We start from the raw sequence: 240,231 nt of genomic DNA on the forward strand, positions 1-240,231 counted from the left end.
ATACTCACCTTTCACCCACTTCATCCCAGTATAATGGAGAACGACACCTCCTACCATATAAAGCCTTGTACAGTGTCATCCCAATGCTGGCCTGATAATTGTTATTATATGCAAACTCAACCAGCGGCAGATACTGGGTCCAGTTACCCCCAAAATACAGCACACATGCTCATAGCGTATCCTCAAGTATCTATATCATCCTCTTTGTCTGCCCGTCAGTCTAAGGATGAAAAGTTGTGCTGAATGCTAACTGCGACCCAATAGCCTCCTATAAACTCTTCTAAAATCACGAAGTAAATCGGGGGTCTCAATCTGAGACTATAGATACTAGCACACCATGTGAGCGCACTATCTCCTGAACGTATAATTCTTCCAGTCTATCCATAGATTAGTTAACTTTCATAGGGATGAAGTGAGCGGTCTTCGTTAATCGATCTACGACCACCCAAATAATGTTTTACCCTGTCATGCTAGAGGTAGCCCTGTTACAAAAGCCATAGAGACGTGATCCCATTTCACTCAAGGATGTAAAGTGGCTGCAACTACCCCGTGGGTCTCTAGTGCTCAGCCTTTATCTGCTGGCACATCAAGCACTGTAGGTACTTGATGATCATGAAGTTTCAAAGAACAAGAAATGTTCATATTGTTAGGAAATCTTCATGTAAGTATTTCAAAGTTAAAAAAGTCATTGTGAATGAAATGAAGCTCATTAGGGGATAAATATGGACTTAGAGACTTTATTTTAATACCCCAAAAAATGTTTTTCAAAATTAAGAAAGCAAAGAAACCAAATGTCTTTGAAAAAGAAAGAAGGAAAGTGGTTTTGTACTGCCCAAGAGACTGAGGTTAAATCCTCAGGCAACCGAAGATTTTTTGCTGAAGAAAATCAAACAAGCAATGTACCTTTAGGCGCCTGACCCTATGTCTTCAGGCTCCCGAACGTACCTCAAGCTACTGAGGTTGCACTTCAGGCAACCGAACGGCAACGGGTAGATTTTTCAAACTTCTCTTTTTCAAATTTAATTGACTTGCGCCCTAATATTTTTGGAAACTTTGGGGGCACTCCAAGTAAACTTGGGGAGCACGAATGAAAGTGTTTTTGAAGCCTATATATACATGGTTTATAAGAAACAAATTAACCCAAGCATTGAAAATTCCTTCAAGATCTCTTTCACTCAAAGCTTCTTGCTATTTATTTTAAAGCTTTGAATTACTGCGAAATTTCTGACAACTTCTCTGAAGTATTTGATTTAAGTTCATCATCCTCATCAAAGAGAAGTAAATCAGTAATATTTATATCTTGCTTCATTCTTTTGATATTTTGAATTTGAAGTATATTAGTTGTGCTGTAATTGTTGTACTAACCAGCTCTTTGAGGAGCAAGTTCTTTGTACACATCTATTTGATCTTTATCTTGTAGATTGATGATTCCAAGGGTTGTTTGGATTGTTGACTAAGCAAGGGGATATTTCTTAGAGAAGGCGGGCTCTAGCCTATGTAAGGAGTGATCGGGCGAGGGGATATTGTTTGGAGAAGGCGGGCTCTAGCCTTACCCAAGGAGTGTTGTAAAGATATTGTTCTGCCTATTAAAGGAACAGGTTCAGTAATCCTTTGGTGGTTTACCAAAGGTGAGGACGTAGGCTGGGTATAAGCCAAACCTCGTAAAAATCTCCTTCTCACTCTATCTTTCCCTATTCTTTATTTTCAATACATATTTAAATTGCGTGGATGGTTTAAACTTGAAAATCATATAAACTACGTAAATTTGGAAATCAAGTAAACCTTAAAGTTTGATTTTGATTTGGGTTGCAGAAACCGAAAGGGAGTACGTTGGTTGAACCATTCTTTGCGGAAACCCTACAAGAGTACGTTACTTGGCTAAACACCCAAAAGATAAATTAACTTAAGAGTTTATTTGAATTCTGAAGTTTGGAAAGAGTAATTGGATTTTATAGTGAACATCATATTGAAGAAGAAATTTCATTTATACAGGGCTTTGTTCAAACTCATATTTACTACAAGGCTGAACACAACATAAAAGCTGAAAGTTACATATACTAATCTTGAATGCTTCCATCAATCTTATAGTGCTGAAGTGAATTTATATTTTTCAATCAAATTGGTTGTGTTGGTTTGGAAATTGTGATTAATTATTTGATTATTTTTACTTTCAAAGTGTGGTTGGAGATTGAATGTTTAATTGTGTTTAATTATGTTGTTGATTGATTGTTCTTGTTTGATTGACAAACTAAATAAACAAGTCAAAGAATTGGTTAAATCACAAAAGAAGTTAAGGACTTTAAAAGAACTAAAGAGAAAGTTTTAAAAAGCCAATTCACCCCCCCCCCCTTCCCTTTTGGGAAGCCATTCCTAATTTCAATTGGTATCTGAGAGGGGTTATAACAAATCCTAACAAGTAGTTATAAAAAGATCTATATGGCAAACATAGGCATAGCTCCCTTTGGAGAGGGACAATCTTCAACTAGGCCTCCTATCTTTTGTGGTTTGAAATACACATTTTGGAAAAAGAGTATGCAAATCTATCTCAAACGATGAATTGGAAAGTATGGGAAGTTGTTATAGATGGAGATCAAATTCCCACTAAAGTAGAAGATGGAAAAAAAATCCCAAAAGAGAAGAAAGATATGACCAATTAAGATTATAAAATGCTCCACCCAAATTCAAGTGTTATAAATGCTTTATATTGTTCCTTAGATGCTAATGAATTTAATAGAGTAATGGCTTGCAAATCAGTTAAGGAGATATGGGATAAGCTAGAAGTAACATATGAAGGAACAACGGATGTTAGGGATAATAGGGTTGATATGCTTACAAGTGAATATAAAGCTTTTAGAATGAACTCGGATGAATCCATATCTAGCATGTATACCAGGTTCACCCACATAATCAATTCCCTAAATGCCTTAGGAAAAATGTACACTACTTATGAGATGATTAGAAAAATTCTAAGAGGCCTTCCCTCCATGTGGGAACCAAAGGCTACTGCTATCACAGAAGGTAGAAATCTGAAAAACACATCCTTAGATGAGCTTATAGGTTCTCTCCTCACATATGAAATGGCAATAAATGGAAAAAGTGGGAAAACCAAAGCTCAAGAAACAATAGCCTTCAAAGCCTCAAAAGAAAACTCTAGTAGTGATGAGATGGAGGAAGATGAAGCAATCTTTATATCTAAAAAGCTAGCAAAAATCCTTAGAAGGAGAAACAAATTCAAAAGAAGGAAACAAGACTCTAAATCAGAGAAACAAGAAATCAGTAAAAATAAATCTAAAGATAAAACTCCTACTTGCTATAATTGTAAGAAAAGTGGACATATAAAACCAGAATGTCCATTACTAAGGAAAAAGTCTAAGAAGAAAAACAAAAAGGCCATGAAAGACACTACTTGGGACAACATGAGTACAAGTAGTTCAGAAGATGAATCAAGTGACCAAGAAGTTGCTTATACATGCTTTATGGCTTGGGACAATGAGGAAAGTTCCTCATCTAAATCTTCAAATAATTCTTATTGTGATGAATCTGACGATGAGAGCATGCCGTCATATGATGAACTTCAAAATGATTTATTCAAAGTTCATAAGATGCTGATTAAAGTAACTAAATAAAACACTTCATTGAAAAATATGAATGAAGGTATAATGAAAGAGATAGAAACACTTCAGGCTGAAGAAAGAGAAAAGGATTCTAGAATCAAGAAAATAGAAAGTAAGAATGAACCTATGACAAAAGAATTAGACTCCAAAAATTTTGCTGAAAAGGAAAAGGACTTAAAAATCAAAGAATTAGAAAGCAAGAATGAAAGAATGATAGAAGATCTTCGATCCTTATCCACTACGGTATATGAGAAAGATATGTATATTTCAGAATTAGAGAATAAAATCAGAAAATTATCTCTAGAATTAGAGAAATCATTAAAGAAGGTTGATAACAAGAAAGACATAGAGTTAAATGATCTCAAGAATCAAATCAAAGATAATGAAAAAATTATTTACAACTTCACAAAAGGGAAGGAAAACCTTGATAAGATGATTGGTTCACAAAGAATGTCATTGAACAAAGAAGGCATTGGGTTCAATAGAGTTGAAAATAAAAGGAAAAGGAATCTGTATATGAGATATTTCTCAAGAGAATCCAAAGACTATGCTACCACATCTAGCAAAGCCTACACAAATACAATTTGCTATAAACGTAAGAAAAAGGGGCATATCAAGTTTGAATGTCCATTTAAGAGAAAGGGTGTGAAGACTAAACAGGGTTGGAAAATAAAAGAAACATCCCTTGACAAATCAAAAGGAACCAAGAAGATATGGGTACCAAAAATAAAATAGAGAGTAGAAGGATCCATAAAGGTTGGATGATTAAATGAAACAAAAAGGAAACTCTAAAAGCTAAGTGTTGCCAAAAGATAGGAATATATCAATAAAAAGAGAAACTTGAACCATTATACAATAAGGGAAATAAGTTAGAAAGGTTCAAAACAAAGAAATAACGAAAATTCAGAAGTTGACGCACTTCGGTTGACTGAGCAGATAACCTCAGGCTCCTACATGTACCTCAGGCGCCTAAGCTCCAGACCTCAGGTGACCGAACAGCTACTTCCTATTAAATATTCACCTAGAAATTTCTTCAAGTGCCCGTACTTATTCTTCAGGCACCTGAAGTCGCAAAGTCCTCATATGTTAAACTCATGAAACCCTATTTCTTCTAAACTCTAGGCTCTTGAACCAAGACCTATCACTCACCCGAAGTTCCAAACACCAAATCCCCTTCAATCTACAGCGTTAAATCTTTCGATTCCAAGCTTCTAACTTCAATCATACGTGTTCTAGGGTTTGATAGAAGGTATTTGCTACTCAAAGAAACCTCACAATGCCTTGAACTAAGCAAACGACAAATCATGGCTCATCTTCTGGTAGAGATGATCCTACTATCGATCAATGGCTGGTATCCTCTCATGCAAAGCATATTTAATGAACCCGTCTTCAATCCATAGATCCTATATTTGGTAAGGTCCTTGATGTTCAATTCTTCAAAAAAGAATTTCTAGATATTCTACCGTTGTTTCAAACCATAGGATGGAAGAACTTCATTGTTTACCAAGCTAAAGGACTTTTTCCAAATCTTGTCAAAATATTTTATACTAATTTAGTTCAAGAAGAGAATAGCTTATCAACTAAAGTTAAGGGTAGGAAAATAATTCACACTCCTCAATCGTTGGCTCCCATTCTTCAAATCACTCCAGGAGAATTTGAATGTCCTACATTTTCCCAATCTTGGATACTTCAACAAGAGTTTACACCAGAAGAGTTTTTGCCACTAATTATGGAGAATGAACCTATCTACTTTGGACATTCGCCACTTTATAAGCAGCTAAATTTGAGAGCTCAAATCCTTCAAAAAATCATCACAAATAACATTTTGCCACAAGCTGGATCATACGATCATCTCTCGTATATCGATTGTTTTGTGTTGTGGTGTCTATTAAAAGGAAAGAAGCTCGATTTGGCTAGTCTAATTATGGAATGGATGTGGGCAAAGATGGACGCAAAACAAGTCACTCTTCCATATGGGGGAGCTCTTAATATGATCTTTGCAAATCAGAATATCACATCTTTATCAAAATTTTTCATAAAAAGGACCAGATATGAACTCTTTACCTCAACCACTCTTAAACAGATGGCATATGAGAAACAAAATAATGAGTGGTTCTTAAAAGGACGGAGACAACAGAGGGCAGCTACTGCACCTCCTCCTTCACCTTAAGATCAACCAGAAGGTTCAGCCTCTGAAGCTCCCTCATGGTTCACACCGTTCTATAATGAATTCACCTCCTTTAGCCAAGATATGCGCGAGGATCTTAAAACTCTACAGGATAACCATTCCTCCTTAGATCAGCGTCTTATGCGGATTGGGATGATTTGGGGTAGTTCCTCACATGGTGATCCTATGGACACTAGCTCCATACCCCGTAGTGATGATTCATCAGCTGAAGAATCTGAAGAAGAAGAAGATGATGATGATGAAGAGGAAGCTGGTAATGATGAGGAAGAGGAAGATGATGATGATGATGATGATGAAGAAGAAGAAGAAGAAGAAGGCTCACGGCAATCTGAAGGAAAAGGAATTGCTGAAGATAGTGATACTAACTCTGATACATAGACTTTTGATGTTGTTTTTGCTACTTTGTATGCTACACATTCTTAAATTCTAAATGTAATTTGCTTTTTGTTGATGTAAAAAGGGTATTATAAGTTCTACTGTTAATGATAGATCTGCAAACTTTGAAACTTTTGAACTTATGACTTAAAAGAAATTCTTGAGTATGCTAATTGTCAGGGGGAGTGTTATGATTTATCACTTGATTCTCTAGATGCATATAGTTCTTTGCTCTTTGCATTAAAATTATGTACCTTTTTTGTATGATGTCAAAGGGGGAAAGATAGTTTAGAGAGAGCAAAAATATGAATTGAATATTTGAACTGAATGAAATATTGAATATGAATTGATTATTTGATTTGAATGAAATATTGAGCTGAATGTGGAAAAATGCAATATGAAAATTGACTATATAAATAAACTATACAAGTTGGGATATATTACTTGAATCTATGCTTATTGTAAGGGGGAGCATTTTTTAATTTTTTATAAATTTTTGCTCCTTATTTGTCATCATCAAAAAGGGGGAGATTGTTAGCCTAACAAGGTTAAGAAATGTTTAAGTAATGATGTTTTCAGGAATCTGAAAAATCCAAACTCAACAAAGCTTCAAAAGATCACTATCAAGCTTAAAGGTGTATGGTGTGTCAAGAAGTGATCAAACCGAGAAGCACAAAGACATCTGAAGATAAAATGAACCTAAAGCTTCAAGATGATCATGAAGTTTCAAAGAACAAGAAATGTTCATATTGTTAGGAAATCTTCATGTAAGTACTTCAAAGTTAAAAAAAGTCATTGTGAATGAAATGAAGCTCATTAGGGGTTAAATATGGACTTAGAGACTTTATTTTAATACCCCAAAAAATGTTTTTCAAAATTAAGAAAGCAAAGAAACCAAATGTCTTTGAAAAAGAAAGAAGGAAAGTGGTTTTGTACTGCCCAAGAGACTGAGGTTAAATCCTCAGGCAACCGAAGATTTTTTGCTGAAGAAAATCAAACAAGCAATGTACCTTTAGGCGCCTGACCCTGTGTCTTCAGGCTCCCGAACGTACCTCAAGCTACTGAGGTTGCACTTCAGGCAACCGAACGGCAACGGGTAGATTTTTCAAACTTCTCTTTTTCAAATTTAATTGACTTGCGCCCTAATATTTTTGGAAACTTTGGGGGCACTCCAAGTAAACTTGGGGAGCACGAATGAAAGTGTTTTTGAAGCCTATATATACATGGTTAATGAGAAACAAATTAACCCAAGCATTGAAAATTCCTTCAAGATCTTTTTCACTCAAAGCTTCTTGATATTTGTTTTAAAGCTTTCAATTGCCGTGAAATTTCTGAGAAATCTCTGAGCTTTTACAACTTCTCTGAAGTATTTGATTTAAGTTCTTGATCCTCATCAAATAGAAGTAAATCGATGATATTTATATTGAGCTTCTTACTTCATTCTTTTGATATTTTAAATTTGAAGTATATTAGTTGTATTGTAATTGTTGTACTAACCAGCTCTTTGAGGAGCAAGTTCTTTGTACACATCTATTTGATCTTTATCTTGTAGATTGATGATTCCAAGGGTTGTTTGGATCATTGACTAAGCAAGGGGATATTGCTTAGAGAAGGTAGGCTCTAGCCTATGTAAGGAGTGACCGGACAAGGGGATATCGTTTGGAGAAGGCAGGCTCTAGCCTTAACCAAGGAGTGTTATAAAGGTATTGTTTCGCCCGTTAAAGGAAAAGGTTTAGTAATCCTTTGGTGGTTTGCCAAAGAGGAGGATGTTGGCTGGGTATAAGCCAAACCTCGTAAAAATCTCTGTCTTACTCTCTTTTTCCCTATTCTTTATTTTCAGTACTTATTTAAATTGCGTGGATGGTTTAAATTTGAAAATCATATAAACTACGTGTATTTGGAAATCAAGTAAACATTAAAGTTTGATTTTGATTTGGGTTGCAGAAATCGAAAGGGAGTACGTTGGTTGAACCATTCTTCGCAGAAACCATACGGGAGTACATTACTTGGCTAAACACCCAAAAGATAAATTAACTTAAGAGTTTATTTGAATTTTTAAGTTTGGAAAGAGTAATAGAATTTTATATTGAACATCATATTGAAGAAGAAATTTCATGTATACAGGGCTTTGTTCAAACTCATATTTACTACTGGGTTAAACACAACATAAAAGGTGAAAGTTACATATACTAATCTTGAATGCTTCCATCAATCTTATAGTGTTGAAGTGAATTTATATTTGGCAGTCAAATTGGTTGTGTTGGTTTGGAAATTGTGATTAATTGTTTGATTATTTTTACTTTCAAAGTGTGGTTGAAGATTGAATGTTTAATTGTGTTTAATTGTGTTGTTGATTGATTGTTCTTGTTTGATTGACCAACTAAATAAACAAGTCAAAGAATTGGTTAAATCACAAAAGTAGTTAAGGACTTTAAAAGAACTAAAGAGAAAGTTTTATAAAGTCAATTCCCCCCCCCCCCTCTTGGGAAGCTATTCCTAATTTCATCTCTATCAATTATACTAGCTATGGATTAGTTCTCTGGGCAGCTTTAATCCTTTCTTGCAATGTAGGTTGTAACACCAGGTTGGCAATGAATGCCTAGTGGTCTCCCTCTACTATCTCTACTCCAAGTCTCTCCATATCCATTTGGATAGGGTGTTGAATCTCCACTGTTGACATTGTTGCTTCTGTTATTTTCTTGCTCAGTGCATCAACCACCACATTTGCTTTCCATGGGTGGTAGCTAATAGTATGATCATAATCCTTGATAAGCTCCAACCATCTTCTCTACGGCATATTCAAATCTTTCGAAGTGAAGAAATACTTTAAACTTTTATAATCCGTGAAAATCTTGCATTTCCCACCATAAAGATAGTGCCTCCAGATCTTCAGAGCATACACCACTGCAGCTAATTCCAAATCATGCATAAGATAGTTTTTCTCATATTCTTTAAGCTGCCTAGAAGCGTATGCAATAACTCTGCTGCACTGCATCAACATGCAGTCGAGCTCCTTTTGAGACACATCACTGTAAATAACAAATTCATCCTCTCCTAATGGAATAGCCAATACCGAGGCAATAAGCTGCTTTTTCAATTCCTAAAAGCTCTGCTCACATTCATCAGACCATTCAAACCTCGCATTCTTTCTTGTGGCCTGTGTTAAGGGACCTAACAGTCTAGAAAAACCATCTACAAAGCGTCAGTAGTAGCCTATTAAACCCAGAAAACTCCCGACCTCCTGAACATTTCCTAGCCTCACTTAACTCACCACTGCCTTTATCTTACTCGGGTCAACTGATATGTCATCCCCAGAAATCACATGCCCAAGGAAAGTAACCTGCCTCAACCAGAATTCACGCTTCTTCAATTTCACGTTTCTTTCCCTCAATACCAGCAACACCAGCCTCAAATGATGTTCATGCTCCTCAAAACTCTTCGAATAGACCTATATATCAGCTATAAAAACCACAATGAACTGGTCCAGATACTGATGGAACACTTGATTCATCAAGTTCATAAACGTTACTGGTACATTCATCAGACCAAACGACATAACGAGAAACTCATAATACCTATAACGGGTCCTGAAAGCCATCTTCAAAACGTCTCCCACTTTAACTCTCACCTGGTGATAGCCTAACCGAAGATCAATCTTGGAGTTGACAATAGTCCCCTGGAACTGATCAAATAGATCATCAATTCTAGGAAGAAGATATTTATTCTTTACTGTCACCTTATTTATTTCTCTGTAATCATTGCACATCCCTATAGTCCCATCTTTCTTCTTCACAAATAAAACTGATGCCCCCCAAGGCGACACACTAGGCTTGATAAAACCTTTTTTTCTAACAGCTCCTGCAACTAGTCCTCTAACTCTTTTAATTCTACTGAAGCCATTCTGCAAGGCGCTTTAGATATTGGTGTCGTCCCCAGAAGCAAATCAATTGTAAAATCTATCTCTTGATCTGGTGGTAAGCTAGGTAATTCTTCTGAAAAAACATCAGAAAATTCTTTACCATTGAAATATCAACTTGTTTCAGATCTTCCTTTAGCAACTCTTTTATGTAAGAAACATGTCCCTGGCAACCACATTGAAGCAGCCTCCTCACTTGAATAGCTGACACCAACTGTGGCGAGGCACGCACACATGAACCCTCAAATTTGTATTCTTGCTCACCTGGGGGTCTGAAAATTACTTCTTTCTAATGGCAATCTATGCTGGTGTGATTAGTTGCCAACCAATCTATACCCAATATTACATCAAACCCCTACATATCTAATATCACAAGATCAGCTGGTAGTATTTTCCCCGGAAAGTCCACTGGAAAATTCCTAAGTACCTTCCTACACTTCACGATAGATCCAGTTGGCATAGCTACAACCAACTCAAAATCTAATAACTGTGCTTCAATCCCAATTAATTTAGCATACCCCGATGAGACAAAAGAATGGGTGGCACCTATGTTAAACAAAACAACAACTTTATAGGAAAAAGTAGTAAAGATACCTGTAATAATATCTCCAACTACCTCAGCATCTCTTGGAGTCAAATCATACACCTTTATCGGAGTTGTATTCCTCTGTTGGTCTCCACAAGGTGCTTGATAACAACCCTGAAGTGGTATATGAGCTGGCGTATGGAGCGGCGGTCCCCGACATGCTCGTGCCATATAACTAGGTTTCCCACAACGATAGCAAACATTCTCTCCCCTTTTATGTTCACCTGGATGCCTCCAGCCACATTCAGGATAGGTAGGAAAAGTCTACCCACTTTGAAAACCATTGTGCCTCATCATTTATCCCTTACCTCCTCCATACCGATCTCCTCTCCATGGGTCCTAATTGGAACCCACCTGGAAACCCTGAGGCATGGGCCTTTTCCTCTAACTCTGAGCTGTGATGCCTCTCTGCATGCCATTCTTGATGACTGCAGCTCTGTTCATAACCTCCATGAATGTTTGAAACCGAAAACCGATAACCTGCTCAAACAAATTATGCCCCAGGCCTTCCTTAAACTTCCTTACCTTATTCTCCCCGTTTGATGCTAAATGTGGGGCAAACCAAGACAACTTTATGAAACGGGCTGCATGTTGCTGTACTGTCAACTGTTCCTGAGTCAGGTGTAGAAATTCTGCTGTCTTTGCTCTTCTAATGGTGGCAAGGAAGTACTAGTTGAAAAATAACTCCCTAAAACGGCTCCACGTCACCACCACCAGATCAGGCCTCTGTTCCTCAATCAGCCTCGCTAATCTCCAACAGTGTTTTGCCTCCCCGGTCAACTTAAATGTTGCAAACAATACCTTTTTCTCGTTAGTACATAGGAGGACCATCATTATATCCTCAACATCTTGAATCCAGTTCTCAGCTACTAGAGGGTTTGCTCCTCCAAAAAATGACGGAGGTCTCATCCGCGTAAACTGCTCAATCATGTAGCGACGCTCCCCTAATCTTCTGGTCATCTCAGTCATCACCTGCTGGGTGACGCTGCGTAGTACCGCATTAGAATCTCTACCCCCTAGACTAAAGGGTCTTGCTCCATCACCCCCAGCATTCGTACCACTGCTCTTTGGGTCCATCTTGAAAAGACAATGAATATAATTTAAAGACCCTATCTCCCATACAGATCTAATTTATTTCATCTCATTGAAATCTCATATTCACAACTAACTACCCTCCTTGATCTTAATTCAAAATTCAATCCTGCAACCTAGACACACAACTCGACAATAATTTACTATGGCTTTCCTAAAATCATCACCCCAGGAAAGACACAGAAACCACCACAGAAATCATGTACCTAGACCACAGAATAAAACCTCAAATCGTTTTCTATATTTTGGTATTGTTTCCACTACACTCTAAAGTTTACAGAATCTAGTAACCTAGGCTCTGATACCAAACTGTAACGACCCAAAAATTATACCATTTTGTTTTTCTTTTCTTTACCTATTTACTCTGATACCCCAGAATTATCTACTATAACCTCCTAGACCCCAAGTGAGCATTGAGGAAACCTTGCTCATATTACATACCTAAGCAGTGGAAAACATAAAAACATAAATCCATATTTACAATACCAGAATACAATTTTTCCCCAAAACAAAATCACATAGTTACACATCATCCTAGTATCATATATCCCAAAACCCCTAGTTACTACCCAAAAATACAACCAACTATTAAAACTTACCCTACAAATAGGGTAATATACTCACCCTCTCTATCTATGAGCCTAAACTACTCACCTAACTGGATGACCTAAAAAATATTAAATCACTGGATGAGACAAATGCTCAGTAAGAGGAAATATGTTATTACTAGTATGTGGCAACTAAGCTTACAAACATATTATACTGACAAATAACTAAAACTAAATTTAGTTGGCAAAACATCTCATATAGTTTAAAATACCACTTACATCTCTGTTTACTATTTATTCATAATTCTAGTACTATAACATATCTGCTACTATTTAGTAAATCTATATACATAAAAATAATGGTGATAATACCCTGGAAAACTGTATATCATGATTGAACCTTTACCCCTCCTCAACCCAGCCCTGATACAAACTCTGTGGCATGGTATCTAGTAAACTGCACCCCACCAATCCTAAGCCCAGCCCTAACACAAGCTCTATGGCATGGTAGCTGGAAAACTAATCTAAAATTGCAACGGTGTTGTGCTCTACTGATAATTGATCTAACTCATCAAGGTCTAATACTATAAATATGTATTATCTTGCGATTTCATCATGATTTCAAAATAACCATAATACTATAAATCTGATCTGAAATACTAAAATATCTTACTGAAATAACTGTAATATCTAACTAAAATATCTGACTAAATAATCTGTAATATCTAACTGGATAATCTGTAATGTCTGAGTATTATGGTTTTGGAAATCATGGAATCCTATAATGCTACAAAATATATGTCTATAAAATATCTGTAAAATATCTATCTGTAAACTATCTATCCATATATATAAACATTATAATTTATAATTATGTAAAATCTGATAATACATATTTCTATGCATAAATTCTCATAAGTTATGGTATTCTAAAAAACTGTATAAACTCTATACTGAACAAATATCTACTCAGGCCACACCACTAATAAAACACATGCTCTAAAATCCATAAAACTATATAATTAATATTCTACACCTTGTTAAACAAATACCATGTTTCACTGATAAAACTCCTGAATTTCCTAGTATAGCATATTTCCCTTACCTATCTAGCTAGAAGGCTCGCCTCCAACTCTACCCTCACGCCCTCGGTGAACCAATCTCAAATCCTGCAATAATTTATACAAATTCCCCCGTGAATCACTAAATTTTCCTAGAATATTATCCACTCATATTTCTTGAATCTGGCTATTCATAATTTTTTAAACTTTAATATACTTAGGCCTCTGGAAAAAAATATCTATTGGGCTTTTCAATCCATGCCTGCAGGGTCCCAAAACACCCCTAACCCGGAAAATATAACACCCTAATTTTATTCCACAAAACACCAGTATACACCCTCACAATACAAAAATCCAAGCTCAGATAAAACTGGAAATACTAAAAATACCTAAAAATCCACTTACCCTAATTTTGGGATGGTTCCCAAACTTGTCAAATCAAATTTTTGCTCCGGCTAGGTTGTAGAGAATATCCCCAAGATCACCGTGATGGCTTCTAATCGTCAAACCGGGGAGAATCGGAGCCGGAATCGTAAAGAGAAGGCAGAGAATTCGAAATGTAGAGAGAGAAAGGAAAGGGAGACTAAAATTTTCGTCAAAATCGTAGTTTTGCATATTTATAGGTGATTGGCCACATTGCCTCATCGACGAGCCACATCACCTCGTCGATGAGTCCAGAAACGAGTTCGTCGACTAGTTCCAGGCCCCAAAACTAGCCCTCTCGGTAAGTTCTCATTGACGAGACACGTGTCCACATCAACGAGCCCAGGAAGGATGCTCGTCGATGAGCGCCCTGCGTTCTTCAATAAGACACTATGAGTCCCCTTTTCAAATTTTTTTTTTCTCTATTTTCTTTTATTTTTTAATTACTATAATTCTTTGAGTCTCTACACTAGACAAGTTATTCTACCTTATGGAGGAGTGTTGAATAAATCTTTGATCATTTAGGTGTTACCACTTCATCTACCCTAGTCATAGCTCATTCTCACTATGACAGGTTTTCATCTACCACAGTTAAGCAAATGGTGTATGGACGACTTGATCAAGGGTGGTTTTTGAAAGGTGGTAGGGGACGTAGACAAACTCCAAGACCTGAACAGGGTCCTGTATCCCAAGAAAATGCACCACCAGCAAATGATGCTCCATCCTAGTTTGCAGCTTATCAACAGCAGCAGAATGCTTTCTATGGTGAAGTGCGTAATAGTTTTAGTTCACTTCAATTATGCTATAATTCCTTGGATTAGTGTGTTGGACGCATTGAACAGTATATGGAAACCTCTTCTTCAACATGTGGCAAAGCCCCTATGGAAACAAACTCTAGAGATGAAGATGATGATGATGAGGAAGGAACCGATTCAGATGAAGGCAATGAAATTTAGTCTTATTTCGTTCCTATTTTAAACAAACAACTTTGGGTTGTGATATTTGAGTTGTTTTTAGCTCTTTACATTGTTTTCTTATATTTTTGCTTATCTTGAACATGACATGTTTTCATGTTAGACTTTGCTTATCTTGAATATCTTTTTACATAATGCATGACTATTTGATTCATGGTTGATTTTGAGTATTGCATGTTGAGTTGCAGTGCATGTACCCTTTTTGTTGATGTCAAAAGGGGGAGAAATATGTGCAAAATGAGATATGATGATATGTTGACATGTTTGAGAAATACTAAAATGTTTGAACATGAGATATGTGATATGTTGATATATGTCACGGAGAAATATATGTGCAAAATCTTATGATTGAGTCCACTAGTAACATATGAACATATATTTAGGGGCAGTTACTATGGATGATATGAGTATTGCAAAGCATGATATACATTGAAAATTCTAAATGCTTGATTGACATGAGTTATTGAAAAGCATGATATATATTGAAAATTCTGAATGCTTGATTAATATGAGTATTGAAAGCATGATATATATTGAAAATTATCAATGCTTGAAACTACTCTGATATGAATATTGAAAGCATGATATTATGAACATGTGATATATTATGATATGTGTGTATGACTTGTTAAGAGTATGCTTATTTTAGGGAGGAGCCTTTTAAGGCTTTTTCATTTTTACTCCTTATTTGTCATCACAAAAAAAGGGGAGATTATGGGCCTAACAAGGCTTAATCTCGTTTTGATGATAACAAATCAAGGTTACTTAACATGTCTATGCAAGTTTGAATTTCAAGACTTAAGTGATCTTATGGTTTCAAGTGGATATGCTTGAAGAGTTTGAATGGAATCACACTTAAGGCTATGAGACATGATAAACATGAAGTGTCAAGTCATGTGAGACATGAAGCTTGTTGAATCAGTGCTTAAAGCTCATAAGACATAGTGGAAGCTTCACAACATGAAGACTTAGACACTAAGATAGGAAAATCATATGAAAATCTTATGTAAGCACTTCAAAACTTAATACTGATTGATTAAAGCTCCTAGGGTATGTCATTGGACTTAAATACCTGAATTCATTCATGAAAAATATTCTCTCAAAGTCCAAATTGAGTTTCCAAATAAATGAATTAAATTTGGAGCCAAAAATATGAAAAACAAGTTTTTTCTAAAAGGCAGGCGACTGATGTTAACTCATCAGGCGACTATGGTGCTTCTGTGTTTGAAAATATTCAAACAGAATAGGCACAGGTGACTGACCTATTGGGCATAGTCGACTGACCCCATTCTGACTTTCAGAATACACTGATTTTAAAATAGCATAGGCAACTGTCCCTTCGAGGACAGGCGACTGATGCATGTGTTTAAATGTTTAACAACACTGATCTTGTTTCCAAATCTTGTGTGAATGGTTTCCAAATTAAGAGAAAATTCAAAGGATAGTTTTTAAAACCCTAGTGCACTATTTAAACGTATTATTCTTGCACATTAGGGCAAGAACACCGATTGAAAAAGAAAACGACATGCATATACTTCTATATACTCTTGTCTAATAGGCAACTGCTGTGTTCATGACTGTTTCACTTTGAGAAACTAATTTGATCTTTGAAAACTCACATCTTTAATTAGTTCTGGTGATATACTTTGACTTCAACTTTCATATTGTTATTTTGAAGTATTATTTTTTAATATAGCGTGTACTAATCTACTCGTTGGAGGAGCTTTTCAATGTACAAGCAAGTTTTAGTTGTTTGTTGTATTTTTTACAGTTCGGGTATTAAATCATTACCTAGTGAGAGGGGATTCTCGTTAGAGAGGCAAACTCCACCTTTGAGGGAGAGAGGTTGTAACTTCACCTGGTAACGAAGTTGGTAAAGAAAATCCTCACAATGGGTTGCTTGGGGCAAGAACGTAGGCTGCAGCCGAACTTCGTAAAAGCAATGGTGTTCAGCTTCTTCTTCCCTACTCCTTTTATTTTCTACAAGACATAACCTGCGTGCTTGACTAAATTTTTATTATCATCTTGCTAAGTATTGAACCTTGATGAACATATAATTTTGTTGATTATTATATTGTGAAGAAAATCTAAATTTGTTGAATATTGTGTTATGCTGAAAGTCTGAATTTGTTAAATATTGTATCTTGCTGAATATTGGTTGGTTGTGAATTAATTTGTATTAGCTATATGGTTGATTTGTTGGATTAAAATTTTAGATAAACATATAACTCTAAATTTGCAAGTAATTTATCCAATGAGAAACAAGTTGTGAATTGATTTTTCATATTAGAGCATAAGAACTGAAGTTAATCTAGTGATTTGCAAAATCTATTTTGAAAGAAAAGTTATTGCTGAAATTCAGATCTTAATCTCTACTATATCATTGAGACATAAAACAAATCACAAAATTTATTCTAGAACATATTGTTGTAAACCGTATTCATTCCAGCTGAAAAACATATTCTAGATCAGGGCTTAATTGAATGTATTAACTTTTCACTCCATAGTATAAATTCAGATTATGTATTGAGTTGTTACATTCATATCTTGGACAACTTGTTTATATAAGCTTAATAACTAAAGACAAGTAGGCTTTGTGATATTATTAGAAATTAATGTTATCAAGGGTTGAAGTAAATAAATTTTACAAATAATTTTAAATAACCCAATTCACCCCCCTCTTGGGATTACATCCTAATTTCAGATATCATCAACATAGATTTGAATGATAAGCATATCATCGGTCGTAGTTTTGATAAACAAGGTACTAACCATTTTTCCGCTCATGAAATCATTATCTAACAGAAAACCACTTAATCTTTCATACCAAGCTCTAAGAGCCTGTTTTAAACCATATAGGGCTTTTTTCAGTATAAATACGTGATTTGAAAAATGGAAGTCTTCAAAACCAGGGGTTGTGCAACATACACTCCTTCATTTATACAACCATTTAGGAATGCACTTTTCACATCCATTTGATAGAGCTTGAAGTTTTTATCAGAAGAGTAGGCTTGTAGCATACGAATTGCTTCCATTCTAGCTACGAGAGCAACAGTTTCATCGTAGTCAATACCATCATCTTGATTATAACCTTGTGCTACTAATCTAGCTTTGTTACGGAGAATTTAGGTATACTCCCAAGAGGGGGGTGAATTGGGTTTTTAAAATTTCTTTGTAACTTTGTTTTACAAATTCTTAGTTAAGCATTAACCGAGCAAATTTATTTTCTAACAACCACACAATCATCAATAATGTTGAAATCAACAATCCTTTGTTTTATCGAAAATCTATTTTTTATAAATGAATGAAATTAAATATCAGCTTGATTAAAATCTTAAAACTTTTTATATTGAAAATCGAAATATATTCTTCAACAATGAATAGTGATAATATCAAAGATATTTTCAAAAATATTACTTTTATAATGCTTTGCAACTTTCCTTCAATAAAATAATAAATTTAGAAAAATTAACTTCATCTTGTGATATTCAAAATCAGTATTCAATTTTGAACTTGTTAAACCAACCAACAAGATAGTGTGTTGATTTCAAATATGAAACAAAATCAGTAATTCAACAACTTCCAATATGTATCAAGTTTTTAATAAACATACCTTCAGGTTATATACTTGCAAGAAAATAAAGAGATTAGGGAGGAAGAGCTTTAGACCAGATTTTTTACAAGGTTCAGCCAGTAGCCTACGTCCTTGCCCCAAGCAACCGCTGTGAGGATTTTCTTTTCCAACATTTTACCAAGTAAAGTTACAACCTCTCTCCATATGAGGTAGAGATCCCTCTCTAACAAGAATACCCTTTCTTGCTAGGCAACGATCCAATATCCCTAAATCGTCAAATAATAAGAAAACAAGAAACCTTCTTTGTTCATACAAGAACACTCTCGGTTAGAGTAAATTTGTACAAGTGAAAATCAATATACTTCAGCAATAATCAATAATAAAAGAGTGAACCAGGGTTCTGATTTGATTTGAAACTCCCAATAGAAAAGATCAACAACCGTGAATTATATCAGCACAAGAACACAACAAGACTTTAGAGAGAATTTCAGCAAGAAAGCTTTGAACTTGTAATCAGTACATGCTTGATTTTTGTATTTGATTTGTGAAAACAACATGTATTTATAGAGTAATAAAGCCTATATTCGTATTCCCCAAGTTACTTGCAGTGTTTCCCAAGTTTTCTCTAAGTTTGGGAGTAAAGAAATCAGTTTTGAAAACTTTCCCTCACTGTTTAAAATTTAAAACACGAACATCAATCGACTGTGACACAAGGGTCAGTCGCTTAAGCCTTTTAAATACAGCGTATTTTGAAAACACAGTGTTGAGTCAGTAGATTGTGACCTAAGGATCAATCACCTATCTCTACTCTATTTGTTTAACTTTTTTCAGCATAAAATGTCACTCGCCTGATGCTACTCCATCAATCTCCTATCCTTGTAGCTTATATGTTTCTCAAAACTTTGATTCCCAAAACTTTAACCTTTGATCTTGGAAAACTTAATGAGACTTTTAAAAGTATTTTCCTTGGTTTTCAAAAACAGGTCTCTAAGTCAATCATTGTTCCTAAGAGCTTCAAATATCTATATTAAAAACGTATGAAGTACTTACGTGAGACTTTTTATAAACTATAACTTTCTGAGTACTAAGTTTTCATGCATTTGCTTCCATTCTTTGTTTATCTTGAGCTACTTTCTTCAATAATCTTTAGCTTCATCAAATATTCAAGCTTTAAGTACAAGATTTTAATAAAACTCTTTAAGCACTTGATCTTGATCTTTTATCAAAATATTTGAGCCCTAAAACTTCACTTAACCAAATATGTAAAGTACCCTTGATTTGTTATCATCAAAATAAGATTCTAAGCCTTGTTAGGCCAACAAACTATAATGCCGTTTTCATCCTTTTTATTCCTATAGACCCCCTTAGTGTCAATCACCGAATGATCAATGAGTCTAGGAACTAACTTCCAAACTTTATTTCTCTCAAACTGATTTAATTTCTCTTGCATAGTTACAACCCATGAATCATTATTGATTGCTTCATTAATATTCTCAGGTTCCTCTTAAGATAGGAATGCACAATGATTACATATGTTCTTTAGTGAAGATCTAGTGGTCACCCCTTGTGATGGTTCACCAATCATTTGATCCTCGGGATGATTCTTCACAAAATTCCATTCCTTAGGCAATTTAGGTTGTACTAGAGAGTCATCACTAGATGGTTCTTTGGATTTAATGCTCTTATCTCTAATTTCATGAATTGCTAGGTCTTCTAAACTCTTTCTTATGTCTAAAGCATCAACATTAGTGGTTTTAGGGAAAGAAGATGAACAAGTAATAAGTGCAGAAAATTAAAGACAGTTAGGGAAAAAAGATGAACACACAAATATTTTACAAGGTTCAGCATCCAACCTACGTCCTTACCCCAAGCAACTTGTTGTGAGGGTTTTCCTTACTCTCTTCATTCAATAGGTGGAGTTCCCTCTCTCAAATGGAAGGTGGAGACCCCTCTCTGGAAAGAACAATCCTCTTGCTAGGCAATGATTCAAACCTCGAATCATTAGTTTGCAAAACAATAATACAATTGTGCGTACAAGCAGATTACTCTCACAGTAGAGCAGATTTATACTATGATAAAATCACTATATACTCTTAACATCAAATTTGCAAAGAAGATCATAAAGAAATCAAGGGTTTTTTTATTTTTGATATGATAAATTTAGAAGAATGAATCAGAAATCAGTTTAGGGCTTAAGGATTGCGCACAACAACTTTTTAGAGTATGAATCAAAGTATATTGAATGTATTTCAGTGTGTATATTGGTGCCCTAATGCGCATATAATAATCCTTATATAGATTAGGAAAAAATATTACCATTTTTCCCAAGTTTGGAAACCATATCTTGTAAATTAGGAAAGAAATCGCACAGTTCATAAGCTTAAAACACGAAGTTCAGACACTTAAACCAATAAAAATATGTGCTCTAGAACTGGTAGTAGCGATTCAGTCGCCTGAACTTGTGAGTTCAATCACCTGACCCTATTTGGATGACTGAATTCCATTCAGTTGCCTGTACTAATAGTATTTTGGTTTCTTTACACTGACAGTAGCAATTCAGTCGACTGAGCATGTTCCTCAGGTGTCTGAACACTCTGTAACTTATTGTATTTCCATATTTTTAATTCCAAAACTTGTTTGTATTATTTTGAAAAGAATTTAGGACTTGTAAAAATATTTTCCAAATTGTGAAACAAGTCTCTAAGTCCAATATGTAATCCTAAGAGCTTCATAAACAAATTTGAAATTAAAAAGCACTTACATGAGACTCTAAAAACATCTAAACAACAATAAATCCGAAGTCTTCATGTATTGAAACTTTAACATCGTCCAATCTTTGTCAATACTTCAATGTACTTGTTTTCTTCATGACTTGTGAATTTAAGTTGAGTTTCATCCAATCTTTACTGAGCTTAACAATTTTTCTTGTAAGAAATGTAAAACCTAAAATTTCACTTGAAAGCACAATTAGAATACCTTAGTTTGTTATCATCAAAATGAGATTATGTCTTGTTAGGCCAACAACTTAAACTTTGAGAAGTACTTAGATGAGACTTATAACACATTATACATCAAATAAACTTAAAATCTTCATGTCTTGAAGCTTTCATCCAAGCTTTAGCCAATCTTCATTTAGCTTGTTTTCTTCATGGCTTTTAAACTTTAAAAATGAACCATTGTGCTTGTAAACTATAATACTTGAAAGTACAATTAGATTCCTTTGTTTATCATTATCAAAACCGAGATTAAGCCTTGTTAGGCCAACAATCTCCCCCTTTTTTTATGATGACAAATAAGGAGAAAAATAAGGTAGCCTTGAAAAAGCTCCCCCTCACAATAAGCATAATTACAATATAAATGAATAAATTTCAGTATTTTCCCCCTTAGGAAAATACAAGTACAAGTATGCATATTTTCTATATATTCAGTATAAGCATATTTTCTCAAAGACACAAGCATGCATATCTTCATTTTGCTTGTTCTCCCAGTTCATAGTACATACATCATAATACATATACATATTGTTCTCTCTATATGTTGACCTCCTATAGTTCATAGTGTATATATATTACTTGTTCTCTTTCTTTTGAAATATGAACATATATGAAAATAATCTTTTATTTTGCTAGTTCTCCCCCTTTTGACATCAGTAAAAAGGATATTCAAAAAACATATGTAACAAAGCATAAGTTCACAAAACGTCCAACATACAGTTCACAAAGATGACAATCAACAAAAAATCATAAAAAAGCAGTCAATATTCAACATATAGACAGATTTAGTATTGCCCAAGTAGACCACGTAATGATTTTAGATAAAGCATATAGCAATCATACATTATATGTTAAAGTTATTTTTAAAACAAAAAAAAAATTACAATCAGAATTTCAATGCTCCAAAGAAAAGTTTTAAACAACAACAACTCTTATTTAGTCTTCCTTAGTGGCATCTTCACCAAATGAGCTCTCATCCTCCTCATCATCATCGTCCTCTTCACTCGAACTCACTACCACGGAAGCTTTTCCTTTGGATGAGGAACCACTATCCATGTTGCTTTCAATTCGGGTGAGTCACTAATCAAAGGAACTAAAATTGGATTGGAAGGTGTGATGAAGTGCATTAAATTTAGAGTCTATATTTGCACGAATAGCACTATATCACACATCCATATCTCGACAATAATTAGAAAACCAAATAGGAGGATCAATAGCAACACCAAAATGAGTAGGCGATACCTCATGGGGTGGATCATTCCCATGTTCATGTTCAAGTCCCTCCTCCATTTGTACATTTACAATATCTTTTGGAGGTGATTGGTGTTCGGGGATCCAACCAAGTACACCAGCATACTCATATCCCATTAGCTTTACGATGGTGGATGAGAATTGATCCAAGGTTTTCCTTTTAACAAAGAGAGTTGAAGAATGAGCTCGACCTAGGTGCTCAAAAATGAGGTTCAAAATCCCTCCACAAGGGAGAATTACCCATCTAGTCTTTTCCTTAGTGATCATCCATTTTAGTATTAGGGTAGGAAGATCCAAACGCTTGCCTTTATAAATGCCCCACATAACAAAACAGTCTAGATAGGAAATATAGTCTCTGGACCCACTCCTAGGTAGAATGTTATACATTATAAACAAGTGAATGATCGTGGCCTCAATAGTTAATTGCCTACAGACCAAACTAAGTCGGTGGATTAGTTAAGATTAAAGGAAAAAAGGCTTGTTGGGTAAACCATGGTCCATAATCTAGGATTGTTCTAGGTTTGGACACTCAAACTCTCCATACTAAATGCAAAATCTCTCAGCTATTTTTTTGGGGGTTACGGCAACAACTTTGTCCATCATTTTGGTTGTGTATATGTTTCCTTCCCTTCCTAAGTTTGCATAAAATAAGCGTACTAGGTTTGGAAAAACCCCTTTGGGTTGATAAGTGATAAAACAATCCCAACCTAAAGAACCAAATATCCGAAGTATATTAGGAAAATTTGTTTCCATAAAATGCATGTCTAAAACCTTACTAAGAATGGGTTCTATGGAACGAAAATGTTCATTGTAGATCTTGTTTGCTCCCGGATTTAAGAGACAGCGATGGATGTGCTCCATGTCATCTTGGCCTGAAGACATGTTTTTGCAAGTAGCTTGCTTTGTCTTTAGCATGATTTCAAAGGTAAAGATCAAAGAAAACTAAGAAATCCTAGTGTGAGAAGAGATCTAGGCTTGGATCTAAAGTTTTGGAGCAAAAACGAGTGGTAGAAGCTTTGAAGGGAGAGGACGTAGCTTCGGGTGAGAGAGAAAGAGGGTTCAAGTGGCTGGAGTGCTAAAAAGATAGGGTTTTCACAAAAATAAGAATTTATATCTGCGTAGTTGGTTACCTGAACTATATGTTCGGTCGCCCTAACTGACATTGGATATTAAGAATCTCTAACATAGTAAGCGTTTGGTTGACTAGACAGGGACTTCAATCACTTGAAGTCTTCTGAACACTCTCAATGACTAGTTTAAGGAGGGTTCAGTCGACCGACCTATACCCTTCAATCGCTTGAAGTCCTAAAATTTTTTATTAACTTAAAATTTAGTCCAGAAATACTCAAATTAATGAACACTTTCTTCTCAAACTATTTCCTAAGTATGCAATAAGCCTAACTTACGTCTTATTGATATGAAATGGTCCTTTTGAAGAGGCATCGTGAATATATCAACCCATTGTTCGTTTGTGCTCACAAATTCAAGAGTGATGTCTCCTTTTTGTACATGATCTTTAAGGAAATGATGTCTTATATTGATATGGTTTGTCCTTGAGTGAGATATTGGATTTTTGAATATATTGATGGCGCTAGTGTTATCACATTTTATAGGTATAGCCTCATATTCCAAATTATAATCTTTGAGTTGTTGCTTCATATACAACGCTTGAGCGCAACAACTGCTAGTGACTACATACTCAACCTCAGTGGTAGATAATGTCAGGAAATTTTGTTTCTTGGAAAACCAAGATACCAGAGATCATCCTAAGAAGTGACATATACCACTTGTACTCTTGCAGTTTGCACCAGACATAGTCCATATCAGAGTAACTGATCATTTCAAAGGATGTATCTTTAGGATACCCTAAACCTAAGTTTATAGTACCTATCAAATACCTTAAAATCCTTTTAACAGCAATTTGATGTGATTTCTTAGGTGATGCTTGAAATCTAGCACATAAATAAATGCTGAACATAATGTCTGGTCTACTGGCTGTTAAGTAGATCAAACTACCAATCATAACTCGGTAGTATTTTACATCTATTGATTTTCCTTACTCATCTTTATCAAGACTAATAGAGGTGCTCATTGGTGTTCCCAATGCCTCGCCACCTTCTATGTCAAATTTCTTGAGCAGGTCTTTTACGTACTTCAATTGGTTTATTAAATTTCTATTTTTGGCTTGTTTGATTTGAAGACCAAGAAAATATGTCGGTTCGCCCATCATGCTCATTTCAAATTCATCTTACATGCATGTAGCAAACTCTTTGCATAAATTCTCATTTGTAGTACCAAATATGATATCATCAACATAGATTTGAATGATAAGCATATCATTGGCCTTAGCTTTAATAAAGAGAGTATTGTCCATCTTTTCTCTCGAGAAACCATTTTCTAACATAAAGCCAGTTAATCTCTCATACCAAGGTCTAGGAGCTTGTTTTAATCCATATAAGGTTTTCCTCAATCTAAACAGGTGGTTTGGAAAATGGAAGTCTTCAAAACCTGGGGATTGTGCAACATATATTTTTTCATTTATGAAACCATTTAAAAATGCACTTTTCACATCCATCTGATATAGTTTGTTTTAGAATTGGTGAAATCCTAAGAGGGGGGGTGAATTGGATATTTAAAAAATTATGTCAAATATTTAACATATTTAAAATCTAAACCAACTTGAGTTTTGAGTTCATAAAACAATCACAAATACTACAAATATTTAAACATACAAGTGCGTAAATTTAAAGGAGTGTAGCGATAGAGAAAAACAACACCATGATTTTACAAGGTACGGTTATACCCGCCTACGACCTTACCTCAAGATAACCATTTGATTATTTCCACTATTGGCTCCTTCAATCAAGGCAGAGACACCTCTCCAAGAAAAAACCCTCACTTGGCACGGTTTAAACTCAAATCGTGAATGTAAATAAGGAAGAGAAAAGTTGTATACAATGAGTGCTCCTTCAAAAGCTAATGAGTACAATGAAAGAACAAATCCTAAAACACTCTCAATGAATAAGATTTGAAGCTCAATAGAGGTAGGATGGTTTTCTCAAATGGATTTTGGAAATAACAAGAATTAGAGAACTTTGATGTGAGAAATTTGTATAAATGATGTTCAAGGATTCAAGAGTATTCAAAGATTGTTCAAAATTGTTCTTAAACTCTCTAAGTTTGTTATTTATAGGCAAATGTCAAATATGGCCATTATATGACCATTAGGGAGTTTAAAGATATTTTATTTCAAAAAATATGACCATTTTCTAGCCATTTGGGGCTTTTCTCGAAAGTTCCAGTTGACCGGCTAAGGTTCAGTAGATTGACTCAAAGGTGATTTCCAAATTAGCAATGTTTGGTCGACCACCCCTTTGATTTGGTTGGCCGAATCATATCAGAACTTTGGTCGACCAGGCTTTACATTCGATCGGCTGAACCCCTTATAAAATTGAGTTTTTTAGGCCTTTTTCAATTTCAAACTCATTTTAAACCTTTTGAAATAGTTTATCATTATTAATAAAAAGGTTTTCCATAAAAAATTAAGTTCCTCAAGTCCATCTAAGGTCTGCTATGAGCTTCACTTCAAATTCATTAAGACATGCATTTACATTTTACCCTAAATGCAATACAAAGGAAAATTCTCTAGGTCTTCAAGCTTTCCTCTCCAAAACTTCCATGGTATGTGCCAAGTGATGTTCAAACTTGAATGCTTCATAGCTTCCATTGTGCATCAACCATTGTGCTTCTTCATGGTCATTCTTGTCCATGCACTTAAAGCACAAATGAGATGTTGTGGTTTGTCATTATCAAAACGAGATGGGACTCAAAAAGTCAACAATCTTTCCCTTTTTGATGATGATAAACACAGGATCAAAATGAGGTTAGCCGGATAAGGCTCCCCCTCGCAATATGCATAATTTCAAAGGAATACTCAATGTATTTCAAGCATATTCGAATGAAGACCTTGGAATATTTCAAGTTGAAAATTTTGAATTCAGTTCAATTTGCATTTAGTATTGAAAATGAATTTGAAAACATATTCATATAAAATAAGTCACATGATACATATATGATTATAGTTGTGTAAAAAAAATCATGTAGTGTTTTAGCATTACTGTGAGTTAAGAGAATAGATTTAACCAAACAGTCATAATAAACTTTAAGTCATACTTAAAAACATTGCTTATGAATTTTTCTCAAAGCTTCTCCCCCTAAAACACATACAATTTAAGTCATATAAACTTTAAGCCATACCTAAAAACATTGCTTACAAAATTTGCTCAAAGCTTCTCCCTCTAAAACATAACATAAACTTTGAGCCATACTTAAAAACATTGCTTACAAATTTTGCTCAAAGCTTCTCCCCCTTTTTACATCAACAAAAGGATGGACTATGCAATTTGAGTAAATAGGTTCCAATAGGGAAGTGACACCGCTTAAATGACTCAATAAGTGTGTGTGTGCGTGTGTGTGTGTGTGTGTGAAACGAAACTCCCCCTGTTTGAAGAACTCCCCCTTTTTACATGGATTTAGATGAAATACTTATTTAAATTAGTACACAAATCAGTATAAGCAACCATGTAAGTCCTAATCCATAAGATGTCCATAAACCATATTTTCCTAAGACTAAAGAATTTTTTATGTGATTTACAGCGTTGTTAGGAAAGGTTCAGATGATAAGGGCACTAGAATTGTTTAAACGTAAGACTTTTTAAGATATTCTGATCTTGAATGGAGCTTATGTTCCCTTATGTGTTGTTATGTGTGCATCAATGTTCAGAAACAATCAACATGCAACAACCTATACAATTATCCAGCAGGCAGTTCTCAATTAACCAGCATACCGTATCCTACTCATCTTTACAGTATACAATTCACAATTGTCTGCATCTAGCATGCAGAAGCTATCAACTCAACCAGCATGCAATATCTTATTCAACTATCCAACATGCAATTCTCAAGCATTCATTGTCTACATCCAGTATGCAAAATCTATAACCATTTATAAAAGATAAAGATTTACATAATTAAATTGCATCCAACATGCAGTAGCTATCAATATTCACAACAATGTCTGCATTCAGCATGCAGAAGTTGTCAAACAATATCAATATGCACAATAATGTCTGCATGAAGCATGTAGATGCTTTGTATAGAAATTCAACAGTTAAAACATGCATATCATTTTCTGCATCAAGCATGCAGACGCTATCATTCAAACCAATCAGTATATCCAACATGCAGTGCATTTCATAGTTATCCATCATGCATAATTATTATTTTAAGTGAGTTCTCAAATAAGCATAGATATAAAAAGAAATATAGTAAGTGTTTTAAATAATTACAATAACATCTGCTGTTTTTAGATCAAATTTAAATGACTGCTCCCCCTCACTATTGTAGTCCTAGTCATTGTCCTCCTCAGATGAGCTATCCTCACTTTCACTGATCTCCATTGGTGCCTTCCTTTTTTAGGTGCTTTCTAAGTTGTTGAAGCGGTCGCTAAGGACTTGAAAATGAGCCTACATAGTCCCTCTCTACTCATCAACATCCTCTTGAATCATGGGGAACTTGGAGTCAACGTCCACTTTGAAATCATTAAGGGACTCAACAAGGTTTTCTATGGCCACAAGAATTTGGGAAGATTGTACGGCCTACTCGAGTATCAAAGGCTCATTTTGTGGCTTGTTTTGTTGAGTGCATGCTTGCTCTTCCATTCTCTTAAGCAATGGTGTTTTGGCTACCCAAACACCATTAACTAAATGATATCCCATTAATTTTACAAAGGTGGAGGTGAAGAAATCAGTTGGACGATGTGGAACAAATAACGAGGAGCCTCGGTTAAATCCAAGTTTCTCAAACACAAGGTTCAACATTCCTCTATAAGGAAAAACAACCCTGTTGCCACTCTCCTTGGAGAACATCCATTTAATAATTAGAGATGGCAAATCCAATTTCTTTCCCATGAAAAAGCACCACATCACAAAACAGTCCAAATATGACATATAGGCACAGGATCCACCTTTTGGAAGTATGTTATATGAAATAAAGAGGTGGATGACTTTGGAAGTATGTTATATGAAATAAAGAGGTGGATGACCTTGGCTTCTAAGGTGAGTGTTTTGTGAGCTGGAGCATGGTTAAGGTTTGGTACAAGTTCTTCCATCACTAGGTTTAGGAACTACTGAGAGGTGAATTCTTGTTCCATTATCCAGGAATATCCTGCCTCAAGGCATTCAAATGTACCTTTACTCAACCCAAATGTGCCAGCAATAATTTGGGGGTTAAATTTGTAGGGTTTGTCTAAAACTCTAGTCGTACATTTGTTTCCTTAACAGCCTAGATTTACAGAAAATAAACGGACCAAATGAGGTAAAACCCCTTCGGGTTTGTAGGATAGGAATGGGAACCATCCTAAAACCCTAAACATCTCAATAACATTTGGGAAATACAAACTGATGAAGGTAAGGTCGAGAAGTTTACCCAAGATGGTTTTAAGAACCCTAAGCTTTCATTATACCTCTTTTTAGCGTTAGAAGAGACGAACCAACTCCCTAAGCTCTCACCTTCTTCGTGGGTTGATTTTCTCTTATCTTTTCTTACCATTATGAAGAAACGGATCTAAGGAAGAGATTTCATGGATTAGATTACAAAAAATGGGCACAAATTGAAGGGAGAAATGGATCTAGGGTTTCTAGAGAGAAAGAGAGAGTTTGGGAGTGAAGATGGTCAAAGAAATGAGGTGTCTCGCATAAAAATTATATATATGCATGACGGTTTGGTCGACCGAGGAGTAGATCTAGTCGACCAAATGGAACACAGAAAGTTTCGGTCGACTAGACCTTGGGTTTGGTCAACTGGACTGAGGTCTGATCGATTGGGTTGTGCCTCTAGTTGACTAAATAGGGCAAATTTTTTTATTTTTTAATCCTTTTGCACCCCTTTTTGCCTCAAATGCTTAGCCAAGTGTTCTTAGGCAACATCCCTAGCATGTAATAGGCCTCATTCACGTCTTATATGAATAAACCTATCTTCTTGAATCGGTTTTATGAATATGTCGACCCATTGTTCATTGGTATATACAAATTCAAGTGTGTTAGAATTGGTGTATTCCCAATAGGGGTGGGGGTGAATTGGAATTTTAAACTTTTCTTCTAGGTTAAATCAGAAATCAATATGATTTAGCTACTTAGGGTCTTTTTATACAATCCCAAATGCGCTAGTAGATATAATGTACGAAAATTTAAATTATGCACATCATTCACACTAGAGATCCAAATGGAGTGGCAGTTTCTTTCCAACTAACTAGCTCTCATGTTTGATATCTTGAGTGCTTGTGAAAGGATGGAAATTGGGCACATGTCTGGAGTTTGAAACAACAATGAAAGAAAATACACAAGTTAATGAAACCCAAACTTCTTTACCCATAGGTGATGATTTTTTAGATGTTTTTCCAGACGATTTATCGGGGCTGCCTCCAAAAGGAGATTGAATTTAACATTGATTTGGTGCTAAGAACAAAGCCTATGTCGGCTGCTTCATATAGAATGGCATTAGTTGAACTAAGGCAACCTAGGGTGTCACTAGAAGATCTCTTTGACAAAGAAATGAAAGAAATTCGTATAGAGTGAAGAATGTGAATGAGAGTTTTGGTAATTAAAACACCAATTAACAATAGTTCCAACAGTAACTCTTCTAAACAAGGAGGATCCTTCTATTGTATTTATAGATGCTTCCTTGAATGGATTGGGATGTGTATTGATGAAAAAGGAAAAGGTGGTCGCCTATGGATCATGACACTTAAAGCCTTAAATACCTCGTTATTCAGAAGGAATTTTATTTTGGAGCTAAAAGATGATAAGAGAGTGGTTACTAGGGATCCTAACAGTATTGCAATTTGGTTACTGAACTTTGTAGGTACCATTTTTGTTTTTAAAGAAAGATCTAGAATATATTATCTGTTGAGAGAGAAAGATTATGTTGGTGTTAGATCCTTAGGGAACTGGAAATGAGGATAATTTGTTATAATTGCAGAATTAAATCGATTGGAATCTCTTGAATGATTTACAGTGAAATTGTGATTTTACATTAAGTTATGAATATACATACATAGTTCTGATTTTTATACTGAGTTATGATTGTATTCAGAGATGTGGTTATATACTGAGCATGGATTTTATACTAGGTACTCGAGATAATGTGAATAATGTAGAGATTGTGGAAATTATGATGATATACTGGTTTTTTGGAAGTGTCAAAAAGGGTTGCAATATAACATCGACAGGAAATGAGGAGGTCGTCATATTGTCTATCCTGTATACTGCAATATAGCGTTGGCAGGAAATGAGGAGGTCGTTATATTGTTTTATACGTAAACATAACCCAGGAAATGAGGTAATTATTTTACTATTTATTGTGTAAATTTATGTAAATGAGACTATTTGTTGAGCCAGAGTTATGTTTAACAAATTTTGAGGATGAAAATTTTATGAGGGGACAATGTAACAATCCCAAAAATAATATGTGAGTAAGTATGGTCCTAAAAAAATTAATTAATTAATTGATAATAATACTTACTAATTAAATAATATAATATTATATAATAATATATTAATACAATATAATATGCAAATATATATATATATATCTTCTAGAAGGATCACGAAGATCCTCTAGGAATTGATATCCTGAGAAGCAAAGCCCCCTTCTCTCATGCCACTCTCTCTCTCTCTCTCTCTCTCTCTCTCTCTCTCTCTCTCTCTCTCTCTCTCTCCTCAACTCTTTCTCTCTCCTCAATTTTTCGGTGAAACGTGCACTGATTGAAAAATGAAAAATATCTCTGGGTTCCAATTTCAACCACCAACATTTTAATTAAGGAGATTTCGTGGTTTGGGTGTCGTAGACACCACTCCTATGATAAAGTAAGGGAAATAAATTATGTCAGTTGTTTTTCAAGATTAACCGATTAAATTGGAAAATATGAGTATATGGATATCATGTTGGTGGTTATTCCAAAATCAAACTGGTTAATGGGAGTATGTGATACTAAGAATGTTATAATAGTTGTTATTCCAAAATTTAATCAATTAAACTAAAGTATATGAATACAAGGTTTTGTGCTCTGAATGTTGCAGGCATTGTTTCGAGATCCCTACAGACATATCTTCGGTAAACAGGAAAGGGGAATAAATTATGTCAGGTAATCTCTAAAATTTAACCGACTAAATTATAATACGTGGTTACAGACATTGATATATATATATATATATATATGTTTTCTGAGTATTCGGATATATGGAAATTGAATTTTGGATTATTATTATTATTATTATTATTATTATTATTATTATTATTATTATTATTATTATTATTATTATTATTATGAGTTGATTAAACCCTAAAGGAAGATGATTCTTTTATTTTTAGTGAAATGTATGTATATTCTTCCATGCATTTTGGAAATTAACTGATTAATTGTTAACTTTGGTGCAATCCCAAGAGGTGGGTGAATTGGAGATTTAAAAAATTTCTCCCCTAGGTTCAACTAATCCAGCAACAGTATTACACAACCTAGGGTTTTTTAAAAATAGACTTAATTCCCTAAGCAAGTATGTATGCAAATATTTAAAGCAATTAAAACATTCACAGTAGTTCAAGTACTAACATACATGTGCGGAATTGAAAGTGCGGAAAATAAACAGAGAGCCAACACAAAATATGTTATCAGGGTTTAGCCAATACTGCCCACGTCCCTACCTTAGCTCACAAGCACAAGGATTCCACTACGACTCACTTAACGAGCGGAGCGGTACCTAATACAACAAGGTCAAATTAACACAGGACTGACCTCAACCTTTTCAACCAATCCTTTCGGGCTGGACTAACGCCCCCTTAGGCCACGCCTAGAATACAACCAATTCACAATTCAAGGTGTGTACAAAATATATGCTTCTTTAACAAGCAGATTTGTACCAGTATCAATCAATGCATGTCAATAGTATAGGAACTATAAGCTCAGTGCTATATGTGTGCAATCAACACTCAATATAATGACTGTATTCAATCAAGCACAAGAGTGCAATAGCAAACTAATCTTTGAAACAATGTATGGATGTAAATCTCAATAACAATTTAGGGTTTCAAAGATTTTTACCAAGAGTAATCAAAATATCTCTGAAAAATATTTTCTCAATATTCAAGTACAAGAGATATTCAAAAAATGAGTTTGTGAAAATATTTTTGCACACTAAAAAACACAAGATAATGTGTCTTGCAATTCAAATGCCAAGACCCACAAGCTTTAAGTTTTCCCACAGAAAAGATTTATTAAATTAAATCGTGGGAAAACCTATGCTCAGCTCTCAATTGAAAAATCAAACATATAATGAACAAATGAGAGTTTCTAGAAAATGAGAATAATGTATAATCACTCAAGGTACTTTCACAAGGCTTGATATAGCAAGGGAATAGTAGTATCTGAGGGTATAGGCTTTTTGAGTTTTGAAAAATTTTAGAGAGTTTCAATGCTAATCACAATGCTAATCTTGCATAATTTGAGCAAATGAACTCATATTTATAGACTTGACCAAAATTATAACCGTTGGGGATACCAAGGGAATTATTAAAATTGTTTTAATTGAGTTTTAAAAAATTAACCCTATTTAACCCCAATTAACCCGGTAAAAATTGGGTCAACTCGAAAGTTTGGGTCGATCGAGCGCTAGGTTCGATCACCCAAACAAACACATGAGAAAAAGGCAATTTTGAATTTCAGATGCCTGAAAAATGGTTTGGATGGTTGAATAAGGAGATTTTCCAAACTGTCCGAGGTTCGGTCGCCTATCCTCAAGTTCGGTCTATTGAACTTGCATGTTCGGTCGCCCGAGATAATTTTGAACGTAAACGTTCGAGTGCCCGAGTTATTGGAAAAGGTCAGTGTAAATATTCGGTTGACCAAAGATGCTAAGGTCTTTTTGGTTCGGTCACCTGAAGTCAGGTCAACTCTTTGACTTTTCCTATGTTTGGTCGACCGAGGTGTTTTAAACAGCAAGGTTCAATCGTTCGAAACCTCACAATTTTAGGACTTAAGTAAAATATTTTCCCCTGATTGCATAAATGATAGTAGGGACTAACTTAAGTGCAAGTGTAAGGACCTAGGGTCTCTCTAAGGTCAAGGCTCCTTGACTATGCCTAAAAAATCTAGCATCGGTCAACCGAAGTCAGCCCTAAAGACTGTCTATGACCTTTGATTGTTCCTATGGTCCTTATTAAGCTTATAGTCCTATTATGAATGATATGCATCAATTATTACAAACCATTCCTACTTTACTATTACAAACCCGAATTAAACATAATATAAATTACAATAAATGACTATTCTGGGTCTTTATTCTTCAAGTCACCCCATGCCAACACATGATCTTATTTATGAGATGTCGAAAATACTAAAATGTGATGAAAATATATACTACAAGTGAATTGTTTAATCAAAGTAGGATGTGAATGTTAAATTGCAATATATGATTTGAGAACTTCAATGAACCATAGTGAGACACAATACTGTTGCGCGTGATTTCTCTAGAACATAGTGCACCCACACGTCTTAGAAAGAGTGGGGAGACGGGATGGTCGATTGGGTTGAAAAGGGTAGAGTCCCTCCTGGATTCCAGACCAGTATGGGAATAGCCAATCTGACTTATAGACTAGAGAGGTTGTTATTGATTTAATTCTGGTGGGCTGACCAGGGTTAAGTCCAACCTTCGAGCCGCACAACCCGTCATGAGGGGAAGCATGACAGTGTGTTATCCATTTGGTAGTAAGTTCTAAATGCATAATTGTTTAATTTAACCAGTGAATAATATGAGAACAGAACATGTGAATATAGATGTGAATATAGAGTAGCATGAAATCAGAGTAATGCAAAATGTGAATGTGAAATGTGGGTGATGTGAAATGTGAAAGTGAATTATGTGATGTGAACTACTGAGAACATGAAAAGATGAGAAATACAGTGATGACAGATACAGAGTAAAGTAATTATGTGTTATATATTGTAGTATTATATTTATTTGGACCGAAATATACACTCTACCTGAGGGCTTGCTGAGAAAGGCGAGTGCCCTGATTACATTAGATGTAGCCATACTGGGCTACATAATGTATTAGGGCAGAGGGAAGCTACTTGTATGAGTGGGTAATCTTCCCTATTCTCGAAAACTTCTGCCAATAAACATATGTGTGAATGTGTGTGTGTATGAGATAAATGAATCACCTGAGGGCTTACTGAGTAAGGTAAGTGCCCTGATATGCTTTAGTTGTAGCTATAGGTTGCATAAGGTATCAGAGCAGAAGGGCCACTTGTATGGGCGAGTAATCACCCCAATCCTTGGGAACTCTCGTTGGTGAAATATTTTGCATGTGTGTGAGTAGGGACAAAGAATGGTTTCATAACTGTGAAACTTTTATAAATGATGATTATATATTTATACACAAACCTCATGTTAGCCACACACTAGTGTTAATCTATTCCGACTTATTGAGATGTGTCTTATCTTTTTCAGGACCTTCGCATGATCGAGCTCATTGAGCTTCGGGCTGGCCTAGTGGCGTAGCATTTTTGTGAGAGAGAGAGGGTATAGACTTTTGATGTATATTTTTGGGTTTTGTTTAAGTTTTTTGAGATGTATATATTTGAATACTGGATGTTGTAGGATGCTATCTTTTGGGTTATGTATATAGAACTTTGGTATGTTATAAAGGATGTTATTTTATTTTTCCGTTGCGTAATTGATGTTACAGTATCAAATACGGGTAAATGGAAACACGTGGCACCCAAGTCCCTTTGGGCGGGTTTGGGGTGTCACAGAAACCGTGTACGTGAACCATGCGTTTGACCGTATGCACGCATTGTTTGAAGTCGCGTGTGTGTGTAAAATTGAAGAGACCGGTACATGCAAATCCATGAGCTGGGTTTCAAATTGAAGAGTCATGTGGGCTTGAATAGACTATGTGAAAAATGAGCTAACCATGCATGAGAAGGTCGTGAGAAAAATGAAGTAGCTGGGCCGTGTGTGTGAAGGAATTAAGTGAGCTTTCGATAAGTGACCGGGCCGTGTGTGTATGGGTTGGTGTGCATTAGGTAACATGCATGCAAGATAGCCCATACTTGTGCATTATAATTGGGGGCAGTTGAATATACATACGAGAAAAAGGAAGGTTGGCAGAATTAGGCTTTGAATTGAAAGAGATGAGTTGGGCTTCACACATGTAGGTTGATGTGACCACGTGAAGACATGGGAGGCCCATGCGTCGTTGATGCTTGTGCGTGTGTGAGGGGCATCCGTGCCTTGGGGGAATTAAAAACAAAAGGGTTGTGAGATTTTTAATGGGCTTCAAAATGCAAAGGTAAGTTGGGCTTTATGCATAGTGATGTGACCACGTGGAACCGTGTAGCCCATGCACTTGGGGCAGCCAAATTGAGAGGAGGAGCTAGGTTGTGTAGTTGGCCATAAAGCTGGACTGCGGGCTGTTTTGGGGGTATTTAATGTAAAGTAAAGTAGGCCTTTCGGGGGGTGGCTTTTTGGAGGCTAGGTTTTAAGAAGAGTTTTTTGAAGTTCTTTTTCTTCCTTAGTACCAACGCCGCATAGGAGCTGTGTTGGGAGGGAGGACCCGAGCAACTCCACACCACCTCACGGCCATCTTCAGTCCATCTCTCTCTCTGTCTCTCTCTCTCTCTCTCACATTTAAATACTTGTTTTAATTATTATTGTTACTTTCAGTTGTGTTTTATTTAAAAGTCTCTATTGGAATTTTTAATTTTTGTTGGGTTATTATTATTAAAGTCAGTTTGTTTTTTTTTTATTTAATGTTAATGTTGGAATGAATTTTGGTTGGGATTATTTTTCGTTATTAAGTTCGGTTTGTTCTCTTTAAAATCTTTCTTTAGACTTTAAATATTTGTTGGGTTATACTTATTTTTTAAGTCCAGTTATTTGAAATCTTAGTTATTATTGTGTTCTAGTTTGCTATTTTTCATTTAAGTTGTTAAGGTATTGAGTTTATTTGTGTTTGAATCTATTGTTGGATTTAGTTTAATTTTTGTTTAAGTTATTGATTGGGTTAAGTTTAATTTTTGAGTCAGTGTTTAATTGAAATATTAGTTGCGTTTTATCGTTACCCGTTTCTTGTCGTTTATTTTATGCATGTGATGTTCGTAGTTTATGTTTTGCTTTGTTTTAATTTCGTCACAAATTCTCAAAAACCCCAGACCCCGAATCTGAACTGTGTTCAATAAAATTTGTTTTCTTATTTTCTTTTTCTGTTTTACACGAGTTTGAAATCGATATGCATTCCCTAAGAAGACGATATGGTCTTTGGGCTAATTATTACACGACAGAACTCCTATACTTGTGATAGCCTTTGCACTACTCATTTTTTGAGTGAGTCAGCTGCAATCTCCCAAAAGAGGGATAACCCCTAGAAAAGGGATGACCCCCAAAAACAAGTTAATGATCAAAATCAGCGACTCAAACAGCATGAAACTAAATGTTACAGATATAGAGGAAAATGTCATTGGTCGCATACCTGTCATACACCCAGACACTTGGTATATCTATACCAAGTCTCTATAAAAGAATAGGAAAAGAGTAAAGAAGTAGAAACAAATTGCTAATAATGTTGTTTCGATATATCTTAATACTAGACCATCCAACTTTGTTTATCTTGATGTTGCTAATTTCCTTGTAAATCAAGATGAAAGTAATGATGCAATATTGTAAGATATATAGTAAGCAATATTGTATTTTAATTTTAATAAATAAATTATTGTATTTATCGTTGCCATGATCAATTATAATAATGAGTTTTTAAAATATGTGTTGTAATGTGAATTGTCCTAAAACTTTGATCGATTCTAAGATGTCTTTGGAAAAAGTTTGTTTAACTGACAATGCTACAACACACACAATTCTTTGAAATAGGATATATTTCCATTACTTGAATATATCTTCAACAAATGTTAATACAATATCTGGTTCTACAAATTTGATTGAAGGTTCCGAAAAAACTAATATAAAGTTACCCAATGGTATTTTATTACAAATTAATGAAGTTTTATATTCCAGCAGATCTAGAAGAAATCTGTTAAGCTTTAAAGATTTAAGACTCAATGGATATTACATTGAAACTACAAATAAAGGAATTAAATAATTTCCTTATATTACTTCTATTGTTCCTGGGAAGAAACAAATTTTTAAAAAAATTACCAACTTCATCTTCTAGATTGTATTATACAAAGATTAAAGCAGTTGAATCATATAATGTCTTGCACTAGAAGTGCAAAGACCCAAAGTTATTTACACTTTGGCATGATCGTCTTGGACATCCTGGAGATGTAATGATGCGAAGAATCATTGAGAATTCACATGGTCATCCACTAAAGAACCAGAAGATTTTTTTTATCAAATGATTTCATGTGTACTACTTGCTCTTAAGGAAAATTAATTGTCAAACCATCTGTTTCAAAAGTAAGTCTTGAATCTCCCAGTTTCTTACAAAGAATTCATGGTGACATATGCAGACCAATACATCCACCATCTAGATCATTTAGATATTTCATGGTCTTAATTGATGCATCTACTAGATGGTCACATGTTTCTCCACTTTCTACTCGTAATATTATATTTGCTTGACTTCTTTCTCAACTGATTAAATTACAAGCTCATTTTTTTATTATCTAATTAAATTATTTTGTTTGGATAATGCTGGTGAATTTACATCCCAAAATTTTGATAACTATTGCATGTCACTTGGAATAGATGTTGAACATCCCGTTGCTTGTACTCATACACAAAATGGTTTAGCTAAATCTTTTATTAAGAGACTTCAACTCATTGCTAGGCCTATGATTATGAGAACCAAATTGTCTTTATCTGTTTGGGGATATGCTATTCTTCATACTGCATGTTTAGTTCGTATAAGGCCAACTACTTACAATAATCTTTCACCCAAGCAATTAGTTTCCGAACAACAACCTAATATTTCTTATTTAAGAACTTTTGATTGTGTAGTATATGTTTTTATTGCTCCTCCTCAAAGAGCTAAAATGGGTCCTCAATGTAAGCTTGTTATCTATATTGGTTTTGATTCCCCTTTTATTATTAGATATCTTGAACCTTTAACAGGTGATTTGTTTAAAGTACGGTTTCAAGATTGTCATTTTGATGAAACGGTATTCCCTACATTAGGGGGAGTAAAATTAGTGCCTGAAGCACAATATGAAATCACAAGGAATGCCATGAGTTTATCTCATTTAAATTCTTGCACAAATCAAAGTGAACTTGAAGTTCAAAAGATTATACATTTGCAAAGGGTTGCAAATCAATTACCAAATTCTTTTATGGATACCAAGGCCATATTAAAATCTCATATACTTGCTGCAAATATTTTAGCACGTATTGATGTCCCTGAAGGGCAATAGCTGATTAATGAACTTAAACCCCAAGTTAAGTGTGGAAGGCCTGTTGGTGCAAAAGATAAAACTCCTAGAAGGAGAAAATTGAAATCTGTAAACACTCTAGAAGAGGTTACAAAGATGGATAATCCATTCAACATTCACAAACTTGTTTCTCCTAAAAATGAAATCCCTATTTTGAACCTCTTAAAGAGGAACCTCCTGAAGAGGAATCTCCTGAATAGAAAACTCCTAAAGAGACATCCCTTGAAAATGGATAGGTACCTAAAAATAATAATGAGATCTCAATTTATTACATAGGAAAACTGTGGGATAAAAATAAAGTTGTTGTCAACAATACATTTGCATATGCAGTAGCTACTGACATTACTAGAAGTAATGAAGATCCTGAACCTAAATCTATTAATAAATGTCGATATAGAAGTGATTGGCTGAAATGGAAAGAGACTATCACATCGGAATTAAACTCTCTATAAAAAAGAGAAGTTTTTGGACCTGTTGTCCAGACACCAGAAGATGTCCAACTCATGGGATACAAATGAGTATTTGTGTGCAAACGAAATAAAAATAATGAAATCACTTGACATAAAGCAAGACTTGTGACACAAGGTTTCTCACAGAAACTCGGAATTAATTATAAGGAGACATATTCTCTCATAATGGATGGAATCATTTTCCGATTCTTAGTTGGGCTTGCAGTCACTGAACGGCTGAGCATACGTCTTATGGACTTAGTAACAACATACCTATATGGATTGTTAGTGAAATTTATATGAAAATCCTGAAGGATTTAAATTAGCTAAAGAAAAACACAAAAAATTATATTCAATTAAACTCCAATGTTCTTTATATGGATTAAAGTAATCTAGACGCATGTAGTACAATCGATTAAGTGAGTACCTTGTGAAAGAGGGATTCATAAATGATCCAATTTGTCCATGTGTTTTTATTAAAAGATTGAAATCTTGATTTGCTATATTGTTGTTTATGTTGATGATTTGAATTTAGTTGGGATACTGAAGAGCTCACTAAAGTAGCTAATTATTTAATGGCGAAATTTGAGATGAAAGATTTGGGAAAGACAAAATATTATCTTGGCCTACAGATTGAACACGTAAATGGCAGAATTTTTGTTCATTAATCTAAATAAACTGAAAAGGTATTAAAGCAATTTTAGATGAACAAAATTCATCCTTTGGGATCTCCAATGATGGTGTGATCACTTGATGTTAAGAAGGATCCATTTCGACCTCATGATGAGGGGGTGGAATTACTTGGCCTTGAAGTACCATACTTAAGTGTTATTAGCTCTCTAATGTATCTGGCCAATTGTATAAGATCCGACATTGTATTTGCTGTAAATCTACTAGTAAGATATAACTCTACTGCTACTCAATGGCATTGGAATGGAATTAAGTACATTCTATGCTATTTAAAAGTAAAACAGACGATAACAGTAACATCCTCCGATCATTTTGAAATACTAGCTATCCATGAAGTTAGTAGAGAATGTGTGTGGCTTAAATAAATGATTTCTCATGTCCAAGCAAATTGTGGTTTGCAATCAATCAATGATATTCTAACAGTTTTATATGAAGACAACGCTGCATGTATAACTCTACTAAGAGGAGGATACATAAAAGGTGACAGAACAAAGCATATCTCTCCAAAATTCTTTTATACACATGAACTCTAGAAGAATGGTGATATAGATGTTCAATAGATCTGATCAAGTGATAATTTATTAGATTTGTTTACCAAAACTTTGCCTACTACAACATTCAAAAAATTGGTTCATCTCATCGGAATGAGACATCTTGAAGATCTTAGCAGAAGAAGTTAATGTATGAGTGACATCTAAGGGGAAGTGTTCTGAAATAATGGTGGATGTTTCCCATGTCAACCATGGATGAGCCATTCCAATTATCCATCCGCATGCAATCACATAGGAAGATGTGAAGATGCCTTAAAGGTTAGTGCATGCATGCATCCTACGACTGGCAACATTTATTGTTAGCTGGCTATATAATGGCTATAAATAGACCCCCCCCCCAACATAGCTATATTTTGCAAGAGAAGAAGGAGACGAAGGAATAAACAAGAAAGAAGCGGAGAGATAGGAGAGGAAGAGGAGATAAAAAAAAAGAAGTTGGGAGAGATAATTTTATACAAAGTTGATTCCATATCATATTGTAATTCCTCCAAAAATAGTGAAGTTTTGATCTCATCTATCCGTGAAGTAGGTATATTTGAACTACGTAAAATTTCTGTCTCATTTCTGTTTTATTTTCTGCATATTTTATGACAAATTGATGATTACTTTATAAATTAATTAATTATTTTTTAATATTATATTATTTTATTTATGTATTATGAATTAATATACAACAATGCCTAGTGTCACGGACCCCCAAAATGGGACTCAAGTAAAGGCTGTGTGGCACTCGTTGAAAGCTCTCCCTCGACAAGTAAGCCAAATCTCACACGTTCAAGCCTACAAACACGAGCACCAGGTGAGTCTCAATGCTCAAGAAAAACAAGGAACAATAGGATATCACACGAGCAATATATTCTCATACACAAATAAGACTATAACAATTAGGGATATTACAATCTAAGGCAACAAAATACCATAAAAAAAAAACTACTTGTATTATTTAAATCTAAAAGAATAACCATACAAATATTAACACAAATAATCATATATTCATTCTAAATTTATAAAGAATATAATTATAACAATATCTCTCTCCCTCTTTTCCCCCATTACATTGCGGCGACTCCCTAGCACCTAGCATTTTCAATGACGCGGTTATCCTTATTCAAGTGATTTAAGTAAAAGAGATTATTACCGGAAAGGATTTTGAGTGGGAGTCATCAGTCACTGTATCCTGTGAACATCTGGCTCCCCGTCGCTGAACCCAAAAATACAAAAATAACTAAAAGAAAAAAGAAACCCTCGTTTTGCTCCTAACAATCCATCTCCAGCACCCCGAGATCTCTCTCTCTCTGGCCTGCTATGTTCCTACCTCCCCTGTCTCATCTGGATAAGATGTTCGGAATAATTTGGTAGTGGTTACTGGACGACGGACGGGTAAGTCATTCTCTTCCGAGTCGAATCGAAACCTAGTTTTGTTTGAAGTAGCTTCCTCTCTCGGCCTGATTGCCGGCTGTGGGAGTTCTCTCACTCCCTCTGGTCGTTCACAGCATGAGGAATTGTTTGTTCCTTTCTCTCGTCCTCTCGGTTCGTGTGTTAATTTTGGTGTTTAATCGTTTAGCAGAACTTCGAAAGTGCTTGTCTTGATAGTATTTATTTGAATTTTATGCTCCATGATTTGTACACAACTTGTTTAGGATTTCTTACCATTATATCTATATTTTGTGGAAGTTCTTTGGCATAGTTTGTGAAATGGTGCCGAGTTTATGGACCCTGTCATCCGAAAATGTGAAGTTAAAAGCCATTTCTCTTAAATCCAAGATATTTGGATTCATTTCTCTTTGGCAAAGAATTCTCAGTACCTGCAACTGCTCTCCGGTTCCCCTCCTCCAACCCCATCCCTTCTCTCTCTCTCTCTCTCTCTCTCTCTCTCTCTCTCATAGGGTGTATAATATAAATTTGACAATTGTATAATAGGAGAAGGCTAGCTCAGTATTGGCACGAGACTACATGTGGGTCTATTAAAGATTTAAAATAGTCTCACATTCATTTGGAAGGTTCTATTTTAATAGTAAATTTGTCACATGCATTGAATGTTAATATTTTGAAGTCAACAGTGTCATTTATTTTATTTATTTCTTTTTGGTGGTATAAATGATAAAATTTATTAGACTATAGGAGATGAAGGTTGTATTTCAATGTAATATAAAACACTAGGTTGGCTGAATTATTGGCATAGTGTGTAATTGCATTGGGTGGGTTGGAATGAAATTTATCATTCCAAGGTGATAGAAGGCATGTGTTTGAAGCCTCTTGTCTTGATGAATAGGGCATTAGGGTCTAAAAATGGCTTTGGAGATTCAAAAGAGGGAGTTTGGGTTTTAAAGGATTGTGCTTTGTTTGTTATCGCTTGGTGCATTTATTTGAGAAGAAATGCATAGATTTTAAGAGATGATTTCCTCCTTTTTTCTTTGTTATGGGTTTCTCCACCTCTATTTGATCTTTTGTTGTGGGTGATATTGTAGGAATTCCTTCAACTCATAGCCAGCACTATGGGAAGGCTTTAATTCATTGATTTGGTTCTTTTTTGTCTTTTCCTCTCTCTCTCTCTCTCTCTCTCTATTTAAATTTTGGATGACTTCTCATCGTCCTTTATTTGTGCACATCATTTTTTTTCCTTAGTAAAAGTTTAGATTTTATCCTAGAAAAGGGAAAAAAAAGCCTTCTACAAAAGAAAAGGAAATTGATAGAGAAATCTAGCAAGAAATGATTTGAAGAAAATAAAAAAAATAAAAATCACATAAAATAATGATTAGCTGCAAGAAAATAGTGTCTTTGGAGAATTATGATACTTTGTGAAACTTGCTGCATAATGCTGGTAGCACATAGATATTTGGTAACCCATGACTTCTCTAAACAATTCTGTCAATGTTGGTGAAGGTTTTGGCACTTGTGGTGGTAAGGGTTTGGGCAAAATCTCTAGTGAGAAAAGCTTCTTCTTGTTGTACATTGAGGATGGAGATGATGTTATGTTATGAAGAGGTTGAGGTGGCTTCTGCAAGGGTGGTGGTTGCCGAGAGCATATTGCCAAGAATATTGAACAATGGTGGCAAAAAAGAATGGTGATGTTGATGATTGCCAGTCTTTACCTCTTCTGCTTTCAAATCCCCCCCCCCCCCCCCCAAGGGGGTGAAAACGCAAGGGCAATTTGGTGAAAAAACGTGAAATATTCTTGGATTTTCTAGAATATTGAAGGAATAGCTAATACCATAGGGTGTGGGAAATATCTATTCCTAGTTTGGTGGAAATAAAACTGCATTGGGAATAGGTATTCTTGGCCTTTTGTTTGGAACCAAGTAAGGGAATAAATATTCCACCAAACAAATGAAGAATTTATGGAATTTCCAAAGCTTTTGAAGGAATTCTGGAATGTAAGCTTTGAAAACAACTGAGAAGAAAGATAAATGATGAATTCTTTTATGTATTAAAGAAGTAGTGAAATTTTCAGCTTTTAAAAGGTGGGGTTCCATTGCATTATGATTGGTTCAACCAATTATGATACATGGTGTGTTGTGAATTGAAAGTTGTGTGGTTTATTTGTGAATTGGTTGATTTGTGATCAATTCTTTAGTTACTCTTGTTTTCCTTTGCGAGTAATATCCAAAAAGCAAATTCTAGTCTTGGAGGGCAAGGAGTCTTTACCAAAAATCCAAAGATCAGAAAAAATAGAAAAAATACATATATGTAGTTACAAAATTTCTGCCTTCCAATCCCTTTTGAGATTGCAAAGCAATATACCCCCCAAAAGAGGGTGTGCACCCAAAAGGAAGCTAGAAGGATGATTGTATCCCATTATAGCTGTGAGTAGTTTTTGCGACCCTTGAAAATTCTAGCATTCCTCTTAATCCACAAGGTTCAATGAATATGCTCCACTCTACCAGTTCAAATTTTTCCAAAATCCCTATAGTTAACAAGTAAAAGCTTAGTACCTTTTGCGGTGCCACCCACCCTTGCCTTGCGTAAGAAAAGAGAGTGTTCTGAAGCTATGTTACCACCCTACAATGCATGAAGAGACGTGTGTTTGTTTCATTGCATTCATGACATATAATACACATTTCTAGACTGAGAGCCTTAAGGGCCTTCTTATTTGAAGCAAATCATGTGTCTTAATCCTTTCCAAAATTGGCGGTCCAAGCAAAGGCTCAAATTTTCTTGGGAACCTTAGCCCTCCAAAGGATGTGGTTTTGAGGAAATATGTTAGGAGATGGGGTTTTTAGAAGGTGTGACAAAAAAAGATTTTGAAGTGAACATACTCGAAGATTCACCCTCCCACGCTTTCTTATCCTGTCTATTGGAAGGAATATAATGATCTAGCAAGGAGAGTAGGATAGTGAGCTCATTGACTTCTCTTTAATTGAGATTCTTGAAAAAAGTGGTAATCCCATGAATAGGAACCCTTCCTCGGGCGAAATGGAAGAGCTGATGGGAGCGTTATATAATGAGGAAAGTTTAAATAGTTGAGGCTCTCTCCACTTTAACAAAGACGTGACCACCTGCAGATCCTCGAGAAACAAACCTTTTATTGTTACCCACCTTGAAACGGATGGGAGGGAAGGATTGACCAGCCACCTGAGACATGTATTTCAAGGGACATGCATGAGTGATGACATTGCTGCCTCTCGTTTCCAATGTTGGATCCTGTACTTGCGTTTTATCAACTTATGCCAGAGAGAGTCAACTTCCAAAGGGAACTTGTAAACGCACTTGTCTATCAAGGAAATGTTTTTGGATGCCATATTACTGATGTCTAGACCCCCCTCAAATTTAGGTCTACTAATCACCTCCTAGCTAACTAGATGCTTTCTCTTACCACCCTTGAACCTAACCGAAAGAAATCATGCATCTACCTCTCTAAGGATTTGGCTACTTTCAAATGAATTTTAAACAAAGAAAAGGTAGTAGATTAGGATGTTGGGAAGAGAGGCACTAATGAGTGTGCGATCCTTAAGAGAAAATTATGCCCTCTTCCAACTCTCTAGTCTCCTACCCACCTTTTCTAGCACAATGTTCCAAGAGGCTTTAGAATTTGGCTTGCCTCCAAGAGGGAGGCTGAGATAGGAGAGTGGCCATTCAAGGGAAGCACAATGTGCTAATATTTTGAAGCTTTGTAGGACCCTAACCTCGTAGTGATGTTGACAATCCCTCTTTGGATGTTGATTTTTAAACTCGGAATACAAAATGACTTATCGGAGTTTTTCTATGTTGTCCTCAAGGAGGTGCAGGTGTCATATGCAAACAGGAGGTGTGAAACCTTCACTTCCTTGCTCCGAAATGTAGATTACTAATCACCACGACCTTTGAGTATGTAGAAGCATCCCACTTAAGGCGTGGCGTTTTATCCCTAGTAAGGCGAGGCATAAGCCTTCCGGGAATTTAATTTTTTTATTAAAAATGTACATAAATAAATTGTAAATATTAAACTTTATATAAATTTTATTAAAATAAATTTTATTATATAGTTTTAAACCCTAAATAACTTAAAGTAGGGCTAAAGTCAGAACTTCAAGTTCAGTACATGTGTGCTTTTCTTGGTTAAAAAGAGCCGTGTGTCCCTGACATATACACTTATATATATAAACTCCATTTAAGATCCTAATCCCACATCTCTCTAGTCTTTTGTCCCTCTTGACTCTCGTCTCTCAGCATCTCTCTCTCTCTCTCTCGATTGGCTTCTTAGATCCCGTGATCTCTTTCTGCCAAACAATCTCCAAATGCAATGGGAGAGAGGTCATGCAGTGGAAGATAGATCCTCAATCAATTGTTGCTACGCACGGAATGAGATAAAGGTCACGAAGATGAGAGAAGACACTGAAGATTTGGAGAAGGTTTGAAGTACTTCGAGTGTTGAGGAACTGTCAAGTCCTTGATGTGGAGAGAGATCACCAAAGAAGATAAATTGCTAGATTAGGAAGATTTGGTGTCGATTAATCATTTGAAACATTCTTGAAGGTCATGAGAGAGGATCGTTTGTTAATGGAGGTTTCGTTATTTGAAGAATCTCAATGAACGGACGGGCAAGAACCCTAATATTTACATCTTGTACACAATCTATAATGCGTATACATCTGTGGTAAAGGTGTAAAAGGCACACTTTTTGGGTCAAAGCATATGCCTATCGCGAGAAGGCGCATGCCTTTGGGGATTTTCGCTTATAATTGCACCTTGGTGCATTTTGGGTAGAAAAAGTATTAAAGCGCACCCCAATAATGCCTTTTAACACACTGGAATAGAATCAAACAATTTGAATGAAGAATCATACAATTTTGACAACAATGCTTAGGAGTGTTTAAAATTAGGTGCCTCAAAATGGGTTCACGGGCTGGGCATGGCGGGTCATAAATGAGTGAGTGGTAAACAGGTTTGGGTTCAGCTTGACTCATTTATTAACGGGTAAATAACTTATAAAATCAAACCTGCCCGGTTAATAAACGGGTACCCGTTAAGCACTTGTGTAAAAATATAATTTATTTATTTTAATTTTTTTCTCTTACATTTCACCAAAATTGACTTTTTTTAAAAAAAAAACAATATTCATTTAGTCATTTATTTTATTTATTAATATCTTAACAAAAAACTTAAAATTTTAAAAACAATAAATCTCTTTAATTTTTTTTGAAAAAAATATGTTTTTTAAATTTTAAAAAACAACAACAATATAAATATAATTTATCACTTGTGTTGTGTATCATTTTTTCTGCTTTAAATTTTCAACAAATCTTGTTATATAACTTGTAACTATAAAATATTATTTATTTAAAAGCCCAAAAGCAAAAATAAAAATTATAAAATATTATTTTTTAAATGTAAACGGGTGACTTGACGAGTGCCCAACCCAAACCCATTTAACCTGTTTATAAACGGGTTGGGTTTGGGTTGACCTGTTTATAAACTGTTTGCCTCCTCTCAAACCCAAACTCTGTCTAAACGAGCAGGTAGTGGGTCACCTGTTGGGTCTTGATCCGTTTTGCCACCCCTATTTAAAATTTTGAGGGCTGTTGGAATGGAATGCAATGCAGGGAGTTTCAAGACTCAAGGGGTCCTTCACCAAGGCGACGTCTCTCCCTTAACTTTGTTCTCTACATTGAAAGGCTTAGCCATTAGTTAATTATAAAGTGGAGGAACAAAGCTTTGACCCAATTAAAGTTTGTAGAACCATTAAATTAGATGTTTCTTCTTTGCTGATTATCGTCATCATTTTTGTTAGGCCTATGCATCCCAAGCTAGCGAATCCAAAGTTGTCTTGGTTCCTTTTGTGTCCTCCTCATGATCTGAAGGTTGACTTCAATGTTTGAACTCTTTATTGCCCAATATGTCCAAGATCCTAAAGAATTGTATTGGTCAAATTTTGCAAATTCCCTTCACGGATAGCTAAAGCAAATACTTTGATGCCCCTTTATCCATAGCAGGGTCAACTCTAGCATGTACAATGCGTTAATAGAAAAAAATTGGAAAAGGCTGTCATGTTGGAAAGCCATGAGTCTCTCTATGGTTGGTAGAGCCATTTTGGTCAAATATGTTACCTCAATTATTCTAGTGTACATGATACAAACAACTGGAATGAAAGCCACTTTATGATATATCAGAATAAATAGAAAATTTTCTTGGGGTGGATCCAGTAATAGCAGAAAGATGCAATTGATAAAATGGAGGTTACTTGTTCAACCACTAATGGTGGGAGCTTAGAAAGGATTGAGAGGAACGTGAGCACCACTCTTCCTGCCAAATTAGGATTGGGCTTTTAAAGTTCTAACAAATGGTAAATCTCTTTGGTTGAAATGCTTAGTGAGAAATGTCTTGGAAATTCCAAGTTCTTATTTGTTAGTGCTAGACCTACAACTCTTTTGGTTGGAAAAGCATTCTTTCTTCAAGCTGGCGAGTTTGCCGACTTGATTCTTGGATTTGCCTCTCTGTGTGTTGTGAGCCAAGCTTGTGTAGGGCCTGATGTTGCTTGCCTATGACTACATGTCTTGTGCTTGTTTGGAAGGTGACCATCTATTAGTGTAGGATTTATCTTGCAAGTTGACTGGCGCCTTAGGAAAAAAGGGAGTATGACTCCTCACACATAATGATGTTTCCTTGTGCTAGAGTAAGAATTACATAGAAAGCTTTTTAGGGGAGGGTGAGTGTTCTTTAATCACGGTAAAACTCGCGAGCTACTGTAAACATATTTAGCCTGCTTACTCCCTTGGAAAACACACATTGCCTATGGAGGTTTAATAAGATGAATTACATTGCTTTGCTATTTGCCATATGACTCTCGTGTTTTCAAACAATTGGGAAGCTTTTCCCTCAAAATGTCACTTAGGATATCCTTGTCAGGCTGACTTTGATCATTATCTCTATGCCTCTTGGACCTCAACCTTTCCAAAATAATTGGGAGTTGTTGAAAATAATTAATTTTTTAATGTTATAACTACCTCTTGGCATGATTTACTTAATAAATTAAAGTTAGTCTTTTTGAATGGAGAAAAATTAGTTTACGATTATATTTGAATTTTTGATTTTTTTTACTTATTATTTGTAATTTTCTTACTCTATTTTAAAACTATATATGCAATTTACTTACATATTTTTATCAAAAAAATGAAATTCGCAATCTGAATGCCTTAAGGCTTATTCCTCGTACTACGTTTTCACGTTTTAAAACATTGATTATATAAATAATAGCTTTACAGGTGGCGTCTCAATTCTTTCTTCTCACCTACTTCGAAGTGGGAATGTGAACAGGTATGTTTTTGGAAGGATGGGGTGGGTTAGGATTCTTTGGAGCTGAAGGTGCTGGTTGTTTAAGCTTTCTTTTGTCCTCAATGCACTTACCAACGTATTATTTTCTTCTGCGTGGGGCTCTCTCATGGCATTTTCATTTTTTCAGGAATATCAATAGAAGAGAGGGTGACAAGCTTACCACCTTGCTCTTTGTGTTGGGCCGCTAAGTTCCTTCTAGGATGAGAGAGTTTGGGAGGGTGATTCTTTGGGGCTTTTCTTAAAATATTTTTTCTCACATCTCCTAAAAACCCTTTCTTCCAACTTTTTTCCTTGGAGCCACATCATTTGGAAGGCTAAGGTTCCTTTGAAGATTTAGACCTTCATCTAGACTGTGACTCTTGAATAGGATTAATATGCATGATATATTATATAAAAGAAGGCCCTACATGCTTCTCAGTCTTGACATGTGCTTGTTGTGTTGTGAGTCCAACGAAACTACACTCACCTTTTTCTAGATGGTAAGGTGGCATCTCATATTTGGAATGCTCTCTTCTCTTGCTTCCAAATGGCTTGGATGGCGCCTCGTAATGTGAGAAATCTCTTGCTTGTCAGATATTGGTTGGGTTTTGTGAAGCGGTGCAGTTTTCGCCATCTTATGGACTTTTTGGACTGAGAGGAATGCAAGAACTTTAAGGGGCGCACAACTTCTCTGTGTTTATTATGGCATAGGCTGGTGTTCTTGGCCTCTTTTTGGATCCATTCATTTGGTGTCTATTTTTTTGAGTTCATTGCCGACCTTCAAAGGGATTGGAGGGTGGCAGTAGGTGTTGCAAGCACTTCAGTTCCCAGACCGTGGAGTAAGGTGGTGATGGAAGGAAAGGTAGGTGAAGGCTGCTCAAATAGTCCACAATCAGAAAAATTGTGTCTTAGGTGTGGGGCTTATCTGTGATTGAAGGAATTGGGGTTGCCATTACCAGATTACAGTGCCGCTCGATCAGAGGTGAACGTCCATAAGGTGCAGGGAACTAGAGTTCTGGTGGTTCCTGCTAATCTTGCAGAGGTGGCTAGGGCTGTGATAGGGGATGATGAGGCTACGTGGTCTGGGCCCGGTCATCTGGTTCTCATCCTTGATTTGGGCCAGGTTTGTGAGAAAGGTGATGCTTCTTTTTTAACAAAGTTGGGTCATTTAGTAGAACAGGCCCAGTTTTGACAAGAATTCTGTGGGCCTTTCTTTGGATTCAAAAGAAGTATCTTATAAACAGGGACTTTCACATATAGGCATCGTAGGGCAAGGATATCGGTGTTTAGGCCCTTCCCTTGCACAACCCTGTTTCTGAACAAGCTCACTTTCTTAGCCAAAATTTACATATGGAAGAAGTGGGTATTCAGCAAGGTGTTAACGAAATACAAAATCTCGTTGGAAGGCTGCAATGATGGGTGCAGAAATGAAGAAATTATATGAAGCCAAAAGAGAGTATTCTGGTGAGATAAGGCCAACGATTATGAGGAGAGATTCTGAAGGAGATTTGAGCATTGTGGAAGATACACTTGCTAAGATGAAGGATATAGCAAGTGATGTTGGCAAAGGAAAGGAGGCTAAGAAATGAGGAGATTTTTCTGATAGCAATAGTGATGATGTCAGTGAGTTTGACTGTGATGGTGGTTCACTGTTGGATGAGATTTGGGAACAATATGGATATGTTTCTGGTTCTTGTGATCTTCTGGGGACCTGTACATCCTGCCTTGTTGGAAGGATTCGAGGGGGTTCCTATTTATGAGAACACTGGGTTGGATAATTAACTGCAGTGCAATGATGAAATTTGACCTACACCAGTGGAGGTTCTAGGAAGGAATTATAAGCCCAAAAATTGGATTTAAAAATGTGTGATGCTGGTGGAATTGAAGTGCACTTTGACTGAGGTCAGTACAAAGCGAAGAAGGGTCCGAGGGTGCTTGCAAATTTAAAATGCTTTGTGAATTATGACAGAAAGTGATTGAAAAGGGGTTTTCTTTGTTAGGAGTATGTTTTGGTTTTTTTTTTTATTTGTTCTTTTTAAATTTTCATTATTGTTATTATTTTTTGTTTTTGACGGCGGGCCTTGGAACAACGGTAAGGTTGCTCCTTTTTGACCGGTTGGTCATGAGTTTGAGTCAAAGGAAACAACCTCTCTACATAAAAGTAGTTATGGCCCGGGGACGCCCTTTTTTTCTTTTATTTTTTGTTTCTGTTTTTTATTTTTTCAGGTGGAGCTCTTGTCCCCTTAGGTTGTAACTTCTCTTGCTCAATTTAATATTCCTTCTTTTATTGTCTAAAAAAGGGATTGGAGGGTGGCTTTACTGTAATCTTTCATCGTCCTCATTCTATTGTACATTGTTTTGGTTTTTAATAAATTTTTATCTTATCTTAAAAAGATAATGATTTTTGTCTGTTGTGGAGTTAATGCGGTTAAGCTACTTAAGATACTAGAGGCCATTGTTAAGGAGCTCGTTGCCTAAAATCTTATTCTTCAAAATCATGCCCCTGATTATGTTCTCATAGATCATTTTTGAGGTTTTAGGGTTGAGGTGGTGATGCTAGCTGAGATGTCCTGTTAGATAACCCTTTTTTTTTTTTTTAATTCCCATTTGTTCTTTTTGATAGATGATTTTATTTATTAACTTATTCCTTATTTTTGGTGAATGCAGAAGAACTTTCCCTCGTTGTAGAATAATATTAATTCATTTTTTTTTTTCATTCGGGTATTCTGCTGCAGGAATATGTGAGAACTAGTCAAACAGCATGATGAGCAACGGTGGTTTTGATGGACAGATATTAATTGAGAAGTTGACAAAACTCAACAATTCACAACAAAGCATAGAATGTATCTGTTCCTTCATGATGTGGCTTTAACAATTTACTTGCATCTGAAAATATGCCTTTTGGTCTGCCTTACTAGTGATGCTGAATTGAAGTAATTGATATTTCGATGTATTTTAAGGATTTCTGTGGAGATACTTATTTTTTGCAGTATTATATATTTATTTCATCGACAAAGTGACTGTATTTGTATTTACTTTGATATGATAGCTGATATTCTAATTCATTTTTTTGATGAGTGTCATTGCTAAATAGAACAGCTAAGAAATACTAAGACAGTTATTCCCATATTTGTGCGATTTGCTGGTTTATTTTTTATTTTATTTTTTGATAGAAAAAGATATATATTAATAAAAAAGAAAAAATACAAGTGTTAGAGAACAAGATGCCCTACAACTAGAAATGAACAACTACAGAAGAGTTGTCCCAGAATCCCTTTCTAAATCTATTAAAGAAATAATGCAAAACGGATCAGAAACCAAAGCCCAAGGAAAAGAAAGAAAGACCACTCAATCCCACAAGTAGGAAGCCTTAGCTTGATCATTAAATATTCCAGCATTTCTTTCCATTCACAAAACCCAAATAGTGAATGAAGTACACTGCCACATCTTACTGTTGAGGATGAAAAAATTACTTCAAAGCTGTTTGGCTGCCTGACAATGAAGAAATTTCATTGGCATCCAAGCGCATCACAAATATCTGGACTGATTGTTTTGCTAGGCTTCCCCATCAGCAAAAAGTCACTGACATTAATTTGTGTAAGCACTAAGGTCTAGACGAAAGCCTCAAACTTAGATAGAACGTTAGCATTCTCCAAAGGAAAAGGAAAAGATTTGGGAATTTCATAAAATTGGCTAGAAAATAATTGGAAGAAAATATAGTGATCCCAAGCCAGGTACGAGCATTATGCTTGGGATGAGGAACAAATGAATCAAGAGTCTAATTATCCACTTATCTCCCATCTAGATTTTGGAAAAAAATGGAAATTCCACTGGAGATAATTCCTCATCAAAGCATAAAAGGAATAAATTGGAGAATTATGTATGGAAGACAGTTAAAAAAACGGAAGATGAGGAAACAAAGCTGACAAAGAGGCATTTGCAACCCAGTGATCCTCCAAAAATGATTAGCATTATCATCACCAGCCCTATGACGTATAAGAGAAAAAAAGCATATGAGAAATCTGAGAGCCCCTCCGATAATTCTGTTGTTGGTTGTGAGATGGGTGTTTATGGTGAAAGCTAATGCCAAGGTTCTGTTGTTTGGCTTGTCTGTAAATAGAATGTGGGCCCGAGATTTGTTATTTATTTTAATTCAATTCTCTTTTCTCTCTTTCCTGCTCTCATTTATTCCTCCCTCCAGCATGAAAAGCCATGCTTTTCTCCGCTTGGGACTAACTAGGATGTAGAATTTTGTATATGATGGATTTTAAATGTTAGTATTGCCAATTGTGTTTCCGCTTCCTGGTGGATTGAAGAATGATCTTTATTTGCAAATGGGATAGATGCACTTGATTCACTGAATGGTTATGTGCTTAAGAAAGCAAAGAATGGTTCAAGCCTTCAAGATTTTACCCTCACAATTGATTTAAAACCAGATTCATAAGTTGTGATGGGATGGAGATAGAGGGCGGTAGTAGTTATGGATTTGGGTAAAGATGAAAAGTGCTGTTAATGCGAGACATGTGGCAATGTGCTGGCGGCATGGTTGCTTGGTGAAGAAGAAGAATGCGTGTAGCAGGCCTCTAGCAGTAAATGGTACTCTGGTCCTGGATACGGTCAAACAGGAGAGGGAGCTTGTGGACTTTAATGGAAGAGAAATCAGTGTTGTACTAAAGAATATAGGTTGTAATGTGGATTGAACAACTGATCTAGGTTGATCCTTTGATTGATGTCAGAGAATTCACCCTACATCATACGTGGGAGGTGAATTGGATGAGAAATAAGCTAATAACCCTCGAGAGGCCTTTTGAAGTGGATGAAGTCAGGAAAACAGTGTTTGAGATGTGTTGGGAGAAAGCAAAGACCTTGAAAGATTCAGGGTGGCCTTTTATCCAGAGAATTGCATGAGACTTTATGAGCTTTTGTGAGGAATTCCATAGAAATGGGGTGGTGGTTAATAGTGTGAACCCTACCTTTTTTACACTTGTCTCAAAGAAGAAGAGATCTATGAGGGTGAGGGATTTCTGGTCCATTCGCCTGGTCAGCGGCCTTTACAAGATTCTGTCTAAGTTTTATCGAATAGGCTGTGGGAAATTCTGGGGAATGCGTTGACCATGGCTATGCTTCTTCATTAATGACTGACAGATTTTAGATTGGGACTTTCATTTGGACAGTGACTGTGAACAGGATTAACACACTTGGTTTGTTCAGATCAGAAGGCCCTTGGAAACCCTCAACCCTGAAATGTGCGCATGTGCCATGAGTGCAATGAAACAAATACTCACCCATTCCTTCATTGCAATGTGCATCCCATCTCTCGAGTGCCCACTTTTCTTGTTGATGAAGCTTAGGTGTCTCCTCAGGTGCTGGGTGATTTCCTGATGGTGAGATTTTGGGCCTTCAGCAAGAGTAGGAAAAAAAAGGGGGGGGGGGGGTTATAGCGCATCACAGTTTGTGCTGTTTTGTGAACCATATGAACTGAGAGAAATTTGAGAACTTTCAAGGATCACACTATCTCTCCTTGTTTGTTGTGGGATAGACCTGTGTTCTTGGACCATTCCTTCGGGTTTTTTTGGGGTGTGCTGCTGCCTGATCTAGTTGGGGATTGGAAGGATTGTAGTTTCTGATTGTTCTCTTTTGTTTTCTTTTGATTGTTGGAGGGCATCTTGTTCTCCTCCTATAGTATCCTTTTGGATAGCTGTTCATACATTTTTTATTATTCAAAAAGTAGAAAAAGCTATTAACTTGGTGCTTAGATTTTAGCTTGGTTGTAACTGCTGCACATAAGCTGGTCGCAGCTTATTCAATCCGTCTCGATTGTTATGGGGTTGCTTTAGTTACTAGCTGGTTATAATGGTTAAATAATTATATGTTGAAATATAATAATATTTTCATATAATAATAACATATATTCACGTAACACTTATAAAGTGAGTATCCAAACATTACTTATAAGCAACACTTTTTATTCACAACCAACCAGTATTTATGACTTTTAGCATGTTTTCAGTTCGGTGCTTATTATTAGTACTTTTTCGGAGAATTTTTTTGTTTATTATTATTAATATTTTTTATTTTTTGCCTCAGAAAAGGTACCTTTCATAAGTGATTCCAAACGAGCTGTAGAACTATGTCATACAATGGGCTGCTTTTGTTAATATTCTAGTTGTCATTGATTTTGTCTTCATGTTATCCTTTATTTTTTAATACTTCTGTTGCAGCCCCTTAGTGCCCATGGTGCCTTTCTTTTGCTTTTCAAAGGAAATTTTTTTTCCCTCTGCATGAGGGTAAGCTTATGAAAAAATATCAAATAATGTCATTTATTATATATTAAACATATCTAGCAATTTCCAAATTTTACGAGTGGGCCTTGTAGTGTTGACAAAAACTAAGCTTGGAAGGCCTTCATGCTCTGCAACTTTCTGTGATTTAAGACTATTTATGTTACTGATTGTGTTGGTGGATGTAGGGTTATGGTGATTGTTGCATTAGGATGCTAGTGGTAATCGCATCAGGATTCGAAACAAGATATTTTTGTTCTTTGTGGACTTTTGGATTCTATTACAAAACACAATATCCCTGTTTATATTGTTGTCTTTTGCTAAAGAAGTTCTTTGATGTGTGAACCAAGGGATGCCTAAATTACAAAATTGGTTATAGATTTTTTTGGAATGACCTTGTTCAAGGATCTTCATTATGTGTGCTAAAATTCTAGCCAACATTTATGGCATGGTTCCTAAGTTTTACAAAATAAGGCTGTTAAACTGTCAGGCTATTGGAGAAGTATAGAAGCTTAAAATTGCTAAATATAAGCAATAGTGTCCATGCTTAACTTCAACAGAAGGGATTGGAAAAGAAAGATCTACATAACACATGCTGATGGTAATTGTTTTGCAGTATTCTTATTATTGACACACAAATAATTAATCATGTCTGGAGACGGGGAGTACGGTATTTTGGTTGGTGAAGCAACTGCATGTTGTGGTGAAGCGAACTGTGTGAAAGACATATACAATTTTTTTATTTATATATAATTATAAATGTATATATGTATAAAAGGGCAGCCCGGTGCACAAAGCTCCCACATATGCAGGGTCCAGGGAAGGAGCAGACCACAATGGATCTATATACATAAATGTATGTGTATGAATGATATTAAAAAATTTGGTATGCTGGTAAGTTGTAAATATGGGTGAAAATGAAAAATATACTTGTGTGCCTGCTACATGTGTGTGTGTAACAATAATGTCTTAGTCTGGTGACATGGTTGGTAAGCTCATAATTTTTTAAATATCAGAGATAATGAAAAATATATTTATCTGCCAGATAGTTTGACATTTTGGATCTTCTGGTGTGATGTTTAATGTGAGTTATAGTTCTTAGATATTTGATATATTGATGGATTTACGGAAGTGTGAATCAGATATGCAAATATAGCAGGTCCACTTTACCAAAGGAGATTGGGCTTCAGACAGAATCCTTATTGTGTGTTGCTTGGTCTACTTTTGTGTTTGTTTGTTTGTTTGTTTGTTTTTTTTCAATGTCCATGTGCATCTTTACTTTTTGTCAGCTGGATTTTTTTTATAAATAAATTGCAAGGCTAGGTGTGCTTTATAAGTTATAACATTCTGATATGATCTTGACTATCATTGAATGGATAGGATGGAAAATGGACTTTTTGTAACTCATGGAAGTTTGTTTGGTGACACGGTTGTCGGTCTTGGTTGTGTTCCTTAGCTTATTGTGTCCATGTGTTTTTATGTGTATCTTGTTTATACATTTTTGGTTTAGTATAAAGTTTAGTATGCAACATTAGTTCCTTAAAAAAATTGGGATCACTAGCAATCTGTGAAGAATAGTGATAGAACTCAGCTCTTTAAAATTTTGTAGAAGACACAAAAGAAGTTGCCAATCACATGCATTGATTTGGTGGGATGATGGTGAAGGATGCTTGAGATGGGAAATGAATTGAATATTAAGTTAAGAATACTGTACCCTTTTGCAATTAATGTTAATGGAAACTGTAGCAGAGCACTTTTCATGAGACCATTTTTGGGTTATTTTATTTAACTGCTTTCCTGTTTCAAGGGTATTTAGGATCTTTACTTTGGGCTATTTTTGGGCTTTCTTTTTATTTCACCTACTTAGTTTTGTATGTTCAAGATCACATGTTGATTGTTGAGCTTAATTATTGTGGCACACAAAAGTTGAAGAAGGGCCCGTCTGCAATTAGTTTCTTAATTTATCTCTTCTAATTCTTGTTTCTTTGCTTTTTTGTTTCCCCTCTCTTTTGGCTGTTTTTCCCCTCATTTTGAGGATTTCTTATCCTCTCTAAGATATCTTTGTCTTCTTCTTTAATACAGTTTCTTTTACTATAGAAAAGTTATTGCTAGAGTTAAGCAAGAAAGTGCCTCTGATTCTCTGATGGTGTTTTCTTTGTTATCATTATTATTCTCATTAATTACTTCCAAGTCAGATTTGAATCCCTAATTTTCAGCCCTTTCTTTCACAAACCTTACCTCTAAATCAATTTCCCCCAAGTTTCCCTTGTTTTCTTGAATCAAATTGTTTAACTTTGAATTTATCATCATCAGCCAAGTAACGCCATGTGGAGCCTATAATTTGGACATTTTTCTATTTTCAAATTCAGATACTTATTTTTATGAAGATAAAACATTGAAAAAAAAAAAAAAAAAGAGAATCTAAACATCTGTTCCACAATTTCTTTCTTTGCATGTGATTTCAATTCTCTAATATTGTGACTGTTGTGTTGGTGTTTATTTCCTTAACAACTGATCAGCATTGTCTCGGTGGTGTATTTCTCACCGGAAGAAGGCCAAGCAAATTGTTGAAACATGGGATAAATTGTTGAACTCTTCCCAGAGAGACCAATGTGTTTCCTTTCTATACTTGGCAAATGATATTTTGCAAAATAGTAGGCGGAAGGGAAGTGAGTTCGTGAATGAATTCTGGAAAGTCCTTCCTTCAGTTCTCAAGCATGTTTATGAAAATGGTGATGAATATGGAAAGAAAGCAGTCACCAGATTGGTAAGTCATTCATTTGTGAACTGCGTTCTTTCTTCACTACTATTGTACTAGTCATGTCATATGATAACTAAGCCGATTGGAGATTAACTCTGTAGGGTTTTAAGCTGATTGCCTACTTACTGCTGTGTAGATTCTCTTATTTTCTTTAACTTGTATGCGTCTGTCTCTGCATGCTAGCATTTCTGCACATGTATCATTTGCATTTGCTGAGTTTATATGCATTTGGATTGTGGGGTAAATCACTTTGGGATAAGTAACTGTTAGGCTTTAATGTGCTTGTCATATTTTTTTATGAGGCAGATTTGTCTCTGGACATCTATTCTCTAAGAAATTAACAGGTGTACCTGCAATATTATTAGAGCTGTAGTTTGCTGGATTGGTTGTTTACTCCTCTCCGCATTTTCTTTACTTCTTTCAACTATCTCTTATGTTTTTTTATTTTGTTTGTTGAAAGAAAGGGGATAGTGCAAGTTTAAATGTGCAGGTTTGTGTCTCGAGAGTTGCATCAGGAAAAATGTTGGAAGCTAGTCTGACCACCTTAAACCCTAAACCACTTATTTGTGAACTTTCATCATCTAAAGTGGTTGCAGCTAGAGGAAAAAAAATGAGTTAACAGGAATCTATATACTAGTGAGATAAAATATGGCAGGTTGCTCTTTTCTTTTTAATTTTTTTTTTTTGATTTTTAAATTTTAACAATGTTTGTATGCATATTTTATGTTGGTTGGACAATGAATCAGATTTGGCTCCCTTTGCTGTGTGTGAGTGTGCTGAATATTTTATTTATTTATTTATGGATGAGAGAATATGATTTATGGATATCCAAAAAGCAGATTACAAGTCTTGGAGGACAAGGAGGCCTCATCAGAGATCCGAAGGGCAGAAAAACAGAAAAAAACAGGTGTATTTATGATGCAGGGGCAGCATCAAGATTCTGCAGCCTTGGGAGAATTTAGAAGAAATAGAAGAGAGGAATAGAAGGGAAGGGAGGAGAGGGCAGATACCAGAGGGGAGCTCACGTTCAATTCCAATTCAAATTCATCAATAACTACCTACATCATGGCTTTCACACACTATTTATAAGAAAGCCTAAACACATAAAATTACATGCATACTCCTAAAACTACATGAATTAGAAATAAACCCCTACTTTACACAAATATTACAAACAAACCCCCAAAATACACATAATACTATACTAATTAAACTAAATATATAATAAACTACTAATTAAACCTAACAATTATCAATCCAATTCTTCTTAAGTAGTCTCCAACATGGATCTTCCCAAGGTCTTGCTTCTTTTCCTACATCGACTTAATTACAAAAAAAAAAAGTGCCTTTCAATCCCTTTTGAGACTGAAAAGTTATGAACCCCAAAATGAATCTGAAAGAGTGTACCAAAGGGAAGCATCTCCCATGATGACCATGAACAGGTTGTGCGATTCTTAAAAATTCTAGCATTCCTCTCAATCCACATGGTCCAAAGAATGGTGAAAATTGCTGCACTCCAAAGAGCTCTACCGTTTCTATTTTTGCCAAAACCCCTGTATTTAACTAGTAAAAGCTCTCCAACTTTCTGAGGTGCCACCCACTCTGCCTTGTGCAAGAAAAGAGAGCATTTCATAGCTGCATTGTCACCCTGCAGTGCATGAAGAGATGAGCATTTGTTTCATTGCGTTCAGGACACATAATACACATGTTGGGACTGAGAGCCTTGTAGGGCCTTCTTCTTTGAAGCAGATAATGTGTATTTATCCTTTTTGTGATTGCTGTCTTGAAAAAGACCTAAGTCTTTCAGGAACCTTATCTCTCCAAGTAATGTAGCTCCAAGGGAAACTGTTGACGGACAGGATGAGAGAGAGTGGATGGGTGATTCTTCAGGGAAACTTTGGGTTAGAAATGCACAATTGAGGTTGAAGGGCAGGGTCATTGACAAACATATCTTTCCTAGTAGTTGGTGACTCTTCTTGATGTTCATTTTATGTCTTAACTACCAAGTATGGGACAATTCAAGGTCCATCAATGGCCTAGAACTATCATCAGTGTTTAGGGTCTCTAAAGACAAGTCTAAGACCCTATTCTGATAAGAAGATGCATGACTCATGTGCACCGAAGAATTAAAAAATTGTGCACTAATAATAGGCAAATCATTTATGTAGTCTTGACTCTTGAGACTCAATTATACAACAATTTGTATGAGCATTATTAATATTTGACTCTTTATCCTCAACAATTTAAGTTTTCTCTTGAACATCCTGGGTGGGTCTATGACTACCTCATGGCCACTAAGAAATTAAAATCTTTGACATTCGAACCTAGAGAAATCTCTTGGTTTCTAAAGCCATGTTGGTATACCTCAAATAGAATGGTGGGGTGTTTAGGTTTTCCAAAATAACATGCTATTTAATTTCATCCCTCAACCCTTTTTAACATAATCACCATTTCCTCACTAGGAACAAACTGATACACAGGGTCTCTAAATTTAAGGTAATAATGAATGATACTAGAAGTAAGTTGCCTAAGACTACAGTTGGTCCACTAATTGCTCCTTGTAAGAATGGGTGCATATTTATCTCTAAAAATATATCTCATTTTAGACCAAGTGGTAGATCAGGTGGCAGCAGAAGGCTCTCCACGATAATTTTTGCCCCTTTCAACTTTTTTCTAATGTTGCTTTGCTAAACTGAAAAGTTTTGATTTAACTACATAGATATTTTAGTGGTCAACCCAACCAATACAGTTAGAATAGTTCTCCATGTCATCCAACTAGTAAGAAAAATGAAGACTTGAACAACCATCAAAATGCGAAGGATGCGGAGGTTTTATCATTTATTGAGAATCGCCAACTAGTTGGGAACTAGATATGTGGAAATGACTCATCATTTTTTTAACTAGAGAGCAAAAATAGGCCAATGCAAATTCAAGCAAGTACCAATTAGATGAGTAACATTAAATTAATTTCTGTGGAGTTCAAGTAGTGTATGCCCATGCAAACTTACCAAAAGGTTGTTATGCTGACTTTGTAATGTAAGAGATTCTAAAAATTTCCCTTCAATTTCTCTCGATGCTCCAAAATGGTTCACTCATTTGCTTAGAGGGATCTCACTGCAAAATGTAAATGGTATTGTTGCGGGCATGGTGCAGTCGAGGTCCGAGGAGGTGGATGATTTGGGGGAGTTATCACATGTGAACTATAAATATGGACTGTTGAACCATTACAAAACTTGAGGTGTAGTATTTTACTAGGGGAGTTCAATGGAGCACTGTTTATGGATAATTGTAGGGGACCATATTCTACTCAAAGATTTATAAATTGGGGATTTTTTGTTGTTTGGGAAATCAAATATTTTAGAAATTTAAGTTAATTTAGTGTTTGTTTGGATTTTTTGGGTATTTTAGGGTTTTATTTTGATATTTAAGTGCTTTGGCAACTTGTAATTGAGTTGGAGAAGAAAACAACTTCATTTAGGCAGAATCATGGCCTTCAGAGGGCTGGTTAAAGCATACATGAATACATTCAATTTGAGATGTCTAGTTCTTGAGTGTGCGACAAATTGGTTAAAGTACTAGAATAAGATTGTTGTTCTTGTGATTTGGGGAAAATGAATGTATATGGGTATGTGACCAATTTCTATAGTTCTAGTCATCATCAACTATCCGTGGGTTTAGAAGTTATAATTTTGGAATGGTTTTATTCTTGTGTGATTTTTGGGGAATAAAAATGGGAAGTTAATATCAATTAAGTTGGATTTGAGGAGAAGGTTGTCGATAGGGATTCCAGATGGAGAAGAAGCCTTGGGGTGGTGGTGTTTTTTTACCTTCATTTAGTTTGTCAAATGGAATTGAAGTAGGGATTGAATTGATATAGGAATGGAATCAAGGCATGAAAGGATTCACTAATGGAATGTGATTACTGTTAGAATGGTTGTAGTTGTGACACTGACAATATTGATTCCTTTCCTGTATTCTTCAATTGTGGTAATAATGAAATGAAAAATAAGTCGTTCTTTGAAAATGCCTGTAATACAAAATTAAATCCTTTCTAATATATGACATCAATTCAAGATTATTTTATTGAAAATTTCTGCATATTTTAGATCATAATACGTATTTACATTTTTAATAATAATGATAATAATAATATTTTTGTTTGAATTTCTTTGTTATTTTTACTATTTATTTTTATTTTTTTTAGGAAGAATTAAGGCCATCAATCAATTAAGCTGGAACTGGCAAACCCACACAAATAGTTCAACTGAAATACAAGAAAACAGAGAATAAGAATCTGAAGAACTCTCTTTCGGAAAATTCAAAACTGCTTTCATCTTTTAAATTTTATCTCAGACCAGAACATAGAAACTTCCTGCTGAGAATAATAAATTCCTTCATCATCAGAGGAGACCTTCTCAAATCAGTACTCAGTTAACTTCCACAGAGAATCAATCAAATCTAGGTGCACTTGTATTTTTTCAAAGATCATCTGATTTCTAGCTTTCCGAAAGTAATAGATAGTCGCAACCTAGATCAATTTGCCAACATTATCAAGGTTTGAATTGCCCATAGAAGAAAGTCTATTCGGATTTTTATCCCAGTTCGGAAGAGCTCCCTACAACTTAAGCTTCTGATTTGCTTTAGATTAACCTGACCAAGAACAGAGCATTCAAAGAATAAATGGTTTCTTGACTCCATGATATCTCCACACGTAATGCATTTAGCATCACTACATTTTCCCCAAGTCAAAATTTTCTCTTTCATATTCAATCTGTTCAACTCAGCCAGCCATGTTACAAATGCCTGTTTAAAAATGCTATTCTTCAGCAAAAGAGCTTTAGTCCACAACAATGGACTCTTTTTTTTCTCTAATGTGATCCCAAGCTGAATGAAATGAGAAAGCACCATTTGCTGTAAAGTCCCAATACACTCTATCAGCTGTCTTACTGGTTGTTAAGAAATTCAAAGAGGAGTCTATTTAGATTATCATCCCAGTTCGGAAGAGCTCCCTACAACTTAAGCTTCTGATTTGCTTTTAGATTAGCCTGACCAAGAACAGAGCATTCAAAGAATAAATGGTTTCTTGACTCCATGATATCTCCACACGTAATGCCATTTAGCATCACTACATTTTGCCCAAGTCAAAATTCTCTCTTTCGTATTCAATCTGTTCAACACAGCCAGCCATGTTACAAATGCCTGTTTAAAAATGCTATTCTTCAGAAAAACAGCTTTAATCCACAGAAATTTACTCTTTTTTTTCTCTAATGTGATCCCAAGCTGAATGAAATGAGAAAACACCACTTGCTGTAAAGTCCCAATACACTCTATCAGCTGTCTTACTGATTGTTAAGAAATTCAAAGAGGAGTCTATTTAGATTATCATCCCAGTTCGGAAGAGCTCCCTACAACTTTAGCTTCTGATTTGCTTTTAGATAAACCTGACCAAGGACAGTGCGTTCAAAGAATAAATGGTTTCTTGACTCCATGATATCTCCACACGTAATGCATTTAGCATCACTACATTTTCCCCAAGTCAAAATTTTCTCTTTCGTATTCAATCTGTTCAACACAGCCAGCCATGTTACAAAAGCCTGTTTAAAAATGCTAATCTTCAGAAAAACAGCTTTAGTCCACAACAATGGACTCTTTTTCTCTAATGTGATCCCAAGCTGAATGAAATGAGAAAACACCATTTGCCATTAAGTCCCAATACACTCTATCAGCTGTCTTACTGATTGTTAAGAAATACAAAGAGGCCTTGAATGCTGTTACTATAATTCGCCTGTGATTTTTATTATTGTTGTTGTTGTTGTTTATTTTTATAATAATAATTGTTATTATTAGTATGGGAGTGCTCTCATAAGCCCCAACCTCTGTAAATGATAAAAAGGGGATGGCTATCTTTATCTCTCTTGTGAAACAACCCCCCCCTCTCTCTCTCTCTCTCTCTCTCTCTCTCTCTCTCTATGACATAGTTCTCTATGGCTTCGAAAGTAGTAGGTGCTGCTAAAGCACTCAATTCAGACTGAAGGAAGACCTTCAATCTGAGATTGGACAAGGTGGGAGAGTTTCATTTTTTGTTTGTATTCAAGAATAACATATTGCACTAGATTGGTAAAACTCTTGAAAAAGGCAGCTCTTTTGTTGGCTGATGGTCTTTCAGAATTTGTTAAGTTAGAGAGGGGTTGTTGAAAGTTATGATGGGAAATCTGCTGTACTGATGACGATTAGGCAGGCAAGGGTGGGGGAGTATTTAGAATTTGGATTGGGATGGAAAGGTAAGACTTTTCTTGTGTTTATTCTTGGTGGCACAAAAGGGGGTGGTTGGCGAAGATTTGCTAGCAAATTTTCCGATTTAGCTTTGGAGCTTTGTCTTCAAGTTGGAGGTGGTGGTATTGCAAGTCCTTCTGCTCCCAAATCATGGAGTCAGATGGCTATAGAAGGGAATGTAGGTGAAGGAGAAGGTAGCACAAGTAGATTCCAACCAGGAAAGTAGGATGTGGTGCAATGGAAATATAAGCGGTGCCTTTGGTGCGGAGGCGAGCTGCAGTCAAAGGTTTCCGGGGTGCCGATGCCAGAAGGCTTCTGTTTGGAGATGTATGTTCATATTTCTAAATGAAAAGGCTACTGCGCTGATCAACTGATGAATTTAGATAATGGGCCCAACTCTCAAGCCTCAGTTCACAGAAGCAGAATATGGGGAAGGATTTTTGCCTATCTATAAGTGAAGTCCAAAGTCTCTCTCTAGCTCTCCAAGACACGTGTGGAACAGATCAAGATGCAGAGCAAATTCAGGATATCGATAGCTTTGCTTTGATAAAGTCTCTTGGCGACAAAGATGGAAAAATCAAGTGCATAAAAATGCCTAATGAATCTTGTTTTGCAGAGGGACAAGAGGCTGGTGTTGCCAAGGCTAATTGAGGAGATGGTGATTTGGGTAGGAAATCTGATATTTCAGGCTCTAAGTAAGATAAATCCAAGGGCCCCAAGGCTTACGCTCGTCTGAGGCTGCTCTGATGGGTTCGGAAATGAGGGAGTTATATGAAGCAAAGAAAGAGCACTTTGGCTAGACTTTGCCAAAGATTTTAAAGGGAAATTTAAAAGGAAAGAGTTAAGAATTGTGAAAGATATTTTTGCTAAGAAGACGGGCAATTTTGTATTGGGGCTAGCAAAGGAAAGGAGGAAATGAATTTTTTTTTTTTTGGGGGGGGGGGGGGGATCTATCAGATAATGACGGTGATGATCTGAGTTTGATTGTGATGGGGGTTTGTTGTTGGATGAGTTTAGGGAAAAATATGGATAAATTTCTGGTTCTTGTGATGTTATGTTTTTGAAGATGATGGTTTGGTTAATGAATTGGGATGCAAGGATGGAATTTTACCTATACTTGCGGCGGAGATTCCAAGTAAGGATTTAGAAGCTCAAGATCTTATGGACGAATTGGATTTAAAGTTGTGTGAACCTAGAGGAAATGTAGTGCAATTTGACGGGGGCAATAATAGAGTTATGAATGCTTAGAGGGAGTTAGCTAAGTTGAAGTGTTTAGTTAATTATGACGGAAAAGGATTGAAGAGGGGATTTCTTAGTTATTTGATTTGATTTTTATTTTTTTTGGGTGGATTTCCTATCCCATTTTGTTTGTAACTTCTCATTCTCATTTTAATATACCTTCTTTTTCTATAAAAAAAATTACTGTATATTTATTTTAATAATAATGATCATTGTTGTTGTTGTTGCTGGTTGTTGTTATTATTGTTATTGTTTTATTTATTGTTGTTGTTGTGTTGTGGTTGTTATTAGTCTTATTATTGTTGTTATTGTTATTTTTAATTAATTTCTATTTTCTATATTAATTATTATTGTTCTTATAATAATTAATATTTATTTATAATTAATATTGTTATATTATTGTTGGAGGTGGTGGTGGTCATGGTTTTAAATCGCAGTAGCGGGTATCGTAACGTAATGGTAATGGGTGTAACGGGCAGCGGCAGTAGCGGATGTTACATAACAGGAAGCGGGTCTAACGATTGTGAATTTTTTTCAAGCACACACAACCTTGTGCATATTAGCGTACTTGCATGTTTTAAGCTTTTAACCTTTCTTAGAAAGAGTTTTAGTATATTTTGGATCCTTTAATTCGACTAAGTTATTTGGTAAGGGCAACAAGTTTACATTTGTTTTAAACCACCATTGATAGAAAAATTATGTTATATTTCTCATTGTTCTTATCTATGATACATTTGTATGTGTGCTAAATTAATTAATAAAACAAAATACATTATACACTCCATTAATCTATTAGACACATATGACATACAAATAATACAAATATAAAATAACTACAAATGAAAACCATAAATTTGGTTTTCAGTTTTTTCGCAAATAGCTAAAAATCGACAGCAGAAACAAAAAACTGTCAACATAAACAAACGCGTTCTTATAATTTGTTTCTTCATTGTGCAGATATAGAAATAGAAAATAGAAAACAACAATGATACCAAACAGGCCTTAAGGCATTAGGAGTTTGGCCTATTTGCTTAGCCAGCCCACTTTAAATCCTTATTGCCTAAGATCCAACCCAAGTCCATAATTATCGTCAAACATCCTGCCCCACTCTACCCCATCTTCAATGCACTCCCACCTTCCTACAGAACCCTAGCTGCCTCTTCCATCATTGCTGTAGTCCCCATATAGAGATTTTGTCTTGCCAATAATAGTTATGTTAGATTACCACTTTACCTAAAAGCTTAAGTTGTTAGGCTGTGGGCCAACAATATATATCAAGCTTCAACAAGTTGAAAAGGCTGTTATGCGTTTGCTGCTATTGTGTCTCATCCTCGTTATGACTACATAACTCCAAAATTGATTACATTGTATCCCTTCGCTTGTACCGCCATTTCTAGTATGGACCACCCTAGCCAATGCACAAAATTCTTTCTCAAACCCTTTACATCCATTCCCTTTTGATTCACCAGGAGCAAACCTCGAAATGTGCGGCCCACCGTTGTCTCACAATGTCAACCCTAGCACTTCGAAAACCCCTTCCCAACTTTCAAAACCCAACACTACTCCCTTTGAAAACCACTTCACAGCCATTGAAAAAAGTCTCGCCCACTGCTCACAATTCAGACTATGTTTGAAAACAAGCAAAAATTCTCCCTTTTCAACTCTATTCAATCTTGGATCGAGGAGTTCCCTTCAATATGGACAAAAAATCTCCCTTTCCCACCCTATCCAATCTTGGATTGAGGAGTTCCCTTCAATATGGACGGATTGAAATCAACCCCCTCCTTTCATGACCTGCAGTCACCATAATGCTTATGAAGGTTTATGAGAGAATAGAGAAGAGAGAGCCGCTTGTTCTCCTACAAGCTAAATGTTATCTTATCCTTAGAAAAGAAGTAAAGGAAGTTAGGATTTGGAATTATGCCTAGATTATTATTTAATGGGATCATGGTTTCAAATTTCCACGAAATTGTTGAAATTTTTGTCGAAATTTGCGATTTCCATCACCCTCAAAATTGAAATGGCAGTCGATTTCCATCTTGCATAATTTCAGTCAAAATCTCAACGAATCATCCGAAATTTATTGAAATCTTGAAATTTTAACAAAACTTGTTGAAAATTTTAATTATACGATGACATTTCATCAAAATTCAAATGAGAAATTTAGGAGTGAAGTGAAATTTCTATCTTAATTTATTTTATTTATTTTATCGAAATAAAAGATTATTACAAATGCTTTTGAAATTACATGAAAAAATAGACTTACAGTAACATTTTATTTAACCATTCATGTCTAAATTATCATTATTTGTATAATAAATAATATAGAAATAATTTATGAATTTCATTTGTATTAATTGAATATGTCTAATGTACATTATCTTACAAATATGTTTGATACACATACTTATTTACAACTTTTCTTCCTCATACAAAACATAGATGTATTTAATTTGTAATGTAGTAGTCCTAAAACTTATATTATTATGTTTGTTAGCCATTTCTAAAGTTTCACAAAGAATTCCATGCTTTACTACTAATTTTTATTATTTTTTTCAAATTGAAATCAAAATTGACATCGAAATTGAAATTTCCGTACTTTTGGAGCTTTGAAATTTGAGTTGAAATCAAAATTTAATACCTTGAATGGGATATATATGTATATCCAGTCAAATAATAATCAACTTCATATATATATATATATATATATTATGTATCATTTGCTCATCAAGATTCTTGTGAATACATGATTATAGTGTTTGGCATAATCTGGGTATTCTAATCTTATTTCAATAGGACTATGAGAATGCTTCAAAACTTGTAATGATGATAATAGTATTGCTTACATGCTTGTTATGTGCATATGTATATAGAGCAGTAATAATTGCAGCAACAACAGCACCGACAAGCAAAGCTTTGGGGTCAACTACATGAATCCTTTCCCACCAATTTGCACAATCTTGAGCAATTTCTTTCGATAACTTAAGGGCTGTTAAATCATTGCTCACTATCTCATTCCTTGTTATTTTAGGTCTACTCCTACCCCTTATATTGCCCACTAACAGTAAATAGCTCACTCCTACTCACTGGTGCACTATTTGGTCTACGCTGGAGGTGCCAAAACCGTCTAAGTTGTGCCTCCCTTATCTTACTCGTACAACTGCAATGTCTAACCTGCTGTGAATATATTCATTCCTTAATTTATCTTTTAGTATTATACCACTCATTCACCTCAGCATTCTCAATTTGGAATCTTTTACTTTATGGATATATCATGTCTTAGTTGCTGAGCATTCTAATTCATATAGCATAGCTGGTCTTACAACTGTCATATAAAACTTTTCTTTTAATTTTAAAGGTTTTCTATTATCACACAATATGTCTGAAGCACTTCTCCATTTTACTCACACTTTAACTCTATGTATAACATCTTATTTGATTTCTCCTTTAGCTTGCAAAATAGATCCAAGATATGGAACACTAGTAGTGTTATTAATTTCTTAATCATCAAGTTTAATATTTTCTCCAATATTCCTCCTACAACTAAATTTAAATTTCTTTTATTCTGTATTATTTTTACTTATCCGAAAACCTCTAGATTCTAAAGTTTCTCTCCTTAATTGTAACATAGATCCTACTTAACCTCTAGTTTCATCAATAAAGACAATATCATCTACAAACAATAGACACTGTAGAACCTCAATTTGGTTACTCGTAATAAGTTCTTCCATCGCTAGTGTAAAGCGATAAAAGCTCAAAGCAGATTCTTGATTTACGATTATTATGATTAGAAGTTCACTAAACTCTCCACTTGTAGTCCTAACACTAGTCATTTCTCCATTGTACATATTCTTAATGACTTTAGTATATACCTACTACATACTCCTTTTGCTTTCTTAAACCCACAATTGAACTTCCTTAGGTACCATATCATAGGCTTTCTCTAAGTCAATAAAAAAAATATTAAGTCCCACTTCTTTTCCCTAAAATTTTCCATCAATCTTCTTAAAAGATGTATAGCTTATGTGGTTGATCTCCCAGGTGTAAGGCCAAATTGATTTTCTGAGACCCTAGTTTCTATTCTTATTCTCTGTTCAATCACCCTTTCCCATAAGTTTATTGTATGACTCATAAGTTTAATTCCACGATAGTGATTACAATTTTGAGTACCTCTTTTATCTTTGTATATAGGTATTAAAGTGCTTTTCTCCTTTTCATTTGAAAATTTCTTAATTTTTTTATAATAGTGTTAAATAAATTAGTTAACCGTATAACTCTGTTATTACCTAGGCATTTCCAAACATTATTTGGGATTTTTGAGATGTCATCCGGTCCTATAGTTTTTCCATTTTTATTTTTATTTTTTTTTGGCAAACTTAACTTCATTAACTCTAATTTTGAAAATAAATATTAAATTTTTAGTTTTTTTTCTTTTACTTATTTGTCAATTTTAAGTTTAAACCTTCTATTTGCTTCTTGTTAAAATATCACTTGACCTAAAAGCTTAAGCTATTAGGTTGTGAGCCAATATATAAAGCTTTAGTAGTTTCTATTAAATAGTTTGTTAAATTAACTTCATCATCTTTCTTTTATGTCTATTGTCTTCTTTGACCAAGACTTTATCATCCTCATTTTTTATACATTTTGCATTACCTAAGTCCTTACTTTTTCTTTCTGTGGCTTTAGCAAGATTAAATATGTCTCTTCCCCTTCTTTTGTATCTAATCGATCATATAAATTATTATTTGCTCTATAGTTTAGCGTCACTAACGATCTTTATTTTGTATCTTTTCTTGCCTCTTTATATTTTTCAAAGTTTCCCATGTTCCTATGTTTTTGCCATGTTTTATACCAAATTATTTTTGTCTTTATGACTTTTTGGACATCTTGATCACACCGCCAACTTTCTTTTGCTATCTTTTTAATAGAGCTAGGCTATCCTACTCCAAAGAGTGTTTGCATCTACACTATCCCTTGTTGCCTAATCATCCTCATTGGTCATTTTATCTTTAAATTTTGTTATATTTTCTCCCTTTAAGTTCAACTACCTAGTTCTCTTGCATTGATTTATGTTACACTTTCTCTTCCATTTTTTAATATGTATATATGAATACTAGAACTCTATGTTGTGTAGTTCAAATTTCACCTAGGATCACTTTACAATCCTTACATGCTAAACAATCTATCATCCTAGTTAAGAAAAGGCTATTTTGACTTCATTTTGTCCACTCTTGAAGGTTATTACGTGTTCTCTCTTTTTAAAGCATGTATTTGTTGTTATACAGCCATATGACATGGTGAAGTCTAAGATCATATTTCAAACTCATTTTTATCTCTGTATCCCTATCCTCCATGTATCCTCTCATGGCCTTCATTGTCCTTACAAATGTGTCTGTTTAGATTAGCTCCTATGGGTATTTTCTCAATCTTTGATATCCCTTGTATACTATCCATATCTTTTCAAAATTGTCTTTTTTAAGGTTTTTTGCTATGCCTATTATAGGGACAAAAGCACTAATGAAATTTATTATCTCTTGACCTAGGACCGTTTTGATTTTTATGATTCCATCCCCTACTCTTTTAACATCTAGAATATTATCTTTTAATCTTTGTCTACAAAGATTCTCACTCCATTCTTATGTTTTTCTTTTATGGTATACCAAAGTTTAAATCCTGATTTTCAATTTCTCTAGCTTTCTCCCCAACCCACTTGTTTCTTGAAGGCAAATTATGTTAAATTTTCATATCATCATTGTGTCAACTATCTCCAAAGTGTCCCTCTATTCCATGTTGCTAATTTAACCCTAGCCTCTTGAACTAACTCCTTTACTTGTCCATGTTGCTTCAGGGTGATGACCTAGCCCACCGTTGGCTCACTGCACATGGATGGTATAAGTGCAATGCGTCGTTTGTAAGGGGCGCCCCTATGCATAATTGCTGAGGATTTATATCATAGAGATTTGACAAGTTTGACGCTTGCTGTTAGCAACCTAGCGCAACCCTCCTCCTTTACCTTGGTTTGGGAGTTGGGACTGTTTGTGCGTGAAAAGATTTAGGACATTAAGTGCATCATAGGCAGCTTTATAATAGTAATAATTATGGTAATTTTTAATAATAGTAAAATAATAGTAGCAAGAAAAATGATAATGCTAATTAGTTAATCATAATAATAAAAAACAAACAGTAGCAGTACTAGTGGTAATAATAATAAGAATGACAATTGTGAACAAAATTAGGGATAATTTCATCATAGAGTGATATTTTTGAGTTATTAAGTGTCATTTCTGTGGAAATCCAAGATTATGAAAAGGTGAGGTGAGTTTTGAATACCCATATTCTTGGGGTATCTTGCATTCCTTGAGACTGCAAGATAATTGTCCTGTAGGATTATGAGGGTTTGCGAATGTGGGTGCCCAACATTTTAAATGCCACAATCATGGGAGTTCTTCATAATAACTCGGTCTGAACTCTCCCCAAGTAACGACATTCCTTTTATTGTCTAATACACTTTCTGTGGAGTTCATTACATATTCCCCATCGGTTTCATCCTTTAGTAAGTGAAGTATTTTGCATGCACATGACACCTATCTTTTAGGATTCATGTGGAGGGTGTGGTTCTGTTTATTTCTTGTTGGTATCACTGTTAGTTGGGGAACTTTCTCTTTTCTCATGTTGCTTAGTAGATAATTGCTGAAGTGTTTTTTTAGTAAGGGACATGGACTCTTCCACATTTCATTCATTCTTTGACCAATGATCATGGACATTATTAATGCTTCCCTCTGGTTCTAAGTTCACCTTTGGAGAACATCCAACTTGTTTTTTGCAATGTACTGGAAAATTCACTAGGAAAGCATACTTGTTTGCTTAACCCTCTCAGCTGCCTTCTCTTTCTCATTCCACATGGCATCTAATCTGATCAATGATGAGCCTGTTAAAAATTGTGTTTATCTAGAGTTGCTTCTGTCAATGTCTTCGCAAAGGCTAGCTTTTAAATTCTATAATATATCCTTCCAGCTGGTATTATTTCATGACTGCTGGAATCCTCCAAGTTTGTAGACAGTGGCCATTTTCTTACTGAGTTTTGGTCTTTTTATTGATCACTAGGATAATCCGTACATTTTTTTTACATGACTTCAAATGAATGGAGTTCAGCACCCCCGTCGAGCACCTAACAGAACTTTCAAATGGCATTGGCACTTGAGAAGTTGAGGTGTTGATGTTAAGAATCACCTTCTCCTCAAGGCACATTTAGGTGTTAAGAGTCTGGTAGAGCCTAGGTACATGGTGCACATGTAAGTGTAGTAAGGCATGTTCTGTGTGTGGATATGCATGCGCATGCACACTGGCATGCCTATGCATGTTCAACATAAGGCAGTCAAATTTTGTAGCTCATCATATATAAAACTAATAATAATGTAGGTAGTAGGCTATCTTGATGGAAACATCAGCAATTAAATGTAATCTAATAACTCAATGAAGATCTATCCTTTTTCTCCAAAGGTGTATATAACTATAGACAAAGTATATTTTTAATTAAATTTCTGCTGCTACATATCTATTGTGATGGCAAAGCATAAGTGAACTTCTGTGACCATGTATATGTTATGATTGAAAAGCAAGAAGTAATTAAAATGGAAAAGCACTAAAGTTGTGTTTGGAAGCATGTATTTCAGGCCTTGGATTTGGATTTGTGTGGATTTGGATGAAACCAAGTACAATTTTATATTATATTGCTAATTATTCAAATCCACACAATCCAAATCCAAGGTCCAACTTTCAAGCTCCCAAACGTCTGGTAAAAGAGTTTACAGTTTATCATGTAGTATGAATGTTGGATTACCACTTTGCCTAAAAGTTTAAGTTGTTAGGTTCTAGACCAACAATGTATATCAAGCTTTAAAACTCCATTGCACGTGCAGCCCAACAGTGCGTGGAGAGATAAACACACAATAGATGACACCCATTATAGGGAATGCATTTTTTTTTTAAATAGCACACAATAAACACATGCAACAAGGCTAGAACCTAGGATTTCATGGTAACCAACTCTGATACCATGTTGAATAATTAGGTAAAATGGAAAGCCTAACACAGTGATAGGTCTCCCTTTATTTATAATATATGTCATGTATATACCAATGACCATATCACCTTCTCTAACTCTCACTCATTAACATAACACTAACACACTAATAATGCTAGATAACTAAAATAACCATTAACATGTTGAATAATTGGGTAAAATGGAAGATCTAGCACATTGATAGATCTCTCCCTCTTTTTATGATGTATGTCAAGTACATATAATGACCATATTATCCTCACTCACTCATTAACATAATACTAACACACAAATAATGCTAGATAACTAATATAACCATTAACACTCCACCCCAAGCTGGAGCATAGATATCATTTTTTGATAACAAAAGAATTTCTTTGATAAATAGGAATGTATAAGAAGGAGAGTGTGAAGCATCTTCTTTCAAATTTCTGGGCAACCCCAAGAAAGTAAAGAAAGACAAAATGATAGGAACATTAGAAACAACCCAAAAAAATCAGCACGCCCTATCAATTCAACAACGAAAGCCAATTACGTTGAACATTTGGAAAAACGCATCTCCTTGAAGTTCCCATTACCCACATACCAAAGGGAAGCCAAATGTTGAATTTTCTCCCAAACCTGTAAAAGAGCTTCTCCCTAGCAAAAATGAGGAGCATAGATATCATATGCTCTCCTATCTTGTTACAAATTAATTTAACACGAGCACCCCAAAGCTTTAGCAAACAAGTCTACAAGCTCCATATCAAACTTCACATAAGTGGTTGTAGTGAGCTTCTGCCCAAGCTTCTGCCGAACAAAGTGGCCATCAACTTTAGTGTGATTTGTCCGCTCATGGAAGATTGGGTTGGTGGCAATATGAATAGCAACTTGATTATGATACATCAACTCTATAGACTGAGAATTTGGAAAACCTCGTTCTTCCAACATATTTTTCACATACGCAAGCTTATAGATAGTGTGAGCCATGGCCTATACTTTGACTCAACACTTGACTAGGCCACTATAGTTTGTTTCTTACTCTTCTAGGAAACCAAATTATGACCAATAAAGATACAATATCTGATTGTGGATCTTTTTTTGAAAGGTTATCTGGCCCAATCTGCATCTGTATATCCTTGAATGTGAGTGTGAACCCGATCCTAATGTAAGAGACCTATACTAGGTGCATCTTTGTGATATCTCAAGATGCGAATAACTGCATCCTAGTGACTTGTTCTCGAGGAATTGAGAAACTGACTCACAACACTTGTTGTGAAAGATATGTTTGATTATGAGATAATTCAACTTTCCAACAAGTCTCTGGTACCATCCTAGGTTAGGCAACAAACCACGCATATCTTATCATAACTTATTGTTGTCATTCATGGGTGTATCAGCAGGTTTGGATCCCAATACCCAATCTCATCTAAAAGATCGAGAACATGCTTCCTTTGTGACAAGATGGTTCCTATACAAGATCTCGATACTTCTATAACCAAGAAGTACTTTAATGGTCCAAGGTCCTTGGTTTGAAACTTACTCTTTAGTAAAAGCTTTGGGTCCTAGATGCCTTGATCATCATCACTAGTGAGCACAATGTCATCCACAAACGCCAGAAGCATAATCCCACCGGATAGAGTTTGATGATAAAATATAGAGTGATCTACTGCACATTGTCAGAGGCCAAACTCAAGTACTACAACACTAAATCAGCCAAACCTTGCTTTGGGACTGACATACTGAGCTTGATTCCCCCCCGAGCAACATACCCAAGTGGTTGCTCCACCATGTAGGAAAGCATTCTTCACATCTAAATCATGTAGAGGCCAATGATAAGTAGTGGCTACGGAGATGAACACACGTATTGAGGTAAGTTTAGCAACTAGAGAGAACATGTGTGAATAATCCAAACCTTACACCTAAGCTTATCCCTTAGCAACAAGGGGAGCCTTCAAACGAGCCACAGAACCATGAGTATTGACTTTCACATTGTACACCCAGCGATAACCAACTACAAACTTCTCAAGAGGAAGAGGTATCAAATCCCAAGTATCATTATCATGCAGCGCACGCATCTCTTAAACCATTGCAGTCTCCATCCAAAATGGGATAGGGATTAAGAATTAGATTTTGGAAGAGCAACATAAGATAAAGTACTAACAAGACAATAATAAAAGGGTGATAAGAAATCAAAATGAACAAAATTAGAGATTGGATGTTGGGTACAAATGTGTTTTGCTTTCTGAACAACTATATGGGGATCAACATCATGGGAAATAAGACCATCTGATGAGGGAACTAAAGGCGTAGAAGTAGAAGCTAGAGGAGGCTCTCCTTCCTTGAGTTGTCGTTTGTGTATTTGCAAATTGGGATGATCCAAGCTACAAGGACTCCAACTAGATGAAGATGCAGGAGGATTGGAGACAACCGATAGGTCGGGATTTGGAAGGCAAGGTAGAGGAAGGGACTCATCTAGGTCAACATAATTCAAGAAATTAGAGTAGTATGGTGTAGACTCAAAAAAGGTGACATCAGGAGAGACAAAGAATTGATGTAAAGTAGGGCTATAACATTATTATTCCTTTTTGAGTATAGGAATGACCCAGAAAAAATACATTTGATAGCACTAGGATCCAACTTATCTATTCCTAGAGTTAATTGATGGACAAAGGAAACACAATTGAATATACGAGAAGGAAAGGAGAACAAAGGAGCCTTAGGTAAGATAACTGAACATGGTATTTTACCATCAAGGATAGAGGATGGCATTTATTGATGAGTGAGCGAGCTATGAGCATGACATCACTCCAAAACTTTGGGGACATTTGTTTGGTACAATAGGGTCTGAGTGACTTCTAGAATATGTTTGTTTTTTCACTCTGCAACTCCATGTTGTTGTGGATTGTGCACACAAGATGACTGGTAGATCATACTAGAATTAGTCATATAGGTAGTGAATTGGATGCTGAAGTACTCCTTAGCATTATCACTACGAAGTATATTGACTTCCATATAAAACTGAATCTTTATTTGAAAATGGAAGGCACGAGATATTAAACAACTCAGAAAGATCTTTCATTAAGTACAACCAAGTCATCCTAGACTAGTCATTGACAAATGTAAGAATGTATCGAAGCCTCAACTTCGATGTGACACAACTAGGACCCCAAACATTGGAATGGACTAGCATGAAAAGACTAATTGCCCATTTGTTGACCTAGGAAGCAAAGGGAACAGGATGATGTTTTCCTAATTGACAAGATTCACACTCAAGATTAAAAACTGAACTCAAGGTAGGAACTAGCTATATCAACTTGTCCAATGATGGATGACCAAGGCAACAATGGATTTTTGAAGTGGTGTAACAGCAGCTATGCAAGCAATGGGAGGAGAGGGCAATTCAAAGTAGTAAAGCCCATGAGCCTCATGTCCTGTGCCAATTATCTTTGTCGTCTTCTAATCCTTAATAACAAAAGAATTTGGAAAGAAGGTTGCTAAACAATTTAGTGACTTTTTAAGTTTACTAATTGACATGATATTAAAAGGGGATTAGGAATGTACAAAACAGAAGAAAGAGAGATAGAGGGAGCAGGATTTACTGTTCCTATCCCCTTCATAGTAGTATAAACCCATAAAAGGGTAACTTGGGTAGATCTTTAGAACTAGAGGGCACAAAAGAAGTTGGTTGCACCTGTCATATGGTCAGTGGCAGCAGAGTTGGTAATCCAAAGACTAGTGGGAGAGATACCAGATGAGATACCAGATGAGATACAAACTGTAGATTGTCTTTCTAGGCAAAAAACTCAATGTGATAAGATGCTTGTTGAGATGATTGATGCTATAGAAACCTTGAAAACTCCTCTGCTGAGAGAGGCATAGTGCCTGGTTCACTCAAACAAGTCACTAATGAGCAAACCATACCTTTGGGATTTGCAAACTCCGTCCCAATGCTCACAAACTTAGACCGATGTTGATAATATTGTTTTCTGGAACAATTGAAGCAACCATGAACAAGGTGATACCACCATGAATCAGCACAAGGCTGCTGCAGCACTAAGAACTTAGACACAGCCCCAAGAAATCAACACACAGCACCATAAAAATTGGAGCAACCGTGAACAAGGTGATCCACCATGCACGAGTCACAACTAAACTAGCATAAGGTTTCCACAGAACAAAAAAACTTACACACAGCCCCAAGAAACCGGCACACAGATATACAGTTCCAAACAACCATTAACAGAGTGCTCCAAGTGAACAATAAAAAAAGTTGAATTTGTTGAACAAAATACATGATGAACAACTTGATATTATGATGTATGGAGGTATTTAGAACATTCTGGAAAAAAATAGGAGCATCTGGCAAATGGAGTTGGAGCGCCCGACTTACAGTCAGCGTGTGGGGCACTCTCCAGCTGTGAAGTTTCACAGGGCAGCATATTGGCAGGTTCTGAGTGTGGCTATGTGGTTATTTTTGCAAAATATAAGGTGTTTATTTTGAGTTTATCTTAGGACAGCAGCATCCAGGATTTTTCCGGCGGCCATGGTATTTTCCTGCAGCTCCTAGACTTTGCTTCTGGTTTTTGGTGGTGCAGATTATCCTTTTATGGCAGCATGTTTGAAGTTTAGGATTTGTTTTTTGTTTGATCATAGGGTTTAGGTCGGATCTTGCTTTGACATCATGTTAGATTACTACTTTGCCTAAAAGCTTAAGCTGTTAGTTTGTGGGCCAACAATGTATATCAAGCTTTAACAATGAAGATTTGGAAAAATTGTGCTTCTTGCCATAAGATTTTGCACCTTGAAAATGGCATGTGTCTGGAAAAAGTTGAGAGACCGGACTAATGTTTGGTGTGTATCTTAATACATTTTCTTATATATATTCTATTTTTGTCAGGTTGACATATGGGAAGAAAGGAAGGTTTTTGGATCTCGTGGTCAGAGTCTCAAGGATGAAATGCTGGGCAAGGCGCCTCCTCCTTCAACAGCGAGCAATGGGAAATTTTTGAACCCTGTCAAGATTGTGAAGAGGGATGCTTATTCAGTGAGAATTGTAAGAACATACATATTCTTTGCTAGTATTTTTTTGAAAAGATTAATTTGCCCTTGTATATGCTGCATTTTTAGATATTTTATTTATTTATTTACTTGTCATTAGTCTACCTAAACATGGTTATCTTAATTTCAGAAATTGGCCGTTGGAGGCTTGCCAGAAAGAATAGTAACTGCATTTCAATCTGTTCATGATGAGCATCTTAATGAAGAAACTGCCTTGAACAAGTGTGAAGGGGCTGTTCTATGCGTGGGAAAATTGGAGAAAGATGTTGAGAGCACCTTTAGTCAAGGTATTTGTTGTGCTTGAAGTCCAATCTTTGCTATGTGCTGGTACATCAAGAATAAAGCTTGCTATACCATGGATTGCATAGCATAAATTGCAATGCATTTTCTAGTGATGATTTTAATTATCATAATGAGCCTTTTCACTTTTTGATGTTATCTTTTAGAAATGTAGGAACTACTGATTTATATAGTTATTGGGAGCTGGAATAATGTATATTTTGAAGGAACTTGCTTTGAAATGCTCTGGAAAAGGTGTGGGCTTTTGAGCAAATTATCCAAGTAATTTAGTATTTACTGGCATATGAATAATCAGTTGACTGATCATGGCAATGGTTTTAGCGGAAAATATCAATCTGTATGGGACTTGATATACAGTATTTTGCTAAGAATATGTAATTGTGAGGATGAGATTAGTAAGAGTGCATTTGTTTTTCTCATGGTTTTAAAACCCGGAGCGGTGACCAACTTTGTAAAGTTACTGGGTCGGTCAGACTGGTGGGTCAAACCGGTTGTTGAACCAGTAATATATATATATAAGTATATATATATATATATATAGAGAGAGAGAGAGAGAGAGAGAGAGATACACACATTAACTATTAATTAAGGGAAATTTAGGCCATTTGTAGTCAACATTTTATCTCCTGATTGTTTCTAAAATGTCCGCAACCTTATAAGTTATTTATTCACAAACGTGTATACAAAAGAAACTTAATAAAATAAGTTTAATTTTAAAATTTTAAAATATTTTTTAACTCTCCCATTATCTCAATTAACACCTACAATATCTAATGTAACCACGGTTTTCCTCCGCCACAAGTGAGGGTTTATTAATAAATTTGGAACGGGGCCACTATAACTCTTTTCAAAAGAGAGGGTGTTAAGAACATAGGCACTGTGTGCCAGCAAACAGTGTGTATGTCAATATATACATAGGCTTTTTATAAATTATGCTAGTAAAAAAATCAACAATAAAACCAATACAAATTTTGTACGACTTTTTTTTTTTGTTGTTATTAAAATGTTTTAAAAACATATTATTTAATTTTATTAAATATTCACAGATAGTAAGAAAACATCTAATTCAATTAAAAATCATATATTCCGTGTATAATTATATACACAAACAGACTTCACCGAGAACTCCAAGTAATCCAAATGACAAACCCCAAGCTAATGAACAGTGTAGACAAATGGGGAACATCCTTAGAGCTACTCCTGCACAAAAAGCACACATTTGGATAGAAAATCTTAAAAGGCATCCTAGTCTGCGGCACATTGTTGGTGTTAACTCTATTAAGGGTCATCAGTCAAACAAACACCTCTATCTTATAATGGACTTTAACCTCCTATATGCACCCTATATGCGCCAATAAAGAGGAAACAATACTTCAGCCATATCCAGGTGGACATCACATCCGTATGAGTTCTTGTTATCTGTAGTTTACACGTTATTCTTCCTTGATACTGATGCCGTGGCTGTTATTTTGATGAGTCATTATGCTGTGGTTGCCCATATTGTCAGTCTTCAATAAATGAACTTCATGTTTCAAGAAAGTGAATTGGTTACTGTGCATATGTTGTATGTTCTGTTTTGTTGATTTCATATTGTTTTTGTTGTTTTTGATAGTTCAGTAATTCCTTAAATTATGTGTGATTGTAGTTGTCAAATTCTGTAGTGTGTATTGGTTTCCGCATTTATGTGTACTATTGTGAATTTTAAGATACATTTATTATGATACCCCAATCCTGATCCTAAATAATAGAGTGAGACAAAGAAGTGGAAAATTATGTGCAAAAGGCAACCATTGGGGACTTAGATATATGTCAATAATGTTCAATTACATGATAAGTTAATTATATTGGTTTCTTAATTAGATTGACTTAGGTTTTTTTTACTTTTTTTTTTTGTTTTCAATTTTTGTTTCTTGCTTTTTTTTTTTTCTTTCTCCTTCTTTTGAGGATTGCTTGTCGTCCTTTAGCTTGTGGTTTCATTTTCCTCATTCTTAATATATTTCTTTTGTTATCTAGAAAATATCGTCATATAGATTCTGTTAAAAGAGTTGGCATACTATTTAGTGTGTTTAATATTTGTTGTGTGAGAGCGGTACTTTTTGCCATGAGGAATTGTTATATTTAAATAGGTCAGTTAGGAGAGTCAGCGAGCTTTAATTTACTTCTTCTTCTGGCCCTCAGTTCTCTTTGCCCTTCTTTCTCTTATCCTAAACTAATTATTCTTTCATTAGTCCATTTACATAATTACATCTTCATGTTTGCATCATGGTATTAGGGCAATAATGTTTCTTAGATCTGAAGTCTTGTCTCTATGAAGTCTGTCTCTATTTTGTTTGCCTGCTCTTTTTTTCTTTAATCATGTGGCTGTTTCTATGCTGCTGTCCAGTTGCATGCATTGTGATTGCTGCTGGTGATGTGCCTCTGTTTTCTTTAGATGGCTAGCATGCTGTATTCGAGCCTGTGGTTTCTGCCAGGCTGCTGTAGCTGCTGGGTTGTGATGGCTGCTGCTTCTGTGGTTATGACCACTTTTTGAAGCCTTTTTTTTTTTTTTGAGTGAGAAGGGGGGGGGGGGGGGGTGTGTGTTGCTTTTGTCTCCTTGCAAGTACTGCTTTTCTGCTCCATGCTTTCAAGTCTTCTTAAGCTGTTTCATTGTGGATCTGTAATGGTTGCTGTTGGTTCCTGCTAGCTGTTGTAATCCACCTCTGTATGTTTCTTTCCAGTTTCTGTAGCCACTGGTTTGTGCTGTCTTCTGTTGTCCCATTCTGTCCTGTGGCTGCTGGATTGGGCTTTCCTATACCTGACCTTGTCTAAATGGTCATTTTTTTTTTTCTCTGGTCTGACTTGTGTATTTTCGGGGGATGGCATCTATAGAGAAATATTTGCTGATAATGTCAATGTGCGGATCACGGCCCTTGAGTTGGATGACTTCCAATTATTTGTTGTGGCTCAAACACTGAGAGTGTGCATCAAGACAAAAGGCAAGTCTAAGTATTTTCTTCATTCTCCTCCATCTCTAGACTTCAAAGATTATGAGTAGATGAAGGAGAACAATGTGCTGCCAATGTGATGTTTCAAGGCTGTTTAGGATGATCTTCATGAGTTTCTCAAAGAGAACAATCAAAGCTGGATTTTTGACTCGCGTGAGAAAATTTTCAATTTTGATAAAGAGAATAATTCTATTAGTGGGTATTGTATTGCTCTTAATGGTATGTGGGAAGAATTAAATCTCTTCCAACAAATCAGTAATCAAGTTAAGATGAATTAGAGGCAACGAGTAAAATTATTGGTTACCAATTTTTTATCTAGTTGAGTCCTGGGTTTTGGACCCATGATCAGATTCATGCTGGATAACCATACTGTATATTAATGAAATGTATTCTAAAGCCCAATAGATCATTCAAGTTGGGTCTAACCTCCTTTCTCAAGCTTCTTCCAAAGAGAGTTCTTCTACGGTTGTGGGTGCATCTAATAGTTTTGGGGGAGTGGCTGAGGTTTAGAAGGAGGTCTTGGAAGAAGTGGCAGTTCAGGACGAGTTGTTCACTGTGGCAATACTCGTGTTTGCAAACTTTACTGTAGTTTAATGTTAATATCTTCATAGGAAATCAACTTGGGGCAACAAGTTGTTTGCCAAACCCCGCAGTCTGGCACACTGCACATCTGGCCACACTCCATTTGGGAGATGGGTGCGTCATCTACTATGTCCTGTTTATTAATGAAGGTGGATGACAACTTTATCTAGTTTTTTACTAGCATATGGCCCCAGTGAAGAACCTTCTTAACAATTTCTGTGCAATGAAACTTTTTGAGGCCATGGCTAAGTGGGATGCATCTTGGTATATTGGAGGTGATTACAACATGGTGCTGTTTCCTCATGAAAGAAATGGTGGAAGTATGGAGAATGCTAGCATGAACTCACTCTTGGAATTCATAAATGTGAATGTCCTCATTGGCCTCCTCCTTGTCTGTGGTTCCTGGACTTTGTCTAGCTCAAGTGATGCATGTTGTTCTTGTGCATCACAAAATTCCTAATCTTGACAGGGTGGAAGAACACTTTCCCAAAGTCTCCCAAAACTTCTCTCAACTCCTATCTCTGATCATTTCTCTATCTTGCTGGAAACATGGGTTGGGGGGAGAGGGGCTTTAAGCATGGGGCCTAACTCCCTTCTGCTTTGAAAATATGTGGCTGGAGCATGAAGCCTTTGGGGATGAAGTTAAGATGTGGTGGTCCACTCTTGACTTTGAAGGCTTTGCAAGTTTTGTGATTGCTTTTAAGCTGAAATGAAGAACTGAAACAGTGGAGCAACTACCTTTGGATATATTTCTGAAACAAGGATTCTATTCCAAGGATCCTCAGGGCGCTGAATGGAAAATAGGTAACTCAAGGCTTCACTACCAAACACAAAGCAAGAAGGCTGCTTGTTAAAAAGAGCTGTCCGTGGTTATTAATATGGAAGAAGCTGCTTGGAGGCAAAAATATAGGGCCTTATGTGAATCGAAAGGGGGATAATGAAATGCTCATAGAGATTTAACGTCTTGAATATAGTAGAAATTGATGGAGAGATCATAGAAAAGGATGGGGGCATGAAGAGGGCATCTGCAATTTTTTATAGACTCTCTACTCCAAATCTTCTATTTGGAGAAAGAAAGTTGTGGGCAACTCTTTCAGCATGATTGGTAAATTGACTTGTGGCTTGAGAATCTCTTCAGCGAGGAAGAAATTTTTCACGCCCTTAAGAACTGTAATAGTAATGATGTTCCAAGCCCCAAGGATTTAAGCAATTCAATTCCCTCTCAAATTTGACATTCTCAATGTTTTTAAAATTTTTCACATTTTGGGCAGCATTGTGGTAACATTAACTTTACTTTTGTTGTCTTAATCCCTTAGTAGGCAGGTGGCATTAACATCGAAGATTTATGTCCTATCGCTTAGTGGGAAGTGTTTATGAACTTTAATTCAAGGTGCTCTCTTTGAGACTCAAAAAAGTGATTGTGAAAGTTATTGACAGGATTAGCATGTCTTTATTGAAGAATGGAAGATTGTGGGTGCAACCATTGACCCCCCAAAAATTGGGTAGCCACTCCAGAGCTGGTAGAAGGGGACTGTTTCCCTGTTGCTTCCAGTGTTGCTAGATTACTGCTTTTTCTTGGCTATGCTTTTCATGCTTCTCATTGCTAGGTGTCTGGAACTTTCTTCTTGTTGGATATTTATTGTTGATGATACTTTTATGATTAACTTTGATGGTACTTTTGTGGTATCATCAAACTATGAAATATGAATGCAGGCGATGAATGTAAATGAAATTCATTTGTAGAATATGCATTAATAATGTCCATAACTCTTGTACCGTTACTTAACTTCAATATTTTACATCTAAAAAGGAAAATCTAATAGTAAATATGCTTAAATATGCTTTTTTTTTAAAAATTAACTAATTGATATTTGCTATTGTGTCATATCCTTGTTTTTCCTTCTTTTTTATGAAAATTGTTGCATCGCTGTATCAGTATAGTCTCATGTTCGTATCACGTGTTGGTGTTGGTGCTTGTTAGCCTGATAGCTGAAAGTTTTTGGGTGGTTGGTGCTTCGATATGGTGTTAGAGCCTCTTTGACCAAAAGCTCTAGGATTGGTCATGGCGGCTTCATTCTTCTAATTAAATTATTGAACAATACAATGGATGGCAGCTATGTGCTTTTCCCAATCTTAGAGCCCAACGGGGCCTCGAACCTTTTAAGTGATGTAACACATCTAACCCTTGCTAGAGTCTTTTAGTTGGACCTTTGCATGCAATATCTTAAATTTTGATTTTGACTAAAATTTTAAGTATACCAAAATACGGAACTTAAACTCTATCTCATTTTCTTGGATTATCCATCACCTTCTTTGGTGAAGAATCCTAAACTCCGTCATTATCCTCTCTCTCTCTCTCTCTCTCAGTTGAGGATGGCTTTTGGTTCTCTCATCTTCTAGGATTATCCATCGCCTTCTTTGGTGAAGAATTCTAAACTCTGTCATCACCTTGGTGTCTTATCCATGCCATCTTCCAATGCTTCTATTTATTTTTGATCTTTTTCATCATTTTTTTGATCCTCGTTTTTCTCATCCATTGTTATTTGATGAGCTCTTCGACCATTATTCATGATATTCTTAATCTTTTTCTTAATCATTGTGGCCTTTTTAAATCTTTTTCCTTCTTTTACCCGTGTTAGGGAAGGTACAGAGGGGGAGGTTCTGGTAATTCTTTTCATTTTCCAAAGGGTACTGATGCAGATGGATGGTGGAATCTCTTCTGTGCTTTGAAGGTTTTTTCGGCTCGTGAAGAGATAATTTCAAAGGATGTAGGATCGATTTCTGTTGTGCTGATTGTGGTTTCAAAAAATTGTGGAAAATGGGAGTGTTTTGGCGCTGAGAAGGCTGAATACCTCTTATGCTGAAGTTCTTCATTCTGCCCCTAGCCAAAGGAGATGGTCTTGTTTGAAATTGCAGTTATCAGAATGCAAAGAATCTGGGTTCTTCTTCAATTACAGGCAATGCTCTGGTTAAAAAATTGAGTATAACTGTTAGCGAATAATCTAAGATCCTCTTTGTTGGCAAGCAAAAGTTTCATTCAAAATAAAGGGCACCAATTGGAGAATAATCTGGGATGCTGTTTATCGTCAGGTAAGGGATTTCATTTGTTTGTTGGGTGAAGTGGAGGCATTTCCTTGATAGGGCTGTTTTTTTTTTTTTAAACAACTGGGGGTTCATCCTCTGATTTGCACCGCAAAGGTCCTGGCACTCTTGGGTTAATCAAAATGGGCCAAGCTATGAAGAAAGGAGGATTGGGTTGTGCTTAAAAGAAATATTCTTAAGGTAGTTACCGGGATTAATGAAGATCATGTAGAAAGATTGTTTGGGTCGGGCAAGAGCCACTCTATTGCTGAAGCATATCAACTGTTCTTTGATAAAGAAGTGAATGCTGTAATTGAAGATGCATTACAAGGGATTGTTGAAGTTCATTAATGAAAGGGGTGTTGAAGGATTTCTAGGGGAAAATTTGTGCAATCTAATGAGTCACAGATGATTGTGCAAAAATCTATTTCTTCTCTTTTATTTTCTTTGATGGTTCTAAGAAACAAAATGATGAGTAGCGTAGAGCTTTATCTTTGAAAGAGGATGAGGTCGGAAAGGAAAGCTTTTATGAGTCTAATGATGATTTGGAGAGCTTATGTGAGTCTGATAAAGGTTTATTGTTGAATCAATTGATGGCGGAACAAGGGATAGGGTGACTTTTTTTTTTTTTTTGTGTGTTATTCACTTGAAAAGTCTTAGTGCGAGGTACCATCTGATAGTACAGTGGATTTGAGGGATATTTTTTTTATATGGACAACTTGAGGTGGGGTCTCAAATTTATGAATGGATCTTTGAAGGTGCTCTAGTTAGTGCTGACCATTTGAAGAAACTTGATAGTCAAATAAAAAATTTAGTTGAAGAGATGGTTTGGCCTATTGTTCCTTTGAGCGATTGTCTTCCTGTTCAAATTGTTAATGAGTTTGCTCCAGTTGTTGAGAATGTTAAGGCTGAGAATGACCTTTTCATGGAAAACCAAAGGGGTAGGTATATTACCCATTCCTTCTGCGTCAAATTCTTCTCTTGACTCTTTGTTCCAAAACGTTGCATCTTATGCAGTAGGGGTTGTGACTATTAATTCATTAGTGAATGAGAAAGACAACTAGGATCCTCAAAAACTCCTTGAGGGCATAGGTATTAAGATGGTGAGCACTTTAGGAAAAGAAAAGAAACTGATAATTTCGCCTAAGATATATAAGAGAAAGAAAAAGAAGGTACAAAAAGTATCGTACGAGTTGGCTACTTCCGTGAATTATGGAGGGGGTATGGTAGAGATAGGGGTGGAGGTCATTAACTGGAATGTTAGGGGCTTATGAGGCGTGAGAAAGAGGTGTCTTATTAAGGAAATTCTGAATATGAGTTCCCTGATATTGTTCTTATCCAAGAAACAAAACTTGAGAGTGTGGATGGTGGTGTGATTCATAGTATTTAAGAGGGTGGATTGTGGGTTGGGAGGTTCTTCCTTCCCAAGGGGCAGCTAGGGGAATTCTCATATGGTGGGATACTCACTTTGCTGTTACAATAGATAGTCTTGTGGGGCTTTTCCCCTTGGCTAATTTATTGGATGTGAATGGTAAGGTTAATGGTGGTTCTCATCAATCTATGGCCCTTCCAAACTTGTTAGGTCTTTGTTTTGAGATGAGTCATATACAGTGTATGGTTTTCACCAACCTAGGTGGAATTTAGGGGGAGACTTTAATTTGTGAGATTCCCTAGGGAGAGAGGGGGAGGGAGGTTTTTCTCAAGTATGAGTAATTTTGATAGTTTTATTAGATGTTGTGGGTTAAGGGATTTTCCTTTGGGTAGTGCTTTATTTTCCTAGTTAGTTTTTATTTAAATTTTTATTTATTTATTTGTTTTTCGGGTTTTTTTTTTGGGGGGGGGGGTAAAGGGTTAGCTAGTTTTTTTTTTTTTTGTGTTCGTGTGTTTTTTATTTTTTTTCCCTGAATAACAAAAGAATTTATATTAGATAGATAGAAAAGAAGGCACAATGTGCAGGGACAGAAAGTCTACCATATAAAAAGAAAAAGAGAAAAAAAAAAAAAAAAAATTTCACTTTCGACTTTTGCCACTATGTAGATGCACTTCATTTTCTCTAATATCACTTAGCTTTAAATCCATTTTACCCATAATAATTTGAGCTTCTAACTCCTCGGAAATCTACCTACATTGGTGTGGGCAAAATTCTATCCCTACACCAAAACTTATTCACCAACCCATCATCATCAAAAGTTGAATCTCCCTATAAACCTTCCAACAGGGGTGGATGAACATAAAGTAAGCCCTCTATTATTGGAATGTTGAGGTTTTCTATCTTTCTCGATGGGTTTATCTAGGCCAATGTTGGATGATCAGATCATTTCCCTATTCTACTAGAGTATAGTAAGATCAAGTGGGGGGACCAACTTGGTTTAGGTTTGAAAATGTGGCTTGGTAATAGGTCCTTTAAATCTTTTCTTAGGAAAGTTCAGTGAGAATGTTGAGAAGGGTTGGGAAGGTTTTAGGTTTGTGAAAAAATTGAAGCACCTAAAAGAAGAGTTGAAAATTTGGAATGTTGAGGTTTTTGGGGACTTCAGGGTGAAGAAATACAATATTCTTGGTGAGATTAATTTGTTGCAGAGAAAAGAAGAGGGGAGCTTTTGTAATGTGATAAGATGAAGAGGCTAAAGCTAATTAATGGTTTAGAGGAGGTTATTTTTAGGGAATTTAGGTGTTAAGAGGAAAAAATGAAGTGGGTGAGGGAAGGGGACTAATTCTAAATTTTTCCATAGTTTGGCTTTTGGTTGGAGGAAGAGAAATGTGATTAAGGGATTGGAATTGAAGGAAGGAGAGGTCACTACTGATTCTTCTTTGATTACTAAGAAGATTGCATATTTTTTTGCTGATTTGTTTATTGAGGAGGATCTTTGTAGGCCTATGTGTGTGGGGCTGGATTGAATCCCTATTTGTAGTGACTAGAAGAGGTGGTTGGATACTTGGAGCAGCCTTTTTAAGAAAGTGAGGTTAAGGCAGCTGTGTCAGATGGAGAGGATAAGGGTGTCCAGATGGGTTTATTATGATTTTCTTTCAAGATTGTTGGGATCATAGTTTCTAGAAAACACTAACACCCTAGCAAACCGCGTATTGGTACAAACATTTTAGGAGGTGGTACTTTTTCATTCCAAAATTCTAAATCTAATGATCCTAAGTTTTAATTCAATATTTTTCATGTAACATATTTTTAATTAGCTAAAATGGATAATTATCGCATTATGATTCCATCCTAATTCATTATTTATGATTTAATAAAAAAAAATATCTTCAAAATTTTGAAACATTTCAATGTTCTCCCGAAAATATACGCGTGCCATTATATATTTTTCACCAATATACTTAATGTTCCACATTTTAGAGCATGTGCCATACAATGATCCCCGTTCCATGAACCAAAACACTCCACGTTCCAAGTAAACATTGGTTGGGATATTGTTAGAGGGGATTTAATAAGATATTCAATGAATTCTTTTTTAATGGAATTTTTGGTAAAAAGCATTTACTCAACTTTTCCCACTTTGTTGCCTAAGAAGAGTAGGTCTATTAAAATTGAAGATTTTAGGCCAATGAGTTTAGCGAATAGTGTGTGTAGGATCATTTTTAAGGTTTTAGCTAAGGGGGCTGAGTTTTGTAATAGGTGATACTCTTTCGGAGGCTTAAAGTGCTTTTGTGGGGAATAGGCATATTTAGAATCTATTTTAGTAGCAAATGAGGTTGAAGATGCTCACAGAAGGAGAAATGATGTGGCGGTGTTTAAGGTTGACTTTTTGAAAAGGCTTAGGATCGAGTAAGTTGGAACTTTGTTAAAAATATCCTTTTTAGAAAGAGGTTTATCAACGACTGCGATCTTGGATGAGGATATGTTTGTCTAATGCTTCTTTTGCTATTATCATTAATGGATGGCCTAAATATTTGTTCAGGGCTTCCATGGAGGTTAGGCAAGGACACCCTCTTTCTCCTTTTACATTTGTTCCTTTGCTAGATGTTCTGAATAGATTGGTTTGTAGAGCTGTAGAAAGAGGTTTCGTGAAAGGGATTGGGGTGGGAAATGAGGGGGTTGTGGTTTCTCATCTTTAGTATGCTAATGATACTATTTTATTTTGTGAAATTCATAGGGAATCTCTTTTAAATGTGCTTACTATTTTGCAATCATTTGAGAGGGTTTCTGGTTTAAAAATAATTTGGGGGGAGTGGTTTAGATTGTTTTAATTTGGACATCTCTAGATCTTTGGAATTGTCAACTTTGGTTGGGTGTGGTATTCTTAATTGGCCTCTGATTTATTTAGGTGTGCCTCTCGATGGTAATCCTAGATCAATTGGGTTTATCATGTGGTGGAGAAGGTGTCTAAGAGGTTGGTTGGATGGGTGCTTTATTTTGTTTAGGTGGGCGTATTACAGTTATTCAGACTTGCCTTGCTAGCATTCTTTTTATTTTTGTTCTCATCTTTAGAATTCCTGTGAGGGTGGCCAGTGTTGTTGAAAAGATTGTAAGAGGATTTTCTTTGGTTATGATGGGGGAGGTTGTCTGTAGGTCTAAAAGGGAGGGTGGTTTGGGTCTTGGTAAGTTGGTGTCTAAGAACTTTGCTTTAATGGATAAATGCTTGTGGTATTTTCCTTAGAGGAATCTTCTTTTTGGCATACAGTTAGTGGGAGTAAATTTGGTTTGCAAGATAATGGGTGGGATGCTAATTTGGGGTTGAGATGTTCTTGTGAAAGTCCTTGGAAGGGTATTTCATTCATATCCTCTTCTTATTCCTTATTCAAATTCTGTTGCTGGTAATGGGTATCATGTTCATTTTTGGGAAGACTTTTGGGTGGAGATTCTTCGCTTTCCTCATCTTTTTTCGCTGTTTGTTTAAATTGTTTTCTTTGCACAGTGAATCTATTTCCTCATATTTTATTTCTTATGGGGCTGGTTTCTATTGGATTTCTTCTTTGTTGGGCTCTTAACAATGGGGAGGTTTTGGAGCTTGCCTCATTAATATTTTGGATGGTAGGCTCCTTTTTGAAAGGAGACTGTAGTTCTTGGATTCTTAATTCTTCTAGGGATTATTCTTGTAATTCTTTCTTTGAGCATATGACCAAACATAACCTTTTACTCCTGCTTCATAGATCCATTTGGAAGGCTAAAGCCCCCTCTAAGATTAAGGCTTTTATTTAGTTGGTGTTTCTTAATAGAGTTAATACTAACAATATGCTGCAGAGTTCTCTGGATGTATGTTCTCTTTGTTTTCAGAATTCAGAATCTGCTTCTCACCTATTCCTTCATTACTCCTTTTCTTGGTGGTGTGGAATAATATTTTTGGCTTATTTAAAGAGAATTGGGTGTGTTCGGAGTTGGTGGAGGATTTGTTGGCTATAAATTTTACAGGCTTGGAAGGGTAAGGGTGCTTTGGTGCTATCGAGGTTCCAATTTTTGCAGTTTTCTGGGAGATACTGTTGGAAAGGAATGCTCATATTTTTAATGAGAAGAGGATGCCTTCAATTATGCTTTGGGATACAAAATATCTAGCCTCCTCGTGGGCTTTTGCAGCTGGATGTTTTCAAATAGGTTTCATTTCTGATCTACAACATGATGGGTTGGTGTTGCTGTTTTTATTTTAATTTTTTTCTTGTGTCATTTGAGGTTTTATTATTCTCCTTTTAGTTCCTCTTCTTCTTCTTCTTCTTAATAAATTCATTCTTATAAAAAAAATAGGGCAAGGGACACTCATCTGTCCAAAAATTTGACAAAAAGACAAGGACCTCCTATGAGACTTCAAAAATTCCATTAACCTCCCTTGAAGTTTTAAAAATGCCATAGATCTCTTCTGAGGACACAAACCTTTCCTCCAGGGACTTGTCTTTTTTCAAAATACAAGGTGAGGTTTGTGTCTTTTTAACAAACCTCAGGGGAGGTTTCTAGAATTCTTGAAACCTTAAGGGAGGTTAGTATTTTTTTGCCAAACCTTAGGGGAGATTTGTGTCTTTTGCCCAAAAAAAAAAGGCATGAAAATCTTTTATTAAATTTTTGAACTTGTTAATAAACATAATAATGCCTGATTTAGAACTAAAATAATTTAAATTAAATACTTCAATGACACATGTGGTGTATAAGGTGCAATAACTGCAATATAATAATCATATTAAACATATTGATAAAATATAATTGATATGCATGAATTAGTTGAATTTTATTTTTCATACAAATGGGAATAATTTAGACAAATGGCCAAACAAAATGTTGTAGTTATCTAGGTTTACTTTTTCATGCCATTTCAAACTTATGAAAGCTACCATTCATATTATTGTAATAATCTTTTGTTTCAATAAAAGAAGAAAATATTAATCAAGAGAGAAATCTCAATTTGGACTTCAAATCTCAAGGAAAATTTTTTTATAGTTAAAATTTTTACAAATTATGCTGAAATTTCGAGATTTTAATATATTTTTTTGGGATGATTTTTTGAAATTTTGAATGAAATTCTCTAGTGTGGAAATTTACTGCCATTTCGATTTTGAATGTGGTGGAAAGTGGAAATTCCAATGTAAATTTTGACAATTTTGTGGAAAAAAATTTAAGACCGTGCTTGTGGCATGTTAGATTGCCCTTTTTGAAATCATGTAGTCAAAAAGCATGCCTAGGCACGAGGCGCAATGGGGCAATGAGGCTGGCGCCACATCAGGGTTGAGGTGAGGCGACCTTCAAGAGGCGCAACTAGGTGCAGTGAAGCGCACTATGGTTCCAGGCGCAGTGAGTCACACCTTAAGATATCTGACCTTTTAACTTCAGTTTTTTTAACCTTTTAAGAAAGTAATTGTGGTTGGACTCCATAGCCAGGGCTTTCGAACCAGCACTAGCCCTAGCCAGAGGCTTCGACTCGAACTAGCAGGTCCAGGCTTTGTCTTCAAGCCTTCAAACCAGCACTAAACCAGGAGGTCCAGGCTTCTTCTTCATGTCTTAAAGTCTTCGAGCCTTTGACAGCAAGAGAGCCATCGCCAAAGCCCTTCATTTTCAAGATTTGAGCCTTGAACCAACACGACCTTTGTCCTCAAGCCTTCGAACCAGCACGAAACACCTTCATTTTCAAGTCTTTGAGCCTTCACCAGCAAGAGAGCCTTCACAAGAGCCCTTCGCCTTCGCGGTTTGAGCCTTGAAACCAGCACAACCTTCCTCTTCGAGCCTTGCGCCAACGTGAGAGCCTTCGCCAGAGCCTTCGAACAAGCGAGAAGCTTCTAGCCAGTTAGTCATCATTGCCAGTCTTTGTGAGTCGTCAGGCTGCTTCAAACTAGTAAGTCGTCTTCTTCTTCTTCTTCTTCTTCTTCTTCTTTGTGTTCCTCAGGGCTCAGTATTTTGCTGCTGCTGCCTGCTGGTGGCTGGCAGGCTGCCCTGCTCTTGGCAAGTTATAGATTAACTTGCATTAAGCCATTAAGTTAATATTATATAATATGTAATTAATTATGTAGTTTAATGCAAGTTTATAATTAATATATAACATTTTTGACTGAATTTAGCTGTTGTTTTGTTTGGAAATACACTATACAAACTATACATTTTTCTGAAATATATTGTACATTTCTTTTGCATTTAGGATAACTAGTCTTGAATCTTAAATGGATTCTATAAGTGGAAACTCTGGCTCTACAAAGAAAGATCCTACATGGAAGTATGCACATTTAGATGATTAGAAAAAATAGAAATAATTTGACTTGCAATTTTCGTGGCAAAGTCACAAAGGGAGGAATATTTCAAGCAAGACAACATATTGTTGGAGGATTTCGACATGTAAAAGAATGCTTTGAGTGCCTTGCTCATGTTTGTGAGGAGATTAGGGAGTATATGTTGAAGAAAGATATAGAGAAGGAGGAAAATGAGTTATTGCCTGACTTCGATGACATAGATATTTATGATGAAGAGGATGAAGTTTGGGAAATTGACTCTCATGGAAAGGAAGTGCTTAGTAGTGGAAGTGGAAGTGGAAGTGGAAGTCGAAATTCATACCAATCCACCTTGAAGAAACCAAAATGAAAGGGGCCTATATACTTGTCTTTAACTCTTGATCTAGGAGTTCAAGCTAGGAAAGGAGGGAAGACGAAGCAAACATCAATAAATGAGGTGTGCAAGAAAGAATTAAGACATAAGGCAATGGCAGATTTTTCTAGGTGGTTGTATGATGCTGGAATACCATTTAATGCTGTACGTTTGGACAGTTTTGCAGTGGCACTTGAATCGATTGGGTAATATGGTCTTGGAATAAAGCCGCTTAGCTATCATGAAGTGAGAGTTCCTTTCCTAAAGAAGGAAGTTAATTGAATGAAAGAGTTGATGAAGGTCCATAAGGAGGAATGGGCAAAATATGGATGCACAATTATGTCCAGTGGTTGAAGAGATTCGGTTGCTAATAAGGACATAATCTTAATGAACTCTCAAAAGGGATCAGTGTTCATCAAGTCTATTGATGCTTCTGTCGAAAATGGAAAAGAGTTATGTATTGATCTGAACATTACATGTGAATATATACAACAATCCTAACATTCCTAAAAAAGTAAATTAATAAATCAAATCCCATGATTTATGGGACACCCTAACAAAATAGGAAATCCCATGATTTATGGGACACCCTAACATAATAGGAAACTTAGCTGTATAGGCCTAATTCTAAGGATACAATTTGTTATTAAAAGAATATCCTAAAATAGCTAACTATACACGGTTTTCCCACACTCCCCCTCAAGCTGGTGAGTAGGTATTCTCCATTCCCAGCTTGGAAACAATAGTTTGGAAAACAAAGCTACTCAACCCTTTGGTAAGGACATCAGCAAGTTGACCATGTGTAAAGATGTAAGGTGTACAAATCAATCCACTCTCTAACTTTTCTTTGATAAAGTGTTTGTCAACTTCAATGTGCTTCGTTCGGTCATGTTGTACTAGGTTATGAGCTAGGCTGATTGCAAATTTGTTGTCACAATAAAGTCTCACAGGACCATCTCACTTAATCTTCAAATCTTCAAGGATGATCTTCAGCCAAAGTAGTTCACACACACCTTAAGCCATTGCCCGGAATTCAGCCTCTGCACTCGAACGAGCTACCACACTTTGTTTTTACTTCTCCAGGTCACAAGATTCCCACCGAGAAAGGTGCAATATCCTGAGGTTGATTTTCTATCAACAATTGATCCAGCATAATCAGCATCAGTGTATGCCTCAAGTACCAATCCTCCATTTCTTTTGAACATAATACCTTTCCCTGGTGTTCCCTTGAGATACTATAGTACTCTATGGGCTGCTTGTAAATGAACTTCCTTCGGGCTATGCATAAATTGACTAATCACACTCAGTGCATATGCTATATCTGGTCATGTGTGAGACAAATAAATGAGTCTTCCTACCAGGCATTGATACATTTCTCTGTCTACTGCGACATCCTCAACTTTTCCAAGTTTAAGATTAGAATCCATGGGAGTACTTGCTGGTTTGCATGCTTTCTTGCCTGTTTCCTTGAGAAGATCCGTGACATACTTCTGTTGAGAGATAAAAATTCCCTGCCTAAAGTGAGCAACCTCAATCCCGAGAAAATACTTCAGTCTCCCTAAAGCTTTAATCTCAAACTCTTTAGCCAAATATTGACTCAAGACCTATTTCTCCTTAGCGTCATCTCTTGTCACTATTATGTCATCAACATACACTAGAAGGACTGTAACTCCCCCTGAAGGAGAGTGTTTAATGAACAATGTGTGATCCCCTTGACTTTGTTTGTATCCCATAGCCAACATAACTCTTGCAAATCTCCCAAACCATGCTCGTGGTGACTGCTTAAGGCCATACAGTGCCTTTTTCAATTTACACACAATGTGAGCAGCCAAATTCTTCCTATATCTTGGTGGAACCTGCATATAAATTTCTTCCTCTTGTTCCCCATGTAAGAAAGCATTCTTGACATCAAATTTTTGCAACTCCCAACCATAATTTGCTGCTAGTGATAATAATACTCTAACCATGTTCATCTTTGCAACAGGAGCAAAGGTCTCTAAATAATCAATCCCATAGGTTTGAGTATACCCCTTGGCTACCAACCGCGCCTTGCATCTCTCGATTGACCCGTCTGCCCTATACTTCACCGTATATACCCACTTTCATAGCTTGTCTCCATTTTCCATTGGACTAAGCCTCAGATAATGTGGTAGGAATAGTGATGGTATTTAGGCTTACAAGAAAGGCTCTAAGGGATAGTGAAAAATTCTTAAACGGCAAAAAATGTGCAAGAGGGTATAATGGTTGCTTTGTGCATTTTCGAGTTCCTTTCCTTATTGCAATTGGAAGGTCCTGGTCATCATTATCAACATGAGATTCAGTTTCATCTTGCAATGGATGGTTAACAATTGTTACCTCATTCAAACGATTTGAGTTGGACTCTTGGACCTGCATTGGTTCAAGAACAACCATCTTCCTTCTTGTGAACACCTTGCCAAATATGGTATTTCTAGGAGCAGAATCGGTCTTTTCTTTGGGTTCATTTGGTGTTTTAGGCACAGGTTTAGAATAACTCTTAGGTACATGGTTGGAACAAGATGAACAAGGAGGTATAGGTATAGGGTTCGAGGTTTTAGACATAGGAATTGATGGCAAATCAAGCAAAAAATCTTCCTTATCTTCCCTAGTTGAATTCTCCCCCTGAAGATAAGGATTAGTGAAATAAGACTCTTGTTCATTGAACGTAACATCCACCGAGACATTGAATTTCTTTGACGGAGGGTGGTAACACTTACATCCTTTTTGAGTCGAAGAATAGCCCACAAAGACACATTTTAGAGCCCTCGGATCTAATTTCCCCCTATTGTGACTATGAACATGGACAAATGACACACCCAAAAATCCTAGGAACGAGGTTATTTGCAGTGGTTAGGTCTGGGTAGAATGTGGAAAGTATGTCCATAGGACTCTTGAAACCCAAGACTTTTGAAGGGGGCAAACGATTTATCAGATGAGTGGCTGTCAGAACTGCTTCCCCACAAAAAACCTTAGACACATTTTTTTGAAGCAACAAAGCTTTGTTTTTTTCAAGGAGATGGCCATTTTTTCTCTTTGCTACCCCGTTTTGTTGTGGGGTATTGACACAAGATGACTCGTGTGCTATTCCATCTGTCTGAAAATATGGGGTAAGAATTTGATTGAAATAGTCCTTGGCATTATCTGACCTAAACCTTTTGATATTGACCCCAAATTGGTTTTTGATCATGGAATAGAAATTTGGGAACACAATACTAACATTAGACTTATGTTTAAGCAGGAAAATCCGGGTAACACGAGTGCAATCATCAATGAAAGAAACAAACCATCTTGCCCCAGAAACATTAGAAACAGTAGATGGACCCCAAATATCACTGTGAATAAGATAGAGAGGAATTGAGCTTCTTTTGTAACTATTTGGAAAAGGTACGCGCTTGTGTTTAGCAAGTTCACACACCACACACTGAAAGTTTTCAACATCTTGATCCTTAAACAAGGAAGGAAACATAACTTTAATAACCCCTAAACGATGGATGACCAAGTCGGAAATGATGAAGTAAAATTTTTTCTTTATTGGATAAGACAAACTCTGACATAAAGGAAGAAGATAATCTATCCTTGGTCATGTGCAATTGACTTGGTGTTTCAAGATAGTAGAGGCTCTTCCTTTCCCTAGCACGTCCAATCATCTTCCCCGAATCCTTGTCCTAAAATATACAATTACTACTGTCAAAATCACATTACAACATAAATCTTGAATGAGTTTATATATAGAGACCAAATTTATGGACAATTTAGGAACATGAAATACATTTTTCAAAGTTACTGATGGTCTTATTTTCACATCCCCAAAACTAGTTACAGTGGTCAACGATCCATCTGTTGTGGCTATTTTCCTACTACTTGGGCATGGAGTTATAGGTTGAAAAAATATTGGATAAATGGGTCGTATGATCGGTTGCTCCCGAGTCCATGACCCAGGAGTTGGTAAAGGTTTTATCTCAGACATTTAATCCAATAGAAGATGGAAGCTCACCTAATATGCCAAAGAACAAGTACCTGGAGATCCTTTAGGTTTTCCAAGACTATCGATAAGTGATCTCAGCCTCTCAATCTCTTCTTGATTGAAACTACTTAGCTCTTGCAATGTTGATTCACCTTGTGGTCCTGCAGCAATGTGGACTTGTCCATTGTTCCGTGGTTACCCTCCTTTTTGGCCCCATTCTCGGCTTGGAGGCTTTCCATGAAGTTTCTAGCATTTTTCACGGGTGTGACGAGACTTCTTGCAGTAAGTGCACCATAATCCGTCACGATTTTGGGTTTTCGGCTGGCCACCTTTTTCTCCTTCAAGTGTTGCTCCTCTCTCCATGTTTGTGGCTGATTTATTGTTACCACTAGCCACCATAGCCGAACTATCAGTGATTTGTGGTTCAAGCATCAACCCTCTTCTACTTTCTTCACTTCGGATTATAGCCACTACTTCGTTAAAGCTTGGAACCTCCGGCTTCCCAAGAATCTGTATCCTCACTTGATCAAATTCTGGATTAAGTCCAAATAGAAAATCATGCAACCTATCTTGTTCAATAAAGGCCTTTAGAACCGCTGCATCATCGGAGAAATTTTTTTTTATCACCCAGTAGTGATCCAATTCCTGCCACAAGGATTTCAGTTAATTTGCATATTCAATGACTGTTTTATTCCCTTGTTTTGCAGCCATAGTTTTTACCTTGACCTCGTACACTTGTGCCGCATCATTAGCTTTGGAATAGGTTTGCTGAATCGCATCTCAGATGTCCTTTGCAGTAGCCAAAAACATGCATGTGTCACTTCTTTCTGGAATCATGGAATTTGACGGTTTAATACCGAGATTGAAGTATGAAGACTGAAATCGTCGACGGTTATCTCCCAAGGCTAAACCATCGACCAAATTATCGACGATTTCTTCCTGCAACCCAGCTTCCTTGTTCTTGCTCACCATTATTTCGCTGTGCATGCGTTCCACTAAATATGAGCCACAAACTCCAACATTCTCCACCTTGGCAAATATTTTCTCGTTAGGAGAAATATGGAAGCATAACCTGCAGTTCCACCTGGGACAGTAGGTTGGGACATCTCCCAGATAGCAATTGGGGACGTTGATTAAGTCCAATCAATCCTTGAACTTGTCCGTTGTAACAAGCTTTGTTAACATATCTGCTGCATTCTCAGGCGTGTGAACTTTCTCAAGTAGTAGTTCACTAGAAGCAACCAGTTCCTTGATTATGTGAAACCGCGCATCTATGTGCTTGGTCCTTGCATGATACACTTTATTCTTCGCCAAATAGATGACACTCTAACTATCACAATGCAGCTGAACTCCGGCTTGCTGAATACCCAGCTCCTTGACTAATCCTGTAAGCCACAACGCTCCCTTGACTGTCTCAGCCACTGTCATGTACTTCGATTCAGTAGTAGATAAAGCATCATAGTCTGTTGTATCCCTCAAGTATCTGAGAATCCACTTAACTGCATCCCAATGCTGTCGACTCGGATTAAAAAAGAACTTGCTCACCACACCGACAGCTTTTGCCAGGTCTGATGTCGTACATATTATAGTATACATTAAACACCCCACTGCACTGGTATAGGGATTCTTTGACATGTCAAGAACGTCATCATCTGTCTTTGGGCACTAGGCGGTAGACAGCCTAAAATGATTCGCTAACGGTGTACTTCCTGGTTTAGCATTAACCATGCTAAACCTCTCCAACACCTTCTCCTCATAGTTGCTTTGAGATAACCACAGTCTCCCTGTAGCTCTGTCCCAGCGAATCTCTATCCCAAGAATCTTCTTGGCTGCACTCAAGTCTTTTATGTCAAACTCTTTATTTAATAGAGTTTTCAACTGATTTACCTCAGTCATATCCTTCACAGCAATCAACATGTCATCAACATAAAGCAACAGAAAAATGAGCGAACTATCCTCAAGACTCTTCACATAGACGCAATAATCATACTCACAACTCCTGTAGCCAATCCAGATCATTTAGGGGTCAAAGCGTTTGTACCACTGCCTCAGAGACTGCTTTAGCCCGTAAAGTGATTTCTTCAGTTTACAAATCAAGTGTTCCTATCCAGGTTGACTAAACCCTTCTGGTTGTACCATGTAATTAAGCTCCTCCAAATCACCATGAAGAAATGCTATCTTTACGTCCATCTGCTCCAATGCATATCGTAATGCGCCACCAATCCAAACGCTACCCTGATGGAAGTGTGTCTGACCATAGGGGAAAAGATCTCATCATAATCAACCCCTTTCCTCTGTGAGTAACCCTTTGCTACTAATCGAGCCTTGAACTTCTCTCCTTTTTCTGACACTTCTTTTTTCTTTCTGTACACCCACTTGCATCCTATCGCCTTCTTCCCTGCTGGAAGCTCCACCAAATCCCACATTTGATTCTTATGCAGTGATTCCGTCTCCTCTACCATAGTACCCATCCATCTACTTTTCTGCACCACCTCTTGAAAAGTAGTAGGATCCTTGCTACTAGTGATAAGTGTATAAGACACCAGATCATCAAATCCGTACTTGGGTTGTGGCTTGATAGTGCGTTTGGGTCTGTCTACAACTATGCTGCGATGCTGCTGGACTCTCGAGCTAGGACTCCCTGCACTCTGACCAACATCATCTGTACCTTGAGTCTCTAACTCTACCTGCACTGCATGTTCATTGCTACTACAGTTTTCTGACACCTATTTCTCCTTTTTTTCGTGAGTACGCTGCAACATGGCTTTCTCATCGAAAGCCACGTCTCTAGTGATCACCGCCTTGTTTGCCATTGGATCCCACAACTTGAACCCTTTCACCCCTTTTTGATATCCTAGAAAGATGCACCATCTAGACTTTGCCTCAAGTTTTGGTCTCTCCTCACTAGGAATGTGGTGCCTAGCAGTGTATAAATATTCCGTGGTACTTTCTGCTCCTTCATCATGGAGAACTCCTTTACTCACCTTCATTACCCCACTTTTAGATTTGTAACTAAACCCGTTACATTTTAAAGTGCCAAGAAATCAACTTCTTCCTAAACTCTGGTATATGCCTAACATCACATAACGTCCTCACCACACCATCATACATTTTGATTCTGATGTTCCCTATTCCGATAATTTTGCATGAAGCATCATTCCCCATCAGAACAGAATTAAAATTTACCAACCTGTAAGTGGTGAACCAGTCTTTGTTAGGCGTCATGTGATAAGAGCACGCCGAATCTAAGATCCAAGAATCTGTGAGACCATCTGAACCGAATGAGACTAAAAGCATATCACCATCACCACTCCCTAAGTCTCCTTTCACTACATTCGCCGAGTTTGATGAGCCTTCTTTATTTTTTGCATTCCCCTTCTTCCTCTATGGACAATCCGATTTTATGTGCCCCTTTTTTCCGCACTTAAAACACGTACGTCCTTCCTCTTCTTGGAATTGGACCGAGCCTTATTGTTACTTGGTCCACTCTGGAACTTGCTTCTCCCACAATCTTGGTTACCTTTCGCCACAACCCCTTCACCTTGAGAATTATCATCATTGACTTTCTTCCTTTGATCAAAACCCAACAAAGCACTCATGATATTCTTTTAACTCCAGAGGTTTTTTTCCCCATGTCAGAGTCATAACCAAATTCTCATACGTAGGATACGTAGGTAAATAATTCAGCATCATCAACACATTGTCTTCGTTCTCGAACTTCACACCAACCTGCTTTAGATCACTAATGGTCTGATTGAATACGTTGATGTGTTGATTCAGATCCGAACCCTCATCCATCTTAAGCCCATATAGTTTTTGCTTAAGATACAATTTGTTCGTTAATGACTTGGAATATACCAGCTCTCCAGTTTCAGCCAAATTGCCACCAACGATTCCTCATCCATGACGTGATACATCACATTATTGGCCAGACAAAGTTTGATAGTCGCCACAACCTTCGCTTCCAATTCCTTCCAACTCATGTCGTCCATGCCTTTCGTTTGCCTCCCGTATAATGCCTTCACAATACCTTGCTGCACCAACAAGTCCTTAAATATCCTCTTCCAAAGGCCAAAATTTTCCGATCCATCGAACTTGACAATGTTGAACTTCGTAGAAGAAATACCAACCATTGTAACCAATAGCTCTGATACCAATTTGTTGTCCAAAGAGACCAATGCGCAGCGGAAACACAAATCAATCGGATCGTGATGTGTAGCAACCAATGATGAATAATATACAGAAATACAATCACATAGGTAATTATCAAAGCAATAAAACACACGACATAAGATTTTATGTGGTTCGGCAATGTGCCTACGTCCATGGGAGCAAGTGACTGAATTTTCACTATCAATCATCACACTAGGGTTACAATTATGTTTAAATGCCAACCCTATGCATACAAAAGGCTTAGGAAGTTCCCCAAGTACCCTTGTAGCAATATTGGAGGAAAATCCTCCGAAATCCCCAACTTGCTTATCTTCCCGATTCAAAATTCGAAAACAGCGCCGAACAAGACCGTCAATGGTTTTAGCAAACCGTCAACGGTTTAGTGCCGAGACTGAAGTATGAAGATTGAAACCGTCAACGGTTTCAGTCAAACCATTGACAGTTATCTCCTAGGCTAAACCGTCCATTAAAGTGTCGACAGTTTCTTCCTGCAGCCCAGCTTCCTTGTTCTTGCTCATCATGTTTTCCCTGTGCATACGTCCCACTCAATATGAGCCACAAACTCCAACAAAGAGGAAGATGATGATAGAGGCAGACTTAGTTGATGATGAGTGATGAGTGATGATTGAGGAGGATTTTTAGACTTTAGACTCTAAAATCTTTTATTGTGCTCTTTTCTTTTGATATTGAACTATGTTGATGTTTTTGGGCCTTCAGCCTGCCAATTTCATTTCCTTTCTAATTTGAAGCTTGAAGTCTTGCATGCACAATTACTTATGTTGAACTATGTTTGTTTCACTTGGAGCTTGGTACTTGGTACTTGGTACTTGGTTGTCATAATTCCTATGCATTTATGTTTTGGTATTGAATATTTTGGCATTTTAAATTCTAATATTACTATTGATGAGTTCATGTCAATTACCCATCAAATTGGCATTGTACACAATTTTAATAATTGTCGCCTCACCTTTGTAAGGCGTGCGCCTTCGCCTTGCGTCTCGGCTCCAAGTACCTTTCGCGCCTTAGTGTGCTTTGCGCCTTTGACTACTAAGTTTTAAATGAAGGTCAAGTAGTATGCCAGTGAGGAGGAGTGAGCTAGTTGTTGTTAATGGTACTAGAAGAGGAAGCGGTAGACCTAAAATAACTTGGAATTAGGTTTTCAAGAAGGATTTAATAACTCTTTAAGTTAGTTGAGGAAAATGCCCTTGATTGTGTGAATTTGCTTAAAAGGATTCATATAGTTGACCTCACTTAGTGGGACTTAAGCTTTTTTTATTGTTGTTGTTTTTGAATTTTTTTTCCTGATTTTCTTATTTATTTGTAAATCACTTAGACAATTTAATATTTTATAGAGTCAATTTCACTTTGGGGCTGTTGTGCATGCCTATAGATGCAAGGAACATTAAGCATCTCTATATATACTTGTGACTTGTATAAATTGCACTTATTTAGAGATGTTTTAAAAGTCGAGTGCCATAAATATTGTTATAACTAAAAAATTGATGGTTTTTTGAAAGAGATGATAATGTATTCTTTAATAGAGTATATCTGCAAAAAAAAATGTGTATGTTGTTTTTAGCTGCTATACACACTTGTGCATATAACATAACTGGTCTTATGGCCATCATGTAAAATTGTCCTTATTTTTAGGAATGGTCTCGTATCATATGCTACGTGCACTTCTTTATCAGAGAAAGCAAATCTTTTGCAGCTCTATGCATGATGTTATTTTCTCATGTCTTCTTCCAAAATGGTTAATCTAGGGAATGTGATCTGCAAAACATTTCAAATTCCTTGTAATTTTACTTTTTATGCATTTATTACCAATATATTTAATATGTTCTTTTTTTCTTGGGGATAGGGAAGGAAGAAATTTAATATGTTGTTTTTGATTGCTCAACATTCTCATCTGTATGACATAATTAGTCTTGTAGCTGCCATTTAAAATTTTCATTTCATTTTTAGGGGTACTTGGTCAAACAACACGCTAGATGCACCTACCCATTTATACCTTTCTTAGCCGAATGCTTGACTTCATCTTCAATCTTCGTTTTCCAAATGATTGATCTGAGTTTTTAATTTCTTGACCTTCAAGTTCAACCTTTTCTTTATTATCGTTCTAACATTTAATGTAGTTAGAAATTTTCAGTGGGATTGATTGTTGTATAGTAATATCTTGAATTTTAATACTTGCATGTTTGGTTTTACGAATTGTGTAACATTTTTTTTGTTGCTTTGGGTAGAAACAATTATATGCTACTCAATATTTTTTAAAAAAAATTAAAAAATTTATAATGAGTTCTAGTATGTGCACCTATTTCTAAAAGAAAAATTTTAGATACAATTTGGTGATTTGTGTTATTATATTTTATTATATTTGATGTATAATTGTTTAGCGTACTGTATTTGTTTTATTATAATATTGCTTTATGGGAGCAGGCTTATAATAAAGATGATATATATGATACATTGTGCTAAAGAAATGTATGTTTTTGAAAATTAAAATTTAAGAAAAAGTTGAAATGTCTATCAAAATTTTGAAGAAAACCATAAATTTCATTAGAATTCTTAATTATTGTCATGTGAATTAATTTTTTTATATTACTTGTGAGTGGAAGGATTTCTTGCTGACATTAGTAAATTCAAGGGAAGTTTGGGGTAAACTATCATGTGAGACGTGTAGATATGGGAGATTGTTATGTGGATGGAGCCCCTCCATAATTGGGAAAAACAAATAGTTTATTATGTGATAGGTGTTTATGGTTAGGTATTTTAAAGGCATCTGCAGATATAGCATCTATAATGGGATAGGCATTGATAATTATGAATATTTTGAAATTCAAGGTTTTTTTTTATTGAACACATTGTCTTTACGCTCTTTAACACTTTCATACTCATAAAAATAGTTAAAATAGATTTACACTATAATAGACAATTAAAGCAAGTGACTGGGGCATTAATTCAACCATAGGATGACATGCCATATAGATAAGATGCTTTTCAACTTTCTGTTTATTAATATTGACTCTCCTTTTTTCCTATTAATTGTACATCATCCTTTATGCACGAGACCTATTATTATTTTTCTCAGGGTTTCTAGTGTGTACTAATCATGAGTCGCACCCAACAGCACGTGATCACATTCAGACTCTATAATTGTGAACTTATTACCATGTAAATCAATTCTAGCATTAATCATATGTGCTTGATCTTTTTGATAACAATTGTAACAAGTAAGCCTCAAGTCCCAGTAGGCGGGCTCAGCTACACGAATCCTTTTCCTTCAATTTGCAGGATCTTGAGCAATATCCTTGGACAAATGGAGTGCTGTTTAATCCTTACTCTATCTCATTCCAACTTTTTTTATGTATACTCCTACTCCTACTGCCACTAAATTAACTAGCTCACATGTCCTCGCTGGTGCATTATTTGGCCTACTTTGCAGGTGCCCAATCCATTTCAGCTGCCCTTCCCTTGATCTTACTGATATTGGCTCTAGTAATAATGCGGTTAAATCTATTTCAAACTGTCACTGCACATTGGTCAAGGATTGCTTTAGTCATATCATTGGGTCGAACAGTCCCTTCAATGACTTATACATATCCCATGTGGTTCATATACTTCCACGAGTGGATTGTATGTTGCTCGCTACTAATGTATACTTATCTGTATATTACACCTTTTTAAGTACTGCAACTTGTAAACAAGACAAGCATGGTGATGCCTTAGCCCCAGATCAACGGATGACTTACGATTGTAACACAATAGTAAAACAGGTATGTACACTCTAGATTGTTGTCTTACCATGTTGATCATGCTGAGTGTAGGTTCCCCGATAAATAATCGGTGAGTATATTAAAGGACTCTTAATGGAGTGTCACTATACTATTGTATGATGTGAAAACAGAAATCAGTATCCACAAAAGCTGCCTTAAAAAGTTCTATAATGGAAGCAGAACTGTTACAGGTGATACCATTAGACCCCCCCAAAAAAAAAGCAGAAAGCCAATTTCTTTATGAGGTTTTACAGAACTTTCACCTCCTTCAAAGGCTCTTGCATTTCTTCCCCACACCCCCCCCCCCCCCCCCATCTTCACAGGCTTCTTATGTTTTTTGAGGAGCACTTATTGTAAGTTTCTCCTACATAGCATATGTGAGATCAACAATGGGTGGGTGACAATGGGTTCCTGGATAAGGGAGTGAATCAGTTATGAGAAGTCATTGTTCTTGTTCCTTGTCCATTCGAGAGGGGATGTGGGCATGGGGTTGGTGTTGATGAGGAGGTGGTGGATTGGTGGCGACAATATGATCATCATTTGGTTGCATCCAATGATTGAGACCTACAACCAAGCTTTTGGGATTCCCTGTTCACGAATGGGAGTTGGGTGTTTTCTGAAATATTGGACACTTGCACAGAACATTTGTAGGTCCAGGTGAAAAAACTCTAATTAAGCTGAATTTCAGTTGATTTGACTGATTCAGGCAGATGTGGATATTTCTGATAGTTGCTTCAAGGAGGAACGGTAGGTGGCGCATGTTGTCAGTTACCAAGAAAAGGAAGTTTGGGTGGAGAAGGGAGACCAGTGAGGTAAGTACCTAATTACAACCCAAAAAAAAAAAAAAAAAACTAATCATTTTGAATCAACAAATCGTTGCCCATATTCAACCTCAGCCCAGAAATAGCTTCAAAACCAGGTGAAATCTATCTACGATTCAGATGGTGTTAATACTCAGTATCACAAAAGGTGGTGGTATAGTCTTCAAAAAGGTCAGCAATTTCTAGAGCTTTTCTTTTTAAATTATCTATTGTGCAGCACTTTACCAGCCCTTGATCTCTAGGTCTTGTAAACATCTTAGTGGAGGGCTTGTTTTAAATGATTCCTACTATTTTTTTGAATGATCTTTCATCCCTCCAGCTTTACTGCTTGTGTTTACCCTCTGGCTAACTCCTTCCAAATGTTCCCTAAAAGCTTCCCCCCTGCGCCCCAACTTCACGGGCTACAGAAAAACCCTACTTCTATAAGAGAAATACAAGACAAGAAAAACACCCAAATTGCACTTCATGGAAACATGCAGCATTTCATTTCACATTTCTCCTTCTGCTGAGGTCAAGCAAAGGTTTTAAAACCCAGACTGGCTGGCTGGTGGCCAGGCTGGCCCGGTTACTAAGATTTGAGACAAACTGCAGCTGACCTGGTAGAAACCACGTTGAACTGGTCTGGCCCAGGGCCATTTGCTGGTCAACCCACCCATTTTTTAACTGCTCTAGAGATTCAAACCAAGGAGCTGCATGCTGGATTGGAGATGAGATATCACTTTAACAAAGTGATTATTTGATATTTTAGCAAATAATTCACTTTTTATTGGACCATGATAATTATAATAATTTTATGAAATAATAAGTTTTGAAATATTTAAAACAATAGAAAGTACCATTTATAGCTAAGATAGTTTCTATTAATTTTTATTTCAATTAGCTAATAAGTGATTATAACTATAGCATATTTGTAATATTACCTGTGATGAGTGTAATATAGTGTAATATTGTCATTGTATTTGCATATATACATACACATATATATATATATATATTGTCATTGTATTTACACACACACACACACACACATATATATATACATATATATAACACGTCATGCTAGCAGCATGCTTGACCCACTAATCCAACCGGTCCAACCAACCCGATGCCTTTACGAGGTCAGTCGTTGGTCTAGGTTTTAAAACCATGGATCAACCATAGATCTGTTCGCAAGGAGATCTTCCACCTATTTTTCTTGGTTTTATTTTCTGCTTTAATGGGTGGGACACCAATGAAAGTGGCAATATTTCTCTTCCGAGTCTCTAAAAGTTTGTTTCCAAGGTTGCTTGTTTGTTCTTTGCAGTGACAATATTTCTCTTCTGAGTCTCTAAAAGTTTGTTTCCAACGTTGCTTGTTTGTTCTTTACTCTTACTCGGTTCAAAGTAGATAGTGATAAGAGATTCGGTTTTGGACATATTTTGGGTCGTTGAGGTTCGTTGGAGATGCTGGTGCCTCATCTTTTTAGATTGTCTTTGTATTCATAATGCACCAATTACAGTATTTTTTTTCTTCAGTAACAGAAACAAAAGGTTGTACAGATGGTTTTACTGTAAATGCCTTTGGTTTATGAAGATTTCTGGTTTACTGCGACTGTAATCTAGGTCTGGTGTTATGATATTTCTCCATCTGCACTTCCAATTTGTTTGCCTTGATTAGGAAATGAACGGGGACCTGCAGTGGTGGATGAGCTACAGGAGCAGGAGAATATACTACAGCAATGTGTTGGGCAACTGGAAAGTGTGGAAGTAACTAGGGCTGGTTTAGTTTCCCAGCTAAAAGAGGCACTTCAGGATCAAGTACTGCTCCCTTTTATTAAACTAAAAACATTTCATACTCAATTTTCCAATTACTTTGGAATTTTGCATTATTGATGACTGCTTACTGAACTAGAGTTTTGCAGGAGTCAAAGCTGGAGATTATTCGCACTCAGTTGCAAGTATGTATCACTAGCCTTTTTCTAGAGTTTCACATCATTAGTTCTCACTATGAATGATAAGTATTTTCTTAATTTTTTTGCTCTCTTTTCTTGATTTTTTTGAATATTTCAGGGCTCTAAGTGAAAATTTTGAGAGCCAATTTGTTATCCTAATACATTTGCTATTACAGAATTTCCAATGTTTTGTATACGTAGTGGGCGTTGTTATATCGGACCAAGGCAAACTTTTCAGATGCACAGATATAGGAATTATAATTAATTGCAACATGGTTTTACTCTCTCTCTCTCTCTCTCTCTCTCTCTCTATCTCTCTCACACACACACACACACATAATTGGCAGGATGGAAGATTGCTTAGTGCACCATCTTTTTCCATTGCCATTCCCTTTTCTACTCATTTTTCCCCCTCTTCAAACTTGGTGATCAAGTAGCCTGGGAGACACTTTGTGCATTTTTTTTGTGGCCCAATCCCTCATCTTCTCTTTCTTCTTATTTACCTTTCTTTCTTTCACAATACAATAATTCAAAAAATTCAAGTGCATGAGTTTGTAGTAAGAGTGGCCACTTTATGACCTGTCTAGGATCTCATTTTACAAATTGATATTAGGAATTAGTCTTTAGTAATGGAATCTTCCCTTATTTTGAAAAAATCTTGCAAGATTGATCTATCTCGGAATTAGAGCACCTTCCCCATGATTTATCCATCCACTTTGTTCTCAGTGATGGCAGTTTGTTGGAACGAGCTATTTACAACATTTTCTTTAGGTTTTGAATTTTATACATGTTTATGAATGGCTGTGACAGTGGGAGAGTGAGTCCTTCATGGACGAGTGTGTTTATTTAAGTTTAGGAGACCTTTATCTATTTATATGCATTGTAAACCTGTTTAGGGTAGGGTTTGATTTTTGATAGAATTGAATTTGTTGATTTTGGAATTGGGGTTGTTACCTGAAGGCGTGCATGCATGCTTCAGCATATATTGGTTTCAGGACACAGCCTATTGACGTCAAGCCTGCACCAATGAACAACGACATCGCTATTTGCTACACCACTGCCAAGGGACGACCTTGTCAGGCGTCAGCGACTTGCTGATAACCATTTTGGTGAGAACAAACTCAATCTCTTGCTGTACAACCATCGACAATGCCGTTGTATGTCGAAAACCATTTCAGAACTCTGCTGAATGCCGCTGACCCACATTTCTTCCCAGTCCCAGAGTGTCCCCAGCCTTTCTTGCATCACTGTTGCTGTCCGACCACTGTCAACCTTGAAATTGTCCTTGCTGTTGACAGTCGCTGCAACTGTTGATAACATTTGACCTTCCCTGTTGATGCTCACCTTTATTCACTTTCTACTTTTTGTTCATTCTTGCCTTTGCACTTCTGCTTTGAAGATGCCCAGCACCTTTTAGAGACAGTCAACAAGAATGAAGCTATTTTAAGTGAAATGGTACCCTGAAGTGGGGCTCCCCTAAACCAACTGGTTTACTTGAACTGACCTTTCTGAACTGGTCTATTGGGAGTCAGAGTAACAAAAGGAAAAAGAAAAGGAATGAAGTCAAGGTGACCAAGGACCAATTTGAGCCATTTCAACAAAATGTGGACCTGAATGACTTTAGGCCTAGGGTAGACTAATACCACTACCCAACAGCAAAAACAAGACATCGCAGACCTCCATAGGGATGTCAGTTGACAGTAAGGTGTCACTGCACTAGCTTGCTTTAATTCACTAGAAAAAGGAAATGGAGTTGTGGATGTCAGTGACACCTTGGCTCGACTGCAGCCATAAACGAGTGAAACTATCTTAATGACTAAGAGTTTTGTTCTTGGTCACGAAAGCTTCAGATTTTGATTTATTTGATTTAGTTTTGTAATTGGTCATTTACTATTATTTCCTATGCTTGTAGCTAAGAGTTAGTGAGTACTTCATATATATTATGCATAGAGGGCAGTACCTATAGTTGTCAGGTCTTCCAATTTACTGAATGCTTTAACATGATGTCTTTGCATAATCTGACCTAAACTTTAGCGCTGCAGCCACTGCCAAATCAAACCCTAAAGCTCTTGATATATGCATTTCTGCCATTGTAGGAGGGTCGTCCACACCACCTAAGACCTGAAACAATTCCAGCAGTTGCTGGAAAACTCCTGGACATTGCTGCTGCTGCTAGTTCAAATCCAGAAGAACCCCAGAATCCCTTTAGGTTTTGCAAAATCAACCCTGTAGTTACCCACATACATTGCTGATTGTAAACCCTTAAATTTCATCATTAGAGGACCAGCACGCGCTGTCACGTGCCAGTGCATGGGGCTTTTTTAAGCCTGACATTACATGCCAGTGTGTGAGGCTTTGTTAAGCCCTGTTTTTGCCCCGGTCTGTTCCCTCAATGCTTGAATTCCTCTACACACCATAATATCAAGTTTTGGGTTATGGTTTTTCATTCAAAGATCAAACCTTCTTTTGGTTGTTCACTTATATATTAATGATTGTTTGCTATCATTAGAGTTGTATGTCAATGGTAATCGAGTTCCTCAGGTCTATGGTAGTGTTATGCTTGTTTTTACTTGTGACTTGTTTGTGGTGGTTGCAATTTTTCACCTTGTTTGTGTTTGTTCCAGTTTTTTTTGCCCTCTATGAGTGCTGGGATGGATTTTATGAATCACAGAACTATGCACTCTTCCTCATTGTCGCAGATAATGACCAAGAAGTTGGATGTATTTGCAGTGTCTTAAGGCTATCAAGATCTATTTGACATGTTTAGGCAAATGTGAACACCTGTTTCAATTCGGGCCTAGTGATGTCAAAAGGAAATAAGTGCGGGCTCAAGGAGATGCAATGGTTGTCTCCTTATTGTGGAACAATGTGCAGGTTTGAAACCTAATTTTTAGGCAAGTTCCTTATTCTTGGTAGTGTAGAGTTGCCATCTTGATGTTTATTCTTGTGTCCTTCGTGCTTTGTCGAGCAGACATTCCTCAGCCCCTAGTTCAGCATTTCAACATTATCGCCAAGAAGATTGCAATTTATACAAGATGACCTAACTTGAAGATAGGTCTTTGCTATTTATAATACAAATTTAAATACATTCTAATGACAATAATACCCTTACTAACTTTCATTAATTAACATACTAACACATTCAATGATAATAATACTAAAAGACATATATAACCTCTAACGCTCCCCCTCAAGATGGAGCATAAATGTCATAAGCTCCTAGCTTGTTACAAATGAATTTAACATGAGCACCCTCCAATGGTTTGGTAAACAAATCAACAAGCTGCATGTCTGACTTCACATAAGCAGTTGTAATGAGCTTCTGCTCAAGTTTCTTCTGAACAAAGTGGCAATCAACTTCAATGTGCTTTGTCTGCTCATGAAAGGCTGGGTTGGAGGAAATATGAAGAGCAACTTGATTATCACACATCAACTTCATAGGCCAAGAATGCGAAAAACCCATTTCTTCCAACATGTTCTTCAACCAGACGAGTTCACAGGTAGTGTGAGCCATAGCTCTATATTCTGATTTAGAACTTGACCTTGCCACCACAGTTTGTTTCTTACTTTTCTAGGAAACCAAATTACAAGCAACCAAGATACAATACCCAGTGGTGGATCTCCGATCGGAAAGCAATCTAGCCCAATCTGCATCTATATATCCATGGATATAAGTGTGACCTTGATTACGATATAAAATACCTCTCCGAGGTGCACCTTTGAGATATCTCAAGATGAGAATTATTGCATCCCAATGACTTGCCCTCGGAGAATCTAGAAGTTGACTCACAACACTTGTTGCGAAAGATATATCCGACCGAGTAATTGTGAGATAATTCAACTTTCCATCAAGTCTCCAGTATTGTCTAGGATTAGGTAGCAAATCGCCCATATCTATCACTAACTTGATGTTAGGATCCATGGGTGTATCAACTGGTTTAGATCTCAACAAGCCTGTTTCTAACAGATCAAGAACATACTTCCTCTGTGACACAACAGTTTTGATACAAGATTTCAATACTTCTATACCCAAGAAATATTTCAATGGGTCCCAAATCTTTGGTCTGAAACTTAGTCTGTAGAAAAAGTTTGAGACTTTGAATGCCTTTATCATCATCGCTTGTAATAACAATATCATCCACATAAACAATAAGAGGGATCCTACCCAATGAACTATGAAGATAAAACATGGAATGTTCCACAACACACCGTTGAAAACCAAACTTGAGTACTACAACATTGGAACGACCAAACCATGCTCTGGGAGACTGTTTTAAACCATATGAAGCCTTTTTGAGTCGACACACTTAGCTTGACTCCCCTTGAGCAACAAACCTAGGTGGTTGCTCCATATAAACCTCCTCCTCAAGGTCACCATGCAAGAATGCATTTTTCACATCTAACTAATGCAAAGGATTGTGACAAGTACTAGCCAAGGTGATGAGTTGCCGTACTGACGTAAGTATGGCAATGGGAGAAAAAGTATTAGAATAATCCAGACCATACACTTGAGTGTATCCCTTAGCAACAAGACATACCTTTAAAGGAGCCACAAAACCATCAGGGTTAACTTTCATGGTGTAAACCCTGTGACAACCAACCACAAACTTGTTAGGAGGAAGAGTTACCAAGTCCCAAGTACCATTGTCATGTAAAACAGTCATCTCTTCAACCATAGCATCCCTCCACCCTGAATGGGCTAAGGCTTCCAAAAAAGATTTAGGAAGGGTAGTAGATGATAGAGCTAGGAGGGTGACAAGGAGTCATAAGAAACATAGTTGGAAATGGGGTGTTGAGTACATGTGCGTTTACCTTTCTGAACAACAATAGGAGGATCAACATCATGGGAAGTATGATGATCAGACGAGAAAACCGAAGGCATGGTAGTAGAAGCTAGAGAATACTCTCTTCCTTGGAGCCACCGTCGCGAATGCATCTACAAATTAGGATGATCAGGGCAATGAGAAGGACTCGAACTACATGGAGACTCAGATGGTTGATTGGGCAAGGACAACAACTTAGAATATGGAAGATTAGGCAAAGGGAAAGGCTCATTAAGCTCAGAAACACCCAGTGATTGGGTGTAGTGAGGTGTAGACTCAAAGAAGGTAACATTGGTAGAAACAAAGAAGCGATGCAAAACAAGACTATAAGAACAATATCTCTTTTGAGTATACGAGTAGCCTAGAAAGACACATTTTATAGCACGAGGATCCAACTTATCCACCTTAGGAGTTAATTGATGAACAAAGGACACACACCCAAATTTACGAGGAGGAAGAGAAAATAAAGGTGAATTAGGGAAGAGAATGGAGTAGGGACTTTTACCACTAAGAACAAAGGATGACACGTAGTAAGTACATCATCACTCCAAAACACTTTAGGTACATGCTTTTGATAAAGTAAAATGCAAGTGATTTCAAGAAGTCTATTTTTCCGCTCTGCAACCACATTTTGTTGAGGAGTGGCGGCATAGGATGAGTGATGAATAATACCAAACTGAGTCATATAAGTAGTGAATTATGCACTAAAAAAATCTTTAGCATTATCACTTCAAAGTATTTGAACTGGAAAACCAAATTGAGTCTTAATTTTAGAACAAAAAGGCATAAAATACATGAAACAACTCAGAACGATCTTTTATTAAATATAACCAAGTCATTCTTGAATAATCATCCACAAAGTTTACAAAGTACCGGAAACCCAACTTGGACACGACCCTACTAGGACCCCAAACATCTTAATCAACTAACATAAAAGGGTTTGCAGCTTGTTTATTGACTCAGAAAGCGAAAGAAACACGGTGGTGCTTACCCAACTGACAAGACTCACAATCGAGACTAGACATAGAACTCAAACTAGGAACAAGACATTTTAACTTTTCCAATGAAGGATGACCCAAGCGACAATGAATTTGGAAAGGTGTGGTAGCAGCAGTGCAGGCAGTAGAAGGAGATAGTGGCTCCAAGTGATAAGAATCCACCTATTTTATGCCCTTTGCCAATCGTCTTCCTCGTCTTCAAATCTTGAATAACCACAAAATCATGGAAGAATGTCATTGAACAATCCATGGATTTAGTAATTTTTCTAACGTACATAAGATTGAAAGGAAATTTGGGAATATATAAAACTGAAGGAAGAGAAATAGAAGAAGTGGAATTTATAGTCCCAATTCCCTTGATTGCGGTAGTGGATCTATCAGCAAGAGTAACACAAGGTAAATTTTTAGGATATTGAAGAGTGGAGAAAAAGCTAGGTATGCTTGTGATATGATTAGTGGCAGCGGAGTCTATGATCCAAGGACTAGGACGAGAAGTACTGGATGACATGCATATTGTGTGATTACCTATTTGGGCAAGAGATGCAATGGGAAGAGAAGCTTGTTGTGATGCTTGATATTGTTGGAACTTGGAATACTCTTCCTCTAACATAGAGACAGTACATTGCCTCCCCAACTTGACCCCAAAGGTTAGGATTCAGTGGTGGCTACATTGGCTGCCCCCAAAGGTGTGAAGTCGGTGGTGGCTTCATTGGCAACACGTGAAGGTTTGCCATGAAGATCCCGACATTGCTCAATACTATGATTATTTTGTCCACGATGAGTGCACTTGCGAGGAGTACCTTTGCCTCATCCGACTCTATCACTATGACTACTCCAACCACCGCATTAACTTTTGCGGTTAATTGGTAGAGAACTAGAATCACTATGCGTAGCAAAGGTTGTCCTCTAAGAGCCAGATGCAGGAGCAAGAGAATGTGTGCTAAAGGAAGCTCGAAGGACACGAGAATAAACATCAATAAATGATGGCAGCTCAGCACTACTGAGTGTCTAGGACTGAATTTCCTCAAACCTAGGTCTCAAGCTTGCAAGAACATGAAGAATTGCCATTTGCTCCCTCTGCTTCTGCATCTCATGAACGTCGGTAGTTATAGGTTGCACGATGTTAAGCTCCTCATGAATACACTTTATCTCTCCAAAATAATCTGCAATGCTCCTATTTTTTTTTGTAACTGATAGTACTCTTGGGATAAATCATACATACATGTAATGTTGCTGGAGTATAGAAGTTTGGCATTATACCAAATCTCCTTGCACGCAAGGGGGAGTGTGATTATGGGTATATGGTTGGTTTTGTAATTTAGTATGGGATGGAGGTGGATTAGGGAAGAATAGCTGCGGGATGGTGTTTTGTGAAGATGATTGAGGGAAATAAGATTTAGATAGGATCATGCTTTGATACCATGTTAAAATTTGATTAAAAATGAATGACCTAACTTGAAGATAGGTCCTTCCCTCTATTTATAGTGCAAAATTAAATACATTCTAATGACAATAGAACCCTTAATAAATCTTAGTAGTCAACTTACTAACACACTCAATAATAATAATACTAAAAGATATATATAACCTCTAACATTAATTAAGTAGTTATAGGAGTTCTTGAGATGCTTCAAGCAATTTTGGTGGAAGGGATGGACGTGGTAGAGCCCCCCCACACAAATGCACTCATTGTGGATGAGGTCATACGATTGATTAGTGTTTGGATCTTCATGACAAGTCATCACACATTGCTATTGTTACCACTGCTGATTCCACTCTTCTTGATTCAACAAGTGGGGAGGAGCATGCCATATATCTTTCAGAGGAAGAGTATTCAAAGTTCCTACAGTATCAAGCATCCATTCAAGTTTTACTTCCCAATGCATCTTTTGCCCAGATAGGTAATCTTAGAGCTTGCCTATTGTTTTGGATTTTTCCCATTAGTCCCTCAATTATAGATTTAGCTTTTATTGACCATATGATAGGTATAACCAAATTCTTTTCCACCCTCTTACCTCATTTTACCATTGCTAATGGGTCCATTACTATCGTTAAGGCTGTAAATCCAACTTCCTCTATCTCATTTTCTTTTGTTTTGCATGCCTAAGTTTCCTTTTTAATCTTTAGAAAGATTATAAAATCCATGTATTGTTTCATAACTTTCTTTAGACATTTTGTTAATTTGCAAGGGACATGAGGTTAGTGGACTTTACTACTTTGAGTCGCTATCTCCTTTTATTTCGTGCATAGCTACTATTGCTCCACTTTAAATCCTTGCCACTTTGGTCATCCTTCATTGACAAGTTAAAAACTACTAGTTCCTAATTTGAGTTTTATGCCTAGTCTATAAGGAAAAGTAGCATTGTGTTGCATTTGCTTCTCGAGTTAATAAACAAACGGTAAGCCTTTTCATGTTAGTCCATTATGATGTTTGAGGTCTTAGTCGGGTCGTGTCAAAGTTGGGTTTCCAATATTTTGTCACCTCTGTAGATGACTACTCAAGGATGACTTAGTTTTACTTAATAAAGGATCACTCTGAGTTATTTCATATCTTTTCTGCCTTTTCTTTCGAAATAAAGACTAAATATGATTTTCTTGTGTGGTTACTTTGTAGTGACAATGCTAAGGAGCACTTCAATACCCAATTTACCACCTATATGACCAAGTTTGGTATAATTCATCTCACGTCCACAAAAAATTGTTGTTCTAGAGAGTAAATGTAAATATTCTCAAATCACTCATACCCTATTGTATCGTAAGAATGTCCTTAAAGTATTTTTAGAGTGATGCCATGCTCATCATGTTCTCTTATCAATAGAGTGCCATCATCATTCTTGGTGATAAAATACCTTATTCCATTCTCTGCCTGTGTGCTCATTTGTTCTCCTTACCTCCTCGTACATTAGTGTGTGTGTGTGTGTGTGTGTCGTTTGTTCATCAATTAAATCCAAGCCTAGATAAGTTGGATCCTGTGCTATTAAATGCATTTTTCTGAGCTACTCATCTTCTATCGCTAATATAGTCTTGCCTTGCATTGCTTTTGTGTTTATCTTGCCTTCTTCAAGTCTACACTACACTATTATGACTCCTTGAGCCCTTTTGACCTTTATAAATCCCTTCCTTTATGTAGCCTTCTAGATTGCGGCCTATTATCTCTTTCTGGTCATCCTCTAGCATCTTCATTTAGCTTGAGTCGTCCTTGTCACTTGGATCATCCTAAGTTGTAGGTGTATACATGACAAAGATCTCGAGGATAGCCTCCTCCAGCTTTTATGACTACGCATTTGGTTTCCTTGTATGATCTCATCTCACAAGATGTTGTTTCTCCTATCGCTGCCCGGAAAAGTAAATGCACCTTTACCCAATATCCAATCTCAAATTTTGTTTGCTATGATATCTTGTCACCCTTATATTATTGTTTTGTTGGTACCCTAATTCTATTGCTCTTCCTAAACATAAAAGTTTTATTCTATGCTGGGTGGAGAAGGGAGATGTGTGCATTATAGGATAATAATGGGAACTTGTACACCTTCCTCTTGATAAGTCTATGGCTAGTTGTCGTTGAGTGTATACTGTGTATTACATGGTTTTAAATTGCGGTTGGAGGTAACATTGCGTAACGGTTGTGAGTTCGTGGGACATGGCCTAAGCGGACATTTGCAACTGTTACGTTAAGGCAAACAATTGCAGTGGTTGTGAATTTTTTGCATGCATTCACAACGATGCCAAAATTGAAGAATAAGCATGGAATCCTTTAATACATGATTTTCAATGAGTTTTGATTGCTTTTATTCAACCTACAAACACTTTTTTGACAGGGAACATGATTTTTATATTAAATTTAGTGTGCTATATATAGAAAATGTCCTATCTTTTTATGCTTTCGTTTCAGTACTTAAGAGTACAAAATTTAGAAATGTAATTGAAATTGAGAACCAATTAATTAGAGGCATGTAATGAATCAATGTACTTATACATGAGTTTCATCAATCTTTAGTATCAATACATGAGTACAATATTACATCACAACACACATGTCACCACCAAAAATAAAGACATGGAGGCTCTTCATAGTCTCCATCTCTATTTTGAGATAGGGATTAGGGATCATCTCCCCACCCCTATGAAAATACATTGCTAAATAAACCCTAGTTCACATCATTTCGTTGTTGCTCCTAAAAATCTATTGATGGCTAAAATCCAATTGATATAGGAGGTATATAATCTCCTCCTTGACCATATCCTAGACCTAAATCACATCCATATCCATGAGTTGGGGCTAGCGTTGTAGCTGGCTCTAAGTGGTGACTAGTAGAAGACTCACTAGACCCACTAGGATGAGATCCATGATGATATGCATGATACGGATCTTAGTTTTGAGATGATGGATACACTAGATGTAACTGTCACCATGAGATCCATATGATTGTGATGGATCACCAAAAGTCTCCAAAACTATGAACCACACTATATGAATCTCTAGCAATCGTGATCTTAGTGTTGGTAACTTCTTCTAGGTTGTTAACTCCCACTAGTCTCGCCACTAGTAGCACTTTTCCTCTTGGGCTATGAAGATTGGTACTTAGGAGGAATACCCAAACCATAATTTTCAGGTATATCCTGTAGTCCGTAACAAGTAGAAGGATATATGTCTCCTACAAATGATGTCCCCATAGCATACCCATAGTATTTGGTTTGGCCTTGCTCATAATTAGGATTGATTTGGATTTGTTTGATTGATTGCCCTTTAAGCCAATGGAGTTCCAAAATGTCTCCTGCTTATTCCAGTATAGCAATGGCTTCAAGTGGATGATTGTGTGAAGTATCATTAATTAATTAGATGTATATTATAGAAATTATTATTGAATATTCAAATAATTCATTACAATCAATCCTTACTTGATTAATCACTCAAATTTGAGTATCTATATTGGACACCAACTTGCTTATTACTTTTTTAACGCCATCCATGACTTTTATGGCTACTCTAGGAGAGGGTGGGACACCATATAGAAATTGGGGTTTTGGAAAATATCTTGAAATTAAATTTTTAAACATGTTAATAAGTAAGGGTGCTTTGATACAAGCATGTAACAATATAATATTTTGTGTAATTTAAAAGTTAAAATAATAAGGAAGTGCAGTTATTTACACTTATCAGCTACATATGAATCTTGATGTGATTGAAAACTCCATTGGTTATCGATTATTTTCCGATAATCCTTATAAAATCGATAATCCTTTGCAATGGCCAGCTTTGCCCTATCAATTGCTTCATATATGAAATCCGTGATTGGTTTTTCATCATCATCAACTAATTGAAAAACTTTTTACCAAGGGTTTTGCACTTTAATTATGTCTGACACCATTTTCCAAAACTCGTTTTGTTAGATAGTCTTTTTTGCATCATTTGGTGGGTCTGATGTTGCTGTCCCAAACCTTGAATTTTTCCAAGCATCTTATATGAACATATCCCTCAAAACTTGTTTATGCTTTATAGTGATCTCCAAGGCTGTAAAGTTGGTGGCAAATCAAGTAATGGCAAGATGAAGTAGCTATTATTTATGAATTTCTTTATGAAATTCACTATCCATGTATGATTTAAATAAACAAGGTTATTGTTCTTGCATTTTCTAAAACTTTTTTGACATTGCCATTCTTATCAACGTATTTGAGTATAAGGTCTATACAATGAGCTGCACATGTTGTTTGGTAGAGATTGGGTCTATTTTGCATTAGCTATTTTCCTTTTGCCCTCATTGTAGCTTCATTATCAGTTGTTACTTGAACAACATGTTCATCTCCAATCCCTCACATCCATTAATCTGAAATGAAATTATATATTTAATAATTTCATTACTACTACCTAATTAAAAATGCAAGTCTATATAACTATTTACGTAGACAATTAAAATTAGAAGATTATCTTAAATAATATTTAGCTGTTAGGCTTGACACATTAGAGACACCAACTGACTTATGGAACACAATGCCTCTATTGTAGTGAAGTAAAAAATTTATCATGTGTTTTCTAGTTGGTCTTGACCAACCATCGCATATAATAGTTACACTTCTTTCATATGCTAGCAAAAGAAGATATGCAACTCTTCATTTCATGATACTTTTGCTCCAAATAAATTTTAAATACCTTATAAGGTGATGGGCCTTATTCTTCCTTTCCAACCTCTGCAAGAACATCAAGCATAGGCTATATAAATGAGGAGTCAGCTACATTTGGTGGGATTCAATTATAAAGTAGGAATTTTCCTGCTGCTTTTCCTAATTTGCTCCTAAAACCTTTCAAGAGTTCGGTGTTGATTTTTGATTGCTTGACACTTGTACTTGTTTCAAGAATAGGATCCATTGCCCCTTAGTCTGGCTTTAGGGGCATCAGAGTTGATCCTTTGCCATCCACTACCTTTAGCTTCTTAGACACTATGTGACCAACTTCTACTAAAAACCATTGGCACCACTGCTAGAGCTACCCCCTCTTCATAAGTATTACTCCCTCCCCGAGTTCTTGCCCTAAATCTCTCTCTCTCTCTCTCTCTCTTCCCACCTTTGTGTTGACCATATGCTTTCTTGTTGAACAAATCACATTCTTTCTTCATCTGAATCTTCATCAGCGCCCATGTTCTCAAAATGTCCTCTAATTTGAGCTTCTAGTTCATCTTGTCTTTTTTTTGTTTTTTTTTTGTCTCTCTTTTCTTCTGGGCATATTGTTGAAGGTGTTTCATGATTTGTTCTTTCACTTGTGCGGTTACATTCAGACATCCAACGCTTGACTTTTTTTATGTGCCAAGTGTTGTTTCAACTGTGTAATCCCTCCTTTAATGGTCGTCCCACATAGCTTGCACAAAGCAACATGCCACCCCCCATTGGAGTAACTAAATGCCAACCAATGTCCTCACTAGGTAGCTCTTCATTTCCTTTCTTAGCACTCATCATCTTGATTTGATGATTTTACACAAAAAAAAATTAAGAATTAAAATGTTATAATTCTTGTGGAATGTGGAACCTATTTGGTAAATATTAATTACATAATAAATCTAACAATAAAATTAATGATGGATTAGCGGATAATAAAATTAAGTTAGTACATTATTATTAACTACATCCTTAGCTTAACCTTTTTTTGTAACCTTAAGGTTAAGGCTTATGTTTTTACTTTTTAATAAACTCATTTTACTAAATAGTAAATTCTTAATTACTAACTATTAAGCATTATGTATTACTTAAATAGTTAAATCATGATAATTGATATAGATGGTAGATTTAGTTAATATTTAGTAAATACTAACTAAATAAATGTCAAAGGCTAACCTACTAGTTACTAAGTGACTAACACATTATTTTGTAAAATGTGACCCTTGGTAATTAGTTATTACTAGCATGTTATTTAGTGATTACTAGTAACTAAGTATTAAATAAGCTATAAGCTTGGTAGTTGGTAATTTGATATAAAAAAATATGTTAACAAGACAATTAAAAAATAAATATGTAACTGCGCAAAAGTAAAGAAAGATAATTTGTTTTTTCAAAACTTTTAAATATTTCTATATTAATAATTTAATTATTTTGAAAGAAAATACAAATGTTGATAAAAATAGATAGTGTAGAATCTGTAGATAAGTAGATCTACTACTTTGTTTCTTAGCTTAGTAAACTTGCTTAAATAAATTAACAAAAACCCGAATCTTTAAATAAAAAAAAATTAATATTCACCTCACTTCTCACTCCTCAAGAATGAAGTGTAGTCCTGCTCAGCTACTCCTCATTGCTCACTCGAAGAGGAGTCCTTTGCCCTGTCCTTGCTGGCTGAATAGGAACACTCGAGGAGAGCTCCAAAGCTGGAGTGCTGATTCTGTTGAACAAGAAGAATGCCCAAAATCTCCAACAATCTCCCAAATTTCCAACATCTCCAACAATCTCCCAAATTTTCAAATTTCTATGTGAAATCCAAAAAATTGCTCTTCCCAAACATGAAGAAATTCACTGGAAAATGGGGAAAATTTTGGGCAAACCGAACCCATCTCCTCCTTGAACTTCAAACATCAAAATCAAGCCAAAATTCTTGTTTTCAAGGGCTAGATTGAGTAGATCTGTGGTAGACAACTGCTGGGACAGGGGGAATGAAGCAAAATGAAGGAGATAAGCTGCTGAAATGGGAAAGAAATTCAGATAACGGGCTGTCGGCAGTGCCAAAGGATCAACAGAATGTAATGAGCCATAACATAACAATAACGATTGTTACGAAAGCAATAATGGCTGCCTTGCATGTGAATTTCTATCTTGCCGCTCGTGCAGCTCATATCAATATCGAAGGGTCAAAAATTTGTTAGGTAACATTTTTTATTTAAAACCATGTTCTATAGAGAATTGAAGGCTTGACTTGTTGCTAAAGGATATACCCTGGTGTATGGTTGACACATTCTCCCTAGTCACAAACTTGCCTTGGTAAGTTTGTTTATCACTTTGAACCACCTGCCATTTACCTTTGCATTAGTTAGATGTGAAGAATGCTTTCCTATATTGTGATATGAAGATCTATATTGAGCAATCACCTAGGTTTGTTGCTCAAGGGAGATAAATTCATGTGTTATCTAAAACAAAATTATCATATGGTTTGAAGCAATCTCTAGGGCATGATAGGTTTAGCATGGTTTTGCTTGGGTTTGGCCTTTAGCGATGTGCAGTAGATCATTTGTATTATAACTCCATGCTACTGCTATAAAGATTTGTTAATTGTGTGCGTAGATGAGATTGTGATTACTAGTAATATATAATCGGGGACGATTTCTCCAGACAAAGTTGTAGGCTTAAGATTTGGGTCCATTGAAATACTTCTTAGTTTAGATATTCGTATCTCATATAGGGAATGTCTTGTCATAGAGGAAGTTTGTTTATATCTTTTAGATGAAACTGAGCTCTTTGAATCCAAACATTGCGTTGATACACATATGGACTGACTACAAATTATTATCTGATGTGGGTGAGTTGTTGGTCTACTTTGGAAAATGTCAAAGACTTATTGGGAATTTAAACTATGTCACAGTTACATGACCAGACTACTTCATAGTCGCACAAACGGACAAATGTTTCACAAGAAGTATTGTAGTTTAGTCTCTTGATTTTCCTTGAACAAGCTAATGGAATGCTATACTTTGTATCATGGATACCCAAAGAACCACACCTATAAAGGCTTTTTGTATCAATATTGGAGGCAAACTTGTATTCAGGGACATATAGATGCATATTGGTTGGATTACCCTCTAACAAGAGATCCAAAGGTAGTTAGTTTGTTTTTTGGTAATAACCTAGTATCATGGAAGAGTAAGAAACAAAGTGTTGTGATCTGAGTGCTGGATCTGAATATAGGGTTATCTCACACACTACATGAGAATTAGGTTGACTAGAGAACATGTTGGAAGAACATGGTTCCATAATGTCAGCTTATAGCATTGATGTGTGATAATCAAGATTCCATTCACATAGCCTCCAATCAAGCCTTTCATGAGAGTACAAAGCATATTGAATTTATAGGAGAAACTCATGCCAAAACTCCTTACACTAACTTGCCGATGTGTTCACTAAAGCACACAAGCTTTTGGGGGTGCTCCTATTAAGTCAATTTGTAACAAACTTGGGGCTTGTGGTATCTATGCTTAAACTTGAGGAGCAGCGATAGTGGTTTAGGTTATTTTGTATTATTACCTATGTTAGTTACTTGGAGCTAGTGAGGGCATAATGGTCATTGTGGTGTACTTGGCATATAGAAGAAATAGAGGGGTGGAACTATTTTTGTGATTGGGCCTTCTAACTTATAGAATATTTAGCCGTGGTCATGGTAGGGATTGGGAATTTTTGTCCTCACGTGATGTCTCTGGTGGTGTCCTTTTCTCAAATCTGGGATGGGGGGGGGGGGGGAGTTTCCACTAGCATGCTGAACTCTAATTCTTTAATTAGGGACTATGGCTTGAAAGACCTCCCCTAAGGAATTCTTCTTTACTTGGTCCAAAGCGAGGACTAGAGTGGTCACTAGTAGATTAGTTAGATTCTTTTTTGGTAGGGAGTGGTGGAAGATGAAGAAGTATTGTACTTAGGATCACATCCAACCATTTTTCAATTTTGTTGGAATCTAGAAGCTGGCATGGGGTCTTGCTTCCTTTAGGTTCAAGAATATGTGGTTGGACCATGTGATCTTCAAGCCTTTGTTTAGGTAGTCTTGGGAGGAGGAAACAGAAAGGGGTTGGGAAGGTTTAGATTCATGAAAAAATTGAAATGCTTGAAGGAAAATCTGAAAGTTTGGAATAAGGAGATGTTTGGCGATGTTAGAATTTGATAAAATTTAGACTTATGGGCGAACTGGCTGTTAGGATTCCCCAATCAATTGGGATTTTCTGTTTAATGATAGGATTCCCAAATCAATTGGGATTTCTAATTAATGTGTTATGATTCCCAAATCAATTGGGATTTCATTTAATGCTAAGATTATTTAGTGTTGGGATTTTTATTTAATGTGTTATGGTTCCCAAATCAATTGGGATTTAGTCCATTAAGGACTTGGATTGGGATATTTTACATTCCTAATAGGAGTAAGTTTCCCGACCTTATATATATATATATATATATATATATATATATATATATGTAACCCTACAGGACTTTTCCATTCGAGCAATAGCATAATTCATAGCCTTTGGCTAATTTGGAGGCAGATCCCCTTAAAGTGATAAAACCCTGTTTCTCTTACTACTTTCCCTTCTTTAAATTTCCCCAACTTTTCTATGAAAAAACCCTAGGGTCTTATGATTTGGTATTAGAGCCAACGTTCTTGTGGATGTCGTTAACCCACTGACAAAAGAAGGATCTTGGAATTATTGATCTTCACTCATATGCAATGGCCTTAGAAAATTCAGCAAAATCCCAGATGGAAACTAAAGGCTGAACTTAGCAATATATTTAAGTTTCAATTTGAAGAGATCTAGGCATTGTTCTCTAAACTAATTACATCTTCCCATAAAAATACAGAAGATGATGCCTTTACATCAGCTAATTGTAGGGAGCAGCTGTATATGCGCAAAGGAGGTTACCAAGGAGAGTGTTGTCATGGTCCTTCTTGTATGAAGGTGGAATTTCCTCGGTGGGATATTGATGACCGTGCTGGTTGGGTTTCCAGGGCTGAAAAATACTTTCTCTTTCTTCGTACTTTATAAACATCTAAGGTTGAGATTGCTTCTATGAGTTTAGATGGCGATGCTATTCAATGGCATGATTGGTTTGAAGCTTGTTATAGAATGCCTTCATTGGAAGATTTTTCCAAAATACGACAAACTAGCATTGTCTTTGAGTACCGGGCAAGATTTGAGCACCTATCAAATAGGATTAAAGATTGGAATGAAAGCTAATTCACGAGTGCTTCATTGAAGGTCTCTTGGCATTCGACATGAGGTCAAAGTGTGTCAGCCATGAACTATGCTGCAATTTTCTTTGCATGGTTAGAAGAAGAGAAGATGGGAGAAGAAAAACATCGCTCTAACAAGATCATTAGCAGAATATCAGCAGCACTATGACACCATTTGCTCCTCGTAATCCTTTTGCCAAATGATTGACTCACTAGGAACTTAAAGAGCAAATAACAAAAGGTTTGTGCTGACATTGTGGTGAAAGTTGGCATAGAGGGCACTGTTGCAAAAAGGGACAACTTTTGATGGTTGAACTCGTAGAGGAGCCAAAAGAGGTTGAGGATAATTCCCCTTATTCAGATCAAGAAGGTATGGAATCTAATGATAATGATGAATCTATCACTTCTTCTATTCATGCTTTAGCTGGTTATGCTAATCCTCAAACCATGAAAATTAATGGCTCCCTAAAATGCCAACCATCTACTATGTTAATTGATATGAGTAGCACTAATAATTTCATGAACACTAAAATTGCTAAACAACTAGCCTTTCTTGTGGAGCAATGTGAAAAGTTTGATGTGAATGTTGCAGATGTAAGGACCTCGACATGTCTGAGTAAGTGTTTGAATGTTAAACTTACTATGCAAAACCATGGGTTTGTATGTTGATCTCTTTTTGCTACCACTAGAAGACTATGAAGTGGTTTTAGGTAGGTGATATAGCTTGCAATTTCTCTAAACTGGTTATGAAGTTCATCATGAATAGCCAAAGAGTTAACTCTTAAAGGCAAATGTTGTGGCAAGTTACTATAGGACAAGCCATTGTATGGAGAATCTCCTTAAAAATGAGCGACATGGCTACCTGGTACTACTTAGGGCATTAGAGGAGTTAAAACATCGATTTGGCTAGGATAAAGGGCTAATATCTCTTATTTTAGATTTTTCTAACCTATTTGGGAAGCCACAGGGATTGCCACCTGGGAAAACACATGATCACCACATTCCTCTATTGCCAGATTGTGTCCCTACTAATGTGTGTCCTTTATCACTATCCTTATTTTTAGAAAGCAAAAATAGAAAAGAAATGTTAGATATTGGCATAATTCAACCAAGTGTCAGTCTGTATTCTTCTCCTATCTCATTGGTGAAGAGGAAGGATGACTCTTGGCGGATGTGGGTTGATTATCGAGCATTGAACAAGAACACTGTGAAGGATAAATATCCTATCCCTGTTGTGAATAAATTGTTAGATGAGTTAGGAGGTGCCCAACAATTCTCCAAACTCGACTTGATGTCAGGCTATCACTAGATTTGGGTACACAAGGATGACATTCAGAAGACTGAATTTAGAACTCACGATGGCCATTTTGAATTTTTAGTTATGCCTTTTGGGTTAACCAATGCGCGTTCAACCTTCCAAAGTCTCATGAATGACATTTTCCGACCTTACCTACGTAAGAGTGTTCTCATATATATATATATTGATGATATCCTAATAGAGCACATCATTTGAAAACTGTACTCACCACTCTTTGTGAGCATCATATATATATATATATATATATATATTGATGTTATCCTAATAGAGCACATCATTTGAAAACTGTACTCAACACTCTTTGTGAGCATCTCTTGTTTGTTAAGAAATATAAATGCAGTTTTGCTCGACTATATGTGGAATACCTTGGGCATATCGTTTCCAAAGAATGCGTTTCAGTTGATCCTTCTGAAATACAAGTGATAACAGGCTTGCCTATTTCACAAACAATCAAAAATTGGGAGGATTTTTGGGGTTGGCTGGTTATACTGCAAGTTTGTCAAGGATTATGGAAAGATTAGCGCTCCACTATGTTCTAATGAAAAAGGATGCATTCAAATGGAGCGAGGAAGCTAAGCCAGCCTTCGTCAAGCTTAAGCATGCAATGTCCACCACACTAGTTCTTGCATTGCCAGATTTCAACTAGGTGATCATCATTGAGTTTGAAGCATCATGAGTTGGCATTGGTGCAGTTTTAATGCAAGACAAATGCTCCATTGCTTTTGCTTGTAAGGCTCTTTCTTCATCCCACATTGGCATGGCTGTTTATGACAAGGAGATGCTAGCCATTGTGCATGTAGTTACAAAGTGGAGACCGTATTTAATTGGTCGACATTTTCGAATCCAAACTGATCATAAGAGCCTAAAGTATTTTTTGGAGCAATGGATCTCTTCCATAGAACAACTGAAGTGGGTTGCTAAGTTGTTGGGATATGATTGAGAGTATTTACAAGAAAGGAATTGAGAATGTGGTGGCAGATGCACTCTCACAGCTTCCTAAACAAGTTGAACTTATAGCTATTCCTGTATCTGCATGTATTACTCTTGAACAAATCAGGAAGGAATGGTGGTAGAATCTGGAGACTAGTGGTATTACCCAAAAGCTAAAAAAAAGCCAACTTCAGTCCCTCCTTACTTTTGGGACTCTTTAAACTTGCTGTATAAAGGGAGATTTTAGTAGTGCCTAATTCATCCTATGAGCAAGCCATATTGCAAGAATTACACGTATGACCACTTGTAGGTCAATCTGGTTTTCTTAGAACCTGCAATCGCATTTCCCATAAATTTTATTGGAAGGAAATGAAGGGTGAAATAAAAAAAATTTGTGGTAGAATGTGATGTTTGTCAATGACAGAAAGGGAAAATCGTGGCAAGTCCAAGCTTTATATAGCCTTTTTCTATTCCAGAAGAAGCTTGGATTAATATCTCGATGGATTTCATTGGTGGGCTACCATCTTCTCATGGTAAGTATACTTTGTTGTTGTGAACTATCTCACAAAATATGCTCATTTTTCCGCCATAACTCATTCTTATATTGCTTTAAGTGTTACTCATACTTTCATTGAGAATATTGCCAAGTTGCATGGAATTCCTTAGTTTATTGTTAGTGTTTCTGACAGTGTCTTCGCCAACAACTTTGGGAAGGAATTTGTTCGTTTGTAAGGAACAAAATTGAATATGAGCACTACATATCATACATAAGCAAATAGGCAAACTAAAGTTGTTAATGGTGCTTGGAGACTTATCTTTGTTGCTTTGCTAGCAACAAACCGAAGGATTGGGTGCGATGGCTCCCATTAGTGGAATGGTGGCATAATACGACTTATCATTCCTTCATCAAGTTGACTCCATTTGAGGTTGTTTATAGTCGAGCTCCTCCTGTTCTTGCTAGGTGTTAAGCTAGATCATTCGGAATTGATCAATTTGATGAGGGGTTACATGATCGAGACAAAGTGTTTCAGCTCCTCAAAGAAACTCTTGTTGCAAATCAAGCTCATATGAAACAAGAAGCTGATAAAAACCATAGTGAAAGTGAATTCTTAGTGGGAGATTGGGTATTTCCCAGGCTATAGCCTACTAGTGAGATACATCCACTAGAAATTCTAGATTGTTGAGTGGTCAAATGTAGAAATCGAGACATCATAGAAGTTTTAGTTCATTGGTCTCACTTATCATTTGAAGATGCAACTTAGGAAATCTATCAATCCTTGGAGGATAGATTCCCAGAGTTTATTGTTGCTCAGCCTTGAGGACAAGGCTGATTTGAAGGACGCAAGAATGTTAGGATTCCCTAATCAATTGGGATTTTCTAGTCAATGATATGATTCCCAAATCAATTGGGATTTCTAATTAATGTGTTATGATATTTAAACCAATTGGGATTCTATTTAATGTTAGGATTATTTAATATTGGGATTTTTATTTAATGTGTTAGGATTCCGAAATCAATTGGGATTGAATCCATTAAGGACTTAGATTGGGATATTTTACATTTATAATAGGAGTAGGTTTCCCTATCCTATATATATGTAACCCTACGTAGCTTTTGTCAACAGAACAGCAAAGCAAAATATTTCTTTCCTTACTTCAGCCCACATTTATTTTCTTATATTTCAATTCATTATTTTGTGCATTTAGTATATATTTAGTTTACATGTGTAGGGCTTGACAGATTATAGTTGTATAGGGCTAGAATCATGCTAGACCTTATTTACTTTCCATGTACAACATTCTTGTATAGTCTATATATAATATACAGAACTCAAGGCCAATTCATTCGGCCATTCACAAAATATTTGACATGGTATCAGAGCCAGCCGACTGCTAGGTTTTGTTTTCCCCTTCGATTTTTTGTCTTCTCGGTTTCATGGCTGTTGGGGGTTTGTTTTCTCTTCTGGAATTTTTTCTCTGTTCTTTCGGTACTTCTGTGGCTGTGTGGCTGTCGACACAACAGGTTTTTGGGTTGCTATTTATTCCTCCGGTTTATGTCCTTGTGATTCTCAGCAAGCAGGCAACAATTTTCTGTTGCTGTTTGTGACTTTTGGCAAGCAGGCACCACAGGTTTCTGGTTTGCCTCTTATTTCTCTAGTTTCTGTTGTTGTTTGTGACTCTCGGCAAGTAGGCTTGTGACTTTTGGCAAGCAGGCACAACAAGTTTCTGGTTTGCCACTTATTTCTCCAGTTTCTGTTGCTGTTTGTGACTCTTGGCAAGCATGCAACAACTTTCTGTTGTTGTTTCTGGCAGCAGGTTTTTGGTTCAAGATTTAACTTTTAGTGCAGTTTTTTGGTTCAAGATTTAATTTTTTAGTACAGGGAGGTTCTTGGTTTCTCTTTGTACCTATGTTGTTTATTTTGGACTTCTAGATTTTCTAGTGGTCTGTTTCTTTTGACACAGTTTTTTTTTTTTAGGCTTCTCGATTTTCCCCATTATTTAGCATGTACACCGCACCTGTGTGTGCCAAGTTTACGGGCAACAATTATTCTACGTGGGCTTTTCAGTTTGAACTTTTCCTAAAAGGAAAAGATCTTTGGGGTCATATTGATGGCATGGATTGTGCACCCAATCCTGATAAATCCAAGGAGTCCGCAACTTGTCCTTCATGGGCTGTGCTTGATGCTCGGATTATGTCTTGGCTTCTTGGCTCGGTTGAGCCACATATTGTCCCCAACTTGCGACCTTATCGCACCGCTCAATCCATGTGGACTTATTTAAAAACAGTATATTATCAAGATAACGATGCCCGTCGTTTTCAGTTAGAGCATGCGATTGCCATGTTTCAACATGACGATCGTTCCATCCAAGACTATTATTCGGGGTTTCTGACTTTTTCGAATGAATATTTTGATCTAATTACTGTGGATGTTCCTGTGGCTTCTCTTCCCATTTTTTGAACGTCTTCACGAGACTAGTCGTCTTGATCAGTTTCTTATGAAACTCCGCCCCGAGTATAAATCTGTTCGCTTGTCTCTGGTAAATCTCTCTCATGTTCCTTCTCTGGATGTTTGTTTTGATAAGTTACTTCATGAAGAACAACAGCTTAGTACTCAAGTTACTCTGGCACAATCCCATGGTAGCTCCAGATCTGCCCCTATGGCTTATGCTGCTCAATGACGAGGGCCGCCCACACATTCTAGCACTTTGCAGTTTTTTTGTCGCAAGGAATTTGGACGTATCACTGCTAATTGTTCCAAGAAATTATGCTCTTATTGCAAGAAGGGTTACATTATCAAAGAAAGTCGTATCCGCCCGTAGAATCATAAGGCCCAGGCATTCCAAACTTCTGTTAGTGTACCCCCTACAGTGACATTTGTGGCTCCTGGCTCTTCTTCTGGTGACTTCTCTATTTTTGCACCTCCTCCAGCAAATTATTACACACCCGAAATGGTGCAACAGATACTAATTTCAGCTTTATCCGTAACGGTGCTCCACGGTAACAATTCTACTAATCTCTTGTATGTGGACTCATGTGCCTCGAATCACATGACAAATAATCCCACTACCTTGTGTCATGTTTGGCCCTACACTGGTCAATCTACTATTCAGACTGCTAATGGCAGTTCTTTGCCAATAGCTACTGTCGGAAATTCCTCTTCTAAGTTCACTAATGTGTTTCTTGCTCCTCAACTTTCCACGAATCTTATTTCTGTTTGTCAATTAGTTGATAACAACTGTGTTGTTTATTTTTCTAGTAATGGTTGTGTTGTGCAGGACCAAGTAACGAGGGAATCGATCGCGAAGGGACCTAAAGTGGGGCGCTTGTTTCCACTTCTTTTGATTGTTCCAGCACATGCTCCAGTTTCTTCTATTAAGTCTTTTTCTTATAATAATGTTTCAGATCTTAGTATGGTGTGGCATCATCGTTTAGGTCATCTGAATACTCAGATCTTATCTCATGTATTGAACTCTGGTTTACTTGGTAATAAAAAACATTCTTCCTTATCTCTTGAGTGTGCCTCTTGCAAACTTGGTAAAAGCAAAACTCTTCCCTTCCCTTTGCATGCTAGTAGAGCTTCTCAGTGTTTTGAGCTTATCCATAGTGATGTTTGGGGACCTTCCCTGGTTAGTTCACGTGAAAAATTTAAATACTATGTGACTTTCATTGATGATCATAGCAGATTTACTTGGGTCTACTTTCTTTGCTCTAAATCTGAGGTTTTTCGTACTTTCATTGAGTTTTTAGCGTATGTTGACAATCAATTTTCTGCTTCTACTAAGACATTACACATAGATTCTGGTGGTGAATATGTGTCTAATGAGTTTCAGGAATTTTTGGCTTGTAAAGGCATTATTCATCAACGTTCATGTCCTGCTACTCCCCAACAAAATGGAGTAGCCGAACGGAAAAATCGTCATCTCCTAGATGTGGTCCATACTCGCTTGCTGGAAACCTCTGTTCCATCCTTGTTGTGGGTTGAGGTTTTGAAAACTGCTACTTGATTAATCGTTTACCTTCTCAAATCCTACTCATGGAGTCTCCCTATTTTCGTTTATTTGCTAAGCAATCTAGTTACGATAATTTCCATACAATGTGTGTCAAAAGGGATTTGTTTGCTGTGATCCTACATTACATCGTACACGTATTTCGAAGAATGTTATTTTCTTTGAAAATCAACATTTCTTTCCTATGTCCTCTATACCCTCCTCTCCTACTGTGATTCTCCCCTCCTTTGAGGAGTAGTTCTCGAATTTTCATCCAGTCAATTCTCATTTTAAACCAGGTATTGTGTATATGCGGCGCCTCCGCTCACAGTCTCTTCCGGTAGTTCATCTGATATCTGATCCTACCATGCTCCAGATTCAGTTAATTGTAGCACCTCAGAGCCTTTGGTACATCGCTCTTCTCGAGTGTCTGTACCCTCGAAGAGGTATGGGTTTCCCTTTTCAAGTTCTGGTAACTTTGTTTCAGCTCTTACTGCTGCATTGTTCAATTTAGATATTCCCACTTCCAACTCACATGCTGCCAAGCATGATTGTTGGCGACAAGCTATGCAGGAAGAAATTGCCTCTCTAAAGGCCAATCACACCTGGGACATTAAGCCTTGTCCTCCCACCATTGCTTCTTTGGGTTGTAAATGGGTTTACTCCGTCAAGGTTTGATTTGATGGTAGTCTGGATCGTTACAAAGCTCACCTTCTTGCACTTGGGAATAATCAGGAATATGGTGTCAATTATGTAGAGACCTTTGCTCCTGTGGCTAAGATGGCTACTGTTTGTATGATTTTGGCTATTGCTGCTTCCAGTGAGTGACCACTACATTAGATGGATGTCAAGAATGCTTTTCTTTACGGGGATCTTAAAGAGTGTATTTATATGAAGCCACCCTTGGGTTTGTTTCCCTCTCCGACTTCACATGTTTGTAAGCTTCATTATTCTCTTTATGGTCTCAAAAAAGCTCCGAGGGCCTGGTTTGATAAATTCTGCACCACTTTATTACAACTTTCATTCAAGCAAAGCAAGTATGACACTTCATTGTTTCTTCGAAAATCAAACATGGGTATTGTTGTTCTTTTGGTTTATGTTGATGATATTGTGATTATTGGTTCCGATTCTACTTTACTTGTTCAGCTCAAGACTATCTCGTCCTTTCATATGAAAATCGTGGGTCTCTCACATATTTTCTTGGTCTTGAGGTGAATTGTAGTCCCTTAGGTATTTCACTCAATCAGCATAAGTATGCCAGTGACTTGGTGGCCACAGCTTGCCTTCAGAAGGGTACTTTTGTTAATACTCCCATGGAATTAAATGTCCAGCTTCGCAAAGAGGAGGGTGATTTACTTGCTGATCCCAGTTTATAGTTTATACCGGAAGTTGGTGGGTAGTCTTGTCTATCTCACCATTACTAAACTAGACATTTCTTTTGTTGTACAACAAGTTAGCCAGTTTCTTCAGACTCATCGTCATCTTCATTTGGCTACTGTCCGTAGGATCATACGCTATATTCAGTGCACTTCTACTCGTGGTTTATTCTTTCCTGCAGGAAATTCTACTCGCCTTACTGCTTATAGCGATGTTGATTGGGCTGGTTGTGCGGTCCACACATCACTCCATCACTGGCTGGTGCGTGTTCTTAGGTGATGCATTGATCTCTTGGAAGAGTAAGAAGCAAGACAGAGTTTCTAAGTCATCTACGGAATCTGGGCGATGTCTCTTGCTTGTTTTGAAATTATTTAGCTTGAAGGCTTGCTTGCTAAGCTAGATTTTTCTGAGACTGATCCTACACCTCTACATGCCAATAATACGAGTGTTATCCAGATCACGACCGATCTTGTCTATCATGAGCACACGAAGCATATTGAAGTCGATTGTCACTCTATCTGTGAAGCATTTTGAAGCTCGTATTATCACTCTTCCACACATTTCCACTGAATTACAAATTGCGGATATCTTTACCATGACTCCCACTCGTCATCGACATTGCTTCCTAAGTAGCAAATTGACGCTTGTTGATCAACCGCATCAATTTGAGGGGGGCTATTAACAGAGTAGCAAACAGCAAAGCAAAAGATTTCTTTCCTTACTTCAGCCCACATTTATTTCCTTATATTTCAATTCATTATTTTGTACAGTTAGCATATATTTAGTTTACATGTATAGGGCTTGACAGATTATAGTTTACTTGTATAGGGCTAGAATCATGCTAGACCTTATTTACTTTCCATGTATAGCATTCTTGTAAAGTCTATATATAATATATAGAACTCAAGGCCAATTCATTCAGCCATTCACAAAATATCTGACAGCTTTTCCATTCAAGCAATAAGATAATTCATAGCCTTTGGCTAATTTGGGGGTAGATCCCTCGAAAGTGATCAAACCTTATTTTCTCTTATTATTTTTCCCTTCTTTAAATTTCCCAATTTATCAAAAGCCCTAAGGTTTTATCACTGGCTTTTTTGGATAGGAAGTAAGAGGAGACTAACCTCTCAGATTGCGAGGAGATTAGAAAAGTATCCTTGAAGAATGAGTTGAAAGAGGCGATCTTCAAGGAATTGTGGAGTTGGAGGAAAAATATGAAATTCAAATGGGTTAAAGAGAGTGTTTGTAGCCCTTCTTTCTTTCATAGGCTAGCAAATGATAAGAAAAGTAAATATTTGATTCAGGAGTTAGATCTGGGGGGCCAGGGATTCACCATTAACCAAGGTAAGACTACCTCCATTATTACTAACTTATTTCAGAATTCGTATTCTGAGGACCATTATAGATTGATGTTAGAGGGTTAGATTGGAATCCTGTAACTATTGATTAGAAGAGTTGGTTAAAGAGAGCGCTTGATGAGGAAGTGAGGGGGTTGGTTTTAAGGATGGAAAGGAACAAGGCTCTAGGCCTGCATGGTTTTAATATTGCTTATTTCCAAGATTTTTGGGAGGTAGTTAAGGGTGAATTGCTGAAAGTTTTTATTGCATTCTTTGGTAATGGGATTTTGAGCAAAAGCATCTAGTCCTCTTTTATAGCCTTGGTGCCTTTAGATCTATTAAGGTTGATGATCTTGGACATATTTGTCTTGTCTCTAGTGTGTATAATATTATCACTAAAGCTTGTGCTAATAGGTTGAGGGCGGTGCTTGTTAATATTATTTCTAGCGCCCAAAGTGCGTTTGTTGTTTTTATTTTTTTGGGGGGGGGGGGGGGAGGCAAAAAGTGGATGTTATTCTATTGGCCACTGAGGTGATGGAGGATATTCATAGAAATAAAAAGTAGAGGTTTGTTTTTAAATCAGATTTCGAGAAAGTCGACAATAGAGTGAATTGAACTTTCCTAGATAAAGTTTTTGCAAGAAAGTGTTTTTGTGAGTGTTGGCATCATTGATTATGGGTTATTCATCTAATGTGTGGCTCTCGATGATTGTGAATGGTGAACCAAAGTCTTGGTCTAGCGCTTTAAGGGCATTAGACAAGGTGACCCGTTACCCCCTATTTTATTCGTTCTTATAGTTAACGTGTTTAGTATGGTGAGTAGGGCTGTGGAGGGGGATGATCATAGTCCTCCTTTTAGGAGAATTTTGTGTATTCTTAAATTTTTGAGAGGGTATTTTGTTTTAAAATTAATAAGAAGAAGAGTGGTTTAGCAGCTTTGAATGTGTCGTGGATCGTGTTAGGGAGTGGGCTATTGAAGTGGGGTTTGGCATTTTGGATTGGCCTTTGACTTAAGGGTTCATTTGTGGGGCAATCCTAGAATTGTGAATGTTTGGAATCTAGTATTGGAAAGGGTGACGAAGAGATTAGATGGATGGAAGGGGGCTCTTTTTGCTTTAGTGGAATAATAACCCTAATTTAGGCTTGTCTTTCTAGCATTATGTTATATTTCTTGTCTATTTTTGAGATACCAATAGGGATTTCTAGTAAGCTTGAGAGAATTATGAGGGACTTTTTGTGGTCTAGTGTGGGGCTCACAAGGACCTCTTAGTAAGATGGGGAGGGGCATGTAGGTCAGAAAAGGAGGGACAAATGGGCCTAAGAAGGCTGGTGTCTAAAAACACGACTCTTTTAGCTAAATGTTTATGGCACTTCCTCTAGAAGAATCAACCCTTTGGCATAGAGTAATAATAAGCAAGTTTGGGTTGGATGACATTGGGTGGGATACCAATGTTAATTTAGTATGTTCTCTAGAGAGTCTATGGAGTTCCATTCTCAGATTTATCCTTCTTTCATCCCTCACACTAAACTTGAGGTTCTGAGGGGTTCTTGTGTCCATTTGTGGGGAGACTATTGGTTGGGAAACACATCCTTTTCCGCTTCTTTCCCTAATCTCGTTCAATGAAGCTCTGAGCAAAAAAGACATTGCTCAATTTTAGGAATCTGAGTAGCCCTTTGTTTTCCTGGAATCTCCATTTTAGGAACCTCTTAACAATAGGGAGATGGCGGGCTTGTCTTCTTTGTTATTTTTTTTTTGAATGGGAGTAACCTTTTTTTTAGGAAGGATGTTTGTTCTTGATCTTCGGATCAGTCAGGAGTGTATTCTTGCAATGTTTTATTTTATTATTATTATTTTTTTTTTTTTTTTTAATTTTTTTTTATCTTTTGAACTCATTCTAGTTCTTATTTTCCACTCTTATATTATTTGGAAGGCCAAGGCTACCCAAAATTAAGGCTCAAACTTTCTGGGTTATTTTTCATAATACAATAAATACTAATAACTTGCTGCAATTTGGGGTTGAGTATGCTCTGCTATAAGAATTCCAAAATAGATTCTCATATTTTTTTTCATTTGCTTGAATGATTTGGAATAATCTTTTGGGTATTACAAGAGAGACTTTGTTATGTCCTTTGGTGGGAGGATCATTGGCCATTTCTTTCACAGGCTTTGGAATAAGGAAGGAGAGGGTAACTTTATGAAAGTGTGGCATATTTGTAGTTTTATGGGAGGTATGGTTGGAGCATGATGCACAAATATTCTCTAGGAAGAAATCAAATTAGGTGTTGGTTTAGGATAAAATCTAGTATCTGGCCTCATTGTGGTGTGTGGGTTTTGGAATTTTTAAAGGGATTATTTTATAAGAGTTGCTCTTTCTCATTCAGAGTTTCATGGAATGGATTGGATAATTTTAATGTGTGCTCTAAGACAACTAGAGCATAAGGGGAGGCTTGCAATCTTCGAAGAAACTTAAGTTGACAATGAAGACATGAAATTAACCCATCCATTTGTGCATTTTACCTAATTTGATTGTTTCATTCTCGGTGACCAAGCTTTGATCGTTTGTTGTGTGGGTTTTCTCAAATTGATCTTAGTTTAGATTCCTTAGGGTAGGTTGTGCGGGTTTTTAGAATTTTCCTTTTTTGTCTGTTAAATAAGTTCGCAAAAAAAAAAGAGTAAATAATAAAATGTTGATTCTTGCACTTAGCTTGTGTAACACAAGTTATCTTTCTACATTAAGCCGGTCCCAACCTCGGATAAAGGACCAGGATTGCGTTTGGTAGTTCACAGAACGTGTAAAACTTTAGATCTTTATATCACTAGGTCATTCCCTACAAGTGACTCATTGCACTTATACTACCTGAGTGTAGTGAGAAATAGACAAGGGTGGAGTAGATCGAGTTAATCTAGAGGAGAGAGAACTAAGAAGTTAGCATAGGAAACTAGGATTAGATGAACAACTTGATATATAGGGACATTTATGGAAAAAGCATAGAGATAGTGGATACAATGATTGGAAGGAAAATTAACTTAATTTGCATTTCTTGAGACGAAGTGGGTAGGGGAAAAAAATTGAGAAATTAGTATTTAAACTTTGGTGCACTAGAGAAATGAAACATAAAAACGGGGTGGGAAGCATTGTAGACAATGACCTGAAAGATAATATACTAGACTTTAAAAGAATAAGGGATAAGATCATAAATAATCAAGATAATAGTAAATGTCATTAGTGCGTATGCTCCCCAAAGAGGCTTAGCAAAAAATCTTAAAAAGACAATTGTGGGAAGATATGGATAGTACTATACAAGGGATACCAATGCCTGAAAATATATTTATAGGAGTTGATTAGAATGGACGCATTGGAAAGGACAATATAGGTTATGAGAGGATACATGGAGGCCATGGACATTGAGATAGAAATGAGGCTGATGATACAATTATAGATTTTTCCATGTCCTACGATAAAAGAGAGGAACATTTAATTACTTTCAAGAGTGGACAAAATTAAAAACAAACACATTCTTTTTAACTAGGAAGGGGGATCATCTATCATACAAAGATTGTAAGTTATCCCAAGTGAAAGTTTGACTACACAACATAGTGTCCTAGTATTAGATATATATGCTAAAAAATGGAAGGGAAAGAGCAACATAAATCAATGTAAGAGGACTAGGTGGTGGAGCTTGAAGGGAGAAAATGTGGTAAAATTCAAAAAAATAAAATGATTAAGGAGAGTGATTGGACAATAGTAGACAAGGTAGATGCAAACATCATATGGAATAGAGTGGCTAATTCTATCATAAAGATAGAAAAAGAGGTTTAAGGTGAATCCAGAGGAAGATATTTGGTCAGTAAAGAAAGTTGGTGGTAGGATCAAGATGTCTAAAAAGCTATAAAGGCAAAAATAAATTGGTATAAAACATGGCAAAGTTGTAGAAATATAGAACATCTTGAAAAGTATAAAGAGGTAAGAAAAAATGCAAAAGAAGCTATTAGTGAAGCTACATAGAGCTTATGATACTTTATATACTAGACTAGATAGAAAAGAAGGAGAAAAAGACATTTTATAAACTTGCTAGAGCTAGAGAAGAAAATGCAAATCTTTAGGTGACGTAAAATATATAGAGGATGAAAAAGATAATGTCTTAATCAAAGAAGAAGACATAGAAGATAGGTGGTAGAGATACTTTAATAAGTCGTTTAATGAAACTCAAATTAAAAGCTTGAGCTTGGAAGTGACAAATGAGGGGAAAAAAAAACTAAATATAGGAGATTTATTCGCAAAATTAGAGTCTTTGAATTTAATATGACTTTAAAAAAATGAAAAGTGGGAAATCTATAGGATCAAATAACATACCTATTGAAGTTTGGAAATGTTTAGGGGATAAAGGAGGTATATGGTTAGCTAATTTATTCAACACTATTATAAAAACCAAAAAATGCCAGAGGAATGGAGGAAAAACATGTTAATACCTTTATACAAAAACAAAGGTGATATTCAAATTGTAATAACCATTGCGAAATTAAGATTACGAGTCATATGATGAAACTATGAGAAAGGAAAATAACAACAACGACAAACTAAGTCTTAAGTTCCACTAGGTGGGGTCAACTACATGAATCCTTTTCCGTCGATTTATGTAATCATGGGCAATTTTCTTCGATAGATTTAGGGCTATTATATCCTTACTATCTCATTCCATGTTATTTTGGGTTTACCCTATCCCTTATACTATCCCTCACAATAACGAATTCATTCTTCCTCATTGGCGCACTATAAGACAAGAAACTAGAATTTCATAGAATCAATTTGGCTTAAGGCCTGGGAGATTGACAACAGAAGTTATTTATCTTTTAAGAAGATTATGGAAAGGTTTAGGAAAAAGAAGAGGGACTTGTATATGGTTTTTAGTGACCTAGAGAAAGCCTATGATAAAGTACCTAGGGAAGTTTATTAGTTAGTTTTTGAAAAAAGGGACTCTGCAATAGATATGTTGAGGTCATTAAGGATGTGTATGATAGATTAACAACTAGCATTAGGGCTATAGAAGGGGAATTCAGAGAATTTCCAATCACAATATGTGTGCACCAAGATTCTACTTTGAGTCCTTATTTTTGTGGTTTAGATATTGATGAATTCACTAGAAATATCCAAAACTAGATCTCTTGGTTTATGGTATTTGCAAATGATATTGTCCTTTAATGAATGTAGGAGTGGTGTAGAATCTAAGTTTGAAGTTTGGAGAACTGTTTTATAGTCTTAAGGTTTTAGGATTAGTAGGAATATGACATAATATATAAAATGTAATTTCAGTAATGTAAGGGGGAGTATTGGAGAAAATATTAAACTTGATAATCAAGAAATTAATAGCATTTGTAGATTTCGATATCTTGGATCTATTATGCAAGCAAAAGGTGGAATTAAAGAGAATTTAATTCATAGAGTTAAAGCAGGTTGGGTAAAATGGAGGAGTGTGTTAGGCGTTTTGTGTGCTTGTAGAATTCCCTTAAAAAGGAAAGTTCTATAAGATGGAGATAAGACCATCAATGCCTTATGGATCATAATGTTGGGCAACTAAGAAACATGGATAAAAAGTAAAAGTTGCCGAAATGTGAATGTTAATGTGGATGATTGGTATAACATTAAAAGACAAATTAAGGAACGAACATATATGTGATAAATTAGACATAGCACCAGTCAAAGACGAGGGGGGAGGGGCGGCTTAGATGGTTTAGGCATTTGAAAAGCATGCTTAGTAGCTCATCTATGAGGAGGAGTGGGTTACTTATTATTTCTAGTATTAAATAGGGTAGGGGTAGACCTAAAATAACCTGGAATGAGGTAGGTAGTTTTAAATTTCGTCAACTCGTGAAAGCGACCGCATTCTTTAAACTTTGATGAAAGTAGATCTAGGTTTGAGTACTTTGGTGCTTCCAAACTGTTTTCTAAGAAAAAAAAAAAACAATATTAGTTGAACAAAAAGATGAATTTCTCAGGTGAAAACTCGAATTTTTTTTAGCCTTCAACCATTTTATACGACTTCATATGCCATCTTTGGTTGTGGATCTAGGACTTTGGATGAAAAAAACTTATTGAAAGATGAAAGAAGGGGATAAAAGCTACAGTGATATAAGTCCTTTCTTTTGTTTCCTTTTTTTTTTTGGGTTTTGTTTTTGTTTTTTTGTTTTGTTTTGTTTTTTTTTTTTTCACATGGTATTTTAAAAGTAGGCTTTTTATGTTGAAAGACTGATATGTCAAAACAGGAATACAGTTTGACATGTTGGCAAAATTATTACTACTAGCAGAATTTTACGACTGATATGTCAAACAAGAATGCAGTTTGACATGTTGGCAAAATTATTACTTGTTGCAAAATTTTAGTATATTTTTTTCTCATTGATCAACTTCCTGCTAAGGAATGCGATGTACTTTTACAAATAAAGATAGTCTGTGCATGCATGCAACTTTATTTATTAATTTATTTTTAATAAATTTTTGTCAGTTTATTGCCCTTCTGGTTGTCAGCAAAACTGCAATTGGGGCCTATTTGTGAGGAAAAGCTCAAATGGCTGGTCAGCACAAATATCCCATGTGAGCATAGCACACATGTTGTAGAATTTTGTCTTTTTTAATTGTTCTTCCAGACATTGGAATAAGTTCAATTGCTCTATCTTTGCAGGATTAGTATTTGGTGCTACTTGTTTTATGTTATTTTTTATTTATTTATTTTTATGTTTTTGTTTTTTTCCCCTAATTTTCCTTTTGATTTTTGAAAGTTTTGAGTCAAAAAATTTTGTGACCTTTTAATCACCTTTGCTTTAAGGTGGTTTGATTGCTTTATCTTTCAAGGATGTCATTTTATTGTCCACAAATCCTGTGTTCCTTGTGCATGATTGTGTTGTTTCTTTTCCGTTTTCTTGTTAGATTCTATGTTATGAACAAAAAGTGCTAAAAAATTTGCCCTTTCATGGAAATCTGCATCATAGCAGTCATTAATACATTGTAACACCAGAGCTGGCCCGCCCTATGTGAAACTTAATTAGAACCAATAAATCAGTAGTGCTGTTTTGGGCTACTCAAGGGGCCATTATGCACCAATTTTTATGCCTGCTAACCTTATGGGATTTATCATTTTCAGTTATTCATACCATATTAAGTAAGAAAATTCTATTAAATATTGTTGTATTATTTTACTAGAAGTTTTTGGGGCGGGGGGGGGGGGGGGGGGTGGTGGAATTCAAGTCTTATTCTGTTGCTCTGTTGGTTATTGTGCCTTGAAATTCTAAAAGTGCTCCTTGAGGCTTCGAGTTTGCTTTATTTCATCATCATCATCATCATCTCTCTCTCTCTCTCTCTCTCACCCTGCATCTGTATTTGTTTGTCTCATAGATTTCTAAATGTTTTTGGCTTGAAAAAATAAGTGATCATATTTTCCTTGTTTTTGAAGACTGTTGTTAAGGTTTTATAACAGATAAACCAAATATGATTTTGTTTAGCTTTTATCATTTTATGCCACATTTATCTATCTTATTGATCCAAGTAGGAATATAGCTGCTGTTTTCTTGGGAATCAACGGTGACACTTCTTGTGCAGGTTGCTCGAGGGCACATTGAGCAAGCACACAGTATAAGGCAGAGGCTAACACCATCGTCAGGTCCTGGTCCTTCAATGACTGCTACTACCTCTTTGATAGAAGTCCCAAGGGTGGTTGAACCGAATTTGCTTTCTGTTCAATCAACCATCACTTCTTCTCAGCTGCCTCTGACCCAACCTGCAGTTCCTTTTACAACTTTAATGAGTGAAGAGAACAAGAAAGCAGCAGCTGCTGCTGTTGCTGCTAAGCTGGCTGCCTCTACATCCTCCGCTCAGATGCTTACCTCTGTTCTCTCATCTCTCGTTGCAGAAGAAGCTGCAACCATGAATGGGGGCTTGAAGACAGCAGGATTTACCTCTACTCTGCCCATGTTCTCTCAGGAAAAACGGCCTAAACTTGAAAAAGCAATGCCTGCTCCTGATGTTAGCAATTCTGATGTGGGCAATACAGCATATATTTCCTCTCTGCAACAGCAACCAATGAGCAGTGTTCCTTTTGCACCATCCACAAGCATGCAGCCCCCCTCCCAGGCCAGCCAGGTGCAGGTTCCATTTCCTCCACCACCACCACCACCTCCACCTCTTCCTTCAAATCAACCAACGAATCAGTATGTTCAATCTACGGGTCTGATGCTGGGGGTAATGCCTTACGGATTTAGCACTAGCAGCCTTCCACCGCCTCCGCCTCTTCCTTCACATGTATCAATTGGTTTAGCAGCGAGGCCATCCCCTCAGCCAGCCCAGCAGCCTCAACCTCAGCAACCACAACAGCAGCAACAGCAACAGCCAGGCACTGGAGGTTATTACCGACCTCCTGGCATTGGGTTCTATGGGCCAGGTCACCAGCCAACACCACCACCAGTGCCTCGGCAGTGAGTTCATGGAATTTGATGGGGGCAAGGGGTTCTTTATAGCCTATTCTGTATATTGTAGGCATCCTCTAGGCTTAAAAGTTTTTTTTTTTTTTCGACCTGATTTTCTTTCATACACAAAAACCCCACCTACCAAGTTTCACGCTTCTGCCTTGCCCTTTTCTCCTTCCCCTTCCCCTTCCCCTCTCCCTAGTTCCCTTTCCTGGCTGAAAAAAGGTAAGAAAACTCTTGACTTCCCAACTTTCTTGGTGTGCCATAGCTACTCATAGCTAAATCCTAACTTCGCGTGTGGTAGTAGGACCATTATGTTAAACAGTTGCATCTGCTATGGATGACAGCCATGAATAGAGGCCTGTATAGCTTCCTTCAAGGTGCTGCTTCTATTGCGTGAATATGCTGGTTCTGTTACCAAACTTAAATTGTCTGCTCTGGTGCTGTCCAAGGGAAAATGGATTTTGTAAACATAACTGTATATTTTGGTGGCTAGAATATCCTAAGTGGCTCACTGTGGCTATTCGACTTGCTGTAGCATTTAGCCAATGCATCCGACTTGCTCAGCTCAAATTGTTTCTCGGATTTTAGACAGCAATGATCTTTGAAACATATGGGGTTAGGAGTCGTGTACAAATTTATTCACATGTTTGCGCGAAGGCGAAATTCTCATATAGGTTAAAGCTTTTGTTCCCTTTTCACTCAAGTTGGAACAGATCTACATGTGTTTTTGCTGTTCTGTTGGAATGCTGGTAAGCTTGATTCAGCACTGTATTGGGTGCAATTACTTGCTTTACGGAGGGATGCATTAGTAATAATAATAATAATAATAATAAACAGAACAAGCTGATTTGGCCTTGACCAAGTTCCAAAAGGCGCATGGTTCTGACCCATTTGTTTTGAAGATCTAGAAACCTAAGGTGACAGAAGTCATGCTTAGGGTTGATGAGGGGCCAAACCAGGTTGGGTTTTATCATGTTTAAACTTGTTTATTAAATTTTCAGCAAAACTCATTTTTTTATTGTTATCAAACTTCTTCATTAAATTTTTATAGGAGCCCAAGCTCGAGCTTTATTCAAACCGAGTACATACTTGTTCAGGCTTGTTCATTAAATGAGTTGATTAAATTGAGTTCAAAAAATATTTATTCAAACTTCATTAAAGTAATAATAAAGTTCCACTCAGATCAAAAATTAGTAATTTCAAGTTTACTGGTTAAATTGTTAATAAAGCTATAAATCACAAGCGGAACTTATATTGAATTTGAATATGCTTATTTGTCTGAGCTTGCTAACAGCTTTGTTTAACTTCAATTTAATGATAATTTTATTTAGAAAATTTATGAATATACACAAATATGTAGAGCAATATTGCAATGATGTTCGCATGCTCTTGCTATATTAGAGACTAGACTCTTTTGACTTGGAAGTGGGGAATTATGGCTAGGATTGTCAAGTTCTATTTGGAATTAGTAAAATTTGAAGACCAAAAGAAACTTAGATAAATGGATTGTAAGTTGACATTTATTATCATTAGTACTATTTGGGCCGCTGAATGCGTCTTGGCAAAAAGAAGGGCTTGCAAATTACTTGCTGAATGAGTTGATTCATTCGAAGTCTTAGTTGCATGTCGATTTGCATTGGAAAGGTAAAATGGAATGAGATAAGGAATAAAATTCTGCATGAAAGAAAATAATAATAATTTAGATAAAAGTAATAAGTGCAAATGTGTTACTCTAAAGTTGTGTATGGTATAAATCGGAGGGGCGGAAACGTAAGCATTTGAATGAAGGCTTCATGTCAATTACACATATTTGGAAAATGCCTTTTTTATGATATTAGATATTTCACAATTAATTGCAATTGGTAATATGTAATTTTATTTTTTTTTATCTTCTTTAAATCTAACATTTGACAGTTTAAAGGGTTAAAATGGAGAAACAGAAAAATATAGAGCCTAGTTACCAAACAACTCAAATAATTTAGTACTCAATTTCAAAAACTAGTTCCAATTATATATAGAACCTAGTTGATAGATTTAGAATTGAATTCAGTATTCAACACTTAATGTTTAATTTTATCAAATGTTCCCTTAATCTACCCATGAATAAGGACATCATCACTTTAAAATGTGATTTTTATATGCATGTATATATACTAATGTCATGAATATATTGCCTATTTAAATAATCTATTTGTCTAGAGTTAACATCACAAGCCATCCAACAACACGACATTTTATTGTCATTTTATCACCCTACGAGTCAATTCTTAAAATTCATAATGTCACAAGAACGAGCAACACATGCTACGTCGCATCTAACTCTTTCACATAATAGGATAACTACTATACAAGGGAACAACTATTTTTTTACAAGATCAGTAGTAAAGTTTTTTGCAACTACCTAATAAAACATGCAACTATGAAAACTAGGACAATACATGTGCTTATAAATACACATAGTGATTAGCAATTAAAGACAGAAAGTTTCAAATCTTTTCCCTATATGCATGCAAGTTTCTACATTTTTTGTCCAAGAATTCCATTTTTATCTAAAATTCCTAGATGAATGAATGAAGATTAAGGACACCTCTCTTGATTATAGCTTCTTCAATTTATTAGATGCTTATATGATTTTTTGGTATTTTTCCAATCCTTCAAATTGGAAATGGCTCCGTAGTAGTCCTGCGTCTAGTATCACCTATGACCTTTCTTCAGTAGTTTTGTTGGTGTTGTCCTCCTCCTCGATTACCAAATAGGCTACAACTCCTTGATTGTCATTGGATTCTTCAAAATTTGAAAAACTCTTACCTTCTCTATATTTGACACTCTTATGAACAAAAAAGAGTATTTCTACTTCTTTAGAAATAGGCTATTCTCTTTTTAGCCTACTGAAAACCTTTTATAAATGCTCTTGAAGTTCTTCCAGAATAAAATTGTAGACAACAATTTTGTCAACGTATACCATGGCAAACTTGTCAAAGTAGTCATGAAACATTTGATTCATCATCTTGCAGAAAGTCGTTTGTGCTTTCGTTAGCCAAAAGGACATCACCCAAAATTCATAAGCCGCATACCATGTCACCTAAGTAGTCTTTAGCTAGTCACCTTCTGCTATCCTCCTCTAATAGTGGCCTAACCATACATTAAATTTGGTGAAGTACTTTGTATGACCTAATTGATTAGGGGAATGGGATACTTATTGTGCACTAACATTCTTAAGCACACAATAATCCTCACAATTGTACGCTCTAATCATATTTATTTTGTGACAACACCAATGCTTTGAATGAAGCTTTAGAGGGTCATATGTAGTTTGCTTCCAATAAGTCATCAAGTTGCTTATACTAACTCTAGAGGTGTCATGTATAGCTCTTTAACACGAAGTTTTACTTTAGGTGACAACTTGATCTCATGTCCTACATCTTTTCAAAAAGACAAGTTGTTTGGTAGCTTATCAAGTATCACTATTTGATACTTCTTCAACAGATGTTGGATGGTAGTAGGCACCATCTATTGTCCTACATCTTCATCCACCATCAAAAGGTGAGATAAGTTGGTTTACCCCTTCTTAATCCCTAATTTTACATTGCATGGTGGAGAAGAACTTCTAATTTTCTCATTCATTCCCTATAGCTTGAACTATACAAAGGTGATTACCTATTATGTGATTTATGTTGTATTCCCAAGAGGTGGGGGGTGAATTGGATATTTAAAAAATTTTAGGTCAAGTATGTCCTATTTTTAAAACCACAGCCAGTTACACAGCCAGTATTAAGATATGGAAATATTTAAATCATGCACAACAAATTAAATATAGCATACAAGTGTAGAAAATAAATAGTTTAGGGAAGAGAGAGGAAACACAATGAGTTTTTACGAGGTTTGGCAAACCATGCCTATGTCCTCGCCTCAAGCCAACCTGCTTGAGGAATCGACTAACCAGCACCCTTAACTGAGCGGAGCAAAACTGTTTACAACACTTCTTACAGGGTGGAGCCCCCCTTTTCACTTTCCTTACAGGATGGAGCCCTCCTCTTCAAGCGATACACTACATTGGGTCCACTCCTTCTAGGTGAAGCTACCTCTCCAAGCGATACTCCACGTCCAGAACTATTCACTACCTGAACCACAAGGATACAAATGAAAATAAAATTTGCATACAAATAAATGCTTCTCAAAAAGTGAAGTTGTACAAATGAAATTCTAAATACTCTCCCAAGATATGAATTAAAGCTCAATAAAGTATGCCTATTTTTGCTCAAAAAAATTTTTGCAATCTTTGAATAAAATGTATATGATAAATACTTCAAAGATTTAAACCCAATGAAAATTCTCCAAAAATATTTTTCAATATGATAATGGGAGAAGCTAGGGTTTTTGCACTCAAAAAGGATATTCTCAAAATAAATCAAGATGAGAGTGTATGATGTGAAAATAAATATTTTTCCCAACAAATATTTTTGCACTAAATGATACTTGGAGAAAAATTGACTTGCTCTCAAGACGAGATATTCATGTAGGAACCCAAGCCCGAAAAATAAAATAAAATAAAATAAATAAATAAATAAATATAATAATAAATATCTTGGAGGAGATATTTTTAAATATTTATATATAAATATCTTGGAGAAGATATTTTAGTTACTTAAGAGTAAAGTTATGTATTTTTTATCTCTCTCTCTCTCTCTCTCTCTCTCTCTCTCTCTCTCTCTCTCTCTCTCTCTCTCTTCGATCTTTCGCCGATTATTGTCTATTTCAACAATCAGAAGTTACCATGAGGGTCAGGGAGTGAATATCTACAAGTCTAGTGGAGCAGATTCTCAAACTCGGGAAAAAGATAGGGTTCGATTTTTTAGCATTTTGGTTGTTTTTTAGGAAATAGGTAAGGGGAATTGTTTACATCAGTTATTTCAGAAAAATAAATCGATAAAAGTGTAACTTATGTTTATACGTATGATATGATTGCTTATTTGAAAAATTTTACCGGGTAAAAGTGTCGGTTTTTTCAGTTTTACGGTTTTGGTAAAAACTAGGGTTTTGGTGTACGATCTCCAAACTTCTCAAAACTCCTTTATTTGCATTAAACTTAAAGTAAGAGATGCTTGAAACCCTTGTTTGCATTTTAAATGATAGTTTATGAACCATTTACTATGGATTGTTTATTTAACCAAATGAGTGTGCCATAGGATATGAAATGGAAATATATTGAACTAAGAAGTATGTTTATGGAATATGGGGACTATAGTTCTGAACTATTATTAGAAAATGCAAAAAAACAGATGTCGGTTAGATACCGAGCGCTATGTATGTAAGGGTTAAACCGAGAGTGTGTGTGCCGGTTTATACCACAGAATGAATAACAGAATGTATGAAAGAATGAATGAGGTTGTGAAAAATACTGGGATTGCTTAGATGCTTTATGAAATGAAAACAGGTACTATGCTTTTATAATAAATTGTATAACTGCCTTAGAAAACTTGTTACCAAGAAAGCTTTAGATAAGGTTATTATCAGCAGAGCATGGTACCGTTGCTAGAATAGAGATACAGTGCAACCACACGCTAGTTTTTATTGTGGATATCTAGTAGTCGATTGGTACGAAGGGCCACTGGTCGAATTATGGACCAGGATGGTGATGGCCAAATCAAACTGAAGAGAACATGATGTCTGACAATGCCTTCACGAACAGGGCTAGATTAGAGCTTTATTATCACACAACCCTTGTCATGGGGGTAGTAAATGGCTTAGTTATGATGTTTCAAAGTTGGGATGAATTCTATATACATATACATGATTTAAAAACTAAAATGGGCAAATTCACAGGGTTGAGTATCGAGCAGAGGGACTGTACAGTGTATGGGTCTATACCCTACCCTAAGCTTGAGAATTCTCACTTGTAATGATGTTGAATTATCTATTGTAGGAATTATATATATAACTCCTATTTTACAGGATTGAGAATGTTTTAAATGTTTAACTGCTTCTACTAAAATGAACTCATGCTGTCTCACACTGATGTAATATTATCCACCTTACTGAGAAGTATCTCACCCGAACTTTGTTTCCGGTCCTGCACGTAACCGGTCCTAGACTCCTAAAAGGGACTTGGAGCGTAGTTGTCATTAGTTTACGTAAGTTTTGTATATGTATTAGATTTTGACTAGGAGGTCTTTTTAGGGAATGTAATGACAAATTATGTTTTTAGTACGTATGAATGTATGTAAGAATTCAGTAGAAACTTTGGTAAGTCTATTAAAATATGTATGAAAGTTTATGTTTTCCGCTATGTATGAGAATACAAATCAGTATGATACGCCCATATGTCCCTATTTAGGACGGGTAGTTTATGTATGTTATCATATATATGCAGATTATGAATGAATAGTAGCACTCCGGGCCCACCTAGAGGGTCGGGGTGTTACATTTGGTATCAGAGCATTAGCTAGCCGAAAATGTGATGAGATTCACATTGCCTGGTTATGGAAATGTTCAGAACTTAGGTTGCTAGATTTTGCAGACTAGACTTTACCAAAGTATAGGATGTGTCATGCCCCGAACCCGGCAATGGACCCCAGGGGTGATTTAGTAACCTAACATGTCTCTGTATTATTCAAAACATCCATGACACCACACCGTATTTGAGTCCGACCTCGTAGGGTTCACGTATACCCTATACACAGTTATATATACGTCATATACACAACGAAAATGTTCAATCTATTACATTCATACTATACCATATCATATACCATCAATCCATACAAGATTCTATACAAAACAAAATTCTAGCCCAGAAAATACATACCATGCCCTGGGTGTCTACAAAACCTTAAAACAACAACCCGGTTACACAACCAATACTTACACAGGTACTACCACAAAGCTAGCCAACAACCACGCTCCTAAAACACTAGGATGCTAAGGTTGGCTACTTGAAGGACCTGAAAATATATTTGTTTGATAGGGGTGAGACACCTCTCAGTAAAGGAGAATCAGGTTATATCAGTGTGTGGCACAAAAGTGTTATTACGACATAAAACATAAACATTTCACAATTCTAGTATCGTTCACAATATAGTTCTAGTATCATTCACAAGACAATGAATCCACCAATACATAGCATACTTCACAGTATCATTTACAACATGGTGAACCCACAAATACATAGCATACTTCACAATATCATTCACATCACAGTGAATCCACAATTACACAGCATACTTCACAATATCATTCACATGGAATTAAACCAGATGTCCCAACTCATCAGTAACAACTCGAACGAGCAACTCGTCAGAATTATAACCGGATTCAGACCCATCGAAATTTAACCAGATGTCTCGGCCAATCGGTAGCGAACCGGATGCCCTGGCTCGTTAGTAATTAAACCAGATGCTCTAGCTCGTTGGAAATTTAATCGTATGCTTTGGCTCGACGATAATTAAACTGGATGCCCCATATAATAATAATCATCACACAGAATCCTAAATGTTTAACCGGTATAAGTTTTCCACAATTCCTTGGAAAACAGATTGGAACCACCGTTCCTATACCTCATTTCAATTATCCATAAACCAAATCATTTCAAATATACCAGTTCATACCACACTTATTTGGGTAAACAAATAATCACACAATAATTTCTTCAGGATTGTAGTTTATCATAAATAAAGGTACGATCATCCCCATAATACAATTTATTCAAAATAAGATTTTCCAAGTGAAACTGAGATGATAACCGAAATCCTATTTTTCCCAAAAATCGTAAACCTGAAAATCCCGTAATTTCGCCCAATAGATCTTCCCAAATAAGTAACCAAAATGTATGTATCATTGATAACCACATATTTATCGAAACAGATTACACAAACAACTGATATAAACTGTAGAGACCCAAAGAATTATAGTATTTAAATAATAAAAAAGGGAGAAAAGGGAATTCAAAGTTAGAATTGCAGGGCTCGTCGACGAACCCTTCGGTTTCGTCAACGAACTCACTACTAGATTCGTCACACGCCACGTGTCTCTTTGACAAGAAATTACCGAGAGGGCTATTGCAGGGTCTGAAATTCGTCAACGGCAAATAAATGTTCCTCGACAAACTTTCTTCTGGGCCTCGTCGACTAAAGCTGGTGTATAAGTAGGCTTAAATCTGATTTTCTGCGAGAAAATTCAGCCAAACCCTTTTCTCTCTCTCCTACTTTGGCTCCCCCACCTTCTCTCTTCGATTCTAGCCCCATTCCTTGCCAATTCGACAATCGGAAGCCGCCACGTCACTCCTAGGAAGATTCTCTGCACATTTACTAGAGTGATTTGTTAGTTAGGCTAACTTCGGAACCATCCCAAATTTTGGGTAAGTTAGTTAATTTCATTTTTATTAGGTTTTTGGTGTTTCTGGACTGAGAAGAATATAGTAGGGTGGATAATACTGAAGTTTTTTTGGGAAAATATCAATCTCAGGGTGTTGAGCTGGGGACCACACAGGTGTGATTTTTGGAGTAATTCGTAGGCTTTTTCAAAAGTCGGATAAGGAGATAAACTAAGTCAGCTTTCTTATGAAAATACATTTATTATTTTACAGCGTTTAATTTCAGGTAAATATGTATATTGTAGAATTATGTTGGAAATAATGATGTTGATCAAAAATATGATTTTCATGTATAATATCAGAAATATGATTTTAGAATAGATTTTATGTTCTGAATATTACCCCTTTTGTGTGGCATGAGTAATATTTACCATGGAAATTATGATAATGAAATATTATATTTTTCCAGAATTTTCATGTATTACCAGTTTTCTGGAAAACTTTATAACAATATAGGAGCTATGTTCTAAATATTATGTTAAATAGTACAAATATTCATGATTCAGATATGTTGACATAAGGGTTGAGGTTTTACATGATATACCAGCGTAAAGGCCGAGGGTTTTATATGATAAGTTATGCCGGCATAAGGGCCATGATTTATAAGATACAAAATGCCGGCGTAAAGGCCGTGAATTTTATATGATATGTAATGCAAAATTTTATGGAAATATTATCATGACAGATATTATTATGAAATAACCATGTATCATGATTTGGAAATATATTATATGTTATCAGAGCCCGGATGGTTTGGTTTAGGCGTTTACGAAGCACGGTACCGTAGCTATATAATCACGATCATGTATATGTTAGTGCTACCACTTGTTGTAATGGGCAATGGGAGACCGACAGTTGATGTGGTTTTATGGTAGTGCAGGTGTCCCTCTAGTGTCCGGACCAGGAAGGGCATACCCATATATCGTATTTACAAACTTATATTGATCTAGCGTGGTCGTCCAGCCATTGCTAGGTCCCACCTTCAAGCCGCACAACCCAGTCATGTGGGGGTAAAACATGACACCAATCAGCTATCCATCTATGGTGTTATTTCATGTACAATTATCACTACAAAAAATAAGACTATTAGTGACGGTTTTCAATTAGTCGCTATACCTGCCGTTACTAATACTTATTAGTGCAGAATTTTTCAAACTGTCACTAATAATAGATTATTAGTGACGGATTAAAACCATCACTAAAAACCTAAGCCCATCACTATAGATTCTACACCAGATCGACCAAAAATCGTCACTAAAGCCATAGTATTAGCGACGGTTTTAAAATTGTCACTATTGTTCTATTATTAGTGACAATTGTAAAACCGTCACTAATGCTCAATTATTAGTGATGGTTTTAAAACCGTGACTATTGCTCTATTATTAGTGACGGTTTTAAAACCGTGACTATTGCTCTATTATTAGTGACGGTTTTAAAACCGTCACTATTGCTCTATTATTAGTGACGGTTTTAGAATCGTCACTGCTGCTCTACAGAACTAGTATTAGTGACGGTTTGAGTTCCTTCACTAAAACTTTTTAAAAGGGTATTAGTGACGATTTTGAAACTGTCACTAATACTTAAATTGGACAATTAGTAGTGAAATTATTTTTTTTTTCAATTATTAATTCCTATAAAAATTTGTAATTAAATTGCATTTTCTTATACATAACATTAAACCATAATTGTAATAAAATTCATAAATTATTCAAATTCTAATTCAAATTTAAATACAAATATATTATACAAATTCAAATTCAAATACAAATATATTATACAAATTCAAATTTAAATTCAAATACATTATATAAATTCAAACTCAAATATATTTCATCTATTCAAATAACAAAAAAAGTGAAAAGCTGCATCCGTAGTGCATGACATCATCCTGACGTTGTCACGGTTGCAAATCCTACAAATTAAGAAAGTTAAAAAAGTTAGTATATGCTTTTTGAAAATTTTTGGCAGCATTTCTCCTGTAAATATGACATTTTTCATAGAGATATGCTCCAAACCTAGGTGTTTACAATAAACAGTTCACAATAATCCAACTAGTAATGAATTTTGCGAGTGCACAGGAGTTTCATATAATAAGTATTAAATAATGTAACGTGTTCATGCATCCCATAAAACACATATATTAGAATAGAGTGGATTATCCCCATAAACAACATATTTAATAGAGTAGACACAGTTGGTATGCAATTCACTATAAAATGAAAATTCCAAGAAAGAGAGCTCCTCTCCAAAGAAAAGAAAGAGATGATACGTGCATTGTGAAGAGTGGAAATCTTAAGAACATTAAGCATCATCTACTCCAATGACTATAACTAGGCCAAGCATCCTCCCAAAATCAACCCCTATTGCCATTAGCTACTCTAAAATGAGAGGGAGGAAGGATCAAATAAGCAAAATGGGAAACAAATTTCTACAGACTTGCATGGGAAACAATGCCACTTCCTCTAGTGTTCCATCCATTCTGATAGACCCTATATTACTTTTAATCTCCTTTTTTGGAAATTAACAATTAATTTTTGATTGCACATAAATTAAACTTAAACCTTCAAACATAAATAACAGATTCCAACCAAAATTGGCATAACCACCAAGCAAGCAAGAAATCAAAGAAAAATTATATCACATAGTCCAAAATTGGTCTCTTGAATTTTTCTTTCCTTTCCCTAAAATTGTCAAAAAAATTTTGACAGCATGCTGTCTATAAATAGAACATTTCCCAAACCTACAAGTCATAAAAGCATGCAATTCACAATATTTGTTCATCATACAGATGCCATTTAGATTAAGACATGCAACAACCTAAAAGTATCTACCAACAGGCAATACACATCACTACATCAACCATGCAGTTGGCGTTTCAATCAAGCATGCAGTCCTAATGTCCACTACCAGCATGTAGTTCACAAGATATATCAATCCAAGCATGCAGCCTAGAAGTTAAATCATCTATTAAACTAAAGTTAGATATATACCCATCTCTAGTTGCAATGAGGTCATGGATGACAGAGAAGGACGACGAGGCCATGGATGGTGGTGGCTGCATCAACGATTCTTTATCTAGTTTACCCGAAGTTTCTTTTCACAATTGATTTGAAATGCGATAAGCCTGCCCATGTAGACAAAATGAATTTTAGCCTTTCATCTGATAGGTTGTCTCTTATAGTTAAGGTATGATTTAAATATTAATTTTATTTCTCTTGAATCTTGATGCCCTTCTTGTGGATGCAATGACCGCAAGAAGGGCATCAAGATTCAAGAGAAATAAAATTAATATTTAAATCATACCTTAACTATGAGAGACAACCTATCAGATGAAAGGCTAAAATTCATTTTGTCTACATGGGCAGACATATCGCATTTCAAATCAATTTTGAAAAGAAACTCTGGGTAAACTAGATAAAGCCCCTCCATTCATTGTATATACACTACAAATGATATGCCCACTATCAAAAATAGAAGTTATCAAAAGTAAACCTAAAATTATATAACAAACCCTTCTCAATGACGGCAAAATCTAAGGAAAAAACTACATAATTATAAATGCAATGTAAAAAATAAATATACTTTTTAAACTATTTTTTAGTCATTCAAAATACTAACTTAAATTCATTAAGTAAATCAAGCCAAGAGAAAGTTATAAAATTACAAAGTTCATATTACTTTCAAGATTTATGACACAACTCCCAATTATTCCTATATTGTTTCCAAATCTCATCCAAATCCCAATTATTCCTATATTGTTTATATTATTTTGAAGTTTGGAGTACTGGACTCTAAACGTGAAGTCTAACCTCTTCCTTAGTAATACTATTTCTTTAGCACAAAGTGTTTTTTGTGGGAGAGGCAGATTGTGTATGTTATTTTTAGCAGACATTGAAGTGGTAGGATGTTCGTCGTACAAAGAAAAAGGGCATTGTGTTCAAATTAGATTTTCTGATTTTGAGAAGGCGTGTGATTGAGCTAGTTGGGAGTTCTTGGATAGAGTGCCTTTGAGGAAGGGGTCAGGTGTTACGTGGAGGAATTGGATAGGGGGCTATTTATCTAATGCCTTTGTGAACCACCAATATGGATTGGAATCTCTAAAATCAAGCAAAACTAATATAGAAAACAACCCACCCTAAACATATGTGAACCACCAATATGGATAATCTTTAAAATCAAGCAAAACTAGTATAGAAAACAACTCAACTAGCCAATCCTTAAAAGAAGGTCCACTTGTGTCCCAAATCATAATTTGACTGTTTGACGCACTCGAAAAGGGTCCCTAGATTCCCATCTGCTTCTAATAACAAACTAAATGTAATTAATAAATTTTATTTTTAAAATTATTTTCTAATTTTTTAACATTTATATGAAAATATTGAAAATTAAACAAAAGTGGTTTTTTCAATTTTTGATTCAAGTGTTATAAGAAATAGAAAACACTAATTTTACTTGCTCGGACATGGCAAATGTTTTTACTCATCCTTTCAAAAATATTTTAACATTAAACGACTAAGCCTATCTTTTCTTTTTGTTTGGAAAATTTTAATGCAATTTCGACAGCATGGTAAATTGGACGTTTTCCCATAAAACCTGCACCCAATAGGTTCAAATAGAGCATTTATAAAAAGTTGAAGGCACACGAGAACCTATATCCATTACCAGCATGCAATACACATCAACTACATCTGCCATGCAGGAGGCATTCTAGACTAGAATGCAATCATGTAGCATATTCACGACAGTAATACATGTAACCATATCTTAAATTCAGAATATAAATAGCAGAGAAGATGCTTAATTTTCCATTTGTTGGACAAGGAGAAGATAAGGTAGTGTAATCAATAGGGAAGGAGAGAATGAAGTGGAATTGGACGTGTGGGTTAATGGGTATGTCTGAAAATGTAACATGTTTGAACTCAGCTCCTATAAAAACGTCTGTTTTTGTCAACTCATGATATGCTATGCTCATTTGTCAGGCACTCAGGCAGGACAATTCATTAAGTTTGAAGAAGCATCCGAAACATCTTCGAGCCATGGTGGGATGACAACTGCAGGGGCAGTTCCTGTTCCTCGATTGCCAAAATTACAATAAAATGTGTGCAACTCCATGTTCTTCTATTGAATGGCTTGGATAAACTTCTTTTTTTTTTTTTTTTTTTGGGGTGGGGGGTTAAAATGACTGAGCACAACATGCATGGCTTCTGTATAGTTTCTGAATTTTGTTCCGTGTGTTGGACAACTTGAATCTTTAGAAGTAATAGTAGAGGTAGTAGTGGTGATAAGCAATAAAAAATCTTTATGCAAAGTTGTTTTGGAAAAACAGAACATAATTAATATTTTACTGCTTATCATCACTACTACCTCGACTATTACTTCTAAAGATTCAAGTTGTCCAACACACGGAACAAAATCCAGAAACTATATTGAAGCCATGCACGCTGTGCTCAGTCATTTTAACCCCCGACCCCCCCCCCCCCCCCCCGCAAAAAAGAAGTTTATCCAAGCCATTCAATAGAAGAACATGGAGTTGCACACATTTTCTTGTAATTTTGGCAACTGAGGGACAGCCTGCAGTTGTCATCCCACCATGGCTCGAAGATGTTTCAAATGCTTCTTCAAACTTCATGAATTGTCCCACCTAAGTGGCTGCCAAATGAGCATAGCATATCATGAGTTAACAAAAACAGACATTTTTAAAGGAGCTGAGTTCAAACATGTCACATTTTCAAACATACCCATTAACCCACAAGTCCAATTCCACTTCATTTTCTCCTTGCCCATTGATTACACTGCCTTATATTCTCCTCGTCCAACAAATGGAAACTTAAGCGTCTTCAAACTTCATGAATTGTCCCACCTGAGTGGCTGCCAAATGAGCATAGCATATCATAAGTTGATAGGCTCAAATAAAGTATTTATAAGAAGTTGAAGGCACACCAGAACCTATATCCACTACCAGCATGCAATACACATCAACTGCATCCGCCATGTAGGAGGCATTCTAGACTAGCATGATTTAACATGAAACTCAATTTGTGATCATAATACCTTATAATCAATCAAAGGAGCCACCTGCATCATCTTGTCCAGATTGGCGCATCCTTTCCTCTAACTGCGCGGTCCTATCTATTATGGCTTGGATCTAGGCTCGAAAGCTGGAGACCTTCGATCTCAGTTCCGCGTTCTCCATAGCGATCATCTGCATCTGTCGAGCCATCTCCTGCTCATCATACTCGGCCTCTCGACGTTGTCGTTTCATCTCTGCACGAGCCGCCGCACCCATGGATGATGATGCTGTTAGGGTGATGTAACCACTTCCAAGACCTTTCACCCAACCCCCCGCTCATTGCCCAAGCACCTGGGAAGTGATATCTAAATCTGTCATGTGCGGACTCCCCTCTGAAACAGGTGCATCCCTTAGCTCGACCATCCGTGCCTAATTTCAATCATGAAAATGATAAAAAGGAATAAGTAAGACTACAACTTTGATGTTTTGAATAAATTAATAAACTAAATCTTTTGCTTCACTTACATGTCGATCCTGCGCACCCTCGCACCACTCCCCCAATCGTTGGTGTGTTCTCTAATACAAATCCGGCAACGGCTCCTCTGTGCCAGTATTAGGATCATGCTACATTATTATATAAGTCATCATTAGTATTATGTCATGTAATAGTCAGATAATTTTATATATAGTAATTACCTGGCGATGATTTACGAATAGCCTCGATCCACCGCAATGCGTCGTAGGGATTTTTCTGCGGTTTGCAGCATTTGTTTCACATATGGCCTACAAGGAAGATGTCATGATGACATATTAGCGACATCATTGTCAAAAATAGTGACTATAATACAAATACATCACCTGATAGCGCGGGTTGCGGAAATGGCGACACATCACGTCCCAATCTTGTTGGGATATCTTATCGTATGGCCACGCTTCTACTTCATCTCCCATCGCTCGAAAATGGGAGCTCATTTTCAAGCGATAGCTCTTAAATTTATTACACAATTGGACATTGACCGCCCTCCTCACATGGTCATCCTCGAGGATGTCCATATCAAACTCCTCCTGCATATATAGGTTATACAATTACAATGTTAGACAGTTGTTAATTGGCTAGTATAGCCTCTGGTAGCACAGCCAAGACAGCGACAGGATATTAAAAGTAAAAAACATTTAAATTAAAAAAAGCTATATAGGGTTAGGGAACTTACCAAAATGCACATGTAAAGGACCATGCGCTGCTCCTGAGTCATCTGGGGCCAGCTGAATGCGGTGACTGGAGCATACTGTCGGCATATAATGCCGAGCTCCCTCGTCCACGCGGTGCACCAATCGTTTAGCGGGGTGGTGTATCCTGGAGGAATGTCGATCCGAATCCGCTGCTTAGTCCTATCCAGGTGCTTCTTCAATGACATGTTCTTTGCTACACCATAGCCTGACCTGACCGTAGACGTAGATGCTGAAAGTAAAGTTAATTTAAGAACAACATTATAATCATAAACGTGAATAACTATCATCAACAGTTGACATGTAAATTAATCGTATCCATACCAACACTCATTACGGTCGGCAACTCACCCTGCGTGTCAGTCGCATAAGTGGTATCCATGTCTGACCGAGGTGCCGATGGCTCAGACAATGGTGCCTCCGCATCAGGACCGACAGGGTCCGTCGGTCCAGAGGATGTCGGTTCATCCTCATGTGATGTACTCGTGTGCCTGAAAGGATTTCTCCAACGTCGGCCTCCTAGTGCCATATCTGCAAATTAATAGACAAGTAAATATAAGAAGTATGAATTTTTAAGTTATTTACACATGTCAGATACATAGTGACAAAAATAGAAAAGTACATATATGAAGTACGAATATTAGATGGATGTAGCATACATCTATTTTTAAGTTATTTACACATGTCAGATACATAGTGACAAAAAATAACATGCTTACCCCCCTATAGGTCCTCAATATCTATAGCATCCTCACTTTCTAAAGTGTCTTCCTCTTCACTACAGTATTCGACCCCTGTTTCATCTTCCCCATCAGTTTCCTCATTGTTGATGAAGTGAACGTCTACAGAAGGTTCAATTGTAATGTCAGCAGCTCCTACGTGTTCTGCCCTGGCACCATCCCTATGCAATGGTATAGGATTAGAGCCTTCTTCGACTACATCTGTTTCATATTGCGCTGCTGCATGGACAGATGGCTCATCTTCTTGGAATGCAGTCTCACTGGCACTCATCTCACTATCTGCCACTTCTGCAATTGCATACAAACTTCGGGGAGGAATCTTTTGGGCCACATGCCATTCACCCTTTAATTTGGTGTCTTTAAGGTAAAACACTTGTTCTGCCTGCGTCGCAAGCACGAAAGGGTCATTTTGATACCAAGTCTTGCTAAAATTGACACTGGTGAAGTAGGCATCAGTGTTTATCCTAGTCTTTTTATTGCCGATGTCCCACCAGGTACACTTGAATAGGTGGACGACTCTGTTTGCTCCATAGCTAAGCTCTATAATGTCATCCAACACACCAAAGTAGTCAATATCTTCATCTCCTTCTGTGCTTAGCACCGCAACCCCACAATTTTGGGTTCTTCTATGTAGTTCAAGGGACTTTGTATGAAATCGTAACCCGTTAACAATGCAATCTCTGTAGCGATTAATTCATTGATCGGGGCCACATGCCAACACGTACAAATATTTACTTGTCGTTGGTTTCTTATTGTAAAACATGACTTTCATTTATTAAATAAACAGGAGTTTAGAAGAATACCATCAATAATGAAAACATACATTGCTTCTAACTGAAGTAGTTTTTGTTACTAACACGACTCCCAAACCAATTGATAAATTCCTTCTTATGTCTTTTGTCAACATTCCGTTCATTTTGGGCTAGGAGTTCAGCTTTATGTTCGCTATATGCAATAGTAGTACATGTTAATGTCAAGTAAGTATATAATTATGCATATGTAAATACAATGCAAAGTAAGGAGTTTGGAACCACATACTCGATATATGGAACAGTTTCATTACAATTGTTGAGGACGTAAAAATGAGCCTTTTCTAGGTTGTCCATATCAATGAAATCGTAAACTCGTGCACCGAGAGGCCAAACATTTTCTCGAAATATAGAGCTCCTGGGTTCTTCATCTTCGACATTAATAGCATGAACATCTGCATTTCGCTCATCACAAGTGAACATTGTGTCAATATCATGTAGATACATTGAGCAAAATGCAAGACATTCACTATCAATGTACGCCTTAATGATTGAATCTTCCGGCCGTGCCTTATTGCGCACATACCCCTTCAAAGTGGACAAGAACCTGTACATTTTACGTAGCATTATAGACTTGTTGACACAATAAAGAAAAAAAAATTCAAACAAGGAAATCACGTGACCATTATACAAGGAATTTATACTTTACCTCTCAATAGGATACATCCAACGATATTGAACCGATCCTCCAATTATGGCCTCCCTTGGTAAATGGACAACTAGGTGGACCATCACATCAAAAAATGCTGGCGGAAAAATTTTCTCCAGCTTGCATAGTATGATCACGATGTCATCCTTTAACCGTTCAAGTACGTTTACACTCAATTTTTTTTTTAGCACAACTGCCGAAAAAAGAATCCCAACCCAATCAGCACCAAGCAAACATCTTCAGTCAAGTGTCCACGAAAGAAAACAGGTAGAACCTATTGTAGAAGGACGTGACAGTCATGACTTTTCATTCCTAGCATCTTCCCTTCCTTCGTGTTTATGCATCAAGCTATATTCGTTGCATATTCATCAAGTAACTTCACTAATTTCAACCATTCGAAGAATTTATTCTTCTTATCCTTCGAAATGTGTAACAAGTTGATGGCATGAGAATTTTGTCCCCATCACGAAACAGGTGCAACTCAGGTCGTATTCCCATGTCTTCCATTTCTCGGCGAGCATTTGCAGTGTCCTTTATCTTCCCATTTATATCAAGCAATGTACCAATGACATTCTCACAAATGTTCTTTTCGATGTGCATGACATCCAAGTTGTGGCGTAGTAGAAGATCTTTCCAGTATGGTAACTCAAAGAAGATGCTTCTCTTTGTCCAATTCAACTCCCACTCAGCGCGTTTTCTTTTTCTACTGGTCGGTGGTTTCCTAAATTTCACATCTTTGATCAACCTTAGCTGGTTTAATATCTCTTCCCCACTTAGCCGCTTTGGCGGCGACCTTCGTTCAGGTTTTCCATTGAAGCTTCTGACGCCACGAGTCCTCCAAGGATGTCCAGTTCATAGAAAACAACGATGACACATAAAGCATAACTTGCAGCCATGCTTCAAGCATAAGAACCCAACATCCTTATTACATACTGGGCATGCTAAATAACCTTTTGTGCTCCAACCTGACAAGTTGCCGTATGCAGGGAAATCATTAATTGTCCACAAGACTGCAGCATGCATCTGAAATGTTGTCTCGGTTTCCACATCGAATGTCTCCACTCTTTTTTCCCATAATTCTTTCAACTCGTCAATTAACGAACACAGATAAACATCAATATCATTACCAAGTGCTCTCGGTCCGGGAATCAGCAGAGACATATAAATGAAAGTTTCTTTCATACGTCGCCATGGCGGCATGTTGTATGGCATCATCATAACTGGCCACATGCTATATGGATTGGTCATGTTACCAAAAGGATTGAACCCATCTGAAGCAAGGCCAAGTCAGATGTTGCGAGGATCACTAGCAAACCACGGATGCATTTTATCAAATTCGGCCCAAGCTTCGAAGTCTGCTGGATGGCTAAGGGTGCTTCCATCTTGAAGAAGTTTCTCTTGATGCCATCTCATATTTGTAGCAGTCTTTTTGCACATATACAATTGTTGCAGCTGTGGGATTAATGGACAATATTGCAAAAATTTTTTGGGGATCATTTTACCCATCTTCTTATTAGTTATATACCTCGGTTCACCACATTCTGGGCACTCGTTCGCATTTTCATGTTCACCATAAAAGAGTGCACAATCATACCTACAAGCATGTACTAGAGTGTAACCGAGACCCAATTCACGCATGTATGTCTTCGCCTCATAAAAAGACTTGGGAAGTGTTTCACCCTCCGGCAGTGCTGCCTTAATGAGGCTTAAATGCATGTTGAATGTGCTCTGAGATAACCCATGCATTGTCCTTGCATGAAGCAACTTTATCAGAAACTCTAATTTTGAGAACTTTTTACAGTTTGGATATAGGGGCACTTGTGCATTCCTCATGAGATTAGCAAATGGTTTACTGAGTTGATTCAACATACTAGGATCGCAATGTATGGTACCCGCTGAAGTAGTTTCATCACTAGTATGCGGCACACTGACATTACCCGTGTCCATTGCAATCCCCCTTTGCAATTCACCTAACATTTCGATTAACCCTTCCGAACGTGTATCACCACCTACTATATTTGCCCCCTCATCTTCATCGTCATCATTATCACTCTGAACTATGTAATCTTCACTGTGGAACACCCATCTTGTGTATCTTTTCTCCATTCCAAAGTCTAACAAATGTGAATGGACTAGATCAATGTGTTTGAATGTTATGTTTTGGCATTTCTTGCAAGGACACCTTATTCTACTGGCTTTGTTTGCACGAGGACGCGCGAACTCTATGAAATCATATACCCCTTTCACATATTCTGGTAAAAACCTATCCCGAGTGTTCATCCAACTCTTATCCATGTTCATTAATTACCCTATAATATGTTCAAGTAAATGGTGTTCATTATATTCTCATAATGTTTATCATGCATGCATCGTGAATCCTATAATCAACCATCATACTCTAAAGGGTACGGATCCTATCCCATTTAGGAATGTTGCATTTACATTGCGATCAATTACTCAAATTCCTTCGTCGTAGTCGTTATAAATTTTGGCAACATCTCCCCATCGCTCTCCAAGTACACGAGATGGGGGAAGTGAAAATTTTGCTAGTTTTCCATCACTAACAAATTGTCACGACACCCCACTATGCACCCAGAGAACACAAGTAGAGATGCGCTCGAAATATATAATGACAATTGACAAAGCGTGAACAATGACAACAATGTAAATACAACTTCCTGAACTGTCCACATTGGACAATCCAAGAATGGTTGAAATACAAACATTACTAATCGTAAGTGAAACAAATAATTAACATTCAAGTGATTATTAGTCAACATAGTATGACTAATAATCAATTGAAATATAACAATTGATTTGTCTCATATGTACGATTAGGAATGAATGTATAGTAACTGTTCTTGGACAGGTCTAAGCTTCAATGAATACATGAAATAGCAGTAATTAATTTGGCATTTTATTTCATATTCCATTTAACGAAATTTCGGCAGCACGCCATCTGTAAACTGGACATTTCCCAAAAAATTCCTGCACTAAAACTTGATAGATTCAAGCAAAAAAATCACAATAATATGCACCATGTAGATACCAGTGAGTTTGAGCATGCGAGAACCTAATTCCACTACCAGCATGCAATTCACAATGTTGAAAAACCTTAAAATTTCCACTCTCCCCACCTGACCCAGCCAGCTGATGTAACCAAACTAGGTCTACTATTCAAATTGCTACTCATTTGGATCAACACTTAGAAATCCTACTCAACTTTGTGCATGTAGATGTGCCCCATCTGAAGATTGTTCGCAAGCTACACTATTTTGGGCAACAAATCATTAGAATTATTCATAATGTGCATTGAGTTTGATACTTTAAAATTTATATAAATTTGAAAGCTCATCGTTCAATTGCGAGCATTGAACCTGAATTCAAGAAACATCCTCTTAAGCAATTTTTAAACCTCGCGAGGTTATTTTCAAGGTTTATGAACCTATTTGTTTTACTATGTGAGGCATAACCTATTAATGCATACCTTCTAGCTTGAATTCACAGATTAGGTCTTTAAAAGATTAGATCTCCTTTAGTATGCTAGAAAACCATTCAATAGTTTTTATTTTTCATTTTTAATTTCTTAAAAGAAATTAAAAAATGCTAACTCTTTTATTTCTAGGTTTCCAAATTATTAGAATATAGAAAATTATAAATTTTTTAAAATTCTCCAAAAATCATATATAAAAAATTAGAAATCAAGAAAATAAGAAAAAAAATATTTTCCAACTTTGTTACGTAAATTTATAAAATTGAAAAACAATATGGTATTTTTGTAATTATTTAAAATTTTAAAAATGAAAAATAAAAGTATTCTCCATGAGGGAATAGTGCCAAACTTATTGTTTTTCAAATTTTTTATATAAATGTTAGAAAATAAAAAGTCATAATCTGGATTTTTTTTAATTACTTGAAAAAAAAACAAAAAATGAAAATAAAAATTGTCTCTCACAACTAAACATGCTTTAAGACTTTCTATTCTACCATTATAGCAGGGTTAAAGATTCCCACCCTTTCAATAATTCAAACCTGAGACCAGCATGGAAGTTCCAACTCCCAACCTTTTAACCTAAAAACACTCAAACTATTGTATTTACCAAATGAAGAAAAACTGGATTTTCCACTACTATAATGAATTCATGATATAAATTACGATTGAGAATGCAAGTATTTAAGTTCCATGATTGCACTTCACATTTTAAAGCTTAGGGAGTAGGGGCAACGGCATACCGAAAGATCTATAGTGGGATCAATAAAAATTTTGTCGAATAAACAGTAGCATCCCTAGCAAGAGGGTTTGGACCAACAACTTAAGGAAAACTTTGTAAACAAACAAGAAAGATAGAGAACACAAAGTCAAGAATCCTAAAGGGCTCAACTAGTAATATTTGATGTAAAAGGGATAGCCTAATTAAAGAAGCTTTGAGTTATACTTGAAAATTTTCAAATGAGTTCCCATTACTTTAGAATATTGGGAATAGTAAAATTTTCACCATGTATCACCCTAGAGGCCTAGAGAAAAATGATTTAGAGTGCGTGGCAAATTTACCACAAAAGAATCAAGCCCTAGCAAAAGAAAATTATGAATATTAGTTCCTCTAAGGGAAAAATGGTGATTTATGGCTATGGCATTTGTTCCATTGATAAAGAATGACTAATGCACAAAAGAGAAATTATTGCAACAAGATGTTGGGAGAGAATGGTATAGATCTAAAACAAAATGACAAGTTATAGCTAGATGTTATCTTCCGACATTTTATTTCAGACACTAATGCTTCCTTCGCATTATATGTAATGCGATTTATGGCTCCAAAGAGGCATTCCATTTGTTAAATTTTGACAATGTTATATTGGAGGTCTTGAATTAGAATCTTGTAGATAGATGTGAGTGTAGGATGGAAGATGGACTACTGCTTGTTGTGTAGTCCATGTCTAATGGCCTCAACTTAAAATTAAACCTTAATATTTAAATGGAAGAGGAGTTGGTCCGTTATACCAACACATAAAACATATAGAGATAATTGCAATTTTTGCCTAATAGCATACTGGTTTAGATCTTTTTTCCTTTATGTTACATATAAATGCTATGCAAATTAGGAAACATTGGCTTACCTGATATCAAGTGGACAAGTGCCTTAAAAAAATTTTATGTTGCAGACCATATATAACTGATACTAATAATAAAGTGACCTACACAACCATAACAATTAATTAAGACATTTGAATCAAAATAATTGAGTAGAATTTGTGAAACAAATAAACATACCAACCAAGAAAAAATAAATACCCAATAATAAGATGATCATAGAAATTGAAAACTAAAATTTGCTTTAAAAGAAGTATGATTTGATTTAGTACAAAGGAAATAGAAACATAATGTTTTGAACTGGTTGCAGATTAGCAACAATTCAATTCAACGATATATACAGCTGTGTTTGTAAAAATTTGTTCATGAGGGTGTTTGTGTGTGCGCACCCAACCCATATAGGTTGCATCCCACATAGAGCCATTGAATTTGAGACTTTATCCACACTAAATTTAGATTGTGAGCAGACTATAGAAAAGAAAAAAGAAAGTTAAGGTAAGCCTCAATTTCAAATGTCCCATTGAATTTTTCATGAATCACACAAAATTTATCAAAAATTTGAATTTTAAACTAGTTAAAATTTTGAAATTTTTCACTAATTTCATGGAAAGCAAAGAAGCAGAAAACAATTTCAAGATCATCCTCAGAAGCTGAGTGCAAGTCCATGGCAGCAGCAACCTATAAGCTAACTTTACTTAGATTTTTGCTCAATGATATGCAAGTTTCTACAGGACCTGAAAGGTTGCTATGTGATAATCAAGTTGCTCTCCACATAGTAGCAAACTCAGTATATCATGGCATACCAAACACATAAAACTTGATTGTATGTTGTAAGAGAAAGGATACAAGATGGTCAGATCATCACCGAATTTGCTCCATCTCATTTGCAACCGACAAATGTTTTTACGAAAGCTCTTGGAGGAAATGTGTTTAAAGGATTAAGAACCAAGTTGAACATGCTAGATATACATGTTCCAACTTGAGGGGGAGAGTTAAGACTACATTAGCTTAATTTTAAAAATTGAGAGATATTATTTCATGTATATATTTTGGTGATTTGTAATCCCTTCAATTAAGGGAATTAGTTGAGATCTTTATTTTGTTTTCCTGCAATTTAGGATGTTGATTTACTCTTGTAAACTTATATATAGCAATGAATTGGAAGACGCAATTTTTTTCTAAAAACTTATTTTTATCAAGCAATGTCGTAAAACCACCTTTCTTCTTCTTCTTCATTTTTTTAACCATTAGGAAACTTTGATAAAAAGTATTTAATCACATCTACTTTGGATGCTCTTCACAAGCAAAAGTCAACTTGGATAAGATCCTAACCCCTTACCCCTTCTGTGGCTAGGAATGAATTAAGATGGTAACTAGCAAGCTACATATGGCAATCCAATTTTTGGCTAATATTATCAAGTCAAACCAAACTAGATTTCTCATAGTTCAGGCCTCCCCATATTATTAGAATTCAGACATGAGAGACCATTCTTTAGTACAATCACAAAACCACAGCAAGATATATAGGATCATAGTTGAATCAAATAGATATGTACCTCTGTTTGCAGGTACCTTTGTTTGCAGGCTTTCCAAGATCCTTTCAAATCTCCGCTAAAACGCTTCATTTACAGTGGCAACTTCGTCGGTGCCGAGATTTCTGAGAGAAGGCCGTCAGTCAGCTGGGAAGCAAGAGACTGGGAAAGGGGTTCGACGGGGGTCGCGACTCCGCTAGGGCTCCGACCAAGGTTGGGATGTCCGGCGAACAGCACGTACCAGGCCGAGAGCAGTGGGAGATTGGGAGAGAGGTTCGCGGGAGTAGAAGCCAGCTAAAGCAGGAGGCAAAAGCGAGGAGCAGGGGAAGTGTGGGAAAATATCCCGCGCGGGAGACTAGGAAAGGGGTTTGACGGGGGTCGCAACTCTGCTAGGGCTCCGACCAAGCCTGGGACGTCTGACAAACAGCACATACTAGACCGAGAGTAGTGGGAGATTTGGAGAGAGGTTTGCGGGAGTAGGAGCCAGCTAAAGCAGGAGGCAAAAGTAAGGAGCAAGGGAAGTGTGGGAAAATATCCCGCGCGAAGGGATAAGGGTTTTGAGCATTAGTGACGGTTTCAAAACCGTCACTACTACTCTCCGTCTAACATTTTTTTAAAATGACATGACATTAGTAACGGTCCATAACTTGTCACTAATAGGAAATTCGTCACTAAAAAGGGACCAATGGTGACGAATTTGTAAATTCATCACTAATACTATGGACATAAATTTTTTTATTTTTTTTAACAAAAGAAGTATTAGTGACGAATCTACAAATTCGTACTATTGGTCCCTTATTAGTGACGAATTTACAACATCGTCACTAATACTCTGAACTGAAATATTTTTAATTTGTTTTTAAAGAAAATGCATTATTAGTGACGTTTTCAAATCCGTCACTAATAAGGACCAATAGTGACGAATTCATGAATTCGCCACTAATACTCTGAACTTAAAATTTTTAATTTTTTTAAAAACAAGAAGTATTAGTAACGGTTTTGTAATCCGTCACTAATACTATGAACTCAGATTTTTTTTTTTTTTTTTTTTTTAAGTGAAGTAATAGTGACGGTTATCAAATCCATCACTAATAATGACCAATAGTGACGAATTTGTAGATTCGTCACTAAAACTTCTTTTGTTAAAAAAAATAAAAAAATTTATGATCACCAATATCAAATGGACCAATAAACCTAGGGTTAAGTTTACCCTTCCTTCCAAATCTCATAACTCCTTTTAACGAAGCTATCTTCAAAAATACATGATCACCAATATCAAATTCTAATTTCCTGCGGCGATTATCAACATAACTCTTCTGTCGACTCTAAGTTGCACTGATTCTATCTCTGATGAGCCGAACCTTATCGTACGCCTGCTGCATAAGCTCTGGTCCCACAACTCGCCACTCACCCATCTCGTCCCAATATAACAGAGAAGGAAATTTCCTACTGTACAATACCTCAAATGGTTCCATGCCAATACTGGCCTGATAACTGTTATTATACGTGAACTCCACCAGTGGCATGAACTGAGTCCAACTACCTCCAAAGTCCAGTACACCCGCTTGAAGTATATCTTCTAATATTTGTATCGTCCTCTCAGTCTGCCCATATGACTGAGGATGGAATGCCGTGCTGAAAGATAATTGAGACCCTAGAGCCTCCTACAAGCTCCTCCAAAAACATGACATGAAACGTGGGCCTCGATCTGACATTATAGACACAGGCACTCCATGAAAACGGATTTTCTCCTGAGCATACATTTTTGTTGGACGGTTAAGGGAATAGTTGATCTTGATAGGTAGGAAATGGGCGATCTTAGTCAACTGATCTACAATCACCCAAATCGCATTCTGGCCACGCGATGCCGATGGCAGTCCTGAAACAAAGTCCATGGATATATGATCCCACTTCCACTATGGGATAAATAGCAGCAGCAATTGACCCACCGACCTCTGGTGCTTAGGTTTTACCTACTGGCATGTCAGACAGTGTGCTACATACTCGACAATCTCCTTCTTCATACCACTCCACTAGTAAAACTCTCGCAGATCCCTATACATTTTCGTACCACCGGGATGAACTATATACAATGATCTGTGAGCCTCCTCTAAAATGGTCTTCCTGATGTCAACATTGATAGGAACACAAAACCTGGAACAAAATCACAAAGCTTTGTCATCAGACAAACAGAATTCCTCCCCCTGACCATTCTACACTCTAACGAATACCTATGCTAATTCTGGGTCTTCCTTTTGAGCAGTTTTAATTCTTTCCTTCAGAGTAGGTTGTACCACTAAACTGTCGATACACACTAGAGGATCATTCTCTACCAACTCTATGCCGAGTCTCTCTAGTTCCATCATGATTGGATATTAGATCTCCATAAGTGCTACCACTGGTCTCACAGACTTCCTGCTTGACGCATCAGTTACCACATCTGCTTTTCCTAGGTGATAACTAATGGTACAATCAAATTTTTTAATAAGATCCAACTACCTTCTCTGCCTCATATTTAGTTCCTTCCAAGCCTCATATTTAGTTCCTTCCAAGTGAAGAAATACTTCAAACTCTTATGGTCAGAGAAAATTTCACACCACTCACCGTACAGATTATGCCTCCAAATCTTCAATGCATGTACCACTGTATCTAATTTAAGATCATGGGTAGGGTAGTTCTTTTCATATTCTTTCAACTGCTTGGAAGCATACGCTACCACTCTTGTAATGACCCAAAGCATAATGGTATTTAAATAATAAAGAGGGAGGGAAATGGAAACAATAACAGAAGCGCGTTCGTCGACGATGTTGCACTTTGGGTGTAATAACCTAAGAATTTAATCAAAGACAAGGGTATGTTTCGTCGATGAGAAAATACCGAGAGGTTGTTTTCTAAATTCTGAGATTCATCGACGAGGAGATGGTGTTCGCCGACGAACCTTCTTCGTGACCTCGTCGACGAGATGACATGGCTCGTCGATGAAGGCTGTAGTATAAATAGTGTTAAACTCGAATTTTATGCAAAAAATTTTAGAAAAATTCTCTCTCTCTCTCTCTCTCTCTCTCTCTCTCTCTCCCTACGGTTCCTTTTCCTTCTCTCTTCGATTTCGGCCCCATCATTCGCCGGATCAACGATCTGAAGTCACCACTACGCTCCTGGGGAAGCTCTCCCTAAGTCTGCTGGAGTGGATCGTCGGTGGGACAAAATTGAATTTCATCCCAGATATAGGGTAAGGTCTTTTTGTTAAGATTTGGCTTTCCCGCAGTTGTAGGAAATACAATAGACGTAAAAATAGTAATATTTTGTTCTGGGATATATGATTTTTAGGGTGTTAAGTGGGAAACCCTGCGGGTGTAGGATCCGATACAATATAAATTATATGCTATGCTAGGCAAACTTGCTTTGATTCAGTATAAATTATATGTTTTTCAGCAAATTATTATTCAAATTATTTATGCAGTTTCATAGCCTGATAATATTAATGATTAATTGTGTGGCATGAGTTTATTATTAGCCCAGTACATGGTTTCCATAATTTTTAAAATACAATGATTTTCAGTATACGTACAGAAACATGAAATTTATAGTATTTTTTAGAATATTAAGATGTACCTATTTCAAAACCTTAACGTCCAGTTTATACAGTTAGTCAAGAAATTCAGTTATTCAATTATGCAGATATTTCAGATATCCAGTTATTACAATTTATTCAGCTCAAAATATATAATGTTATGGTTATTTCAGCTATTGCAAAATCATGGTAAAAACAGAATTTTAGAAATATCAGTTATGTATATAGTATCAGACCCTGACGGACCATATTCAGCAGCAGAGCATGCTACCGTAGTTATATTCAATTCAAAGTGCAACCCCTATTCAGATAATAGGTGGTATTCAGAAGTTGATCGTGCCTATGTTGTGGACAGGCTCCCCATCAGATATGGGTTGAAGGGGCCGATCTGACTGTCAGAGTTCAGTTGACTTACCCTGGTCGGCCAGCCAGGTTAGGTCCCGCCTTCGGACCGCACAATCCTGTCATGAGGGGTTAATTCATGACTTCAAATATCCATCCAGGGAATTTTCACAGTTATTATTTATACAAATTATGATCAAATTTACAAATGATAGTTATATTTATAAGTATTATTAGTATTATGAATAGAACATTCTGAATAATTAGTTTATGTTAAGCTACATAAGCTTGTTTTATATGATAACAGATATACAGGTTTTCTCAGTTTTTTTATTTATAATATTTTTTTTTTTAGATCAGATTTTCCAAGTATATGACTCGCTTGCTACACACTAGCAATAGCATATTTTGTTTTACTAAGCGTTGTCTCCTCCCATTTAATTAATATTTTTCAAGTAATCCAGTTAGGCGAGAAGAACAAGCTCGCAGATAGAGGGGGCTACAGTGCTACCTTGTTAGTAGGGTGAGTGTTTTTTAGAAAGAGATGTATTTTTGTGTGGCCTTAGTTCAATTATGTATGTATATTTTTGGAGTATTTAGCACTCTGGTATTGTATAGTATATATATATATATATATGATTGTGGGTACTTGACTTCAACTTCTCGCTACTTAGGTTGATGTTTTATTCCATCCGGAGTTAACAACGTAGTTTAACTTAATGTTTATATATATATACTTGACTTCAGCTTCTCGCTGCTTAGGTTGATGTTTTATTCCATCCGGAATTAAGAGCGTAGTTTAGCTTAATGTTTATATATATATATATATATATAGAAAATATAGCAGGTCGTTACAACTCTACCATGCTACATTAGTACACAACCAAGTCCCTTCAAGGACGCATCACTGTAGATAGTATAACCTTTACCCGTTGATGGGATGATCAGCACTGGTGTCGTGACAAGTTTCTGTTTCAATTCCTGAAAACTCTGCTCACAATTGTCGTCCCATTCAAACCTAACGTTTTCCTAGTCAGTCATGTCAGAGGCCCAGATAATGATGAGAACCCCTCAGCAAAATGATGGTAATATCCAGCTAATCCCAATAAACTCCTAATCTTCTGAACATTCCTTGGTCTAACCCAATTTACTACCGTATCAATTTTACTAGGATCCAAAAAAATTCCATTCCCTGAGATAATATGTCCCAAAAACACATCTTTTTCGAGCCAAAATTCACATTTACTGAACTTGGCGTACAACTTCTTTTGTCTGAGTGTCTACAAAACTTGCCTCAAATGTATCTCATGCTCCTCATAGTTCCTCAAATAGACTAGTAGATCATCAATAAAAACAACAACAACCAGTCTAAATGTGGATGGAAGATCCTGTTCATTAAATCCATAAATATCACAGGAGCATTCGTCAGACCAAATGCATTAACAAGGAACTCGTAATGTCCATACCTGGTCCCAAAGGCCATCTTCAACATATCTTCTACCCTTAATTTTACCTGATGATAGCCTGATGTGAGGTCAATCCTGGAATACACCTGTGTACCCTGGAGCTGGTCAAATAATTCATCTATACGGGGTAGAGGATACTTGTTCTTGATGGTCACTTTATTAATCTTCCTATAATCTATGCACATCCTCATAGTCCCATCCTTCTTCTTCACAAATAATACCAGAGCTCCCCACGAAGATACACTAGGTCGTATAAACCCCTTATCAAGTAAATCTTGCAATTGATCTTTTAATTCTACCAACTCTATTGGCACCATTCGGTAAGGTGCTTTTGAAATCAGCATTGTCCCTGGAAGCAGATCAATGAGAAAATCGACCTCATGATCAGGTGGCAAACCCAATAATTCATCTAGAAACACATCTATAAATTCTTTCACTACTGGCCTACTAGTAAGCTTCAATTCATTCCCTAACATTTCCTTTACAAAGGCCACGAATCCCTGACAACCACTCTAAAGCAGTCTCCTTGCCTGAATAGCTGAAACCATCTGAGATAGAGATTGCACTCGTGACCCTATGAATCTGAATTATGGTCTTCCTGGCGGCCTAAATATCACTTCTCTCAAACGGCAATCAATACTAAAAAAATTAGTTGCTAGCCATTCCATGTCGAATATGACATCAAACTCGTGCATATCTAACACTATTAAATCAGCTAATAGAATCCTCCCCTGAACATCAACTAGACAACCATGGAGTACCCTACTACACCTCACTGCTGACCCAGTCAATGTGGTCAGTAATAGTTCAACATCTAGTGTTTGTGTGTCTGCCCCACATAATTTAACACACCTTGAAGATACAAACGAGTGTGTGGCACTTGAATCAAATAATGTAGTGACTTTAAATGAAAACATACTAACCATACCTGTCACCACATCGCCGACTGTCTCAGCATCACCCGACGTCAGAGCAAAAATCCTGGCTGGAGCCATGTTCCTCTACTGGCCTCCATGTGGCACCTGATAGCCTCCTCGAGCAAGTCTCAAAGTAGGAGTAGCACCAATCTGAGCCTAACAATCTCTCATCGCATGTTCTGGCTCCCCACTCTGATAGCAAATACCTCGCCCGGCACAACACTCTCCCGGGCGTCTCTTCCCATAACTTGGGTAAGCTAGAAATGGCAGCTGGGTAAGCTAGAAATGGCTGCATGCCCTTAAAATCGCGATTCCTAGTCTCCTGCCTCCAATCTCTGTAGTAGCCACCTCTCTTCCATGAACCACGACTAGACCCCTGCTGGGAACCAGACGGCGTGGATCTCTTCCTCTGTCTCTGCTCCTCAACCTCCAACCGCTCTTCAATTTCTACTATAGTGGCCCTCTCCACCAACTCAGAAAAATCCTGCAACTTCAGTATTGATACCTTCTTATATATTTCTCTCCTAAAACCTCTTTCAAACTGTCGTACCTTTTTCACCTCATCTAGAATAATGTATGGGGCGAAGCGAGATAGTTCAATGAATCTCACCACGTACTGTTGCACTGTCTGCTGTCCCTGCTTCAGATTCAGGAACTCCTCTATCTTAGCTTCCCTGGACGAGGCTGGAAAATACCTATCAAAGAATATTTCCTTAAATCACTCTCATGTCATCTCCATAGGTACTATCATATGCTGCTCTAAGAGTTTCACTGCTGTCCACCATCTCTCGGCCTCTCCAGTCAGTTTATATGCAGCGAACAACACCCTCTACTCTTCAGAACACTGCAGCACTGCAAATACTTTTTCGATCTCTTGCATCTAGTTTTCAGCGACAACAGGATCAGTTCCTCTTAAGAAAGCCAAAGGATTCATCTTAATGAATTTCTCAATCGAGCTGTCGTGGCCTGCAGGCGAGTCACCCAGCTCCCTGGAATTCCTGGCAATTTAAGCAGTAACCTGTTGTGCCATGCTGCATAAAACTGCATCTAAATCACCATCCGCAGTTCCTGAGGGCCCAGATCCCTCGTTCCCACTAGCATGGGCACTACCGCCTCTAGGGTCTATTCTGAAAAACAAACAACTTAACTTAGAATCCTGTCACCATAACATATCATCCAACTAGTACAATATCTCCTTAATTAATTCATCACTACTGATCTTAATTCAAGGTTTAATACTGCAACCTAGATACCCAACCCGAAGATAGTTTAACATAGCTTTCCTGAAATCGTCACCCCAAGAAAATCACACAAACCACCACAGAAGTCCTGCATCTAGACTACAAACCTATACTCTGATATTATTACTGTTGTATTCTAGAGTCTACAGAACCTAGCATCCTAGACTCTGATACCAAACTATAACAACCTACTTAATTTACTGTATGATTAATCACAATCAATAAAGTGAACCCAAACCTGTGGGTAACAGGGTACACCTGACATACACAGCGGAAACCTGAGTAGCAGGAAATATAAACTACATCCATCAAACCATAAAATACATAATACCAGAGTCAACTATAATCCACAACAATAATGTACTCATATACAATCCCAAAAATATTCAAAAATATATCTAGGATCCCACATCAAAAATTTCCTGGTCTTTAGTGTTAGCCCTGACAACTACACTGTCTTGGTTTATATGTTTTGATGATATTAACTTATTTGTTGTTCCTAGTATTTTCCATCCTTATAGATCTTATCTAGTATAGGTACAAAGTGTAGAATACATGGAGGTACCAAATCAGAAGCAAAGATCGGACCGAGTAGACATCAAATAGGAAAGATTGGAAAGACGCTAACTTGGAAGCACCAAAGCACATCTTGAAGTTTTTATAGTGTATAAATTAATTGTAATAAGGGTTGTGTGAGTGAGTGCGTATTGTAACTCTTGCGGTGTGTGTCTTACATGATTTCTGAGTAAGAGTTTAGCCATTGCATAAGCATACTAGGACACATGAGCATATAGGATTTGTGCAAAAGTAACAAACTCACAATTTGTAGTTTTCTAAGTTAAAATAAGAGTTTGTTAAATGAATCCTAAAACTCAAATATATTTTAAAAGGGACAAGTTTTTAACATCCTAGTTTTAAGAACATTTTGATTATGTTAAAACAATTTTTATGTCCTAAAGGTTCAAAGAAAGTCAAGTATATTTATAAAAGGACATACTAAGCATATAAGATATCAAAATGGGTTTTCAAACGTGTTTTATTAATTAAGATATCTTATATTCAAAAGGAAACTCATTTGGACAAGTTTTAATCTTCATTAGATTTAATATATTTCATATACTTTTGTCCAAGAATGTTTTGAGTTATTAAAACACTTTTTGATAAGGAAAAACAAAGCAATCGTTACTACCGTAGTGCAGCATTGAATCCTAAACACCTTTTGGTATTTTGAGCATAAATTTTGCTAGAAAAGTCCAAATGGGATGATCTTGGTGTCCTTGGAAAGCTAAGACAAAATTTCACAACTTTTATATTGATGACTTTTTTCTAATTCAGGGACCTCATTGAAAAACATAAGGGTTTTTTCGACAAGTTGCAGTATATGATTAGTCGATGAGTGCAGGGGCCTAGTCGACGAGTCCAATGGGCACAATGACGCTAACGGGTGGAAAATGGCTAGTTTACCAAATAAAATGTCTTTTCTTCCCCCCAGTGGGCTAACGGGTGGAAAATGGCTAGTTTACCAAATAAAATGTCTTTTCTTCCCCCCAGTGGCTAGTTAATGGCTCCTAAGGCTCTTGGGTTATAAATACAAGCTATTAGACTTGTATTAACATGGTTTTGAAGGCTTTTGATCATTCTTAGTGAAAAATATCTTTTTACACCAAAACTTAAGCACCTAGCACTTTGCATTGTTGTTCTTCATTCACAAGTGCTCATTCTCTCTTGCTCTTTGATTTTGTTTGATTCATTACTTGAGAGATAGTGTGAGGTTTGCTTTTTATTTAATATTTGCTCATTTGAGGAGCATCATATTATATTTCCATCATCTTCTTGTAAGGTTCTTTGTGAACTAAAGAGGCTTTTGGTGAGTGGGTAGGGATTTGTTCCTAAGTTATAAGGCTTCTCCGCTAGTGAAGGAGATCATATAGTGGAATCCTTGAGTTGGTCTCAAGGCGTGGATGTAGGCTTGGTGCCGAACCACGTAAAAATACCGGTGTTGATTTTCTCTCTCTATACTCTTTATTATTTGTCTTGTGTTTGATTTAAATTTAATATATTGTGATATAATTGCTTGCATCTTGCCAAGTTTTTTATTTTGTAGAGAAAGTTTTGAATTTCGTAAAAGTGTCCATTCACCTTCCCTCTGGACTATATACTCCTGGGCTAAGACAACTAACAAGTGGTATCAGAGCGAGGCGCTTGTATTTTCGGAGTAAAATCCAGAGCGTAAAGATCAAATGGAGTATTTGGTGAGTACCTCCTCCCAAGGACAATCCATAGCAAGACCGCCATTGTTCATTGGTTCAAACTACCCGGCTTGGAAAAACCGAATAACCATCTTCATCTAAGCACTCAATCTCAAAATGTGGCGTGCCATCTCAGAGGGAAATTACGAATTCAAAAATACCAAGGGTGAACCAAAAAATCTTGAGGAGATGTCGAACACCGAAATAAGGTTAGTTGAGCTTAACTTTCAAACCAAATTTTTTCTTTATTGTGCTCTAAGTGATAATGAATACAATCGTGTTTGTGGTTGTGATACCGGTAAAGAAATGTGGGAAAAATTTGAAGTCACATATGAAGGTACTTCACAAGTTAAGAAGTCCAAAATTTACATGTTAGTCAATGAATATGAAATGTTTAAAATGGATGAGGGAGAATCCATCACGTCCATGGTCAATCGGTTCACACACATCATAAATGAATTAAAAGCACTCGGTAGAACATATTCTATGGAGGATAATGTTCAAAAAGTTTTATGATCTTTACCCGAGTCATGGCATGCTAAATCTACCGCCATCGAGGAGGCAAAGGATTTAACCAAAGTCACACTTGATGAGCTTATTGGATCACTTATGACTTATGAACTTAAGAAAAATACGACTTTGGATCCTCAAAAGCCTAGGAAGGATAAATGTGTTGCTCTTAAATCATCTAGTCCAAAATTCAAAGAAATTCTAGAAAATGATGAGGATAGTATAGATGATATGGAATCACTCATAAAAGACTTTAGAAAATTCCTTGAAGAAAAACAACACTTTATGAAAGAAGAAATAAGAAAAAATGAGAAAAAAACACATCCATGCTTAATGGCTAACGAACAAGAAGATGAAGTAAGTTCGAATGTTGAGGATTATGCACCTTCTTATGATGAAGTAATAGAAAATTGTGTTAAATTATATGATGAATTAGTTTTAGTAAAAAGAAGGAACAAAAATATGGAGAAAGAACGTGCTTTGTCAAAACATAGGGAATCCTCATTGATAGAAGAAAATAATTCTTTTAAAAAGAAGAATGAGGAGCTTGTTTTAAATTCTCAAAAGGAGCAAGTAAAGATAGAAAACTTGGAGGAAAAATTATCAAAATATAGATTCCTCCTTGAAAGATGAAAATGCTTCCCTTAGAAAAGAAAATGAGGAGCTTAATGAAAAAGCTCAAAAAGACCATAAAATTTTTCAAGAGCAAGTTGAAAATTTGAAAAATCAAATTGGAAATATTATGAAAGAAAAGACTCTCTTGAAAAAGAAAAAGGAAGATCATAGTCAAACCATTAAAGGAAAAGAAAACTCCAAAACAATTTTGGGAGTTAAGAAAAATAATTTTTGCAAAAATAATTTTAAACCACATGGTCATGCCTCAACAAGAAAAAATAATACAAATAAGTCAAAACCCTCACATGAAAATAAAATTTGTTCATATTGTGAAATAAAAGGTCACATACGATATTTTTGCCCTTATAGAGGAAATAGAGGCAAACAAAAGAAATTAGAATTGGTAGTAAAGAAAAACCCATTGGCACCCAAGGAAGAATGGGTACCCAAAGGAAACACGTAATCTTTGAATTCTTGTTTTCTTAGAACCTAGGATTAGGAATTAGTTTTAGGTAGACTTTACTTTACCTAAGTAAAAAGAATATGATGACTAAGATGTGCTTAAAGGATAAAATCCCAATTTATGCATTCTAAATTGTTAAATTACTTTGTTGGGAATTCTTGATGATCAAGCCAATGTTGATGAATGAAAATACTAAAACCAATATGATTTCTTGAATTGTATTCATCTTGAAAATTGGTTTATTTCCTTTTATTGGCTGTTATTTATGGGATGAAATAGCATGCAAAGCTTGTTAGTTTGATGATATATGCTTTAGTTTGGTTATCTAAAACATAACATTCTCAAAAATTGAATTTTAGTAAAAATAATCATAACAACAAGTGGTATTATAAAACAAAGCATTTATTTGTAATATCTTATGTTTGAAGAATACTTTCCCATTAGTGGCAAATTAGGAGAACATGTCTCCTATTTTCTAAAGAGCATTGTCAAATAAAGCCAAGTTTACATCTACATGCTCTTTGCCAAGTTGTTAGGACATATTTACCATGCTTAAATTACAAGCATAAATATTTTATGCTTATTTTGAAAATGTCCATTTTTGAATGATCATTGAATGATTGATTCAACATCAAGTGGAAATAAACCTTAGAAATCATCATTCATGGGTAAGTAAGGAAGCCAATCTAGGCATTTCACATGTTATAGTTTAGCACCAATAATTGGCTTATGTGTTTAGCACATACTCACCTCACCACCATGGAATCTTATATTAAGGGGGAGAAATCATTTTTAGCTAAAATGAATTGCATCTCTCTTTTTTATGATGATCAAAAGGGGAGAAGATTTTTGGTATCCTATATGTTAGGAATAAGATGTTTGATGTTATGTGTGGGGGTGAAGTGAAATGCACGTGGGGGTAAAATGCATATGGTGATATGATAAGTTCATTTTGCTTATAGCTTTATCTTAAATGAACTATTTTATGGTATGCATGTTTAAAGCTCTAATAGATATGAAAAATATAGATAAATATTTTTACCTTATATGCATATAGTAAGAGGGAGCAAATGTTAGTCTTATCTAAGAATATGCATAAATTGTGGGGGAGCTTTAAAATATACCCAATAGGAGAATACCAATGGTTTGCCATCATCAAAAAGGGGGAGAATATTAGCCTTAGAGGCTACGTAAGTTTAATTGTTTTGTTTTGATGATAACCGCTCATTAGTGGTTCTAAGTAAGCTTATCTTTGCACTATAAGCCTTAGTAAGAACAAACAAAAATGCAAAGATTAAGTAGATTCTTAACAAGTTTGATATCATCAAAAAGGGGGAGAATGTTAGCCCTGACAGCTACACTATCTTGGTTTATATGTTTTGATGATATTAACCTATTTGTTGTTCCTAGTATTTTCCATCCTTGCAGATCTTATCTAGTACAGGTACCAAGTGTCGAATACACCGAGGTACCAAATCAAAGGCAAAGATCGGACTGAGTAGACATCAAATAGGAAAGATCAAAAGGACACTGACTCGGAAGCACCAAAGCACATCCTGAAATTCTTATAGTGTATAAATTAATTGTAATAAGGGTTGTGTTAGTGAGTGCATATTGTAACTCTTGCGGTGTGTGTCTTGCATGATTTCTGAGTAAGAGTTGAGCCATTGCATAAGCATACTAGGACACATGAGCATATAGGATCTACATAAAAGTAACAAACTCATAATTCATAGTTTTCTAAGTTAAAACAAGAGTTTGTCAAATGAATCCTAAAACTCAAATATGTTTTCAAAGGGACAAGTTTTTAACATCTGAGTTTTAAGAACATTTTTATACTTAGTCCCGATTGTGTTAAAACAAGTTTTATGTCCTAAAGGTTCAAAGAAAGTCAAGTATATTTATAAAAGGACATACTAAGCATATAAGATATCAAAATGGGTTTTCAAACGTGTTTTATTAATTAAGATATCTTATATTCAAAAGAAAACTCATTTGGACAAGTTTTAATCTTTATTAAACTTAATATATTTCATATACTTTTTTCCAAGAATGTTTTGAGTCATTAAAACGCTTTTTGATAAGGAAAAATAAAGTAATCGTCACTATCGTAGTGCAGCATTGAGTCCTAAACACCTTTTGGTATTTTAAGCATAACTTTTTCTAAAAAAGTCCAAATGGGAAGATCTTGGTGTCCCTAAAAATTTAAGACAAAATACCACAACTTTCATGTTGATGACTTTTCCTAATTCAAGTATCTCATTGATGAACACAGGGGATTCGTCAACAAGTTGCAGTATATGATTAGTCGACGAGTGCAGGGGCCTAGTCGACGATTCCAACGGGTAGAATGACGCTAACGGGTGGAAAACGGCTAGTTTACCAAATAAAATATCTTTTATTCCCCCCAACGGCTAGTTAATGGCTCCTAAGGCTCTTGGGCTATAAATACAAGCTATTAGACTTGTATTAACATGGTTTTGAAGGCTTTTGATCATTCTTAGTGAAAAATATCTTTTTACACCAAAACTTAAGAACCTAGCACTTTGCATTGTTGTTCTTCATTCACAAGTGCTCATTCTATCTTGCTCTTTAATTTTTTTTGATTCATTACTTAAAAGATAGTGTGAGGTTTGCTTTGTATTTAATACTTTCTCATTTGAGGAGCATCATATTATATTTCCATCATCTTCTTGTAAGGTTCTTTGTGGACCATTTGGTGAAGGTTCTTTGTGAACCGAAGATGCTCTTGGTGATCGGGTAGGATTTGTTCCTGAGTTGTAAGGCTTCTCTGCCTGTGAAGGAGATCGTATAGTGTAATCCTTGAGTTGGTCTCAAGGCGTGGATGTAGGCTCGGTATGTAGGCTCGGTGCCAAACCACGTAAAAATACTGGTGTTGATTTTCTCTCTCCATACTCTTTATTATTTGTCTTGTGTATGATTTCAATTTCATATATCGTGATATAATTGTTTGCATCTTGCCAAGTGTTTTATTTTGTAGAGAAAGTTTGTAATTCCGAAAAAGAGTCCATTCACCCGCCCCCCCCCCCCCTCTGGACTATATACTCCTGAGTTGGGACAACTAACATTTAGTTCAAAACTTACCCTCCTAGCGGGGTAGCACAACTAACTCAATGGCGGCCTCGCTCCACCAGTATTTCTGGGTTTCCTGAAAATTATTTTAGCTAGGGGTGAGACACCTATCAGTAAGGGAAAATAAACTAAATACAGCTATGTGGCAACATGAATATTTAATATTAATATAAATATGCAGTACATTTCGTATACTATAAAGCATTAATCATTTAATAACTGCATAAACATATACTTTCATATTTCTAATAAATCGTACTTTTCATGAACTGTCTGGTATAGCTACTAATACTGAAAATTTACCTAGGATGAATAGCTAGCTGATGTCATGTATTACCCCCCCATGACCAATTTGTGTAGCTTGAAAGCGGGACCCGACAATAGCTGGCTGACCACTACCGAGTCAAAAATGTCTGTAAGTACGATGGGTTTGCCACACCCTAGTCCGAACTACCAGGTGGATGTCTACAACTCTACACTGAAAGCCACATCGACTATCCATCTCCCACCCCCTATACTAGCAGGGGCGGTTAGCACAAGTCTGAAACATAATAATCTGATCTGTCTAACTACGGTACCGTGCTCTTGTAATTGAACTGAGCTATCATCCGGGTTCTGATAATATATAATACATGATAATATACAGTTTAACGCAAAAATATTGATAGCATTTTCTGTAATAACATAAATACATACGGCCTTGCGCCGATTACTTTCACATTTGCGGCCTTGCGCCGAACATTTCATAAATATGGCCTTGTGCCGAAATCATACATAATACACAACCTTGCCTACTATCAATCACAACCTTGCTCCGAACATTTCATAAATAATAATCAGAATAAACATGTTATTTATCATGTATTGCAAAATCGTAATGTACTGCATTATTCTATATATTCTGAAAACATACTTTATCTGTAAAATTGCCTTAACATAATACTTTTCACATAAAATAATATTCATGCTACACAATGCTGAATAAGATCATATATTCAATACTGAAATCATATTTTCTGGTTTTAATATAATAGCATTATTTTCCCAAATAAACATTTTCTCAATGATATTCAAATATAATACATGCTTTCTGAACATAAATCTACTAGTAATTTAATAGTATTTTCATGGAAAAGTAACTACTTTAGTTTATTCCCTTACCTAATTTCTACAAAGAAACCCCCTAAAATACACTCGTCATGCACTTGCAGGGTTCCCTGTTCAACACCCTGAAATCAACATTTCTCATAACTAAACTTCAGTATTTCTTTGTGTACAACGTTTCCTATAACTATAGAAAGACCAAATTTTAAATAAAAAGTCTTACCTTAAACCAGGGATGAATTCCAAAGTAGCTCCACCGACGATCCACTCTGGTAGGTTTGCAGAGAACTTTCCTAGGAGCATTGTGGTGGCTTCAGATCGTTGAACCGACAAGAATCCAGCCCAAGATCTTAGAGAGAAGGGGGAGAAACCAAAGAGGAGAGAGAGAGAGTGAGTGCTCTGCGTGAAATTTCTAAGAGAAAATCGAGTTTAGAGCTATTTATACACTGGCTTCGTCGACGAGTCACGTCACTTCATTGATGAGGTCAATAAGAAAATTCGTCGACGAATACTATTCCTCGTTGATGAAATTCAGAGTTAGGAAAAATAGCCTCTCAGTATCTTCTCATCAACGAAGCGCACCCTCATCGATGAGCCCAAAACGCCACGTCGTCGATGAACGCAAGTTTGCTGCTGCCCCCTTTTTTTATATTTCCATTTTCCTCTCTCTTTAATATTTAAATACCATTATTCTTCAGGTCATTACAAACATACTCCCCTTACCTTTCTCTGAATACCAAAACATGAACTCAATGGCTCCAAAACAGCAAACCGAGTTACCAAAACCTAAACATTGAAGAAAAATACTTTACTATAATCCCTACTATTACATATATACTGAACCGAAAACGGATTCAGAACCTTGCCTTGATTCTAAGAAAAAACACAAAAAATCCTCAGAACGAAGATCTAACCCACTATAATCATAGATATTCTCCTCCTGATCCCCGCAGTAACTTCAGATCGTCGAACCAAGCGACAAACAGCGAAAGATTATAGAGAGAGAGAGAGAGAGAGAGAGAGAGAGTGATTTCGCTGGTTCTAGAGAGAGAGATATATAATTTTGGTTTCTTAACTCTTAAGCAAATGAATAGGATATTTATAACAAGGTTGACCCGGCCAACCTTGTCGACGAGATGGTGTCCTCATCGACAAGCCGCAGAAAGAAGTTTGTCGATGCCAAGGTGGCCTCGTCAACGAGCCTAAGATTTCAAAATTTCCCAAAATCTCTCAATATCTCCTCATCGATGAGCCACTAAATTTTGTCGCCGAGCTATAGAAGAGACTTCGTCGATGAGATAAGGGGCCTCATCGACGAGCTCATCTATTTCCACCTTTTAAAATTTCATTCTCTTTTACTTAATTATTTAATATACATATCTCAGGTCGAGTTCTTACAACCTTCCCTCCTTACAAAATTTTGTCCTCGAAATTTGTAATCTCTAATTTGCTAACTCATTAACATACTCAGCACATACTCAACTCTAGAAAGAGTCGGTGACCACTCACATAGCAGCCCCATCCCAAATGCATACATACCGTCACTTATGGCGTAGGGATACCGTGGTTACATACACGGTGTCTCGGAAGCTCAGGTACTATAAAATTCTCCCAGAGACTGACCACACATCACTACTACAATAACAGAATATCACATACATACCCATACCGATACTAATACCAAAACTACTACTCAGAACAACTGTGGATATTTTTGGGGTATTTCCGTCTCTAATTCCCAAGAAGCTTCCTCAACTGCATGATTCCGCCACAGCACCTTCACTAACGGTATCTCCTTGGTACACAGCTTTTGAACTTTACGGTCCTGAATCTGAACTGGTATCTCCTCATATGCTAACATATCCCCAATCTCTAAAGGTTCGTAATTAATCACATGCAACAGATCTGGCATGTACCTCCTCAACATGGATACGTGAAACACATCATGGATCCTAAAGAGCGTTGGGGGTAATGCAATCTTGTAGGCTATCGGACCCACTCGCTCAAGTACCTCGAATGGTCCGATATACCTCGGGCTCAATTTTCCCTTCTTCCTAAATCTCATCACTCCTTTCATCGAAGTGATCCTCAAGAATATCTTACCCCCTATTTCAAATTCCAACTCACAGCGGCGAACATCCGCATAACTTTTCTACCGACTCTAAGACGATTTAATCATATCCCTGATCAAACCAACCTTATAAGAAGCCTATCGTATGAGTTTAGGCCCCAATACCTATCGTTCACTGACCTCGTCCCAATGCAAAGGAGATTGACACCTCCAACCATACAATGCCCCAAACAGTGCCATCTCGATACTAGCCTAGAAGTTATTGTTATAAGTGAACTCCACCAATGGTAGAAACTAAATCCAACTACCACTGAAGTCTAATACACAAACCCATAACATATTCTCTAAAATCTGTATCATCCTCTCTGACTGTCCATCAGTCTGGGGGTGGAACGCTGTACTGAAAGTAAGCTTCGTCCCCAGTGCTTCCTGCAAGCTTTTCCAAAATCGAGAAGTAAACCTTGGGTCTTGATCTAAAACAATGGACACTAGTACCCCATGCATTTTGACTATCTCCTGCATGTACAGGTTTGCTAACCTACTCAAAGGGTAGCTAACCTTCATCGGTACAAAGTGAGTAGATTTTGTCAACCTATCCACAATCACCCAAATTACATTATGTCTATGAAGCGCTGGTGGTAATCCGGTGACAAAGTCCATGGAAATATGCTCTCATTTCCACTCTGGGATACTCAATGTCTGCAATGGCCCCGCTAGCCTCCGATGTTCGGCTTTCACCTGCTGACACATCAGACATTGCTCCATGAATCAAGAAATCTCCCGTTTCATGCCACTCCACCAAAAGGACTCGTGCAAATCCCGATACATCTTTGTATTACACGGATGTACCGTATACAAAGAACGATGCGCCTCCTCCAGAATTGTCCTCTTTATACCCTCGTCATTCGGAACACACAGTCTAGTTCCAAACCTTAGCACACCTCCCTCAGAGATGTTAAAATATGCAGCCAACCCTTGCTGTACTTTTTCCACAATCTCTACTAACTCCTCATCACTAGCCTGCGCGGCTTTAATCCTCTCAAATAAGGTCGGCTGGATCACCAAGCTAGCAATGAAAGTATGATGATTACAATCAACCAAATCCAAGCCAAGACTTTCCAGATCTCTTCTGATATGATGCTGAGCTATAACTGTAGATACTGATGCATGCTCTAACTTCTGACTTAACGCATCAACTACCACATTAGCCTTTACCAGGTGATAGCTAATGGTGCAATCGTAGTCCTTGATCAGTTCAAGCCACCTTCTCTACCTCATGTTTAACTCTTTTTGCATGAAAAAGTATTTAAGGCTCTTGTAGTCCTTGAAGATCTCACACTTCTCACTGTAAAGGTAGTGCCTCAAGATCTTCAGCACATGCACCACTGCCGCCAATTCTAGATCATGCTTAGGGTAATTCTTCTCGTACTCCTTGAGTTGTTGAGAAGTATAAGCAATTACTTTTCCCTGTTGCATCAAAACACATCCCAAACTCTTCAAGGATGTGTCGCTATATATCACAAAACCCCCATCCCCAAATGGAATGGTCAACACTGGAGCAATAACCAATCGCTGCTTCAACTCCTGAAAACTCTGCTCACATTCTTCGTTCCAGTCAAACTTCACACCCTTCCTCCTCAACCGCATCAGAGGCCCAAATAACTTTGAGAATCCCTCCACAAACTGCTGGTGATACCCAGCTAGTCCTAGGAAAGTCCAAACATCCCGCATGCTTTTTGGTTTCATCCAGTCGACCACTACTTCTATCTTACCTGGATCAATTGAGATACCACCTCTCAACACGACATGGCCTAGAAATGCGACTTGTTTCAACCAAAACTCGCATTTCTTTAGCTTTGCATAAAGCTTTCTTTCCCACAGTACCTGAAGACCAACCTCATATGGTTTTCATACTTTTCCAGACTCCTCGAGTATACTAGAATATCATCAATGAATACCACTACAAACTAGTCCAAGTATTCATGGAAAATCCTATTCATTAGGTCCAAAAATACCATCGAGGCGTTATTCAACCCGAAAGGCATAACCATAAACTCGTAGTGACCATATCTAGTTTAGAAAGTAGTTTTCACAACATCCTTGGTCTTAACCTTCACCTGATGATACCCTGGCCGCAAATCGATATTTGAAAAGACCTGTGTTCCCTGCAGTTGGTCAAATAGATCATCTATGTGAGGCAATGAGTATCAGTTCTTCACAGTTACCTTGTTGATCTCACAGTAGTCGATGCACATTCTCATTGACCAGTCTTTCTTCTTCACAAACAATACTGGAGCTCTTCAGGGCGAAACACTAGGTCTGATAGAGCCCTTATTTAGTCATTCCTACAACTGCTCCTTCAACTCTTTAAGTTTCACTGGAGCCATCTGGTATGAAGCTTTAGAAATCGATGCCTTGCTTGGAAGTAATTCAACAGTGAACTCCACCTCACGATCAGGAGGTAAACCGGGTAAGTCTTCCGGGAATACATCCAAAAATTCAATAACATTGGGATATCTTCAAGCTTCATATCATCCCGAGGTGGTTCCTTCACACAAGCTAGGTACCCCTGACATCTATCCAAGAGTAACCTTCTCGTATGTATAGCCAATAGAATTTATGGTGTCGAACACACACACGACCCTACAAACTCATACTCCTATTCCCCAGGAGGTATGAACACCACAACTCTACTATGACGGTCAATCACAGCAAAACTGGAGGATAACCAATCCATCCCCAGTATGATGTCAAACCCAACATATCGTAAACTACTAGATTCACCGGTAGCACTCTTCCCTGAATAACCACTGGGCAGTTCCCTATCATTCTCCTACAGACCACCACACTCTCAGATGATGTAGCCACAGACAACCCCTCAACCATAACTTGAGTTTCAACTCCACACAGTTTCACAAAATTCGTAGATATAAATGAGTGGGTTGCTCCCCAATCAAACAAGACTACAATTTTATTTAAAAGCAATAACATGGTACCTATCACCACATTGCCATCATGCTTTGCATCAGCTAGAGTAAGAGAGTACACCCTCACCTGAGTCGTGCTCCCTTGGAAGTTTCCCCGACGCACCTTATTCTGACTCGGTGCAGGCGTATCAGAAGTTCATGCATGACAGTTTCATGCCATATGGCCTGATATTCCATAATTGTAATAGTTACCCGTGAACCGACAGTCACCATCATGCCACCTGTGGCACTAGGTATAGCACTTGCGAGGTCGATCCCCCTGCAGACCCCGCAGTTTCATACTCTAACGATTCCCCAAACTGTAGTTCCTCTTCTTCCACTATACCTGTTGAGGACCAGCCTGAGCACCAGAAGATACTGGCCTCTTCTTCTATTCCAGCACTACCTCATCCTTCTAAAGACCAGCCTCAATTACGGCGGCCTTATCCACCAGAACAGAAAACTCCTGGATCTGCAGCATTCCCACCAGTCTTTGGATGTCCTTCCTCAGTCCCTTCTCGAACCTCCGAGTCTTATTATACTCATTCGAGATCAAACACAGCGCAAAGCGCGATAACTCAATATATATGGCAGCATAACTCTGCACCTTCAGGGTTCCCTGAGTCAGACTCAAGAACACATCCACCTTCGCATCACGGGTGGAGGTTGAGAAGTATCTTTAGAAGAATACCTCCTTGAAGAGATTCCAAGACATCTCAAATGAATCGGCTTTCTGCTTCTCAAGCAGACTCACAGCAGTCCACCATCTCTCAACTTCTTCTGCCAGCTAGAACGTGGCATATAAAACCTTCTACTGGTTAGTGCAGTGCCGGACTTCCAAGATCTTTTTCATCTTCTGACCCAATTTTCTACTACAATTGGATCAGGTCCTCCAGTAAACTTTGGAGGGTGCATGCGGGCAAACCTCTCTATGGTACAACCTGCAGTAGTAGGAAAATGCTCACATCCCCTAAAACTACACCTGATCTCTCGCATGATCTGCCTCATCAAACCCCGAGGCACAGAAGGAGACCCATTGCTTGAAGTCCCCTCCGAGCTACTACCCCCATTGCTATCCTTGGGTTCCATTCTGAAAACAGGATAGGAATCGATTAGAATTCCTAGATCTTACACAATTATCGCAATCATTGCAAGATAATCATGTTAACATCTAAACTCTTAGGTCTAAGTCTACCTCACCACACCGACATGAAACCATCAATGGTTTGCCGTGGTTTTACTGAAATTGTCATTCCAAAAAAACATAGAATACCATCAATGAATCCCTATCTAGCTACAGGACAGCCCTCGACCTACTCTACCCATACTGCCTCCTATACTCTGGTATGTACATACAATCATGTCTAACCAAGTCTACAAAACCTAACAACCAGGCTAGCTCTGATACCAAGTTGTCATGGCTCGAACCCGGAAATGGGCCCTAGGGGTGATTTAGTAACCTAACCTATCTTTGTATCATTCAAAACATCCATGACACCACACCGTATTCGGGTCCAACCCGTAGAGTTCGCGTATACCCTATACATAGTTACATATAGGTCATATACGTAGCAAAAATGTTCAATCTATTACATTCATACCATACCATATCATATACCATCAATCCATACCAGAGTCTATACAAAAAAAAAATTCTAGCCCCGAAAATACATAACATACCCTAGGTGTCTACAAAACCCCAAAATGATAACCCAATTAAAAAACCAATACTTACACAGGTACTACCACAAAGCTAGCCAACAACAACGCCCCTAAAATGCTAGGATGCTAATGTCGGCTACTCGAAGGACCTGAAAACACATTTGTGTGATAGGGGTGAGACACCTCTCAATAAGGGAGAATCAAGTTATATCAGTGTGTGGCACAAAAGTGTTATTATGACGTAAAACATAAACATTTCACAATTACAGTATCATTCACAATACAATTCCAATATGCTCTAGCTCATCGGTAATTTATCCAGATGCTCTGGCTCATCGGTAATTAAAATGAATGCCTCCCATAATAATAATCATCACACAGAATCTTTGGTGTTTAAACGATATAATTTTTCCACAATTCCCTACAAAACAGTTTGGAACCATCGTTCCTATACCTCATTTCAATTATGCATAAACCAAATCATTTCAAATATACCAGTTCATACCACACTTATTTGGGTAAACAAATAATCACACCATAACTTCTTTGGGATTGCAGTTTATCATAAATAAAGGTACGGTCATCCCCATAATACAATTTATTCAAAATAAGATTTTCCAACTGAAACTGAGATGATACCCAAAACCCCATTTTTCCCAAAAACCGTAAATCCAAAAACCCCATAATTTCACCCTATAGATCTTCCCAAATAAGTAACCAAAATGTCTGTATCATTGATAACCACAGATTTATTGAAATAGATTACACAAACAACTGATATAAACCGACCCCCCTTACCTTTCTCCGAATACTAAAACACGAACTCAATAGCTCCAAAACAGCGAACCAAGTTACGAAAACCTAAACATTGAAGAACAATACTTTACTATAATCCCCACTACTACATATATACCGAACTGAAATGGATTCAGAGCCTCGCCTCAATTCTAAGACAAAACACGAAAAAATCCTTAGAACGAAGATCTAACCCGCTATAATCGTAGATATTCTCCTCCTGATCCTTGCAGTAACTTCAAATTGTCGAACCAAGCGACGAATAGTGAAGGATCATAAAGAGAGAGAGTGATTTTTATGGTTCTAGAAAGAGAGTGAGAGAGTGAGAGAGAGATAATTTTGGTTTCTTAACTCTTAAGCAAATGAATAGGATTTTTATAACAAGGTTGGCTCGGCCAGCCTCATCGACAAGATGAAATTCTCGTCAACGAGCTACAAAAGGAAGTTCATCGACGCCAAGGTGGCCTTGTCAATGAGCTTGAGATTTTAGAATTTACCAAAATCTCTCGATATCTCCTCGTTGACGAGCAACTGAATTTCATCGTTGAGCTGCAGAAGAGACTTCAACGAGAAAAGGGGCGGGCCTCGTCGACGAGCTCAGCTATTTCCACCTTTTAAAATTCCCTTCTCTTTTACTTAATTATTTAATATACATATCTCAGGTTGGGTTCTTACAAGATGAGGATAGGACTTTTGAGTTTTGCTTAGTAGGCCTGGAGATGGAAATCCATTGACAAACTTCTGTGTTTTTTTGGATCAATCGATGGGCTCAGAAAATCACGGCAATCCATTGATGGTTTTGTTTCCAAGTGGAGGGGCAAAACTTGAGTTAGAATGAGAGTATCAAGTTAGCAGAGTATGTTGTTAGTAGGAATGTTAATTCATTGAAATGAGTCTTATAGTATTATAGTTGTAGTAGATATGTAGGGTACTAAGAGTCTAAACAATTTTCTTCAAGGTCAGTAGTCGTATATAGTAAGGTGGTTTAGGAATTTCCTAGTAGAGATTCATGGGAGAGTATTACCAGTCAAGTTAATTATGTTTGATATGTATGGCTTCAATATCATTCTAGGAATGGACTGGCTATCATCCAGTTCCACAGGAGAGAGGTAGTATTCAGGCCTCCCGGGGAGCAAGAATTCAAGTTCGTAGAATCGTGTGTGTGTTCTGCACCAAGTATCCTTTCAGCTATTCAGGCTAGGAGGTTACTTTTGGAGGGATGTCAAGGGTACCTAACGTGTGTGAAAGAAATTTCAAAATAAGAACTTAAGCTGGAGGAGATTCCCATGGTAAGCAAGTTCCTAGAGGTATTTCCAGAGGGCTTGCTGGGATTACCTCCAATCGCGAGTTGGAGTTTACTATAGAGTTAATTTCAGGTACGGTGCCAATATCGAAAGCTCCATATCATATGGTTCCACCAGAATTAAGGGAATTAAAGGAGCAACTACAGGAGCTATTGGATAAGGGATACATCCGACTGAGTGTTTCACCCTGGGGAGCACCGGTATTGTTTGTAAAGAAGAAGGATGGGTCGATGAGGATGTGCATCGACTACAGAGAGATTAATAAGGTGTCAATAAATAATAAATACTCGTTACCCAGAATTGATGATCTGTTTAACCTGCTACAAGGCACACAAATCTTCTCTAAGATCGATCTGTGATTTGAGTATCACCAGCTGACGGTGAAAGCGGAGGAAGTGCCAAAGATAGCTTTTCGAAGTCAATATGGCCATTACGAATTCTTGGTTATGCCATTTGATTTGACGAATGCACCTGCGGCATTTATGGATTTGATGAACAGGGTGTTTCACGAATATTTAGACCATTTCGTGTGGTATTCATAGATGACATCCTAGTGTATTCTAGGAGCACTACAGAGCATGAACATCATCTAAGGCTGGTACTGCAAGTACTCAGGGAGAAGAGGTTATACGCTAAACTGAAGAAATGCGAGTTTTGGCTTGAACAGGTGGCATTTCTAGGGCATGTAGTGTCCAAGGAAAGGATATCAATGGACCCTAGTAAGGTAGAGGCGGTAGTGGACTAGGAGAGACCAAGGAACGTGCATGAGGTTCGGAGTTTCTTGGGTCTGGCCAGGTATTATCGTCGGTTTGTCAAGGGATTTTTTAAACTGTTAGGTATTTTGATGCAACTTACGAGGAAGAATAGCAGATTTGAGTGGACTGGGGAATGTGATCAGAGTTTTCAGAAGCTGAAGCAGTGTTTAGTTACTGCTCCAGTACTAACCATTCCATTAGGGGTCGATGATTATGTGATTTACAGTGATGCATCCCAGAAGGGACTTGGGTGCGTATTGATGTGACGGGGTAAGGTTGTTGCTTATGCTTCTCATCAACTCAAAAAGTACGAGAAGAATTACCCTTCGCATGAACGAGGTATTATCTGTTGCTACACCATCTGGGAGTATATCATTCTGTAGTAAGATGTTAGTAAACTGCCCAGTGATAATTCTTGGAAGGCTGCTATCGGTGAATGTTATGGTATACGATATGTCGGGGTTCGATGTCATTCTGGGAATGGATTGGTTGTTCTCCAGTTATGCCATGATCGACTGTCATAGGAAGTTAGTAGTTTTCAGACCTCTTGGGGAGTAGGAGTATGAGTTTATAAGATCGTGTGTGCATTCGACGCCACAGATTTATTGACACTGCAAGCAAGGAGATTAATCTTGGACGGGTGTTAGGGGTACCTAGCTTATGTGAAGGAACTGCCGCGGGATGAGTTGAGACTCGAGGATATTCGGGTAGTCAGCGAGTTCTCGGATGTGTTTCCAAATGATTTACTTGGTTTACCTTCGGATCGTGAGGTGGAGTTCGCGATAGAGTCATTGCCTAGTAAGGCACCGATCTTTAAGGCTCCGTACCGAATGGCTCCAGAGGAACTTTAGGAATTGAAGGAGCAGTTGCAGGAACTACTGAACAAGGGCTTCATCTGACTGAGTGTTTTGCCTTGGGGAGGTCCAGTATTGTTTGTGAAGAGGAAGGAAGGATCGATGCATATGTGCATTGATTACCGTGAGATCAACAAGGTGACTATGAAGAACCGTTACCCGTTGTCTCATATTGATGATCTCTTCGACCAGTTGCAGGGGACGCGACTCTTTTCGAAAATTGACCTACGGTTAGGATATCATCGGGTGAGGGTTCGATATGAGGGTGTTGCGAAGACTATTTTTCGAACCTGATATGGCCACTATGAGTTCTTGGTTATGCCGTTTGGGTTGACCAATGCTCCGACGATGTCCATGGGTCTGATGAACAGAGTTTTCCATAAGTATCTGGACCAGTTCATGGTGGTTTTTATTGATGACATTCTGGTGTATTCAAAGAGTTTAGATGAGCATGAAAACCATTTGAGGTTGGTGCTACAGATTCTGTGAGAAAGGAAGTTGTATGCCAAGTTGAAGAAGTGTGAATTCTAGTTGAATCAGGTTGCGTTCTTAGGCTATGTGGTGTCTAAGGGTGGCACCTCAGTTGATCTTAGCAAGATTGAAGCAGTGGTCGATTGGGTAAGACCGAAGAGTGTGCAAAAGGTTCGGTGTTTTCTAAGACTGATGGGTTACTATCGTCGGTTCATAGAGGGTTTCTCTAAATTGTCTGGGCCTCTAACACGTTTGACTAGGAAAGGGGTGAAGTTTGAGTGGACTAGTGATTGCGAACAGTGTTTTCAGGAGTTGAAGCACCGACTAGTTACTGCTCCAGTGTTGACCATTCCTTCAGGGGATAGCGGTTTTGTGATCTATAGCGACGCGTCTCTGAAGGGTCAGGGGTGTGTACTTATGCAGCAGGGTAGGGTAATTGCTTATGTTTCTAGGCAACTGAAAGATTATGAAAAAATTACCCTACGCACAATCTAGAGTTGGCTGCTATTGTGTATGCACTAACAATCTGACGACACTATTTATATGGTGTGCAATGCGAGATTTTTACTGACCACAAAAGCCTTAGGTACTTTTTCTTGTAAAAGGAATTGAATATGAGGTAGAGACAATGGCTTGAGTTGATCAAGAACTTCGATTGCGTCATCAGTTATCACCCGAGGAAGGCTAATGTGGTAGCCAATGCGTTGAGTCGGAAGTCAGAACCTGCGGCTGTATCCGCAGTTGTAGCTCAGCATCACATCATACGGAATTTGGAGAGCTTGGTTATTGAGTTGGTGTCTGGGGATCATCAGGCTTTCTTTGCTAGTTTGGTGGTCCAGCCGACTTTGTTTGAGCGTATAAAAGCTGCGCAAGCTAGTGATGCGGAGTTGGCAGAGGTTATGGAAAAGGTACGGCAGGGATTGGCTGCAGGGTTTAACATCTCCGAAGAAGTTGTATTAAGGTTTGGGACCATGCTATGTGTTCCGAACCATGATGAGAACAGAAGAACGATTCTGGAGGAGGCTGAAATTTGAATAGCTTCCTAAGAGGGGGGGTGAATTGGGTTTTAAAAAAATTTTATTCCTTTTAGGATTAGTTCTTTTAAGTTGTAATGACAATCAAGACTTAGAAACAATCACAATCAACACAACAATATCAAACACTCAATTTATGTAACAATAACCCTGTATATATGTGAGAATTTGCTAAACTCAGTATAAGCCCTGTATCACAATTATTCTTCTTCCTAATGTTCAGTTTTTAAATAAACTTTCAGATTAATAGGTCAAGGATAAACAACCAACGTAGTCCCTTTCGGTTTCCGCAATCAATGCTGATTTATCCAAAACGAATTACCTTCCGGTCTATTTAACAACCAAACATTCAGAATTGAAATTTAAAGCAACCACATAGATTATATCTTTTGTAAAAATAAAAATAAAGAGTAGAGTAGATAAAGAAGAACACAAGGATTTTTATGAGGTTCAACTTCAACACAACCTACGTCCTCGCCCTTGGCATAACCGCGAAAGGATTCACTATTATCGTTCCTTTACCAGGCGGAACAAGACCAATTACAAGCACTCCTTGGGTAAGGCTAGAGCCCGCCTTCTCTAAACAATATCCCCTTGTTTGGTCCAATGATTCAATACTCGAACCATCAACTAATCTTGTTACAAAGATAGAAAACAAGACGTACAAGAACTTGCTCCTCAAAGAGCTGATTAGTACAAATTTGAAACACTTATGTACTTCAGTAAATTTAGAATATGAATTTCAGAATAAAGCTCTTAGAAACTTATCACCATAGGTATATTTAGAATATGAATTTCAGAATAAAGCTCTTAGAAACTTATCACCATAGGTATCTTTCAATAAATGAAAGAATCAACAACTCGATGCACAAACACAGTGAGAGATTCAGCAAAACTTCTCTTAACTTCATGCAAGGATGTGAGCAATTGAAGCACTTTCAGAATTTCAAAATGAGAGAGTAAGACAGCAAATATGATTTCTTAATGATCTTCATGTCTTAAAATCAATGTATCTTGAGGTATTTATAGAAGTATAAAACCTCCTTGCTTGTTCCTCAAGAATACTTAAAGTTGTTTCCAAATATTAAAATTATTTAAGTTTCCAAAAATTTGAATTTTAAAAATTATATTTGTTGGAAGTTTTAAAAATGCCACAAGGTAGACGAATGTGAAGTCCTGGTAGTCGTCTGTCCATATAATATAACTGTAAAAAACATAGGCGGAAACGTGGTAGTCGTTTGTCCCTTGAGTGGCAATCGTCTGTCACCAGAATATGAGGTGGTAGTCGTTTGTCCATATGGTGATAGTCGTTTATCCATGAATAATTTTAAGTTTTTCAACAACACAGAAGGTGGGCAATCGTCTGGTAAAACATTCACATACTTCTCACTTTGCACTGGCAGTCATCTGTCAAAGCCTTGACAGTCATCTGTCAGGCTTCTGTTTTTAAGTTTTAAGCTTTGTTAAATTGGCCAGTCATCTGTCTATTAACAGATAGTCGTCTGTCCACTGACTGTTTTTCTTTTCTAGTTATTTTTTGATTTCTCTCTCATTTTAGCTTAGATATTCTTGGAATATAAATTTATTTAAAAAAAAAATGTTCCAAGTTTTATATTAAGGTCTCTAAGTTTCTTTTCCTAATGAGCTTCAAAATAAAAACTTCATATTTGAATGAACTTGAAGTACTTACAAAGTCTAGTCCTAAAGACCCCTTTGATTCTTCTTTGCTCTGAATTTTCTTTGTTGCTGGTCTCTGATCTTTCAAACTTCTCTGAGCTTTCATCTATTTAAACTCTCTTGATATTTCATCATTGATTCAGACTTTGAGCTCCTATGATCTTTGAGTTTTCTTGAACTGGATCATTTTGCTAATGTAAACTTTCCACATTCCTTGATCATTGTGAGCTTTCAAGATATGGCATTTTGAGGTCTAAGCTTTATTTTCTTTGAGCTTTTACATTGATCTCTTTAATCCTTATGCTCTTATGATCTTCAGACTTTGATCCATGCTACATGAACACTTTCAACATTGATTCCTATAAAATACAACGCTCAACCAAAGCATATTAAGTCCTACTTCTTTGGTAGCATCAAAATAGGATATTAAGCCTTGTAAGGCCAACAATCTCCCCCTTTTTGATGATGACAAACAAGAAGCAAAAATTTGAGTGAGCCTTAAAAGGACTCCCCTTTTCAATAAGCTTAATAGGATCAATAGTGATTGCATCAATTATGCTCATTTCTTAATTTTAAAATCATGCATCATTCAAGTTCAAGTGTATCAATACATTTCTCCTCCTTTTGACCTTTTGAATATATAATATGTTCAAGCTCAATTTGTAACTTAATTGTAACTCAATTTTTGCTAAACACTTCTCCCCCTTTTGACATCAATCAAAACAAAAAAAAATATGATGATCAAGTTCAAATATCATTTTGAGTATATGTGATACCAATGTTAAAATATAATGCATGACATCAATTTATTAATGATTATACACAAGTGATAAATCATAATACTCCCCTTGTCAATCAGCATACTCAATAATTTCTTTTAAGTCATAAGGTCAGAAGTTTCAAAGTTTGCAAATTTATCATTAACATTAGACAATACATCAAACTAATAACAAAGCATTTCAAAGGTTCAGGGTTTTAGAGCTAGAAACAGATACATATAAAGACTCATAGTCTTTGCTTACACATACTCCCCCTTTTTACATCAACAAAAAGGCAAAATACATTCATAATTTTAGCATGTGTAGCATACAAAATAAAAACACTATCAAAAGTCTATGTATCAGAGTTAGTGTCACTATCTTCAGCAATTCCTTTTCCTTTGGATTGCTGCGAGCCTTCTTCTTCTTCTTCTTCTTCTTCTTCTTCTTCTTCTTCTTCTTCTTCTTCTTTTTCTTCATCATCATCTCCTGCATCTTCTTCTTCTTCTTTTTCTTCTTCTTCTCCTTCACCTTCTTCATCTTTAGCTTCTTCCTCATCAGTATTCCCATTACCCTCGTTATCTAAATCAGTGTCATGTTTAATGACATGATGCTCTATTTTAGCAATGCGATTATCTAACAAAGTATACTTGTCATCAATGGTTGATATTTTATCCTGAAGAGAAGCAAAGTTTTCTTGCATTTCAGAACTAAAGCTAGTATAATTCTGATAAAACGGAACAAACCAAGGTGGCATATTAGCTTCTTTAGGAGCTGGATTCCTTTTTTCTTGTGCAGGTCTTGCTGGTCTATTGCCCCGAAACATCCAACCCTCGATATACTTTTTGTAACCCATTCATTTCAGTGTAGTAGATGAGAAAACACGGTAATGGGTTCGTTTCACTATTTTGAAGCTGGGGAGAGGACTTGAAAATGGGCAAAGATTAAGGAAAGAATGTCGTTGTATGGAAGCCCAATTCTAGGAGATTCGAGCTTCATCACCATCCATTTCAGTATAATGTTGGATAAGTCTAATTTTTTTCCTTTTAGTAAGCACCACATAATAAAACAGTCAAAGAATGATACATGATCGAAGGATCCATACCTCAGAATTATATTGTATACATTGATCTTATGCAAGATTTGTGCTTGAAGATTGAGCTATTTATATGGTGGAGGATTTCCAAAATAAATAGGTGCATCATTCATCACAAGAGGCAGAAATTCTTGTGGTGAAAATCCTTGTTCCATAATCCATTGCTTCTTAACTGGAGTACACTCAAAATTCCCATGCTTGATATGAAGAATTTTCCTTAATGAGTGTGGGGTAAGAGTGATCTTTTGATCATAAATATTAGTAGCAATTCCAACTTCCTTCTTTACCGAGTTTGAATAAAAAATCTTAATCTGATCTGGGTAATACCCTTTCACTTGATGAAGAATGAACTTGTCCCAACCTATAGTTTTAAACATTTCGATAATTTCAGGAAAATTTTCTTCAAAGAAAGTTACATCTAAAACCTTACAGAACATTGGTTCGATTGCAAAAATTTGATTCTAATACAATACTTTCGCATGCGAAGAGACCAGCCATTTTTCTATGTCATCGTTGCTTGTAGGCTTTGAAGAAGACGAGGAGGCTTTGTCTTTCTTTCCCACTGTTTTGGTACGAACCATCTTGATGAACCAGTTGAAGTTCAGAAACCCTAGATATGTATGGATTAGGGTTGTGATTGAGGATTGTTGGGAATAGCTTGGGAGAGAAAGGACTTTGAAGAAAAAGAAGGGACACTGATTTAGAGAAGGGAAGACGAATGGACAGACATCTGTGGTGTTTAAAAATCATGTTTTTAAGTGAAATGAACACCACCTGCCACGAGACAGACGTCTATCACTAATTGGATAGTCGCCTGTCCACTGTCTTTTACATAGATAGTGGCCTACCAGTCACCTGCTAGCTCACTGGCAGTCATATGTCTACTGTCATTTACACAGACAGTAGCCTGCCAGTCGCCTGCTAGCTTACTGGCAGTCATCTACCCTGACCAACTGAACTCCTTCTTTTTTAGTTAACTTCTCTTGTATGTAACATGCCTAATTCTCATCGAATAAATACAAATTGATCCTCAGCTAATGGTTTGGTAAATATATTAGCTAATTGAGAATGAGTATTAACAAATTCAAGAACTAGTTCTTTCTTGTCTACATTATCTCTTAAAAAATGATGACGTATATCAATATGTTTAGTTCTTGAATGTGATACCTGATTTTTTGAGATATTTATTGCGCTTGTATTATCAAATTTTATGGGGATTGTTTGGTATTGAATTTTGAAGTCCCTTAATTGTTGTTTCATGTATAAAGTTTGAGCACAACATCTCCCAGCTGCTATGTATTCTGCTTCAGCTGTAGATAATGCTACAGAATTTTATTTCTTTGAAAACCATGAAACTATTGAATGTCATAAGAAGTGGCAAGTCCCACTTGTGCTTTTTCTATCTATTTTGCATCCTGCATAATCTGCATCTAAATAACTCATCATTTCGAAATCAGTTCCTTTTGGATACCATAACCCTAAATCTAGTGTGCCCAACAAATATCTAAGGATCCGTTTCACTACTGTTTGATGTGATTCCTTAGGAGCCGATTGGAACCTAGCACACATACATACACTAAACATTATATCTGGTCTACTTGCTATTAAGTAAAGTAAGCTTCCTATCATGCCTCGGTAATGCTTGGTATCAACTTGTTTCCCTTTTTCATCCTTGCCTAAACTAGTTGAGGTGCTCATGGGAGTTCCTATAAGTTTACTTTCTTCCATATCAAACTTCTTTAACATGTCTTTAATATACTTAGTTTGATTTATGAAAGTTCCATTTTTAGCTTGTTTAATTTGCAATCTTAGAAAGTAATTTAATTCTCCCATCATGCTCATTTCAAACTCTCTCTGCATAGTTATAGCGAATTCATTACACAAGTATTCCTGAGTTGCTCCAAATATAATATCATCAACGTAAATTTGTACTATAAGCATATTAATATCTTTGGTTTATATAAATAAAGTGCTATCTATCTTTCCTCTTGAAAAATTATTTTGGAGTAAAAATTTGCTTAGTCTATCATACCAAGCTCTAGGAGCTTGTTTCAATCCATATACTGCTTTAGTTAGCTTAAATACATGATTTGGATTTTTAAAGTCTTCAAAACCTGGAGGTTGTTTAACGTAAACTTCTTCATTAATATAGCCATTTAGGAATACACTTTTTAAATCCATTTGGTATAATTTGAAGTCTTTATAGGCTGCATAAGCAAGAAGCATCCTTATTACTTCCATTCTTGCTACAGGAGCAAAGGTTTCTTTATAATCAATGTCTTCTTCTTGATTGTAACCTTGTGCTACAAGCCTAGCTTTATTTCTTACTACTACCCCAGTTTCATCTTTTTTATTTCTAAACACCCATTTAGTTCCTATGATTGACTTATCTTTGGGTTTAGTTGTAAGTTCCCATACTTGACTTCTTTCAAATTGGTTTAGTTCCTCCTGCATAGCTATGATCCAAAAGTCATCTTTTAAGGCTTCTTCTATATTCTTGAATTCATCTTGAGACAAGAAAGCATAATGATTACAAATGTTTTTTAATGAGGCTCTAGTGGTTATTCCTTTTGATGGTTTTCCAAGAATTTGGTCTTTTGGGTGACTTTTAGCATATTTCCATTCTTTAGGTAGTTCTATATTTTCAATTGTGTTTTCTTTTGAGGCTTCATTATTATTTTCTTATTTTATTTCAATATCTTCTTCTTTATGTGAAATATTTTCTTTTTCATCAATTTTAATTTTGTTAACATGATCATTTGATTCATCAAACGTTATGTGTATTGATTCAATAATTGTAAGAGTTCTTTTATTGTAAACCCTATAAGCTTTACTATTTGTTGAGTAACCTAAGAAAGTTCCTTCATTAGTTTTTGCATCGAATTTTCCTAGATCATCTTTAGTATTAAGGATAAAGCATTTGCAACCAAATACATGAAAGTAAGAAATATTGGGTTTTCTTCCATTCCATAATTCATATGGTGTTTTGTCTATACTAGATCGTATGGATACTCTATTTATTATGTAACAGGTTGTATTTACTGCTTCTGCCTAAAAATACTTAGGTAAATCATTTCGTTTAGCATGTTTCTTGTCATTTCTTGTAAGGTTCTATTTCTTCTTTCAACAACTCCATTTTGTTGTGGAGTCCTAGGTGCGAAAAAATTATGGTTTATTCCATATTCATTACAGAATTTTTCAACATTTTTTTTTTTAAATTCCCTACCTTGATCACTTCTAAAGTTTGTTATATTATAACCCTTTTCATTTTGTAATTTCTTACATAATGTGATTAGCATGTCACAAGCTTCATCTTTGTTTGCTAGGAATAATACCCAAGTGAATCTTGAATAATCATCCACTATTACAAAAGCATATTGTTTACCTCCTAGGCTTAAGGTTCTAGTTGGACCAAACAAATCTAGGTGCAGCAATTCTAAGGGTCTTTTTTGTAGATATGTATTTTTTTTCTTTTTGAAACTTGTTTTAACTTACTTTTCCTTTTGGCATGCATCACATATCTTGTCTTTTATGAATTTTGTATTAGGTAGTCCTTCGACAAGATTTTTCTTTGATAATTTGGATAATAGGTCCATGCTAGCATGTCCTAGTTTCCTATGTCATAACCAACTTATTTCATTCATTGCTGTCAAACAAGTTACATTCTGATTTACTAAGTTCTCAAAATTTATACAATAAACATTATTTATCCTATGAGCTATAAACAGGGTTTCATTGTTCTTAGGATTTTGAATAATGCATTTTTCTGTCTTAAAGGTTATTTCAAACCCTTTGCCACTTAATTGGCTAATGCTTAAAAGGTTGTGTTTCAATCCTTCTACTAAGAGCACATTGTTAATAGTGAGAGAAGGTTCTTTACCTATTTTTCCAATGCCAATAATTTTACCTTTAGCATTGTCGCCGAAGGTGACATATCCTCCATCATTTTGTCTTAGAGAGGTAAACTTGGTCTTATCGCCAGTCATGTGCCTTGAACACCCGCTGTCCAAGTACCACTTATCCATTGATGGTGTTGTCCTAAAACATACCTACAATGGAGGATTTTTTGTGTTAGTCTTTGGAACCCAAATTCTTTTAATTTTCTTTGTTTTTTTGCTAGTTCCATTATTGACTTTCCATTCCCCTTACACTTTAACATACTTTCTTTTTAGTGGGCAATCGAACATTACGTGACCTTTAGTCTTGCACATATAGCAAGTGGTGTGTTCATGTTTGTTGTTTGAGGAAGTGCTAGCATAGTGCTTGGCTTCCTTGACGAAGTATCCCATGTATAATTTTTTATTCTTTTTATTTGTCTTACCATTATAATCTATCCCTTCTTTATTTCCATGTAGCCTTTGTTGTCCAATCATCTTTTCAAAATTATCTTTACCTTTGGTAAAGTTATATATAATTTTCTCTTTATCCTCTACTAATTTCTTAAGTTCATTTACTTCTAAATCCTTTTTATTCAAACTATCTTTATGAGTTTTGTTTAATTCTTGAGTTACTTTATTTACTTTCTCTCCTAACTTCTCAATACAAGTGTCTTTTTCCTTTTCAATGATTTTGAATGATTAAAGTTGCTTTAATAGTTCTTTATTTTGGTCTTTCAAAGTTATATTTCTCTTGAAAATTTTTATGAATCTCTTATGCAAAGAAAACAACTCAGCTTGCCATTCCTTATAGGAAGGCATGCTGTCACATGACTCATCACACGACTCTTTGTAAGATTCTGTAGAGGAATAGTAGGAGTTTACCTCTTCTTCATTTGCCATGAAGCATCTATTTGTCATCTCTTGTTCACTTGATTCATTTTCTGTCTCGCTGGAGCTTGAATCATCCCACGTAACTTTGATAGTTTCCTTCTTTTCTTCTTGTCTTTCTTGAGCAACGGACAGTCCGGTTTGATATGCCATGGTTTCTTGCAGTGATAACATATTGGAGAATTCTTACTTTTATTTTCTTTCCTACTTGTCTCTCCTTTTTCAGGTTTCTTTTTATTGAACTTCCTAGGAAATCTCTTATTTCTTCTATAGAACTTACCTAGTCTCTTAGTAATGAATGCTAATTCATCTTGATCTAAGTCACTTATCTTACTTTCCTCTTCACTAGAGCTGTGGCTAGACGCTTTTAGTGCAATGGATCTTTTATGCTTTGGTTCAGGATTCCTTTCTTTTAAGGCCATTTCATAGGTAAGAAGTGAACCTATGAGTTCATCTAAAGAGGTAGTCTTAGGGTTTCTATCTTCAATGATAGTTGTAGCCTTTGGTTCCCATATTGAGGGAAGGCCTCTTAGGATTTTTCTGATCATTCGTAAGTAGTATAAGTTTTCCCTAAGGCACTTAAGGAATTTATTATGTGGGTAAATCTAGTGTACATACTTGATTTTTTTCACTTCTAGTTTGTCCTATATTTCTCTAGCTGTCTTACATGCCATGACCCTATTAAATTCATTAGCATCTAAGGGATAGTATAAAGCATTTATAGCGCTTGAATTGATTTGAAGCATTTTATAGTCTAAATCGATCATATCCTTTTTTTCTTTTGAAATATGTTTTCCATCTACTATTTTAGTGGGAATAAGGTCTCCATCGATAACAACTTCCCATGCTTTCCTATCCATGTGTTGGAGATAGATTTGCATTCTCTTTTTCCAAAACGTATAATTGCGTCCACAAAAAATTGGTGGATGGGTTGAGGATTGGCTTTCACCAAAGGGTGCTACTCCTATATTTGCCATTTGATCTTTTTATAGTTTCTTGTTAGGAACAACTATAACTAGTCTCTGATACCAATTGAAATTTGAATAGCTTCCCAAGACGGGAGATGAATTGGGTTTTAAACCAATTTTATTCCCTTTAGGATTAGTTCTTTTAAGTTGTAATGACAATTAAAACTTAGAAACAATCACAATCAACACAACAAGATCAAACACTCAATTTATGAAACAAAAAACGCTATATATATGTCAGAATTTGCTAAACTCAGTATAAGCCCTGTATCACAATTATTCTTCTTCCTAATGTTCAGTTTTTAAATAAGCTTTCAGATTAATAGGTCAAGGATAAACAACCAACGTAGTCCCTTTCAGTTTCTATAATCAATGCTGATTTATCCAAAACGAATTACCTTCTGGTCTATTTAACAACCAAACATTTAGAATTGAAATTTAAAGCAACCAAACCTATTATATCTTTTGTAAAAATAAAAATAAAGAGTAGAGTAAAGAAAGAAGAACACAGGGATTTTTACGAGGTTCGACTTCAACACAGCCTACATCCTCGCCCTTGGCAAAACTGCCAAAAGATTCACGACTTCAACACAGTTGTCTGTCCATGAATAATTTTAAGTTTTTCAACAACACAGAAGGTGGACAGTCGTTTGGTAAAACATTCACAGACTTCTCACTTTGCACTGGAAGTCGTCTGTCAAAGCCTTGATAGTCATCCGTCAGACTTCTATTTTTAAGTTTTACGCTTTGTTAAATTGGCAAGTCGTCTGTCTATTAACATACAGTCGTCTGTCCACTGCTTGTTTTTCTTTCCTAGTCATTTTTTGATTTCTCTCTCATTTTAGCTTAGATATTCTTGGAATATAGATTTATTTAAAAAAAATGTTCCAAGTTTTATATTAAGGTCTCTAAGTTTCTTTGCCTTATGAGCTTCAAAATAAAAACTTCATATTTGAATGAACTTGAAGTACTTACAAAGTCTTGTCCTAAAGACCCCTTTGATTCTTCTTTGCTCTAAATTTTCTTTGTTGCTGGTCTCTGATCTTTCAACCTTCTCTGAGCTTTCATCTCTTTAAACTCTCTTGATATTTCATCATTGATTTAGACTTTGAGCTCCTATGATCTTTGAGTTTTCTTGAACTAGATCATTTTGCTGATGTAAACTTTCCACATTCCTTGATCCTTGTGAGCTTTCAAGATATGGCATTTTGAGGTCTAAGCTTTATTTTTTTTGAGCTTTCAAGTTGATCTCTATAATCCTTATGCTCTTATGATCTTCAGACTTTGATCCATGCTACATGAATACTTTCAACATTGATTCCTGAAAAATACAACACTCAACCAAAGCATGTTAAGTCCTACTTGTTTGTTAGCATCAAAATAGGATATTAAGCCTTGTAAGGCCAACAGAGGTGCATCATTCTTTGTATACGGTACGTCCTGGTAGCACAAATATGTATCGAGACTTGCGTGAGAACTTCTGGTGGTCTAGTTTGAAGAGGCAGATTGCTCAGTTCGTGGAGCAGTGTCTGACGTGTCAGCAAGTGAAAGCTGAACATCAAAGGCCGGCAGGGCCATTGCAGTCTTTCCCTATTCCGATGTGGAAATGGGAGCATATTTTCATGGATTTTGTGACCGGGTTTCTTCCAGCACTTCACGGGCAGAATGCTATTTAGGTGATCGTGGATAGATTGACAAAATCTGCTCATTTCATATTGATGAAGGTTAGCTATCCTTTGAGTAGGCTAGCGGAGTTATATGTGCATGAGATTGTGAGAATGCATGGAGTACCGGTGTCCATTGTATCAGATCGAGATCTGAAGTTTACTTCTCGATTCTGGTCAAGCTTACAGGAGGCATTAGGGACGAAGCTTACTTTCAGTACAGCGTTCCACCCCTAGACAGATGGACAGTCAAAGAGGACAATACAGATTTTGGAAGATATGTTGCAAGCATGTGTGTTAGACTTTGGTGGTAGCTGGATACAGTTTATGCCACTACTAGAGTTGGCTTATAATAACAACTTTCATATTAGTATCGGGATGGCACCGTTTGAGGCTTTGTATGGTCGAAGTTGTCGATCTCCTTTGTGTTGGGATGAGGTTGGTGAACGTCAGGTGTTAGGACCTGAACTTGTGCATCAGGTGTCTAAGAAGGTAGGTTTGATCCGAGAGAAGATTAAATCAGCTCAGAGTTAGCAAAAAAGCTACGCAGATGTTCACCATCATGAGTTAGAGTTCGAGGTGGGGGTAAGGTATTTCTACATATCGCTTCAATGAAAAGGGTGATGAGATTTAGGAGAAAGGGCAAGTTGAGCCCAAGGTACATCGGACCATTTGAGGTTCTTAAGCGAGTGGATCCGGTAGCCTATAGGATTGCACAACCCCCAGCACTCTTGAGGGTCCATGATGTGTTTCACGTATCCTTGTTGAGAAGGTACGTGTTGGATCCTTCACATGTTGTCAGTTACGATGATTTGAAAATTGGGGATACTTTAGCGTATGAGGAGATACCTGTTCAGGTTTTGGACAGTAAAGTTCAAAAGCTTTGTACTAAAGAGATACCGTTAGTGAAAGTATTGTGGCGAAACCACGAAATTGAGGAAGCTTCTTGGGAATTGGAAACGGAAATATGCCAGAAGTATCCATAGTTGTTTTGAGCATGTGTACGTCATCCTGCTTTGGGTTGGGATAGGTGGTTTGTCTTGGGAGTGTGTGTACTTGTGAACTCCTATGACATGATGTGTATGTAACCATGGTATTCCTCCACCATAAGTGAGGGTATGATTGTATATATATTATGATGGGGCTATGATTGTAGTAGTCGCTAGTTTTCTCTAGAGTTAAGTGTATGTGTTAGTGTTTGATTGTGTGTATAAGTTAATGAATGAGAGATTGCAAATTTCGAGGATGAAATTTTTGTAAGGAGGGGAGGTTGTAAGAACCAGAACCATGATATGTGGATTTAAATAATAAAGAGAAAGGTAAAATTGGAATTTGAGCAGGCTTCGTCGACGAAGCCAAATTTCATCGATGAAGGCTTTGTTCTGCTCGTCGATGAAATTCAAAGGCTCGTTGATGAGGAGAAGTTGAGAGATTTCGGGAAACCAGGGATCTTAGACTCATCAACGAGGTCCGTCTCGTCGACGAAGTGACTATAGAGCCTCGTCGACGAGGTCGCCATTCATCAACGCGGCCATTTAGGTCACAGGGTTATAAATATCCTTTCTCATTGCTTAATCACTAAGAAAACTAAAAATCCTCTCCCTCTCTCTCTAGAACTCATCCTACTCTCTCTCGCTCTCTCTCTCTAGATTTCTTCGTCGTTCCTTGCTGGAATCGACGATTTGACATTACCACGAGGATTAGGGAAGGATTCTCTACAAAACCTACGGATTGGAATCTCATTTCAGAGATTTTTGGGTTTTGGCTTAAAATTGAAGTAAGGCTCGATTTTCTTTTCTAATCCAGTAGTTTGGTAGAGGACGGAGTCGTGAGTATTTTCTGTACTGTGTTTTGTAGATTTTGAGAACTTGGTTCGCTGTTTAGGAGCCGTAGAGTTCGGGATTGGTCTTTTCGGGGAAAGGTAAGGGGAATCTGTTTATGTCGGTTATTTTTTAAATCGGACTTGGTAGAACTGTGGTTCACAGTCCTGTGTGTGTTTTGGCTACTTATTTGGGGGGATCTAACGAGTAAAACTATGGGTTTTTCATGATTACATCTTTGGGAAAAAGGGGGCGAAGGGCTGCATCCCTGGTTTTGTTGAAAACCGTATGTATATGATGATTTATATTGTGATATAAGGATGGTCGTGCCTTGACTTGTTTAAACTGTATGTGTTTGGAAAACCATGATTTTAGATTACCAAATAGGAGTGGTTTTTTTGGTTATATGAGCATGCATGGTTATGTTTTGTTGAAATGCAATAGGAACTAGGTTTCAAATTGTTCTATGTACGAAAAAGTGTACGCTCTATATTCGAGAGCGTGTGTTTATCGCCTGCCATGTAGGCAAGATTATTCGGCTCTATATCCGAGGGCGTAAGCCTATACCGGCTGATCACCGAAGGGTGTGGATCCACCAGTTTAGCGCTAGTACGATGCCATGGGAGTCTGGGACTAGCCATGTGCCAGCGGCACCATGTTTCACAGGTTGGCTACGGGCCAACGCCATCTGTCGTGGGCCGGCTTAGGGCCGAAGGGTGTGACGACACTGGAATTGCTTGATCATGTGTGTGTACGTGTATGCACTATTGTATTGTGAGTACTGGAATTGCATCTAACTGTATGTGTATTGCATCATGATAACACTCAAATGCCACACACTGATATAACCTGCATTTATTCCTTACTGAGATGTGTCTCACCCCTATTGTACGTACATTTTTATAAGTCCTTCGAGTAATCGGAACTAGCGTCTTAGAGTTGGGAGTGTAGTGGCCAGTGTACTGCGGGTAGCACTTGGGTAAGTGCTAGGACTTTTGTTTCGCGGGTTGTCATTTTGGGGTATGTTGGCACCCAAATGTACGTTTTATGTATGGAGCCTGAACTCTATTTTGTTTTGTATAGACTCCGGTATGGTACAGTACAGGTATAGAATGACCTTTTTCGTTGTGTATATGATTTTTGTATAGATGGGTATAGGGTGCCTGGTAACCCCACAGGGTTGGACCCTCATTCATTATGTTGTATTTTTGTTGTTTGTATGATACACGGACAGGTCAAGTTACTAATTCACCCCTAGGTCCCATTTCTGGGTTCGGGGTGTGACATAACGTGTATTGTATAAACCTTGAAAATATAATATCTCAATAAATCACATGCTTAACAGCTATGAATGAAGCAAGCTAGTTGTGGCATAGAAGACTAAGACATGCAAGTATGGAATTACTTTTTAAATTAGCTAAAAAGAACTTAGTCAAAGGACTACCCAATACTAAGTTTGCAAAAGCCAAAATCTGCGATGCATGCCAACTTGGAAAGCAAACTAAAACTAGCTTCAGAAAAAAGAAACATATTTGCACTAGTAGGGCCTTAGAACTCATCCACTTAGATTTATTTGGACCTACTAGAACACAAAGTTTAGGAGGAAATCAATATGCTTTTGTCATTGTTGATGACCACTCCAGGTTCACTTGGGTACTCTTTTTAGCCTCCAAAGATAAAGCTTGCAAGATACTAATTAAATTATGCAAGAGACTCCAAAATGAAAAAGGGTACAGTGTTTTAAATATTAGGAGTGATCAAGGAAGAGAATTTAACAATAAAGAAGTAGATAAATTCTGTAATGAACATGGAATAAATCGTAATTTCTTAGCACCTCGAACTCCTCAACAAAATGGAGTTGTTGAGAGAAAGAATAGATCTCTTCAAGAAATGGCTAGTACCACACTAAATGAGCATAATATACCTAAGTATTTTTTGGCTAAAGCGGCAAATACCGCATGTTATGTGATGAATAGAGTTTCCATAAGATCAAGCCTAGACAAAACCCCCTATGAACTATGGAAAGGAAGAAGGCCTAACATATCTTATTTTCATGTATTTGGTTGCAAGTGTTTTGTGTTGAATGATAAACATGATTTAAGAAAATTCGATGCAAAATCAGATGAAGGAATATTTTTAGGATATGCATTAAATAGTAAGGCATTCAGAATCTACAACAAAAGAACACACACAATTATAGAATCAATACATGTAACCTTTGATGAAGAAAATCCTTTCACTAAAGCATCTAATATTAAGGAATCTGAAACAACACAAAAACTAGAAGACTTGGAAATAAAAGAAGTCAAAAATGAGAACAATGAATCAACCTCAAATAATGAATCTTTAGAAAATTCCGAACTGCCTAAAGAATGGAAGTTTGTAAGGAATCACCCAAAGGACCATATCATTGGTGAACCTTCATGTGGTGTCTCTACTAGATCTTCACTGAAAATCTATGCAATCATTACACATTTCTATCAAAAGAAGAATCCAAGAACATAGAAGAAGCCTTAAGTGATGATTCTTGGATAGTAACTATGCAAGAAGAATTGAATCGGTTTTAGAGAAATAAAGTATGGAATTTAGTTCCTAGACCCACTGATCATTTGGTAATTGTAACCAAATGGGTATTTAGGAATAAAAAGGATGAAAATAAAATAGTAGTTCGAAATAAAGATAGACTTGTAGCTCAAGGATACAATCAAGAAGAAGGAATAGACTGCGATGAGACTTTTGCTCCTGTAACTAGAATGGAAGCCATAAGAATGTTATTAGCATATGCATCTCAAAAAGAATTTAAACTACATCAAATGGATGTGAAGAGTGCATTCTTAAATGGATTTATAAATGAAGAATTCTATGTGGCACAACCTCTAGGTTTTGAGGACATTCGAAACCCTAATCATGTGTTTAGATTAACAAAAGCATTATATGGTTTAAAACAAGCCCCTAGCGCTTGGTATGAGAGGTTGAGTGGATTTCTATTAGAAAATGCCTTTTCTAGAGGAAAGGTAGACAATACATTGTTTATTAAATCTTAAAAAAAAATATGCTTGTCATTCAAATTTATGTGGATGATATCATATTTGGTGCTACAAATGAAGATTTATGTAAGGATTTTGCAAAATGTATGCAAGATGAATTTGAAATGAGTATGATGGGAGAGTTGAATTACTTCCTAGGACTTCAGATTAAGCAAGCTAAAAATGATACTTTCATAAATCAATCAAAATATATATGGGATATGCTTAAGAAGTTTGATGTGGAAGGTAGCAAGCCTATCGAAACCCCAATGAGTACATCCATAAATCTTGATAAGGATGAAAAGGGCAAACCAGTAGATATGAAATATTTCCAAGGAATGATAACAAGTTTACTATATTTGACAGCTATAGACTGAACATTATGTTTAGCATATGCATGTGTGCCCGATATCAGTCAGCCCCAAGGAATCTCACCAAATAGCAATAAAAATAATTTTAAGATACTTGATAGGTACTATTGACTTAGGTATATGGTATCCTAAGGACACCGACTTTGAGATGATAAGTTATTCGGACGCTGATTATGTTGGATGTAAGATTGATAGAAAAAGCACAAGTGGTACTTGTCACTTTATAGGATGATCTCTTGTGTCTTGGTTCTCTAAGAAACAAAATTCCATAACCTTGTCTACTAGTGAAGCTGAGTATGTGGCAACAGGGAGCTGTTGCGCACAAACTCTCTACATGGAGCAACAATTAAAAGATTTTAAACTGGAATATCATCTATACCTATAAAGTGTGACAATACCAACACTATTAATATCTCTAAAAATCATATATCACATTTAAGAACCAAGCATACAGACATAAGACATCACTTTTTAAGAGAACATGTACAAAAAGAAAATATTTTACTAGAGTTTGTGAATACTAGTGACCAATGGGCAAATATTTTTACTTAACCTCTTCCAAAATATAGATTTATATCTGTAACAAGAGAACTAGGATTGTTACATAGCAGAGAAGCTGTTTAAATAAGATACTGAATAAGTACTAAAGTATAGTTTGAAAGGCAGTGAGGCCAAGCAACTAACAGAATAGTTGCAGTCGACTGATCCCGTACTGACTTTCTCAATTTTTCAGAGTCAACAAGGTCAGGCGACTAACCATTTGAACCTCATTCGACTGACTCGCTACTGTCTAAAAAAATTTTAATGCACAAAATTGTCAAGTGACTGACTTCCTCAACCTCGATCGACTAACTGACAAGAATGTAAATACGTAATGTGTGAGAAACCCTAATCTTTAGAAACCCTAGGCGCCTGGCCCTATTTCTCTCCTCTCCTTTACTTGATCCCAAGTGCCCTCCCCCACTCAAGATCCTCCATTTAGACCTTGAAAACTATCTTCCTACATTATTATCCCAAAATTTTTTAAGGTTTCACTATTTCATTTCTTCAAAATGCCAAGGACAAAAACAATGGCAAACCATGGTTCTAATTCGGGCAACAATGACATCAATATTGAATAATGGCTCATGGCTCCACACGCCAAGCAGATATACCGAAATCATATTCGTTCAAAGGAACCCATTTTCAGTAAAATCTTAGATACTGAGTTCTTTGAAAAAAAAACTATGAAATTTTATCCATGTTTAAGGCATTGGGATGGAAGAAATTTGTCACTTATCAAGCTAAAGGTGTTTTTACCAACCTGGTTAAGATTTTTTACACTAATATGGTTCAAGGAGAAACGATGATCACTACCAAAGTTATAGGAAAGGCAATCGCCCTTACTCCACAAACCTTGGCACCTATTTTCAATATTAGACAAGGTGAATTTGAATGTCCAGTGTTAGGATAATCATGGATCATGGAACAAGGTTTTACACCTGAAGAGTTTTTACCACTAATTATGATTGAAGAACCAGTTTATTTTGGACATCCTCCACTATATAAACAATTAAACCTTCAAGCACAAATCCTCCAAAAGATCATCACATATAACATCCTTCCTTATGTTGGTTCTCATGACTACATATTATATTTGGACTTTTTCGTTACGTGGTGTTTGCTGAAAGGGAAGAAGCTTGATTTACCGAGCTTAGTTCTCAAATGGATGATTTCTAGGTTAGAAGCTCGTCGTGTAATTTTACCATATGGAGGAGCTCTAAATCTTATTTTTGCTAAACTAAACGTCGCTTCTCCAAATGACTTGTTCATCAAGCGCACCCATTATGATGTTTTCTCCTCTACTACTCATAAGCAAATGGGTTATGACAAACATGAGTAAGGCTAATTTCCTAAAGGCAGAAGGTGCTAAAGGCAAGATTCTGAACCACATCCACAATAACCAGCACCGCAACCTACTCCTCAAGCTGGTGATGCACCATCATGGTTTTTAGCTTATCACCAACAGTTTACTGACTTTAGTAAAGAAATGAAGTCTGGACTTAGCTCATTTTAAGATAATTTTGCCTCTCTTCAAGTTAACTACACTTCTCTGGATCAGAGAATTGGTTGGATTGAATAGCACATAGTCAGCTTATCCTCTTAACATGGCAAGGCTCCAATGGATATAAGTTTTGTTGATGCTAGAGATGAAGATGAAGAAGAGGAAGAAGAAGATAAAGAAGATGAAGATGAAGGGGAAGATGAAGATGATGACAATGATGATGATGCAATTGCTGGAACTGCATAACTTTATTTATCTTTGAACACTTTATGGTTGTATTAAGAACACCTTTATGATTTTTTTTAAGATTTAATTGCTTATCTGGTTAAGTATGTGCTATCATATTTATCGTATGCTTATGATTGATCTTTGCCTTAGTATGTGTTTATATTTCTTGATATCTTACTCTTTTTGATTGATGTCAAAAGGGGGAGAATTTCTGGACAAATAATTTTAAGTTTTTATAATCCTGAATTCTGATATGATATTATTGATCCTGAATTCTGAAATATGCATTCATGATATATATGTTACAAATATTGTTGAGTAGATACTTATTGTAAGGGGAAGCCTTCTTAAGGCTTACTCATTTTTGTTCTTAATTTGTCATCATCAAAAAGGGGGAGACCGTTGGCCTAGCAAGGCTTAAGAATCTTATTTTTATGATAACAAATCAAAAAAACTTAACATATTTGGTTAAGTGATAATGTTTCAGGACGAAAATGTTTTTGGATCAAAAATCAAGTGACTCAAGTAATCAATGTCAAAGTGCTTGACAAGTCTGATGAAAGCTCGAACTTAATGCTACAAAGATTTTATGAAGGTTGCGTTGACTTTTTGAGTCCTATCTCATTTTTGATAATTACAAATACAAGGTATTTAATTTTTGTTGAGTTTATGTGCAGGATCAAATTGTCAAAATCATATGGCGGCACATATTGACTTGAAGCAAAAGAAGACCCAAAGTGTTTAATTCCTTTGTAGTTTTTAATTCGGGTCTGTAATATTACTTAAATTCCAATCGTCTGTAATAATTGGTGCATATCATGCATGTAGGATCTATAAGCTCAAGACCACAGATGGGCCTTAGGGATCACCCTTCGGTCTACCGACGCTGAATTTTTTTGGTCGGCTCTCAAAGGCCTTAGATTAACCATAAGACCCACAATATTGCATGAAAAAGTCCCTCATAATCTTAGAATTAATTATCATGTGAATAGGGACAACTTCATAAGAAGAATAAGACTAAAATGCACAAATTTGGCATGTTCAGTCGACCAAACCCCAACACTTTGAGCACTTCGGTCAATCGAACCTCCTAGGGTTAATGGTTTGACCCTTCGGTCGACCGACCTAAAAATAAGCTGCAATGCCCTGGTCAACCGAACTCGCACATGGGGAAATACCAAAGCCATGGTCGACTGAACTTATAGTAGAAAAGTGACTTGGTCAACCAAACACCCAAGTTCAGTCAACTGAACTCAGTCCAATCGACTGAACCTTTAAGGTTCTGAAATTGCCTCAATATTGGTCGACCATCTTCTCAATTCAAATTCATCCTGGTCGACCGAACTGAGCACCCCAGTCGACCAAACCATAAAAATGATCGACTGACCCTCTCAAGTTGCTCAAATTTTACCGAGGTTAAACTAGGTTATTTTTAATTAAACTCAATGAATCTTTTTAAAAAATACCCAGCATGTCCCCAATGGCTATAATTTTTCCCATGTCTATAAATATGCCTTCATTTGCAAAGATTAAGCATAGATTAGGGCTTTTGATTAAAAAAAAATTCTCTGAAATTCTAAAACTTCACTTCCATATAGAAGCCCATGTACTCCACTTATTTCCATTCTTTTGAAAAATTATATTTGGTGTGAGTGCTTTGAGAGATCCTATACTTCTAGACTAGCTTAAACACTCATATTGATTGTTGATTTTAGGAGAGTTAAGCTCAAAAGTTCTCCCCATAGATTTAATCTACAAATTCGTTTTGTGGGGAAACTAGTTAAGCTTGTGAGTCTTTGCACTGTATTGCAAGACTCTTGAGCTTGCCTGTGTTTGTTTTTGAACATTCTCTTAACAAGCTTGCTTTGCATATATTGCTTGTGCTAAATCTTTTGAAAATCATTTTGAGATATTTTATTATACTCTTGGAAATACTTGAAACATTATTTGTGTTTGATATATTTATGTAGATTGTTTTAAAGAAACTTTGCTAGCTCACTCTCATACATTGATTGCATATTGACATAATATTGAGAGTAGTTTCACATATCTTTACTAAGTTTATATTTCCTATCATCTGGAAGTGCATTAGTTTTTCCTTGTGCGTATCGATACAAATCTACTTGTGTTTAGAAGCAATAAAATTGTATGCAAATTTAAATTGATTATTGTATTCCAAGCGTGGCCTGAGGAGGTATTGATCTAGCCCGTAAGGATCAGTTGTTAGGGAGTTCTCCACCTCGCAATGAGAGTTTGTAAAGGTTGAGGTCAGCCCTGGGAATTTGACCTGGTTGTAATCGGTGCCGCTTCACCCGTTAAGTGAGCAATAGTGGTAATCCTTAGGCTTGCGAGCTGAGGCAGGGACGTAGGCACAGTTGATCGAACCCTGATAACATACCGTGTGTGCACTTTATATTTCCGCAATTTATCTACTGCACGTGTATGTCATTTTTCGATAAGTCAGTGAATGTTATGCATGATTTAAATCTCCTTATATTATATTTATCTGCGCACTTGGTATTGCATAAATAGACCCTAGGTTGCGTGATACTGCTGATTTGGATAAACCTAGGTGGAGAAAGTTTTAAATTTCCAATTCACCCCCCCCCCTCTTGGGAATACACCAATTCCAATAGGTTGTAAAAGCTTGAAGACAAGTTATAAATAAAGAAAAGAAGTTATACATGAAGACTTAGTAAATAGAAGTATCATAGTTGTTTAATAGTCTCATGTAAGTACTTCGCATGTTTTCAATATAAGTGTTTGAAGCTCTTAGGAACAATTATTGACTTAAAGACCAGTTTTTTAAAACACCAAAAAATGTTTTCAAATAAGTCCCATTTATGTTTTACAAAATCTACGGATTAAAGTATTGAAAAACAAAGATTTTGAAAAATTGCAAGTTCAGACGACTAACGTTGTTTAATCAGTTGACTGACATCTTTAACGTAATCAAAGTTTTTGGAAAGTGGTAACTTCAACCGACTAACCATATTTGATCAGACAACTGACATTTTAAGCTGATGAAAATTAAACAAACGGAATAACATCAGGCGACTAACCTCTCAGAGTCAAGCTACTAATCCCATTTTGTGTTTGAACGTACATTGTACTTAAAAGGCACAAGTGACTGACCCTAATACTTCAGTCGACTGACCTTCAATTTTTTAAATATAAAACAGTGAGGGAAAGTTTCCAAAATAAGATTGCTTGGACCTCAAACTTTGTAAAAACTTGGAGAATACGAAAGTTAAGTTTTTGTATCTATAAATACATGATTAACCCAAGAATTAAATCACCAACAAGAAGCAATCAATCTAATTCTCATACTTTCAAAGCTATCTTGCTGAATACATTTGCTGAAAGCTTTTTGCTGAGTCTTACTAAATTAAAGCTCATGGTTCTTGTGCTCTAAACTGAGTCTTTTCAAATTGAAAGAACCCCGGTGATATTTACTCTGAGCTTCATCTCTTTATATTGATAAATTGCTTAAGTATATTATGATTTTAACTATACTAATAAGGTCTTTTGAGAGTGTTTCTTGTACACAAAATTGTTCTTGTATCTCTTTTTGTTTTTTATGGTTCAGGGGATTGAATCATTGGACTAGTGAGAGGGGATTCTCATTAGAGAGGGAACTCCACCAGAGAAGGAGAGAGGTTGTAACTTTGGCCTAATAAAGAAAGTTGGAATCCTCACAGCGGTTGTTTGGGGCAAGGATATAGGCCTTGGGACAAACCTTGTAAAGATTCGGTTCTAAGCTCTTCTCCCTACTCTTCTTAAATTCTACAAGGATATTAAATGTGTGTAGGATCGTTAAATCTTGCTAACCATTTTGGAAGTGCTGGAATTCTGATTCTGAAGCATATTAAATTCAGCATACATTAGTTAATTGTTTGATTTGATAAAATCATCAAAGTTTTTATTTTTGAATATCAAAATAGCTGCAAGGTTTCTTAAACTTAAAGCTTTCCAAACATCAAATATCTGAAAACTTATATTTCATTAATTGAAGTAAAGGAATAGATTAGAATTTGGAAATTTAATTAGCTGAGTATTAACATCAAAGATTTGAACTTGAAATTGAATATTGAATATTGAATATTGATTTGAATCAAGGAGTTGATTGGATTAAAATTTCTGAAGTGCTGAATATTAAAGATGAGGTTAACACTAAACTAAAGGAATTTGTAAAACAAAGAGTTTACAACAAAATTTTTAAATCCCAATTCACCCCTCTCCCCCCCCCCCCCGGCGCTCTTGGGAATACACCTTACTTCTCAATAATCTTTTAATTTTTCTAATTGTTTTATCAATCTTCTACTTTCACTTTTCAAGAATGATTTCTGCTTAGACATCTAAACTAGAAATTTATGTATTTTAAGTGAAGTATTTTTTAGTTTATAGAGAGAAGGCACGCTAGCATCTTTGAATTCATTGCATGATTCAGCGTAGAATTTTTCACTACAATTATCACATGAATCACTGCATGAATTATCACAAAAACTAGCAAATGGTCCATCACAAGATATATCACAATATTTTCCACAAGAATCGTTGCATGCGTCATTAACAGAACTATCATAATATTCAATAAGTGATTAAGCACATGATACATCATCGCATTTGACATAAGAAACATCAGTTGAGGTAGAGTGAGAATCATATACCTCTTTTTCTATTAATCCTATTACCCTATGATTTACCACATCCTGATTATTTGATCTTGACAATTCCGGAGTGGTGGTCTCCTTCTTCTGGGTCTCTCCATATCTCCTTTCTAGCTCCTCCCATATATCCCTCGCATTTTTATATACCATGAAATTATGAAAGAAATTAGAATCTAATGCAAAATATAACATATCCATGGCATTTGAATTCACTTCACTAAAATCATTTTCATTCATTCGCAAGTAATTTCCTTTAACTGTCGTTTGCCCGGCCCTCCAGTCCATTGATTTTATAAATATGTTCATTCTAATTTTCCAGGTGGTGTAATCGACACCAAAAAATGAAGGAGGACTAGTAAATGATTGTCCCTCGCCAAATGAGGATACACCAATGAGAGCCATTGCGATCTTTAGCACAAGTGGTTAAGCTTTTTGCAACGAGGTTCTCATACCAATTGATGTAATTGGTGTAATCTCAAGAGGGGGGTGAATTGGAAATTTTAAAACTATTCCTGGGTAAAATTCAAATTACATACAGTATTACTCAACCTGGTGTCTGTCTAATTTATTATTAATTCAATAGATATATGAAATACATAACAATTTATACAAGTATTATAGTTCCAATATTTCTCAATCAATCACATTGTAAAATTCAAGACCTCAGGCAGTGAAATCAATAGATAAATATAAGCATGCAAATACTGGAATGTAAAGAGAATAAGGATAGAGTGACACAGGGTATGTTATCGAGGTTCGTCAACTGTACCTACGTCCCCACCTCTAGCTAACCAGTTAGAGGATTCAACTATCGCTCACTTAACAGGTGGAGCATCACCATTTACAACACCCTCTCCTTAAGCGGTGAGGAATATTCCATCTCACATTACAGGGCTGAGCCCAACCTATACAACCACACCTTACAAGATGGTGCTCCTAGTTCTCCTAACCGAGTCTGAACCAATCCGGTGCACTTTGCAAAACAGTGTAATCCTCTTCTAACCACACGCCTGGAATACAACAAAGATAATAAAAGTTTTTGCATACAAATAGAATGCTTCTACACCAAGCTAATAATGTACACCAATAAGCACAAATACACTCACAAATGATGTGAATTTTAGGCTCAAGTGAATATGTGTATTTTTCACTCAAAGATATTTTTCAATTAAAAGTATGAAAAATAATTTTCTTAATATTAAAATGAGAGACCTTTTAAGCAAAGATGTTTAGATGAAAATATGCTCAACGTTCTCTTCTCAATACCCGAAGGATTTTCCCAAAATAATTTTTCAAATAAAGTTCAAGGGAAGCAAAGATTTTGGCTCTAATAGATTTTTGCAAACAAACACAAATGAGCCTTTGGATCTTGCAATAGGTGTGCAAAGATCCACAAACAATAATAAGGTTTTTTCCCAAAAATATTTATCAAAGAAAATACATGGGAAAACCTCTAGCTATACTCTCAAAAATAATTTTCAACAAATAAAGACAAGTGAGAGTCTAATGCTTTACAAAGAATGAATGCCCAAAATAAATGTTACTTTTCAACAACCTTCAAAAGTAAAAAACTTGCAAGTGAAAGAAGTAAAGGAAGCAATCAAATGCTTTCTTAAAAATAATTTTGAAATAAAAGAGAGTAAGTGCAGAGACCTGAAGAATTATAGAAATTAAATAATAAAAGAGGGAGGAAAAGGAAATTTTAAAAGGGTTCACCGCGTTCGTCAACGAAGTGGCTTATTGGGATCGTCGATGGGGACATGCGCCTCGTCAATGAGGAATTACCGAAAGGGATGTTTCAGGGCCTGAAATTCATCGATGAGGAATAAGTGCTCGCCGACGAACCTCCTTCTTGCACTTGTCAATGAGATGACGTGGCTTATCGACAAGTCTGCATTTTATAAATATGCTGCACCCGGATTTGTGGCGAGATAATTTTGCATGTGGAGTTTCTCTCTGTAAAATTTTTTCCCTCCTCACCTTCTCTCTAGCTTTCTAGCTCCATTCTTCGTCAGATCGACGATCCAAAGCTGTCACACTACTCCTAGGAAGTTTTTCTTCATTTTTGCAGAAGTGGATCGTTGGTTAGGCTAACTTGGGAACCATCCCAAATTTTGGGTAAGTTAGTTAATTTCAGCTTTATTGGGTATTTGGAGTGTCTGGACTAAGGAGAATATCTTAGGAAAGAAAATACTGAAGTTTTGTTGGAGAAAATGATAATTTCAGGTGTTGTGTTGGGAACACTACAAGTGTAGGAATTGAGTGTTTTGGGAGCTTCTCAGTAAGTTAGGTAAGTGAATAAACTAAGTCAAAATTTTTCATGAAATTATTTATTATTTTACAGCATTAAATTTTAGGAAAATACATATATTATATAATTATGTTTGGGAAATACTATTATGAGCAGGGATATAAATTAAGCATGTTTAATCAAAAAAATATGGTTTTGGGAACAGATTTTACATTCAGTAGGCTACCCATTTCTGTGTGGCATGAGTTTAAATTTCCATATAATTATGTATATCATAATGGAATATTTTTCCCAGATCAAGCATGATATGATAGCTTTTAAGGCAATTAAGAAACAATATTGGAACCATGATTTTTATGATTATAATATTAAACAGTATAGAAGAATTATGTTCAACATATTATGATATGTCAACACAGATGCCCTGATTCATGTTATGTTATGCGGACACAAATGTCGTGATTCATGTTATGTTATGCCGACATAGATGCCGAGATTCAAGTTGGCGCAAATGTCATAATCATGTATGATAAGACAGAATTTATGAAATATTATCATGACAGATATTATTATGAAATACGAAACAGATATGTTCAGTATAAGAAACTTATTATATGATATCGGAACCCGGATGGTATGGTTTAGTTCAATTTCAGGAGCACTATACCATAGCTATATGTTCAGAATTATGATAGTGCTACCACACGACTAGTAATGTGGGAGATGGCAGTCGATGTGGCTTCAGTGTAGAGTGGAGTTGTTCCCCTGGCAGTCTGGGACTAAGTGGGACAGGCCCATCGTACTTACAGACTTATGTTTGATCTAGCATGGTCGGCCAGCCATTGCTAGGCCCCACCTTCGGGTTGCACAACTTAGTCATGTGGGGGTAAAACATGACATCAGCTAGCTATCCATCTTGAGTGTTATTTCTGTATTGTACAGTTATATAAGATGATTTTCACATATAGAAATCTAGTATGCTTTATATGATATGACAATCATGTTTTACCTAGTTTCGTTACAGACAGTTTTTTTCAAAATATGCTTATTATATTATTTATATGTATAACACGATAATGCTTATATCACCACACACTGATATTAGTTTATTTCCCTTACTAAGAGGTGTCTCACCCCAGTTATGTAAACATTTCAGGAAATCCAGGTAGAGGAGCAGATAGAGTTCCGCGACTATAGAGTCCGACTGGGCTACCCTGACAGAAGGGTGAGTTGATAAGCTAGGGTTAGAATTATTTTTGGGAAGCAACCCTAGGTTACTTTTTTTATCTTTTGATGGATGATTGTATATGTATATATCACAGTCTTAGTAGGACTCTGGTATTGTGGTTGGTTGTATGGTATGTTGTAATTTACATTTCTTGCCGCTTAGGTATTTGAGTTGTATTTTGGGTATATCCCTGGTACCCACGGGTCCAGGTTGATTATGCTATTCAGTTATACGAGATTATTATATTAAATATTATTATAAAAAAATGATAAATTAGGCAGGTCGTTATAGTAAGAGAGTATATAAAATAAGCACAAAAATTTGGGAGAAATTATAATCTAAGCATTAGTTTTAAAAATGAGTAATAAGGGGGTATTTATAGAGTCCAGAAAGATATGACCGTTAGGGACACGCTAGGTATCTCTTAATTTGTTTAATGAAGAATTAATGACATTTTAGTGCATAAAAATTACCTGACCTGAGAGGTTCAGTCGACTAACAAAATTTGTGGTCGACTGAACCAAGCTCAAACTTGAATTTTCAAAAGGGCTTAGTTGGCCGAGCCAAAGGCGATTCCAAACCTTCATAGGTTCGATCGGCTGGCCTTAAGGCCGGTCTTTCGGTCCATAAAGGCTAGTCTGCCGTGGTGGTTTTGAAATAAATAGATGGTCAGTAGAGGCTTAAAAACAATTCAAAAAATAAGGTCGATTGGCTAGCCGTTTGATTTTTGCGAATGGCCAGTCGGCCGAGGTTGATCGACTGACACGTTTATAATGCGATGTGGCCAATCGACCGAGGTCCTTATTAAAATCAAATTTGACCCTATTTTTTACCTTAAATAATTTTGAAAACCTTTATATGAGTTTAGCTTTTAAGAGAAAGGTTTTTCGTGAAAGTTATGGTCATTAAAGTCGATCTATGGTCGATCTGAGCTCGCATCCACATCATACATGATATGCATTATGTTAGCTTTGACGCAATCCCAAAGAGGGGGGTGAATTGGAGATTTAAAAGATTATGCCTAGGTTTATCTAATTCAACCAATTAGTATTACGCAACCTAGAGGTAGTCTAAGCAATCATAAATAAAACATACACGTGCGATAATATAAAGTGCGAAAAAGATAAATAATACACGCGATATGTTATCGAGGTTCGGCCAAAGTGTCTACATCCCCGCCTTGGCTACACCAGCACAAGGTTTCTACTATGACTCACTTAACAGATGGAGCAGCCCCGTTTACAACCAGGTCAATTAGCAAGGCTGACCTCAACCTACACCTTACCAGAATGGTGCACCTAACTTTCCTAACCGGGTCTAAGCCAATCCGAGACTATTCAATAGGGCCAGTCTCCCTCTTTAGGTCCACACCTAGAATACAACAAATGTATATGAAATTTGTGTACACAGAAATATGCTTCTTCAACAAGCAGATATGTACCGTAGTATGCTCAGTGCTTAATGATGTGTGTTAAACACTTAATCAAGTATAGATAAGCAATCAGGATCTAGAGTGTATATCTAAGTAAGCTTTGAACCACAGTATTGAATATCACAATATCAGTTTAGGGTTTCAAAAGATGCTAGCAAGATGATTCAAACAACCCCAGCAATATGTTCTCAATAATCTAAGCACAAGAGATGTTTGAATGCAAACTTGAAAACAATTTTTGCACACAAAAATGTGGGATAAGGTAACTTGCAATGACAATGCAATAACCACAAGTCTCTAAGTCTTCCCACACGAGATCTATTAAATAAAATCAGTAGGAGAACTTTGAGCTTTACTCTCAATAATAAAATCAATCAATGAGCACAACAAATGAGAGTATTAAGCTAATGAGAATGAAGCACAAATACTCTAAGTACACTCACAACTCTTGGATGATCAAGAAAAATGAAGCTTCTGAGTGTTTGGGAGTAGTATAGGCTAAAATATGATTTTGGAATTTTTAGAGAATTTGGCCTTAATGATTTTGCTAATCTTTGCTAATTTTTGCAAATGAACTTGTATATATAGGCAAGGGACAAATTATGACCGTTGGGCACATATAGGGTATTATTTTTATTTTTTTTAAACCAATTAAGAAAATTAACCCTGTTTACCCCTCTTTAATCTCAGTAAAAATAAAAACAACCCGAGAGTTTCGGGTGCCCGGTTCATGGTTCAGGTGCCGGAACAGACATAGTGCTAAAAGGTATTTTTATGGTTCAGGCACCTGAATAATAGTTCGGTTTCCTGAACCGAGGTGATCCCTCAAAAAGACCGCAATTCGGGTGCCTAATTTGAAGTTTAGCTACCCAAGGCTATTTTGAACAATAAGGTTCAAGTGCGCAGGTTGGTGAAAATTGACCTGACCCAGGTTCGATCGATTGTGGAAGATGTGTATATTTTGGTTCGGTTTGTTGAACACAGGTCAACTTGTTGACCCATCCATGGTTTGGTCTGAGGCATTTTGAACACCAAGGGTTCGATCACCCAACCACTCACAAAATTTGGCCTTTTAGTCCAATTTTTTCTTGAGTTAATTCCCCTGATATATTATGTGATATTGGGGACTTAGTGCACTATGTGTAGGAACCTAAAGTCCAACTAAGGTCATTTTGTGCATACCTACCTATCATGCATGATGCACATTATTACAAGCCACATTGGGATACTATCCATCATTAAATTACATCCCAGAATGAAGAAAAACAAAATAACTATAACTACAACACAATTTTTTTCATTCTTCTGCTTGATCACCGTACGCCATCATGATATGTCTTTCTGTTCGAATACATGCGTAGGGTGAACCTGCATGCAAGCCTCAGTACAAACATTAGTACTAAGTGTATTTTTCATTATCAAAATGGGAGATGGCCAACTAGTTCAACACATTATTATAGACCAAAAATAGAAACTAAATGCAATTACAAAATAAAGGACATGTCTTCTGTCTTCTTTGCTCTTCCGACTCTTCATGGAATGCGCCAGACAATGTGTTCTTTAAATCCTTCAGGCTTCCATTTTTAGTCCCCTATGTGTATTAAATTATAAACCTGTTTAAGCACTAAATACACACATAAGTAACTTGTGCTTTTTCTGCATCAAAATAGGGATCAAATTCAAAAAGTCAACAATCTCCCCCTTTTTTATAAAGACAAACGCACCAGAGTAAAATGGGTTCAGCCTGAAAAGGCTCCCATTAAGAATATGCATAATTTAAAATAAGCAGTATAGCTCAAGCATATCAAATAAAGATGTAACACCCCGAACCCGAAAGTGGGGTCCAGAGGGTTATTCTAAATAAATCTCTCATACCATAATATAAAACAACGGAAGATCTCTATAATAAATTTCCAGAGTACTAGTTTATCCCAATACATTACAATTTCCATCTCAATATGAACAATAAAGATCTAAACTCATCAAAACACAAATAGATAATAACAATAACAATTTTAGACAAGATCTTCTTTCTCACCCACCCTTCTACTGCGCACTCTAATTACTGTTATACTTCTTATGGCATCTAAAAAATGATATGATAATGATGGGGTGAGACACCTCTCAATAAGGATGGAATAAATTATTATCAGTGTGTGTCAACATGAGTTTTTAGTGTATACAAAATATAGTCATTCGTTAAAACACTTATAGACTGTATTCACACATGCAACATCATTTAAAAGTGAGAGTTCCTGAGGATTGGGGAGATTACATGCCCATATATGTAACTCCCCTTTGCTTTGATACCTTATGTAACCTTACCCATTTAGGTTGGGTGCGGCTACAACTGATACCTATCAGGGCACTCGCCTTACTCAGCAAGCCCTCGGGCGGAGAGTTTACTTCGCCCCAACCACATGTAATACCACATTATAAATTACATTTAATACTTTTCTATAAATAACTTTCATATGCAAACTCTAACTCACACCTATATAAATATTATAAACTGTAAGCTATTAATACTTTTGCAACTATAAGTTGTGTACTGTAAATACTTTACAACTATACTCTATGAACTGTAATCTCTAAAATACTCTGCTCTATTATACTTTGTTTTCATATACTCTATTTTCATATACTCTACTCTGTTATACTCTGGTTAAATCTATAAATATGAATATAAGAACTCTCCTCGAATGGATAAACGACATGCTTCCCCCCATGGCGAGTTGTGCAACTCGTACGCTGGACTTAATGCTAGTCGGCCTACCACCAACCTAAGTCAACTATACTCCATCTCTACTAATACGAATGGTCATCCCATAGCTGGTCTAGACTTCAGGTGGGAACTTTACACTTCACTGGCCCACTCAACTATTTAATACCAACACTCTCCCCAAGACATGTGGTTGCACTAAACTCTTCATTACTGTAGCTATGGTATCGAGCGTGCTATGGTCCATTGGAGTTCTTAAATCATACATTGTAATTTAACAACAATAATACTCTATACTTTACTTTCTTCTCCACAGTTCCAAAAAGAGTATAATACCCACACATTTCAGTATATCAATATATCACACTATAAACTCATAACTTTAATTAAAAAATAATATTCTTTCTTATGCCACACGATTTGAGTATTTCTCATAATTATATAAACTACTAAAAAACCAGTCATTTCATACCCAATATCTGTTTTACCGAAAATACAAGTTTAATTATCTCCACCATTTATTTAACTCAAAATATGTATTTAAACGAAAAATGGAGATAACCAACCCTACTCACTTTAATTCTTTACAAAATACGTATAATAAATCAAACCAATAATTTTAACCAGTCATATCATTCCGAAAATCTACTACAATAATCCAGAAATCAAATACTTTAATTCAATTGGTTTAACTTTAAAATAACAATTATTATAAAATCCCTAGGCTCACAAACACCAATTTAATTAAATCACAATAATAATAATAATTCAAAATCCAATTTCCATATGCTAGAATATTCAGAAAAACGTGTATATAATTCCGGTAATCTCATATTACAATTTAATTGGTTAAATTATAAAAGTTCCTAACATAATTTTTTCCCCTTATCTTATCCCAGGAGTGGCGCTTACGACGCTCCTAGGACAAATCCACCCCGGTTAAAATATTGGTGGTCAAATTTGGAACCCAAGGGTATTTTCCGTTCTTCGATCAGTGAACGTTTGGCCGAAGAAATCGAGGAGAGAAGAAGTGAGGGCATGAGGAGAGAGAGTGTGTGTGATCACGGGTTGGGGGGGTCTCTAGATTTCCAATTCCCATTCCAATTTCTCCTAAAGCTTCTTTAAGCTTCAGGAGATGATAAGATTTATATATAATACTTTATACATTACTTTATTATATTATATTAACATTATATATATATATATATATTATTTAATTAATTAATTAATTTAATAATTTTTATTAATTAATTAATTAAAATTTTTTTCCCGAGTTACTACCAAAGAACACACAATAATTTTATCATGTGTTTAGTCTAGGCATTAAAGCGCAGATGCTTGCAGCTCAGATTTTTTTCCATTTTAAAAAAAAAATTTCTCCCCTTACAAAACATTTCAAATACTTTTCATTTTGGTCAGAGAAATTCTCCCCCTTTTGGCATCAACAAAAGGGCTAAGCTTTAAAAACATTTGAGCATTAAAAATTTTAGCTAAAAAAAAAAAGATTCTCCTTCATTTTTAAAAATTTTTTGATATAATTTTTGGGCATAAGAACATAAAAGACATTTGGGCATAAAAAAACAAATTACTGTTAATTTGAAAAATTTTCAAGAATACATACACAACAATATAATTGGTTCATAAGAAAATGAAAGACATGTTAGACCAAAAATATCCACAAACCTTTTGCAATTCAAGACACATCATAGGACCCGTAAAAAATTGGACTTGAAAAAAAATGTACGGCATATGATGTTACATGTAGGTTTGAGCATAAATATAATCTAACTAGTTCACATGCATTTTCATATATAATCAACGAACCAGTTATGCAATATAAACACAAAAAAAATAAGGCAAGAGATAAAGAGTTTTAGGTTTGAAAAAAAAAATTCTTGCCAAAAAAAAATATATAACATCCCCTTCGATATTTTCAAAAAATTCCAGGGACAATGCTTACTAAAAAAGAAACTTTAATATAAAGCTCAAGCAAGCAAAGTTTTTCTGGTTAAGCAATATAAGCACACTTCATAATATAACTAGAAAAGGACAACCACATAGATCCTAAAAATTTAACAATCAAATGCAAGATTATATGGCTACACAAGATGACTATGGCTAAACAACATATTTCATCTTGAGATTTTCAATAAGATTATCACAATTAAACGCATGCCGCAGTGAATTCAAAGTAGATCTAAGCAAAATAAACGTTGGTAAGCAAAACAACATGGAAACTTAATTTTGGATGCTCCCCCTATCAATATGAATATTTGCTTAGATGAAATGAAATGCTTATACTTATAAAGGATTAATTTCATTTAGAGTGCGAACAAGTATAAGCAATCATTCTAAAACTTTCTACACAACTATACTGAATATTTATTAACTCTACTTATCCCCGATTAGTATAGTCGTCCCTATAGGCAACAAATGCATCAGAAATAGATATTAAGGCATACAATAATGTTCATAACCAAGAACAATCCATATTTTTTTATAAACCTTTAAGAATTGGATATGATGTTCAAGATTTTTTAGAAGAGCCTCAATATTCAAAAAGCAAAGTGATGCATGTGAGTCATTTATGCTCTTTCTATAGGGATGAAGCTTAGCTCCCCTAAATATTCGATGATTATGTAAGGATGAAATTTAATATTCATTTAGTTTTCACTCATCCTTTCAAAAATATTCTAACATTTATTTTATCATAATCATCTTAGTACATGGTTTTATTTTTGGAAAGTTCTAACGAAATTTCTGCAGCATGCCGTCTATAAATTGGACATTTTTCCCATAAAACTTGCACCTGAAATCTGGTTGTATTCAGCCAATAATTCAATTCAAGCATGCAACAACCTAATTCCACTACCAGCATGCAATTCACATCACTGCATCAATCATGCAAGTGACGTTCCAGATTAAGCATGCAATCAGTTAACTCAAATAACAGATCATAAAATATAAACGGTCCATTTAATGCATTATGGATAGTAATTTGCAAAGCAATTTTCATAAAGGCATAGGATTATAAGCATGAGAGCATTTAATAGAGTTAAAATTTTAAGGAGAAATGCTCCCCCTGAGTTATGCACTATTGCTATCTTATGCCTTTATCTATTTTTCAAGATCTTCGCCTAGTGTTTTGAGATATTCAGTTGATAGTTATGGTGCAACCCCAAGAGGGGGGGTGAATTGGGTATTTAAAAATTTGTTGCCTAGGTCTACTGATTTTAACAACAATGTAATTTAGCCTAGGGTTAGTCTATGCAATCATCAAACACACATACACACGAAGTAAATGTAAATTGCCAAAATGTAAAGAACATGCACAATATGTTATCGGGGTTCAATCAACTATGCCTACGTCCCCGCCTTGGCCACACCAGCACAAGGATTACCACTATAATGCTCTCTTAAACGGGTGGAGTGGAACCTATACAATCAGGTCAATTCAAGGGGCTGACCTCAACCGACACGCCTTAACAGGATGGCGCACCTAGCTTTCCTAACCGAGTCTAAGCCAATCTAGAACTATTCCACAGGGCTAGTCTCCCTCTTCAGGCCCGTACCTGGAATACAACCAATGTGTATAAATTGTTTGTTCACGTAAATGCGCTTCTACAGAAGCAGATGTGTGCACCAATATAGCTCAGTCAATAATGCAAGCACGAATGATACATAAATATGCTCAGTGCTTTAATGTCTGTTAAACACTCAATCACATATATATTTTCAGTCCATATCTAGAGTGTATATCTAAGCAAGATTTGAAACACACTATTTGAATATCACAAAATCATATCAGGGTTTCAAATATGCTAAGCAAGATAAATCAAACAAACTCAATAGGATATTTCAATGTATAAAGCACAATGAAGTTGTTTGAAAGACTAGCTTTTTTAAGAAAATATTTTTGCACACAAAATCTAGGTTTAGGTAGCTTGCAACAATAATGCAAGAACCAAAAACCTTAAAGTCTATCCACACTAGATTTATCAAATGAAATCGGTGAAAGAACTTTAAGCTATACTCTCAAGTAAAATCAATTAATCAATATATCAAGAGAGAGTATAAGCTAGAGAGATTTAAGCACAATAGCCTTATAGAAATACTCACAATTCTTAGAGAAAGAAAATGAGGAGTATGTGAGTGTTTGCAAGAAATATTTGGCTAATATAGGGTTTTTTAGGGTTTTGAGAGTTGAGAGAATTTTTGCCCTAATCAAGTTTGCTAATCCTTGCTAATTAAGACAAATGAACTGGTATATATAGGCAAGGAGGATTTTTTTACCGTTGGGGATACAATGCGTATAATTAGAATTTTTTAAAACATCATTAAGAAAATTAACTCAGTTTGCCCCATTTAAAAAATTAGTAAAAATTCTTTTAACCCGCAAGGTTCGGGTGCCCGGCATGAGGTTCAGGTGCCCAAACAGACACAGTCAAAAATTAAATTTTAAAAGGTTTGGGTGCCCGAGTTGAGGACCGATTGGCTGAAACAAAGTCAGTAGTCAAATGTCCGAGGTTCGGGTGCCCGAAGCTGAGTTCAGTTAACCAAACCAGGCAGTTCGGTCGCCTGAGCCTCTATTTGAATGTAAATAAACAGTTGCCCGAGTAGTTGAAAAGTGCTCTGAAAAGCATTCAAGTGCCCGAGGAAGATACGTTCAAAAGAGGTTCGGTCGCCTGAAGCTAAGTCAACATGTTGACTTGATCGGTCGCCCGAGCTGCTTTATATGGCATAGGTTCGGTCGCCCGAACCCTCTCAACCTTTTCAATTTTCAGTCCAATTTTAGTCAATTTGTAATTCCCTCGATATGAAGATGATAATGGGAACTTATTGTGCATTTTTTTAGAGACTTAAGGACTCTCTATCGTAACGGGAAAAATCCCTAAGGTCTGTGTAGGTACCTGAAGTCCAACTATGGTCGTTTTGAACATACCTACCTACCATGCATGATGCAAATGATTACAAGCCATACACGTGCACAGTTCATAATAAATTACATCCCATAATGAAGAGATAATCAAGTGAATACAAAAAACAACACATATATCTTCATTCCTCGGCACGAACACCTCATGCCATCATGATATGTCTTTCAGTCCTAAAGCGCGCACAAGGTGAACCTGTATGCAATTCTCAGTACAACCATCAGTACCAAGAGTATTTGTCATAATCAAAACTGGGTGTGACCAATGAGGTCAACATCAGTGATTCAAGCTTGGCTTTGAAAGCTTTGGCTTAGAAGACCAAAAAGTCATAAACAATATTTCTTAGGGTCATAAGCCGTTTTTGCCTCTTTTCTTAAGAATTTTAACGCGTGAGAGGCACAAGTTCGAATGGCTTTGAATTTCAACTGCATATCCATAGGCTCCTTGAAATTTATGCATTTATCTAGATTAAAGCCTAGTGCAATCATCTTGACCATTCAACACATTCCTAAGGAAATAAAGCTCTAAATGATTTAACTTAAAGCATGAGAGCTTATAAGAAAGATATCGAATAAATACTCTTAATTATTTAAATCACGATTGAGTTCAGAAGAGTATTCATTTAGAAGAGATTATGAGTGGATAATATTCAAAATTTTTCGTGCTAGTGAAAAAGTCCACACCTTTTAGGCGAAGAGCATTTAAAAGTATATGAATAATTGAACAATGCTCTTTGGTGATTTCACATCTACTATAGTTAGAGGGTATCTTTTAGGTATGATCTTAAAGAAAAGTAGGGATACAAACCAATGAATTGATGAAACTTTACCGAATGTGATCATAGTATGATAAAGATTTCCTATGGAGGAAAAAGTGAACCAAAATTAGATATTTTTTACATTTAAAGTTCAAAGAGAATATTTTGATTTAAAAATAAAACTTCAATCCCTTAGTGAATGCCTCTAATTTTGATTATGAGAAGGATGTCTATTAATAAGCACCAGAAGAATAAAGGGTTATGATCAAAAGGGCTTAAGCCTAGAGTGATGACTAATATTTGATTAGGCTTTTATGGTCAAGAATAGGCTTAGGGTTAAATAATATACAATTGAATTCCCTAAGACCCAAACTTGAGCAATGGACAAAATATATTAACTTCGGGTTTTCATATTCAAGCACGAATTAAGCATTAAGAATTATATACCAGACACAGTTGCCTTGTCCGTTTGGAAGTGGATTTCATAGAGCATGCTTCTGAGATTTCTCTTCAAGATAATAATTTATGGTTTATACCTCAAAAATACAAGGTTCTAGAAGTTTTACTTAATTGAGCCTTCAACATTTACTTTGAACAAAAGGAAGAATGATATTAGATATGCAGAAAGCAAACTTCCCATCTGGATAGGTGAGATACCCATTCCTTTCCCATTCAAAATTAGCATGCTATAGCCAACACTTTTACATTTTCACCAATAAATATGATATGTATGTATTAATTTCAGATTGGATATGTAGCTTGAATATTCGTATTGAATTGATTTCCTAATGCTCTTAGTATTCAATATAGTGTATAGTGAATGCATATACTAAGATTTGACAATTTAAGACTGAACCAATTCCAAAGCCTGTAATCAGCACTCCCCCTAAACCTAGGAACTAAGGAAGGATTAAATAATTATGTAATTCCGGTTGGAATCCAATCTTCTTCAGGTCCTAAAGGGTTTGCCTTCTTAATTACCAACCTCATTTCCTTGTCTATGCCTTTGGCACCTCTAAATAGACAAGTAAGCCAAACGTGCCCTTTTCTTTCACAATATAGGTAAACATTAAATACGTGTGAAAGATTTTGCTTATTGATCCTAGTTTTATTGGAAGAGGCATGATTATGGGTTTTATACGATGAGCCCTTTTTGAAAGATTTATTTCTTTTAACTCCAAAGGGTTTATTTGACTTGTTCTTCTCACTTTTAGCCTTAATTCCAGAATCTTCGTCCACGTAGATAATTTTCAATATCTTTTCAATCTTTTTCTTCACTAGGATGGCATGATAATCTTTTAATTTTTCTAATTGTTTTGTCAATCTTCTACTTTCACTTTTCAAGAATGATTTCTTCTTAGACATCTTAACTAGAAATTTATATATTTTAAGTGAAGCATTTTCTAGTTTATAGTGAGAAGGCATACAAGCAACTTTGAATTCATTGCATAACCCAGCACAATATTTTTCACAGAAATTATCACATGAATCACTGCATGAATTATCACAAGAACTAATAGATGATCCATCACAAGATATGTCGCAATATTTTCCACAAGAATCATCACATGTATAATTAACAGAACCATCATAATATTGAATAAGTGCTTCAGCACATGATACATCACAGCATTTGAAATAAGAAACATCAATTGAGGTAGAGTGAGAATTATATACCTCTTGTTCTGTTAATGTTATTTCCCTATGTTTTACCACATCCTGATTATTTGAGCTTGACAATTCCGGAGTGGTGGTCTCCTTCTCCTGGGTCTCTCCATATCTCTTTTCTAGCTCCTCCCATATATCCCTCGCATTTTTAGATGCCATGATATTATGAAATAGATTAGAATCAAAAGCATAATAGAACATATCCATGGCATTTGAATTCACTGCACCAAAATCATTTTCATTCATTCTCAAGCAATTTCCTTTAACAGTCATTTTCCAGGCCCTACAGTCCATTGATTTTATAAATATGCTCATTTAAATTTTCTAGGTGGTGTAATCGATACAACAAAATGAAGGAGGACTGCTAAAGGACTGTCCCTCTTTGAAAGGGGATACACTAATTAGATTTAAATTACATACAATATTACTCAATCTAGGTTCTATCTAATCAATTCTTAATTCAACAAATATATGAAGGACAAAACAATTTATACAAGTATCATAGTTCCAGTATTTGTCAATCAATCACAATGTAAAATTCAAGAACTCAAGCAGTGAAATCAACAGATAAATAGAAGCATGCAAATACTAGAATGTAAAGAGAATAGGGATAAAGTGGCACAAGGTATGTTATCGAGGTTCAGGAACTATGCCTACGTCCCCGCCTCTAGCTAACCAATTGGAGGATTCCACTAATGCTCACTTAATGGGTGGAGCGTCACCATTTACAACACCCCTCCTTATGGGGTGAGGAATACCCCTGCTCACATTATAGGGCTAAGCTCAACCTATACAACCACACCTTACAAGACGGTGCTCCTAGTTCTCCTAACCAGGTCTGAACCAATCCGGTGCACTTTACTGGACAGTGCAATCCTCTTCCAACCATATGCCAAGAATACAACAAAGATAATAAAAGTTTTTGTGTACAAATAGAATGCTTCTGCACCAAGAAAATGATGTACACCAATAAGCACAAAAACACTCACAAATGATGTGAATTTTAGGCTCAAGTGAGTATGTGTATTTTTCACTCAAAGATATTTTTCAATTAAAAACTGTGAAAAATAATTTTCTCAAGATTAAAAATGAGAGACCTTTCAAGCAAATATATTTAGATGAAAATATGCTCAAGGTTCTCTTCTCAATACCCCAAGGATTTTCCCAAAATAATTTTAAAAATAAAGTTCAAGGGAAGCAGAGATTTTGGCTCAAACATATTTTTGCAAATAAACACAAATGAACCTTTGGATCTTTCAATAGATGTGCAAAGATCCACAAACAATAATAAGGTTTTTCACAAAAATATTTATCAAAGAAAATATATGGGACAACCTCTACCTATACTCTCAAAAATAATTTTCAACAAATAAAGACAAGTGAGAGTATAATGTTTTACAAAGAATGAATGCCCAAAATAAATGTTCCTTTTTCAATAATTTTCAAACGCAAAGAACTTGCAAGTGAAAGAAGTAAAGGAAGCAATCAAATGCTCTCTTAAAAATGATTTTTAAATAAAAGAGAGTAAGAGAGTATATAAAATAAGCACAAAAATTTGGGAGAAATTATAATCTAAGCATTAGTTTAAAAAATGAGTAATGAAGGGGTATTTATAGAGTCTAGAAAGATATGACCATTAGGGACACGCTAGTTATTTCTTAATTTGTTTAATGAAGAATTAATGACGTTTTAGCACATAAAAATTGTCTGATCCGAGAGGTTTGGTCAATTAACCAAAGTGTCAGTCGACTGAAGCAAGCTTAAATTTGAATTTTCAAAAAGGCTTGGACAACTTAGCCAAAGGCGATTCCGAACCTACGTAGGTTCGGTCGTCTAGCCTTAAGGCCAGTTTTCCAGTCCATGAGGGTTGGTCAATCGTAGTGGTTTTGAACTAAATATATGGTCGACCGAGGCTTGAAAACAATTCAAAAAATAAGGTCGATTGGCTAGTCATTTGATGTTTGAGAATGGTCGGTTGACTAACACATTTATAACGCGAGGTGGCTGGTTGACCTAGGTCCTTATAAAAATCAATTTTGGCCCTGTTTTTTACCTTAAGTAGTTTTCAAAACCTTTGTATGAGTTTATCTTTTAAAAGAAAGGTTTTTCGTGAGAGTTATGGTCCCTAAAGTCAGTCTACGATCGATCTGAGCTCTCATCCACACCATGCATGATATGTATTATTACAGACCAAAAATAGAAACTAAATGCAATTACAAAATAAATGACATGTCTTCAGTCTTCTTTGCTCTTCAGACTCTTCATGGAATGCGTAGAACAATGTCTTCTTTAAGTCCTTGAGGCTTCCATTTTTAGTCTTCTTATGTGTGTTGAATTATAAATGTATTTTAGCACTAAATATACACATAAATAACTTGTGCCTTTGTCAGCATCAAAACAAAGATTTGACTCAAAAAGTCAACATGTACAAATGAAGTTATAATTGTGACGACCTGCATAATTTGCACATTTTTTTCCATAATATAACAAAATCAATATCACAAAATCCAAAAGATCATAATCCACCTAGACCCGTGGGTACCAGGGATACATTAGAACATATAACGGAAGCCTAAGCAGTAGGAAACATACAATCATATACATATCTTACTATACCATACATTTCAATACCAAAGTTACTACAATCACGGTATATATACGTACACAATATACAACCCAAAAGATATCTAGGGCCATCTCACAAAATACATCTAACCCTATCAAAACACTTACCCTTCTGGAAGGGCAGACCAACCGTACTAGATAAGCAGGGCTTTACCCACTCTCTTATTAGGGGTTCCTGAAATGTTTATAAAATTTGGGGTGAGACACCTCTTAGTAAGAGAAATAAACTAATACTAGTGTGTGGCAACATGAGTATTCTGTATTATACATATACCATACAGAACATATTCAATAAACTATTATGTCAAATCTGGGAAAACATATATATCATCAAAACATGGCAAAACATACTGCATTTTCATAAACATATATCATCTCATATAATAATAATATGAAAACAATCCTGGTAGGTTGGCTGGCTGTTGTCATGTATTACTCCCATATGACTGGGTTGTGTGGCTCGAAGGCGAGACCTGACAATGGTTGGCCAACCACTGCCAAGTCAAAAGTACAGTCTGTAAGTCTTATGGGTCTGCCAGACCTAGTTCGTACACCAGGGGCGCTCATATACTTCTTAAAAACCACATCGACCATCTAATCTCACACCACTCCGTACAGCGACGTTAACACAAATATCATGATCATGATGACCATGGACACATAGCAACGGTACCGTGCAAGTGCTACCCTAGACCAAGCCAACCAGGTTCTGATATCATATAACATATACTGAAACTGTGATACATGGATATTTCATATCATTAATTATCAAATCAATCATATCATTTTGCATATATACGTATATCATGAAAATCATCGGCCCGTAAGCTGGTATTTCACATTTTACCATAGCTCGACCCGTACGCCGACAAATCATATCCATAGCACAGCCCGTATGGTGGCAAATCATTTCCATAGCTCGGCCCGTACGCCGATTTTTCATTATAAAAATTCGTATCATAATCACATTCCCATAAAACAATATTTCATAACAATTTCTACTTATGCCACACTAAACAAGTTTTTCATATATTTAACATACCATCATTTTCAGCAGTATCTTCCAAATATAAATCATATATAAATATATTTATTTCCCTGAAATCAAATGCTATAATATTATACATACTTTCCATAAAAATACTAGTTTAGTTTATCCCCTTACCTGATTCTTGAAAAGCCCATAAATCAAACACTCCTACACTTGCAAGGTTCCCCATTCAACACCCTGAAAACAATATTCCCCAAAACTAAAGTTCAGTATTTCTACGTGTACTACACTTTCTACAACTGTCAAAAAGCCAAATATTGAGTAAAAAGTCTTACCCTAGACTTGGGATGGTTTCCAATTCAGCCCCACCAACGATCCGCTCCGGCAGACTTGTAAAGAACTTTTTTAGGAGCGTCGTGGTGGCTTCAGATCGTCGAACAAGCAAAAAATTGGCCCGAGATCTTAGAGAGAAGGATAGGGAACCAAAGGGTAAGAGAGAGAGAAGTTCTGCGTAGGAAATTGACTGAAAAATCACATTTAACCCTACTTATATTACGGGATTCATTGACGAGCCACGTCACCTCGTCGACGAGTCACGTAGAAAGTTCGTCGATGAACTTCAACCCTTGTCAATGAATTTCAGGCTTCCAAAAATCCTCTCTCGGTATCTTCTTGTTGACGAGACAGGACTTCGTAGATGAGATCATGAAGAACCCTCGTCAACGAAACCTCTGTGTTTGTCGACAAAGCCTGGAAAATTTCTCAGAATTATCCCATCCAAAGTGCAACGTCGTCGACTGCCTCCTTCTGTTCCTGTTTCCATTTCTCTTTCTTTTTATTATTTTAATACCATTATTCTTCAGGTCGTTACAATAATTACTCTCACACAATATGAATTAAAGCTCAATAAAGTATGTGTATTTTTGCTCAATAAATTTTTTGCAATATTTGAATAAAATGTATATGATAAATACTTCAAAGATTTAAATCCAATGAAAATTTCTCCAAAAATATTTTTCAATATGATAATGGGAGAAGCTAGGATTTTTGCCCTCAAAAAGGATGCTCAAAATAAATCAACATGAGAGTATATGATGTGAAAATAAATATTTTCCCTAACAAAGATTTTTGCACTAAATGATACTTGGAGAGAAATTGATTTTTTTCTCTCAAGACGAGATATTCAAATTTGAGTAGGGGAGAGTAAAATGCCTCTTTGTTTTTGAAAGGATGAGTGAAAATCAAGCTCAAAGATTCATTTGCTATAAATGGTTTCTCCAAAAATGTTTTCAAAGAAAAAAGTGGGAGAAACTAGAGTTTTTGCTCTTACAAAATATTTTTTGCAATAAGAAGAGTATAAGAGAGCTTAGATTTTCAAAATAAATGCCCAACCATCGAAGAATATATTAAGATATGAACAACAACCATTTTAAGAGCTTTAGGTAATGTTTTTATAGAGAATTTCAATTTCTAGTCGTTATATGACTGTTAGGGCATTAAAATATAATTTTATTTTCAAAAAATCCGACCGTTGGAACTTAAATTTGCCTAAACTCGAGAGGTCCAATCGACTAGGGCTTGCACTGGTCAACTGGCCTTAAGCGATTTTCCAAATCACAGAGGTTCGGTTGGTTGGGCCTTATGATTCGGTCTGTCGGATAGAAATCCGGTCGACTGGGCTTCATAAGTCTTTGAAGAGTAGGTCGACTAAGGCTTTACTTAAACTGGCCAAAAGGTCTGGCCGATCAATTAGGCTCATAAGGCCGGTCGACTAGGCCTTTTATAACAAATAATTTCTGGCCTTATGCATTGATCGGTCGACTAGGCCTTAGAGGCGAGTCAACTAGACTCTTTGAAAAATTAATTTTTAACCCTTTTTTGACCTCAAAAACATTTCAAAACCTTTCTACGATTTGATCTTTTTTTCAAAAAGGTTTTTCATGAAAAATATGATTCCCTAAGGTCAGTCTATGGTAGTTATTGAGTTTTGCATCATGCCAAACAAGGCATGCACATACAACAAAATCTAAGTGCATTACAATTTAAATTATATATGTCTTCTCTTCTTTGCTCTTCAATCTTCCATGGAATATACCAGACGATATATGTTTTAAGTCCCTCATGGCTTCCATTTTTCCTTCACCTTATGTGCGTGCTGAATTATAAACCTGCTTAAGTACTAAATACACACATAAGATACTTGTGATTTAACATTATCAAAATGGGATCAGATGCAAAAAGTCAACACATTAAACAAAAAATTATTCAAACAACATTGAACCACCCTAGCATCCTACAAAAATTCTTTTCTAAGTATCATTTGGAAATCATCTACTAGAACGATAGTGAAATTCACATCTCTCTCCTATTGAAAGTCAATAAATTTTTTTTTCACGGTGCAAGTTGCAATGTAGAGTTAAATTGCTTTCTTCCATATTGTGTCCTTATCCAACTTAGGTTGAGTCTCTATGCTTTACCTTGTGAGAGACATTTGTGCATAATTGACATCTCCCATAGCATGGTGTTCTTCCCACTAATTTATATATCCGTATACATTAATCCTTTAGCTTGGGTAACCTTAGGTTCTTTCATCTACATCTCTAATGCATTGAGTAACTACATTGCACCTAACCTTGGTGTTTCCTCATTATCCTTATCTTTCCCCTAAAATCCCTCTGCAATGAAAGCTTGCAAGACAT

The 240,231-nt window shown here is 36.3% G+C and overlaps 1 protein-coding gene across 1 annotated transcript; it reads left to right on the forward strand.

Moving 5' to 3' along the window:
* The first annotated feature begins 41,927 nt into the window (after nt 1–41,927).
* LOC131144568 (uncharacterized) lies at nt 41,928–144,632 on the forward strand. Its single transcript, XM_058093270.1, has 8 exons — nt 41,928–42,163; nt 52,246–52,353; nt 58,311–58,558; nt 79,006–79,161; nt 79,297–79,453; nt 108,524–108,663; nt 108,768–108,803; nt 143,064–144,632. The coding sequence occupies exons 2-8, from the start codon at nt 52,272–52,274 to the stop codon at nt 143,937–143,939; spliced, it is 1,695 nt and encodes a 564-aa protein (XP_057949253.1). The 5' UTR covers nt 41,928–42,163; nt 52,246–52,271; the 3' UTR covers nt 143,940–144,632.
* Nucleotides 144,633–240,231: the final 95,599 nt, after the last annotated feature.

This window comes from Malania oleifera, chromosome 12 (assembly GCF_029873635.1).
Source record: "Malania oleifera isolate guangnan ecotype guangnan chromosome 12, ASM2987363v1, whole genome shotgun sequence".
Classification (NCBI taxonomy): domain Eukaryota; kingdom Viridiplantae; phylum Streptophyta; class Magnoliopsida; order Santalales; family Ximeniaceae; genus Malania; species Malania oleifera.

What these genes read in the sequence shown, in the direction of transcription:
- LOC131144568 (XM_058093270.1), top strand. Translation starts at nt 52,272, where the DNA reads ATGATGAGCAACGGTGGTTTTGATGGACAGATATTAATTGAGAAGTTG. An exon ending in TTCACAACAAAGCATAGAAT is followed by an intron (nt 52,354 to 58,310) that starts GTATCTGTTCCT and finishes ACAACTGATCAG; the next exon opens with CATTGTCTCGGTGGTGTATT. An exon ending in AGAAAGCAGTCACCAGATTG is followed by an intron (nt 58,559 to 79,005) that starts GTAAGTCATTCA and finishes TATTTTTGTCAG; the next exon opens with GTTGACATATGGGAAGAAAG.